At 42.1% G+C, this 232,571-nt stretch overlaps 9 protein-coding genes across 16 annotated transcripts; 8 read left to right on the top strand and 1 right to left on the bottom strand.

The window, feature by feature from the left end:
* The first annotated feature begins 63,190 nt into the window (after positions 1-63,190).
* Positions 63,191-79,258, top strand: rgs18 (regulator of G protein signaling 18). 3 transcript variants are annotated; one of them, XM_058067071.1, is made up of 7 exons: positions 63,191-63,301; positions 71,410-71,531; positions 71,621-71,759; positions 72,160-72,240; positions 72,403-72,464; positions 73,981-74,147; positions 77,732-79,258. In XM_058067071.1, the coding sequence occupies exons 3-7, from the start codon at positions 71,638-71,640 to the stop codon at positions 77,984-77,986; spliced, it is 687 nt and encodes a 228-aa protein (XP_057923054.1). In that variant the 5' UTR covers positions 63,191-63,301; positions 71,410-71,531; positions 71,621-71,637; the 3' UTR covers positions 77,987-79,258. The 3 variants fall into 3 exon arrangements, with proteins under 3 accessions (XP_057923054.1, XP_057923057.1, XP_057923056.1); XM_058067074.1 differs by lacking the exon at positions 72,160-72,240; XM_058067073.1 differs by lacking the exon at positions 63,191-63,301 and having other exon boundaries at positions 71,407-71,531.
* A 13,357-nt stretch (positions 79,259-92,615) lies between these two features.
* LOC131125784 (regulator of G-protein signaling 21-like) lies at positions 92,616-95,213 on the top strand. The gene is made up of 4 exons (XM_058067645.1): positions 92,616-92,792; positions 92,922-93,006; positions 93,077-93,243; positions 94,643-95,213. The coding sequence occupies exons 1-4, from the start codon at positions 92,760-92,762 to the stop codon at positions 94,817-94,819; spliced, it is 462 nt and encodes a 153-aa protein (XP_057923628.1). The 5' UTR covers positions 92,616-92,759; the 3' UTR covers positions 94,820-95,213.
* A 3,925-nt stretch (positions 95,214-99,138) lies between these two features.
* On the top strand, positions 99,139-102,682 carry LOC131125584 (regulator of G-protein signaling 13-like). Its single transcript, XM_058067251.1, has 7 exons — positions 99,139-99,157; positions 99,229-99,289; positions 100,576-100,723; positions 100,809-100,868; positions 100,952-101,013; positions 101,108-101,274; positions 101,369-102,682. The coding sequence occupies exons 3-7, from the start codon at positions 100,629-100,631 to the stop codon at positions 101,552-101,554; spliced, it is 570 nt and encodes a 189-aa protein (XP_057923234.1). The 5' UTR covers positions 99,139-99,157; positions 99,229-99,289; positions 100,576-100,628; the 3' UTR covers positions 101,555-102,682.
* A 5,688-nt stretch (positions 102,683-108,370) lies between these two features.
* On the top strand, positions 108,371-115,429 carry ro60 (Ro60, Y RNA binding protein). Of its 2 annotated transcripts, none has more exons than XM_058069197.1 (9): positions 108,371-108,510; positions 109,093-109,688; positions 109,827-110,047; positions 111,374-111,520; positions 111,602-111,739; positions 111,834-111,950; positions 112,431-112,547; positions 112,684-112,830; positions 113,402-115,428. In XM_058069197.1, exons 1-9 carry the CDS (start codon positions 108,398-108,400, stop codon positions 113,552-113,554), a joined length of 1,749 nt encoding a protein of 582 aa, XP_057925180.1. In that variant the 5' UTR covers positions 108,371-108,397; the 3' UTR covers positions 113,555-115,428. The 2 variants fall into 2 exon arrangements, with proteins under 2 accessions (XP_057925180.1, XP_057925181.1); XM_058069198.1 differs by lacking the exon at positions 108,371-108,510 and adding an exon at positions 108,678-108,851 and having other exon boundaries at positions 113,402-115,429.
* A 148-nt stretch (positions 115,430-115,577) lies between these two features.
* Positions 115,578-130,328, top strand: cdc73 (cell division cycle 73, Paf1/RNA polymerase II complex component, homolog (S. cerevisiae)). Its single transcript, XM_058069202.1, has 17 exons — positions 115,578-115,780; positions 116,176-116,281; positions 116,401-116,470; positions 116,581-116,643; positions 117,057-117,109; positions 118,934-119,022; positions 119,994-120,207; positions 120,588-120,686; positions 122,048-122,126; positions 123,290-123,354; positions 127,835-127,892; positions 128,050-128,085; positions 128,222-128,309; positions 128,373-128,534; positions 128,633-128,733; positions 128,824-128,965; positions 129,608-130,328. Exons 1-17 carry the CDS (start codon positions 115,650-115,652, stop codon positions 129,642-129,644), a joined length of 1,593 nt encoding a protein of 530 aa, XP_057925185.1. The 5' UTR covers positions 115,578-115,649; the 3' UTR covers positions 129,645-130,328.
* Positions 123,416-132,676, bottom strand: LOC131126549 (beta-1,3-galactosyltransferase 2-like). Of its 3 annotated transcripts, none has more exons than XM_058069206.1 (2): positions 132,592-132,676; positions 123,416-124,871 (listed from the first exon to the last, which is right to left on the bottom strand). In XM_058069206.1, exon 2 carries the CDS (start codon positions 124,759-124,761, stop codon positions 123,697-123,699), a length of 1,065 nt encoding a protein of 354 aa, XP_057925189.1. In that variant the 5' UTR covers positions 124,762-124,871; positions 132,592-132,676; the 3' UTR covers positions 123,416-123,696. The 3 variants fall into 3 exon arrangements, with proteins under 3 accessions (XP_057925189.1, XP_057925188.1, XP_057925187.1); XM_058069205.1 differs by lacking the exon at positions 132,592-132,676 and adding an exon at positions 125,503-126,486; XM_058069204.1 differs by lacking the exon at positions 132,592-132,676 and adding an exon at positions 126,219-126,486.
* On the top strand, positions 132,108-138,432 carry LOC131126548 (complement factor H-like). Its single transcript, XM_058069203.1, has 11 exons — positions 132,108-132,254; positions 132,331-132,522; positions 133,977-134,156; positions 134,236-134,427; positions 136,027-136,098; positions 136,176-136,229; positions 136,967-137,023; positions 137,710-137,871; positions 137,950-138,111; positions 138,208-138,233; positions 138,319-138,432. The coding sequence occupies exons 1-11, from the start codon at positions 132,200-132,202 to the stop codon at positions 138,331-138,333; spliced, it is 1,167 nt and encodes a 388-aa protein (XP_057925186.1). The 5' UTR covers positions 132,108-132,199; the 3' UTR covers positions 138,334-138,432.
* Positions 138,433-138,582: 150 nt separating this feature from the next.
* On the top strand, positions 138,583-145,087 carry LOC131126545 (uncharacterized). 3 transcript variants are annotated; one of them, XM_058069201.1, is made up of 11 exons: positions 138,583-139,055; positions 139,615-140,315; positions 140,409-140,468; positions 140,575-140,616; positions 140,726-140,765; positions 141,046-141,087; positions 141,176-141,283; positions 141,372-141,448; positions 141,524-142,629; positions 142,710-143,900; positions 143,998-145,087. In XM_058069201.1, the coding sequence occupies exons 2-9, from the start codon at positions 139,622-139,624 to the stop codon at positions 141,724-141,726; spliced, it is 1,266 nt and encodes a 421-aa protein (XP_057925184.1). In that variant the 5' UTR covers positions 138,583-139,055; positions 139,615-139,621; the 3' UTR covers positions 141,727-142,629; positions 142,710-143,900; positions 143,998-145,087. The 3 variants fall into 3 exon arrangements, with proteins under 3 accessions (XP_057925184.1, XP_057925183.1, XP_057925182.1); XM_058069200.1 differs by having other exon boundaries at positions 138,583-140,315; XM_058069199.1 differs by lacking the exons at positions 138,583-139,055; positions 139,615-140,315; positions 140,409-140,468; ... (3 more) ...; positions 141,176-141,283; positions 141,372-141,448 and having other exon boundaries at positions 141,733-142,629.
* Positions 145,088-145,396: 309 nt separating this feature from the next.
* Positions 145,397-217,218, top strand: LOC131126550 (uncharacterized). Its single transcript, XM_058069208.1, has 2 exons — positions 145,397-145,591; positions 214,570-217,218. The coding sequence occupies exon 2, from the start codon at positions 214,606-214,608 to the stop codon at positions 215,482-215,484; it is 879 nt and encodes a 292-aa protein (XP_057925191.1). The 5' UTR covers positions 145,397-145,591; positions 214,570-214,605; the 3' UTR covers positions 215,485-217,218.
* Positions 217,219-232,571: the final 15,353 nt, after the last annotated feature.

Genomic DNA, 232,571 nt, shown 5'->3' with positions numbered 1-232,571 from the left:
GCTTTTTTTTTTTTTTGCAAAATATACAACTTTGTTTTGTTGTTTGACTTTAAAAAAAAACTGTTTTCTTTTGTACTTCAATTCTATCCTACAAAAAATGTACACTTTTTTATATTATATTACGAGTTTATTCTCAGAAAATTGCACCTTTTTTCTCATTAGAATACTTATTTTTATATTTTAACTTTTATTCTTGTAGAATTCAAGTTTTTCTCTTTCCGCTGTTTTTTTTTTTAATTTTTAACTTTCTTGCACATTTTTCCCTCAGAATTATGACTTCATCTCCATATTTTTGCTTTATTCTCATACCATTATAACTTTTTCAGCAACCTAATTTTTCAGAAATGACAACTTTATTAGTTGTTTAAGTAGTTTCACATATATTATTAGTTATTATTATTATTATTATTATATTTCACAAGCTTGACCCAAAACCCCCCAATTTTTCCTTAATATTTCAAATTTATGCTACTAAATCAATGTCATTTTTCCTCATAATATTATGTTTTTTGTAAAAAGGTAATAATAAGTGGACGTTGTTTTTGTAAAATTGTTGCAGATTCTTCTGTTTTTGCTGTTGGTTTTTATTTTCTTGTTAAATTTATATTTCCAAAATGTGCCGTGGGCCGCAAACGGTTCCTAGGACCCAGTGGGAACACGTTGTTTGTGTGTCTGTAACTTTAATACTAATGAGCTGAGTTTGTCTACACTCTCCAACAGTGTGCATGCCTCCAAAAAGTGCTTTTGTGCATTTTATCTACAGTATATTTTATCTATCTTTTTTATATTCTATATGCTGTAACTCTGCAGTGAGTAGCTCAACAATATACAGACTCAGCCACCTGCAACAAGCGCTTCAAAGCGAGGTAACAACTCAAGTGTTACATCTGACGACTCATGGTATTATTTTTCAAAAGCCGAGATACTCTTCTACTTTGATAGTCGTGAGATCCCATGCCAGGAGAGTCTGCTGTAGCCAGCGGGGGAAGAGAGTCCCAGCCCAGCTAGTGTGCTGTGGACGTCAAAGATGATGAGAGCAGCACATGCAGCAGCCCTTTCTTACTCGGGTTAGTAATTTAATGTTAATGTGAAATCAAATCAACTCAGTAACTTAATTGTGCTCAATTAATACACGGCTCTTGCATACGATTAGCATCAAATTGTATTATATTCAAAATTTGCACTGTTGTGAATCTGACTTTATGTTATTTATTTATTTGAAGCACTTACTATTCTACTCAGCTTGCATGGCAGGCTAGTCCATGTGAATAAAAAGCCTTTTTTTGTGCAAATACAGTATGTTTTCCTTCTAAATTCATTTTTAATGTTATTAGAGACCTCTAGATATGAAATAACACCCCTATAGTCAACTTTACACTCATATTACCCAATATAGAGATTTAAAACATAATAAAGATTGGGACATAATAACATAATAAAGACATAATATAGATTTAGACATGTTAATATTAGGAGACTTCCTTGTGTTTTTTTTTACTTCCTGTTCGGTACAGTACTTCCTGTGGTACCTATTGTGTCATCAATGTAATGTACTGACCCTAAAGAGCATTATTATTGTTAATATTAGGGATGCCTCTTGTGCGATCATTCAAACCTGTTGTTCAAGTCTGGTGCTTGTGTGTCTCACTGAGCACTACAGTAACATTATGAATGCACCTTCTAAGGCATTCAGCCTTATATTTGTATTTTGCTTAGAACATGGCTAATTACGGCATTAAAACTGTTTTGACAAACAGGCAGTACTCAACCACAAAAATATGATTATTTATAAATTAATATAATTTAATAATAATCAGTGATAGCATGAACCCACAAATTTCGACGCGCATAGTGATGAGGAATCACTGCTTATGCATAGTTTGAAAATACCCAAGCTAAGAATTGTGACTATTTATATGTTGTAGGAACACAAAGCATTGTTCCACACGCTAGTGGCTATACTCTGTGTCTACCTTACCTCGAAAACATCATCCTATAAATGCCATTGTACACAAGATTGCAGACTGAAAGCGTCAAATGGGTCTTACTTTTGAGGGGATGCACAATCATTTCCAAGAAATTCGATCCAGTGTAAAAGCCAGACATGCAGAGCTGTAATTTGCATTACCATGAACTAGACTGCTCTGTGAGTGGAAAAAAAACAGGAAAATAACTAATGTCAACAATTCTCAAAAATATACCTGGACTCTAGTGCAGATTTGTCTTTTGCATTGCAAGCGTTATTGTTCGGAAAGGTAGATATCCATTATGTAATGGTAATGGTAATGGTAATGGTAATTTCATTTGAACATGCATCAGATTACAATTGAATGCATCACATAATCAGTTCACAGTTCCACATGTCCAAAAGGAGTAGAAAGAAGCAAAGCTTATTAAATCCTACCCCTCCATCTGGTACTTTTACAATCAGTAAAAAAAAACTGTTACATTTGTTCACTTCCTGCTTTCCTAATATAGTTTAAGTTCTTTTTTTTATTTAAATATTTTTTTGTATATTTGTCACGTACCGAAATACGAGATTTGTTCACTTCCTGCTTTCCTAATATATTTCAAGTATTTTTTTAATTAATGAGTTTTTTTTTTAGTTATTTATTTATTTACTTATTTTTGTCACGTACCAAAGTACGAGGTGATATGACCATACAATGACATAATGGGTACCATAGTAACTGTCAATATAGTGATATATATAGCACATCATGACTGGTTCAAGACTCTTCATCCTTGTATTTATGTAGAAAGATAATAAGATAAATTCCTGTATGTATTTACTCTTTGATTTCACACTTAGTGGTCTTGTCGATCACCGGGAGAATGGAAGTGCATTTTGTCCATTAGTGACAACTTGAATTATAATGAAGTATTCAGCATGCAATTAGGTTTAAACAGTTTCTATTTAAGTACAAGTGTACTACAAAAATCACAGCAGTCCTCTGCTTGTCATATGTGCACACTAGCAATGCTATACCTAATACAGTGATTACTTTTATTATAGGATGAGAGTCCATACTGTATATGTGTGTGTCTGTGATTTAAACCTGGAATGACTACTGAAGAAGTTTTTTTTTTTTTTTCGTTTTGAGTAACTTCACTCTAAACCCATTCACACCACAGATTCATTTGGCTCGTGATAAATGCATAACAGAGCAAAATAACATCATGCATTGCGGGTGGGAGTGAATGGGCCAAACAAGCTTCAATTTGCAGTGGGAGATGCATGTTGGAATCAAATTTGCATGACTAGGAAAGCACCCAGAGCCGGATGAGTCAGAGAGCTGGCAATGACAGGGTTGCAACTGGCAACACTGTCTGTGTGCACCGTGTTCTCACAAGAAGCTGTAAGCAAATTCTAGGACTATATTATGTTGATGGTTAGGCTATTATCCAGCAACCCGACTGTCACTCCACTTGCAGCCGTGCTTTGTACATTTCAACTCAACCCATTAAACGGGACCTATGCTACATTTGCAACTTGTGCCTGTTTAAAATGTTCTACTCTTGTTCTACAGGATGTAAAAGTAGCATATAATGAGTGTTTTAGTTATCCCTAGTTTATTCATTCATTTTCTACTGATTATCCTCACGAGGGTCGCGTGGGGTGCTGGAGCCTATCCCAGATGTCTTCGAGCGAGAGGCGGGGTACACCCCGGACTGGTCGCCAGCCAATCACAGGGCACATATAGACAAACAACCATTCACACTCACATTCATACCTATGGACAATTTGGAGTGGCTAATTAACATGTTAATGTTGCTAATTAGCATGTTTTTGGAATGTGGGCGGAAACCGGAGTACCCGGAGAAAACCCACGCATGCACGGGGAGAACATGCAAACTCCACACAGAGATGGCCGAGGGTGGAATTGAACCCTGGTCTGCACGCTAACCACTCAACCACCGTGCAACCCGTCATACAACTTCATGTCAAAAAATCCAAACTATCCCTTTAACTTGTTCACTACCGAACATGCATTTAGACGTTTTGTTTTGTGCGGTAGTCAAACAGAGGTGATGATGAAACTGCACAATAGAAGAGATCATGTTTAGTATTTGGGGATGTTTTTGTATGTTGTGGCATAATTGTTTTGATATTTTATATATATTTTATATTCGGTTAAACTTGTATCAAAGTTATGCTTGAATTATAGTAGCTTTACCTTTGGCTTTGGCTTTGGCCATTCGCACTCACATTCATACCTATGGACAATTTGGAGTTGCCAATTAACCTAGCATGTTTTTGGAATGTGGGAGGAAACCGGAGTACCCGGAGAAAACCTAAGCATGCACGGGGAGAACATGCAAACGCCACACAGATATGCCCGAGAGTGGAATTGAACCCTGGTCTCTGTGAGGTCTGCGCGCTAACCACTCGACCGCCGTGCCACCATCCCTAGTTTAATTTCTATAATTTCTAAGTCCCATGAATGGTTGGGTACAAGAACGTCACAAGATTGCGACCGCTTTTTCTTGAAAACGGCATTCAGAAAGTGTTTTTGTATGTAAGAGTTGTGTATCTGAAGCGGAGTAAGGCAGCAATAGAAATATTTTGTGTTTTCGAGGGAGCTAAATACCTACCTCACGGTCACTGATCCTTTGTTCTCTGCACTTCACTGAGAGCTGCTTCATGAACAAAGTCCAATTCAACACCAGCGTTTCCAATTATAGTCAATCTTCCTCCTTACTTCTTTCTGATGACCGTGACCAATCACAAAAGAGGATAAAGTGTGGTCTGGGCCGGAGACTACGGAATATGAGAGTTACAGTCAAGAGGAGAAGAATGCAGATTTATCCACTACACAACCTTGTGATGGAATATTGAGTATGGAGTATATAGTCCTCCAATATCATTTTGAAATCCCCTGAAATTACTACTACTTACAAGATGACATGCATATCGCACCACATACTTCAATATCCATTCATCCAATCATTGACTGATCTCACAAATCACAAGTCGTGACTTGACGTAGTACCCGTACTGATCTGTGACATCCAACATGTGTCCGCTGGGGGTGATGACAAAATGAATGACCATCCTGTACAACAATAGGTCGTTCACCTAGCTGGTGGCAAAACAGCTCTTTAGTGGCCACTTGTCCCGTGGAATAAGACAATATTTGGTAATGGTAATGGTTTAATTTCATTTGAACATGCATCAGATTACAATTGAATGCATCACATAATCAGTTCACAGTTTCACATGTCCAAAAGGAGTAGGAAGAAGCAAAGCTTATTAAATCCTACCCCTTCATCTGGTACTTTTACAATCAGTAACTGTTACATTTGTTCATTTCCTGCTTTCCATAATACAGTTTAAGTTTTTTTTTTTTTTTTTTAATAATGTACCTCGTACCGAAGTACGAGGTGATATGACCATCCAATGACATAATGGGTACCATAGTAAGCGTCAATATAGTGATATGTATAGCACATCATGACTGGTTCAAGATTCTTCATCCTTGTATTTAGCAAACATCAACTGCTTGTATTGTTTCTTGAATTGGCTCATTGTGCATTGTTTGAGGGTCTTACTCAATCCATTCCATAGTTTGATTCCACATACTGAAATGAAATATGGCTTATTAATTATTTGGAGGAAAGCTGTGAAGACAAAGTGGTGATGGCACAAACCTCCTCCTCCTCTGTTCTCTAGTTTAATGTTTGCTTGGTCTCTCCAATGTATAAGTCATTGTACTCCTCACTACACTACACTGGATGAGTTTGATTCTCTGGATTTTGTCTATGAGGAGAACCAGCTTTTTGTCTGAAGGTGTTAGAGCTTGGTTCTTCTGAAAATATTGCAGTGTAGACAGGACTGAAATGACCTCTACATTGAAGAGACCAAGCAACCCTTATACAAACACATGGCACAACATAGGAGAGCAGTTTTTATGGCTCAGCAGTAAGAAAAAGGGACATTCCTTTTCGAGGATAATGTGTACGGATAGGGAGAACCATTAGTTTGAAGGAGGAGTGAATGAAGCCATATAGGTCAAGCTAGAAAGAGGAGGTTTGTGCCATCACCTATCATCTCTTGATATCGTATGAACATCTCTTGGACAAAGATTGCCTCGTTCCACGGAAAGGTTGACCACTAATGAGCTGCTTTGCCACTAGGCAGAACGAATGACCTATTGTATTGCAGGATGATTGTTCACCAGCCACGCCCAGCAGCAATTATGACAACAACCCTATTGTGATACCCACCAGAGACATGAATAGGGAAACGCCACACAGAAACTTTTACAGAAGGCTTTTAGCCTTTTTACATCACTGCACTTTCATGTCTCTTCTATGGAAGTATTTTGACTTATGAAAAACACAACTTTGCAGAATTTGTGTTTTCAAAGAATGTTAAACAGTAGGGATGCTCCAATCCACCGTTACAATCAGTAACTGTTACATTTGTTCACTTCCTGCTTTCCTACTATAGTTTCAGTTTTTTATTTTATTTTATTTTACTTTATTTTGTTTTATTTTAGTTTATTTTACTTAATTTTGTTTTATTTTAGTTTATTTTATTTTAGTTTATTTTAGTTTATTTTATTTACATAATCAGTTTACAGTTCCACATGTCCAAAAGGAGTAGGAAGAAGCAAATCTTATTAAATCATACCCCTCCATCTGGTACTTTTACAATCAGTAACTGTTAAACGTGTTCACTTCCTGCTTTCCTACTGTAGTTTCAGTTTTTTATTTTGTTTTACTTTATTTTGTTTTATTTTTGTTTATTTTACTTCATTTTGTTTTATTTTAGTATATTTTACTTCATTTTGTTTTAATTTAGTTTATTTTACTTCATTTTGTTTAATTTTAGTTTATTTTACTTTATTTTATTTTATTTACATAATCAGTTCACAGTTCCACATGTCCAAAAGGAGTAGGAAGAAGCAAAGCTTATTAAATCCTACCCCTCCATCTGGTACTTTTACAATCAGTAACTGTTACATTTGTTCACTTCCTGCTTTCCTACTTCAGTTATTTTATTTTATTTTATTTTATTTTATTTTATTTTATTTTATTTTATTTTATTTTATTTTATTTTATTTTATTTTATTTTATTTTATTTTATTTTATTTTATTTTATTTTATTTTATTTTATTTTATTTTATTTTATTTTATTTTATTTTATTTACATAATCAGTTCACAGTTCCACATGTTCAAAAGGAGTAGGAAGAAGCAAATCTTAATAAATCCTACCCCTCCATCTGGTACTGTTACGTTTGTTCACTTCCTGCTTTCCTAATATAATTTGGGGGGGGGTTTGGGGTTTTTTTTATTTTATTTTTGTCCCGTACCAAAGTACGAGGTGATATGACCATCCAATGACATAATGGGTACCATAGTAAGTGTCAATATAGTGATATGTATAGCACATCATGACTGGTTCAAGACTCTTCATCCAGAACAATCTTTCGGTAAATTATGGGATTATGAGACCACTTAAATTTGAGATGATATATTTCAAGGGGTTTATCCTGATTTTTATTACCAACAAATGGCAACTGAGATTAGTCAATTCTCAGTGTTTGATTTTCTCCATTTAGCGTAAGGATATTTTGTCCCATTAAACTATTATTATGTAGCTCTAGAATTAATTCTGACTGAAAACACATTTTACTACACTAAGCGTATGCAGCTTCACAATAAAAGATAATGTTTACGTGTTTTGTAAATTTTGTTTCCAAGGCTAGCCATCACAATGTGCCAAACAAAAAGCCAGATACAATGGAAGCAAGGACAATAGCAAGCGCTGTGTTCATTTGTGATGATAAAGCACATAATTCAGCAAGAGTATTTTTTTATTTAAGATAAATTTAACAGCAATAAGTGGTATGAAAGTGTTTTCTCACTTCGTTTTTTTTTTTTTCGTCACACAAATCATTTTCAATCAATTTTTATTGCTTTGTTTCTTGTTTTTAATATTTTAAAATATCTATTATACTGTTTTATTTCTTAAATGATCTTTTAGTTTTGGATTATTATTTTAATTTTACTAGTCTGTGCAGCACTTTGGAAACTGTGTTTATAACATGTGCTATATAAATAAAGTGGATTGGAAATCAGACTGCTTTGGAAATCCAAGGAAATACAGCTGGAATAGGTACAGATTCTGGAAGATCTACAAATATTTCTATACTGGTTATCGTGTGTGGCTGCTGTATAGGAGTCCACAACTCAATACAAGGGGTTGAAATTGAGCATAATAGATCCCCTTTAAATGAATTGGCTTTCTTTTAACCTTCCTCTTGTGTTAGGGTCGGCACCGCCCCGTTTTACATTTTAATGCATAAAAAAAATCACATAAAATTTGTTTATTGCATCAAGGCTTTTTGACTTTGTCAGGAAACTCTATTTCAACAAAATAAAACCAAAAAAAAATTTTTTTACTAAATTTTAAAATGGTCTGGATGAAATTATGACCACTGTATTATTAGGGTCGGTTTAGGGTCGGTTATAATAATATGATTATAAAGCAATATTTTGAGCCACAACTGAAATCATAAGTGTACAATTAGCCAACACAATGACAACCAGCTCCTCTTCTCATCATGTAAGCTTCAGGGGATTCTCATTTTGACCGGTTTTCCAGTATACCAGTATATCCAGTATAAAAACGTCCAGACACATGAGGTGAATTCACTCATCTGACTTTTCACATTTACAATTTGGATCATGGAAAGAATGGCCAAGATCTGGACTCATTTTTTAGTGACAATGAGGGAGAAGACAGACCAGCATAGTGGTGAAGCGGTTCTATATCCCTCAGTAATACCCAGGTAACAAAAGAACCTTCAATTTTATTAATATGATTCTTTTGAGGTTCATTTTACCATTTTTGGAAATTGAAATTGAGGGGTATAGTGACAAAAAAAAAGGCCTACATGCCCACAACAAAAGTATTAAAACCAATATTTTCATGGATGAGGAAGCCTAAGAAGGTAACCAAGAGATTCATTCATTTTCTACCGCTTTTCCTCACGAGGGTCGCAGGGGGTGCTGGAGCCTATCCCAGCTGTCTTTGGGCGAGAGACGGGGTACACCCTGGACTGGTCGCCAGCCAATCACAGGGCACATATAGACAAACAACCATTCACACTCACATTCATACCTATGGACAATTTGGAGTCGCCAATTAACCTAGCATGTTTTTGGAATGTGGGAGGAAACCGGAGTACCCGGAGAAAACCCACGCATGCACGGGGAGAACATGCAAACTCCACACAGAGATGGCCGAGGGTGGAATTGAACCCTGGTCTCCTAGCTGTGAGGTCTGCGCGCTAACCACTAGGCCGCCGTGCCGCCCGTAACCAAGAGATGAGAAGCAAATTTGAATGTAACTTATTGTTTTTAATGTATTTTATAGCTGATTTAATACATGGTTCAAAACCGACCCGTTAACATAAGAGATGATACCAGAAATCTAACACAAGTTGAAGGTTAATTGACCAACGTAAGAGACACTAGCTGTTTGTGTCACAGCTGGGTCAGTAACTTGATGCTTCGTGGTTTTATTTTTGTACTTTTAGTGTATGTCTCTGCTCTCTGCCTCGCCGTTCCCTGCGCACGACCAATTCTCCTCCCTGATGAGTCTCACGTGTATCGTATTGCCTTCACACCACCTTTATAACAATGCTGTCTAGTGGTTCAGTTCATACCTTAACAACAGTAAACAATGTTTTTTCTATGAGAGGCTGTAAATCTGATGATGACTCAACATAGAGGTATCCCTCAAGGATCAGTACTTGGACCATAGGTTTTCTCTTGTCACAAAAACGCATTTTCAGCAGCAACACAACCTTTATTTGTCCCTTTTGCCACTACGAAACACATGGAAAAATGAGAAAATGTAAGGATGTAATTGTCCAGCCAGAAATGCGAAAATTACCATTCATCTGAGAATTAAATGTTTTTCGATCTTTCAAATGTTCCATGTTTGGTGCTCTCATGTAAATTCCAAATTCAGGCAATTTTGTGGCATTGAAGGAGACCAGGCTTTTAAAGACCTTTTTTTTTTGTTCTTCAAACCCTTCTCTCATAGATGCAGACTGATGGTTATTGAACCACACTTGGCACCAGTAACAACCTTCATTTGGGCCGAGAATCATCCTGTGTCTTGATGGACAGCCAATCGAATCCTTCGGCTCAAGGCCGGTGAAGTTCTTTTGGGTCTACCACTTGACTTTTTTTTTTTGTTCCATAACTCTCAGGATATTTGAAAATGTTTCAAATGACTTTCTTACTTGAATATAACCTCTACAGACCAAAACATATATTGAAGGAGGAAAGTTGACTGACATGGTTTGGACTGGCGTGGTTCCTCGTGTAGGCTGAATCCTTGGAACAAATTAGTTTTTTTTTTGTGACACTTTATACGGTTCAGGCAAAATGATCTGACACATTTGTAGGTTAAATAAAAGGCAAATAAAGTAAAGAAACAAAAAATTTTATATTTGTTTCATTATGCTTTTAAATTAAATCAGTTCTGGCGGTGCGAGGTCGGCCGGTTGATTTTCGTTTCAATCCAGTAGCTCTGAAGTCGGTAACCCATAACAAGATGGTTTTTCCAGCTGGTACGGGATCATGTCTACCAAGATGTAGACACGTTTGTTTGTTTTGATAAATGTTTCCACAATGAAAGCGCGATGCTCACCAGTCCAATTCATGGCAGCAACTGAAAAAGAAACGTAAAACAATGACATTATATAAAAATAAATGGCATTATCTGTAATTTTCAAAAATAACACTTATGTTTCTTTACTTTATTTGTGTTTTATTTAACCTACAAATGTGTCAGATCATTTTGCCTGACCCTGTATATATACATCTATATACATATATATATCTTGTGACAATTTGTGAAGCCACCTGTCATTTCGACTACTAACTGATTGGACTAGACCATAATGATGTGACAGACAGAAAGTTTTCCAATTACCTTTTCAAGTCACGGTTCTTTCCCAAACAGTTTCTTTCTTCCCCTCCTTTAATGGAGCTGTGAAATCATCGGCAAACGAACAAATAAAACAGTTTTTGTAAGTGATGTGTGAAATCTTTAACGTCTATGCATGATTGTACAAGCACACACAGGCACACTCTTCCTATCTAATTTACTCATCAAATTTACCGTTTTGTTTCAATCTGTGCGTTTCTTTGAAACAGTTGTTTTAAGCAGATACTGATATGGCTTTGACAGCCAATTATCAAATAAATCCTTACATTACTCAGAGGTCAAAGAAGACATTTGGCTGCAAATCCATTGAATATGTTTGTGTGGAGAACAGCGTCTTCGATGTTTTTCTTTAAGACGGGTCAAATGCAGAAGATTAGTTTTCCCCTTGGAGGTTCAGGTGATGCTTTGATTCGGATATTCTAATTATTTTTGCCTTTTGGAGCTCCCTGATTACTTACAAGATAAACCGGTGAAGTCATTCATGAATATCCTGAGCAGTTTGGGAAATGAAATGCATCGCTTTCTCACTAAAAGTCAGATGAGAAAATCAATATCACTCTCATGTATGAGTGAATAGTATTAAATAATCATCACTTTGGATTAAACACCATTATATTATACTGGGAGACAGAGTCCAATTAAAGCTGCAAGTGAAAATTAAATCAATATGTTCCCACACCAAAATAATAATAATAAAATTCAGTCCAAAAATATGTTTGTAGGTTTCAAGCCACAGGGTACCAATACTGGTCACATGAATGTCTTCTATTTATTTATGGTGAGTACCATATGAGACCCTATAAGCACCCTGGAAAAAAATAGGTAATTACTAAAAAATGAAAAAAACATGATTTTTTTATGGGGCCCGGAATTCCTGTCTGTATTACCTGCTATTGACTATATGATATGATAACAATAACTTAATCTTAATTTAGACAAAAAAACATATTTTACGTACATATTTTACATACAGAGGTGTGGAAAAAGTGTCTTGATTTTTTTTGTTTGTCTCACAGCACTTTTTGGGGAATTTTGTCCATCATTCACAACACATTTCTTTCCCTTTTCTGTGCATTATATGAGCTAGCTAACAATGCATGTCATTGGGACGCACCTATTTCGACTAAGAAGCCCTCTGAAAAAAATCTCTTAACAATTTATAGAAGTACATTGATGATAACATGTAATACTTGCTGTATTTTGATCAGTTCAAACATTACCGGAACGTCTTTCTTTGGCGCATTGATTTCACAGAGTCCATTGATCGGAACCAACATGACTTCCATCAACAAGGTAAGATGCTCCGTCTCCCAGGCAGAAAATAATTGTTGCTGAGTGCTAGGCCGATCAGGTTGTAGTGAAAAATACACACACATAAAAAACATTGGGATGCCGACTGATGGAATAGCTGTATCTTCCAGCACAAGTACAAAATAGTTCTCAGGTAAATAAACAAAAATAAAATAAAACAGAACAAACGAGCATCTTGCTTAGTGTTTGCAGTGATTTCATCGAATCTAAGTTGTGAGTGACGTCTCCGCACCACGCACAATACCTCCACCTGAAATATAGTACTTTGTGTTAGCTGCAACTATACCAGTATTGCTGTAGCTGTCATTGGCTGGTGACCAGTCCAGGGTGTACCCCGCCTCTCGCCTGAAGACAGCTGGGATAGGCTCCAGCATCCCTCACAACCCTTGTGAGGATAAGTGGTAGAAAATGAATGAATGTTGGGTGATGGATTTGAGCATCCTATACATAAACATGAAATAAAGTTGCAAGAAGAAGGTGTATAAGAAGTTATATAAAAAAAAACAAGCTGTTTCCTCACCTCTCTAGATACTCAAAAACCCAAATCATGCATAGGTGACAGTGATTTCCATAGTGAGCAACCCAACATAGGATAAAAAGTATAGACGCTTACCGCCTGGATCATCAGTTCATCTTTCCGACACATATGCAAACAGGAAACATTAACATGTAACGTGAATTTTACCACCATCTGCTACTTCATTTCATGGGGGTATTAAGAACGGCAGCAGCCCTCATACATAAAAACATGTCCTCATCAGGTTTGCCGCAATGCTGGATTGTCTGTTAACTTTCTTGACCCTGAGGTGAATTCTACCTTTGCTGTCTCTGGTCATGGGGCCCCATACACTGTATAAAGCTAATTTAGTTACTGCGCCGACTCTACTGTGAATATTAGTTTCAGTGCTGCTGCGATTTGTCATGGGGGGGTAGAGAGCCAAAACATAAGCCCAAAATGCTCTCTTATGTCAAATCGGGTCCAGTGCCACTCAAGTTTTCTTTCTTTGACCCACTTTCTCGAGTAGTTACAGCGTGTCTTTTGAATTATTAGACTGAAGTGTAATGGATGCAGCCATCACTCACACACGCTCACATAAGCCTGCATGTCTTTCATGCGTTGCTGGATGTTGCAGTTTTATTCTCTGATAGCAAACTGAAATATGGTTTGCAAATGGTTAAAAAAAAAAAAGTGAGAACTCTTAAAATTAATTTGACTGGCGTCCAGGTTCAAGTGAGGTGAAGGTTAGCCACTTAATTCACTGTGGAGTGTGTGTGTGTGTGTGTGTGTGGGTAGCGATGCTGAAGGAGCAGTGATGGATGGACGTGGACAAAAAAACAAGGTCCCGTGTTGAGAATCCAACTTAACTGTGACAGCGTTCCGCCATGTTTTTTGATGTGGACGCGGTGACAGGAAAAGACGCCCACAAATGACAGATGACTCTATGAAGTTGAAGGGCAAAACTGCCATTACTCTTTGTGTTAATTTTGCATTCTGACAATGACATTTATCATAGCGGTAGATATCCGTGACATGAGCTCAAAAGTAACATTTTAATCCATTTTTAAGACAGCCAAGAACATTAAACTACACATTTGATCCCTTTGTCACGGTTCTCTTATATCAAGTTATTGGCTGTTTTAGCAATTATTTAAAATTCACAATTTGGCATTCACGCCCCTGCAAGTTTTTGTTAAACAAATGTTCCCTTGAAAATTGACCATTTTTTTATGGACCATGAAAAACTGGATTTTATTTTTATTTGAATGATCTCAGGCGGCACGGCGGTTGAGTGGTTAGCACGCAGACCTCACAGCTAGGAGACCAGGGTTCAATTCCACCCTTGGCCATCTCTGTGTGGAGTTTGCATGTTCTCCCCGTGCATGCGTGGGTTTTCTCTGGATACTCCGGTTTCCTCCCACATTCCAAAAACATGCTAGGTTAATTGGTGACTCCAAATTGTCCATAGGTATGAATGTGAGTGTGAATGGTTGTTTGTCTAGATGTGCCCTGTGATTGGCTGGCGACCAGTCCAGGGTGTACCCCGCCCTCTCCAGCACCCCCCCCCCCGCGACCCTCGTGAGGAAAAGCGGTAGAAAATGAATGAATGAATGTCTTTATGCTTTACTGATATTTTTTTGTCAAGCGTTGAAATTTGCCACATTGTGGGTGGTCTTTGACTTAGACAGACTTTATTGATCCACAAGGGAAATTGCTTGGTTAAAGCAGAAGAAAAAAAAGGCACATACTTAAATAAAATGCAATGCAACGTGAATAAAATATGGTAAAATAATGTGGAATGAATGCAGTTATGAAGTATTTACTGTGTGAACGGAACTGCATGAGTCCGCTGTCCTTCTATTGTCCACTGGAGTAGGTGGGTCGGGTTTTTCATGATCAGGAGCAGTTTGTACAAATGACACAGGACACAGAGTGCCAACAGCTTGTTCGGCGTTTGTCCATCCGATTTATGTCCTTTTTGCTGGTGCTTTTCCAGCAACAGACTGGTAGAAGGTCTCCACACATTGAAGCAACTAAGCTTCCTCAAGTAGAGTCCACTCATGCCATTCTTGTAGACATCATTGACGTTGTCCTTTCAGTCCAGTCTGCAGTTCATGTGGACTCTCAAGTACTTGCATCGGTCCACTACCGCCACCTCCCGGCCATTAATGGTGATGGGCTCCACTTGAGTCGCCTTCTTCCTGAATTGAATCACCAGCTCTTTGGTCTTGTCCATCTCTGATACACCCAACCACTGCAGGGTCATCACAGAACTTCTGTTAGGTGGCAAAACCCAGAGCTGTAGTGGACACAGGACAATCCCCTGGGGTGCCCCTACACTACTGACCTGTCAGACGAGTAATCAGTAATCCAGATGGAGAAACTGACCCCAATCCTGAGCAGCTTATCGCTCATCAGAAAGGGTTGGATGGTGTCAAAGGCACTGGAGAAATCAAAGAACATGATCTTCACAGTGCAGCAGCGAGATGACAGCGAGAGGCCAATGATGGTAAAGCACATAATAGGAGGATTGGCCAGAGTGAGCATCTGCTCACGTGTGTAAACAAAAGGCTAACTGCTCAGCTGAGTGCAGCCAAACACAAAAAAGGACAGAAAAAAACTAAGAAAAGCAATTTGAACACACACAATCGTCCAAAAACCATGATGAGTGTTTTCTTTAGACTGAGTTCAAGAAAATTAAGAAAAGTTTAAAGAACACACCAAGAATACCTTAAAGGGTGGGAATGCCATCCCTGATCCCATATTCCATATTGACTTCCCCATAATAGCTGTGATGCAAAAGTGAAATGTATATAAAACTTCTACACCGTGACGTTGTGATGCCATCTGGTCATCGATCATCTTACATCATCATCCATTATTATAATAGCTCAGTGCATTGTCACTCTAATAACTTCTCATGTTGGGCCTTTAGGACACACACACACACACACACACACAAACAGTACACACACTCACCTAGCACAATCAGACTTTTTCACCACTGAAAAACGTATTTATACATTTTTATGAACTTGAATGCAAGTGCACACTAATATATGTTACTGAACTTACTTTTTAGCAGTTTTAAGCAACAAAAACGACCACAAGGTGGCAGACAGGCATAAATCATCAAAACACACATGACAGCAAGGAGGAAATGGAAGAGCTTGTAGGAGTTTTCACAAAAAATGTTTTTTTTAGGGTGGTTAGCACGGGGGCCTCACAGCTAGGGGACCGGAGTTCAATTCCACCCTCGGACATCTCTGTGTGGAGTTTGCATGTTCTCCCCGTGAGTTTTCTCCGGGTACTCCGGTTTCCTCCCACATTCCAAAAACATGCTAGGTTAATTGGCGACTCCAAATTGTCCATAGGTATGAATGTGAGTGTGAATGGTTGTTTGTCTATATGTGCCCTGTGATTGGCTGGCGACCAGTCCAGGGTGTACCCTGCCTCTCGCCCGAAGACAGCTGGGATAGGCTCCAGCACCCCCACGATCCTCGTGAAGATAAACGGTAGAAAATTAATGAATGTTTTTTTTTAGTTGGGAACTGATATTTTCCTGAAACATGTTCTACTGCTGATTTTTTTCTGATGAAAGACAAGAGTCTTTTGGTAAGTTCACAATATTCTTTGTCCCTTGAAAAATCAGTCAAAATCATCTAAAATAGTTTGTACTGAAAGGTGTGGATTTTGAAAAATGGATGGTATTGAACGAGTTAAGATAGGGCTCATGGAAAATTACTGGCAAACATGCAATACTAGGTGCATTTTTTTTTCATGACTCTCACGTAAAGATAGATTTTTCTCTCCAGGCGCACAGGCTGAGGTTGCACTTTTTTACAAGGGTGTGGCAATTGTTAGATATATACTTCTTATACTCTGTGGACTTTCATACTAGGGTCTTTCCTCATTGGTGCTAAGAGTCATTGACTCGAAAAAGAACTGGCCTTTACCGTACTTACATATTATATACTTTAAAATGCATGTTTAGGAACCTGGATTGTGAATGAAGTTTTAGCTTATTAGCTTCTGTCACTAGTGAACAATGGCAACCGTAGAGAGAAGACAAGGGTTCTGAATTTGAATCAAACCTAATTATAGAAAAGGAGCTCAGTGTCATCCAATGCAATCCAATTTAACTGTTTTTGTAAAGCATGTTAAAGACAACCACACTGGACCAATGTGCTGTACAGAAATAAAATGCAAAAAGACATAAAGATATCTAAAATATGTATAAGAATGTGTATAAGAATAACAGCCAGGATAAAACACAATAGAAGCAAAACATTAGTATGTGCGAGGTTAACACACAAGGATACATCAATTGGTGGCTTTATGCAAGCAATTACGCAAACACTGAATGATGGATTGCAGTTGTATATTTCCCTCCCGTTGCTTAAATGGACAGTTCATCCTGTACACATTCTAATTAAGACCCACGTGTCTTCTTTTAAAGCACGTCACGTGTGTTCTAAACATGTCAGCGGCACACAGAACTTTCTGATTAATGGCGTGCACGGGTGTTGTGCTTGGACTCGGAAGCACCTGTTATGAAGTGTTGTATATCAAAGCAGGGATGAAGGCTGAACCTCAATGCAGTCAACGTGACGGTGATGGTGGGTGTGTGGCACCCTGCGAATCCGCGACCCTGATCGAGCCTGCCAAAAAAAAAAAAAAAAAAAGATGTAGAAATGATAGCTCTTAATGCAATGGATGAAAGTAGATGAAATCATCTTAAAATATTTTTTCTTAAGGTGTTTTGTTTAGTTATAGTTAGCCATAGAGTGAGGATCTCCACTTTTAAAATGGTAAAGGTAATGGTAATGGTTTTATTTCATTTGAACATGCATCAGATTACAATTGAATGCATCACATAATCAGTTCACAGTTCCACATGTCCAAAAGGAGTAGGAAGAAGCAAAGCTTATTAAATCCTACCCCTCAATCTGGTACTTTTACAATCAGTAACTGTTACATTTGTTCACTTCCTGCTTTCCATAATACAGTTTAAGGTTTTTTATTTTGTTCTTTAATAATGCACCTTGTACCGAAGTACGAGGTGATATGACCATACAATTACATATTGGGTACCATAGTAACTGTTAAAAATTGGGACGATATGTTGTGAAAGCATCACTGTGTGAATTAGTAGTGTCCGAAACCTCTGATACTGTTCAGTAAATTGATACATAACTCATTGATTTGCATTGATTAGTTATTTTCCACATGTGTAAATCACCTCATAATAATAACTTCTTAGTCGCTCTGCTATCTGTATTTTGTTTTTTTTGTAGATAACAACTACAGTCTAATGTGTTTTTTATGTCAATCATCACTCCTCCCCCTTTACTTAGTCCCGTTCCGTTTTTCCTGTAAATATTGTAAGCGGAAATATTCAAATTATTTTGATGAAACCAGGTTTCGGCGAAGTATAAGAGTCCAATAATAAATGTTGTTTTTGCTCACTGTTATATTGGTCACCTAATATTTAAATGGCCACCTAAATGGCCCTTTGGTTGTGCCTTCTGATCTCATGCTGTTCATGAATGATTAACAATATTCAAAAAAAAACCCACCCATTTCCTGGTCTTTGCTATCCCTGGGTTCAGTGCCGTTGCTATGGGGATGGTTGCTTGGACTACTCGGGGACTTGGGGGGGGGGGGGGGGGGCTGCTAGCACGTAGCGACCTTGCTTGTTTGGGTGAATGGTTTCTGGTTTGTGTCTAAACTAGAATGGTATGAAATCAGAAGGCCAGTTTGTGGGTAACAAAAACTACTACTACACACAGGAAGGAACATATGTAAGGTCTGCAAGCTTATATAGATCCGGCCTCACATGAAGGAGATTAGAAACCTTGGTGTCTTGGTCACAAGTGTTGCTTGGTCTAGAGACAGTGCCACTGATGAAAACACAGGAAGCGCAGAACTGGAGGTAGCAGAGATGAGGATGCTGAGGTTCTCATTGGGAGTGACCAGGATGGATAGGATCAGGAACGAGTACATCAGAGGGACATTACATGTTAGAGGCCTTGCAGATAAAGTCAAAGACGGCAGGCTGAGATGTTTAGGACATGTCCAGAGGAGAGATAATGAATATATTGGTAGAAGGTATAGAGCTGCCAGGTCGGAGGCGTAGAGGAAGATCAAAGAGGTTTATGGATGTGGTGAAGGAGGACATGAGGGTAGCTGGTGTGAGAGAAACCGATGCAGAAGACAGGGTTGGATGGAGGAGATTGATTTGCCGAAAAGCCGAAAGAGGAAGAAGAAGAAGAGGGGTCTTGTTCACGAGTGACTATGTCCCTCAACTGGCCTGGGACCACTTTGGTATCCTCTGGGAGGAGCTGGATGAAGTGGCCTGGGAGAGGGAAGTCTGTGATGTATCCCAACGTACCTGAGTTCAATCCCACCCTCGGCCTGTGGAGTTTGCATGTTCTCACCGTGCATGCGTGGGTTTTCTCCGGGTACTCCGGTTTTCTCCCACATTCCAAAAACATGCTAGGTTAATTGGCGACTCCAAATTGTCCATAGGTATGAATGTGAGTGTGAATGGTTGTTTGTCTATACGTATATGTGCCTTGTGATTGGCTAGCGAAAAGTCCAGGGTGTACCCGGCCTCTAGCCCGAAGACAGCTGGGATAGGCTCCAGCACCCCTGTGATCCTCGTGAGGATAAATGATAGAAAATGAATGAAATAATTTTTTTTTTAGTTGGGACCTGATATTTACCTGAAAGGTGTTCTACTGCTGATTTTATGTCTATACTATGTGCCCTCGCCTCTGATGAAATGAATGAATGAATGTATTCATACGTAACCTGTATGCATGTTCAAAATAAAATATTACCATTACCAGTTTTCCTTTAACTACTGGTGCAGCATAAAACGAAAATCAAACCTAAGTCAATTACCCAAATAGAAAAGCACATGGAAAAAGTTTGTGAGTTCAGCTCATGAAAAATGTGAGCCAAAATAGTGTTGTGTACTGTCACTATTGTTCTTTAGCGCTAAAACTACTTCTCCACTTGCCAGCTAGTATCCCATTAGTAAAAAGGATGGGATGCAATACTCGCTGAAAGCTTTAGCCTCTTTAACAGAATCCACGATGGACTATATCTCGAGGACATAATCTGCAGCTGTCACAGTGTCATTTGTGATTTGAAGATGAAGACTTTCTGTTGCTCACACTCGGCAAAAGCCTGATTGAAAGAAGACATAAAATGTGTGTGTGTGTGTGTGTGATGTAGATATGTCGTTTTCTCACAGATTTGCGGCACAGCTGACATGGTCACAGTTGGGTAAAGACAGAGCGCTGTCATCCAGGCAAACATTTTTAATGAGACACAAACTAAGACGTGCCAAAGAAGAGGCTGTCTATCCGGCGATGCATATACATATGTTCTTTTAGCATCTGTGTGTAAATGTGAATTTGTCAGAAAGACGACTTGGAGGCTTCTTTAGCCTGAACTTCATGGCTGTAGTCACCTTAAAAATGCAAACACAACACAAATCAGAAGGTAGTTAGAAAATATACATTCAGCCATGTCTGCGTTCCAGGTCACACGAAGCATCCATGGGAGACACCCTAGCTGACAATTTGACAAGTGTGACATTTGCAAATAAATCTCTGAGGGGCTGTGAGAAAACACATTTTCTTTGCTGACAGACACTGATGAAAGCCAAGAGGACACAGTTGATCCTCTCCCACTGTGTGTGTGTGTGTGTGTGTGTGTTGGTGTGTATTTCAGTCACTCTCCGTCTTGTCACTCTAGTCGTGTTTGATGCTCAACTTCCGACTGGTAGACTGATTTGTGTCCACTTTTGTCATCAAGGATGCTCGTGTGTCTGCGACTCTGCCCTGTTTCACCTGATGGCACCTCTCTAGATTACACGACATGTTCCTCCACAACCTATTTGTGTTCCACCATTCTTATCCAGCCAAGATAACACTTTTTGAACATGTTTTGTTGTGCCGTAACTCTGAGATACAATTAGTGGCATTGACAAGAAGTTAATGGCTTTTTTTTTATTTCTTTGCAAGATGGCGATGTAGCTACCCTCAAAGCAATGTGTTGTTTTCAGTACAATTATTCTTTGTCCACACTTTCAAGGTTGTATTTTAACAAAAAACACACATTTGCTTGGAAAATATTTAATAAATAATAATTCATTCATTTTCTACTGCTTATCCCCACGAGGGTCGCGGGGGGTGCTGGAGCCTATCCCAGCTGTCTTCGGGCAAGAGGCGAGGGCACATATAGACATAAAATCAGCAGTAGAACACCTTTCAGGTAAATATCAGGTCCCAACAAAAAAAAAATCATTCATTCATTTTCTACCATTTATCCTCATGAGGATCGCAGGGGTGCTGGAGCCTATCCCAGCTGTCTTCGGGCGAGAGGCGGGGTACACCCTGAACTGGTCGCCAGCCAATTACAGGGCACATATAGACAAACAACCATTCACACTCACATTCATACCTATGGACAATTTGGAGTCGCCAATTAACCTAGCATGTTTTTGGAATGTGGGAGGAAAGCGGAGTACCCGGAGAAAACTGAGGGTGGAATTGAACCCTCGTCTCGTAGCTGCTAACCATTTGACCGCCGTGCAGCCCGTCATACAACCTCATGTCAAAAAATCCAAACTATCCCTTTACCTTGTGGACTACCGAACATGCATTTAGACGTTTTGTTTTGTGCGGTAGTCAAACAGAGATGATGATGCAACTGCACAATAGAAGAGATCATGTTTAGTGTTTGGGGATGTTTTTGTATATTGTGGCATAATTGATTCGATATTTTGGCCAAATATATATGGCTAAACTTGAATAAAATCTGAAGTTTTTTTGCATGTGGAAAACATGCAAACTCCACACAGAAATGGCTGAGAGTGGGATTGAACTGGGATCTCCTAGCTGTGAGGCCTGTGTGAGTGGTTAGACCCCATCTATCCACTTGTTTATGTTGATCTGGGTTCAGGTTATGGAGGCAGCAGTCTCAGTAGAAACCTTTTCCAGTGCCACCGAGACGTTCCCATCCCCACCTTTCTGCTGGGAATGCCCGGAACACCTCACCAGGGAAGTGTCCGGAAGGCATCCAGACTTGATGCCCAAGCCACCTCAAACGACTCCTCTCCTTCACCAAGCTCCCTATCTCTTAGGGTGAGTCCAGCACAACTCATTTTGTTTGCTTGTATCTGCGATCTCGGTCTTTCCGTCACTACCCAAAGCTCACGAGGCTATGAACGTAGATCGATCTGTAAATGGGTAGCTTTGCCTTTGTCATGACGATCCAGTATGGCGACCATATTACTGCAAATGCTATTCACCACTTGATCTCACATTCTGATGTTTCCTCAGTTGTGAACAAGATCCAGACGTACTTGAAGTCCTTCACATGGGGCAAGACCTCACTCCCAACTCAAAGGCTCCCCAGTGTGGACCCCCTCAAGGCCATGGCTGTGCCTGGAAATTCTATCTCCAAATAATGAACAGAATCGTTCACTGTGAACTCAGGCTACCCCCCACAGGACAAAGCAAGGGACACAGTCGAGTGCACAGGCATTTTTTAAAGACTTTTACTGGAAAATACATACATTAGCAAATTGTTTACCCTCCTCTGGAATACATTTTTCAAAAGGTTTGAGACACAGGTTGAAGTAAGATTGAAAACAAAGCTGACAAAAGTAGCCTCTCCTATTCAGATCTTTAGAAGTCTACACTTTCCACAGAAATTAATTAGATTTTTATTTTACAAAATGACTGGTTAATTTGTGGAGGAGAATTTAATTTATGTTCTACCTCTGAACGCTGAACCGAGACAACTATCTCTCTTGTTCAATAAACATCCACCGTTTTTATGTTAGGTCATGGACATTTGAGATTTTCTTTCTAACTAAACTTTTTTCCTCTTAGGGAAATTCAAAACTATTTCCCTAATAGGGCTAAGCTGATACAGAGTAGTTTAAAGTATAAATATTAAGGTGACCATATTTTGATTACCAAAAACCAAGTTTACTCAAAGATGCCTTATAATTTCACTTATAGTAACTCATCGTTTTTGGCAGTTAATTGGCTCCAGATCTGACAGTGATAAGTGAACCTCTGTGAAGTAGGATTCCTTATTTATCAATGGAATATTTTCATCGTTAAGGCACAGAAAACCTGTTTACAACTTTGTAAATACATTTTTTAACAGTATTAGAGGCCTCTAGGCATGAAATAAAACCCCAATAGTCACCTTTACACTTGTAATACTGAATATAGTAGGCAAAAAAAGAGTGCATAAGCCATGTAAGACATAAGACTTATGGTCGTGTGTGTTAGTATAAATGTGTTCCCTAGGGGACCTAAAAGAGAGGTGGATAGGAAGTGACATCAGGGACTCAGAGTTGATTTTGAGCTTTGAGTGGGTAGCAACCCACAAAAGTAGCCCATGTTTTCAAAGATCCAGCACACCTCCACAACCCTAATGAAAATAAGTGAAAATCCCAAAGACTTTTTTTTGCATTTTTTTTGCGTGAGAGTCCAAAAAAGGTGATAATACAACTTTGCACTAATGCTGTAACATTTCAGAGCACATTTAAGCCATAAAGTTGCAGAAGTGCATTTGGTAACAGGGCAAATCGGCAGGGATCGTTTCAATGAAAAATAACACATGACACGAAGGAGGAAGTGGAGGAGTGTAGCATGCAGAAGGTTCCGCATTGCTCTGAAAATTTTATGTGCACACCTATAGTTCGGCGTCAAGGTGAACATTATGCTTGAAATGTCTTTTCAAAAAAAGCTGTTTTCTCCCTTTTTTTAGTTGGCAACTGATATTTTCCTGAAACTTACCTATGTTTTACTGCAGATTACTATAGAACAGAAAAAGGTAGAAACACACTTTATTTTTCTGATGAAAGACAAGAGTCTAAACTTCATACAGCCGTATAACATGATATTCTATGTGCCTTGAAAGATCAGTAAAAATCATTTTAAAATGGCCGGTACTGAAGGGGTTGTCTTTTGAAAACGGGCCGAGATTGAACGAGTTAATGGTCCAGTGGAAAAACTATCATTTTCATAATTTTCTGGCTTGACTAAGATACCTTCTGACCTTGTCTTTGTCTGTCTACAAATGCATTAAAAGGTTCTTAACTTCAACTTTAAAGAACAACTTTGTAATTCTTCTAATAGCTGCTCATATGTGAAGCATTTCAGTACCTGAGTTTAGTGTAATAATGACAGCAGCGGGAAATATTTGAAACGCCTCATCAGCAATGCATTAAATTCATGAGCTGAAAAATGACTGCCGTTATTACGAGCCTTGTGATATTTCATTTTACACGTCCAACTTAAGTAGTCCCCAAACATAAGATTGGGTTCATTGCTTATTTGTTCTCTATTTAGACAAGCTCTGGCAATCTGTCACCGCAGACAGAGAGTGTCCTCTCATCTCCCTCACAGCAGGAACCACGGAGAAAGCAGCGGTCATGTGGCCTTGCCCCCATGTCTGCTGCCATCTGGAGATGCTGTCATACAGAGAGTGATGTCTAGGATTAGAGATAGATCACTGGCCACAAAACCACATTTAGATGTGGGTGGTTTTTTTTTTTTCCCAATGGAGGAAGAAATCTTTTCTTGACCTAGTGTTACAGAAACCCCTTGACGCATGGTCTATTAGTGTGAAATGTCTTAAATATCTTAAATATTTAAGTTTTCTGGAAGGCCATGTTAGGACAAGACACAAAATATATTTTCATGATGGGGGAAACCGCATGGTTTTCATGTTGGCCGCACAGTCAGGAGACTTGGAATCTGGATTTGTATCTGTGTGTCATCATCTTTGTGTGGAGTTTGCATTTCTCCAGGTACTCCAACTTCCTTCCATATTCCAAAAATATACAGTTCAAGTAAAGTGTCCATAGGTATGAATGTGAGTGTGAATGGTTGTTTGTCTATATGTGCCCTGTGATTGGCTGGAAATTGACATAAGAAGATGACTGAGGGTATGAGGAATAGTGAAATCATATTTAATGAATCATATTTTTAGCTGCTTGACAGTCGGTTGATGACTCTGCTTCATTGATCACAATTAGCCCCAAATTAGCATCATAGTGTGCAGTTACTGCGGCGCACACAACGTGCTGATGTGTATCGCAGTAAATGTGTTCCCTTGGGGAGTTTAGGGGCAGGTGGACAGATGTGTGCAGGACAGGAAGTGATGGTGGCGGTTTTTAGTTTGTTGTGGCCACAGCAGTCCATGTTATTATTATTATTATTATGTTTTTATCATTGTGCTTGTTGTGAGATCATTTAAATCCGCAATAAATAGGGTAGGGTTGTGAAGGATGAATCAATGTGGCTGGCTATCCAGTTTGACAAAAGGCTGAATCAGTTGCAGCTTCCTGGATCGATAAAAATCAGACATCACACGCTAGCAAGTCAAAAGATTTTCAACACAAATTACAGGATGTAATTACTCAATCTAACAGTAGAACTCATGGTGTCATTTTAAAAACACTAAATTTATCACACAGCAACTTAACACTCGAAAGGTACTGTATACTTAATACTGTATATGATTTTAAATGAAAAAAATATATATTTTAATGTTTTCCTATCGTGCCTTTTGTTTCAGTGAAGCATTTCAATGGAAGACAAGCAGAATCGAAAATGGATTGCGCTGCAATGCTGCCTCTGTCCACCATAGGGAGGCTGATATCATTGGAGCACCTTAATAAATGTGTTCCTCGAACATAAATGGGAAAACGTTAAAAGACTTGTTTTGTATTGGTGTGTGTTTATATATTTGTCAGGTATATCTTTTGAGTGTTAAGTTGCAGTGTGATGAATTTAGTGTTCGAATCATCTACCACAAAGATTTACACTTTTTATACGTGAGAGCTATGAACACTGGTCATTTTCTTTGGGCCAAACAATGTAATTTGCAGTTTAATTTGTAACTGAACAAATAAAGACAGTTTTGGTTAAAACCATTATTTTATTATTTTAAACCACCATTGCTAGCATATACTGGTCAGTGATGGTTGCATACAGTCCCTTATAACCAAATTATCGGGAAAAAAGTGAGGTCATGGCAAAAGCCAGAAGATCCTAATATAGATTAAGACCTGTATCAAATTTCACTTTATAGTTCTCAAATGTTATATTGTCTGAATTAACATTTTTAGTTTCTGCAGAAAAATAAATATGTTGTATAGATTTTCCCTTCACATTTGCTCTAAGGGGCCTCTAGGAGTACAAAAGTTTAAAACCCACGCTTTACTATTTTTGGGATGTTCTGAAAAAAAAAAGCAAATCAAAAGTACATGCTGGAGGTTTTCTACTAAATATTTGTCACGCACAATTCCAGTCCATTGTTGAACTTACTTGGAACATAAAACTTCTACTTAAAAAGACAAAAACACAATGAAGGCACTTGACATGCTCGCTCTTTAGATTCCAGGAGCCTTAAAGCAGGAATGCTGTTGTATTTGATATGAAAAACTACAAAGTGAATTTGCATTACAGATGGTCTGTGTCTAACACGCGCTTGTTTATTGTAATCCAGGAGTGTCCACAGTGTGGCCCGCAGCTGTTTTTAACTCATTCAATCCCTGCCATTTTTCAAAATCCATCCCTCTCGGTGATTGAGTGTCACTGAGTCAGTTTCATGACTGATTGACTGATGTTTCAAGCCACACAGAATATTGTGTTCTTGGGCTATGTAGACATGGTAAGAAAGGTTAGACATCTTTCATGAGGAAAAAAAGGTTGTTTCTACCTTTTTCTGTTCTTTAGTGATCAGCAGTAGAACATATTAAGTTTCAGCAAAATATCAGTTCTCCACAAAAATGGCTAAGATACATTTCAGGCTCACTTCCAAGTGAGTACAAACCATTTGGAAATGAGCCTTGAAAGAAGTTTGGGACGGCACAACTTTAGCACTTGGGAGTGGGTGTGTCTGGAGGTGGGCCATGTGTGGAATAAATGAAAACAACCCATTTTCAAGGGAAGCATGAAATCCAAAGAAATACAGCTGGAATAGGTGCAGATACTGGAAGGTCTAGAAAGCTATATGAGTCCACAACACAATACAAAGAGCAGAAAAATATGTCCGCTTTAAGAAACAGTCTGTTTTAAGAGAAAAAACTTGGAATTAAGGTTGGGTATCGTTTGAATTTCAGCAATTCCGATTCTTTGTTTTGATCCTGCTTCCTGTTGATTCTCAAGTCCGATGTAATTTTTTATAGATGAGGCATAAAAGTGTGTTTAATTTAAAATTTGAATGAACTCGTTGTTCAACCAAAATTCATTCCAAGATGCAGTATTGGATCGAAATAGGAAATGTATGCAAAATCCAAAAAAAGTACTTTTATTTGCAGAAATTTCTCTTGGAAGTGGACAAAATGTTTGCATGTAGAGAACGTTCATGAACGGTAGCAGAAATTGACTTTGCATCGGTGTTTCTTGGAAACCACAAGGCAGATCATTATAAGCAGCTGGTGGAAAACCTCCCCAAATCCTAAGTCCTTCTTTCTATTGAACTGTGGAGAAGTAAGCGATAAGCACGGTGAAGGCAACTTTGATGTTTGAAGTGATACTTTGATAAGACATTCAATCACCTGATGTCTTAATATATTTCTTGAGAGATAAAGTGTATTGTATAAACCAGGGGTGCTCACACTTTTTCAGCATGCGAGCTACTTTTAAAATGACCGAGTCAAAATGATCTACCCACTACAAAAATGCAAAACATCTATTTATTTTCAAATGTATTGAGGATTATTTGTACGTACAATGTATGTTGATGTACCTTACATAACCAAATGAGCCAATATTGCAAAACACACATAATTAACAGTTAACATTTTTTGTAATTACCTCCACATTACTCCCCATTTCCCTTCTTTGGTACTGCGATGGTAGAATGGCATATGAGGCAAACGCACTTCGAAAAAGACATTGTGAAAAAAAAGTCCACCTCCCATTCCGTATGGAAGTGATATGTTTTTGCCTTTTTACTTGGTCCAGCTCCTTCACTCATTTTAGTGACCATAAACTTTAGCGAGGGCTTAAAATCTAACGCAATTCGCCGACTAGCTTAGCACTTTGCATCGCTGTTTACGCATGAGCGGTGACCTAAAGGTCAAAATTCAGTTGTCATCTGACTGGTTGTCCTGTATGTCAATCAAGTAACGGGGATGGATGATAGGCTGACATCGTAAGTTCTGCTGCACTTAGAGGCGTTGTTTGATTTGATTGGTCGCCCGAAGGGCAACATTCAGTTGTCATCTGAATGGCTGCCCTGTATATCAATCAAGTGACGGCATTGATGCGAGGATGATATTTTTTTAATGTCACGCCGCGATCGACCAGTGATCGACCAGTACCACCTCCGCGATCGACCGGTAGATCGCGATCGACTTAATGAGCACCCCTGGTATAAACAGATGTGATTATGATGTAAAACAATATCATTACATTTTATCATACATGAGCTAACCAACACAGTTATCAATTGATTTTGGTTTAACTTAAGTTAAACTCAAGTTAGCCACTTTTATTTTGGAAGCAGATCGAGTCCAAAAAATTGTTGACAAAACAAAATAAAGGAGTTTTTTGATTACATTAATTAGGTTGGACAACAAAGTCAAAATATCACAGGAATAGAATCATTATTACGAGAAAAAAATTACAAAGATTATTAAAGAAGACAGTTGAAATATAAGGAAAATGAAAAAAAAATGGGGGAAGTTCATTCTTATAATATGGCTTTTCACCTACATATATCACAAGCCTGGGGTTTTTTTCTTGAAATATATATATTGTTTCTTCACACTCGTGTAGGTTATTGTCATATGACATCTTTTGAATATTTTATGGTTTATTTTTATGGATTCAATTCAACCACCTTTCCAACCCTGCTATCAGCTTGAGGGTACAAAATAATTTATATAGCTGTCTTTTGCTTGAAATATTTTTGAGTCTCCCACCTCATGTCCACATGAAACAGAAAATACTGCTATAAAAATGTAGATTTCGTGTAAGTGGTTAAAGTCTCATTTTAATTCATTTGCTATATTGTTCTTTTCCCCGCCATGAAATGCTATTGTTTAACTTCAAGGTAAATTATTTGTGCTATAATTTGCATACAAAGCATTTTCAGGGGGCCGCTTGTGTTTGATGTTCCTTTATTTTTGGTATTGTAGATATTTTTAAACATCTCAAATGGCACTGCCTGGTTGTCAGAATCTCCTGCTGCTACAACACTCCTTTTGCATATACATATTATCTTGCAGTGTGGCAGCAGCAGTAATGGTCATAAAAGGAGAAAAATGTCTCTTCATGGAAAGTAAGCCGCAAATAAAGGCAGATGATTGGCATTATATCATTTCTATTTCCGTCATTTAATAGCGTGCATACCGCTGAAATTGACATGCAAGGAGAATACAATGTCTCATGTTAAGAACGTGTGGGATGACAGTAGAAAATTACAAATTATCGTTTCTGTTTTGCAAAGCTATGGGATACTTCCACTTTAGAATAACAATTTCTAAATCATCTTCATGGCACACCGGCTTGTAATAAGAAAAATGCATCTCTGTTAATACCCTATTTTATTCTCAATGGTAAATTCTTTTGGGGCTACTACTACTAACCATATTAGTGGGGCACATTAGAGGGGTTAGGGTACGGGGGTTAGGGTACATTCCTAACACAGAACACAGAAGAGGAGAGCCAGGGGTGTCAATATTTTTTTTCCACTGAGGGCCACATACGGAAATATTTTGTAAACCAACACATATGTAGATCTGTCAAAAAAAATGCTGCATCTCTTTGTGATATAGATGAAAAATTGTATCATTATTGTTGTTATTAGTATAATTTTTAGTATAACTTCGGGATTTGCTCTATTTTTCAAAATTTTTGCCATTTTCTTTTAAAATATTACAACTTTCTGCTTAAATTTTGTTGGTCATAATATTATATTTAATAATATTCAATCCTATAACATTATAACTTTTTCCCTAATTAAATTTTTAAAAAAATGTTTACTTTTTGTTTGTTTTAAAAACTTAAAAAAAAACGTTTTTCTTTGTTTCAATGTTATTTTATTCCTCATAATACTACCGATCTATTATTATAAAACTGTGACTTTTTCTCATTGTAGTTTGATCTTATACTCGTAAAATTAAAGCTGTCTTTTTTTCAAATTTTCTAACTATTTCAAACTATATAAATTTGAATTCATTCTTGTAACATTACAACTTCATTTTCACGTCTGGTTTTTTTTAATTACATTAATTAATAAAGAATTTATGTCTTGTGTTTGAATATGGCCTATTATTACAAACAAAATGCATGTTTAAGAAACTAACATATTTTTGAGAACATAAATTGACAATTGTCAAGCATAAAAATGTCTAAACGAAATAAAATACAGTATGAATGTGAGTGTGAATGGTTGTTTGTCTATATGTGCCCTGTGATTGGCTGGCGACCAGTCCAGGGTGTACCCTGTCTCTCGACCCAGAAGACAGCTGAGATAGGCTCAGGCTTTTGTGAGGAAAAGTGGCAGAAAATGAATGAATTAATGAAAAAAAATACAAATATTAAGCATTAAAAGACACATTCAAAGACATGATGCTATTTAGTATTCCACACTGGTCACTAATTGTCAGTAATGTTATAGTCATGAACAATAACTACCACAGGAAGTCCATATTATGTCTTCTTTTCTCTAAACGTGTCTGCTATATTGGGTGGTAAGCGTGTAAATGTGATTAAGCTGTGTTATTTCATGTCTAGGGGGCTGAAGTGTCTCTAACAACGCAGAATTACGACATGCGGACAGAGTTGTAAAAATGATTATTGTACAGGTGGTCATCAGGATACGGCTTTCCAAGTTTGTGGTTACATACACACTCCCATAAATGAACTCTAAACTTAATAATGGTCCATTATATTAACAATACACTATGTGCTCAACTATGCACTAAGTATCGTCCGCTCTTGTTTCCGTCGCTTGACTGATCTCTTTATTGCAAAAACAGAACCGGCTACAGTCCACATAGCCGCCCTTCTCCCATCAGCACACACACAGTCAAAGCCTGTCATGAAACGCTTGGAAATAACAAAACTCTTTAACACTTGGCTACACATAACTGCCAGGTCGCAGATCCTCTTAAAGTGACAGTAATAACTGAACATTGTATTGTTCTTATTTTTGACTTAAAAAGGTTGCTAATGCTTTGGCTACTGTGTGAAACTGTACGGGGAAGAAGAACATCGAAGCCAAAACAATACCACTTCCGCACACTATGGATCCATGACTGATTCCATAGTGCGAATTAAGGTACACTATTTTCCGCACAACTTTAGCACTTGGGAGTGGGTGTGTCCGGAGGCGGGCCATGGGTGGAATACGTTAAAACAAACAGTTTTTGCGGGAAGTACAAAATCCAAAGAAATACAGCTGGACTAGGTGCAGATACTGGAAGATCTAGAAAGCTATAGGAGTCCACAACACAATACAAAGAGCTAATGCGAATAGTGCGAATTAAGGTACACTATTTTCCGCACAACTTTAGCACTTGGGAATGGGTGTGTCTGGAGGTGGGCCATGGGTAATGAATTAAAACAAACCGTTTTTGAGGGAAGTACGAAATCCAAAGAAATACAGCTGGACTAGGTGCAGATACTGGAAGATTTAGAAAGCTATAGGAGTCCACAACTACAACAAGCTAATGCGAATAGTGTGAATTAAAGTACTCTATTTTCCGCACTCTAAGACGCTATTAAAAGCCCTTAATTTTTGAAGTTCCAAAATCTGTAAATCTGTTGTCCTACTTAGGTAACTGCTCGTCTTGATTGACTGTCAGACCATTTCCCACTGACACAAGGAACTCCAACCTTATGGATGCTTGGGCTAAGGTATCTGCTTTAGCTGTTGTCCAAGCTTTGGCGAAAGCCAGCATCATTGCTGAACAAGCACATGACAACGAGACTGACTCTGACAATGATGAGAGGGAACCCATGTTAGATGGCCAAATTGCCCAGCTGTTCAATTCATTGATGGATTTGTGGGAGAAGAATTAAAAATCTGGTGAGTGTATTGTGGAATACAAGAATAAAGTTCAACTAAACTCACTGTTTTGCTTCCATAGCGTTTTTTTTTTTTTTTGTTTTTTTGGAGACTGTAAGTTTTAGCATGTACCTTATAAAACGGTGCGCCTTGTGATGCGGAAAATACAGTAATGTAATCTCTAATGAAGGTAACATTACTGACTCCATGTGTACCACTTATCCTCACAAGGGCATGCTGGAGCCTATCCCAGCTGTCTTCGGATGGCGGGGTACACCCTGGACTGGCCGCCAGCCAATCACAGGGCACATATAGACAAACAACCATTCACACTCACATTCATACCTATGGACAATTTGGAGTCGCCAATTAAACTAGCATGTTTTGAGCGGGTGTTAAGGTAATATAATGTAAGATAATGTCTCCATGTTTTGTGTCATTAGCCCCTCCTGATGTTGAGAATACTATGTATCATTTACTACATATGTCTCATTATATATGTACGTATACTTTGAGTGAATGGGAAAGACTGCAGAGGCAGACAGGACTGCTGATAGCCTCTGTTCCACCAAAGACAACCTGAGAAAAATATGCAATAGAAGAAGAGGAAGACTACGCAGAGACTCCAAATCCCAGGTATATTCCAATGTGTTTGGACTAATCATATACAATAATCACAAAACAGCAGTAATTTCTGGAAAAAACATGATATCGCGAGGTACAACGCTACATCGGAAGATGGAGCCTCTGATGTTTGAAACTGGATGAAGGCATATTAGGATAGACACTGGGCATGTATACACAGAATTTTCTCTTCACTGGTTTTATGCTGCGCTTTTTATGTGTTATACGACATATCCTCCTAACAGTTGTTTGTTTTATTAGCCAACAGGACTTCATTTTAGGTGGCCATCTGCACTGTAAAATGAGCCATTTGTTTAAGGAAGACACCAATTAAGTCATAAGGGTAAAAATAAATATTTTAAGCATTGCCTTCTTGTGAATATTCGCTCCTTCATGTCAAAACATCACAAATGTGTTTACCCCGCAGAGGACAACGTGGGGTCTATCAGCAGAAAAGCCTTCTGTTTGCGATTTCCCAAGGCATGATTTCCCTGTCACTATGCCATTTGATTATAGCTTATCTATCCTGCACAACATAGAGCAAATCATATTGGATTGTGGTGGGTTTTATTGTTTGCACAAGTCCACCTGCTACACAAACCAACAAGCGAATGATTTGGCACAAACATATGATCCCTTTGCCAGACGATTGAGGGAACATCTGAGCCCTTGTTTCTCAGCAGCCTTGCAGCAAGAAACATTTGCCATTATTGTTTGTTCTCACTGAAGAATGCAATGCTATCACGTCTTTACTTCTTTGATACCCACATGTTCATTGTATTCTTTTGAAGAAAGTACGTGAAGGCATATTAAATTGGGAAGAATAAGAAAAAGCCTGGATACTGAAAGTGTTCTGTGTAGTAAATTATTATTAAATGCAACACGGGGATCAGATGGCGTCCATTCGACTGGAGGTAGTCAAGGTGGGTGACGTGTGAGGAAAACCATTGAACTTTGTTGCAGAATAATTCAAACACAGTAGCTCTATTATGTGCATTGTGGAGATTTTAGCATCCCTAGTGTTTTACATTGTAACCAAGTCACGTATATATGCACACTGAAATACGGCTTTACAGGGAATCAGCTCAAACACTGCAACTGAACAATTGTTGTTTAAATTATAGCCTATATGCGGTTACAAATTGGTCCCAAATTATGTATTTTTTTAGTCAGGGGTGTCCAAAGTGTGGCCTCGGGGCCATTTTCAGCACACAGTTGATTCTCACATTTTTTTGCAGGACTACCAGTGTTTAAAACCTACTGATTGTTGTGGAAAATGGCTATTAGCAACCCCGCTTCCTGTATGCGCTATAATGCTACACAAATATAATGCTTGCTTTTCTTACTCTTTGATACAACCAAGTAACATTGGAAAGGCGTCAGGCTTCAGCAACAGTTTGTCAGCGAGTCCTGCTGCATACGGTTCCTGCTGCATACGGTTCAAATACGGGAAATGTCGTTGACAAATTAAAATCTGTTTATTTTGCTGGTAGGGAATCAGGAACTCCAACCATTTGTGCCTTATGTTGGTCTCATTAGGAATTTTCAATAAATGTAAGCAGAGCGGCTGCACGGTGGTCGAGTGGTTAGCGTGCAGACCTCACAGCTAGGAGGCCAGGGTTCAATTCCACCCTCGGCCATCTCTGTGTGGAGTTTGCATGTTCTTCCCGTGCATGCGTGGATTTTCTCCGGGTACTCCGGTTTCCTCCCACATTCCAAAAACATGCTATGTTAATTGGCGACTCCAAATTGTCCATAGGTATGAATGTGAGTGTGAATGGTTGTTTGTCTATATGTGCCCTGTGATTGGATGGCGACCAGTCCAAGGTGTACCCCGCCTCTCGCCCAAAGTCAGCTGCGATAGGCTCCAGCACCCCCCTCGACCCTCATTGGGAAAAGCGGTAGAAAATGAATGAATGAATGTAGTGTAGGAAGTGTATCTTGTCTACAGCACATGCCCATATAAGGAAGCCCATCCTTCTGTGACATCACAAACGTACAGTTTTACCACGCCCTCTGAAACAGAGTGTTTTGAGCCATTCTAAACTTCTTTCAGGGCTCACTTCCATATGTGAAAACCTCATTATCTGAAACTTTGGCATCGTTTAACACGAGAATACAACATTCTAACTATGTTTATAGGTCAGAAAAGTGGAAAAGGTTTAACAGGTCCCCTTTAAAAACTGTTTTTTTTCTGAAGTTGTTATCATGGCCTTATCACATCACATTCGGAATTTCACCGCTAAATGTTGGTAAAGCGTACACAGTCATTTGTTGCGCTATAAGTATCCATGCCACATTAGCCCACAGGAAGGCCTCACCCGCTCACCATGTATTATTCGCACACCAGCCAGCCCCTTTAACAGGATGAGAACTTGTACTTTTGAACTCGCCGGGAGCTGCCATCGCTCACTGCTGTAGCGAGCAGAGAAAGCAGTGACACATCATCTGATAATGACTGCAATGCTGAAGTACGAGGATTTTTAATGGATTTATAATTCATGCTTTTGTGTTGGCCCATGCCACCGATGGCCATGAAGTGGCAGGATAATGTTCCGGAACTACAAAGTCATTTTAGATCCGCGTGGATTAAGACGGCTGACATATGAGAGATACGAGGTGCATTTTTATTCCATGAAGAGGTGCTAGTAGATTGGCGGCGGAAAGTTTTTGTACCTCCACTCACAGCTTTCCACCATGTTCCCGTTACCAATTAGGTCATTAGAGGTCACTTTGCTCCTCTCAGGAACAGGGTGACATGTTTTAGTCATTCTCTTGGAAGGACTGGGATTTACATCGGGGCAACATAGTTCCACAATTGTTCCATCTAAAGTATTTGATCCAAACAAAATATACAATACTTTCCCAAGCAGCATTAGATAAGGGAGGTTGTATATTGAGGAATGAGGTTGTCTTTTGGGTTTTCTATTCAAAAGGGTCTTTTTTTTAATGAGCAAAGATAAAAGGCAAAGAAAGAGAGGCTTTTTTTTTAGCTTCCCGGGGTTGCAGCATCGTGTACAGAGATAGTCTTGAGAGACCTGACGACATTTCCCCCAGTAGAGACTTCAGTATTTTAACTGTTGTCTCGCAAATTTAAATCAAGGTTACCAACATTGTTAACATCTTGGCCACTTTTTACTGTTATTTTTTTTTAAATATTTTCTTTATATTTTATTCACAAAGGATAGTAGTACATGAGTTGAACTTGTATGCATGCTTTCAGAATTTCAATGAATAATGAGTGACAATTTAAAATGGTGAAAAAATGTAGACCACCATTGTTATATGGAAATACTTGACCCAGAAATCTTCATTCTTGTCGTTTTTCAGTACTGCTTGAACTCTCTTGTGTAAGTGAAAATGTAAGGCGGTAGAAGCGCCAAACTTTTACGTCTTTGAATGTGAAAAAAGTATTGGCAGATAAGAAAATGAATCAATTCATGAACAGAAGAATAGCTGGGTCTTAGAGTGCGTCCTTGCGTCATAAACTGACACTTTAATGCCCACGGTAATATTTTTCTTAGTGTGTATGCATAGTAGTGTGGAAATGTTTGCCCTCCTTGTCAACATAACCAAATACAAAATGCAGTTTTTAAATGAAACTCTTTATTATTGACATCTAAACCTACAAGGCCACTACCATTATGATAAACATTTCATAATTATCTCAAGATGTGAGGTGTCGCATGGCCTCATAGTGAAACATGCTTTCTAAACACTGACTTAAATTTCCAAATATAGTTTTTTTTGCCAGATAAAAGTCAGATTTCTTTTTGATCCAATTTAATTGGACGATTCTTGAAGCCAGGACTGTCTTTCATGTCCACTACCTGACGTTGATGCTACAGAAGTGCTAATATCATGCCTTTGTTGTTTGCCAGTCATGTTCAAATCCAAACCTACATGACCCTATGTGAAAAAGTGATTTCCCCCAAAGCCTAATAACTGGTTGGGCCATCCTTAGCAGCAACAACTGCAATCAAGTGTTTGTGATAACTTGCAATGAGTCTTGACTCATTTTTGCAGAATTGTTGTCATTCAGCCAAATTGGAGGCTTTTCCAGCACGAAGTACCTTTCAATAGTACTGGACTCTGACTCGGCCAGACCAAAATCTTCTTTTTTTTTTCTTCAGCCATTCAGAGGTGGACTTGTTGATGTGTTTTGGATCATTGTCCTGCTGAAGAACCCCAGTTGGTTTCAGTTTGAGGTCACCAATGTTTTCCTTTACAGCAGAATTCATGGTTCCATTTTTCACAGCAAGACTTCCAGGTCCTGAAACAGCCCAGACCGTCACACTACCACCACCATATTTTACTGTTGGTAATTTGAATTGAATTGCGCTAGGTGTAACTTCCAAAAAGTTCAGTTCAAAAAGATCATCAAAGTTCAAAAGGATCATCAATATGTTCCATGGCAAACTTGAGATGAGCCTTAATGTTATTTTTCTTCAGCAGTGGTTTTGGTCTTGGAACTCTACCATGCAGCCCATTTTTGCTCAGTGTCATTCGTATGGTGGAGTCAAGAACACTTTGGAGGTTGTTGTGGGGTCTTTTGTGACCTCTTGCATGAATCGTCGCTGCACTCCTGGGGTCATTTTGGTTGGCCCACTCCTGGAAAGGTTCACCACCTTTTTTGCCATTTGTGTATAATGGCTCTCGCTGTGGTTGGCTGGAGTCTCAAAACTTGATAACCTTTTCCACACTGATAGATCTGAATTACTTTCTTTCTAGGGTGGGGGCAATCACTTTTTCGCATGGACCATGTAGGTTCTGATTTTTTTTGTCCCTTAATGATAAAACATTTCCTTCAAAAACTACATTTGTGTTCAGTTGTGTTGTCATTGACTAATATTTACATTTGTTTTCTGATCTGAAACATTTAAGTGTGACAAACATGCAAAATATCAGAACGATTATAGGGAGCGATTACTTATATTTTCACCGTGTACGTATATACTGTATGTATATATGAGCTCCAACACCACCCGCTGTTGCATTGTACTTAATATCAAAGCTTTCCTATGCTGCGTCTTTCATACTGAGCAGCAGCTTTTCATATGTTCCCCTTGTCATCTGTCAACAACCCTGAGTGAAGAGATTCAGTGTCGATGCCGGTCAGTGAAACCCAGTGGATATTTATGGCACTTTCATTGATGTGTTGTCGAAACAATAATGTCAGCAGAGATCACTGTCATGCCCTCCCGCCTTAGCATCTGAAAAAAAAATACTGTATGTCTATTTCATTTCTATGACTTGCCACATTTTAGCATAAGCGACAAGCAGTTGCATTATTTAACTTCAGCTCAAAGCATTCATCACATCCCTGCCAAAAAAGATGGCACCACAGAGTACGACACCGACACTAGAGCGTTATAAAATGGAATTGTATTAGCAGATGGGAGGAGGCATCAATGATAGGGATGAGTGGCCAGAGTCTTTATTATTTTCCTTGCCCACATTTTCCCCATCTACTGACAGTTGGAGAAGATATTTGAATCTCGGCAATCTCACCTCTCGGCGCCCGTCAGTCTGCACAATGTTATCTAGTAGTCACGATATTGTGTTCCAGCATGAGGCGTTCACCGTCCTCCCAATGGAAATCCTTTCTAGGACACGCACTCCTTCCAAGAGCAAAAAGACTCCAGAAACCACTTGGCCCTATAGCAAGTACAGGCAAAACTTTTCATTCAACTCTACCCAGAAAAGAACCAAACAACAAAAAACATGCAGTATTGCAGAAATAGTCATCATGATTATTTTGATGTATTTGGTTATTTATGATGAATGGATTTTACTTTGGAGTTTTTACAGTGGAACCACGGTTAGCATACGCCTTGGTTAACGTGTATTTCAATTAGCGTTAAAATGTTTGAATTGGGGTGCGTGCATAACAATATAGCGCGTGTCAAGTCATGTTGTGAATATACTGTGTATGTCCAACTGTTTTATTAATGTATTTTTTAATCACAAAAGTCCTTCCTTGCTAGCATCCTATTGGCTAGCTAAACAAAACAGCAACCAAAGTAGCTACGCTACATCATCTGTCTATGATGTAATTATCTCAAATATGTTCACACAAAACACGTTTTTATAGTTTTCAAATTATAGACATACAATTCTAAATGTGTTATAAACGAGTATCCGTTACGGATAATGCATTTTTGACAGCTATGAGTATGAAACGAGTACCTTTTGTCATTGTCCGTATTCGTGTTTAAAGAAAATGGTCATTATGTATTCCTTCTTCACGCTTTGTGATTGGTCAGTTACACACAGCGACTGCCACTCATGAGACGGATTCTACAGGCGGCAGCCACAGAGGAGCTGAGTGGCACCTCATTCACGTACATGGTGAAACTGGCAAGTTATACTGGCAAGGTTATACTCCTTCCACATTATTAGATTTTCTTCTGCTTGCCTCTATTTCGGTTGGTATCTAAGGTTACTTGGTAAACTTGTCTCTTTTTTTCCTTGAAATTTATTTTTGTCTTGTTCCATGAAGTCATCATACAACAGGCATGCTACTTGCAATATGAGAATATTGTTAATTTTCAGTTGGCAGTACACAAGACGTGATGAATGGTAACAGTAACCGATTGACTGATGCATTGACTGGACACAACAGTAAAAAATAAAAAATTGAAAAATACAGTGAAAAGGCTAGCCGATTATTTCCCTGTTTGCCATTTGCATCGAAAAATAATTAAATACTAAGGTCTTACAGATCACTTACACCCATACACCGTACAAATATGGCGGAATAATAATACATATAGACCATTCTCGTCAATCCATGTCAATTTCAGACCTAAAATAATGTACTGATGTAAGCCCCACCCATTTCCGGTTAAACCACGCCCACGAGATACTACAGATAGGGATGCAGATAATTTAGTTGGGTAAACAGATACAGATACACATAGTGGTGTACTCGCTTGTGTCATAATAATTGTCTTATATCATGTCTTATTCTTTTGGTATGATTTTAGTACACAACTACACTGCATCATCTTGACAGTCTTTCATGTGTGCTATGATTTCTACACCGGTGTATAGAACAAGGTCATTATTTTGCCCTCCTCAGATTTATTTTTCGTGTGTTTGTTGATGCTGCAAAAGAAACAAAATGTCGCATTCGCTAACCCTGACTTGTTTAGTTCAAGTATCTGTATGGCAGAAGATAAAAATGTGTCCAAAAGAGGTTAAATGTTTAAACCTGGGAGTGCTACACTCCTGAAGACCAGGTGAAAATTTACAAAAATTAACATTTTGCACCGTTGGAACTTAATAAGGTTCTCAGTCGCGCTTCAAAATGCAAAAAGAAGAAATGAGAGTGAGATCATTTTCTGTCGGAGTCAGTAATTTATGTGAAATAGGCTGTTCATCAGCTGATCAAAAGTTTAAGCCCACAGCTCTAAAAACTTCAAAAGCCCCCTAAAATAAAAATGAGTAGCTGTGCCATTCTTGTTAATCATTTCAAAAAATTACTTTGGGCATGTTTGACGCTAGTGTTTCCAGTAGTGATGTTACAAGAGGTGCCGGGGGCTTCGAAACGTGTGTCGAGTCATCGAGTGGGCACTTCCGCGAAGCTTGATTCCTTGTACTGAGGCTTGATTCCTTGGGGGGAGGGGCTGGAATTGATGACGTCCGAAGCCTCGCTGCCACGGCTTCGGGAACAGGTTCAGAATTTGCCGCAATGTTTGCCTGTCACTCAGCGATATAAACCCCTCAGGCTTAAACATTAAAATGTGGGGTTTTGTGGTGAGAGTCAGTCTGTTGAGCGTGTGGATAGTATTTGTCGATGGTTTGGTTACTATACGGTTACGTTAGTTTGGAGTTCAGAGAGAGAAGATATGGAGCCAGCTAGAAAGTGGAAATTGTGTGGAAACATTTTGACTTGATCAGAAAGCCAAATCAACACTATTTTCCTATTTTAACAATATTTTACTTTACAGCAGAATTAATGGTTCCATTTTTCACAGCAAGACTTCCAGGTCCTGAAACAGCCCAGACCATCACACTACCACCACCATATTTTACTGTTGGTATGATGTTCTTTTTCTGAATTGCGCCAGATGTAACTTCCAAAAAGTTAAACTTTTGTCTCGCCAGACCAGACCAATGACCCAAAGGTCTTGGGTGTCATCAATATATTTCATGGCAAATTGAGATGAGCTTTAATGTTATTTTTCTTCAGCAGTGGTTTTGGTCTTGGAATTCTACCATGCAGCCCATTTTTGCTCAGTGTCTTTCTTATGGTGGAGACATGAACACAACCTGAGGCAAGTGAGGCCGGTAATTGTTTGGATGTTGTTGTGGGGTCTTTTGTGACCTCTTGCATGAGTCGTCGCTGCACTCCTGGGGTCATTTTGGTTGGCTGGCCCACTCCTGGAAAGGTTCACCGCCGTTTTTGCCATTTGTGTGTAACAGGGTTATAATGTTATTGTAAATATTGGATATATATTTTATATTGTAATTACACAAACTTCTGTTTAATTTAAGTGATACCTGATATGTTTGTGTTGTCATCCAAACAAAAGAGGAAATTGTGTGGAAACATTTTGACTTGATCAGTAAGCCAAATCAACACTATTAAGAGATGGTATGTTTGCATTTCAAAACCTGTATTTTCACTGTTTGTTATTGTTATTGAGAGGTGAAGTGCTTATTGTGTTTCAAGGAGTTGGGGTACAATAATAACACCTAATCCATGTTCAGGCATTAATGTGCTTTTCATGAAACTGGACCTTCACCCGTCCATGGTAAGGTAAATAGTACTACATTATAATATTAATATATTACAGTTTTACCAACACAACAATAATGCATGGCATTTATGGACAAGAAAACATTCAGTATTTTATATATACTGTATATTTTATCTTACACTTTGTAGATTAATCATTTTGGTTATACAATTTTTTTGTAGTACATAATCATTTCCAAGAGCCAAAACATGAAGATACATCCGCCTGTAATTGTATCCAAGGCCAACAGGTGATTTCGTGTGCACATGAAGCTTCAAGAAATTAACCCATTCTCGAACCAGTTGACTGAAATGGTTTGAAGCCTCATGGGGCTTCATCTCGCCATCACTAGTTTCCAGGAGGATAGAGGGAATGTTGTGAAGATGGCGTCACAAAGAGCATCCAATGTCTGGACCACATCTTATTGATTGGATTTAGATCCAGATGGTCCAAAAATTCCTCTGGATGAAGTCCTTTGTGAACTGCAGTGTAGTCCTGTAGTCCTGTCACAATATCTCCACATAGCCGTCCGCTTTTTGACGAGCCTGCACAACCATTGTTCCTCTGAAGGTATCCCAGATCATGATGGCGCCCTTGTTGCCGTATAGAAAACATCTCAGGTTTTCTTCCACCCTTCAATGTCCCATGTTTGTGGCTCTCATATGCAAATGCATCCGGTGGGTATTAGTGCAATTAGAATATTCCTGACATTTTTCTGACATGCTATATTTAACTATTCATGTATGTAACACAAAATGTCAAAGAAACATTGCTTCCAGTGCAGAAAAGACACACCCGTACTGCACTGCATCAAGAGCTGTCTCCCTACACTACGCTGATATAATCAGAAGAACTCGGGATTACTTGAGCAAACCATGTCAACCACTTCTCTGGGCTGAGAACTGTCTCAGATACACCATCGGTGAAAAGATGGTGGCCAGATCAGGTGTATTTTTAAAAAAAAACACGCTGTGTGTGTGTGTGTGTGTGTGCTTTGGGCCAAATATGAAAGGCATGTTTCAAAAAGAAAAACCATTGCTGGACTTGCTTGCCTGCAGCCACAACCTGCCCCCCAATGGAGTACTGTATATGTGGCCCTTTTTTTGATGAAATTCTATAGTGGTGTACACCGGAGGACTTGTTGGCAAGGATATGACCTTAATATTACCGAAACAATTCATCACTTGTGTTTGCTCCCCTACTGTATGTTTATGTATTGACAAAATATATTTAGTGAAGATTTATGTCTTATACAATGACAAGAGTAATATAATTTTTTTTATTTTATTTGGGCAAATATATAAAACATTACAGTGCATTTCTTATATCAATCAAAATATAACTTTCCATTATTTACATTTGTATTCAACTATCTGATCACAAGCCCAAAAGGAGTAGGCTGAAGCAAAAGCTTAAAGCTTAAATGCCTACCCCTTTTTGCAAGATATAATCATGTTCATGCCACTGTCTTGTTTTCCCCTGTTATTATTATCATTGTAATATTATTATTGTTATTATCATTATCATTGTTATCATTATTGTTACAATATTTATCATTATTACCATTATTATTGTTATTATTATCACCATTATTATGATCATCATTAATATCATATATATCATTATAGTTGTAACAATTTTTGGATTTTTTTTTTTAATTACCGCAAATTCCGGACTATAAGCCGCTACTTTTTTCCCAAACTTTCAACCCTGCGGCTTATTCAGAGATGCGGCCAATTTATGTAATTTTTCTCGAGTAGAAAAGGTAAAATTAAGACCGGTGGAATATATGCGCCGAGGAAGACTGCAACTTCTTGTCTTGTGCATAAATTAAATTAGCGTGAACATACCCTCATCATGGAAAATGCAAAAAGAAAGGCATATGACGCAGCTTTCAAGCTAAAAGCAATCGAGCTGTCCGATAAAGAAGGAAACAGAGCTGCTGCACGTAAACTTGGCATAAACAAATCGATGGTGAGACGATGGAAACCATGTTGCTACCGTTTTACTGCCGCGTCAAAGGCACCGTTTGTGAAGAAAGTTATATTATTATTATTGTTAAGTTATATTATTAAAACTTTGAAAACTCTCTCTGTGTACCGTCTTTCTTTGTAAATATGTTTACATGTTTTAATGTGCGGCTTATATACAGGTGCGGCTTGTGTATGTACAAAATCGGTTTTCCTCTAAAAATGTAGTGGGTGAGGCTTATAGTCAGGTGCGCTCTATAGTCCGGAAATTACGGTATTTCATTTTACAGACTTCATTGCTTCTTGTAGAGTGCTGTGTCATTCCATCTGTTGTTTTCTGAAATCCGCAGTATTTGTGCTTTTATTGTCAATTTATTAGCCCACTTTTTCCCCCCTAAGTGTTACATATCATTTTTTGGATTGCATGTGTCTAATCTTGTGCATTAAAAAACAATAATTTTATGATGTGAAACATGCACGTGTTTAAATATGCATTGATCGTTGTTATTCATCTTTTTTTTGGGAGGGAGGGGGTGAAAAACACAAATTATCAAGGTTTATTTACTTTGTAGACAAGCTAGCTCGAGGCTGAAAGTTATATTTTAATCAGCCCGACTGAGCTGAAACAAACTAACTGATTCAGGTTTACAGTTGGTTCTCTGTCGGTTGGTGATAAGAGTGTCGTTTGAAGATCTGCTAAGTATTTTGTAAATCTAAAACACGCGTGGTGCTTGACTGACGAGAGAATTTTGAAATGCTAATTCACTTTGCACTTAATTCTATTGGATGAAGTAGTCTCTGGAAGAATAGAGTGCATATTAGAGGGCTTTCTTTGCCTGTTAATTATAGCAAGAATGTGGGAAAGCAAGTGTGTCCTCTATCATACCAGAGCTAATCCCCTTGAATATTGGAAGGGAGGTACCTCCACAGGTCCCTCGTGGGCTTTCATGAATACAAAATATGGATTTTTTTTTTTTTTAACACGGAGAAAGAATGCATCATCTTTCTAATTTCCTGTTTTTTATGACACTGCTTTTCTCCATTGAAAGCAAATTAGATCCCTCAAGTCCCATCTCTCCAGATACACAAAGGAACAAAAAAAATAAAGAATCTGGCTGGCGATCCTTAAGTCATTAATTCATATAAAAATGTCGATGAGCTTCACTCCTTCTGGATTTGCTAAAAGTAAGTAAACCAATAATAAACTCAATAGGATTCAGGTCAGGACTTTGACTAGGCCACTCCAAAGTCTTCATTTGTTTTGGATCATTGTCCTGCTGAAGAACCTAAGTTGGTTTCATCTTGAGGTCACCAACAGATTGCCGGATATTCTCCTTCAGGATTTTTTTTGGTAGACAGCAGAATTCATGGTTAAATTTATCACAGGAAGTCTTCAGGTCTTGAAGCAGCAGAACAGCCCCAGACCATCACACTACCACCACCGTATTTTACTGTTGGTACGATGTTCTTTACTGAAAGTTCTAAAGTTCTTTTTTTTCCCACCAGGGACACACACATTGCAAAATTGAGTATTTTCCCAAAAGGTTTTTGAGATATTCTTGCAAAACTGTGACAAATCTTAATGTTCTTTTTGTTCAGCAGTGGTTTTTGTCTTGGCCATTTTTGCCCTTTGTCTTTTCTATGGTGGACCTTACTTATGGTGTACTGACCACTGATACCAGTAAGTGAGATGTTATGGGACTGATGACTCACATCAATTTCCAACCACCCCTGGCTCAGAATCCTCACCCACACACTCCTTGGAATAGATGTTGCAGCAGGTTCCCTACAAACCACCATAGCCCAGATTTTGGTGAAGAAAATGTTGACTCTGGTAGTGCAAAATCCATGAAATTACCACAAATGCACCGTGAGGCCGTGAAGTAGTGAGGCTAGGTTGGAACATAAAAGTCAAGAGAACATTCCGACACCCTCCTGCCTTTGCCAAGATGTTCAATACCACAGGTAAATGCCGAGCAGTGCTGCCAGATAGGAAATGACAAACACCAGAATCTTAAAAGTAATGTATATTCAGGAAAATTACTGTACACACATGATCTGACATATCTTAAGGTAATTTGCTACAATAAAACATAACCACAGATAATGTATCGTATATTGTAAAACGGCAAGTCACCAGTTTTTTTAGAAAGTGAAACTTAAGCTCATGTGCTTGGAAAGGAATGATTAAGTTTGTGTGAGAGAGCTCAAACTATGCTGATAACACATCCGTTGACTATGTTCTCCTCCCAGTACTTTTCCATGGGTTAGCTATTAGACTGAAAATGCCCGGACTGTGATAATATAACAATGATATCTAAAAACAGTGTATGTTATAATGTAGAATATCCACAAATATCAGTCACATTTAACCATCTTGTTAATAATCATGTATAAAGGTCTTGTATCGTGAATATTGAGATTACTTAATATGTTAATACACTCCTTTTTGTGCCTCCATTCGGACACCCACATTGTTGTTTACATTTCATGTTTCTATGTCATGCATTCATTGTCTAAAGAACAACATCAAGCACACTGTGTTTATTTCTAGCCATGTATTGAAGAGGTCAAATTATCGTACATTATGGGATGTTTGGAATTACTGCTCGTAAAGAGGGGGAAATTACAGTACAAATATGGTAATTAAAAAAAACCTGTGTGCAATCGAGTGGCTGCAGCTGCTGCTCGTCACTCGCCCACTACTGGAAACCAGGGAGTCTGGTAATACGGAAATAAAAACACAAACACTGCTAAAATAAAAGCAACAAAAGAGTATACCTCCTACAGCTATCGCAGGGGACTGAATCAATAAAAGTTGAGAATTGTTCTTTTAGTAAAATTATAATTTGTAATTTGTAATTTGCACATGGCCAGGGGGATTTGAGATTTATTTATATTGAACATATACAGTATATAAAATATTTTTCTACTTTAAATCCACCGCAAAAGTTTTTAGCTTTACTTTCCTTGAAAAGAGTGTAAGAGAAAAAGTATTACAAGAGTATGGATCAGCACGCTGTATATCTTTAATTGTGTATTCATGTTCAATTGATGTATTCAATGTTTCAATTGAAACATTGCAATGCAACTGATTCTGTGCATATCAATATTTATAGTGGCTGCTGGTCATTACCATTGTACCTTGTGTGCTCATTTTGTGTGCAGGTAGCTGAAAGCAAAGGTCAGCACAACATTACAGCTTCAAAATCATTTTGATCACTACCATTAGAAGGCTGTAAGGGAAACTGGGCTTGGCGTGCCATTTTCATGTAAAAGTACACCTGTACAATCGATCAATCATAATTCATTCTGCCTTTTTTTAATGCATTTTATTGTTTTTCATTGGGCCAAATATTGAATATTTGTGCAATACAACTTTATGGACACATTTAGCAAATATTATACAAAATATACAAAAACGGCAATGAAATGGTAAACATTCAATATTGTACAAAAAAGGCACTATTTACACAATTGTACCTGTTACATGTGTTTGCCTCTTCTCACAGTATTTTTCCATAAGTCTGACTCTGATTGTGCTATGTGAGTGTTTGTCTGATATTTCAAGGTAAACATGGAGCTGCCAAAAGAAAGATTAGACTCCGGTCTTTCATCCAAAAAAAGGTTTGTTTCAACCTGTTTCCACTCTTTAGTCATACTGTAGGTATGTTTCAGGAAAATATCAGTTCCCAACTAAAAAAAAACTGCTTTTTCTGAAAATATAAATTTCGAACTTTCACTTTAAACAGATTTTTTTGCTTTTTTGACAACTGAAACACAACAAGTATACCCACATAAACAACATAAAAAAGGCGCGTGTGTGCATGCGTTAAAATGTCCTTAAATTTCCTCCACACTCTCTCACTTCCTCCTTCCAAACTGCCTCCTTCTTTAAAAAAAACCTTAAACTGCATTATGGAAAGCAGGAAGTGAACAAATGTAACAGCTACTGATTGTAAAAGTACCAGATGGAGGGGTAGGATTTAATAAGCTTTGCTTCTCCCTACTCCTTTCGGACATGTGGAACTGTGAACTGATTATATGATGCATTCAATTGTAATCTGATGCATGTTCAAATGAAATAAAACCATTACCATCCTGTCATGTTTGATTCTTCCATTGGAATGATCCCTACCGAGCTCATAATAAAGTCCGAATAAACAATCAAGAGACAGAAATGCACTTCATTTTGTGCACAAAAATATGTTGTTGGGATCAGGCGTTCTGAATTATAAAAAAAATTATAAAATACGTCTTTGGTATTGAAAGAGTTAACCAATTTTTTGGTAATTTGCTTATGCTGTTGCGGACTGATGCGGACTGCAACATTCTGAGAAATGTAGCTCTGTGAGAGAGGAAAGGTTTGGCAATGGTGGTAGTGTGCAAATGTAATATGTTCCAAACTACTGTTGACCTGAATGCTGTGACAATATTGCTACTATACTCAGCTTTCATTGGATTCCTGTTGTCATGTTTATAATGAAACACACCATCGGAAGATATAGAAGCAACACAAGGGAAAATATAGTTTATTATGTGCAGTATTATGTCAACAGATTTAAAGAACTTTTAACTGTGTTCACTTGTAAGAAATGTATCTTTGACAAGCCTGCTAATATTTAATGAGAATTTAAAAGTTATGAAGACTGATTAGATATTCTCCCCAACACACACATTACAAAGGCCATTACTCATGTGGGCATTGTTTGCACGGAGCAAAAGAAATAACACACATGTATTGTTGAAAGTACTTTACCCACTATGGAATAAAATAAAACTGTAAACAAGTCATGTTTAGTTTGATGTTTCAAAACTGCCTTGTCCACATTTATGGTAATCAACCAAGATCAGCCTACTCTTTGATGGCAGGTTATTCTAACGATGTTCAAAGCCATCACGGGCCACTTCTTCATCTCATTAACATGGTGCTTTGTTCATTAAAAAGCCTATAATGAGACTCCAATGTTAACTAGAGCACACGCTATTAGAGGGAATAGCAGGAACGAGCAGTATTGGACATTATATAAACATTGTGAGACGTTCATTGACTGGTGGAAAGACCAGAATTTCCATTATTTTGCCTCATATTTTCTTATTTTGCCAAAAATAAGAGAATATTGGCATTTGACTAAATTTCCGTAACCAACTGTAGGGAAAGTTATTTTTTGTTTTCTTTTTAAATGAATAATAATGCATATGCATTCAGGAAATAAAGGTGTTTACTTTATTTGACGTCTTGTTAGATATTATTTCATTTCATTTCATTTTCTACCGCTTAACCTCACAAGGGTTGCAGGGTCCCAGTAAACCTTTAAATTCAGTCTTATTAGCTTCCTTTGCGCACACACTCACATAGCACAATCAGAGTTATGCAACGCTTAGATATAACTCATGGAAAAACACTGGGCCAAGAGGCAAAGACACAACAGGTATATTTCTTTCCCTGGGGGGCATGACAGAATATAATTGAGAACCACAAGAACAGTATTCTGTGTGCAAAATCGTCAAAAAATCAAGTTTGGAAAAATGGCTGGGATTGAATGGGTTAACAGATGATTGTGGACAATTGCCAACTGTTAGTCATAATTATTGAAATACAAGTCATATGTAGTATTCTGGTAATGAACCAAACATTAATAAGACATGACGTTACCTGACAAAGTGAAAAATGCTCTCCTCCCATTTCGTGTGGAAGTGGTTGGTTCTAACGCTATCCTTCTTCCATATTCCATTTGAAACCCGTTCTTAACTTTAGAATAATAAATGAGAGTCTAACTAGTTAGCTCGCTAGCATTCTATGCTTAAAGCAATGCTCTCCTCCCATTTTGTGTGGAAGTGGTTGGTTCTAACGCTGTCCTTCTTCCATATTCCATTTGAAACCCGTTCTTAACTTTAGAATAATAAATGAGAGTCTAACTAGTTAGCTCGCTAGCATTCTACACTTAAAGCAGTGCTCTCCTCCCATTTCGTGTGGAAGTGGTTGGTTCTAACGCTGTCCTTCTTCCATATTCCATTTGAAACCCGTTCTTAACTTTAGAATAATAAATGAGAGGCTAACTAGTTAGCTCGCTAGCATTCTATGCTTAAAGCAGTGAACCGTCGCCTGTGCATTACAATGTGACATAAACAAAGAATAATGACAGTTTAAAGGTGACTATATTGGGTGTTATTTCATGTTGACTGGGTTCTAATAATGCTAATATATACATTTTATGAAGACAGTCATAAACAGATTTTCTATGCTCTAACTACTGAATATTTCATTTATGAATATTTAATCCTACTTTGTGGAAATTCACTTATCACGGTGCAACTGCAATTAATGACTTTACATTGGAATTCACGACATTAGCAGTGTAGTAAACTGTTTTTTTTTTCGCTTGTATGTTTGTTCATGATTTTTTTTTCCTTTTATGGATATTTTGTTTTGCAGTGTTTTCCTTCACGCTCGAAGAAAAATGCGAGACATACGCAGCAGCATTGATGCTGCCTTACCAAACACACCGTCGAGTACGGCAGCAGACAGGAAAACAGAAGTTTGATCTGTGTCAAACAATACCACGTTAGACATCCTACAGAGAAAGCATTTTACTTGTTTTTCAACACACTTCTTGCTGAGTAAATGTGTAAAATGAAAGGAGACCATGCTTCCTCATCCCGCTTTCTGTATTTGTACACCAAGAAGAAAAAAAAAATAGGCTATCAATCGCTGCTCCTCCATCCATTATCTGCTCCCAGGCATGGGGATTTGTCAGATAACAGTACACCGATAATTGGAGCAATGTGTCTCTCACGCCATCAGCCAAATAATTCACTCTAATTAGACTCGCCTCATACCAACAGCAAGCAGGAGAACTACACTTTGAGAGACTGCTGGAGATGAACAACAAAGAGCAACGGGAACCTCAGTGATGATTCATGAAAGATTCAGACTCTTTCAGCATTTCAGAGAGAGTGAGAGCGAGAAAGACGAGGCAGCAGCAGGTGGAAACATGATATACCATAAATAGACTTAATGAAAATATGAGCATGTACTCTGTGGAATTAGAGATACTGTACAGTGGCATGCAGTCGGATAATTATGACTCACTTTCTTCAAATGATCTGCAGACACAAGGGAGCTTTCTGCACAGTAATATTCTTCATTGGTTCGTGTATTGATTTACAACTAATGTATTGCAGCTATAGGATAGCAAAGTCCATACATTGCTTCTGTGTACGATTAAAACAATAACTCTGGCTTGGTAGGACGCGTTTATGCATCATAAATTCCCTGAAATATCGCTTCTATTAGAATTATATTCTGTGTCTTTACAAAAAGATTCATATTTGTCAGCAGATGAATATGCAAGTAAAATACTGAAACGTCCTTGAACTCGATGCTGAATCCTGATTCTGCCCCTCAGGTCTTCTGGCCAGTTGCTGACTCCCACTTTTGACCTTTGCGCTGCTGCGGCCAAACAGATTTGGTGAGAAGCAGAAGGATAAGGAAGTAAAGTGGAACTTCCAAAGTCAAACACAGTCCTTCCTTGACACTGGTTGCTCTAGCCAATATTTTCTAATTTTAAAGTAAAATTGCCCATTGAGATGAATTAGAATTGGAATCATTTGTTTTAAGAAAGGCTGAATGGCGGACGAGTGGTTAGCGTGCAGACCTCACAGCTAGGAGACTCGAGTTTAATCCCACCCTTGGCCATCTCTTTGTGGAGTTTGCATGATCTCCCCGTGCATGCGTGGGTCCACATTCCAAAAACATGCTAGGTTAATTGGCGACTCCAAATAGGTATGAATGTGAGTGTGAATGGTTGTTTGTCTATATGTGCCCTGTGATTGGCTGGCGACCAGTCCAGGGTGAATTTATGGTTCAGTTTATCATAGGAAGTCTTCCAGGTCCTGAAGCAGCAAAACAGCCCCAAGACCATCACACTACCACCACCATATTTTACTGTTGGTATGATGTTCTTCCTCACAGCTAGGAGATCCGAGTTTTATCCCAACCTTGGCCATCTCTGTGTGGAGTTTGCATGTTCTCCCCGTGCATGCGTGGGTTTTCTCCGGGTACTCCGGTTTCCTCCCACATTCCAAAAACATGCTAGGTTAATTGGCGACTCCAAATTGTCCATAGGTATGAATGTGAGTGTGAATGGTTGTTTGTCTATATGTGCCCTGTGATTGGCTGGCAACTAGTCCAGGGTGTACCCTGCTTCTCGCTCGAAGACAGTTGGGATAGGCTCCAGCACCCCCCGCGACCCTCATGAGGATAAGCGGTAGAAAATTAATGTTTTAAGAAACGTGTTAATGTTCATAATAAGTAGAAGTTATCCATTTTAATATGATTACATCAATAACAAAACATTCTATTCACTATAATGACAATTGAGGAAAGGTAATACATGGTGTGTCTCTGGTAGGGATGTTCCAGTCAGGATTTTATGCTTCCAATACAGATCCCGATCATCCATGAGTGAAATCAGACGATACCAATAACAATACCGATCACAACTTATTTCTCTTTGGGCTTTTCCCTTCAGGGGTCGCCACAGCAAATCAATCTCCTCCATCCAACCCTGTCATCTGCATCTGTCCCTGTCTTGGTCTTCCTCTACGACTCCTACCTGGCAACTCTAAACAGCATCCTTCTACCAATATATTCACTATCTCTCCTCTGGCATCTCAGTCTGGCCTCTCTGACTTTATCTCCAAGGCCTCTAACATGTAATGGCCTCTGATGTACTTGTTCCTGATCCTATCCATCCTGGTCACTCCCAATGTGAACCTCAGCATCCTCATCTCTGCTACCTCCAGTTCTGCTTCCTGTCTTTTACCTCAGTGGCACTGTCTCTAGACCAAACAACATGGCTGGTCTCACCACAGTTTTGTATACCGATCATATGCATGCAGTATAAATGTTTAAATGTATTTGGGGTCAGCAAGGCTTTTTCTTGCGAGAGCTACTTTTACAAAATGAAAATGGCCAAGAGCTACACATTTTTTAAACATTTATTTTCATAATTTATTTCAGGCGAAACAAAGCCAAGATGCTTGTTTTACCACAACATGAACAAAATGCTGGTATCCCGAACTCACCATTTCTATTTTACAATGCATTTATTTCTGGCCTTCTCACATTATTAACTGAAAACCTGAATGAAAAGCAGGATCATCCACCTCTGCTAGGTCCCTCTGGCCGCATCCGCTGCCTTCTGAAGCACAGATGCGCACTCGTCATGCATCATCTGGAGTCTGACGCAGCCCCGCACACAGTTAAAGTTCCTCCTGCACTAAATCTGCATGCTTCTAAATCCGTACTCAAACTCACCACACCCTGCCAAGTGTTTCATCCCTAAATGCCGCACTAATCTGAAGCTTTCCAAAGCGCCACCCCGGGGAGACATTTTTGAGTCTTGTTTTGCAGGGTGCATTTGAAAGCAAGTATAGGCCAATATCAGTACCGTCCTTTTTCACTGATATTGGCCGATACATCGATACACATACCAAACATAAACCGTCACACAAGTATATCATGAAATCAACCACTAATATAATGTAATATGTTAAAACAACTCATATAAATCAAAAGTGACAAGCATATATGGCAACAAACTGGCACCGCAAGTACAAACAGATGGGACACCACCACATGATTATGAATATGCACAAACTCCAAGCTCCTTTATCCACAAAAAAGCTGCTCAACATTGACTGTGTGTTATATCAAGACAATAAGAACGGGAAGAAAAAAATATTATTAATTTGTTTGAAAAGGTCAGACCATAACCAAAGCTATTTTTTCTGTAGTAAATCCATTCGAGGCACCCAAAAATACTGAAATAAAAATTTCAGCTGTGTTATCTAAATATTTCTATACTTGCCATCTTTTGCATATTTTTTTTTCTTCTTCATCTGTTTGGCATGTTTTTTTTTTACACTTACTTTCATTCATTTTCTACTGCTTATCCTCACAAGGGTCGCGGGTCGAAGCTGTCTTCAGGCGAGAGGCGGGGTACACCCTGGACTGGTGGCCAGCCAATCACAGGGCACATATAGACAAACAACCATTCACACTCACATTCATACCTATGGACAATTTGGAGTCGCCAATTAACCTAGCATGTTTTTGGAATGTGGGAGGAAACCGGAGTACCCGGAGAAAACCCACGCACGCACGGGGAGAATATGCAAACTCCACACAGAGATGGCCGAGGGTGGAATTGAACTCGGATTTCAGGGCTGTGAAGCCTGTGTGCTAACCACTCGGTCACCATGCAGCCCCAAAGTAGGATTCATTATTACTAAAAGCAATATTTTTGTAGTTAGAGCATAGAACACTTTTTTTACCATTATTAGTGCCCTATAGACATTAAATAACACCCCTATAGTCACATTTACACACTTATTCTTTGTTTTGACCACATTGCAACACTGCTGGCTACGGGATCACTGCCACTACACCTACTTGTCATTGTCAATATTGTATGATAACCAAGGCAACATGTTTTGTCGCAAACCGAATCATATGGAATCTGGTGTGTTCTGAGGTTTGACTGCATACAACTGTACAAAAGGTCTTTAGATGAATAATAAACCTCCAGGTGGAGTCGTCCATTGACTAAGGCTATTAAAGCAGTGTATCAGATGGTAAGACAATAAATGAGGCCATTTCTGCCTGTAATCTGTTTGCATCAATTGCTGCTATAGGATGTTTGATAGGGTGAACATATACTATATCTAAATAAGACAACAGAAGAAAGCCTTGCAGACTAATACGCAGTTTCAATTTAAAGTCTTATCAGTGTCACAGCCTGGGTCTTGCGTTCACTCATTGTCCAGCAGTGAAACACATTTTATATTGTATTTCTACCTAAGGCATGTGGTGGTGGTTGAATGTGAAATATCAACATGGTTGTCAAATAGCTCTCCATGAGTGTTCATGTTTGCCTTCATATCTATCACAGGGAAAAGGCTCACCTACTTGGGGGGGCACGGTCTTTTGTTGCTTTCCTAACTCGCTCAGCTCAGTGATTAAAGTGATCTTTATTTTGCATATAGGTCATTAGCGGCCTTATTCTTCATGCATTCGGCTTGTGTTTGATTTTATTACTGGTCGTTCCTGGAAAGGTGTATCCTTTTGTAGTGGAACAAATTAATGGAGTGTGCATTTAATGTGCATATATTTGACTAAGTGTACTAATTAATACAGTATCAGCCCAAAAAAAATAAAATGTAAAAGTATACTTCTAAGAATAAAAGTGGTATAATCCAAAGAGCACGTTTCAGTCACACCCACCTGCATAATAATAATACTACCCAAGTGCCTTCCTGCCTGTTCGCAAAATCCACTTTCATTTACCAAAGGAAATATGACAGACGGGTGCCTTGGAAATATGCTAGGCATCGCAAATTTTATACAGAACACCGCTGTAGGCAAAACAGCGACAACACAAGAAATGTGTTCCAAATCTGAGAATATGCCCTTTGTGTGTCATAGTAATCGTGTGAGGGATGTTCATATTGTTCAGATGAATCACATAAATCAAACACATCAGGGGGTGGTAAAATGTCACATGGCTTTTCCAGAGAAAACACACTCCTGAGTGTAGAGGTTGCATGCATACCCCGGAGCAAGACCTAAAACCCCAACTCGGGTCAAGGGCACAACACATTTGTGCAGTGCATAAGTGATATTTCTCTTTATCTGCTTTCATAATTAGTATTAAATGAGCAGTTTTGAGTAAGTTATGCTAGGCGTCCACTGGGCCGGTGCCAGTTTGCGCCAAAGATTATGTGATTGACACATAGTGGCTCTGAATTAATGTTCTGTGTCGGACATCTTGTTGCTGTTAATTCGGCACCAACTGGCACCGGCCCAGTGGACTCCTAGAATCATTGGCGCAACTTGGCGCGTGCCATTACATTCCAGTTGATTCCAATAGGTGAATTGTTTGTGACATTTGGTTCCACATGGCGCCGATTGTTTGATACAAGTGGCACGACAAAGATTTTAAACATTTTGAAATTTTAAAAAAAAATTTTGCAGCGGTTACGGGCCACCACGAGCCAGTTGGGAGGCAGTTTGAGCCACTGCACACCACTAGGCACCTTATTGGCACCACAGCAAATTGCATTAGCGCAAACTGGCACCAGTGGACTCTTAGCATCACGGTCATCCCTTGCAATATCATCTTTCGATTATCGCTTCCTCGCTATATTCCTCACTATCCCAGCCATTTATCAACAAACAACCATTCAATTTTGACTGGAACACACAATATTCTTTCATTTTCTACCGCTTTTCCTCAAGAAGGCCGCAGGGGTGCTGGAGCCTATCCCAGCTGTCTTCGGGCGAGAGGCGGGGTACACCCTGGACTGGTCGCCAGCCAATCACAGGGCACATATAGATAAACAACCATTCACACTCACATTCATACCTATGGACAATTTGGAGTTGCCAATTAACCTAGCATGTTTTTGGAATGTGGGAGGAAACCGGAGTACCCGGAGAAAACCCACGCATGCACGGGGAGAACATGTAAACTCCACACAGAGATGGCCGAGGGTGGAATTGAACCCTGTGTGCTAACCACTCAACCACCGTGCAGCCTATTGTGTTCTATGGCTATGTAAATATATTATCTTTATTAGCTTAGCTTTCTGATTGAAAACTCACCTTACTTTGTCAGGTTTTTATTCTTCAAATGCCGTATTAAAGCTGTTTTATTTGCTACCCACGCAAAATAGTTTTCATGGAATGTGTTGGCAGTTAATTTCCACACGACAGACATGATTGCTTTTGTTGTGAAGGGGAAAAAAAACGCTGCCCAAGACTTTAGTTTGGGCAAGACACTACACTGCATGAAAGGATTGCTTGCACTGCAATAGTACTAGCCACAGGTGGTCTGTGATTGGCTTTGAAAGGCATTTATATTTATTTATGCCGATTACACAATGCATATTTTAGGGTTTAGGGTTAGAATCGCAACCCCCTTGAATAGTAGGGGGCTATACTAATTAGTTGTATTCCAATCTCACTTTCTAAAAGATATGAGTCTATTTCAAAACAAACTGAAGAAAGCGTCATTTGGCATTCCAATGTAGTTTGCAAAAGCTCATTATACAGTAGAGATGAAATGATACGCATCGATGCATCATCATAATTGTCTGACATGCAATGGCCTGATATGAAACACTGACACGTATATCATTTTAGATAGGATTGTGATACATTGTTTCAAATGTCAGTACAAACCATGTTCTTTGATGTATAATTGATTTAAAGAGGATCTATTATGCTCATTTTTCAACCCTTTTATATAGAGTTATGGACTTCTATAGAGCGGCTACACAGAAAACATCCCGGATCTTCCAGAATCTGTACCTATTCTGCCTATATTTCCTTGGAGTCGTGTTTCTAACCAAAACGGTCTGTTTTAATTTATTCCATCCAGGAAATAAATTGCCATGTGTTCATGCGAGAGTGCACTGCTTCTGGCTTCAGCAAGAGTTGGCATCGTTTAAGACAAGAATAAAAAAATTCTAGCTACATTTATAGGTCAGAAAAGTGGAAAAAGGTTCCCTTTAAGAGTCATGGCTTTCTGATGTGTATTAATTAATAAATGGTCGCTGTATTGTGGTTGACTATGGCCCATGATTAGTCAAAATATTGAATGACAAGTTATATGTAGTATATGTAGTATCCTTCACTAGGCATCAATGTTACATTGATGAGACTTTCCGTGTGGAAGTGGTAAAGTTTAATGCATGGTTTGTCTGTGAAACGTTGCTATAGTTTGCCAATAAATGAAGCTTAAGTTGTGTAATGTGTACACGAGGTGTGTTTCTGCACATGTCATACACAGAGCAGAGCAAACAGGAGTGTAAAGGTGACTGTAGGGGTGTTATTTCATGTCTACAGGGCTCTAATAATAATAATAATAATATATTATAATAATAAAAATCATATGAGGAAAGTTAAACAAGTTTTCTTGGCTCAAACTATGAAAATATTCCACGTAATCATATGGAATCCTACTTTATGGTAATTCACTTATAAACCGTAATAAACAAGGGTGATAAATGACTGTGTTTTCATAGTAAGAAATCTGTAAAAAAAAATACATTACATTTTGAAAAATGATTAGAGCCCTCTAGACACGAAATAACACCCCTACAATCACCTTTATACTTGTATTACCCAATATATTAGACATAATCAAAGTAAATAAGCCATTTAAGACACAAGTGTGTTCCCTCGGGGAGGTGAGTGGTGGGCCGACATCAGCAGTTCGGTTTTATCTTGGCGTGGGTTACTGTAGCAACACTAGCCCGTGTTTAGGGATTAGTATATTTAATTAGGGATTATTGTGCCTGTTGTGAGAAAGCAAGTCTGGCATTCACATTACAGTACCATCACTGACATGTAGTGTGTAATACTACATATTATCCATATTATTAATATAATTAAATATATTTATATATTTAATATAATATATGAATTAATAATTATATTAATGTATTAAATATTAAATACATATTTAATAATATATTAAATATATTATATATTAAAATCATATTAACATTATCCATATTATATATATATATATATATATATATATATATATATATATATATATATATATATATATATATAGTATTCATCAATGCTACATTCATCATTCAATGTGTATTCTGAATTTATTTTAGTTGAAAATGTTTAATTTAAGCAGAAAATATATGTAAAAATTAACTTCAATATGCATGTTTTATTTTGTATTTAATAATAGGTCATATTCAACCACAAAACAGCACGACTGAATAATGAATATATTTTTTTGAAGCATGATAGAGTAAAGCTGTCAAATTCAAACCGAAAAGTTTCAAAGAGGACGCTATATTATTTTTCCATCCGTTAAATTTAGGCATGTGAAAAAATCCTTATGTCCCTGTTTGACTCTATTCATGCGTGCTGGCGGTGGTGCTAATGCACTTCCCACACAAGCTTTTTTTTCCCCTGCAGCTCCATCTGGTGGGTCACTGCCCCCACTTGACCCCATTGCAAGTGGACTGTTGAAAGCGAAAATTGAAAATAAATTCTTCAATCCACATCTAGTTCAGCTTCAAACTGTTCCTCCTTGGCCCGTGCAACGACCACCACCACTTTTATATATTTTAGTGGAATCTAGTTATGTCGTTTGTCGTGTGTAAGCTTTCTAAACCAAGCAACATGGCTGATTTTTTTACACCTGACTGAACTAATATGACGATAACTGAAGTGACTGAGGCATGTGGAGATGCATGAATGCTCCTTTACCGTATGTTTAGTGAAAATATACCAATTATAAGACAAGCAGGAGGCGCACACAGGTGGAAAAAAAACAATATTCTCAGGAGAGGTGAATTTAGTCGTTTGTCATCAAGGAAAGTTTGATTCGAATATAAAAACCAGTTGCAGATGCAATCTCTTCAAGAATAAATGTTTATTGATCAAAAACAACTTGGGCATGTAAATTCTGATTTGTATGTGTATGTGCGTGTGTGTGTGTCGGGGGGGTGAAGGCTCGCCGCAGAATAGAATCCATCACTATTGGCATGTGGACCTGATTACTGGAGGGACTGCGAAAGCCTCATAGAGCCATGATAAAGAACTCTGTCCGGGCCTCTTTACAAGCACATCAGTCAGGGTGTGTGCACCTCTTGACACCCGTTACGTTAACGTGGCTCAATGTGTGCCAGATAAACCACACCGTGACATAAATATCTTCAAATATAGGAACTCAGAAGTTCTCGCATGTAACTTAGATTGAACTCTTGTTCGAAATAAGCTTCAACGGCAACGCTGAATATGATAACAATGGCAACCAGGGCGGTTTGTTTTGATTTGAAATATCATTCTGGCAACAGACACAAATAAAATGTGAAAAATTACCTTTCCTGCAATGGGTATGGTAATCAGGAATCTGTTAGCATTTTGCAGCAGTCGGCAGAAAAGCCTGCTGTGACTAAAACCCCCGACTCGTGGAGCAAGTCGACACAAACAAAGGATCCATCCTATTTACAGTCTTCTCATATAAGTGAGAATAATACAGTGCTGTGAGCCCATTTGAACTCTTCTATTCCTCAGTGGGAGTGAGCATCATGCACTTATCTGGACCAAGTATGTGCGCGCTGTTATGCTGGCTCCATTTAATGAGCCTAAAAACAGATCTCGGGACACGAGAAAAAACTCTTAAGTGATGAAATGTATTTTTTTTTTTTGCCGCTTCTTTTGTCTCGCCGTGTCTGGCATGTGAACACACCAACACGTGCATTTCTTCAGCTTTCCTTTATTATGCGGTAAATCTCTTTCAACGTTCAGTACGATCAATACAGCTGCTTGAGTGTAATCAATCACTAAAAAGTTGCTGAAATTGCATTGTTTCATGAGTGTGCACCGGTAAAAATGGATGACCTTTGAGGAAGGTTTTTATACAAAGAGGCTACAGGTCTCTAAGTGGGGCGGGTTCTTGGTTCCAGACATGCAAGTTGCATTAAGGATGTAGTAGTTCCATTTGTGTGTACTTGTTACACCCGCAAACGTAATAACTGCCCACAAACGTAATAAACCACAAACGTAAAACAAATCTGCAGCTTTGAATGTAATAATCCCGCAAATGTAATACATTTCCCACAAACGTGATAAAATTTGCCTACTGCAAATGTAATACTGAATTTCCTGAAAATGTAATAACTATTACATTTGCCGGAAATTATTACATTTTGTTTGTGGGCGTACATGTGCGTTTTAGTTACAGTATTATTAGTATTATTACAGTATTATTGTATGGGTGATTTTGTGTGTATATGGGGAAGAATAAAATACTTCTATAATAATAATAATAATAATAATAATAATAATAATAATAATAATAATAATAATAATAATAATATAATATTAATAATAGAATAAAATATAATAATAGTAATAATAATTTTATTACAACTATTGAAATACATTTGTATGTATGTATGTTTTAATTTAAAATAAATTATAAGTTTATAATTTTAATTTTATTACAACTATTGTAATACGTTATATGTTTTAATTTAAAATAAATTATAATTTAATAATTAATGAATTTATTATTACATTTTGTTTGTGGGCGTACATGTGTGTTTTAGTTACAGTATATTATTGTATGTGTGATTTTGTCTGTATATGGGGAAGAATAAAATACTTCAATAAGAATAAGAATAATATAATAAAATCTAATAATAATAATAATAGTAATAATAATTTTATTAAAACAATTGTGATTATCACAATTATGTTATATGTTTTAATTTAAAATAAATTGGAATTTAATCATTAATGATTCCTTTAATGTATTCAAATGATACTCTTTGAATAATATTTTCCCCTCCAAAAAAAGAAAAAAAAAGAATTATCTTGTTAAAATCCTCAAAATGACATCTACACCTTCTCCCTCATTAAAAGAAGAAAGAACAAACAACAACAACAACCACAAAGATGATAATTTTGTCTCATATTACATTTACCGATTTTCACTTTCCCACATGTGTAACAATTTCAGAAATTCAGTATTACGTTTGCAGTAGGCAAATTTTATTACGTTTGTGGGAAATTTTGTACATTTGCGGGATTATTACATTCAAAGCTACAGATTTGTATTATGTTTGTGGGTGTAACAGTACTCATACTGGTCTAATCAGACTACTCGGACCTACTTCACCCCTGAAGTCCGGCACATTTAACTTGTGTGAATGCTCAGGTTCAGGGTTGGCACAAATGGAAGCTAATGTTACATGCTGTGGAAGTCTGGACCCTGCAGAGGCGTGAGCCCGAAAAACAGTTTTAGTTTCTTTAATGAGAGTCACACAAAGTACAAGAAAGCCAACAAAGAGGGGAGCGGCGGGCCCCGACTGAGCTTTTGTCTTAGAGTTGGTAAAAGGCACCATGAAAATGTACTGTTAGAAACATAAAAAAAGGCAGAAGGCCAGGCTGGATGTCACGGCAACAACTGGGCATGCTATTAGATTTTCAACCCTGTGGCTTATTAATGGCTGAGTTCTAATAGGAAACAGTAGCTTTCTCTGGTAGGAGCCAATCACAACAAGCTTGGCAACCCATTGGAAATCACAGGAGGTCATTACTCAATACCCACAGTGTCGTCTCACAAAGAATGTGAAATATTTTAACCTTTTCATAAGGGAAAAAATGCTGAATTTGCACATTTCCTGATCAAATACATGACAGAAACCAGAAACGAGGCTGCAGCTCTCTCGAGCCCACTGCTATTTTTTATATTCAGTATAGTTACTCCAGACGCCATTCACTGTGCAATATCTGATCAAGCGCCATGTGCAATATTAAGACTCTAAGTGCAATATATTAAGTTATGAGTGAAGTATTTCTATAATGCCTCATATTAACTCACTTGCAATATCTCATAGTGTATAAACTGGTCATATATTTCATCTCATTTCATATTATCTGCATACTGTATTTGTATATAACTCTGGGTAAAATTGTTTATTTGTTAATAGTTGGGTTGTTTATATTGTTTTTTAATATTATATATATTTTTTATATTTTTATATATTATATATTTTATTTTATATTTTTATATTATATTACATTTTTTACATATTTTTTTATTTGTGTATTTTGTACTGCTTAACTGATTCTGTACTCTTGCTGCTGTGCAATGCAAATTTCCCCACTGAGGGACGAATAAAGGCATATCTTATCTTATCTTACCTTACCTTACCTTACCTTACTTTACCTTACCTTACCTTACCTTATCCCCATTTTTGCTTGTCAGCATGTTCCCAATTATCTACAGACTGTTCAAAGTCTTTCATGTAATTGTGACATCATTTTGTTGCTAATCGGACAACATCGGGATGCGGATTTGGTTGAGCTGGAGGATGCTTGTCACTTTTGTCCATCCATCCATCCATCCATCCATATTCTACCCCTTATCTGAGGTCGGGTTGCGAGCAGCAACAGGCCAAGCAGGGAGGCCCAGACTTCCCTCTCCCCGGCCAATTCGTCCAGCTCCTCCCAACAGATCCCGAGGTGTTCCCAGGCCAGTTGGGAGACATAGTATTCCCCGAGGTCTTCTACCAGTTGGACATGCCCTGAACACCTACCTCCCCAGGGAGGCATCCAAGATGCCCAAGCCACCTCATCTGGCTCCTCGCGGAGGAGTAGCGGTTCTACTTCAAGTCTCTCCCGGATGACAGTGCTTCTTACCATATCTCTAAGTGAGAGCTTCCGTCCTTCCATAGAGAGGAAAAAAGCCAGTGTGTTCGTTTTTTTAGCTAGAGATATTATTATACTCTTCTTATAATAGGTCTGCTTCCATGGATGATCGATTACCAAAATAGTTGATTAATTGGTTTGGATTGCTTGGATGCTTTGGTTAGAGTCTGTTTTGGTTTTAATGATTGATTGATGATGTTAACCAGGGCTGTCGAGTGGTTAGCCCGCAGGCCTCACAGCTAGGAGACCCAATTTCAATCCCATCCTCAGCTATCTCTGTATGGAGTTTGCATGTTCTCCCCATGCATGCGTGTGTTTTCTCCTAGGACTACAGTTTCCTCCCACATTCCAAAAACATGCTAGGTTAATTGGCAACTCCAAATAGGTATGAATGTGAGTGTGAATGGTTGTTTGTCTATATGTGCCCTGTGATTGGCTGGCGACTAGTCCAGGGTGTACCTGAAGACAGCTGGGATAGGCTCCAGCACCCCCTTGTGAGGATAAGCGGTAGAAAATGATAATGTATAATTAAATGTATGTATAATTAAATAAGTAAATGTATAATTGTATAATCGGTAAGTCATTGATTAATCTATTAATCATTCCAGCTGAGCATTGCTATCTCACCGCGGCAACCTTATTGAGTTACATCCTGTGTCAAAGCACATCAGTGTTCTCTGAGGCACTGCTGATTCATCTGAGCATCACTAGTGATGTCACCAGTGTGAAGCCATTCTGCCTCACAGACACGCCAACTGGAAGACATGTTGACTTCCTGGAAGCTCTCGACCTTCTTGTAAGTCACAACAAAGGAGATCCCACAGCTGATTGTAATTACAGTAAGTGAACCAGCAGACACTTACAGGTAAAACTGAGCAAATGACTGGCAAATGCATGTTTGAGGCACGCGGTTTAAAAACCACAGCTTTTTTCAGTTTTAAGCATAACTTCTTGCCGCTTTTACTTCTCATCACATTATTATATAACCATTCACTGCCTAAATGCATTTTTAAAAAATTAAGTGTGTTTTTTCTACCTACAGTTCTATGTGTTAGCTACATGTATGCTAGCTAACTCTTCTCCTCATGAACTGCTGTATACAGAAGGATGAAAATTCAGCAAAATTTCTCCCCACTGGTTTTGTTTTTATTATTCATTCATTTTCTACCGCTTATCCTCACAAGGGTCGCGTAGGTGCTGGAGCCTATCCCAGCTGTCTTCGGGCGAGAGGCGGGGTACACCCTGGACTGGTCGCCAGCCAATCACAGGGCACATATAGACTGTTTTTATTATTTTTATCACAAATGTAGTTGGGTGTTTCAATGTTTTCGTATTGAGTTGTGGTCTCCTATAGAGAAGCTACACACAATAACCAAAAGCTTTTTTAAATCTGTTTTGATTTATTCCCACGCCGCTGTGATTGGTCACATGCCCAAAGTGCTTGCTAACTATGAACCATATAAGGAAGTCCGCCCCTCTGTGACATCACAAAGGGACAGTTTTATCCCACCTTTTGAAACCGAGCGTTTTGAGCTATCCCAAACTTCTTTCAGGGTTCACTTTCAAATGCGTAAACCTCATTATCTGAAACTTTGGCATTGTTTAATACGAGAATACAAGATTCTAACTACTTTTATAGGTCAAAAGAAATTTGGAAAAAGCATAATAGGTCCTCTTTTAAAGCCTCCTGTGTTCACACATACAAACTGTACATTCTGACATTTACTCAACATATCTTGTTCCATAGAATAATATTAATTTAACAAGTGAACAAATTAATTTTGTAGGAAAGATAGCGGCGTTAATCTGTCTTAGGTACAAATGTGTCACACGCCCAAAGTGCTTCCTAACTATGAACCATATAAGGAAGTTCACCGCTCTGTGACATCACAAAGGGCCAGTTTTACCACGCCTTTTGAAACCGAGCGTTTTGAGCCATCTCAAACTTCTTTCAGGGCTCACTTCCAAATGCGTAAACCTCATTATCTGAAACTTTGGCATCGTTTAATACGAGAATACAACATTCAAACTACATTTATAGGTCAGAAAGTTTGAAAAAGCATAATAAGTCCCCTTTTAAAGCGAAACCGGTGCCGTTTTAATATATCTTGTTCCATAGAATAATATTAATTTTACAAGTGAACAAATTAATTTTGTAGGCAAGATAACGGCGTTAATCTGTCTTAGTTACAAATGTGTCACTGCCACTCTCCAGTGACATAATACGCTGATGTTGTTTTTTTTGCACTGCATAGTAAGTATTGCATATCTTAATGTATATTTTACCATACTGTATTAACACATAATAGCATGCTTAAATGCTCACAACAGCTGATGATTAGTAATAGCTATAAACCTTCGGCATAGCTTTCTTTGCATTGTAACAATGTTAAATTGGCTCACCCCAGTCAAATCAAATAACCTAATTTATCACAGCAGTTCACTTCAATTTCAGTCAAAAATCAGAGGCAATTAGTCTTACAAAATTTAGAGATATCGCAGTGCTTTAATTTGCAAATGATACTTCAAAATGTAATGATAGTGATATCACGGAGTGATATCTGCATGAGTTAAACAACATGACTTGTTTCACGCACAGCCATGTTTATCCACAGACTGATGTGTTTTGAAAGATGAAAGATTGTTGTCAATTCTCCACCCTGAGTTCCCCAAAAGCTCATTTTTCAAGGTCTTTGTGCGTGGACAAAGATACCGCCAAAGTCCGTGTGGCATGCGGACACGGTCTGAGAGCTTTCGTGACCACAGTGGAGCAGCCGTTTCGCCACGCTGTGAAGACACACTGCAGATTGATCGGCTCGGTGTGTCGCCTCGAAAAGCGTGTGGAACTGTCACGGTTATAATGAAGCAAATTGTTCACAACCTTAGCCTCAGGTGCGACTGTGCAGCTTTATTCATTGCAGGGTGTTGACACCTTCATTACCCAAGTTGCTAGTTTTTTTATTCCTGTTAATTATCATTTGAATAATTTTTGGATAAACAATCATGACTAGTTTTTCAGGGAAAACACAACTTTATTCTGACCTTAACACATCAACAGCTGTCCCACGCAACACTCGAGGTGCATTCACGGACATCTGAACCCATTCTCTTATATTTAAAGCTTTCTCCACTAATTAATTTCCCAGAAGTATTTCCGTTAAATTCAACTACAGTACTTTTGGAGTAACTAGTAACTACAACTACTGGCCAACAGCGCTTCCAATGGGAGCTTTTGTGTCGGTTTAATTGGGATCATGTTTCAAGACATTTGAAGGTTTTGCGATGTGTTGTTTGTTTTCCTTGCACATGAATTCAGACCGGCCAGTCATCATTAGTGTAGAAGGACTGTCTACACAGCTGAAAAACACCACCTAGTATTGAACCAGGTGTGCTGTGGTAAAGATGAGTTTCTTTCTTATTTTTCTTGGTTAACAATCTACAAACTCCATAACTGTCAAACACACACTTTACAAAGACAGTAAACCAAGTGACTCTCAATTTTCCGTGAGGGCTTTTTTTGCTCTGTCTCATTAGGAGCCTACAAGAGTAAAAAAAAACAAAAAAAAAACATGTTGACTAATACAAAATGTAATACAGGTGGATGACAAAAAAATTGAATAAATGAGCCTTTTCTCAGGAGAACTTGTTAGGATGTCCAATGAAGTTTGCAAACCCACCCATTTCAGGCATCCTTGAAAAACAAATATGAGTTCATTCACAATCAAAATATGGCATTTTTTGCACTGAATGCGTTGTAGTCTTTTTTAAAAAAGGGGGTAGGGGCACTGCCAGGAATTTTGGGCCCCATGAAAAAAAATGGCATTGGGTGCCCTGGGCAGCTGTGGTCACTCCATCATTAACCCTTACAAGCTATTTGTGTGAGATTTAACTAGAACCTGAGTTTAGTCCAAGTAATATGAATACATTGGAAACACATTGTTTATTAATTTATTTTAAGAACAAAATAATAATCGTCGGCTGCACGGCAGTAGAGTGGTTAGCGCGCAGGCCACACAGCTAGGAGACCCAAGTTCGATTCCACCCTGGGCCATCTCTGTGTGGAGTTTGCATGTTCTCCCCATGCATGCGTGGGTTTTCTCCGGGCACTCCGGTTTCCTCCCACATTCCAAAAACATGCTAGGTTAATTGGCGACTCCAAATTGTTCATAGGTATGAATGTGAGTGTGAATGGTTGTTTGTCTATATGAAGAGCTTGCAACCAAAAGGCGCTAAATCCATTTTGACTGATTTCGAGAAAATCAATGATTTTTAATTACACACATATCAATCTATTTGGTCATCAAGTCTATATTGCAAATGAAAGAGCTATCAATATAGGTCATAAAAATGCATGCTATAAAAATCCTGCACACACCATGTATTTTATATATTTTTTTAATTTTTTTTTTTTTTCGGATTTAGCGCCTTTTGGTTGAAATAAATTTGAAGTCAGCTTTAACTTCTTCAATGGCATTGTTGTAAAAGAATGTAATGTGCTTTAATGTGCTATGCTAATAAAGTAATTACAACACAGAAGCCATTCTCAACATACAATACACCCCCCCACCCACACACACGCACTCGTTCACCTTCACACATTACAGAAACAAAATGTTATAACCTACCACTAGTACACTGTTACTGATAAAATTTTAAATTTCAACAATAGAAAATTAAACATCCAAGAATATCTCTTATTTTCATGTTCACATCAACATACAGCCACACGCACATCAATTCCCTAACACCAAATGGCACATATGGGACTGAATCAAACACAAAATTTCAACTCACCTTCACCGCTATTTGATCTCCTTTTAGCCTTGTTTTTCTTCCATTCTTCTTCATTCTTCTGTCTTTTCCTTGGGTTATTTGTTATATCAGCTAGCTCATTCATGGTAAAACTGCACTAGGATTGTATAAATTGCAGTATTTTTGCGACTTCGTATTCGATCAAAATGTACACAAACAAAACGCACTGATACTGACTTTCTGTACGTGCAGTGCCAATTGTATTCTTCTCTCTGATTGGTCGGATTATCAATAGATGGGAAACTTGGGCCAATCAGAATAAAGAATAAAGAAAGGGATTTAGCTCCTTTTGGTTGAAATCTAAAATGGAAATAGCGCCTTTTGGTTGAAAGCATAAATTTCATATTTTTTTCACATTTTTTTCATATTTTTTAAAATGATTTCAAGACCAAAATATGTGATTTGGATACACATGACAGAGGTCTATTAAACTCATGAAAAACATGCAACTTAGTGAAAATTGGATTTAGCGCCTTTTGGTTGCAAGCTCTTTACCTATATGTGCCCTGTGATTGGCTGGCGACCACTCTAGGGTGAATGAATGAATAATAATGATCTTGTCACAGCCTGGGATCAAACATGGATTATTTGCATGGATCAAAACCTTAAAACTAGTTGAAAAATTGAAAGAATTTACATTTAGGACTGTTGGATATTCAAGAGCTACTATGTGAAGCTGCAAAATGAAGAAAATGGAGCAAGAGAGAAAATAAATTATACAAACGAGTGCAAACAAGCATTGTAATGACCACAGCCTTTAAAAGCCAAAATCTCAGCAAAAATGTAATTCAATATCATTTCTTTGTTGGTTTTTCCTTAAATAGAACAATTAATCTTCAGGTTGTGCAGGGGCGTCAAATGGCAGATGGCAATGTGGAGATGTTGCAGGGGGGTTATCCCTCATGACTGAAGACCCTCGTCTGTGGTGTGGGGTAATGATTGGCTTGGGGTGGGGTGGCTTTCGGGGGGGGGCAAAAACCGAAGTTTCACCAAGCTGAGATGCAGTTTTTCCTTCTTACTATATTCCAAAATATCAAAGTGACTCTTTCATTCTTTTATTCTTCCGTCAAAAAAAAAACATTTCCTGTGATTGACTGGTGACCAGTCTTCGACCCCAGTCAGCTGGGATAGGCTCAAGTTCACTCGTGACCCTCAACAGCAGTAGAAAATGAATAAATGAATGCGACCAGTCGAGGGTGTACTACACTGGGATGGGCTCCACCTCACCCGTGACACTGAACAGGATAAGTGGTAGACTATGAATAAATAAAACATGCATGAGAAGGATATTCTGGCTTTATCCAATACTCGGTGAACCTCCAAATATATTCCTACTCATCACATTTGCAGTATCCCTGCTTGAGATGAAAGCGCTATTGTTTACTTGTTGTTTGAATGGAGAACATAAAGTGAATAGAATATACCCCCCCCCCCAAAAAAAAAAATCATACTGTGTCTTCAGTATGTGCATTACTATTGTTTTTGTTGCACCGTCTGCTGTCAGTGACAAAATATGAAGGTCATGAGTCCATATGAGGCAGACAGGACATAAGAGACAGGAAGCAACAGTACCCCCCCACCACCCCCTCCTTCCTCGTTCAGCCTTGTGAGCACAGCAGTTTCACTTGTATCGCTTCTCCTTTCTGCTAAAGCCTCACTCTTTAAGAATCATTTTGCAAACGTTATGATAATCCTTTAGCTGCACAACGCTGCTCGGTGATGTCATTTACATGAACTTGACGTTTGTGTGTTTTGATTATAGTCTTGACATTTGCCGCGTAGCGTGGCGACACTTGAGGAACGCAGGTTTGGATTGGGCTAAATTGGTTTTAGACAAATGTTCCTTTGAAGCAGAAGCACAGACGTGTCTTTGTGTGTCCTTTTGCCCACACTTTCATTTTATGGGTGAAAAAAAAAACAGTTCTGGTGAGTGAAATAGTTACGCAATTAAAAGTGCAAATGGGAATATTATTTCAAAATGATAAAATAAAACAGCCCTAATCTTTTGCGTCCAGCTGGCGGGAGCACCTTCGGGGCAGTGCTGGCGTATTGATTTTGTTGCTTCTCTCATCTGCTATGTTGACAGGAGGCAAATACATACAGCGCAACTAAATGACTGCTATTCAATTTGGTTTTAGTGATTCAGCTGTCCATTGTTTACCTGAAGGGAAAGGATACTGCAGTTTCACTTTACTGGATCATTGGACTGGAGCTGCATACATTTGCAGCACACAGTGTGTCCCTTAGACTCAATGAGTGTGTTTTTTAATGTGACTTTGAGAGTTGCGCAGGTGTCGGACTTTCATTTTGGATTGGCGCGTTTGTGTGTTTTAATATCTAAGAGTACGCTCCTGCAGGGGTGTGAATTTGGTGGACTCTACCCTGCAATTTAGTAAATTTGCAATCAATCTATTGTCAAGCTGACATTCACGACTCATTTCCTGCTGCGTGTACAAAGGCGTGAAAAGAAAGATGTAGTTATGTTAGAAAAAAGTAGAGTTTTCTCTTTTGGAAATTATATTTTTTGTCTAATTTCACCTGATCAAACACATTCTAGCAGCCATTAGACGCATGATGAATGAATGTAACCTCAGTTAACCCCGGTTCTTTGTCATGTCTAACTTCATGATGTGAGACAAACTTTGCACTTTCTACGTCTTCATGCTTCGTCTATTTGTATGCTTTTCTGGTGTCAGGTTTGGGCAAAATGTCAATTTTATTAATGCTAACATCCAGTCTTCACCACAACTAAGTTCTCCACAAGCAACAACAAAAACTGAGGCTTTAGCATGTTTTTTGGTTAACGTCAACAATTTTTTTTCAAAAATTTTGCATACATTTTCCAGTTAGCATCTTATGGGCGCCACAAGCGGGAGTCAACAAACAACAGCGACTGGTGAAACTCATTACCAACGCATAGCAAACAGGAGGTAACAGGCGATTTTGGCCAACTACACCGGTGAGCGACACATTCACATCCAGGGCAAATTGTACGAGTCTCCCACGATTTGATCGGCTGTCAGAAGTGGAGAGAATTTGGGGATATCAAAGTAGTTCAGAGGAGGAAAATTGGCCGGTGTTGATCCACGACTCTTGCTGGCACTGGATCTGAAGACGACATGATCTGTCATGGAGTGTTATTTGGAGCAAGAGGGGATAGAAAAGAAGAAAAAAGAAAACAAAGGGGAGAGTGCAGGGACAACAGGGGAACAAAAATGGACAAAAGCAACAATTGCAATGACAATAACAGCAAATGACAATGTTGACTATTAAAGACCATAAAAGTTGACTATTAAAGAGGACTATTGTATAAGTATTAAACGGCAACAGTAATATTACTGAAATGAAACTGTCAAACATTCATTCATTCATTTTCTACCGCTTATCCTCATGAGAGTCGCGGGGGGTGTTGGAGCCTATCCCAGCTGACTTTGGCCGAGAGGCGGGGTACACCCTGGACTGGTGGCCAGCCAATCACAGGGCACATATAGACAAACAACCATTCACACTCACATTCATACCTATGGACAATTTGGTGTCGCCAATTAACCTAGCATGTTTTTGGAATGTGGGAGGAAACCGGAGTACCCGGAGAAAACCCACGCATGCACGGGGAGAACATGCAAATTCCACACAGAGATGGCCGAGGGTGGAATCGAACTCGGGTCTCCTGTGTGGCCTGCCCGCTAACCACTCCACCATGCAGCCATTATGGTAAACAGAATGACAATAACACACAATTGTAATAACTATAATCTCTTAATATTATAATCTTGCAGCCGTTTTTACAGCTTAAAACTGCACTAAACATGATCTCTTCTATTTTGCGGTTGCATCATCACCTCTATTTGCCTCACACAAAATTAGTGATCAACAAATTAAAGACTAATAAGTATTGGTACTTTGGTACAAGTACACTGCATTTACTTGGCATCGGATCCACACAAAATTTTGCAGTATAACCCAACACTTGCACTTACCGGTTGTTGCATCACTTCTGCCTCAGTGACCACAACATTATGTGCTATTGTGCAGTGGAAAATTGGAAAATGATGCCTTCTCTAAGTTCCATTTCTGGTTGCATGGTGTATGTAGTCTAGAACTGGAGATTCATGAGGCATTTTTTTCATTGCAGCGAGCCGGAAAAAAAAGACTTCAATGTAAACTCTTGACAGGATGTTGAACACAAGAGATGGTAGGGGGGTTTCGACCAGAGCCCTGAAGTTGTGACATCTTTTACAGGAAGTTGCACGAAAGGTATGGGAAATAAAATGCAACATAAAAATGATGATGGGTTAAAAACATTTTACAGAGAGCTATTTGTGGACCGCTGCCTCGCACGTTAGATTCCGACAGACGCAGCATGGAAACGCTTCTTTTTTTATTTCCTCAATTCAACTTCATGGCCCGGAAGGAGGAAGCGTATTTCAAACGGCTAAGGCCAGACGAGACGCGAGCACCAACAATGAAGGCTGATAGCAGCAGGTGGGTGACGAATCTTTTCTCTTTTTTTTTTTAAGCGCCGAATCTATTGTGTCAAATCCTGAATGCTGTCTTATATGGAGACATGTTATTTTTGTGCATATGACAGTAATAACAGACATGTTTACGAGCCCAAGTGTGATTGAAAGTCCTGACAGCTGTCTTATTCATGGTCAGGGGTGCTGCGAGCCTCATCAGCTCATAAAGCTGCAACAGGAGTCCCTTTCTGCAAATTCATACGTGCATATATGACTATGTCCCTGGGCTTTTATTGCCCCACAAAGACATGTAATTTATTGTGCAGTCATGTAAAGGAAGTAGAAATGCGTCAGCGAGGAGTTGTTCAAATTCGGTAAATTGCGACACATCGGTTTATGGACCTTGATGGGTTCTTTGTTTGCAGACAGCAAGTCAAGGAGCGGAGTCTCACCAGGTCTGGCTCTCATGAAAATGTCAGCCACCGTAAAAAGACTACATCCAGCAAGTGAGGCTAATTCCATCGATTTCATGTGCCTGTAACATTTAGACAAGCATTATTCATATTTGACCTCAGCTTTGACCTTCACAAACATTCACAGGAGACACAAATCTAAGACATTCTTGCTGAGTCATTAAACAAGCGCTGACTGCATATTTTCTTTCGCAGCATCTCAGCCGAGGCAGCTTTGCAATGGAGGAGCTCCTTTGAAGAACTGATGAAGAACCCAGGTCAGAGCTGTGCCCTCGATTTATAGTAAGAAATATATAATCCGTAAAAATGCAAGGTTGTTGCTAATGTTTACACACGCCGTGGTGTAGTTATTAAAGAATAATGAGAGCCTTATTAGTTGCTATGCATGTTTTAATGCTTGCAACTTCCTCATTATCACCAAATTGCCCCTTTGTGCATCATTGAAACATTGAAAAAGTACACTCAAGCGAGGGGAGCCACGATACCGAGTGTGATACAATAAAAATAACATTAAAGTTTAACTGCAAGGAAATGTGCAGATATCCCCCGATAATGTATTTGTTTATTTACATCAAGCACATTTTGCTGCCCTTTAAATGAGGAAGTTGTGGTAAGTTTATTCCCCAATTTTCAGGCCGTGCTACACAACCCCCCTGCCCCTCCTTTGTGTTGACAACCCAGTCAGTCACCGTCCCTCGTTTATCATAATGAATTGGTTCCAAAAATAGGATTCAATTATGTTAATAAATTTAATATTTGGTACAACACCTGCTTATAACTTTCTAAATGTTTTTCTTTGTATATTATGAGAATAAAGTCGACACCACACCATGTTGCGCAACACTCTCCAGGGTCCATACGGAAGGGTCACAGCATTAGCATTAGCATGCTACCGAGCTAACTAGTTAGCCTTCAATGTTGTCATTCTGAGCCTCAATTTATCTGTTTGAAACGGAGTGGAGAAGAAGGACAGAGTAAGAAGCCACAAAGTAAGAACACATACCACTTCCACACATAATGGGAGGATCTGTTTTTTTTTCACTCCGCATCTTTGGCTGACTCCATCTAGTGCAAGTTAATATGGCTAATTTTGTGTCAAAGTGAAAGTAATGCCTGATATATATCTTTTCACTCAACCTTTTCTGTTATTCAGAAGGTTTATTTCAAATCTGACAGTAGAACAATGAAACATGAAGTCAAAACAATAAGTTTTTTTGAATAAGAACTGATACTTTCCTGAAACTTACCTTTGTTCTACTGCTGATTACTAAAAAACGGGAAAAGGTAGAATCAAACTTTTTTTTTCTGATGAAAGATGAGAGTCCTCCTTTTGGTATGTTCCAAGTTTATATAAACATAGAACACAATTTTTGATGTTCTAAAGAAAAATGTCTGATAGTGAATGAGTTAAAGGCTTCCCTGGCTGAAATCTGTCTATAGTGTCCCTTCCTTTTGGTATGTTCCAAGTTTATATAGACATAGAACACAATTTTTTACGTTCTAAGGAAAAATGCCTGATAGTGAATGAGTTAAAGGCTTCCCTGGCTGAAATCTGTCTATAGTGTCCCAACTCGACAGAACCACTATCCACTCACATCCTAAGTCAACATGTAAATGCTCTGTTTGGGCATTCATTTTGAGAGGCTAGTTTGTTCGGTGCACTGTTTGCCGTAAGATAACCAAGGCATATTTTTAGCAATATCTGTATATTCTCACTCTTACCATGATTCGCTAGTAACTAGCTGCACATATGTGTTTGTTTCTTCCAATCAGACGGGGTTGAAACTTTCTCTCAGTTCCTACGCACCGAGTTCAGTGAAGAAAACATCGAGTTCTGGTTGGCATGTGAAGAATACAAGACCTATGACTCTGAGAAGAAGATGGTGTCCAAAGCCAAACATATTCATGCTGTTTTTATTGAGTCGGATGCCCCTAAAGAGGTACTGTATGTTAATTTGGTGATGGTAATGAAGATGTTTTACTAGTCACTGAGTGCTGCTGGAGATTTAGAATATTTATGGTATAGCGATAAAAGTATCCATGGATGAATTCTAGCAGGTCAGTACCCTGAAACCGATCGAATTTTATGAACGCTCAGCTGGGAGCAGCAGCACAGTTTGGTCACGCATCTTAAGAAAATACAACCGCAAGGTCGGTGAGAGATAGCGGCGTTTTTCGAAGATTTTCCTTTTTTCGGTGAGAATGATGATTTGACCGCATGTCACCGTTAAGAGCAGGCGTCCGCTTTGAGGTTGTGACTTTTCTGCAGAACTGGAGAGAGCATCACCCACGCACTTTCTGTCTGAGATGATTGGCAGCCAAATATAAAATGTTGCAATGTTCTGCTTGTATCCATTTGAACGCATGCATTACTCACAAATGTTTTTTTTAAAAAGGTGTTTTACCACATACAAAAGTACTTTTTAAATTATTTAATATTTTTACCTTTGCCTGGATTTGAAAGAAAACACTGGTAGCACTCAAGAAAGCCAGGTTAGACTTTGCCAAAAAACATTTTAAAAGCGTCCCAATGGCCTGACAAAGCATGCTTTTCACAGACAGAAAACAAAAGTGATGTTAGCAACGCTCATGAACATGCAATAAGTCAATTTGGCGACTGTGAAAGCCTGGGAAAGAATATTTAGGATATTAAGAAACTCAGAATTTGCAGATGCGGTCATTTACTGCAGTGGGTGTTAAAAATAATGTTTATACAGTAACCCGTTGCTGTTAAATGGTTCCAGACCTGACGAGAATAAGTGAATTCCTGATTTATTACTTATTGATGAATAGATTTGTTCAGTAGAGCATAGAAAAACCTGTTTCCAACCCTCTGAATATGGCTCTTTAACATTATTAGAGCACTCTACGGGGAGCTGAGTCCGGGCGGAACAGGGATTGACATCATTTCAGAGTTTCAGAGTTGAGTTTTGGCATGGATTAGAGTAAACATTACAAGAAAATCATATTTTATTAGAGATTAATTCGAGATTTTTTTTATTACTGATTATTGTGCCTTATTGTGAGATCATTCAAATCTGCAATAAAAGCCTGTTGTTACAGCGATCAAGTCTGGTGCTTGTGTGTCACTAACATTACTGACACATTGTGACCAGAATAGAATACTATATATCGCTCACAACATCTTGGGATGTGTTTTTTAAATGCCTAATACTTATATTTTAGTTCTTTTTCAGGTCAGTTTTATCCTTTATTTAAGGGGAAAACATATGTAAATTTTTCTTCAATTTGCATATTTTTGAATAATAACACTGGTCTCCAAGTTTGTTTTTATCAAATCTGCTTCCGAGATAAAAAGTGGCAAATTTAGTAAGTATGCTAAATATTTAATGTATATTAATTTTAAATTAAATTATTAAATATTTATTTAATTTAGTTTAATTTTCCATCAAAATCACATCTGTTTATATCGTAGATTTTGTCATTTTTGCTTAAACATAACATTTAAAATTGAGCAATTTTGCACTTCTTTATCTGTCGGTGATTGAATATCTTATGAAAAACAAGCTTAAAAACTCACTTAAAACAACAAAGTTCCCTTTATTCAGTATCTGAACAAGGCTTTTTAGCTTACTTTGTCACTTCCTTCTCCACATTTCAGTGGAAAGAAATCTAGATGGCAATGCAAAGGTTAATCAGATCTCCCTCTTCAGGAGATTTGCCACCAGCTACTTATAATGATCTGCCTTATATTTCAAGAAACTCTGATGCAAATGTAAATTTTTGCTACCGTTTTATGAAATTTCGCTACATGCAGACATGTCCAGTTCCAAGAGAGCGATTTCTGTTAATAAAAAAACAAAACATTTTATGTCAAAACTCTAGACATATTCAAATGAATGTATTGGAATATGAGCATTTTACTTGTCAACCATTAAATAATATATTTTTCATGATAGCTGCAAAGTGGCAACTATAGTTCTGAGAATACCAGTCAAACTTTTAGAGTTTACTGTTCCTATTGGTTATGATCTTAATTTTTAAAATTTTGTTTGGAAAAGCATAATCCGGAAAATTAACACTTCTTATCTTTTTTTATGATAAGCATAATAAGGCTAGGAGTGATATGTGACAGTGTTTATTTTAGCTGTAAAGGCAAATTCATTTTAGCTCATGATGTGCCAAGAAAATCAGGCCTACTCACACACTCATGTTTATTTATCAGTTTGAATTGCATAACATTAACTTTCATTGGAACTTTGTTATTTAGAACTTCAGGTACTTTTCATTGACGCTATTTTGCATTTGGAGTCTTCTTAGCAAAGGTTCACTCGAGGCAACTGGACTCTCTTTTATTGAAGATATTTCACTTTTAATCCAAAAAGTGTCTCTTGTGGGTCACAATAGGGTTGTTGTTCTTGTTGAACGACCTTCGTGCATGACAATATGTCAGTTGCCTATCTGGTGGCAAAACCCCCAAGAGGGCTTTTGTAGTTTGACATAAATGGCTTCCTTAACATCTTTTTCAAACTAGTGGTCCTCCCTGTCCAGGATTTGGATGATGTGTATCTGAGTTTTTTCAGGGACATCCAGAAACGTACAAAAGGCGGTTCACGCAAAGGATAAAACCCAGAGGATTTTATAAAAATAAAAAAAAATGCATAAATAAAGGTCATATGTAGTTTTCTGCTCACTAGGCGGCAGTAATGTTACATTGATGAGACATTATTTTAGATTACATCACCTTGTGGTCTAAACAAATAATAAAATGTGACTATAGGGGTGTTATTTAATGTCTATAGAGCTCGAATAATGGTAAAAAAAAAAACATACTTAGAAAAACCTAATCAAGTGTTCCATACTCTAACTACAAACATATTGCTTTTAGTAATGTTGAATCCTACTTTGGACCTGCACGGTGGAAGAGTGGTTAGAACGCAGCTGGGAGATTCAGGTTCAATTCCACCCTCGGCCATCTCTGTGTGGAGTTTCCTTTTTCTCCCTGTGCATGCGTGGGTTTTCTCCAGGGTATTCCGGCTTCCTCCCACATTCCAAAAACATGCTAGGTTAATTGGTGACTTTGTGGGGAAAAAAAAGTAGAAATTCACTTATTGCAGTCCGGTCTGGGACCAATTAACCACAATAAACTATTGATTCTGGTTTGGAGTAGTTTTGAGATAATGTAGTCAAAGATAAAACGTTAACTGGGTTAACTTTAGTAATAATAATATTCATCCCCACACATAGTTCTATTGAATTTCTATATTGTATAATATTGATGGTTTGTATACATGTAATTGGGTCACTTAAATCCCCATGAAAGGCCCAGGTATCAAATGCACCGCTTTCCACCGCTCCACACCAATGTCAATGCTCAACAGTTCAATATCTAGTATAAGCAGTAAATCCAGATAAATGGAGTTTATATAGAATTGTATAATATTTTAGTGCATCACTGTGGACACCTCCGCTGTCAGATTGCCACCTTCAGATTGTCATTCCAGCGTTGAGCTGCACTTCTCTCAATGCAGCCTCAGCTCATGTTTGTTTCTATGTCCCCCAGGTCAACATCGACTACAACACCAAGATGGCCATCCAGAAGACTTTAGCACAGCCCACAAAGAGCTGTTTTGAAGCAGCCCAGATGAAAGTATACAGCCTGATGAAAAAGGACTCTTACCCCAGATTCCTGCACTCTGACCTTTATTTACGCCTCACCAGGACAAAAGGGCCGGGAGTCGGCATGTTTCGCAGAAGGTCACGCTCATGTGTCTTCAACGAGCGAGGCGACGCCACGGCCGAACCCTCACCCTGGTAGCAATAACATTTCAGACATAGCCGCTCACTCATAAAACTGATTATTACATCGGTGATAATCAGCGGCGAGGAGTGGAATTTTAATTGCAAAATTTGTGTTGGAGATGGTAACGTGTCTGCAGAATGAATCATTTTCTTTTACAACCAAAGTAGATTATCCAAACAATATTAGAGGCTGGCAACGGGCCATTGATCCACGCAAATAGTTTGAGGGTATTTGGAGGAATATGCCAGTTTAATTTGCTACTATGCTTATGTCTGCATGTATTAATATGAAGATCCAGACTGCATCTGTTTAGCAAATCATTCATGCATGTAATCCTTGCTAAAAATCATCACTTGCTGGTGTTTCACATCATAAATAATAAGTGTGATGATTTGTGTTATTGCTAATCCGACTGATGTGCAGAATCAAGACATGAACCACCAGTTTTTGGGTTTAAAAAAAAGTGCTTTGGAGGACTAATGATTAGCAAGTCAGTGTAGTTGAGGTGTTAACGTACAAACAGTACCCCCCCTCGTGTTAGATTAAAATGTAGATAGAATGAATATAGCGTTAGTTATCACCCTTATATCCATTTGCTTAGACAATAGAAAGTGTTTGAATGTGCTGAAGAAGAAATGTTCCCGTGACCCTGACCAGAGACCCCCAGCGACCCCCCCCCCAGGTCCTGGAGGTGCCTGGATGCGCCAACAGCAACCCTGCAGATGTTCATGTTAATCCTGCAAGAATGTGTCAAGATAAGAAGTCATAAAACAATAAAAGTAATTACTCTCACATATACACACACACATAGACAAACAAATACAGGAGGCTGCAACTGCCTCCCCCCCTTAGAGTTGCACGACCATGTAGTAGGGACCCCCGAAAAGAGAATAAAAAGAGAGGAGCATGAACTGCATAGTGGAGCGGCATGTCACTGGGTATGTGGTTTCACTCTCCTCGCTGCGAGTAACTTTAAATATTGTTTGTCTCTTCTGTATTTCTGTATTTAAGTGTCACAGGAGTTTGAACCTGACACCCCCCCCCCCCTTAAATATTCAGATGCGCCTATTTGATGTAAAGTCTTCCATTATGTACAAAGATGGGCACTCGGTAGAGCACAGACCTCCACCAAGGGCAAACCGCCATAAACACGTCCGTGCGATTTGCTTGATTGAAAAATGATGATGTGCAAGGCCGTACTGTTGGAATGCAATTCTGCAGGTGCAGCTCCATAGCTGGCTTCGATGTGGGCGGTCTGTAACTGCAAAAAGTACAAATAAATTATTGTATCCGCACTATTCTTCAGATAATTTTATTTGAGTGTGTATTTTTTGCTGTCATATGTTGGTGTGAAAGTACTGTATTTTCTGGACTATAAGTCGCTCGGAGTATAAGTCGCACAAGGCCAAAAATGCATAATTAGGTAGAAAAAAAGTCATATTTTTTGCAGGCAATTTAATTTACAAACTACTTGACCAAATCAGACATCACGTCCTCTTGGAAGGAAAGTTCTAACAATAAAAGAATAGAGAACAGGTTGAATAGGTGTAAGATATGCTAACACAATGGTTATTCAGCTACACAAAAATAAACATAAACAGAAAAGGTGTCCAGTGTTTATGTAAATATACAGTTTTTTTCATTTATAAGTCGCTCTGGAGCATAAGTCACAGGAACAGCCAACCTGTTAAAAAAAGTGCAACTTATAGTCCAGAAAATATGGTAATATGTTATTATTTTGCATTATTTAGCTACAGGTGAAGGACAAAATCCACCTCTGAATATGATGCAGTGCAGTTTTAAGGACTACGAACTACAACCCAGAGTCAACATGCTATTGACAATATTAATAACACGTATGTACACGTATGCTTTATTTTCTTGCACCTTTTTGAAGAATTTAATATAAAGGTGTGCTTTCTCATCTCATTTCGTGCTCCCAAACTTTTCCCAGTCCCGTACTCCTTCCAACACTTGACCTGAAGCCATGGTGGTGGTTAGGGCTGGGTGATATATTTCTATTTTTAAAAATATTGATATTTACTTTCAGCACAATATCAAAATCAAACATATTGATATCCATATAGACTAGATTTGCATTGTATTTCCATCATGCTTGTGTGAAGGAGGGAGGAGGGGCGGGGCAGTTGAAGTTAACAGGCTAGCGTTTCAATGTAACAGTTACTGATTATAAAAGTACCAGATGGAGGGGTATAGAATTTAATAAGTTTTGCTTCTTCCTACTCCTTTTGGACATGTGGAACTGTGAACTGATTACGTGATGCATTCAATTGTAATCTGATGCATGTTCAAATGAAATAAAACCATTACCATTACAAGTGAGGATGGCGTGCGTAATGAATGAAGTCCTGTAGCGTTCACTGTGGGAACGGAACTGGAGGAGTCTGTTGGAAAATGAGCTCCCTTGAGCCTCTGTTGTCTGATGGAGTGGGTAGGTGGGGTTGTCGATGACGTCGCCCAATCAACCTATGCTAAATCAAACTGTTGGCGGTCTCCACAGATCGATACACAATCGCTACATAAGACTTCAAAATGTGATATTAACGTCCACTTTACTGCTTCCTGAAATGTGGTTTTAACCACAAATTAGCCGTATTAACCGCTTTAAAAAGTGTTTTGGGCACCCATCTCTGCACAACAAGGCTGTCTGTTTTGGTCCCCTTTATTTTAAAAAGGCCAGCTGACATTGGCGTCCATGAAGGTACTACATCCCTACTCAAGTGCCTCCTTGTGATGAAATGTGTCCTGCCTGCCTGGCTTCTCCACAGCCGGCTCCTCTGCTGAATACATACATTGCCAGTGATTTGTCTTCCACCTTATGCATCTTTAATACATTTGATATGAGTTACAAGCTAATTTGACCACATTTGAATGAAATTGAATCATTACGTTATCCCTCCAGGTGTCCAACCATCCCCAGACTAACTTGAAGTGAAATATCTGCATCCCATGGTGACAGGAGGGGACTGTAACTTTTTAATGAGGGGTATAGATCTCCTATTTCTGCTATGATGTGTCATATATGCGATCCCATTTTCAGTCACAGGAAATGTACTTTTTTTTTCTAAATACAAATATGATTTGCAATTCATTATAATCCTGATACACAATTACTCATGTTTTGTCTTTCCGTGCGTGTAGCAGACACTCTCAATTAAGCACAGTATAAACGAGGCATTTCTGTAATGTTAACTGTTTGAATGACCACATTTAAATAGGATGCATGGGAATGTTGCAAGTAATGGAGCTCCCTGTTTCGAATCACTAAAAAATTAATAGACTCTATCAACTTGCACCATGAACACGGAATTATTTATGTTACTGTATACGCATGCACACGTTATGCTTCACATGCAGACAAATATGTATTAATTCCAAACTGTCAGTGAGCCAATTGAATTCTACCCTCCAACGCTGTGAATATGCATAGGGAGAATATACTGTATGTTCAATTCCTGTGTGTATGCAGAACACACACACACACAGATGGCGTAGCTCATTAACAGGAGAAGCTGATGTTTCAAGGATCCTAGAGGCTCCCAATCCCGACTTAAGTTACTACCAATTTACAAAGATATGTGTGGAATACATCACAATTCCTATTAATAATGCATATCAGTCATGCCTATACTGCAGTTCGTATGTGTTTTTTTTTTTGTTTTTTCTCAGAAAGTCAGAGAACAAAAGGGGGGGAAAAAATGATGCGATAACAAAGGTGGCAGCTCTGCTGGTGTGCCAAATTCATCACATCTAAAGATTAGTTGCCTGCTGGGAATTTTGCTGGCAAATTTCTCTTTTCCTCCCATGGCTTCTTAGATTGGTGACTCAGTCTGCACTACAACCCGGTGAAATCACCCACGAATTAAAGACTCTCCAAATCCCGCTACTTTGAGGGATAACAACATCACGACGTAACGTTATCACATGGAGAATGTCATAAATGGTGAATATTCACATATGAGGGGAGGAAGACTTTAAATACATGCAATCTCTGCTCCGACACAAGGTCTCTATTAAACATAAACAACATAATCCTTTACTAAAGCTCGGTTTTGATTGGCACTGCTAATAACTTTAAAAGACATTCCGGAAAATTAGAGGCTGTCAAAAAACTCTCTTTCCGAATGGAATCTTTCCGAATGCCCTTTCCGAAAGCAATAGTATACATGGAAAGGAATATTCCAATCGCGTGTCTACATGCGGCGCTATAATCAACCAGAATAGTCAATGGGGCATGCGCAGTAAAGCGTTAACACCAACATCACGTGATACCGACTTCCTCCAGTTTTTCTTTCACTTGTTGGAATAACTCCGTATTGCCAGTTTTTCCTTCGTCCAGTCTTGAAATTTAGTTTAAATCAAAAACAAACTTTCCACAGCAGTCCAGTGCCGATTGCTCGCCTCCATTTTTTTAAATCGAAGAACATCTCAAACTGCGTGTTACGTCATATCTCAGCATTCGCTGAAAGAACGCACCCGGTTTCTGTTCCACAGATGGCGGTAATGCGCACGAAAGCTGCTTGCCAACCGCCAATAAACAACAGAAGAAGAAAAACACCACGAAGAAGAGGAAGATACCTCAATCGGATTGGGGAAAGGAATATTCCACCCCTGTGAATCCGATTATATATTCATTCGGATTGGCACTTTTCTTTCGGAATGAGGTGTAGTCAAAGGTTAGATTCTTTCCATTTGAGCAAATAACCCGAATGGAATTGGAATATTTGGCTCCATGTAAACGTGGCTACTGTTACATCTTGGTAACTAATTTATTTAATCAATTACAAAGGGTGTCATAAGATAGATGTCATCTATCGCATCCAATCAGGCAGAAAGACAGTTCACTCTGTGTAGACGCCGAGACACAAACAACGGCAACGTCTTGTGAGTCATACAGTTGCTTTGTCTGTGCGGAGGGTGAAGAGGGGCTGCTAGCATGCACACAGCAAACCAGTGGGAAAATATGATTGCAAGGCCAAATGCCACAGCAAACCAAGAACAAGCCTGTATGTTTGTTTTGAAAGTGGTGGCAACATAAGTGTAGAGAAATTCATTCATTCATTCATTTTCTACCGCTTATCCTCATGAGGTTCGCGGGGGGTGCTGGGGCCTATCCCAGCTGTTTTCGGGCAAAAGGCGGGGTACACCCTGGACTGGTCGCCAGCCAATCACAGGGCACATATAGACAAACAACCATTCACACTCACATTCATACCTATGGACAATTTGGAGTCACCAATTAACCTAGCATGTTTTTGGAATGTTTATTCTTGATTTGTTCATTTATTTTTTCATCTTATTTTGTGTAAAAAAAAATTAAATTAAGATATCTGAGAATGTGAAATATTTTATCAGAGCTTTTCTTGTGGGAAACCGGACCCAAAGCACTGAAAAAGTGTATAGCAGAAGAACATTGAACATTTTTTTTAGTTTATTTATTTTTTTTGCTGTTTTAATGAATGCATTTTTTTTTAAACCTGATGCGGCCCAGCCTCGCCCAGACCCTAGCTCCAGTGGTCCCCAGGTAGATTGAGTTTGAGACCCCTGCTTTAATGCAACTGAAAAGCCAGCATTTCAAGAAATGCTCCAAATGTTTTATAGACAGGACAAATTGTCTTTGAGAAAATACATGTCACCTATATTAATTTCAGAACTACAGAGTGAAAGATGACATATGAATGGAAATATTGCATTATTACGATACATTATTGTTACCTCTGCCAAGCACAAGCGGCGGTGGTTATGTTTTTGGCGGCGTTTGTTTGTTTGTCTGTTTGTGTTTAAAATTACTTCAAAAGTTTTTAATTGATTTTTTTTATTTTAAGGAATTGTCATAAATGGGATGTGGAAGAACTGATTGAATTCTGGGGGTGATCCGGATCATTGTCTGGATCCAGGAATCTTTTCAAGGATTCTTTAACATTGCAAGATAGGACAATTTTCTGCATTTGTGCATATAAACGCACATTGTTTGCAGCTTGCTAGTCCATCGGAAACGGGAACCAGACGTCAGATCCGTCACCCGTCTATGATGTCATTGGATTACATTTTCAGGAATTGTCAAAAATGGGATATGGAAGAACTGATCAATTTTGGGGGTGATCCAGATCACCATCCTTTTGTAAAGGATTCTTGAACAATGCCAAACAATAACATTTTTGCCATTTGTGTATAGAGTATAACGGCACAAGAACTGAGCAGAACACTTGCAAAAAAAAAAAAAAAAAACTCCCTACATCCCAACATCTGGGCATGCGGCGAATGAGTCCACGGATGGTCTACTGGGGAACATTCTCACAGATCTGGATAAGAGCATCAGTAGGTGATGTATCAGCAGTGGCTGCATCAGAGATGCTCACCCGCTGCTTGATCTTTTTCTCCTTGCACAAAGGAGCAGCTAGTGGTTCTGCTGCTGGGTTCTTGCCCTTGTATGGCCCTTGGTTTTTTTTTTTCAGCCATTCAGAGGTGGACTTGCTGGTGTGTTTTAGATCATTGTCCTGCTGAAGAACCCAAGTTGGTTTCAGCTTGAGGTCACCAAGAGATGGGTGGACATTCTCCTTCAGGATTTTTTTGGTTGACAGCAAAATTCATGGTTCCATTTCCAGGTCCTGAAGCAGCAAAACAGCTCCAGACCATCACACTACCACCACCATATTTTACTGTTGGTATGATGTTCTTTCTCTGAAATGCAGTGTTACTTTTAGACCAGATGTAATGGGACACACACCTTCCCAAAAATCTTGGGGGGGCATCAAGATGTTTTCTGGCAATATCGACAATATCTGGCAATATCTTTTTGTTCAGCAGTGGTTTTGTCTTGGAACTCTGACATGGTATACATGGAAAGGAATATTCCAATCGCGTGTCTACATGCGCCGCTATAATCAACCAGAATAGTCAATGGGGCATGCGCAGTAAAGCGTAAACACCAACATCAAGTGATACCGACTTCCTCCAGTTTTTCTTTCACTTGTTGGAATAACTCCATATTGCCAGTTTTTGGTTCGTTCCAGTCTTGAAAATTAGTTTGGATAAAAAACAAACTTTCCGCAGCAGTCCAGTGCCGATTGCTTGCCTCCATTTTTTTAAATCGAAGAACGTCTCGAGCTGCGTGTTACAGCAAAACAGCCCCAGACCATCACACTACCACCACCATATTTTACTGTTGTATGATGTACTTTCTCTGAAATGCGGTGTTACTTTTACACCAGATGTAATGGGACACACACCTTCCCAAAAATCTTGGGGATCATTAAGATGTTTTCTGGCAATATCGACAAACGTCTTAATGTTCTTTTTGTTTAGCAGTGGTTTTGTCTTGGAACTCTGCCATTGTTTATGTTATCGTTGAGTCATGAACACTGAAGTTATTGTTTGATGATTTGAGGCATTCAGGTGTGACAAACATACAATAAAATTAGAAACCAGGAAGGTGGCAAACACGTTTCCACACCACTGTATATGGTGTAGAGTGGAATTGCATTACTTTAGATGAAGACAGCAAAATGCTCTGTGGCCCCAACCTGCAAACCCATTCTTTAATGCGCATCCTTAATGCTCAAGACCCGGTCAGGCTGGCATCGTGGAAGTGTGATTGACTTGTAGTTACACTGGCATGCCTTTGTTTTGTTTTTCTGTGCACTGTAGTTGACTCTTCTATTTGCGGATCTGATTAGCCCCTTAATGGACACATCAGACAGAAGATTTGTCCACTTATAAGTGGCTCCTTAAAAAAGAACTTATTGTCTTTCCAGTTTACTTTCCATCTTAGGTGAAATATTTCAGTTCAGTCACTTTGGTATTCGAGCCCTTCAGCAAGTTCATATTTAAAAAAAAAAAACACTTGCTCACTATCTCAAAGCTGTCAGCTGCTACGTGATCTAAATGCTGTTGTGCTTTTTGCTGACTCACAGCCTGTGACACTGAAGTGTGAAAATGAAGCCATAGAAATGCATTTGTACTGCCATGTTAGTCACAAACCAACATAGACTTCAACAGGGGTGTCAAAACTTTTTCCACTGTGGGAAAATACGGAATATGGAAAATTCAACCGGGGAAACAGGACTTTGACATTGACCCATCAGGAGCTTTTCTTTTGTTACTTTGGGAAAGGGAGGTTTTTTTTCGTTTCCTTTCTTTTGTTTTATCCATTAACTAATTTAATACCAAAAATGTAGTCATACATTTTTATAAACAAACACCTGATTGCAAGAACATATTTGGACATTTTTCTTTGTTGATGCAACGCCTCACTAATTGGTCAGGGCTTGAGAGCAATTTTACCTCCATAAAAACGGCCACTAGATGGCAGAAGTGCACTTGATAAGAAATAGGCAGGGACCATGAGAGAAAGGACGCACACACACACATGTAAACACATAGTTTGTGGTTTATTTTGATGTAAAAATTTGTTTTATTTTGTGGTATAGATGTTTAGATAGTTATTAAAATTTAAATGTATCTTTTCACAAAAGTTTTTTTTTTCCTTTTTTTAGTCGGTAACTGATATTTTCCTGAAACTTAGCTTTGTTCTACTGCTGATTGCTACAGAACAGAAAAAGGTAGAAACAAAGTTTTTTTTCTGATGAAAGACAGGAGTCTAATCTTTGTTTTGTAGGTTCCATGTTTATATAGGCATAAAAAAACTATTCTGTGCATCTTGAAAGATTAGTCATAAAAATCTAAAAATAATGGTTGTTATTAAACTTTAATAACGATCTACGTTTTGTGGATTTACTATCTTTAATGCAAAAAAAAGTGTATTAAAGTGGCCCCTTCATTTTTCTGTGTGCGTCCCTTGGGTGGAAAAAGTTTGGATACCCCTGGCCCAGGTCAAGTAGGTCAAGATATTCATATCTCAAATTAAGTAAGATGTTGTTATTAGGATATCCAAAAAAAAGTATCACAAGGAATCCAAGGTAACTTTTTGTGTCTTTCCACAGGGCAAAAATCTTTGAAGGTTCTGCCTCTCATTATGCTCCAACTGTCAACTGTTTTCAGTCATATGGGGGGGAATGAAGTGCAGGTCTCAATGTCATGAATGAACATATGCCATGATATTGCAGCAAATGCAAGCTGCAGGCTAAATGACAATTTAATACCGGGAAAAAAAAAACTCTTCACCAAGTATACTCGACTACATGCCACACGCAATCACCTCTACACCTGCTTTGATTTCTAATATGCACATTTTCTTAAATTAGTCTCATTCAATTGTGTTCTTCAAGGCTGAAGTGGCTTTTGTGTGTTTCTGCGGGCACCGGATTCACTCCAGACTTCCTGCTTTCATGAGGAAATAAGTTGAGAGAAAAAGACATCAGAATGAATTTCTGTCAGAGGGATGAAAATCCCACTGGCCCTGCATCAACTCTAACCCGGAATGGAGCATCAGCACAAGGTAGACCTGCCATGAACAGAAACACACAGAAAAACAAAAACAAATGCAGCAAGCAGTGAGAGAGAGAGAGAGAGAGGATGGAGTTAAAAAGGTGAAAGACTGGAGAGAACTACACTGCCACCTTGTGTAATGTTACAAAATTGCAGTTGAAAATGGCTACCATAATGACTACACTGATGATACTCATTCATTCATTCATTTTCTACTGCTTATCCTCACCAGGGCCGCGGGGGGAGATGCTGGAGCCTATCCCAGCTGTCTTCAGGCGAGAGGCGGGGTACACCGTGGACTGGTCGCCAGCCAATCACAGGGCACATATAGACAAACAACCATTCACACTCACATTCATACCTATGGACAATTTGGAGTCACCAATTAACTTAGCATGTTTTTGGAATGTTGGAGAACATGCAAACTCCACACAGAGATGGAATTGAGGGTGGAATTGAACTCGGGTCTAACCACTTGTCCACCGTGCAGCCACTGATGATACTGTATATGAACATGTAAAGCCTTTCTCCATCAGTAAAAAAAAAAAATGATAATAATAATTTCAATGTATTCCCGGGCTACACGGCAGTCGAGTGGTTAGCACGCAGACCTCACAGCTAGCAGACCCGAGTTCAATTCCACTCTCTGCCATCTCTGTGTAGAGTTTGCATGTTCTCCCCGTTCTCTCTGGTTTCCTCCCACATTCCAAAAACATGCTAGGTTAATTGGCGACTCCAGTTGGCCCGGTAGCATGCTATGTTTAAAGTTTAAAAGTCCCTGCAGTTTTTTGCAGTTTTGTGTTGTAATAACAGAATACTAAAACTATAGAGGTTTATTTTTAGTAATGGCATTTCTAAAAAGTCATAGAAAGTAGTTGCTCTAGCTATGAAAATACTAAATTGATTATTATTGAATCATAATGTGCTGGACGAGTGGTTACCACGCAGGCCTCACAGCTAGGAGACCCAAGTTCGATTGCATCCTCGGCCATCTCTGTGTGGAGTTTGCATGTTTTCCCGGTGCATGTGTGGATTTTCTCGGGGTACTCCGGTTTCCTCCCACATTCCAAAAACATGCTAGGTTAATTGGCGACTCCAAATTGTCCATAGGTATGAATGTGAGTGTGAATGGTTGTTTGTCTATATGTGCCCTGTGATTGGCTGGCCACCAGTCCAGGGTGAATGAAGGGTGTACCTCGCCCTTTGCCCGAAGACAGCTGGGATAGGCTCCAGCATGCCTGCGACCCTCGTGAGAATAAGCGGTAGAAAATGAATGAATAAATGAATATATTCCCAAGCAACAATAATGCTGAGCAGTGAACGCACATATTACACATCAGCATGGTCATCATGTTTGCAGGCTGCGCCTTTTTTGTAAAACAAATACCTCAGCCGAGTGCTTGTACACCCATGCAAATGAGGGCAGCCGGGGTATTTTCCATCACCTGTTCGGATTTACATTTTCGGCTTGCGGTCAGGAAGGTCAAAATAGGTGAAAAACGCTCACGTCAAATACATACAATAAACTTAGCATGTGGAGGACGACCTGAACCACAATAGGAACGCAGACTCGGTCACGTCACTGTAAATAAATCCAAACAAGTCACGTGCAGCAGCTGTAAAAAGAAAAAACAAAAAACAACTTGCTTGTTTGATCTGTTCTAAATCAAAAGAATATGTAATCAGTATGTAAATGATCCAGTAAACATGCTGCAAAACTCCCCTGTGTACTCCCAACTATCTATATTATTAGATCGCCCAAACATACAGTAAATATGGAGCAAATTCAGCCCATCTCATTAAAAGTTTGTACAGTATGTATACACGCCACAGACACTGCCATGAAGTCCAATACTGTCATTATTTGCTGATTTCTTTAAAGCTCCGAGCATTTTAATGAGCTCGCTATTGATGTATTGATTGATGTCATAGATTTTTTTTTTCCACAGCCATTCTAATTAGGATGAAATGTACAGACAGTTGATCAGCTCAAGTAAAAGACTGTTATTATTATGGTATTATTATTGTTTATTGCTGTTAACTCATTCAATCCCAGCCATTTTTCAAAAGCTCATTAAAATAAACAGGTCGGCAATTAAGTAACAATTGTTTGTCCCATATAATAGTTAGCATGTAGAAATATGATGGATATGATGAATTTTTATCAAGGATTATTACATGTTAGCATGCAAGAATAGTCCTTTGCTACCTTCATAGGGCCATTTGTATGTTGTGTTGCCATTCTATTAGTGGGTCAGTGTGCCCAACAGTCAACATCCTCATGAGGGTCGCAGAGGGTGCTGGAGCCTATCCCAGGCAGTGTACACCCTGGACTGGTGGCCAGCTAATCACAGGGCACATATAGACAAACAACCATTCACACTCACATTCATACCTATGGACAATTTGGAGTCGCCAATTAACCTAGCATGTTTTTGGAATGTGGGAGGAAACCGGAGTACCCGGAGAAAACTGACGCATGCACGGGGAGAACATGCAAACTCCACACAGAGATGGCAGAGGGTGGAATTGAACCCTGGTCTCCGAGCTGTGAGGTCTACACGCTGGAGGCTGGTGGGAATGTTGCTCAAGTTCCACTGTCTGGAACTGATGTCCATTTTTGTAAACTTCCCTTACCATGTCCCCTGCAACATCTCCACATAGCCAGCTGCCATTTGACACCCCTGCACAACCTGAAGCTCCTTCGTCTCAATATTTGTGGCATTATCACTTTGCAAACACCTTTTTGTTCATGTGTTTGACTTTAAAGAGTAACTTTTGACTATTTGACATATATTCTTAAGCCTTGTTTGACAGCTAATGAGGTTTATGACTTAGAACATTGCTTGTAAGAGTTAATAAAAGTTTTATGAAGGCGATGGAATGAATTATTTCATCATTATGGGATATTGTTTTGAAATTAACTTTGTGTTCTACTTTGTGACCTTGCTCTTACAAGCTGGTGAAAGCATTTATTATTTGATCATGTAAAAAAAAAAATTTAAAAAAAAGAGCAACAGTGCTGAACTGAAGGTTTCTTTTTCCCCAATGCAGGCGACTACAGCAGAGGAATTGAATCAATGTTTCATGAAAAGAGTTCTCGGCAACTATAGTCACTGTCATATAAAGGAAATACGTTGCTGTTAATATTATAGTCACTGCAGGAGGACTCAAAAGATTACAGACAGCTGCCCAAGGCTTGAATTTTTGTCATCCGTGAAATCAATAAGAAAGCGACGACAATACAGCATCTTAATGAAACTAAAAGGAGGTTAAACTACATGCAAAGGAACTCAATGCAATAAAGATCTAACATAAGCAAAGCCATTTACATCCTGATTTACTGAGATTTGTCAGTGATGCACCTTACTGTTGGACGAGTGGTTAGCGCGCAGGCCACACAGCTAAGAGTCCCGGGTTCAATCCCTCGCCTGGGCATCTGTGCATGGATTTTCTCCAGGTACTCCATGCAAGGTTAATTGCTGACTCCATGTTTGTATCTGGGTGGCACAGCGGCCGAGTGGTTAGCGCACAGACCTCACAGCTAGGACACCAGGGTTCAATTCCACCCTCGGTTATCTCTGTGTGGAGTTTGCATGTTCTCCCCGTGCATGCGTGGGTTTTCTCCGGGTACTCCGGTTTCCTCCCACATTCCAAAAACATGCTAGGTTAATTGATGACTCCAAATTGTCCATAGGTATGAATGTGAGTGTGAATGGTTGTTTGTCTATATGTGCCCTGTGATTGGCTGGCGACCAGTCCAGGGTGTACCCCGCCTCTCGCCTGAAGACAGCTGGGATAGGCTCCAGCACCCCCGCGACCCTTGTGAGGAAAAGCGGTAAAAAATGAATGTTTATATCTGTTTATGTTTATCTTACAGAAACTGAAGCAACCTTTACCACACCAATCCAATAATATAATACATTTTCCAGACACTCAAAAGCTACCCTTGGTCACTCTCCGGTGCCCCCAGTGGCCACCTCCATGGCTGGGGGTCAGTTTTGATCAATGCGCCTCTCTGGTGTATAACATTCGTTCAGTTGAACCGCTTTTCCTGCTTGGATGCGTTTCACTGCAGCACACAACTTTACGTGGCAGAGCGGAAGAGAGCTGCCTATTTTGTGGAGGATAAAGCAGCCTCTTGCATGAATGGTTACTTTGGTCGATCAAGTTTTGGGTCAAATTTTTAATCACAACCTGTCGATATTGGAAGCTCTCTCAGCATAAGTTAGCATGTAAACTCAGGAGTGCTGATCGCCATCCACATCTGTATTATTCCGAGTTTGGCTGCCATGATGGTAAGCAGAATCCAGAAACTGTGCATTGAAAACATGTGGTCGGTTATTAATTGCTCTAGTAGACGATCCAAAAGCAGTGGTGAACCTATGGGGTGGCCAATAGTGGTCATGGCCACCACAAAGTCTCCGAACACCACACTGACCATCAAGACAATTCAGTTAACCAACTTATTGCTACCCAATGAAAAATGTCTGGCTACGCCATTGCTCAAAGGTATTAGCAAAAGTTTTTAGAAAAAAAGGTTTATTGCGGGTTTGAATTACCTCACAACAGGCACGCTAATCTCCATACAAAACCATGCAAAGCTGATACTCAACTTCCTGTCTGCCTGTGACACCGCTACCTTGGAGAACACATTAATAGCAACACACATGAGCAGTTTTATTCATTCATTCATTTTCTACCTAGTGCTGGAGCCTATCCCAGCTGTCTTGGGGCGAGAGGCAAGGTACACCCCGGACTGGTCGCCAGACAATCACAGGGCACATATAGAAAAACAACCATTCACACTCACATTCATACCTATGGACAATTTGGAGTCGCCAATTAACCTAGCATGTTTTTGGAATGTGGGAGGAAACCGGAGAAAAACCCATGCATGCACGGGGAGAACATGCAAACTCCACACAGAGATGGCCGAGGGTGGAATTGAACACTGGTCTACAAGCTGTGAGGTCTGCACGCTAACCACTCGACCGGCGTGCCGCCCCTCGAGCAGTTTTATGTATGTCTTAAATGGCTTAAATGGCTTATTTACTCTTATTACGACCTGATCCGATACCGATACCACACAGGACGCAAGGTCAAGACTGAGGTTTCTGAGGTGTGGCAGACAAGGAAGGACGCCCTATTGGTCCCAATAACAACACTTTGCATATGAATTTCCATATCTTCCGTTCATGTTGAGGTGGCTCATTTGGATTTGTTCAATCAATGTCTCCCTCATTTCAAAACAATCACAGTCACATCATCATCCCGCCAGTGTATTGTCTACTGTCTCCCGTTCGTTTTCGGACAAAGAGATGGCAATAAAGTGAGTCATTGCATTTTGATTACCGGGCATTAGGTGTTTACAGCAGCCATGTGGAAAATACCAAGGAGGATTTCACTAACTGTAAGTCTCATTTTACACTGGATGTTTATTTTTACAAGTAGCTGCCTGGTCTATCAAATGGAGTGTTTACCGGCCTACTTGATGATGCCCTCACAGATTTGTGATCAATCTCGATGCTTTTTTTTCAAGGCTAGTTTGTGTTGCTTTCCCAACGCCCCACTGGAGGATGTTGACACCTGGAGTGATTCCATGGACAAACTCCTCACTTGTAAAGGTGATTGGTACTTTATTCTAATCCCCCTGCTCCTCTTGTACAGGTTAATATATTTGTACTTTGTTTTCAGCCGGTCAGTTAGCTTTCCGGGAGTTCCTGCAGTCGGAGCACAGCGAGGAGAATATCCTGTTTTGGCTTGCATGTGAGGAGTATAAAAAGATTAAGACGGTCCCAGAGATGATCTCTTCTGCCAACAGGATCTACTCTGAGTATGTCCAAACAGAAGCGCCCAGACAGGTACCTGCAGCACCAAGAGGTCAGAGACTGATGAGATAGAAATACGACATCAGGGTAACCTAGTGGCTGATGCAAAGCTTTTTGTTTATCATTTTCTTACATGTGGCGGTAGGGAGGATTTTTTTACTGTATTTATTATTATATATAACAGTAGAATCATATGACTCATATGTTTCAATGAACTCACTTCCTGGTTGCTGCGGCACATGTATTTCTATTGGAAAGAAGCATATAAAATGCACTTCTGCCACTTTATGGCATGAATTAGTAAATAAATAATAAATAATAAGGGCGGCACGGTGGTCTAGGGGTTAGCGCGCAGACCTCACAGCTAGGAGACCAGGGTTCAATCCCACCCTCGGGCATCTCTGTGTGGAGTTTGCATGTTCTCCCCGTGCATGCGTGGGTTTTCTCCGGGTACTCCGGTTTCCTCCCACATTCCAAAAACATGCTAGGTTAATTGGCGACTCCAAATTGTCCATAGGTATGAATGTGAGTGTGAATGGTTGTTTGTCTATATGTGCCCTGTGATTGGCTGGCGACCAGTCCAGGGTGTACCCCGCCTTACACCCGAAGACAGCTGGGATAGGCTCCAGCACCCCCCGCGACCCTCGTGAGGAAAAAGCGGTAGAAAATGAATGAATGAATAATAAATAATAAATCTTTATTGTTATTTGGCTGCACGGCATTCGAGTGGTTAGCGCGTTGACCTCACAGCTAGGAGACCAGAGTTCAATCCCACCCTCATCTCTGTGTGGAGTTTGTATGCTCTCCCCAGTTTTCTCCGGGTACTCCGGTTTCCTCCCACATTCTGAAAACATGCTAGGTTAATTAGCGACTCCAAATTGTCCATAGGTATGAATGTGAGTGTGAATGGTTGTTTGTCTATATGTGCCCTGTGATTGGCTGGCGACCAGTCCAGGGTGTACCTCGCCTCTCGCCCGAAGACAGCTGGGATAGGCTCCAGCACCCCCGCGAACCTCGTGAGGATAAGCGGTAGAAAATGAATGAATGAATTTATTGTTATTATTGTACTAGTATTGTACTTTTTCTGATTGTGCATAAATATTACAAGTATTATTGCACAAATGTGTTAAAACAAGTCATTTGTTATGGTTACTAGTTACCTACCCCACAAAATATTTGAATTAGTAATGTAACTACGCTTTTAAAAATGTAATTACTTCCCAGGGAAATAAATTATTGCTCTACATTTTTGAAAAACTGTCAACAAATGGCGACTGAAACAGCATTTAGGTCATTGACGTAAATATCGGTGCATCACATTTGACTGTAACAGTAATGGCGTACTCCCTACACTGGTTAATTCATTCAAGATACCCTCCCCTTCTCCAGAAGATCATAGTGAAAGGTGAAAGAAGAGCTGTTTTGATTCCAGATCAACATAGATTGTGGCACCAGGGAGAACATAACAAAGAACATCTCTCAGCCAACCCTGACATCGTTCGACACGGCACAGAAGCTCATCTACAGCCTGATGGCCAGAGATTGCTACCCACGCTTCCTCAAGTCTGACATCTATCAAGACCTGCTGAGGAGAACTGACTCAAGGTGACTGTTTTTAAACCACAGGCGTGCAAAATCTCTCCAAATCTCTCATCTGCAGTAGTGCTCAGTGGATATCCTGACTATCCGGTCTAAGTGAACAGAATGTAGATTTTCTCAACCTGTGTGGCAGTAGACAGTCCAAAACCATTTGCAACTTGTATTATATTTTTATCTTTTTAATTAAGTGAAGGTAATAAAAGTCTTTAAAGGCAGATTGTGCACTGAGATCTATTTTCTCCGCTTCACCTCACTAAAGAACGAATACCCACATGTTAAGTATTATTATCTAACTGAATAGAAATTTAAATATCCATTTATTTTATTTTGAAAAAAATATGTGACTTTTTAAACTTTGATTTCAGTGTGTCTTATTAAAAAAAATGATTGAAAGTTTTCCTTGGTGTCCCACTTTCACATATTGTTGAATAAAGAAGTGTTTTCCCATGTATTCATTTATTTGTGACGGCCCGCCATGTATGCATTTGGACTGCCACAGATACAGTATATTCGTCACATTTATTTTTAAATAGATTTTGCCTTTGCGCTCGCTCACATTATAGTTTGAATTATCAATCACCGTTTTTCACACGTTTCATGGTTGAATATGACATATTATTCATCATGTATACATATTTAACGCATAACTCAATGTGCTCAATACCTCTCAGTACTGACTATTTTTGGACGAGTTTAACTGATTTTTCAAGGCACATAGAATATTGTGTTCTTGGGCTATTAAACGTGATATATTGCAAATGAAATTATCTTTTGTCTAAATATGAGTTTGTTTCTACCTTTCTCTCTTCTTAAGTAAGTAATCAGCAGTAAAACTGTTCTCAACAAAAAAAGGAAAAAAAACAGCTTTTGTGAAAAGATACGGCTTTTACAACTTAAAACTGCACCAAACATGATCTCTTCTATTGTGCAGTTGCATTATCATCTCTTTTTGTCCACTATATGAGGAGATAATACACATTCAAATACTACATTGGTCACTAGGTGTCAGTAATTGTTCAGTGAGACAAGCGTCAGACTTGATTGCTGGAACATCCACTGGGGTGGTGGGTATGCTGGAGCCTATCCCAGCTGACTTTAGGCAACAGCTGAGGTACACCCTGGACTGGTCACCAGTCAATCACAGTGCACATATAAACAAACAACCATTCATATTCAACATTCATACCTATGGACAATTTGGAGTCACCAATTAAGGACGCGGGGCAGGAGGCGAACTGGCCTCAGCCTGGGGCGTCACATCAGGTGAAGACTTGCCCTCGGCTGAGCGTAGAGCCACCTCTGCCTTGGGTGGAGATGTAGCAGGTGCCAAAGGTGACTTGACTTGTGTAGCTGGGGACGACGCTGGGCTCATGAACCCAACTGATTGTGGTTGGAAACAGCTGCACACAGTTCCACTGGGGTACAGCAGATGCATCTTGGCCAACATGGCCGCACAGTCGGGGGATCACATGTTCTCCGGGTATTCCGGTTTCCTCCCACATTCCAAAAACATGTTAGGTTATAGAGCAGCTATATACAATAACACACACAAAAGCTTTCTAGATCTTCCAGAATCTGCACCTCTTTCAAACGCTCCCAAGGACTTCTGGAACCGTAGGTCCATGTTTACGAAAAAGCATTAATAAAGAAACCTACTTCATATTCAATATTGTTGTACACTTCCATTAGGGTGGTTAGCGTGCAGACCTCACAGCTATGAGACCAGGGTTCAATTCCACCCTTGGCCATCTCTGTGTGGAGTTTGCATGTTCTCCCCGTGCATGCGTGGGTTTTCTCCAGGTACTCCGGTTTCCTCCCACATTCCAAAAACATGCTAGGTTAATTGGCGACTCCAAATTGTCCATAGGTATGAATGTGAGTGTGAATGGCTGTTTGTCTATATGTGCCCTGTGATTGGCTGGCCACCAGTCCAGGGTGTACCCCGCCTCTCTCCCAAAGTCAGCTGGGATAGGCTCCAGCTGGGATACCCCCATGACCCTAATGAGTATAAGCGGCATAGAAAACTATTGTATGAATGGATTTTAACCCCAGCAGGCAGTACAGCGTTCTAAAATAGGAGCGTAGGCCTGTACTGCGGAACTTGAGAGTATCAAAGTCATTATTTAATGTCAGTTTGTAAACAAAGAGGAAAAAGACATGTGACCTTTCTGATAAGATTACACCACATCAGAGTGAACAGTTGGTTTTTGAAGACGTCATTTGAGTTCCTTCATGCAAATCTTAAAGTAGATTATTTTGTTATGTTCCCCGCAGTATACAAAATATATGGAGCATTTTAAAAACAAAGTATAAAACATAAAAGATTATGATGTTCTTTAGTCGTGTGTGTGTGTTGTGACTGGAAAGTGTAAGAATGCACAGCGTGCTTTCTCTGTAGAGTTGCAAAAACATTTTGTTCGACTCATTGAATGATTTGAAATGCGATAGCAGCTCCCCTACACAAGGTGCAGACACCACCACTTACTTCCTCTTAGCATTCAAGGATTCTTTTCAAGATAAAAATGACATTCCACGCTTGATGTGACGTAAAAGTAAAAGTAAAGATTAATGGCAGGAGGAAGTTTAAAAAAAAAACAACAATATATATCTCAGAGTCACAGCAATAGTTTACTAGAGGAAGAGGAACACAGTAGGAGATAAGGTGTGTCACCACAGCAACGGACCAGCATGAATTTGGACCCACACTGACGTCTGTCAAATATAAACACAAACACTGAGACAACAGCATAAACCCTTGAATGCGACACACTAAATAATGATGATTAAGGGGCTATCTTTTGAGCACTGAGGATTTCAGTATGAGAGATTTGTGAAATGTTAGGCTGTTGTGGTGTTTTGCAGCAACCAATCACAATTTTTTTGACAAAATCGATCCAGTAATCCATCATTTATCATGGTTCCAGACCCGACTGTAATAAGTGAATTTCAGGGAAGTAGGATTCCCTGTTTATAAATCAAATATTTTCATAGTTGAAACTTGTTTACAACCTTCTAAATATGTTTTTTAAATATTATGAGAGCCCTCTAATTACATTTACACTCATATTATAAAATTACCATTTCGAACAAATGATTTTATGAATGTGAGTGTGAATGGTTGTTTGTCTATATGTGCCCTGTGATTGGCTGGCGGCCAGTCCAGGGTGTACCCCGCCTCTCGCTCGAAGACAGCTGGGATTTTTCCCAACCAATCAGGTCAGTAAAACAATAAATGATATCGATCAACTTTACTTTTTCGACAGATGGATATATGGCTCCATAGCCGTACCGCTGTTGCTATGTAGTTCCCACTCACATACTCAGGACTGTTTTTTTTTTTTTAAAGCGATATATTCTAAATCAAACTATCAACTTCCTCCTCTCAGGTTAGTAGGAACTCACAAAATGGTTAAGTTAGACTTTGTCTATTCTGGAAATTGATTTTGTGGTTTTTGTAGTCTGCATGGACAAATGAGTAATGTACTCCACTGTGTCACTTGTGTTATGTCTGTGTTGGGCAAGTTCATAGTTCTCATGAACTCCTTCAAAGTTCAGTTCACACTGTATAAATATGAATAGTTCACGTTCGTAGTTCAGTTTATTATTTTTTTTTTTTAGGTGAAAAGTGAGAATGAAAGACTGGCGTTGCTTTGAAAAGAAAACTATGACATCCACCTAAAATTGTTAATTAACTGTTTACAATGATGTATTCCCCTAATGGAAGTGTATAACAATATTAAATATGAAGTAGTTTTCTTTATTAATGCTTTTTTCCTAAACATGGACATACGGTTCTAGAAGTCCTTGGGAGTGTTTGAAAGAGGTGCAGATTCTGGAAGATCTAGAAAGCTTTTGTGTGTGTTATTGTATATAGCTGCTCTATAGGAGTCCACAATTTAATACAAAGCACCAAAAATGAGCGTAATAGTGTCCCCTTTAAGAATTGCTTGTTTGTTACCTAGTGTGTGCAATGCTTTGTGGGTAATGCAGTGTGACGCTGCTGGTAAAATGCTGCTGGTAAAATGAGGGCAGTGACAACAACACTCTATTGCAGCAGGAGTGTAAAAAAGTGTGAGTGTGAGTGTAAATATTTCTCATCAGGACCTAAACAGTGGTTCTGAATCTTACATCATCTGAATGAGTTTACTTTCAAGTTCTATATAAACAAATACTTCAGTTCAATGTTCTTACATGAATGAACGTGATCCTTTGAACTAATTCAAGCACTAGTACTGGTTAAGGTGCACGTTACAGACCGTCCCCTGCCTTTGATAATTTACAGGAAATAAACATGAGGAAAGCTTGATGGGTGTTTCTGGTTGACTCGTCTGAGGTCTGTGCAGGCAATGTGGGTTCACTTCCTCTGTCAGTCTGATTTGAGTGGGTGTCTGTCTCCATTTGCTCATTGTGATTTGATAGACTGACGACCAGTCGAGTCTAAAGTCAGCGGGGGATAAGCTCCAGCTTGTCAGGATACATGGTATGTCTGTGAATCATTTCATTCATCCATGCTATAGTATTCTCAGGGCATTGAATCGATCACAACTGGACTGTTCAGGTCATCTTAGAACAGGGGTCTCAAACTCAATTTACCTGGGGGCCACTGGAGCTAGGGTCTGGGCAAGGCTGGGCTGCATCAGGTTTTCCAAAAAAAAAAAAAAAAACGCATTTATTAAAAACAGAAAAATATACAAACTTTTTCAGTGCTTTGGTTCCGATTTTCTACAATAAAAGCTCTGATAAAACATTCCACTGTTCTCAAATATCTTAATTTGTATTTTTCTTCACAAAATAAGATGAAAAATAAATAAACAAATCAAGAATAAAGAAAATCAATCAATCAGTAATAAATAAATATAATAATAATAATAATGATGATAATAATAATAATAAATAATATTATTATTAAATAATATATAGTATAATAATATAATAATAATAAAATTATAGTAATAATAGTAAAAAAAATAATAGTAATAAATAAATATAATAATAATAATAATAATAATAATAAAACGGCAAATAATAAAAACTTGGGTGGGTAGACAAATTATTTTTTTAGATTAAAATTAACAAAGCATTATTAGAGCCCTGTAGACATGACAAAACACGACTATAGTCACATTTATACTCTTTTTATTTACAACATATTGCACAACTGCAGGGTCTTGAGACACATGCTAACTCGCAAACTAGAGAGCTAGCGACCTAAACGGTAGCCTTCAAGTTATTTCTTTTAAACTTAAATAGCCAAAAACTTACCACTTCCACACGGATAGGGAGGATAACTATTAGCAGTTATTTAACATTTAAAATGAACATTAATCAAACTTAATGCTTTTTTCTGGGTACATGATACCATACAGCATCCATATCAAACTTGCGCGGGCCACATTTGGCCCGCAGGCCGCGTGTTTGAGACCCCTGTCTTAGAAGATGTTTTACCGAGCAGGCTTCATCAGTTCATGCTCACAACTAGATAGGACAGCTCTAGTCTGAGGGGATGGTGCAAGATCTATGGCCCAAAAACATATCTCTTCTTTGTCTTAGCAAAAAATGTGGCAAACATTTGCCTATCTACTTTCCACTGTCGCATTTGCATCTCCAGACGAGACGTCCAACTATGTCAGCAGGTTTCAGTACATCTCGTCGTAGCTGCAGCCAGGCGCAGATTTGCGTCATGCTCAACTTCCTCTTTTATTCTGCGGTTAGCCCAAAATTACACTGTGACGCTTATTCAACACCTCTGCCTCTTATATATATAAGCATCACTTGCTCCACGGAACAACGGAATACCACGTTGCTCTTCTTCTGAATACATGTGCGCAAAAAAAGTTGTGCATGTCAAGTTGAGTACCAACAAAGACACACTCCTTAGTATGGACACTGACAAGAACAAACCAGTAAGAGAAAGGTGAGTACTTTAAAGTGATCTTTTTATTAATATGTAACGTGTTTGCATAAGTAATAAAATAAGGCCTGGTGGTTTGTGTGGACAGAAAAAGACACCTAAAGTTTCGACTGGAATGCAGATCATGTCAAGCATCCAGCACTGAAGGGTAGGTCCATAAAAACAAAGATGGTTAAAAATAAATATCTGTAGTGCCACATTAATGTGTCGTACAATTCCCACCATTTGAAGGCTTTGTTTTGAAGAATTGTCCCAGTGGTCACACTCCCTGGAGAGACTTATATCATCAAAATGTAAGTAAATCCATTAGTTCCAGTTCATCTGCAGACTGTTAAATGTTTTGTTCCCTCTATGCACTTACTAACATGGACCTTTTTATCGGATTAGATGGAATAAAGATATTCCAGGCTTTCCTGAAGTCTGAGTTCAGTGACGAAAACATGGAGTTTTGGCTTGTGTGCGAGGAATACAAGAAAATCCGAACTCACTTCAGGATGACATCCAAAGCAAAGAAAATCTTCAAACATTACATTCAGGCCCAGGCACCAAGAGAGGTGCGCACACATGCAGCACCCAACACGGAATGACAGTTGTTGGACGTGGAAGACAAGAGTACAAGTGGTAAAAACCTGCATGTGTGTCTTCCAGATTAATATTGATCACAAGACCAGGGAGCAGATCAGACACAGCCTTAAGGCAGGTTGCACAGGGTGCTTTGATGAGGCCCAGAGGATCGTCTACGGGCTTATGGAGAGGGATTCTTACCCCCGCTTCCTGAAGTCAGACATATACCGGACTTTTCTGGAATCTGTATCCAAATCCGTGACAATGTAAGGACCTTGTCTTTGGCCGTAGACTTTGAGCCTAAATGCCTGTCTTCCTGATGGAAGCTGAGCGTCGGTACAATGGAGTATGAGGCAAAAACCTGCATACATGGGTCCATGAACTCATCTTTGTAGTTTGGACCGGAACATAAGTATGACTGGTGTGGTAAGGCATATTGAAAGTACTGGTTTGGAACCAGATGGGGTGATATACATAAATGTGTTGTCAGTCAAATCAAAGACTAGAAGATTACACATAAACACACCAGGTACTGCACATTCCCAACACTTTAAACCAAAGATGCAAGTCTATGTTACCGCCTTGATTGTACTTCACTGGTATGTATACTTATCTTTCACCTTCCAACATAAAGAGAAGCATCATGTGAATAATTTAGTGTTTGGAAAGACATCTTTCATTTTTCATTTGCAAGCAATATTGGGAGTAACACCGTTATTGTTACTAATGCTGTTGTTGTTTTCCAGTTGTATGTAATCAAATTAATTACTATTTCAAACGTTGCAACACTGCCAGATGTGGCAACACTGTACAGTGGAACCTTGGTTAGCATCATTAAACTGTTCCATAACCAAAACAAACTGTAACCAAATCCATTTTTTTCCTACAAAAATTCCACGAAGCCAAAACAGTTAGTTTTTGTTTTACAATATTTGTCCAATATTTTTCTTGCAATATTTGATGAGTTGGGACCGGCCATGTTGTTTGGTCTAGAGGCAGTGCCACTGAGGAAAAGACAGGAAACGAAACTGGAGGTAGCAGAGATGAAGATGCTGAGGTTCACATTGGGAGTGACCAGGATGGATAGGATCAGGAACAAGTACATCAGAGGGACATTACATGTTAGAGGCCTTGGAGATAAAGTCAGAGAGGCCAGACTGAGATGGTTGGGACATGTCCAGAGGAGAGATAGTGAATATATTGGTATATTATTGGAGGCGACTGATTTGCTGTGGCGACAGAGAAAGAAGAAAGAAGATTTGATGAGTCGGTCCTAATCACCCACTCAGGGTAGATTCTGTCTTTTATTGAATCCCATCAGCTTGTATAAGCTGTCCTAATTAAAATAAGTCGGTGGCAAATGTGTATTTTTTAAAATGGCAATAAAGCTTTTACTCTTCTGCCTTACCTATGTTTGTGTTCAGTCATTGCTACGACTCCTACAATAAGCTAAATATTTAAGACATATTCTTCATATGCAAAATCCAGTATCCCACAATGAGGACAAACAGGTCTCTTCAGAATCGGAAAATAAATGAGTGTATCAACAGACTGCATGAGAACAATTCCATAAATGTTTGGAATTTGTATGACTCGTTGAGCATTTGTCAAAGTCAGAGTCAAAAATATTTTACCAATCCGGCTGCACAGACATTGGTTTATAAAGATTAGTCCATTTTTGAAAAATGTTCTAAATAATTATGACAGAAAAGGAGCCTATTTGTAGCATTACAAGCATGAAAACAAAAGCTTATCTGTATGTGTGTGTGTTTGTGTGTGACACGGATACGAGGAGGAAGTGTGAAGGCCCACATCCGTGTTTGGTATCACTTCTCATCCTTGTGGCTGCACACAGACTGACAGGCAATTCACAACATCAGTATGCAATGAAGCCCTAACTAAAAACTCCCTAATGTTACTAGTGATAATGAAGTGAGATCTGATATGTCACACCATATAACATTTCTCAACATACTATATAAAACAGCTGGGGATCAAATATTCACTACCCCTATTGTACAGCATACACAGGGCTCTAATTTCGGGGCGCAGCGCACCAGGGGAGGAGTGCACGTTTTCAGCTTGGCACAGTGACAATTTTGTGACATAATAGCCCCGCCAAAGGTGCTGAGAAAGCTTGCCAGCTTCGACCTGGTTTATTCAGGGCGCAGGCGAAGCGCAGTCTGCATAATGGTAAATTGGCTGACAGGCGCACAGTGTACCCACGTCACCAAAACCTCACAGGCATATTTTTGTGTCATTTTGTGTCTTTGCCACTTGCGCCAGTAGGTGGGTTGGAGGCGTGGGTGCGCTGCGCCAGACTTCGCTGCTCAACCCGTTGGCACTGCATAAGCGTGTAGGTTTGGATTTTTTTCTGTACTGCATATACAATACTTTTCTGAGTTGGGCATCAAGCTGAGTTGAATGTAGCATTCATAGAGTGAGCAAAGTTTTCACGTGAAGTGATGGAAATGTTCTGGTTTTCATAGGTTTTTCTATTGGGCCTCGGTATTAGGGCACTCTGCTGCATGTGACGTAATCCCTGAGAGGCTACTGAGCGGGCGGCTTTATGAATTAGTGTTGCCAAAGAAGTAGCGAAAGATATGTACATAGTTAATCCTCTGACGCTTGCTGAGTTGAAGTCTCATAAAATTGGGGACGTCAAATTCCCGAGTTGTTGCAACTTTACACAGCATATTTTTCCCAAACTTAACAAGCATCTGTTCTCAAATTCCTGTGTCATTCTCTTTTTGGAATCATTTTTTTTGTTGGTTTTTTAACCTTCCTTTGGAATTTGTGTCTTTTATTATAGATTATATATGATATACTGTATTATATATTATATAGATTGCATTATTTTGTAATATAACAATTTTCTATCCATACAGAGCAGGTATATTTTAAATGTATTGAAATTATAAGGCATAGTACTGTATCATTTGAGCATCGCAAATGATGTCCTGGTTTTCAATAATGAAAATGTGGTCACCCTCAGCATACACAAAAGACCACAAAAGGTCAATCAATCATTCAGGTGTCTGTATTTGAACCTGCAGTATACTGGAGTTATGTAACATATTCAAAATAGCTAATGCGACAACAGCGGTTACGGTTATGCTGACCAAATAGGTTTTATGCAAAATAAACATTGCTTGATAAACAGCGATGTATACAAAACATTATTCTTTTGTGAATCGTATACATTACCAATACCAACCCATTTTAGCTGAAGTGCAAAGGGGTCGCTAATGTCAAATGCCTCAATGTCAAATTCCTGGTATAATACACGTCAAAAGTCAAACAAATCTTTAAGTCAAACGGAATGTGCAGGACTTTGATAAGACATAAAAATAATCAAGTGAATTATGTAATGTAACACCACAAGAGCACCATAACGGCAGAGGAGAGAAGTGTGATGATTACCAAATACATTTGAGCATCTATTCATCAATTTTCTTCCACTTATCCAGGTTTAGGGGCAAAAGCGTAAGCAGAGAAGCCCAGACTTGCCTCTCCCTGGCTACTTCATCCTGCTCCTGGGATCCTGACGCATTACCAGGCCAGTTGAAGGCTCTAATTTTGAGCTGGCGCAGGGTGACAGAGAGTGGCGCAGCCCACACAGTGATAATTTGGTCCAGCGCACTACTGTGCGCAGCCAATTTGGTCGACTGGACTGCTTCGAGATGGGCGTGGCGGTGCACCAGGGGAGGAGTCCGCATTTTTAGCACCAAAGATGCGCTGAAAGCTTGGCAGCTCCGACCTCGTCTATTCCGGGGCACAGGCGAAGCGCAGGCGAAGCGCAGGCGAAGCGCAGGCGAAGCGCAGGCGAAGCGCAAGCGAAGCGCAAGCGAAGCGCAAGCGAAGCGCAAGCAAAGCGCAAGCAAAGCGCAAGCGAAGCGCAGGCGAAGCGCAGGCGAAGCACAGGCAAAGTGCAGGCAAAGCGCAGGCAAAGCGCAGCCTGCGCAGTGGTAAATACAGGCGAAATCAACATTTTCTAAGTGAAAACTAATAAGCACAATAAAGAAAATCATGACATCGAAACAGGATGACTTTTAGCTTTATTAATGTACATGCAAGGAATGAGATGGCAAGTGGGGGATAATGTTTCTACAGTTCATCAACACAGAAACACAACTACTTTTGACGCACTTGTATGCTAGTGCCTCCTCTAAGGATGCATGTAAACAGAGGTAAAAATAGCATGACACACACAGGGAAAAAGGGCCTGTGGCTCAGAAAGAAGCGTGATGTCTTGACATCACACAGCGATGTTCCACTCTGCCTTCTATCATTTTCAAGAGCCAGACTGGATGAAGTGATGAAGCTGCTGGAATCTGAATTTGACTGGGGGAAAAAAGCCACGTAGTACATTATTTTCTGAATGTATGGCTTTATGCAAACCGTATCAATCTTCCAGTTAGAATAGAGAAGATGAATAGAATTAATATTAAACAATGGACGGGATTTGTAAAGCATCTTTGGACCTACAGACTACAAAGAGAATGTAAGTATTTTTAAGCATAATTTTTAATAACAATTTTCCTATTCATGTTTACATAGTACAGGGTGATTGAAAAGAAACTCCCCATTTTAAAACACTTTAAATACATATGTGTAATATTTTTCTATTTTTTTGTAGGTTCCATGATGTATGGGAATTAAATGTATGTTCTTGTTTTTTTTTACAATTGTCGCATGTTTCCACTTGTAGGCCACCGTAGTTATTACTCATAAAGAACTAATTTATGGGGGTATAGATTGTGACTTGTCTGCTGGGCCCCGTTTCACAAAGCAGGTTTAGTGAAAACTCGGAGTATGTTAACCCTGAAATGAGGGAAACTCTGAGTTTTCCGTTTCAAAAAGGGAGGTAAGTCAAACCAGAGACAGAGGAGTAACTCCAGCCTGTTTCACAGAGAGAGGTAACTTAACCTCGGTGTCAGTTACTATGGCAACAGACTCTGTGAACATAACCTGGTCGGGACCAGGTTTTCTTCAATGAACCTCGAGTTTCTTTCTGTCTCCGCCCTCTTACGCTACACACGGTGTGATTCATTCATTGTCGCGCGTGTTTAAAGCCAGTTTGGTCGTTTTTCATAATCACCATCACCAACAGCAGTAAAATAAACAGAAAGACAAAAAAAAATTATTTGGTCTTCTTTATTTCCTACAAATAAGAAAAGAAAATGGTTTCTTACTTTTTAATTGTTACAATCATCAACACAATTCACCTATGACCATGCACCCACCTCTAACTTGTGTTTTAATAATTCAATTTCCAGATCCGTTTTAGTTATCTGGCGGTCCAGCAGCACCATTTCTTTTTCTGTTTTTTGTACTGTTTTTAATAAATGCACTTTGTAGATTTCTTTTAGTGGTAGCTGGGAACACATAAGGATGACATTATACAGTTGCACATGAATTCCACTGAATTAACCTCTGGAATTTACTGAATACGTATCTCACTGAGTCAATCTGTGCTGTGGAGGTTGAGGGACCCTCTTCCTGCTGCCCAGCCATGCTCTGTTAAAATGGATAAGAATCCGTTAATACTTCAGTGTAGGCTAAAAGTCAATATAATCCACAAAAGCATGTAAACACATGTGAATGGAGAGGAAATCAGTAACATCAAGATTTTACCTCTGTAGGCCTCTCAGGCTCCCTCTCAGACACCACAGAGAAGGCAGCAGACATTGTGGTCCCATCATCTTCATCATCCTGTTTAGAGTGTTGTGTTTCACTATGCTATACTTTAAATATGGCATCATCTCTGGACTATTGGCTACTTACAGTTCAAGTGGCACATGGATCCACTAGACCAAGTACGCCTTCAGAATCTGTTGAGACAAAAGAAAAACACATGAAAGGGAAATTAACATTGAACTATAGGCCCAAAAGAAGTTTGAGGCCTAGGCCTATTACATCTTATCAAGGCTGGTGGCTCCTGTGTAATCATGTCCGAGGATGAGGTTCCTCCAGGGATCCCCTCTGCGACTGGCCTCCCGACAGTCTGACTCATGGCCAGCTCCTCTGCCTCGGTCAGACGTGGTGGGGGTGGTCCTCCGCCAGTTTTGCGGGCAGATGCCCGCTTTGTGTTGGCTGAGTAGAAGTTAGATGTTGCTTTTCATATGTCTGATTTAACTGTATACAGGCGAGGACATTTATGTGTGTGAAAACAATATTATGTTGGAGATAATGCACACTGAAACAGCCGCTGAATGATATTTAGTGGTAAACATGATTAAAAAGAGGCACCCTGACTGTTATGCTGAGGGTTTACCTGTTTGAACAATGTTTTTATATTTCATCTTCAGCTGCTTCCACGTTCTTTTTTCGCCGGTGGGATTACATCTAAGTGACATAAATTGTAGCTGTAACACCATTCTACTTGTTTGCATCTGTAGCCTAATATTATTGTGATTACATAAATGTATATAATAAATTTAAACTTACGCATTGACTCGAGCACTAATCTTCTTCCACGCCGACTCGCGTTCTTTCGCTGCTGCAGCCGTGTTGCTTTTCTTTTTAAAAACGCTTTCAATGTTGCTTTTCTTTTTAAAAACGCTTTCAAATTTGCCGTGTGACCGCATTAATATATCCAGTTCCAGAGGACTGAAATATGACGATCTTTTCTTATCACTCGTTGCCATGGTGAATCGAGGAAACGGGGCTCCATTGATCAGGGCTTTTTAAAGTCGTGGTGCACGCGCTTAACTCAGAGTGAACAAACTCTGTGTTGATTGAACCAATTGAAATCACCTGTTCTGAAACCCGTAACTCAGAGTTTCCTGTCTCAGAGTAGATCAACTCAGAGTTCAGGGTTAGACTCCAGAGTTGGTTGAACCTGCTTCGTGAAACGGGGCCCTGAAGTATTCCAATGTGTACCAAATATGTTGATAATCGTTGTCTGCTGCCATCTAGTGGCCTGTAAGGTGATGTAACTGTTGTTAAAAAAGAATAAACTACAAACCTAGACTATGGTCGAGAATGTAATGGTCCAGAAGCAGGGGAGGGGGCGGTAATACACAACAAAGGATTACAAGAAGAAGAAAAAGACGAAGAAGAAGACAAAAACTACAACAATGGGGTGTGCAGTTTTTCCATCCTATGTAAATGAACTCAGTTTCCCATCATCTATTGCGGTGCAGTCTCCAGTTGTCTCCCCGAATATCCGAGGGAGGCCTTTCAACGGATACATACATTGAACCCAGTGCTCCTAAATTGCAGTAAGTGTATATTATATGATATATATGTGTTTGGTGCTATGTTTTCACTAGCATGAATCACTAGCATGAGTGTTACGTAGCAAAGACAGAACTTAAGTCGCTTTAACTTAGCAAAGTCGCTCGCACCTGGTCCAGACTATATCCATCCAGCCTCCAAAGGACCAGCTGTCCGGTCAACGAAAGCTAGGACGTTGTACTCTTATTTATGCGTACATTGGGGTATTAAATGTTTGAATATATGATTTCACATTAAGTCATTATGTCGCGTTTCTTCGCCAACATTATCTTCACCATACTCGGTTCCTGTCTCAACCATTAGCATAGTTACGATAAACTATCAGGTTTGTTGCGTTTACTTGGTTGCCTGCATCTGTCTTTGTTGTATCATCTTGCCTCTTAATCGGCTTTAATCTATTTTTGTCAATGCACTGAGGCTAACCGTTAATGTTGACAATGTTTATACGGCACTATTTAGTCAGCCAGTGAAGACTAGATCTGTCGATGACATATTGTCCATCCTAGGCTTTAATTTTTTCTGTGATTGATTTGTTTTTATTTAATCTCATTTGCCTCTTTATTCAGGTTGCCCTCCTGCACGACAATGGAGACAGCCGGATGTTCTGTATCAAGCAACCACACTTTAAACTCCTCAGGTAATGGCTGTCAATGGGAGGTCAGTGACAACATCAAACTGTGTCGCTTCCTCTGCTATGGCTCGGAGGGAGACAAATACACTGCAAGAGAGGAGACCCATCCCAGCATGGACAGAGTGGGATCCCTGCTTACCCTGCTTCAGGAAGGCCAAGGTGTTGAAGTCGTGGAAGAAATAAAAAGATTTTCTCAAAATGGGCAAGCAGTGAGACTTGACCCTTGCATTTTTGCCTTGGCTTTGTGTTCGCAACACTCTGAGGTGAAGACCAGACAGGCGGCTTTCAAGGCGCTGAAGGAAGTTTGCCAGGAACCTGCCCATCTTTTTTCTTTTATTCAATATAAGAAACAATTAAAAGAGGACATGAAGTGTGGAATTTGGGGACGTGCCCTAAGGAAAGCTGTGTCTGACTGGTACAACGGGCAGGATGCTATGAGTCTTGCTGCGGGTGTGACCAGATGTAAACAGAGAGAGGGGTGGTCACACCAGGATTTACTCAGGCTCTCTCACACCAAACCAGCACATGAAGGTAAAAACTATGTATGCTACTTTTTCCTCTGTGAATGCTGCGTGGTTAGTTGAAGATTTTCGAATCATGAGAATCTGTAAATTGTTGTCAATTGTTGTAAATTGTTATTTCCCATGACTGCATGTCTGTTTCTTCTAGCTATTGCCTTGATCAGCAAATATGTAACAAAGGGATGGAAAGAGACCCAAGTGGCGTACACTGATACGGACAACTCAGACGAGGTTGTCAAAGTGCTTTCATATCTTGAAGTGGTCGAGAAGGTCAAGCACAGTTGTGACGAAACAGAAGTCATCAATTTGATTGAGGAGCACAAATTGGAGAGGGAGCAGCTTCTTACAGATCACCTGAAGTCCAAATCAGTAAGCATTTGTTTGCATTACTTTTATTGTATTGAGTCGTAGTGAAGCATTGAATTCTTTCCATCAAATCAGTTCATGAAGGTCACAGTCTCAAGGCTCCTTGTGCTCTGCTAATCCATCTAGTGGATAAAAAGAATAAAACAAGGCAAACCCTTAGAATGACATTGTTTCACTATACAGCCGTCCCTTGTTTGTTGCAGTTAATTGGTTCCAGATACGTGCATTTCCATCAAGTAGGATTTAATATTAATAATGCTGTTGTCTCATCAACTCTATTGCAATCTACAGTAGCTAGCTGATGTCACACACGTCACTTCCCAGGCCCCGCCTCTCAATGGCGCACATTTACATTTCATTTCATTTTCTACCGCTTTTCCTCACAAGGGTCACGGGGGTGCTGGAGCTTATCCCAGCTGTCTTCGGGCAAGAGGCAGGGTACACCCTGGACTGGTGGCCAGCCAATCACAGGGCACATATAGACAAACAACCACTCACACTCACATTTGAGACATTCGTGACATATTTTTTATGCCATGACTTACAGTCTGAGGTATACGAGTTGATGAATATAAATTCTAGTGTCGGTGAATATAATTAGGTAGCACACATGCAAAGTATTACTGGGTTTCGCAGTCAAGACATACGTACCTCCTTGTCTTCTTCACTGGCGCCACCATGTTATCCCTTAACATGTCACGACTACTTGTAAATTAGATCAGGACTTCATCAGTGTGAATTTCTGAGTTAAGTAGCACTTCAACAGGCTACCTAATGGAAAGACTTTGAGTCAATGTTGATATTTGTCCAATACCACCAAAAAAAACAAAATAACTATCTGATTATATCGGTTATGCTGTTCTATTCTAACAAAGTAGCAAAGAGTAGGAGTGATGTCCCAATGTTAGCATTTTTATCTTAAACACCAAAAAAACGTGCAAAACTTGTCATGCACAAGTTTCCCGCGGGGGCACAGAACTTTAATAAGTTTAATAATACGCCCAGCCTCATTGAGCATTTGAAGCAGCATCACAAAATACAGCATGAGGATTTTTTCTCTAAGCAGTCAGAATCAGGGAAGTCAAACAATAAGTGACATTTGTGTCATGCCAATGTTACGATACAGAAGGCTGCAATATCGGTATGAAGTAACTTCTAAACGAGAACCCGATACACACTTCACGACATACCTCCTGGATTTCTCGACACACAATCCTAATCCCAATCCACCCATTACTAATGATGCAGATTTGTTTTCCTCTTAAGATCTCATACAGTGTGCATGTTTGTTACATCGTCGACCCTCTTATGAGTGTGCCTTTTTTCAAGGTTTGGCGGGCGTTGTTAAAGGAAATGCCTCTCCAATCTGTACTAAGGATGCTGGGAAAGATGACGGCCAAAAAGGTGCTTCAGCCTGACAGCATGGAAACACGAGCACTGTGTGAGAGAATCCAGAGTGAAGCAGCGCTAAAGAAGGCATGAAGAAAAGTTGTGCTCAATCACTTCTATGCTTGATATGTCTATTTTGTAACCAATGGTAATTGTGTTTTTTTCTAGGCTGTTGTACACCCTTTCAGCATCCAACTGGCTTGTGAAAACTACAAAAGAGGCCAGGGCTATCAGGGTAAAACAAAATGGGCAGCTGATAGCAGTATCCTCAAAGCCCTGGACTCCGCCTTTTATAAGAGTTTTATGGTAAGTTGTTTGCGTAATCAAAACCTGAGCCTCACTCACAAAGAAGACAGCATCCATTTTGACCAGCTAACACAAACAAACTCTTCTTTGCCAGAATGTGGAGCCAGCCGGTAAAAACTTTGTTGTGGCCGTTGATGTGAGCACATCATTGACCAGTGTTGTCCCGGGGACGTCAATCAGCACTGCAGTCGCTGCGGCAGTAATTGCAATGGTGAGACATGTAATTACCACTGGAACAGCTGCTCATTCAATCATGGTTTTTGGACATCCCTTCCAAATTAAGGAGTCTGATGACATACTTTGGATACATCATGGTTATTTTTACTCACTGGCTCATCAGGCATGCCAAACTCTTCCAGAAAGGAATGTTTGTAATGTTACAACAGACAGTATGTCCTGCATCACTTTGATTGGTTTAGTATCTGTGAACTGACCTCCCAATTTGTTGTCATTGTGCTGTTACAATAGATTCAGCTAATGTTAGCAGTTAAACTTTGCCAAATCGCTGTCTTTAGTGATCGTCAAACATAAGTGACGTGTGTGTAAAATGGGGCGTGGCTAATGTGGCCAGAGCACAATGCTTGGACGCACAGTCAGAAGTTACGCCCTACAGTGACAGTTAATTATGAGATGTTTTGATTTCTGTTTTTGTAACACTTTGTTTGAAGACCTTCCCTGTGTGTCCATACAGGTGTTTGTAAGAACAGAGGCTAACACGCATGTGCTGGCCTACTCTGAAGGAGCTTTGAAGCTGTGCTCTGTATCTGCTGACATGACTCTGGCGCAAACTACTGATGAACTAGTAAAGGTACCAAACCTGAAAATTGTTTTCAAAAAGTAACATTGACTGCCAAAGACTACAGATGAAAGTTTTATGCATCTTGTGTAACGGTGTCAGGAGAGCAAGTATCTTGTTGTTGAGCGCTGACCTTTGCATGTTCCAGATTCCTGGAGGGAGCACTGATTGCACTCTTCCCATCACATGGGCCACAAAGAAGGGCAAAGCTGTGGATGTGTTCATCATTCTCACCAACAACCCAGTGTGGACTTTCACTGCCAGCCCAGTGGAGACTCTGAAGAAGCACAGACAAGTACATTTAGTTTGCTCAATAATATCTAAATGAATGATGAGTAAGAGCTGGTATTTCCAAAAGTGACCACAGCAAAGATACTACGTTAAGTCATATTTACTGCATAAGTGTTCGTTCATTTTCTACCGCTTTTCCTCACGAGGGTCGCGGGGGTGCTGGAGCCTATCCCAGCTGTCATTAGGCGAGAGGCGGGGTACACACTGGACTGGTCGCCAGCCAATCACAGGGCACATATAGACAAACAACCATTCACACTCACATTCATACCTATGGACAATTTGGAGTCACCAATTAACCTAGCATGTTTTTGGAATGTGGGAGGAAACCGGAGTACCCGGAGACAAGCCACGCATCCACGTGGAGAACATGCAAACTCCAGACAGAGATGGCCGAGGGTGGAATTGAACCCTGGTCTCCTAGCTGTGAGGTCTGCACGCTAACCACTCGTCTGCCGTGCAGCCTGCATAATTGTTTGTATTGTTAAATCACAGATGCCAAATTAGCTTTTTGGATACTGTAAATCTCAAAACAGTAATGTATGTATATTTTTTTGTGTGCATTATCTTTACAGAAAACGGGATGCCATTCCAAGTTGGTGATGTGTGGGATGACATCAGTCGGACACACCATTGCAGACACAGAGGACCGAGGCCTACTGAGTATTAGCGGCTTTGATCTTGGTGCCTTTAGCGTCATTCGTAACGTAGCACAGGATCTAATGTGAAAAGTGTTTAATGAAGGAACACAGCTGAACGATTCGGCTCAGAATAGAATATAGAGACAAAGTGTCCAAAGTGGACAACACTCTCAAAATATAATATGCATATGTTTTCTTGCTTGGAAAAAGCATATAACATATGATTGCATATAGTGCTGCTAAAACTTGAGCTCAATCAGCAACACTTTTTCATTTGCTGTTGAAATGCTGAGACACTTGAGGACCATCAACATGAAGACAGATGGCGTCATGGTCGTACACTGCTACTGAATGTAGCATCATGTAAAGTTTAGTGGCTTTTGATTGGCTGTAGTGATGTGCTTTATGCAGAGGCTTAACAGCAGATGTAGCCTATTTTTATTGGAAAGGTATTTACAGAGTTAGAGTGATGACTTAGCAAGACGGGTGTGAAGGTATTTTCCAAGGGTATTCCATTTCCAGGAAAAGCAACAATTTTTACATGTTAAATTCTCAGATTTGTGTTCTGAAATGTTTTGAGTACATTGCTGTTTACAGTTACATTTATTCACAGGAGTAGTGTATCAATAGTGGTATATTTTTTCATACCACAATGTCAAATTAATTTTAAGACAAGTTGAAAAAATGCAAGGATTTACATTTTGCACAGTTGAATTTTAGGGAGGTTGTAAGTAGCGCTTCGGAAAAGGAATGGGAGTAAGCAGCTGATGTTCATCAGCTGATTCAAAGTTTAAGACCGCTCAGACTTAAAAGCAAAACATTGTTGCCATGTCCAAATTTGGACATTTTCTGGTAGGTGGTCACACTGTCATGATCTCACGGTGGCAACACACTCTAGCTTTGAGCGTGTAATCCTTGTTGTTACTGGTATGGAGTGCAGTCCTATAACCATCAGAAGGCATCTGCAAGAGAGGTTTTAAGAACAAAAAAACATATTCAAATACCTCGGCTCCTTCAACATTACAAAATTGCCAGTTGTACCAAACATGTGACATTGAAAGGTGGAAGAAAGCTTCATTATCTGATGAGAAAAGTTTTAACCTTGATGGCCCTGATGGTTTCCAGCTTTAATGGCATGACGAGATCTCACATGGGTATAGCGGAGCTTCCAGTTGTTCAGGGGTGTCAAACGGCAGCTGGCTATGTGGAGATGTAGCTGAAGGGGCTTGTCTGTGGGCTAATGACTGGGTTTTTCAACAGGACACTGCATAACCTCATTTTGACAGACATCCTGCACATCCTCTGTAAGATCTAACAGTATAAAATGTAAATTGCACATTTTCAACACTTTTTAAAATTTTGATCAAGTCTACCTGTTCCCTTTATGTTTAGGTATAAATGTTGGTGTCCTTTAATGCAGTAGATGCATTTGGATTTCTTTTTTATTTTAGTAGTTGGAGGAATTGGGTGTTCTCAGTATTATGTGCATCACTTAAAAAAATCCAATATTATATTTTTAACAATGGGAAACCTCATGGAGTGTTTTATAATGTAGCATTTTATGTAAGAAACAAATATTAAAAGATAAAAAAAAAATACTACCCATGGAAATTAAATGAAACTGGATGTATTTGCTAAACTAAAAAAATCACAGCACAATGTTATTGTAGTGCAAAAAATGTTTTGTTCGGTCAGGTAAACATACCAATTGCCACAGTAACAAATGACGTACTGTTGTTTTTCATCTAATACAGGTGCAAATTGACATTGAGTTAAATGATTTCAACATGATCTAGCCAATAAACAAAGTGATGCAAAAGAGAATTGTGGGTTTTGGTTGTAATGCAATCTTTCATGGTGAAGATGTGATACAACTTGTTGCGTGTTTTTTAATACCTTGCAGCACATTTTACTGTTACCATCTGTATGCTGCTAAGTATTTGACTGTAGTGCCTGTAAGTGCTGAAACCCTAATAAACACTAAGATACTCTTCGTGTTGTAATGGTTTGACGTCATGGAAATTATGAATAATATTTGCAGTTACGGTTCCAAATTTGGGCGAAACAGTTTTTTTTTTTTTAAAGACAAGGAAATGGATCATTTTCATTCAGGCAGCCAGCGAGGACGCCATATGTTGATTACTGGGGGCCTTCGCAACACACTTCTACAAGACAAGTGAAGATGGCGGATGTGTTGAGTGTTCTACGGCAGTACAATATCCAGAAAAAAGAGATCGTCGCTAAAGGAGATGAAGTTATATTTGGAGAGTTCTCGTGGCCAAAAAATGTCAAGACCAACTATATAATCTGGGGGTAAGTCAGCTTTTGTTTTATTCACATGTATAGTTTGCAGGCCTGCAGTTGTAGGCCTGCAGCTTATGTATCGGTAATGCTCCAGAGAAAGGTATGGCTAGCTGTTAGAAGCTAACACCAACTCACATAATGTATACACGTTGTTTTAAGTTAACGGATTCCCTTTGCGTATATGTCTACCACCGTAATCCCTCATGTAATAGCCATTACGCATATCTCGGGAGATGTACAGTATAGCATTGTAAACTTGTAGGGTGTACAGTAGCGAACCTAAGTAGAAGTTACTTTCGTCTTTTGGATAGAATTCTGTTTTGAGTAGCAGAATGTTAAACTTTTCTATAATCCGTGTGCAAGTTTTGCAAATGTTTATTTCACATTGTCCTTTATTCCTCCAGAACTGGTAAAGAGGGCCAGCCCAAACAGTACTATACATTGGACTCTATTTTATTCTTGCTCAACAATGTGCATCTTCCACATCCGTCCTACGTGCGAAGAGCAGCAGTAAGTGTTGTGTACGATTATGTCAATGTCAACATGTTTTCAATCTTTGTAGCACATCAGCAATTACTCAGTAGCCACTTTTGATTGTTAAAATTGATTTGTCCATTATATTTTCATAGACAGAGAATATCCCTGTTGTTCGAAGGCCTGATCGAAGGGGCTTGCTGTCTTACCTCAATGGCGAGAGTTGTAAGTAGCATAAGAACAGGGAAACTCATTCACAAGTTATGTCCCTTAATGATAAAATTGCCAAAAGCGTAATCATATGTGTTAGTTTCTCAATTTTTTTCTCTTTACAGCGACATCGACTAGTATTGACAGAAGTGCACCCATAGAGATAGGTCTGCAAAGACCCACACAAGGTATGTTTTTTTTTGTTTATTTCTATCCGCTTGAATGTGTTGTTTCTTGCAGCCCTAGATGTGTCTGTGTTAATTCAAACTTTCAGTAGTGGGTTGTCGGGAGACTTAAGAACAGATGTCTGTGTTGTTAAATTGACTATTTTGACATCACAGTTAGTATTAAACTAAAAGCATGTGGCACTTTTTAGGAATGGAATATTTTGCACTCTGTTTTGAATTAGTCCTTGGGATATAAGGCTCCATTCCGTGTTGAGTTTCAGAGACAGAGGTCAAAAGGGTGGCGTTTCTACAAACTGCGCTCCAACTGTTTTGTGAATACGTTGTTTATGTGTTAATCAAACGTGTTGCAGTACTCATTCAAAACTAAAATATTCCATTACTAACACAATATTTGCATTGCTTTGATCTCTCAGTGAAAAGAGCAGCTGATGAAGTGTCGTCAGAAGCCAAAAAACCCAGGATTGAGGTGAATAGTTTTTCTCTCAACTTAACAAAAATGTTACAATTGTTTGAAACGTAGCAATTTATTGTTGTTAGGGGTGTCACAAGACACTCCGTCCACAAAGCGATACATAAGATTGGGCTTTCAATGATAAGTTTTTAACATTGCTTTTTAAGTACAGTGAAAAACAAATGTTTTTAATGTATCGCTATCTACAAATTTAATGTGTACTACATTGCCTTGCATTGCTCTTCTGCACTCTGGTGTATGCCAGCGGCCCTGCCTCCACCCAAAGAGGGCTCACTCCATTCATGCCGTTTTTCTATGGAACAAACGTGGCATGGTGCTGAAACCAATGCACAATGTGAACCATCCTTCTGTATGTTTGGAGGCAGGAGACAAGGAACACACACAAGCACATAGCAATACATTAAGGCTGACAAAATTATCAGGTTAATTTGTATTTATTGTGTGATTAATTGATTCCTTTATTGTCCCAGGCCAAGTGCCAACAAGACTTTTTTTCTGAACGAGAAATTTTGTCAAGTTTTAATCTTGCGAGATCTTGTGATCCCCCCCTAATTGTTCATCTTTAGTACATAACTAATGTTTTGTGGTATTGATCATAATAAGAGGAGGTGTGCCATAGTAGAGTGTTGCTCAATTTTCCCATCACTGGCGTCATGTTAGTCTATTGGTCACTAACTCGTAAATCAGGGGTGCTCACACTTTTTCAGTATGCGAGCTACTTTTAAAATGACCGAGTCAAAATGATCTATCCACTACAAAATGCAAAACATCCATTTATTTTCAAATGTATTGAGGATTATTTGTACGCACAATGTATGTTGATGTACCTTACATAACCAAATGAGCCAATATTGCAAAACACACATAATTAACTATTAAAATTTTTTGTAATTACCTGAGTTTACTTTGATGACTTGCACTGAATTGAACCAGCCAGGGATGCATAGTCCGGACAGTAGCTGCTGATAGCCAGCCTCAAGCACACTTCCAAATGTTTATCAGTCATGGATAATATCCGTATCATAATATCCGTATAATATTCCATATCCGTATGGAAGTGATATGTTTTTTGCCTTTTTACTTGGTCCAGCTCCTTCACTCATTTTAGTGACCATAAACTTTAGCGAGGGCTTAAAATCTCGCAATTCGCCGACTAGCTTAGCACTTTGCATCGTTGTTTGCGCATGAGCGGTGACCTAAAGGTCAAAATTCAGTTGTCATCTGACTGGTTGTCCTGTATGTCAATCAAGTAACGGGGATGGATGATAGGCTGACTTGGTAAGTTCTGCTGCACTTAGAGACGTTGTTTGATTTGATTGGTCGCCCGAAGGGCAACATTCAGTTGTCATCTGAATGGCTGCGCTGTATATCAATCAAGTGACGGCATTGATGCTGGGATGATATTTTTTTAATGTCACGCCGCGATCGACCAGTACCACCTCCGCGATCGACCGGTAGATCGCGATCGACTTAATGAGCACCCCTGTCGTAAATCAACCGGGATTGTTGCAGTTAAGGAGTCCACCCCATTATGTTCCAATTGCTTCAGAATGCAATGAACTCAAATAAGCTCTTCAGACAATAGTTTTGAAATTTTGTTAGGTAGTGAGATTACCTGTGCATAAAAAGTGACAAACTGCAGAAAAACATGCTAATAGATGATTATTTTTCAAAGTAAAATGTCCTGCAGGTATGCATGAATCAAATAACTAATTTATTGTTGCCCAGAAGCAAATGAGACAAAGCCCGGTACTGGATGTGGTTTCCTGTAAAAGATTTAACAATAACTAATTTTGTGGTCTTTGTATTCACCTTCAGGATGAGGAGCGTGTGCGTCTGGACAAGGAGCGTCTGGCTGCTCGTTTGGAGGGCCACAAAGAGGGCATTGTACAGACCGACCAGATCAGGTATTGTTACCTATTCTCTACAAAGTAAATACATCATCTTAAACAGTTTTCCCACTGGTTTAAAACAATTCCTAGGTTTCTTAATAGCGTGTTGATGACATGCTCCAGTCAAATAGACATTGTAACATACTTGGGCCTTGTCCACACAGAAATGAAACAAAACATTTGTATTTGATACTGAAATGTTACCTGTCAACACAGGATTGTATCAACATTATCCAAAAAGAAATGTTGGATTTGGTTGTGGCTGGGTGTGTCGGGACGCCAGACTTAATAGGTATTTGTATGATGTTGTTCTGTCTAATGCATAACAAGTCACTTCGCATTCCGTCCCCTGTACTGCAGTAGCAGGCAGACATTTGTCAGATGTGTGGGCAGGGAGTGTGAGACGTTTTGGCCGTGTTGAAATGAAAGTGTCACCCACACAATCGCAGTCCTAAACCCACACGGAGAACTGAAGCAGACATGAAGTCAAGAAATTACTGAACCCAACTTTGGGGTAGAAGGAGCTCTTTTCTATGCAGCTTGTCCTCACCAGGGTCAGGGCGGGTATGCTAAAGCCTACCCCAAATGACTTTGGGCGAGAGGCAGAGTGCACCCAATCCATTTTATATAATTGTGTGACAGTTTATGTATCCAACAACACCACAGCCCTGCTAAACATTTGGTTTAGACATGGTAGAGGTTCCGTGTAGGCGCTTGCTAGAGAAGACAATGGAGGATCTTCGCACAGAGAAGTTCAAATTAGACTGTTGCCTCAGTCATAGGACCAAAATCCAAACCTTTCAGGTTGTTTTCCACATTTTTTTGGGAGCAAAAGAGAGCAAACACACAAATTGGTTGCCTAATTTCACACCTGATGGTGGGCAGGCACTCCAGAGACCCACATGTTTAACAGCAGTGTTCCATATATCCCCTTTTTAAACAACTGCATGTTGTCTCAAACTGTCTTCTTCCTCCTCCTCCTGCAGATCTCTGTCTGAGGCCATGTCCGTGGAGAAAATTGCAGCCATCAAAGCCAAGATTATGGCCAAGAAACGGTCCACCATCAAAACGGATTTGGATGATGATATTACTGTCAAACAGAGAAGCTTTGTGGATGCTGAGGTGGATGTGACCAGAGACATTGTCAGCAGAGAAAGGGTGTGGAGGACAAGGACAACTATTCTCCAGAGCACTGGAAAGGTCAGAGTCCACGAGGCATTAATAGCATTCAATCAGTTTGCGCTTTCTTTGCAAATAGATGTTTTCTTCTGTAGAATTGAATACATTGTGTTAGGTTGGATACTTCACTTGTGTGTGGTTGTTTCAAGGCAAAAAACGTGGCACTCACATTAAAAATGTAAGGTAACCTTGAATTTTCAGTAGTTGTACCCTAATATGCCTGTAGGGGGCGTTCTTTCCTACAATATATTGAATGGCAAACGTGAATTACAATTTAGTGTCCATCATATTAATGTTGGTTTCCCTGATGCATATTTTTATTGACCTGCTGACTAAAATAATGAAAAACATTTGCCTTTGTGGAATGAATGAACACAATATTTTTTTCTGAACTTTTGCAGAACTTCTCCAAGAACATTTTTGCCATTCTTCAGTCGGTCAAAGCCAGAGAGGAAGGGCGTGCTCCAGAGCAAAGACCAGCACAGAATGCTACTCAAGTGGTAAGAACATTGTCTAAAGCAGTGGTTCTAAACTTGTAGGTTTGCTTGACCCACCATCACCACTTAAAGACAAGCTGAGGTGCAAATTCAAATTTTCAACTTCAATTTCTCAAATATCTTATGAAAAGACAATACAATTTGAGGCACTGCAAAATGAAGAACAATTAAGTTTTTAACCACAAACTCAAAGGTTATTTAAAAGTATCTGTAAAGATCTTGAGTACATGGTTTATCTGGGGAGTGAAATCACCAAACAAATTAAGCTTTTATTCTAATTAATTCAGCAGTGGGCATGGGCCGGTTACCTATTTCAAGACATTAAAAAAAAAAGTCACGCTTTCAAAACGGCTACAATTGGAGTGGTCTTAACCATTTATTCTCCACTGAACAACAATGTTAACAATGCCTCATTTGCTAACAACAGTCACGTGACCCAGAAACAGAAATTTGTGGAAAATTGTGACCTGCCACTATGAAATAATACAGTAAGTAAACTGTTTTTTTTGCCCAAGATTATAATACCAGAATCTCATAGCGGCCCATGCCTACTCTGTAAGCAAGTTTAATTATTATCGTCCCCTGCCCTGCCTGGGGCAATATTTTTTTTGAATAGGGCGTGAAACACAACCCAGTTCACTTTACCTTACTTATGAGTGGAATTCCCCCACGCAAGACAACTTGAGCTGTAACAGTGAGATGCTGTCACTGTCTTTATATGGTGTAGCCGTATCCCTCACCTGCTCATGGGACCTGAGGCACGAGCAGCACTTAACAATACCCTTCTCAAGCATGCCAAACACCCGGAAACATGGCACACAATGGTGTTTCTGCTGCCTTATCCAGGGAATAGCACGGGCAAGAATGTATGTTGCATTTATGGACATTAGACTATTACTCTATTTTTGTAGATTTTGCCTGACGCATCGACGTCATTTATTATTTTTGTTGTTATAAGATTCAATTGTGAACTTTATTGTTGTATTGTTCAATACAATTCACTTAACTTCAATTCATTAACTTGTTAATAAAATATATTGGAAAGAAATGTGTGTTTTAAGTAGCATGAATTGCTACATAGGTCAAATTATGGGGAGATAATCGAATCAAATCTGATTTTAAAATGAATCGTTAGATTAATCGATGCATCGAAAAACTATTTTGTAGATTAATCAATTGCAAAATTTAATCATTTAACCCAACCCTGTTTTGAATATTTACTCATTATGGATTTCACTGGCTCTGGAAAAATTACTGTTGGTAACAGTCTGGCTTACTGCCAAATACCACGTCTGTCTTTGTGAGCAAGTATTGATTATCTTAATATTATGTTACTATAACCAGCGATCTTCTATATTTTTCAGGACCCATCGCTAAGGAACAAGCAGCCTGTTCCAGCTGCTTACAACAGATACGATCAGGAGAGATTCAAAGGAAAAGAGGGTGAGTTATTATAGCTCCTATTACTGTGGGTGCCAGAACCTGTTTTAATGCGCTGTGCGTGTGTTGAATTTAGAAAAGCCTCAAATTATCCTTGACAGTTTTTCAAATTCGGCCTTTTCACTGTGTTACTTATCTGTTGTTTTTATGCAGACAGTCACACACGTCACCAAAGTTTACTTAAGAGGTCCAAAGTTGCTGTAGGCATTAACTGCTTCTGTGTTTTAAAGAAACACAATGGCATTTGAATCTGTTGTCAGATACACACCTTGCATCGTTACAGGGACAGGCACATACAATGAAGAGTATACTCATTTTTCAGCCCTTTGTATTGAGTTGTGGACTAAGCTTTCTAGCTCTTCCAGAATCTGCACCTATTCAGCTGTATTTCTTTGGATTTTGTGGTTACTGCAAAAACGGTCTGTTTTACCCACGGCCTCCCGGCAGACTTGCCCACTCTGCTGTGGTTGGTAACACTGCAGCATGCATAGAAACACTTCGTGTTTGTGCTGCTAACTTTATCGAAGTTGATAATAAACGGCAATTCATCTTTTTAAAATGTTGGCTTTTAACATACAACCATGTCGGATCCCAAATCCGATCCACAAGTAGAGACTGGACAGTCTGAAGTTTCTCAAGAAAATAGGTTACTTCAAGACATCTCTCAATGGTAAGTAGCTTTAGCATTTTAGCTGGGGTATTTTTTTTTTTAGCATTTTTTCTGTTTAGTTGTGGGAAACGGCTATTAGCAAACCCGCTCCCTGTATGCAAGCGCTTTTGCTCCATGACTTGACTTCCATGATGTGCCTTTGCTAGCAGAGCTTGGGGGAGGACAGAGTGCTTATCCGGCCTAGACATACCCATATAAGGACGTCTGCCCCTCTGTGACATCACAAAGGGACAGTTTTACGATGCCTTTTGAAACCGAGCATTTTGAGGCATCCCGAACTTCTCTCAGGGCTCACTTCCAAATGCACAAACCTTGTTATCTGAAACTTCGGCATAATTTAACACAAGAATACAACATTCTAACTACATTTATTGGTCAGAAAAGTGGAAAAAGGCATAATTGGTCCCCTTTAAGGCCAATGCTGACTGTTATTTTTACACATACTTTCACATTGCTGTGATGATTCAAGATTTTAATTCTCACTTTTCTTTTTTAGAAACGGAGGGTTTCAAGATCGATACCATGGGTACCTACCACGGCATGACTCTAAAATCAGTGACGGTAAGTCCAAAGATCCTCTAATTTAAAGGAAAACTGCGCTTTTCTTTTTAATTGTATCATCATCCACAATCCTTGACATTAAAAGTCGGTCTGAATCTGTCAACAAGTTTTGTTGTCGACTTCCTCATTGCAAAGAAGTGTAAAAATGCCAATACAATCTTGTCCATGTATTGAAGTCATGAAATGTGAGACAGGATTAACTTTTTATTTATTTAACTTTTTTTTTTTAAACTGACATTTGCATTCATTCATTTCAACTCAAATCACAACAGCAGTTATCTCATGACACTGTACAAAACCTATATATATACTATACAAAATCATCAGCATCCTTTTCATTTGTTAGAAAATTTTACATATTTTCTTGTTATTTTGATGGGTCTTCCAGTATTCAAGTATTTTATTGGGTGGAATTTGGTGTGACGTTATCAGATTGGCATACTTGCAGGCTGTGAAAGGCACATACCAGTGGTTGAATAGGGACCCTCTGGGTGGATGGGTGGGTTTCACCCCGAGCTGGTTAAGGCACACTGCCACATGCACGTCCTCCAGGTGTAATTGGGGTATACGCAAAGATAATCTGTAGATTTTATCAGCTAAGTCTGCTGAGAGTACATAACCAGTCCCAGAGCAGAAGGTGGGATATTTAGGGTTTGGATATTCCTCTCGGGACATGTACCACTTGTTGTTTTTATATCGATTCGGTGACGAGTTTTCTATTATTTTGCCTGTATAGTAGTTTGTCCTGGGCTTCAGCTCTGGTCTCAGCAGCTTGTGGATAAGGTAGTCTGTGTTGACGAACATGTCGGTGTCTGTCTTCATGACATACCCAGCATGTGGGCAGTACCGTGCCACCCAGTGCAGACCCATCAAGGTTTTTAGTGTCAGGTTGTTGTATGAATCCAGAAAGTCTTGCTGAATTATATCATGATGCTTGCGACTCTCTTCTTGGAGCTTCCTGTCTTGATGAGTTCCCACGTCCCCCGATCCTTTCCCCAGCAGAAATAGCCGGATGACTCCCACGGCTGGCACCAAACTCTCGTTTGCCCAGGTCTGCCTTATGACACACCTCGCTTCCACGTCCGAGGCCCGTGTAGCTATTATGAACACCAGAAATGGGGCTGCTTGACTCTTTTGACATTTGTCTGGTTCATTGATTATATAAGGGAAAAGACCAGGGACGTTTTCTGTTGGACCTACAGTGGAGATGTTTAGCTTCTCATGTGAGATTGTGTTGTTTTCAACGGCTGAGTTGTTTGCAGTAAGTTCTTCAGCTTTCAGCTGAAACAGTTCAGTGAGACTTGGATGAAAAGTGTGAGGAACAAGAAAGTTCAGCAGAGCCAGCAGGACAAGGAGAAAGGCAAAGTTGGCAATATGCGAACAGCAGTGGCGTCTTTTCCATTGCATGGTTGTAGCAGCACTTAATCAAATTGTTTTGTATCCGGATGGCCGTCTTGTTTTCTTTTGTCATCCGATTCCAGGCGCAAGGTGTATGCTGGCTTTAATGTTGTTGTCACCTAGGTAACAGGGAGAGAATTGGGTATGTTGGAAGTATTTAGCTTACACAGCATGTTAAATTCAACATCACCAGACTTTATTTACAATTGAAATTTTATGATAAAATAAATTCATTCATTTTCTACCACTTATTCTCATGAGGGGGATGCTGGAGCCTATCCCAGCTGTCTTCGGGCAAGAGGCGGGGTACACCCTGGACTGGTCGCCAGCCAATCACAGGGCGCATATAGACAAACAACAAGCCACCGCCATGCAGCCTGGTAAAATAACGTAAACATTTAAATTGCTCAAGGGGTTGACAAATTTTGAAGCGCCACTGTATATGCAGTCGAAACTATTCAAACCTCATTGTACATTCTATTTATTTGCAAAGTTTATAAACATGTAGTTTGCAATACATAACAAACGTTTCTTTACCTTTTCTGAGCATTTTAGCTAGCTAACAATGGACGTATTTTGACGCTAAAGCCCTCACAAAATTGTTCCATTTACATAACGAACTTCTATATTAACCCAAGCTACAGCGATATTATTATTATTATTATTATTGTAGCAGCTAACACGAAAAACTAATTTTATCTGGCGGGCTAACGCGACGCTTTGCTAGCAGTTAGTGTCAGCGTCACTCACAGAGGGAAGAGCGGTTGGCAAGCTCCCAACTTCGCTACGAAGACTCGGCGGGATGCTTGTTTGCTGTCGGCGGTTTTTAATCAGACGACTAAAGTACGCGTCTTGTGCTGGAACACACAGCGATCCTACGGAGAGCGGACATCGTAAGTGTTGTTGATGTATCTATGCCGCTGTTTTATGACGAAAGTAGCATAAGCTAAATGCTCCATGTGAACTCAATACGTCGAGTAAAAGTTTCGGTAATGTTTTAAATCGTCACAATACGGCAGGGGACTGTAAGTATTACATGTTAGCATCAAAGTGCAGTGTTATCGCACGATCACAACATGTATAGCAAACAAAACAATTACTTGGTCGACATAATCGTGTTTCTCTGAATGAACTTCCCAACCGGCAGTTTTTTTAGATTGTTATAATCGTATTAACTCATTTTTTTGGCGTTGTAATGCATATAAACGAGGAGGAAATGTGTGTCCATGTTTCACATACAATTGTGAGATTGTTATAATCGTATTAACTCGCTTTCTGGCGTTGTAATGCATATAAAAGAGGAGGAAATATGTGTCCATGTTTCACATAAAATTGTGACTGACGGACGAAATAAAAAAAAAAAAAGTGCAGTTACACCTCAGATAAAATGGCAAGAATACACATTACATTAACACCATGGTTATTTGTTGACCCCAGACTTTACAAAGAAAAAAAAATAGCATTACCTCATGGCTGAGCCTGCATGTCATGGTTGTGTAGTAGCAAACATAAAAAGCTCCATGATAAACCAGCAATAAACAAGGGTCTACATCCATGTGTGTCTGCTATACAAAACGGGGCATATGTGTCTTGAAGAGGAGTTTGGCCTGTTTTTATAAAGGGCTGAAATGAAAGCCGCAAACACCCCTTAACTGGTTTGACTTGTTGATCTGTTTTGACACCCGCCTGCTTTCTTAAGATACGGTAAGATATTGTAATCCCCATTGTCCATACTTATATTACTGTTGTCGTCCTGTAATATTAGACGTTGAGCATTTATTGCAGGTGGAAAAATTGAGAACATAAGATTTGATATAGCACCGTGTTAATATTATATTATATAATATATACTATAATATATATAATATAATATTGAATGACTTGGAGCTATTTGGAAAATAAGGCAAGACAAATCAGGTTTGTTTGTATAGCACATTTCATGTACAAGATAAATCAAAGTTATTTCCGTAAAATATTAAAACCAAAGGCAGGGAAAAAAATTGTTTAAAGCATCAAAATTGGATCCAACGTCAAACAATTCTGCAGAAATTCCCCCACAGCACTGTAACAGACTCATTGCAAAATGCTTGATTGCAGTTGTTGCTGCTAAGAGTGGCCTAATTTAATAGGTTTAGGGGGCAACCGCTTTTTTGCACTGGCTAATGGGTGGGTGGGTGGGTCTATTTGGAGTTGTTCCATATGCATGTTGTTCTTTTACAGATTGGTGGATGTCCTAGCGCATTGTTTTGAACAGCGCTTGGTCGTGTCATGAGGCGCTGCACTATGGCCGACTATGCCAGAAAATGTGTTATTTGTGCTAGCTGCTACAATAACAGTGTAGCTGTAGCTTGGTTTATTTATATACATGTCAGTTATGTAAGTAAAACATATTTGACATGTTTTAGATGGGTTTGTTTGTTTGTTTTGGGGCTTTATAGTCAAAATAGGTGTCTCATTGCGTGCATTGGTAGCACCCACTTTTTTTTTTTTTTTTTTTTAGCTCTCTTTAGAATGAGCAGGGAAAAAGAGGCATGTGGTCATGTTTCACAAAGGGATTTTCCAAACAAAGTACAGTTTTCTTTTAAATGTCAGGAAGTTGTTTCAGACTTGAAGATTATTATTTTTATAAGATTGGCTTGATTACGGCTGGTTTTTGGAGCAGAGACATATTTTCAACATGTATGAGATCTGAGGCCATGCCATTTGAGACATTCTTGAAACATCTTATTGGCTTCATAAGTGGCATATAATGTCTTCCAGGTTTTTATTATTAATTCTATTATTCATTGGCTAACAGTGTGTCATGCTATTTGCTCTCGGTTGACCCAGTGACTGATAATGAGGCACTGACTCAAATTCTGGTCGTCTGTGAAGAAAGAGTCATTGCAAAGAAACAGTCGAATACAAATTCAGCGCGATTGATGCACGAGGGTTGTTAGCCTGTAACAACCAAACTGGTTGCGTGTTATTGTTAAGACATTCCAGACATAAAATGCACAAACTTGATGCATCTTTCATCAATAGTCTATAACAACATCAGTGCAATAACTACAGAAGATGCAATTGTGTTCTCTCTCTTCAGGAGGGAGCATCTGCAAGGAAGGCCCAGACCCCTGCAATACAGCCTGTGCCTCGCCCAGGTAATATTGTATCATATATATATATTATTGGTCTGATGTACTGAACACGTCAACACAGGTATTGATGCTCCAGTTTGTGTGTTGTTTTCTGTAGATCTTTTAATATAGCATAATGCTTGTTGTAAATACTCATATATGGATCCGTTTTATTTTCTAGTTTCACAAGCCAGACCGCCACCAAATCAGAAAAAAGGTAAATTTGAACAATGATATGATATTGATAACCTTCAATCAATCGTGTGAAATTGTCATATTTGCATTTCCACTTCAGGTTTTTATCTGAGCATGAGTCTCAGTTTCACAGTTTGACCATCTTCTCCTCCCCACAGGCTCTCGCACGCCCATCATCATCATCCCAGCAGCCACCACCTCACTCATCACGATGCTGAATGCTAAGGATCTCCTACAGGACCTCAAGTAAGTCGCCAATCAGGTCGCCACCTCTACAGAAAATTAAGTCGGGGCTTTGTATCCCGCCAGGCTCATCACGTCTGACGAGAAGAAGAAGCAAGGCATCCAGCGTGACAATGAGGTTCTTCTCCAGAGGCGCAAAGACCAGATCCAACCTGGCGGCAACACACTTTCCGTCACTGTCCCATACAGAGTCATCGACCAACCTCTCAAACTAGCGCCACAGGACTGGTAAGATTTGGTCCATGTTTTAGTTTGAAGGGGTTTTTTTGTCACTGAAGTGGATCTTTGTTTGCCAGCTTGGGATAACTCATTTTCCTCCTCTACAGGGACAGAGTGGTGGCTGTGTTTGTGCAAGGTCCTGCATGGCAATTCAAGGGGTGGCCGTGGCTGCTGCCTGATGGCTCTCCTGTCGACATATTTGCCAAAAGTAAGTAAGACTACAGCCGAACAAGAAAACTTAGAAACTGTCCATCCTTGGTCTGTATGTACATGAACGTGTTTTGTGTGATGCTTCCAGTTCGAGCCTTTCATTTGAAGTATGACGAGGCCAAAACCGACCCCAACGTGCAGAAGTGGGATGTGACCGTATTGGAGCTGAGCCGCCACAGGCGCCATCTGGACCGGCCCGTCTTTTTGCGGTTTTGGGAAACCCTCGACAGGTATCAAGTCTTTGCGTCAACTAATCTATTTTTGTTACACACTTTGAACGTTCCATTGCCGTGAATAGGAAGTGATGAGTGGCTATTATTAATTTTGGTGTCTAAGATGCTATCTTTTCTTAAGATGTGAAGCCTGCTTGTAAAGCAATGCAGCTAATTTGTGGCTAAATTCTAATCTAGTGACATCTCCTTTACTTCAGAACTACCACTAATTGTTTAAATACTGGCAGGAGCCAATCATGAGCTTTCAGTGCACTCAAAACGAGCACACAGTAGGTCATTACATTACAAAATTCTTCACCAAGCAACTTAACTCTCAAAAGATGTATATAGAAATATACAAACATATCCCAATATGATTTAGCAACGCATTTCAGCATTGGGGTGCTGCAATGATGTCAGCTTCCCTATGGGCTTTAGTCTCTGGGTCCTTTATGATTGGCTCCTGTCAAGTAAAGAGTGGATTGGTCCTTATGGACTTGTGAGCGCCACATTATGGTATGTTATGACGTGGACACATGCAGGTTATACACCGGAATTTACTGTATTACAGCACATCTATCTATATCATTTATTGGTGTATTGATCTATAAAATTATATTAATATATAGAAACTTTTTTTGTCTTGTCTCTGTCCTCCAGATACATGGTGAAGCACAAATCTCACCTCAGGTTTTAAACTCAGATCACAACGTCCAAAACCCAGAAATCCTCACGAATATACACCCCTCTTCCTCCGCTCGGCCATCTCCATCCGTGGTGAGCCGGCCGTGCATCCCGTCGTCCAACATGACATGCTCCTAGCGAAGAGGAATGATGGAGCACCACCCTAGCGGGTTCCTTCCCTGAGCACTTGTAATGCAAATCTTGTTTTTCCACAGAGAGGGGATTGAAGAGGGTTTTGTTCTGTTGTTCGAATGTAACCATGTAGTCCAAAGTACAAAAAAAAAACTGGGTTTAGATCATGTCAAACAGGTGATATCCTGTTTTAGTGACATCCATTTTAGCACCAACTTGTTGCTTTCAGTGAAGAGGAACAACGTGACTCATTTAACACACTTTCCGCTGAGTTTGAGGTGAGAGACATTTGTGTTGCATATTTTTTAATATCTATTATTTGGGGGTGTTGGCAGCCTGATGTACATAACATGCTTTAAGCAGATGGAGCCGAGACAAAAGCATTCAATACTTCAGAAAGCAGCTTCTGCTTCTTTTGGCACATCCCTTTTGACGCAGTCATACCTAGAGCTGGTTCATTCAAATATTTTGTTTCATTTTGATGTCATCATAGAGCAGAGAGAAATATGGAAGAGATTGCTATAAGGCATTAAACAGATGGACAATAAAGCCTCTTATGAGTGTGTGTTGGCTGCTCTGTTTTTAATTTCTTTTCCAGCTGAGATGCCATTGGCTTTTTGGAATGAACTTGGTGATTTTGGCGCTAAGATGCAGCGACATTCCCTTGACGACAGGTTTTCTCAAAAGCGATTAGCGACAAATGTGACTTTTTAATGTTTTCTTAATGGTTTTTATGTAGTGTCCTTAGGAGGGTTTTTTGGTATTTGGGGACTTAAAAGTGAAAGCATGGTTTCTCCCAGAGCACTCTTAAATAGTGCGCATAAATGGTCTCGTAATATTTTTTTATTAGTATTCCCATAAAATTATGGCTCATTTGTTTTGCAAATTACAACTTTAATTTCGATGTATTTAATATTTCAACTCTGCCACTAAAATGACATTATTCCTCACATTATACCCTTGTACAATTGTCAGATGATTACTTATTTCTCCTAATACAGTGGTGTCACTAAAATGTTTCAGATGATAAATATTTTAACATTGGCCTTTTTGCGGAAAACCGATATGCCGATATTGTCCAACTCTCAATTTCCGATACCAATATTAGCCGATACCGATATATGTGTAGCATGACATATCTCCTGTGGTGGACTGAACACATGTTTTTAAAAATTCCCAAACTACGTGGCCCGCTGTGAAAAAGTGATCCTTATCAGCAACAACTGCAATCAAGCGTTTGTGATAACTTGCAATGAGTCTGGAGCAATTTTGGCCCACTCATCTTTGCAGAATTGTTGTCATTCAGCCACATTGGAGGCTTTTCCAGCATGAAGTACCTTTTTAAGGTCATGCCACAGCATCTCAATAGGATTCAGGTCAGGACTTGGACTAGGCCACTAAGTCTTGCACACGCATACTCCACTCTAGTGATCTCATGTTTCAGTGGACCGTTCCATCTTGACATGTTTTCTAAAAAAACAAAAGTGAACCTTGACTACAAACATTTGTCCACCTGTGCTCGAATGCAACACATTGGAGGCAACATTGTTCATTGAAATGATTAATATGATCATTTTGTTGTTAGCTCTATTGCAACCGTCATCCGGGTTGTGTTTGTTATTTCAACATAAGCAAGCAGACATTGCAAAAGTCCCAAAAATCATTGAGTCATTTATCCTTTTTCTTTCAAGGTCAAAGTTGCAGTGGTTCCAAGCGTGGTCAAAACACCAAAAGTAATTTAACACTAAAGATGCCACATGTACTGTACATTCTACTGTATATTATGATGGAAATGTTACTATTAGGCCAGTTGATTTAAACAGTATTTCTGCTTAGCGGGTACAAAAAGTATTCAATTTTGTTTGAACATTTTTCACTCTTACATTACATCTCGGGTCGCACGGTGGAGGAGTGGTTACAACGTTGGCCCCACAATCAGGAGATTCTAGGAAAATCTAGGTTTAAATCTCTGCTTATACATCTCCGTGTGGAGTTTCCATGTTTTTCGGGTATTTATCCGGGTATTTATCCCACATTCCATAAAAAATGCATGTTAGATTACCATGCCTCTCACCCATAGTCAGGTGGGATAGGCTCCAGCATACCCTTGTGAGAATAAGCAGCATAGAAAATGAATAGGTGGACATTGTACCTCTTTTTTATATTTTATTTAAACTGAAATTTTAATAAAATTAGCATAATAGTTATAGTCTGGCCACAATAAAAGGCCACTACAATGTATGATGAAAATGTCTTTATTTACACCTTGCAACATGGCTCGTCAGTGCAAACAGCGTGCTATCCCGAGCATTGGATGTCCGTGTTTGCTCTTTGAGCTGGCAAGGGGGTGGGGTATTTACTAATTATTAACTCGTCCTGATCTGATTGAGAGGATTTTGTTCAGTTTTGTCAGAGAATATTATAATTCCTGACAAAATGTCTCCCAGGTGTCTTGTATTTATCCTTCTGTGGTATCCCGCGGCTCTTGGTGGTAAGTCAACCCCCATTTTTGATCGTTTGTAAACAATAGAAATGAGTGTCTCTTTTTTTTGTGACATTGTCATCAGCCCAAAGTGTGGGAGAGTCCTGTGGTGCTCCCCAAATGGATGGAGGTTTTTTAGTGCCTGAACAAGAAACCTATTTGCATGAAAGCAGCCTCACATATGCTTGCATGGACGGGTGGAAACCAGCAGTGGACGGTTGGTGGGCCACCAGCGTGTGCCTGAACGCCTCATGGTCTCACAGACCACAATGTATTGGTAAGCAACACTTTGGGGGCAATGTTGGTATTTGAAAGCGCTAGTAATATTTGTATTTTGATGACTTACCAGTTTGTAGCTTCTCCCTCTTCGCAGGCTAGAGAGTAAGGCATCAAACCCGCTTTCGGTGTTTAACTTGTTGTAACTTGATTACATCGTGTTCCCACCGGTAAAGGGCCAGGGTCACCTCAACTGATGTTGGCAGTAACAGTACCTCATTGGACAGAATCTTGATGACCCCAAATTGGACAGATACACATCAAACATATTAATAACCGCATTCTTAGTAAAATAATATTTTTAGTCAGTTTATTTACTCTTTAAGAAAGATCGTAACATGGTTGATTTTTCTTGATTTTTCTAAAACTATAATTTTTTTGGGTGTTAACATTATTGCCTTACTGTAACAGATTCATTGGGTTTCCATTAATTGTTATGGGAATAATTGATTTGGTTAAAGTTCATTTTGGTTAGAGTTTTCTGGAACAGATGAATGATGGTAACCCGAGTTCATTTCCACCCTCGCCATCTCTGTGTGGAGTTTGCATGTTCTCCCCGTGCATGCGTGGGTTTTCTCCGGGTACTCCGGTTTCCTCCCACATTCCAAAAACATGCTAGGTTAATTGGCGACTCCAAATTGTCCATAGGTATGAATGTGAGTGTGAATGGTTGTTTGTATATATGTGATTGGCTGGCCACCAGTCCAGGGTGTACCCTGCCTCTCGCTCCAAGACAGCTGGGATAGGCTCCAGCACCCCCGCGACCCTCGTGAGGATAAACGGTAGAAAATGAATGAATGTTTTTTTTTAGTTGGGACCTGATATTTTCCTGAAACTTGTTCTACTGCTGATTACAAAAGAATGAAAAAAGGTATGAAAGGTAGGAATAAATAAATGAGGCTCACCTATCATCGTCCAACATCGTTCCCCCAAAGATTAATTCATTCCGTGGGAAGAGTGGCCACTCCAAAGTTGTTTTTTTTTGAGCGACCTGGTATTCAGGATAATCATTCATTCATAGACACATCGGGGAACAACAACAACATCTAATAGTTTTTTGTTGGCAATCTCCGAACAAAAAGCTCATTCATTTATTCATTTTCGCGGGGGATGCTGGAGCCTATCCCAGCTGTCTTCAGGCGAGAGGCGGGGTACACCCTGGACTGGTCGCCAGCCAATCACAGGGCACATATAGACAAACAACCATTCACACTCACATTCATACCTATGGACAATTTGGAGTCGCCAATTAACCTAGCATGTTTTTGGAATGTGGGAGGAAACCGGAGCATGCAAACTCCACACAAAAATGGCCGAGGATGGAATTGAACTTGGGTCTCCTAGCTGTGTGGCCTGCGCACTAACCACTTGTCCACCATGGAGCCTCACTGTCATTCATTTCCAATAAATTCGATGCACTTTTTGAAATCGTATCCTATTGTTATACCCCCCCAGATGAAAGCTGCTGCCTTCCTCCAATGATTCCCAATGGAAAATACACAGAGAGTAGTGAAGGCTGGTACAAGGAAGGATGGGTACTTCAGATCAAATGTGATGAAGGATACCAACACACAACCCAGGAAGCAACAACCATGTGTAGAAACGGAGCCTGGTCCTCCTTACCCGTTTGTGAGCGTACGTCCCGTTCCTCCACCGTGTCAAATCGGAGCGCATTCCAACCTTACCTGCTAATGATTCATTTGCTTATTTACAGGAAGTGGAAATTCTTGCACGGTGCCACCTAAAATCCCCCACGCTGTCATCATTCTTCAGAAGTACCAGGAGATATTTGCAGCAGATTCTGAGGTCCAATTTGAATGTGAAGAGGGATACGGTGTCCTGGGACCAGACACCAAGAAGTCCATCTTTTGTTCTGCTGGAGCCTGGAGTGAAGCCCCGAAATGCTGTAAGTCCATTTCATTGGATGGGGGGTAAAATGGCTCTTTTCATAGTAAAGGTTGCCGACCCCTGGGTTAGGGTTAGGGTTAGGGTTCAGGTTAGGGCTAGTTTTAGGATTAAAGGGGAGGGATAAAATGGGTAAAATGGCTCTTTTGATAGTAAAGGTTGCCGACCCCTGGGTTAGGGCTAGGGATGGGGTTAGGGCTAATGCTAGGGCTAGGGTAAGTGTTAGGGATGGGGTTAGTGTTAGGGCTAGGCTCCCTGATGTTTATATAGTATTGGTATGCTATTATTACAGTAATAATGATGTCAAGCAGTGAGATTTTAATTACTGTAACTGTATGGTTGCAATTGTGTTTACTATCATGGGTCATGTCTTCATCGTTACTGGTAAGTTGGACTGTTTCATTTCACTGATATCATCTCCAGTGTGACCCTTAGCCATCATTGACATTTAACTGTACTGTTTGTCACTGTTGTTGTTTTGGGAATTCTTGTTGCTGCTGTTTTTGTCTCTCCCTCTACTGCCCCCCCCCCCCCCCCCCCCTCCGACCCCACCTTTCTCTTCTCTCTTCTTCTTTTCTGTTCTTCTTCTTGCTCCGGTCCAGTCGCCCCAAATGGCATAACAAAAACATCAAATAACGGCAAATAAAATTTCATGGTACAAGGAAGTTGTAGCACAACACCTTTCCTGACACAGAGCAAATCTGTCTAGCATGTAAGGGCATTTAGATCAACAATACTATCTGCCCCAATGGCTGGACGGGACAAAAAAAAAAAAAAAGTGTTAGGGCTAGGCTTAGTTTTAGGGTTATGGTTAGAGTTTGGTTTAGGGCTAGGGTTAAGGTTGGGGATGGAGTTAGCGCGAGGGTTAGGGTTGGGGTTAGGCCTGTGGTTCGTGTTAGGGTTAGGTATGGGGTTAGGGCTAGGATTAGGGGTGGGGTAGTGTTAGGGCTAGGCTTTGTTTTAAGGTTATGGTTAGGGTTAGAGTTCGGGTTAGGGCTAGGGTTAAGGTTGGGGATGGTCTTAGGGCTAGGGTTGGGATGGGGGTAGTGTTAGGGCAAGGCTTAGTTTTAGGGTTATGGATAGGGTTAGAATTTGGGTTACGGCTAGGCTTAAGATTAGGGATGGGGTTAGCGCTAGGGTTAGGGCTGGGGTTAGTGTTTGGGTTAGATATGGGGTTAGGTCTAGGGATGGCTTAGTTTTAGGGTTATGGATAGGGTTAGAGCTCGAGTTCAAGTTTGGGCTAGGGCTAGGGCTCGGGTTAGGGTTAGGGTTGGGGCTCCAAAGCCTCATGTGGCTCTTCAGCCTCTTTGTTGTCCCATCTATTTTCCCTTAGTGAGCGTGAGGGCAAAATGGCTCTTTTGCTATTAAAGGTTGCCGACCCCTAACCTATGCCATTTTTGGAACATCAATAAACATGTCCAACGTCCATTTTAGAGGAATTTATTGATGTGTTATGTCAAGGCAACGAGGAAGACTACATGAAAAATGCACAAAATCAGATATTTCACACTATATTTCACTATATAACAAAATATTTCACTTCAAAGTAATTAAAAAAATACATCTGTAAACAATATGTATATTTGTACTTTTTTTTAAGCAAAATCCCAAGTACAAGACGTTGGGCATGATGAAGACACATCGGGTGGAGTGACAAAACCTGTTGATCCAAGTAGGTTATCAACATGTTATATGTATGTTTATTATCCACACTATTTCATGACTAAGTTGTTCTCTGTTTACTGTCAGACAGAGGACGCGGGCGTGGTACTCACACCGGTGGCTCCACAGTCACTGAAACAGGTGGGAGACATTATTTGCCCGTAAAACTGCTGTTTTTGTGCAATTATATAACCTTCTACTGTAGGTTCTGTTATTATTACTACCTTTATTACTACTTTCTGTTATTATTAAGATATGCCTTTATTCGTCCCTCAGTGGGGAAATTTTTATGACTACTATATTGGGTAATACGAGTGCAATGGTGACTATAGGGGTGTTATTCTATGTCTAGAGGACTCTAATAATGTTTAAAAACCTATTTAGAAGGTCGTAAACAAGTTTTGTTTGCTAGTACTATGAAAATATAAAATTTTTAAATAAGGAATTCTACTTCGTGGAAATCCCCAATGGGGTTTGGAACCAATGATCTACAATAAACAAAGGATTACTGTATTCTTTAGTCACTGAAACAGGTTGGGGGACATTATTTGCCAGTAAAACTGCTGTTGCCGTGCAATTATATAACCTTACTTTCTGTTATTATGAGTACTATATTGCACAATACGAGTGTAGTGTGACTATAGGGGTGTTATTTTAGGTCTAGAGGACTCTAATAATGTGTAAAAACCAATTTAGAAGGTAGTAAACAGTTTTTATTTCTGTGAGTACTATATAAATATTACATTTTTAAATAAGGAATCCTACTTCGAAGAAATTCTGGAAGCAATGAACTGCAAAAAAAAGGAATTACAGTATTCTTAAGTGTATGTAGTGTATGTTGAATTGTAAAACGTGTATCTTCTTTTTGTCTCGTAAAGGATCTGCAACAACTTCCGACAAGACCGACAGCACTAGCACACCTCTGATAGTTACAGGTAACGTTACATGCAACATTTCCAATTTTTTTCAATATCATGACCAACAAAAGTAGAGTGGGACCTTGATCATCAGCATGCTTCTTACCTAACATTGAAAGTGCGTACATTTCCCAACCTTGTGTTACTAATACACTCTGTGAGTACAACTGTGTTCTCCATGTCCAAATGTCCTTGTTAGCAGCCTATTAGCTTGCAACCCCAGTTATGTCGCCCGACTTATGATGTCATCAGTGGTTGACGCTATAGTTTTTTGCTAACACAGTTACCCCACAAATGTTTTGATAGTTTTACAATAGTTTTGCATTCATTAAATCATTCTAGATAAATAATAATGACCAAAAGGTATAAATGAATATTTAACGTCACTTTTGGACCACCTTCTTTGTCAAATGCTGGCATTTGCAACCTTCTTTGGCTATAACTGTATATTATAAAACTATAAAAACGTGTTTTGTGGTAATATTTTTGCATTACTGGAATTTGTATTATTTTTTTACGGAAAAATGATTAAATAAGAGTACATTTCAAGCATAATTTTCACAAATTTAACCAAAATATTTACCCAATGATTCCACATTTACTTGTCACTTCCAGGTTACTGTGGCGCATAGGAAAGACGCAGGCAGAGCTCTTATAAAATGCAATTAAAACGAATAAATGTGTTTTTTTTCCCCATATTTCAGTTGACAACTGCAGAGCGTACCCACGCATGCCAAACGGCGATGTCGTGAGAAAGAGTCCAATGTTTATCAAATACGCTTGCAACGCTTTTTACAAAAGGGTTGGTCCTGATACAGTGGTTTGCTACAACGATGGTACCTGGTCAGAAGTACCAACATGCAAAGGTAAGGCAAGACGAATGTCATTTTCCTTGTAGACCAGTGAGAATAAAAACTTTGGCTACTTACTTTAATTGTACACAGAGGCCTTTTGTGAAGTTGACCTGGATGAGTATGCAAACTACCATATCAAAGAATCTGGAACAATAATCCTAAAAGAAAGAGAGACCAGGGATGTTCCGTGTGTGTGGCGGAACTGGATCAGCCGTATTCGGTGCACAAAGGGGAAAATCAGTGTTAGCAGGTGTAAGTATGCATATACCAAGGTGCTTTTTTTCCGATCATTTTTGTACATTGAACTACCCTTGTTTGCTACTACTGCTAATGTATTGTGTCGTTTAGGTTGTCATTACTTGGACTACTACTCCGTAAGTATTCTTTTCAACATGATCATGTAATAATGTTTCCATCACAATTGTTAACATTGTTTTCTGTCTTCCATGTGGCACCCAGCAACTCTGCCACTAGTCCACGATCCCCAAAAGAAGACAAAAAATCAATAAATACAAAAATGTCTTTATTTTCTGAGATGCGTCAAATGAAAGCAATTGTTTGAGCCATGTAAAATGTATATGGGCTGATTCATTTTCATATGAATGTTACATTTTTTATGAAGGCAAATGTATTTGTATTGCACAATTTATACACTAGGCAATTCAAAGTGCTTTACAAGAAGCATAAAAATACATTAAAATCATACATTTATATCCTGGTGCTTTTATAGAAAAGCAGGCACTAACTTACTACTCACAATAACCCACCTGATGTAATTTTTTATTATTATTAATTTAAATTATTAATTATATAAATAAATATATAATATATCAATAAATCTTATCAAGAGTGACAACAAACCTTATGTACAAAGAAAACAACAAAATATTTTCTCCCCGTCGGGGAATTGAACCCCGGTCTTCCGCGCGGCGCGGCCGGCGGGGATAGTTCAGCTGAAACGAGCTAAACTTTCCCCATTCATTTCCAATGAGAGCGAAAGGCCACTATGAATGTAATATACTTTTGTCCGGGGGTGGCGCTGTGGCGTTCATCCCCACTATGGATGTAATATACATTTGTCCATGAGTGGCGCTGTGGTTGCTTCTGCTCCACCCACCACATCCATCCTGAACTTCAGGTAACACAGCACAATTGCTTTTTCCGAGCGAGCGACGAGACGACGCGACAAAAGCACGGTAAAACTACAGTAAAAAAAATATATTGTCTTTTGCATTTCAGGCTACAGAAAAATATTTTGTCTTTGAACTGTTCTGTTTAGATATTTAGTCTTTGAACTGTTCTGTATAGTGTTTAAATTGCTTTCATGTTTCTCTACGTGGGTTTGTGGCGCTATTGTTCGCTATTTTCCGACCCCGTATACCTATTATATGCATTAGCGACAATTATTTGGACAAATATAACGATAGCTCATAAGACTTGTGTTTTTTTTGTAAGTACAATGTTATAGTTGTTCATGGATAAGTACATATCTGTTAAATTAAACTCTTATGAGCTATTGTAAAGTGAACAAAGAAAGTCAACAAACAAACATGACTGTAGTTGTTGCGATACCATTTAAGTATGGATGATAGTTTATAGACATTGCTTTAGTCTGTAAATGTTCTTGGAAAAGCTCATATATGACAACAATACATATATTTCATACATGTTGCTATCACATACTGTAACCTGTACTTGTATTCATGGTTTTGGATAATAATACATTATATTATTTCATTATTTCTGTCACTGTAGAGAAAAAATGAAGAGATTGTTTTTCCCCGGGCGAATCAGTGTGGTCTTCCGCAAGGGCCCACTGGGATTCCTGCTGCAGGATCCCACCGAGGAGGCCAGGCAAATTAAGGACAACCCGTCAAGGAGGGACAAGTCTCCTGTTGCACAGCAGGAGGTTGTAAGGCAAAACGCCCTTGCAGTGGTCCGTCAGAGAGGGGGAGATGCTTCAGACCAAACTGAAGTACTGGGCGAGTACATCCTGCAGTTTGGGAAGTACAAGGGGATGTCCTTCCGCTGGCTCCTGGAGAATGACATGGGATACACTGTGTATCTCATCCAAAGCCACCAGAGAGAGGAGGCTGCAGGAGTGCTGGTGGTTGACGGGCATAGCAAGGACAGCCTTCTGTCATTCCTTCGATATGCCCTCAGCTTCAAGGAAATTAATACTCTTCTTGAGTATGAGTCCCTAAAAACATCTGTGCCCGCCCCAGCAGCAGAGGATGACCAGCTGGTTGGATTTGGTGCACGCGCCAGTAACACCTGGAGGGAGATTTGGGAGAGCAGGGATGATGGTTATGCAGCCTTCATCTTAAGAAGAAAGTGCGCGACGGGTACAAAAATGCACAAACTGCAACAGTACCTGCAGAAGCAGCAACAGCAGCCCTCCACCTCTTTTACCATCGCCTCCACCTGTTCCACCACAACCTTTGCTGAGAGCACGGGTGAGTGTTTTTAAAGTTATACTGCATTGCATATGTATGCATTGGACCGTTTATTACTGTTGAATAACTATATTACCACTCTTTTCTTTATAGCTAAGGACGAAGACGAAGAGCTGGAGAAAGCCATGCTCAGCATCTCTCCAGCTATACTCAGTATGTGCAGTTTATGGATATGTACATGTTAGGCTCTTTTACTTTCCTAGCCTTGTCTATGTGTTTTGTATAAAGTAAATCACTCAAGTTTCTATGTGTTTTGCAGGTGGATCTGCTCCACCAACATTAGAGCTGCTACGGTTTTCAGGTCCAGGGCGAAGTTCTTAAATAACGACCGACCTCAAAGGGCATTTTGTGATTGCATGTGTTCTCGTCACGTTCTACTTTTGTTCCTTTCATGTGTGTTCTACCTACAGTCCAAGTGACTGAATATGAATTGATACAGCCTACGAGAGGGTAAGTATAATTTGAATACATTCTTTTGAATGGATGAAATGGTGAATGATGTTTGTTCACTAACGCCGGAAGCATGTGTTTGCAGTGAGCCATTCTGCTTCTCCTGCTCTAGTTAAAGTTAGACTAGACCATCACAAAAAAGGTCTATATAATTCTTTAAAAAGCCAAACCAAGTAGTTGAAGTAGCAAATGGCAGTTTGTTGTGAGTGACTCTACTAATACCCCTGAAACGCCAATATTTCAATCAATCAGTCTTTCATCACGTTTTCTCCGGTTTTAGACACAGAACATGCTCCGACTGGCCCAGATGCACCAGACGATGGTAAAGGCTTTAAGTGATGTTTGACCATTTCAATCCAAACTGATTTACACTCACGGTAAAATGCACCACCGCCTCTTTCCTTGTGTAGCACCAGCTGTGCTGCCTCCAAAGATTCCAGTGCCTTTCCCACGGGAGTTGATGTTTCTGCTACCAGAGAAAACAAAGACCAAAGACGAGACCCCACAGCCTGCCCCAGGTGAGTGATTAATCTTTCTATGTGACTGACTGCACCTGATATTAATATAATATTAACACAGTGTACATGTAATTTGGTTTCATTTTAGAAACTGCATGTGCTCCTGGGAGCCCGTAGCCTCCACTCTATCTGCATCAGAGCCACAGTCTGCACAGCGACCCCACAGTAAGTAACACAGCAGTATAGTGTCACATTAAACAGGGTGTCAAAATTGACATGTGCATGTCTGTTTCCAACTAGACCAACCACCAGTCCCACCTACGGCAGTCCCACCTACGCCTCCACCTCAACAATTTCTGTCATTTGACCAGGAGGTCAATAAGTGGAACTGCACACACCAGCAGAAAATATGGATGAAGTTGGAACTGGAGTCCATGGGTCTGTGGCCAGGCTCCCGCCCTGTCAACAACCTTCTCCCTGTGGCGCTTACCTCCCCAGCCTGAGCTGATTGACAGTATTTATGATCTGCCGTCCCCAAAGTATTTTCATCTTCATCCCTTTTTCGTCTGGAAGCCGGAAAATGACTACTTGATGGGGCGGCTAAAAAACAACTACACCCTGCCATGCTCTGGTGACTGTTCTCAGCCACGTGTTGTCTCTGCCGGAGTCGGGAGACCGCGAGTGATTGTGGGCCTCACTGGACAATACTACCTGCTCTCATCCAGGCTGTGCTGTAAGAGCTGCAATAAGAGGTGGTATTCCGACAACCCGCTCTGGCTGGAAAAGCTTCCCAAGAGGTTTACCAATCTGTTGCCAGCGTTACTGACTTACAAGAAGGCCATCTGTAAGTCAGTACTGGATGAGTTGAGACGGACTGGAAAATCACCCACAGACATGGCAAATCAGGTCAACGAGATGTTGCATCTCAAGTATGAGCGTGCCAACATGGCCTATCTCCTGTGCTGCCAGAATGTCATGGATGGAGAGGCAGGAACTTATGGCGGCCAAAAGACCATCACTCAGTTCCTTCGGCAGGAGCGAAAACCGGAGCCTTTTGGGGGCTACAGTGATGCTGATGGCTGGAACGGGGTCTCTGTGTCTGCCCACTACCTCACCGACTGCTTGCTGCATGAGTTCCGGAACCAGAAGGACACCATTCAGCGGATGCTGCAGGGTACCTTTGGACAGGCCCTCCGCTCAGACCACACCCGGAAAGTGGCCAAGAAAGTCACCTTTTCATCTGGTGTCATGTCGTCATACGCTGTGATGAATGAGAACTGGATGATCCTGTCCTGGGTCATGGTGCAGTCTGAGACGGACAAAACCCTGCGGCCGATGTATGAGGGTCTCTCAAACCGCTACAACAGGGCTGGCATTGAGAAAGCCCAGTTTCAGTGGGTTGACAGGTGAGACTTCATCACTTTAACCAGAAATGTTTAATCAGAAATTAACTCTATTAAGTGTCATTATTTCATATGTTTCTCAGAGATTGCTGGCACCGTACAGGGTTGCAGAGTCTTCGGCGGAGGAACACCTCAACTGGGATGCATGGCAAACAACTGACGCAATTGTTACTGAGGCCACATCTGGGAGCCTGTTGAATACATGTGCATCAAGAACCTCTTATAACAACAGTATCGTCATCAAGCTGGACTTGTTCCACTGTATGCGACGGCTTCTTCGTGAGTGTGCCTCAGAACATCACCCGTTATACGGCACCTTCGCACAGTTCCTGTCGGCTGCCTTCTCTGTGGTGGACCAGGAAGACCTGCAGAGGCTCCAGGATGCATACGTCTTCTGTGGCATCCAGCCTGCAAATCCCACCAAGCAGCATATTCGTGAGCACTGCAGGATAAAGATTCCTCCGCCCGGACGCTTATTCAGAGAGTGGAAGGGGTGTTGAAGCACTTTCACCTGACCACAGATCCGAATGGCATCCCTCTTTATAAGCCCTCCATGCTAAAGAGATGGAGGATCCAACGAGTCCACATTCTGCGCGGTTGCCTCAGTGATCCTGAGGTGGAAGGGGGCATACTGTACCGCCGTGGAGGAACGATACAGTTAAACCACGTGCCAGGTGAGCGTGCAGCAGTCCCCGTCTGGATCAGAGGCACGTCGCAGCAGGAGGGCTACCACTTTCACCAGGCCAAATGGGTGACCGGCACGCAGGTCTCCCCAGAGCTGTTCCAGGCCCAGGCCATGACAGGAGTGTGTCGCTGGAACTATCAGCGTCTGCTGGACCTGAAACTGCCAGGCGTTTCTCTCCCGCCTGTTTTCGACCCTGCACTGATATGCTCCCTGAATGCTGTTTCCAGACGGGTCTTTGGCGAAGAAAAGTACCCTGCTCTTCGTCTGGCAGCTGAAGACACCGGGGAGAGGTTTGGCCTGGAGTACAGGGAGCCAGAGTGTTGTCCGGTCCCTTTAGACTGGGACAAACATAAAACCAAGAAGGACCCCGGCCACGCCACAAGTGCTCCTTCTCCAGGCATCCTGTCTGATCAGGGAGCAGACCCAGTGCAGCCTTCCTCCACACCTCCCACCAGGCTTTTCAGCTTTGTTCCCCACTCTGTTCACCCTCTTCAAACTGCTACTGCGACTACGTCTAGTCATGTGGCCCCTATCCCAGCATCTGACTTGGACAATGAAGCTTCTGTTACTGAGCTTCAGCCACAGCCAGGTAAAAATTATCTAATCATGTGCCCCCTTGTTCTAATAGTGTTGCATCTTGTTTGAACCAAATAACAAATGTGTATCTCTTGGTTTTCTTTGCCTAGAGCCCACAAGAAGATTGCCCATCCAATGTTCTCCGACTGCTGCCCGCACTGGACCAGTGAAGACTGGAGGGAGAGTATTTGTGTTGGACCACAAGCGCTGGCCGTCTCCAATGAAGTCGGCAATTGACGAGCTCCTTAATAAACACCGCGGGCATGAGGACATGATCAAGCTTGTGGTTCGGGAGTATGGCACTCTTGTCCACAAGTCCAGCAAAGACCCCAACAGCATGCTGCATCCAACATCAAAATTGCATATTTCCAAATACATAAAACACAACAGTAAATTTCTCAATACATCATCTTCACTAAATACCAGCCCAGAGAAGCTGCAACATACACAGCAGCTTTGTCAGTTGCTCAGCACTACCTCTGCTGTGCCTGTCGTGACACTGCCTGCAGCTATGGTCATTCCACCATCACCACCACCACCACCACCTGCTCATAGCCCATTGAAGCAGGAGCAACCACCTCCCGTGTCAAAAAAAACTCAAACAAAAACATGTCTGTGCTGTGGCCAACCAAAATCAAAATATCAAGGGGATGGGACATCAATACATGACTTTTATCAGCGGGGCCCTGTCAGATACTTTTATTGCTCCACAAAAGTGTTCCAAAAATATAGTGTAGAAGGTCTGACAAACCCCAAAATGCCGTTTCAAGAGTTCAGTCAAACAGATTTCTTCCAGCGAGAGCTCGATGATACAAGAAAGAGGGTGGAGGAAAAACAGCAGAAGAAGAGGAAGAGGGAGGAATCTCCTCCACCCCCTGTCCGAAAGTGCCGGTTCTGCAGGATACAGCTAAAGCAGGGTCCGAACAGCCCCCACATCCACACTGGCTTTCCAGGGCAAGCAGGGAAATACATCTACTGCCCTGCCAAAGTCTTCTCTATCTATAGAGAGCACGGGATGGAAAGAGAGATGAGCTGGAGGGAGTTCCAGGCCTCTCCTTTTTATGAAAAGGAGAAACAACGACACCAAAATAAATGAACATTTTTTTATTATTATTCAGAGCTTGTTATTAGTATTCATTTTTTTTTTATCTCTGAGAGTGTTTTTAAGTGTGGCATGGCAACCTGATAAATAAATATTCTTTGTTACATTTCATTGATTTTGTGTTTTATTTCAAACACTGGTATCAATATAAGCCTGATATGAATAGTTTGTAATCATATAGGGATTAATTGGAAAAAAATGATATTGCGGAGAAGAAAATGGTGACTTGACTGATGCTTAGACGGGATTCGAACCTATGACTTCATTTCTCCGAAGTCTCTCTGCTTGTCTGACGTCTATCTCGCATCCTGATTGGCTGGCAGCAAATGTCAACAACACCCGCGCGCCCTCCGCGCGACAGGCGGAGATACTGTCCACTATACTAACGAGGACTGCTGCTGCGATGATGTGTTGTCGATTGGCCAAAGGGGAATTCAGAACAGGCTCGTGGCCCATGACCGTTTTTATGGTAGCTGGAGACTTTAACCACTGAAATCCATCCCGCTTATCCTCATCAACGGACTGTATTCCCCACCCGTTACCAGCATGGGGACATTCCAACCCAAGATGAGAACACACTGGACCAGGGACACAGCAACATAGTAGGTGGCACAGACACAGCTTCACATCGCCCCCACTTTTAGACACGACTGAAAAAAGACTCTCTTGCTTGGTGCTAACATAATGACCACTAGCATGTTAGCATTTAAGCTAATTTACTCATGTTTAAAGGCAAATACACCCATGGCATGATGTAGGGAGGTTATAGGACAACGTGGCACTTTCTAAACTTGAGGCCCTCTTGCTAGGTGCTAGCATGTAGCTGTTAGCATGTTAGCATTTAAGCTAATTTACTCATGCCTAAAGGCTACTAAGCACATGTCAAGATGTGGGGAAGTTATAGGACAACCTTGGTATTTTCTAAACTTGAGGGCCTCTTGCTAGGTGCTAGCATGATGACTGTTAGCATGTTAGCATTTTACCTAATTTACTCATGTCTAAAGGAAAATACACACATGGCATGATTTGGGGACACTGTAGGACTGCCCCAAACTTTTCAGGACCTGAGGCTGTTTTGCTAGGTGTTAGCATGGTAGCCGTTAGCATGTGAGCATTTTTGCTAATTTTCTAAAGTTTAAAGGCAAATACACACTTGGCATGATGTGGGGACACTGTAGGACTGCCCCAAACTTTTCAGGACCTGAGGCTGTTTTGCGATTGCCCCAAACTTTTCAGGATCTGAGGCTGTTTTGCTACGTGTTAACATGGTAGCCGTTAGCATGTTAGCATTTAAGCTAATTTACTCATGTCTAAAGGATAATACACACATGGCATGATTTAGGGAGGTTACAGGACAACCCAGGCACTTTCTTAACTTGAGGCTCTCTTGCTAGGTGCTAGCATGATGGCTGTTAGCATGTTAGCATTTAAGCTAATTTACTCATGTCTACAGGCAAATAGACACATAGCATGATCTAGGGAGGTTATAGGACAACCTTAGCACTTTCTAAACTTGAGACCCTCTTGCTAGGTGCTAGCATGGTAGCCGTTAGCATGTTAGCATTTAAGCTAATTTACTCTTGTCAAAAGGCAAATACACACATGGCATGATGTAGGGAGGTTATAGGACAACCTTGGCACTTTCTAAACTTGAGGCTCTCTTGCTAGGTGGTAGCCGCTAGCATGTTAGCATTTAAGCTAATTTACTCATGTCTACGGGCAAATAGACACATGGCATGATGTAGGGAGGTTATCGGACAACCTTGGCACTTTCTAAACTTGAGGCCCTCTTGCTAGGTGCTAACATGGTAGCCGTTAGCATGTTAGCATTTAAGCTAATTTACTCATGTCTACAGGCAAATAGACACATGGCATGATGTAGGGAGGTTATAGGACAACCTTGGCACTTTCAAAACTTGAGGCTCTCTTGCTAGGTGTTAGCATGGTAGCCGTTAGCATGTTAGCATTTAAGCTAATTTAGTCATGTCTACAGGCAAATAGACACACATCATGATCTAGGGAGGTTATAGGACAACCTTGGCACTTTCTAAACTTGAGGCCCTCTTGCTAGGTGTTAGCATGGTAGCCGTTAGCATGTTAGCATTTAAGCTAATTTACTCATGTCTAAAGGCAAATACACACATGGTATATTGTGCGGACACTATAAAACTGCCTCAAACTTTTCGGCACCCGAGGCTGTCTTGCTAGGTGCTAGCATGTTAGCTGTTAGCATGTTAGCATTGAAGCTAATTTGCTCACGTCTAAAGGCAACTACACACATGTCATGATGTGGGGACACTGTGGGACTTCATTAAGACTTTTGGGACTTGAAGTTATGATGCTAGGTGCTAGCATGGTAGCCGTTAGCATGTTAGCATTAAAGCTAATTTACTCATGACTAAAGGCAAATACACACATGGCATGATGTAGGGAGGTTATAGGACAACCTTGGCAGTTTCTAAACTTGAGGCCCTCTTGCTAGGTGCTAGCATGATGATTGTTAGCATGTTAGCATTTATGCTAATTTACTCATGTCTAAAGGCAAATACACACGTGGCATGATGTGGGGACACTATGGGACTGCCCCAAACTTTTCGGGACCTGAGGCTGTCTTGCTAGGAGCTAGTATGGTAGCTGTTAGCATATTAGCTAATTTAATCACGTTTAAAGGCAAATACACACTTGGCATGATGTGGGGACACTGTAGGATTGCCCCAAACTTTTCGGGACCTGAGGCTGTTTTGCTAGGTGTTAACATGGTAGCCGTTAGCACGTTAGCATTTAAGGTAATTTACTCATGTCTAAAGGCAAATACACGCATGGCATGATGTAGGGAGGTTATAGGACAACCTTGGCACTTTCTGAACTTGAGGCTCTCTTGCTAGGTGCTAGCCTGGTAGCCGTTAGCATGTTAGCATTTGAGCTAATTTACTCATGTCTAAAGGCAAATACACACATGGCATGATGTAGGGAGGTTATAGGACAACCTTGGCACTTTTTAATCAGAATCAGAATCAGAATCAGAAAAGGTTTATTGCCATGTATGATCAAACACATACTAGGAATTTGTTTTGGTGTAGTAGGTGCATACACATCTATTAAAAAAGAATGAGGATACAAAATATGAAATACAAAATATGAAAATACAAAATATACAGAATAACAGTGTAAATATATGTACACAGTCTGTTTTTGTTTGTTATTCCGGAAGTGCAGTCTGATTGTTTTTCCTAAGAGTCCAAACTGAGCGTTAATGTAACGTATACAATGAAAGTGTCAAAGTGTCAAAGTGGCAGGATGAGGCAGAGGTGGGGTGTGAAGAGTGTCAGGTGGGGTTCCGTGCCTTGTTGATGAGGCTGACAGCAGACGGGAAGAAACTGTTCTTGTGGCGTGAGGTTTTGGTCCTGATGGACCGCAGCCTCCTGCCAGAGGGGAGCGTCTCGAAGAGTCTATGTCCGGGGTGAGAGGGATCGGCCACAATCCTTTCTGCACGCCTCAGGGTCCTGGAGGCGTACAGATCCTGGAGGGATGGGAGATTGCAGCCAATCACCTTCTCTGCAGACCGAATGACACGCTGCAGCCTGCCTTTGTCCTTAGCAGTGGCAGCAGCGTACCAGATGGTGATGGAGGAGGTGAGGATGGACTCAATGATGGAGGTGTAGAAGTGCACCATCATTGTCTTTGGCAGGCTGAATTTCTTCAGCTGCCGTAGGAAGTACATCCTCTGCTGAGCCTTCTTGATGAGGGAGCTGATGTTCGTCTCCCACTTGAGGTCCTGGGAGATGATGGTACCCAGGAAGCGGGAGGACTCCACAATGTCAATTATGGAGTCACAGAGGGTGATGGGGACAGGAGAGGCTGATTTCTTCCTGTTGTCCACAACCATCTCCACTGTTTTTAGGGCGTTGAGCTCCAGGTTGTTCAGGTTGCACCAAGTCGCCAGATGGTCAACCTCCCACCTGTAGGCGGACTCGTCAACTTGAGGCCCTCTTGCTAGGTGCTAGCATGTAGCTGTTAGCATGTTAGCATTTTATCTAATTTACTCATGTCTAAAGGCAAATACACACATGGCATGATGTAGGGAGGTTATAGGACAACCTTGGTACTTTCTAAACTTGAGGGCCTCTTGCTAGGTGCTAGCATGATGACTGTTAGCATGTTAGCATTTTATCTAATTTACTCATGTCAAAAGGCAAATACACACATGGCATGATGTAGGGAGGTTAAAGGACAACCTTGGCACTTTCTGAACTTGGGGCTCTCTTGCTAGGTGCTAGCATGATAACTGTTAGCATGTTAGCATTTAAGCTAATTTACTCATGTTTAAAGGCAAATACACTAATGGCATGATGCAAGGAGGTTATAAGACAACCTTGGCAGTTTGTAAACTTCAGGCCTTCTTGGTAGGTGCTAGCAGGGTAGCCGTTAGCATGTTAGCATTTAAGCTAATCTACTCATGTCTAAAGGATAATACACACATGGCATGATTTCGGGAGGTTACAGGACAACCCAGGCACTTTCTTAACTTGAGGCTCTATTGCTAGGTGCGAGCATGATGACTGTTAGCATGTTAGCATTTAAGCTAATTTACTCATGTCAAAAGGCAAATACACACATGGCATGATGTAGGGAGGTTATAGGACAACCTTAGCACTTTCTAAACTTGAGACCCTCTTGCTAGGTGCTAGCACGGTAGCCGTTAGCATGTTAGCATTTAAGCTAATTTACTCATGTCAAAAGGCAAATACACACATGGCATGATGTAGGGAGGTTATAGGACAACCTTGGCACTTTCTAAACTTGAGGCTCTCTTGCTAGGTGCTAGCATGGTAGCCGTTAGCATGTTAGCATTTAAGCTAATTTACTCATGTCTAAAGGCAAATACACACATGGTATGTTGTGCGGACACTATAAGACAACCTCAAACTTTTCGGCACCCGAGGCTGTCTTGCTAGGTGCTAGCATGTTAGCCGTTAGCATGTTAGCATTTTTGCTAATTTACTAATGTGTAAAGACAACTACATGGCATGATGTGGGGACACTGTGGGACTGCCTTGAGACGTTTGGGACTTGAAGCTGTCCTTTTAGGTGCTAGCATGTTGACAGTTAGCATGTTGGCATTTTAGCTAATTTACTCATGACTAAAGGCCAATGCACACATGGCATGATGTGGGGACACTATGGGACTGCCTCAACCTTTTTGGTACTTGAGGCTGTCTTGCTAGGTGCTAGCATGCCAGTTGCTAGCATGTTAGCATTCACGCTAATTTACTGACGTCTAAAGGCAAATACACACATGGCATGATGCAGGGAGGTTATAGGACAACCTTGGCAGTTTCTAAACTTGAGGCCCTCTTGCTAGGTGCTAGCATTTAAGCTAATTTAATCATGTGTAAAGCTAATTTAATCACGTGTAAAGGCAAATTCACACATGGTATGATGTAGGGAAGTTATAGGACAACCTTGGCACTTTCTAAACCTTAGGCTTTCTTGCTAGGTGATATCATGATGGCTGTTAGCATGTTAGCATTGAAGCTAATTTGCTCATGTCTAAAGGCAACTACACACATGTCATGATGTGGGGACACTGTGGGACTTCATTAAGACTTTTGGGACTTGAAGTTATGATGCTAGGTGCTAGCATGATAACTGTTAGCATGTTAGCATTTAAGCTAATTTACTCATGTTTAAAGGCAAATACACTAATGGCATGATGCAAGGAGTTTATAAGACAACCTTGGCAGTTTGTAAACTTCAGGCCTTCTTGCTAGGTGCTAGCAGGGTAGCCGTTAGCATTTTAGCATTTAAGCTAATTTACTCATGTCTACAAGCAAATCACACATGGCATGATGTAGGGATGTTATAGGACAACCTTGGCACTTTCTAAACTTGAGGCCCTCTTGCTAGGTGCTAGCATGGTAGCATTTAAGCTAATTTACTCATGTCTAAAGGCAAATATACACATGGCATGATGCAGGGAGGTTATAGGACAACCTTGGCAGTTTCTAAACTTGAGGCCCTCTTGCTAGGTGCTAGCATGATGACTGTTAGCATGTTAGCATTTATGCTAATTTACTCATGTCTAAAGGCAAATACACACGTGGCATGATGTGGGGACACTATGGGACTGCCACAAACTTTTCGGGACATGAGGCTGTCTTGCTAGGAGCTAGCATGGTAGCCGTTAGCGCGTTATTATTTAAGCTAATTTACTCATGTCTAAAGGTAAATACACACATGGCATGATGTAGGGAGGTTATAGGACAACCTTGGCACTTTCTAAACTTGAGGCTCTCTTGCTAGGTGCCAGCATGATGACTGAGGCTGTTTTGCTAGGTGTTAGCATGGTAGCCATTAGCATGTTAGCATTTAAGCTAATTTACTCATGTCTAAAGGCAAATACACACATGGCATGATGTAGGGAGGTTATAAGACAACCTTAGCACTATCTAAACTTCAGGCCCTCTTGCTAGGTGCTAGCATGGAAACCGTTAGCATGTTAGCATTTAAGCTAATTTACTCATGTCAAAAGGCAAATAGACACATGGCATGATGTAGGGAGGTTATAGGACAACCTTGGCACTTTCTAAACTTGAGGCTCTCTTGCTAGGTGCTAGCATGGTAGCCGTTAGCATGTTAGCATTTGAGCTAATTTAGTCATGTCTACAGGCAAATAGACACATAGCATGATCTAGGGAGGTTATAGGACAACCTTGGCACTTTCTAACCTTGAGGCCCTCTTGCTAGGTGTTAGCATGGTAGCCGTTAGCATGTTAGCATTTAAGCTAATTTACTCATGTCTAAAGGCAAATACACACGTGGCATGATGTACGGACACTATAAGACTGCCTCAAACTTTTCGGCACCCGAGGCTGTCTTGCTAGGTGCTAGCATGGTAGCCGTTAGCACGTTATTTAAGCTAATTTACTCATGTCTAAAGGCAAATACACACATGGCATGATGTAGGGAGGTTATAGGACAACCTTGGCACTTTCTAAACTTGAGGCTCTCTTGCTAGGTGCCAGCATGATGACTGTTAGCATGTTAGCATTTAAGCTAATTTACTCATGTTTAAGGGCAAATACACCCATGACATGATGCAGGGAGGTTATAGGACAACCTTGGCAGTTTCTAAACTTGAGGCCCTCTTGCTAGGTGCTAGCATGTAGCTGTTAGCATGTTAGCATTTAAGCTAATTTACTCATGCCTAAAGGCTACTAAGCACATGTCAAGATGTGGGGAGGTTATAGGACAACCTTGGTACTTTCTAAACTTGAGGGCCTCTTGCTAGCTGCTAGCATGATGACTGTTAGCATGTTAGCATTTACCTAATTTACTCATGTCTAAAGGAAATAACACACATGGCATGATTTGGGGACACTGTAGGACTGCCCCAAACTTTTCAGGACCTGAGGCTGTTTTGCTAGGTGTTAGCATGGTAGCCGTTAGCATGGTAGCATTTTTGCTAATTTTCTAAAGTTTAAAGGCAAATACACACTTGGCATGATGTGGGGACATTGTAGGACTGCCCCAAACATTTCAGGACATGCGGCTGTTTTGCGACTGCCCCAAACTTTTTAGGACCTGAGGCTGTTTTGCTAGGTGTTAGCATGGTAGCCGTTAGCATGTTAGCATTTAAGCTAATTTACTCATGTCTAAAGGCAAATACACACATGGCATGATGTAGGGAGGTTATAGGACAACCTTGGCACTTTCTGAACTTGAGGCTCTCTTGCTAGGTGTTAGCATGAAAACTGTTAGCATGTTAGCATTTAAGCTAATGTACTCATGTTTAAAGGCAAATACACTAATGGCATGATGCAAGGAGTTTATAAGACAACCTTGGCAGTTTGTAAACTTCAGGCCTTCTTGCTAGGTGCTAGCAGGGTAGCCGTTAGCATGTTAGCATTTAAGCTAATTTACTCATGTCTACAGGCAAATGGACACATAGCATGATCTAGGGAGGTTATAGGACAACCTTAGCACTTTCTAAACTTGAGACCCTCTTGCTAGGTGCTAGCATGGTAGCCGTTAGCATGTTAGCATTTAAGCTAATTTACTCATGTCAAAAGGCAAATACACACATGGCATGATGTAGGGAGGTTATAGGACAACCTTGGCACTTTCTAAACTTGAGGCTCTCTTGCTAGGTGGTAGCCGTTAGCATGTTAGCATTTAAGCTAATTTACTCATGTCTAAAGGCAAATACACAAATGCATGATGTGGGGACACTATGGGACTGCCTCAACCTTTTTGGTACTTGAGGCTGTCTTGCTAGGTGCTAGCATACTAGTTGCTAGCATGTTAGCATTCACGCTAATTTACTGAAGTCTTAAGGCAAATACACACATGGCATAATGCAGGGAGGTTATAGGACAACCTTGGCAGTTTCTAAACTTGAGGCCCTCTTGCTAGGTGCTAGCATTTAAGCTAATTTAATCATGTGTAAAGCTAATTTAATCATGTGTAAAGGCAAATACACACATGGTATGATGTAGGGAAGCTATAGGACAACCTTGGCACTTTCTAAACCTTAGGCTTTCTTGCTAGGTGATATCATGATGGCTGTTAGCATGTTAGCATTGAAGCTAATTTGCTCATGTCTAAAGGCAACTACACACATGTCATGATGTGGGGACACTGTGGGACTTCATTAACACTTTTGGGACTTGAAGTTATGATGCTAGGTGCTAGCATGGTAGCCGTTATCATGTTAGCATTAAAGCTAATTTACTCATGACTAAAGGCAAATACACACATGGCATGATGTAGGGATGTTATAGGACAACCTTGGCACTTTCTAAACTTGAGGCCCTCTTGCTAGGTGCTAGCATGATAGCATTTAAGCTAATTTACTCATGTCTAAAGGCAAATATACACATGGCATGATGCAGGCAGGTTATAGGACAAACTTGGCAGTTTCTAAACTTGAGGCCCTCTTGCTAGGTGCTAGCATGATGACTGTTAGCATGTTAGCATTTATGCTAATTTACTCATGTCTAAAGGCAAATACACACGTGGCATGATGTGGGGAAACTATGGGACTGCCCCAAACTTTTCGGGACCTGAGGCTGTCTTGCTAGGAGCTAGCATGGTAGCCGTTAGAATGTTAGCATTTAAGCTAATTTACTCATGTTTAAAGGCAAATACACCCATGGCATGATGTAGGGAGGTTATAGGACAACCTTGGCACTTTCTAAACTTGAGGCCCTCTTGCTAGGTGCTAGCATGTAGCTGTTAGCATGTTTGCATTTAAGCTAATTTACTCATGCCTAAAGGCTACTAAGCACATGTCATGATGTGGGGAGGTTATAGGACAACCTTGGTAATTTCTAAACTTGAGGGCCTCTTGCTAGGTGCTAGCATGATGACTGTTAGCATGTTAGCATTTTATCTAATTTACTCATGTCTAAAGGAAAATACACACATGGCATGATGTGGGGACACTGTAGGACTGCCCCAAACTTTTCAGGACCTGAGGCTGTTTTGCTAGGTGTTAGCATGGTAGCCGTTAGCATGGTAGCTAATTTAATCACGTTTAAAGGCAAATACACACTTGGCATGATGTGTGTATTTGTGTAGGATTGCCCCAAACTTTTCAGGACCTGAGGCTGTTTTGCTAGGTGTTAGCATGGTAGCCGTTAGCATGTTAGCATTTAAGCTAATTTACTCATGTCTAAAGGCAAATACACACATGGCATGATGTAGGGAGGTTATAGGACAACCTTGGCACTTTCTGAACTTGAGGCTCTCTTGCTAGGTGCGAGCCTGGTAGCCGTTAGCATGTTAGCATTTGAGCTAATTTACTCATGTCTAAAGGCAAATACACACATGGCATGATGTAGGGAGGTTATAGGACAACCTTGGCACTTTCTAAACTTGAGGCTCTCTTGCTAGGTGCTAGCATGATGACTGTTAGCATGTTAGCATTTAAGCTAATTTACTCATGTTTAAAGGCAAATACACCCATGGCATGATGCAGGGAGGTTATAGGACAACCTTGGTACTTTGTAAACTTGAGGCCCTCTTGCTAGGTGCTAGCATGATGACTGTTAGCATGTTAGCATTTATGCTAATTTACTCATGTCTAAAGGCAAATACACACGTGGCATGATGTGGGGACACTATGGGACTGCCACAAACTTTTCGGGACATGAGGCTGTCTTGCTTGGAGCTAGCATGGTAGCCGTTAGCATGTTAGCATTTAAGCTAATTTACCCATGTCTAAAGGCAAATACACACATGGCATTATGTAGGGAGGTTATAGGACAACCTTGGCACTTTCTAAACTTGAGGCTCTCTTGCTAGGTGCTAGCATGGTAGCCGTTAGTATGTTAGCATTTAAGCTAATTTACTCATGTCTAAAGGCAAATACACACATGGCATGATGTAGGGAGGTTATAGGACAACCTTGGCACTTTCTAAACTTGAGGCTCTCTTGCTAGGTGCTAGCATGGTAGCCGTTAGCATGTTAGCATTTGAGCTAATTTAGTCATGTCTACAGGCAAATAGACACATAGCATGATCTAGGGAGGTTATAGGACAACCTTGGCACTTTCTAACCTTGAGGCCCTCTTGCTAGGTGTTAGCATGGTAGCCGTTAGCATGTTAGCATTTAAGCTAATTTACTCATGTCTAATGGCAAATACACACATGGTATATTGTGCGGACACTATAAGACTGCCTCAAACTTTTCGGCACCCGAGGCTGTCTTGCTAGGTGCTAGCATGTTAGCCGTTAGCATGTTAGCATTTATGCTAATTTACTCATGTCTAAAGGCAAATACACACGTGGCATGATGTGGGGAAACTATGGGACTGCCCCAAACTTTTCGGGACCTGAGGCTGTCTTGCTAGGAGCTAGCATGGTAGCCGTTAGAATGTTAGCATTTAAGCTAATTTACTCATGTTTAAAGGCAAATACACCCATGGCATGATGTAGGGAGGTTATAGGACAACCTTGGCACTTTCTAAACTTGAGGCTCTCTTGCTAGGTGCTAGCATGGTAGCCGTTAGCATGTTAGCATTTGAGCTAATTTAGTCATGTCTACAGGCAAATAGACACATAGCATGATCTAGGGAGGTTATAGGACAACCTTGGCACTTTCTAACCTTGAGGCCCTCTTGCTAGGTGTTAGCATGGTAGCCGTTAGCATGTTAGCATTTAAGCTAATTTACTCATGTCTAATGGCAAATACACACATGGTATATTGTGCGGACACTATAAGACTGCCTCAAACTTTTCGGCACCCGAGGCTGTCTTGCTAGGTGCTAGCATGTTAGCCGTTAGCATGTTAGCATTTATGCTAATTTACTCATGTCTAAAGGCAAATACACACGTGGCATGATGTGGGGAAACTATGGGACTGCCCCAAACTTTTCGGGACCTGAGGCTGTCTTGCTAGGAGCTAGCATGGTAGCCGTTAGAATGTTAGCATTTAAGCTAATTTACTCATGTTTAAAGGCAAATACACCCATGGCATGATGTAGGGAGGTTATAGGACAACCTTGGCACTTTCTAAACTTGAGGCCCTCTTGCTAGGTGCTAGCATGTAGCTGTTAGCATGTTTGCATTTAAGCTAATTTACTCATGCCTAAAGGCTACTAAGCACATGTCATGATGTGGGGAGGTTATAGGACAACCTTGGTAGTTTCTAAACTTGAGGGCCTCTTGCTAGGTGCTAGCATGATGACTGTTAGCATGTTAGCATTTTATCTAATTTACTCATGTCTAAAGGAAAATACACACATGGCATGATGTGGGGACACTGTAGGACTGCCCCAAACTTTTCAGGACCTGAGGCTGTTTTGCTAGGTGTTAGCATGGTAGCCGTTAGCATGGTAGCTAATTTAATCACGTTTAAAGGCAAATACACACTTGGCATGATGTGTGTATTTGTGTAGGATTGCCCCAAACTTTTCAGGACCTGAGGCTGTTTTGCTAGGTGTTAGCATGGTAGCCGTTAGCATGTTAGCATTTAAGCTAATTTACTCATGTCTAAAGGCAAATACACACATGGCATGATGTAGGGAGGTTATAGGACAACCTTGGCACTTTCTGAACTTGAGGCTCTCTTGCTAGGTGCGAGCCTGGTAGCCGTTAGCATGTTAGCATTTGAGCTAATTTACTCATGTCTAAAGGCAAATACACACATGGCATGATGTAGGGAGGTTATAGGACAACCTTGGCACTTTCTAAACTTGAGGCTCTCTTGCTAGGTGCTAGCATGATGACTGTTAGCATGTTAGCATTTAAGCTAATTTACTCATGTTTAAAGGCAAATACACCCATGGCATGATGCAGGGAGGTTATAGGACAACCTTGGTACTTTGTAAACTTGAGGCCCTCTTGCTAGGTGCTAGCATGATGACTGTTAGCATGTTAGCATTTATGCTAATTTACTCATGTCTAAAGGCAAATACACACGTGGCATGATGTGGGGACACTATGGGACTGCCACAAACTTTTCAGGACATGAGGCTGTCTTGCTTGGAGCTAGCATGGTAGCCGTTAGCATGTTAGCATTTAAGCTAATTTACCCATGTCTAAAGGCAAATACACACATGGCATGATGTAGGGAGGTTATAGGACAACCTTGGCACTTTCTAAACTTGAGGCTCTCTTGCTAGGTGCTAGCATGGTAGCCGTTAGTATGTTAGCATTTAAGCTAATTTACTCATGTCTAAAGGCAAATACACACATGGCATGATGTAGGGAGGTTATAGGACAACCTTGGCACTTTCTAAACTTGAGGCTCTCTTGCTAGGTGCTAGCATGGTAGCCGTTAGCATGTTAGCATTTGAGCTAATTTAGTCATGTCTACAGGCAAATAGACACATAGCATGATCTAGGGAGGTTATAGGACAACCTTGGCACTTTCTAACCTTGAGGCCCTCTTGCTAGGTGTTAGCATGGTAGCCGTTAGCATGTTAGCATTTAAGCTAATTTACTCATGTCTAATGGCAAATACACACATGGTATATTGTGCGGACACTATAAGACTGCCTCAAACTTTTCGGCACCCGAGGCTGTCTTGCTAGGTGCTAGCATGTTAGCCGTTAGCATGTTAGCATTTATGCTAATTTACTCATGTCTAAAGGCAAATACACACGTGGCATGATGTAGGGAGGTTATAGGACAACCTTGGCACTTTCTAAACTTGAGGCCCTCTTGCTAGGTGCTAGCATGATGACTGTTAGCATGTTAGCATTTATGCTAATGTACTCATGTCTAAAGGCAAATACACACGTGGCATGATGTGGGGAAACTATGGGACTGCCCCAAACTTTTCGGGACCTGAGGCTGTCTTGCTAGGAGCTAGCATGGTAGCCGTTAGCATGTTAGCATTTAAGCTAATTTACTCATGTTTAAAGGCAAATACACCCATGGCATGATGTAGGGAGGTTATAGGACAACCTTGGCACTTTCTAAACTTGAGGCCCTCTTGCTAGGTGCTAGCATGTAGCTGTTAGCATGTTAGCATTTAAGCTAATTTACTCATGCCTAAAGGCTACTAAGCACATGTCATGATGTGGGGAGGTTATAGGACAACCTTGGTACTTTCTAAACTTGAGGGCCTCTTGCTAGGTGCTAGCATGATGACTGTTAGCATGTTAGCATTTTATCTAATTTACTCATGTCTAAAGGAAAATACACACATGGCATGATGTGGGGACACTGTAGGACTACCCCAAACTTTTCAGGACCTGAGGCTGTTTTGCTAGGTGTTAGCATGGTAGCCGTTAGCATGGTAGCATTTTTGCTAATTTTCTAAAGTTTAAAGGCAAATACACACTTGGCATGATGTGCGGACACTGTAGGACTGCCCCAAACTTTTCAGGACCTGAGGCTGTTTTAATAGGTGTTAGCATGGTAGCCGTTAGCATGTTAGCTAATTTAATCACGTTTAAAGGCAAATACACACTTGGCATGATGTGTGTATTTGTGTAGGATTGCCCCAAACTTTTCAGGACCTGAGGCTGTTTTGCTAGGTGTTTGCATGGTAGCCGTTAGCATGTTAGCATTTAAGCTAATTTACTCATGTCTAAAGGCAAATACACACATGGCATGATGTAGGGAGGTTATAGGACAACCTTGGCACTTTCTGAACTTGAGGCTCTCTTGCTAGGTGCTAGCCTGGTAGACGTTAGCATGTTAGCATTTGATCTAATTTACTCATGTCTAAAGGCAAATACACACATGGCATGATGTAGGGAGGTTATAGGACAACCTTGGCACTTTCTAAACTTGAGGCTCTCTTGCTAGGTGCTAGCATGATGACTGTTAGCATGTTAGCATTTAAGCTAATTTACTCATGTTTAAAGGCAAATACACCCATTTCATGATGCAGGGAGGTTATAGGACAACCTTGGTACTTTGTAAACTTGAGGCCCTCTTGCTAGGTGCTAGCATGATGACTGTTAGCATGTTAGCATTTATGCTAATTTACTCATGTCTTAAGGCAAATACACATGTGGCATGATGTGGGGACACTATGGGACTGCCCCAAACTTTTCGGGACCTGAGGCTGTCTTGCTTGGAGCTAGCATGGTAGCCGTTAGCATGTTAGCATTTAAGCTAATTTACCCATGTCTAAAGGCAAATACACACATGGCATGATGTAGGGAGGTTATAGGACAACCTTGGCACTTTCTAAGTTTGAGGCTCTCTTGCTAGGTGCTAGCATGGTAGCCGTTAGTATGTTAGCATTTAAGCTAATTTACTCATGTCTAAAGGCAAATACACACATGGCATGATGTAGGGAGGTTATAGGACAACCTTGGCACTTTCTAAACTTGAGGCTCTCTTGCTAGGTGCTAGCATGGTAGCCGTTAGCATGTTAGCATTTGAGCTAAATTAGTCATGTCTACAGGCAAATAGACACATAGCATGATCTAGGGAGGTTATAGGACAACCTTGGCACTTTCTAACCTTGAGGCCCTCTTGCTAGGTGTTAGCATGGTAGCCGTTAGCATGTTAGCATTTAAGCTAATTTACTCATGTCTAATTGCAAATACACACATGGCATGATTTGGGGACACTGTAGGACTGCCCCAAACTTTTCAGGACCTGAGGCTGTTTTGCTAGGTGTTAGCATGGTAGCGGTTAGCATGTTAGCATTTTTGCTAATTTTCTAAAGTTTAAAGGCAAATACACACTTGGCATGATGTGGGGACACTGTAGGACTGCCCCAAACTTTTCAGGACCTGAGGCTGTTTTGCTACGTGTTAGCACGGTAGCCGTTATCATGTTAGCATTTTAGCTAATTTACTCAAGTTTAAAGGCAAATACACACTTGGCATGATGTGTGGACACTATGGGACTGCATCAACCTTTTCCGTACATGAGGCTTTCTTGCTAGGTGCTACCGCGGTAGCCGTTGGCACACCGGGCCCGAGGTTCACAGCACAGTTGGCCAGTCCATCAAAATTTCCACGGGAATTTTCTAGTTTTAGCTTTAACTCCACAGCAGTGCTTCTCAGCCACCTGAAACTGTTGCAGATAGAACGGGATGCGAAGCTGCGTCAGGCACACTTGGAATGAGCCTCCGCTGGCTCACAATGACATGACGTATCATGCTTTGCTCACAATGCGTTTGAGAGCGAATAAAGTGCCTTTTCGAACAATGGTTGTGTGTGCCAAGCAATAAAGCACATCACACTAAATGTGTTCCATAAGTGCCAACACGCGCTTCGGAGGCCTTCTCTGAGCGAGTGGAGTGCTTTTTTGGACGTGGCACACATGTGCCATATATGGAGATATTTTTTACCACAAAGCCTAATAGGGTGCTTGAAATACATTATCACAGCGAGAGAAACACATTTTCTCATTTTAGCTGTAACTCCACGGCAGTGCTTCTCAGCCACCTGAAACTGTTGCAGATAGAACGGGATGCGAAGCTGCGTCAGGCACACTTGGAATGAGCCTCCTGGCACCTTCCGCTGGTTCACAATGACGCGCCGTATCATCCTTTGCTCACAATGTATTTGAGAGCGAATAAAGTGCTTTTTTGAACAATGGTTGGGTGAGCCAAAAAATAAAGAACATCACACTAAATGTGTTCCATAAGTGCCAAAACGCTCTTCGGAGGCCTTTTTTGAGCGAGTGGAGTGCTTTTTTGGACGTGGCACACATGTGCCATATATGGAGAAAATTTTTACCACAAAGCCTATAGGTTGCTTGAAATACATTATCACAGCGAGAGAAACACATTTTCTCATTTTAGCTGTAACTCCACAGCAGTGCTTCTCAGCCACCTGAAACTGTTGCAGATAGAACGGGATGCGAAGCTGCGTCAGGCACACTTGGTTGAGCCTCCACTGGCTCACAATGACGTGACGTATCATGCTTTGCTCACAACGCGTTTGAGAGCGAATAAAGTGCATTTTCGAACAATGGTTGTGTGTGCCAAGCAATAAAGCACATCACACTAAATGTGTTCCATAAGTGCCAAAACGCACTTCGGAGGCCTTCTCTAAGCGAGTGGAGTGCTTTTTTGGACGTGGCACACATGTGCCATATATGGAGAATTTTTTTTACAACAAAGCCTATAGGGTGCTTGAAATACATTATGACAGCGAGAGAAACACATTTTCTCATTTTAGCTGTAACTCCACAGCAGTGCTTCTGAGCCACCTGAAACTGTTAGTCAGATAGAACGGGATGCGAAGCTGCGTCAGGCACACTGGGCTTGGCTACTGAGCCAGCCCATATTGTAATTGCTGTTTAGTTATTATTCCGTATATCTTAATCTTCCCATTTTTGCGCGCGTAATGCGGCCAAAACCACAAGAAGGACCCCCACACATGTTACACCGCCGGAAACGTGACGCTAGGGACTACAGCGGTATTTAGTTATTGGAACGTTTTGTCTAACCATGGCGACGCTATTAACCAAATGGGCCACTAGATTTGTCCTATAACCTCCCCACATCTTGACATGTGCTTAGTAGCCTTTAGGCATGAGTAAATTAGCCTAAATGCTAACGTGCTAACGGCTACCAGGCTAGCACCTAGCAAGAGAGCCTAAAGTTCAGAAAGTACCAAGGTTGTCCTATAACCTCCCCACATCATGACATGTGCTTAGTAGCCTTTATACATGAGTAAATTAGCTTAAATGCTAACATGCTAACAACTACATGCTAGCACCTAGCAAGAGGGCCTCAAGTTTAGAAACTGCCAAGGTTGTCCTATAACCTCCCTGCATCATGCCATGGGTGTATTTGCCTTTAAACATGAGTAAATTAGCTTAAATGCTAACATGCTAACAGTCATCATGCTAGCACCTAGCAAGAGAGCCTCAAGTTTAGAAAGTTTCAAGGTTGTCCTATAACCTCCCTACATCATGCCATGTGTCTATTTGCCTGTAGACATGAGTAAATTAGCTTAAATGCTAACATGCTAACGCCTACCATATTAACACCTAGCAAGAGGGCCTCAAGTTTAGAAAGTGCCAAGGTTGTCCGATAACCTCCCTACATCATGCCATGTGTCTATTTGCCTGTAGACATGAGTAAATTAGCTTAAATGCTAACATGCTACCGGCTACCACCTAGCAAGAGAGCCTCAAGTTTAGAAAGTGCCAAGGTTGTCCTATAACCTCCCTACATCATGCCATGTGTGTATTTGCCTTTAGACATGAGTAAATTAGCTCAAATGCTAACATGCTAACCGCTACCAGGCTAGCACCTAGCAAGAGAGCCTCAGGTTCAGAAAGTGCCAAGGTTGTCCTATAACCTCCCTACATCATGCCATGTGTGTATTTGCCTTTAGACATGAGTAAATTAGCTTAAATGCTAACATGCTAACGGCTACCATGCTAACACCTAGCAAAACAGCCTCAGGTCCTGAAATTTTTGGGGCAATCCTACAGTGTCCCCACATCATGCCAAGTGTGTATTTGCCTTTAAACGTGATTAAATTAGCTAACATGCTAACGGCATAAATGCTAACACCTATTAAAACAGCCTCAGGTCCTGAACAATTTGGGGCAGTCCTACAGTGTCCCCACATCATGTCAAGTGTGTATTTGCCTTTAAACTTTAGAAAATTAGCAAAAATGCTAACATGCTAACGGCTACCATGCTAACACCTAGCAAAACAGCCTCAGGTCCTGAAAAGTTTGGGGCAGTCCTACACTGTCCCCACGTCATGCCAGGTGTGTATTTGCCTTTAAACATGAGTAAATTAGCTTAAATGCTAACATGCTAACAGTCATCATGCTAGCACCTAGCAAGAGAGCCTCAAGTTTAGAAAGTGCCAAGGTTGTCCTGTAACCTCCCTACATCATGCCATGTGTGTATTTGCCTTTAGACATGAGTAAACTAGCTTAAATGCTAACATGCTAACGGCTACCATGCTAGCTCCTAGCAAGACAGCCTCAGGTCCCGAAAAGTTTGGGGCAGCCCCATAGTGTCCCCACATCATGCCACGTGTGTATTTGCCTTTAGACATGAGTAATTTAGCATAAATGCTAACATGCTGACAGTCATCATGCTAGCACCTAACAAGAGGGCCTCGAGTTTAGAAACTGCCAAGGTTGTCCTATAATCTCCCTGCATCATGCCATGTGTATATTTGCCTTTAGACATGAGTAAATTAGCTTAAATGCTACCATGCTAACAGTCATCATGCTAGCACCTAGCAAGAGGCCCTCAAGTTTAGAAAGTACCAAGGTTGTCCTATAACTTCCCCACATCATGACATGTGCTTAGTAGCCTTTAGGCATGAGTAAATTAGCTTAAATGCTCACATGCTAACAGCTACATGCTAGCACCTAGCAAGAGGGCCTCAAGTTTAGAAACTGCCAATGTTGTCCTATAACCTCCCTGCATCATGCCATGGGTGTGTTTGCCTTTAAACATGAGTAAATTAGCTTAAATGCTAACATGCTAGCAGTCATCATGCTAGCACCTAGCAAGAGAGCCTCAAGTTTAGAAAGTGCCAAGGTTGTCCTATAACCTCCCTACATCATGCCATGTGTCTATTTGCCTGTAGACATGAGTAAATGAGCTTAAATGCTAACATGCTAACGCCTACCATGTTAGCACCTAGCAAGAGGGCCTCAAGATTAGAAAGTGCCAAGGTTGTCCGATAACCTCCCTACATCATGCCATGTGTCTATTTGCCTGTAGACATGAGTAAATTAGCTTAAATGCTAACATGCTAGCGGCTATCACCTAGCAAGAGAGCCTCAAGTTTAGAAAGTGCCAAGGTTGTCCTATAACCTCCCTACATCATGCCATGTCTGTATTTGCCTTTTGACATGAGTAAATTAGCTTAAATGCTAACATGCTAACGGCTACCATGCTAGCACCTAGCAAGAAGGCCTGAAGTTTAGAAACTGACAAGGTTGTCTTATAACCTCCTTGCCATTATTGTATTTGCCTTTAAACATGAGTAAATTAGCTTAAATGCTAACATGCTAACAGTTATCATGCTAGCACCTAGCAAGAGAGCCTCAAGTTCAGAAAGTGCCAAGGTTGTCCTATAACCTCCTTACATCATGCCATGTGTGTATTTGCCTTTAGACATGAGTAAATTAGCTTAAATGCTAACATGCTAACGGCTACCATGCTAAAGCCTAGCAAAACAGCCTCAGGTCCTGAAAAGTTTGGGGCAATCGCAAAACAGCCTCAGGTCCTGAAAAGTTTGGGGCAGTGCTACAGTGTCCCCACATCATGCCAAGTGTGTATTTGCCTTTAAACTTTAGAAAATTAGCAAAAATGCTAATATGCTAACGGCTACCATGCTAACACCTAGCAAAACAGCCTCAGGTCCTGAAAAGTTTGGGGCAGTCCTACAGTGTCCCCAAATCATGCCATGTGTGTATTTTCCTTTAGACATGAGTAAATTAGGTAAAATGCTAACATGCTAACAGTCATCATGCTAGCACCTACCAAGAGGCCCTCAAGTTTAGAAAGTACCAAGGTTGTCCTATAACCTCCCCATATCTTGACATGTGCTTAGTAGCCTTTAGGCATGAGTAAATTAGCTTAAATGCTAACATTTTAACAGTTACATGCTAGCACCTAGCAAGAGAGCCTCAAGTTTAGAAAGTGCCAAGGTTGTCCTATAACCTCCCTACATCATGCCACGTGTGTATCTGCCTTTAGACATGAGTAAATTAGCATAAATGCTAACATGCTAACAGTCATCATGATAGCACCTAGCAAGAGGGCCTCAAGTTTAGAAACTGCCAAGGTTGTCCTATAACCTCCCTACATCATGCCATGTGTGTATTTGCCTTTAGACATGAGTAAATTAGCTTAAATGCTAACATGCTAATGGCTACCATGCTAACACCTAGCAAAACAGCCTCAGGTCCTGAAATTTTTGGGGCAATCCTACAGTGTCCCCACATCATGCCAAGTGTGTATTTGCCTTTACACGTGATTAAATTAGCTAACATGCTAACGGCTACCATGCTAACACCTATTAAAACAGTCTCAGGTCCTGAACAGTTTGGGGCAGTCCTACAGTGTCCCCACATCATGCCAAGTGTGTATTTGCCTTTAAACTTTAAAAAATTAGCAAAAATGCTAATATGCTAACGGCTACCATGCTAACACCTAGCAAAACAGCCTCAGGTCCTGAAAAGTTTGGGGCAGTCCTACAGTGTCCCCAAATCATGCCATGTGTGTATTTTCCTTTAGACATGAGTAAATTAGGTAAAATGCTAACATGCTAACAGTCATCATGCTAGCACTTAGCAAGAGGCCCTCAAGTTTAGAAAGTACCAAGGTTGTCCTATAACCTCCCCATATCTTGACATGTGCTTAGTAGCCTTTAGGCATGAGTAAATTAGCTTAAATGCTAACATGCTAACAGTTACATGCTAGCACCTAGCAAGAGAGCCTCAAGTTTAGAAAGTGCCAAGGTTGTCCTATAACCTCCCTACATCATGCCATGTGTGTATTTGCCTTTAGACATGAGTAAATTAGCTCAAATGCTAACATGCTAACGGCTACCAGGCTAGCACCTAGCAAGAGAGCCTCAAGTTCAGAAAGTGCCAAGGTTGTCCTATAACCTCCCTACATCATGCCATGTGTGTATTTGCCTTTAGACACGAGTAAATTAGCTGTAGCGTAGGTTTTTACCAAAGGTATCAAAACGATTCCAAATAGGAACAATGGTTGGGCGCCAGACAGGGAAAAGATAAACTGACCTGTCAATTAACAAGATAACCTTTGGATTTATTCATCCGGCTAGCTTAACCTGTGCTACAGAAGTGAATAAAAAAAATACATAAGATACTCAAAGTCAATATAACTTATATATTCAAATCCAGAAAAAGAACATTCAAATTATTCAAATCATCATTTGCATTTCATGTAATCACAAAAAAATCCTTCAAATTCTCATAATGAAAAAATTCATATTCACAAAATAATCTACTGCAAAGTCAAAAGCGGATTCACACAAAATAAATTAAAAGTCCAGCAATTAAATTCGATAAATTAGGAACCCAGATAGTCTGTTCTCTCCGTGAGGCGTGGGAGTGTGTATGTAGTGTTTGCAGGGGGTTAAATAGTTCACAAGTCCTTTCACAATCAGTTCAGTCCAGTTCGATATGAAAGAAGGGGCAATGATTAGTGTAGGTGTATGGGTTGGGAGCTGTAATGTTCCAGGAGCTGAGGAAACCAGAAGGTAAGGGGAATGTGAGGAGAAAGGAAAATGGAGGAAGCCAGGAGAGTCGAAGGAAGGAGACCAGACTTAGCTTTTGCCGACAAACGAGGAGGGACAAAACAGTCACGGACAGCAGGTCCAACAGAGCCTCAGATCCAACCTGCTTCAAGAAACTTTCTTCTTTACCGCTGATAATTTGTCTTGTCTCAGTTTCTCCTTCAGTTTCCACATTTACTTGAGTTCATTCCTTTTCCGATTAGGGTCTTGAATGACTTAAAAATAATCTGCTGTTAGTTCTGATCGTCTCCTTTCTTTTCCACTCTCACTTCACACGCTGAATCTCCTTTTACTCTGCCCTTTGTTCTCTTCATGCTCACAGGTGTTCCCTAATTAAATCACTTCCCCCTCCTTCTCCTGCTCAGGTGGCCAGAATTATTTGAGGTTTCCTCTCTTCTCTGCCACATCTCCCCCCCCCCCCTTGACAAGACCACGCATAGTGGTAATGCCGAGATTGGTGGATCAGTCCAATTCTAGTCCGAGAACCCTGGGAAATCCTCCTCTTCCGAGCTTTCCTGCAGGATATCGAGTACTTTTTGTCTTTCCATATGTTCCAGGTCCTCCGCAGTAGGGTAGAAAGGTTTAAGATTACAAACATGTACAGTTCTTACATCCTGACCTGTATCCTCTAAAACCACTCTGTAGTTCAGGGGTCCAAGTTGTGTAACTACACGGTAGGGTCCTTTCCACTTTTTTCCTAGTTTGGAGGTGAACTTATCCTTTGCCTGTGACTGAGGAAAATTTCTTACCCACACTCTCTGTCGAGGTCTGAAACTAACAGTTCTGCGGTTTTTGTTGTAATTTCTCAGTTGCCTAAGTTTTGATTTTCTTATGTTTTCCTCAACAGCGGTTTTGAGTTGTTTCATGCGGTGGACCACATCATAGGCTGGTTTATCAGGGGGATAAATCTGTCCGTTGAGAACTTTGTCTATTGGGCTAATGAGCTTTCTACCAATTTGCAACTCTGCAGGGGTTACACCAGTAGTTTCTTGAACAGCAGAATTTATTGCAAATCTAAACTCAGGAAGGTATTGATCCCACCTGGCATGATTATTATCCAGATAAGAGGCTATCATACATTTCAAATTACGATTCACTCTTTCAGTCATATTAGTTTGTGGATGATAGGCAGTGGTTAGTTTGGGAGTCACAGTCCATTGTTCACAGAGTTCACGGAAAACTGCTGACACAAACTGTGATCCTCGATCAGACAAGATGTAATCAGGTACACCCCATCTTGTGAAGATTTCTTTTCTCAGGAATCGGGCTACTGTTTGGGCTGTAGCAGTTCGTAATGGACTCAATTCAACCCAACGTGTAAAGTAATCCACCACAACCAACAGATACTCATTTCTATCAGGACTTTTTGGAAAAGGACCCATAAGATCAATACCTAACATTTCATTAGGGCTTTTGACAGTGGTTTGTTGGATTTTTCCAGCAGGTTTTTGGTTATCTGCTTTCAGACTTTGACAAACATGACATGTCTTAATGAAGTTTTTTACATCAGTCCACATTCCAGGCCAATATGCCACTTCATAAAGTCGTTTATAGGTTTTGAAAATACCAGCATGTCCACTTAAAGGGTTCTCATGATAGTTCTGAAGAATCTCCTGAACCAGACTGCGAGTGTCATGATCGGGCTTCACCCCCTCATGACAGCTTCCTTAGTTTTTCTCTTTCCTCTCTGTTCCTCGTTCGTGCCCTTATTTTGTATTCACTTCCTCTGTTGCTCTGTCCTGCTTTCCGTTTCTTTCCATTTTCTCCTGCACCTGTTTCCAATCGGTGATTGCTATTTAGTTCAGGTGCACGCTCCCTTCGTTGTCGGTTCATTGTCTTATGTCGAGTTTTGCCATGCTTGTACGCAATCCTGCTACATAGCACAAATAAATATATCTTTACCTGCATTTGGGTCCTAATCTCTGCATCCTGGGGTCGAACCACAAAGCTCACAAGCCGGACCGTGACAGAATGAACCGACCAGACGACGACCTCGCAGAGATGGATTTCTGGACACTGCAGATTTTTAAGGCGATGGAGGAGGAGTGCGCAAGGTTCACTCCGGAGGAGCTGGAAGACATGGTGTGGGGGCCGGATGGCACGCTTATCCCCATGGCGTGGGTGTACCCCGGACACGGCATTGACACACCAGCCCGCCGACGACGACGCCGACGCACGTCTCGGCCAGCTCCAGCAAGGCTTCAGCGGACGAAGCCGTCTCCTCCCTCACCTCCGCGCCAAGCCGGGGTGCACCCCCCCACTCACGCTGCTTCACAGTGCCGGCCTACGCTCAAGCGCAAGAAGGCTCCCACTCCGTGTAAGCCCGCCAATCTCACGCCGCCCTCTTCCGGATTCCCGTTGCCGCCCGCGCAACACGAAGAGGAGCGCGGCACATGTTCCCCTCCTGTGCCCAAGCCGCGCAGCCTCAAGGGTTCCCAAACCCCGGCTCCCGTGCCAAGCTGCGTGATGGCCCAGATCCCTCCTGTCCCAAAGCCACGCAGCTTCAAGGGTTCCCAAACCCCGGCTCCCATGCCAAGCTGCGTGACGGCCCAGATCCCTCCTGTCCCAAGGCCACGCAGCTTCAAGGGTTCCCAAACCCCGGCTCCCGTGCCAAGCTGCGTGACGGCCCAGATCCCTCCTGTCCCAAAGCCACGCAGCTTCAAGGGTTCCCAAACCCCGGCTCCCGTGCCCAGCTGCGTGACTCCCCAGATTCCTCCAGTCCCCAAGTCACGCGGCTTCAAGGTTTCACAAACCCCAGCTCCCGTGCCAAGCTGCGTGACTCCCCGGATTCCTCCCGTGCCCAAGCCACGCAGCTTCAAGCCCCAGCAACCCCTGGCGCTCAAACCCAGCGGCTTGATACACCAGACCCCTCCAGAGCCCAAACCCCGCCTGAGGTCCCTTGTAGACCTGGTCCAGGCAGCTGAGCTGGCGGAACTAAAGACCCTCCTCCAGGTCCCCCTCCTCCCGTCCCTGGTTCTACATCCAGCGGCATACGGCGTCTGGAATCCGCCTTTGGAAGGGGGGGCTACTACGACCAGCTGTGCGTCGGAGGACGCACATAACACCCCATCCGTCCAGTGTGGTGCCCTCTCCTGGTCGCCCGAAGAGGAACAGCCTGCCGGACCTCCAGCACAACCGTCCAGCCAAGATCCAGGACTCGTTCCTCCTCCTCCGGCGTCCACTCTTCCGCGGCGGAATGCCGCTCCTCCTCTCCAGCGGCGGGATGCCGCTCCTCCTCTCCAGCGGCGGGATGCCGCTCCTCCTCTCCAGCGGCGGGATGCCGCTCCTCCTCTCCAGCGGCGGGATGCCGCTCCTCCTCTCCAGCGGCGGGATGCCGCGCCTCCTCTCCAGCGGCGGGATGCCGCGCCTCCTCCCCAGCGGGCCTCTCACCCTTCAGGCCGTCCTCCTGCGTGGCCCTGCCATCCCGGCCGACCTCCGGAGAGGTCTGGCCAGCAACCCACCTCCGGTCCCCCTGCCTCCCGTCCCTCTTTGTCTTTGGACTTTTGGATGTCTGGAATCCGTCCTTGAGGGGGGGCTACTGTCATGATCGGGCTTCACCCCCTCATGACAGCTTCCTTAGTTTTTCTCTTTCCTCTCTGTTCCTCGTTTGTGCCCTTATTTTGTATTCACTTCCTCTGTTGCTCTGTCCTGCTTTCCGTTTCTTTCCATTTTCTCCTGCACCTGTTTCCAATCGGTGATTGCTATTTAGTTCAGGTGCACGCTCCCTTCGTTGTCGGTTCATTGTCTTATGTCGAGTTTTGCCATGCTTGTACGCAATCCTGCTACATAGCACAAATAAATATATCTTTACCTGCATTTGGGTCCTAATCTCTGCATCCTGGGGTCGAACCACAAAGCTCACAAGCCGGACCGTGACAGCGAGGAATGTAAAGCCTATAGTGGATTTCATTTTCAGACATTTGCTTTTTGTGATACAATTTGTCTTCTAGAATGACAAACTCCTGTTTTACTTTTTTATTTCCTTCAGCTAGCTGCTTCATGATTTGTTCTACATTTATGTCCTTCTTTTGTTCTTCCCAAACCCGGTCAAGGGATATTTGAAGGTTCTCCTCTTTTTTATTAGAGTACAGAAAACATCTGCTGTGGCAAGGAATCCTGGAAAGAGCATCTGGAGCACCATTAAGTTTCCCTTTGCGGTATTCTACGATAAAGTCAAATCTCTGTAATCTCAGAGCCCATCTGATCAACCGACTAGTAGTTTTTGTGGATGAGAGGACCCATTTCAAGGCAGAATGGTCTGTGATTACAGTAAAGAGCGTTGGTTCAAGATAGTGTTGCCATCTTTCTAGAGCCCAAATGATTGCAAGACATTCTTTTTCTGTTACAGAGTAATTCATTTCAGCTCTGTTTAAGGTCCTGCTGGCATATGCCAGAACCACTTCAGTTCCACTGTTCTCTTTCTGTGTTAACACTGCTCCTAGCCCAGTATTGCTTGCGTCAGTGTAGACGAAGAAAGGCAAGTCTGGATTTGGGTGACCTAAGATAGGTGGAGAGGTCAAACTGGACTTAAGCTGGTCAAAGGCCTCCTGGCAAGCTTGACTCCAGATGAAAGGGTTTCCCTTTTTCTTAAGGTCATTCAAGGGTTGAGCAGTTTTTGAGAAGTCTGGTACAAACTTGTGATACCATCCGGCAAGTCCTAAGAATCTCTGAACTTCTTTGAGATTTGTTGGCACTGGATAGGCCTGAATGGCCTCCACTTTGTCAGGATCAGCTCTGACTCCTTTACCAGAAACAATGTGACCAAGAAATCGGATTTCTCTGAGACAGAATTTGGACTTCTTCAGATTGATGGTCAGATTGGCCTTCTGGAGTCGATCTATTACCATCTGCAGACGCTCAAAATGTTGAGTGACAGATGAAGAATAAACAATTATGTCATTAGACAAATCTCTCCTCGCAGACCCTCCAAGACTCTTTCCATGAGTCTTTGGAAAGTGGCTGGTGCATTCTTTAGACCAAAAGGCATGACATTGAAGTGGTACAGTCCAGAGTGGGTGACAAAAGCAGTTTTCGCTTTGCTGACAGGATCCATGGGCACCTGCCAGTATCCGCTGTTCAAGTCAATAGTGGAAAAGAGAGAGGCTCCAGACAGTGACTCCAGAATTTCATTGATGTTAGGCAGAGGATATGCATCTGTTTCAGTTGCAGCATTCACTTTTCTAAAATCCACGCAAAATCTGTGGCCACCATCTTTTTTTGGTGGGAGGACTACAGGAGAGGCCCATCCAGAATGAGAGGGTTCCACAATTCCAGTGGAAATCATCTCCCTTAACTGTTCCTCAACGATTGCTTGTTTAGCAGGTGACAACCTGTATGGTCTTTGTTTGATTGGGATGACATTAGTGGTATATATGGTGTGCTGTAAAACATCAGTCTTTCCTGGTTTATTTGTACAGACTTGTGGGTGAGACTCAAGAATCTGTTTTAAGTGTTTCTTTTCTCCATCTTGCAAATGAGCCTCAGATACAGCAATGTTAATGTAATCTTTGACTTCCATTCGCACTGGCTCGAGGGAGAGATTGGGAGGTGGTACTGAACTTATAAGCGAAAGTTTCTGACCCTGATGGCTTTGGAGAGGTGATGACCCTGCCTTATCACTCTTCTGGGGGAGGTATGCATTACCTGGTTGAAAGGGATAAGTAAGAGAGGGGTCTGACTTAAAGCTATAAACTCTATCAGCCACACTGATTATCATTCCACCACTAGAAATATAATCAAGGCCAAGAACTATACCATAAGCCAGGGCTTCTGGCCCAAGTACAGCTACTGGTAAACTGGTCATGTGCCCTTGAAGATCGATAGAAAGGTTTTCCCACCCAATTGGAGTGGCTGCTTCCCCATTAGCTAAATACAAGGAGCCTTCTACCCATGGTTGAAGATTAGCTGTTGAGCCCTTTAATTCTACCCACAGATACTCATGAATGAGGGTGTAACTAGCTCCTGTGTCAACTATGGCTTTTCCACGCCATGTACCGATTGAAACTGGCACTAGGAGTTGTTGGGGACTAGACAAAGCACCAAGGGGCTCACCTTTAACCTCTGACCTTGCCTCATTTGAGGCTTTCCGGACTCGTGAAGATGTTGGTCGGAAGAATTTTTTGGATTTTATCAGTGATACAGAACCATTCCCAGGCATTCCCTTTGGTTTTAAAGCTCGTGGAGGATGTTTGGACACCTGCTGGGGATTAATGGAACGGCCAGGTGTACTGTAATGTGGGCAAGAACCAGGAGGATGATTACCATTACATCTCCAACATAAAACAGGGGGTCTGGTTTTGTCAACAGGCTGACCTGAGTTTGTATTTTTTGGAAAGGGGTTGACATGTTTAACATTCACTCTCTGATTGTATTCCAACTGCTGTTCCTGGTCTTTTTCTATTTGGTGACCCAGGCGGACTAAATCTTCAACAGTGTCAACTCTGCCTCTGAGCTGACTGGCAAGAAGAGGGTTAATATTTCTCAGAATCATTTTCACTATGCTAGCTTCGGTTAGAGTAGGCTTCCATCTTTTGCAGAGGGCTCTGTAAGAAAAAGCGAAGTCTCTGATAGTTTCATTCTCTTGTTGTTTTCTTGTCCTGACCCGTTCAGCCAGCTCGTCTTCATAATCTTCCGATAAGAAAGCAGAAAGGAAAACAGTTTCAAACTGACTCCAAGTAGTCACTTTAGATCTTGCGATTTCCCACCAGTCACGAGCAGTCCCCTGGAGTACAGTTCTGAAAGTTGCTAAAATCTCAGTGTCGGATAAGGGATGTAGGGCAAGAAAATCATGACACTTGGAAAGATAATTGAGAGGATCAGGATCATCATCAGTTGAACCATAGGTTGGAAAGGTCAACCTGATATGATCACTTTTCACAGCTGATGTGGTGTGAATAGGTATCGAAGGTTTTTCTATTGAACAAGAAGGAGAGCTTTCTTGAGAGGGACTAAGAGTGGCTTTGGTCATGATAGCTTCAAGTTTTCTCTCCAAAGAAGAGGTTTTTTGTTCCAGTCTTTGTAATGGTTCTTTACTCTCAGCTTCTACTTTCTCCAGCTCATTAGTCAGCTTTGTTAGCTCCACATTACCTGCCTGTATCATTTTTGACAACTCATCGATGCTTTTTTGAGTATCGGTATGAAAACACTTGAGCTCTCCTTGAACTTCAGCTTGAAGTTGCTCTACCATAAAGCGAATCTCTGACAGAAGAGAGATTTCAGAATTTTTCAATTCCTCTTCCAGGATCAGTTTGGTTCCTTTCACAATATTATCAATTTCTCTTTCCATTCCTTCTTTGTAAGATACAATATTTGTAATGAGTTGGCGATGATTTGTGCTAATAAGATCTTTAAGTTCGTTAAGGTGGTCCTTTGATGTGTGTTGATTTTCTTTCAAACATGTTGTTAAGTCTTTAAGGGCTAAACTTTGATCTTCTATTCCTTTATTAACTCGGTCCCAACCCTCCTGGGTTTTTGCTACCAGTTGATTCAAGTTCCGAGCAGGAGTAGGGATGGCTTGTGGAAGATCACATTGTACTGGAGATACGGAATAAGAAGGAGAAGCATTGAGATTCAGATGTCTGCTTTCTGGATCAGGTGAAGAGGACACTGCTTCAGATTCCCAAGCAAGAGATTGATGGACAAAAGACATATTTCCATGTGGGGGAACAGACGTATAATGGCCAGAGGCGTCAGTTATTCCACTTTGTGGCTGATGGGGAGTTGTGAAGTAAGTCTGTAAGTGTGCACTATTTACACCATAGTTAGGGACAGGGGTATGAACATCAGGAGCTTCTATATCCAGAGAAACTGATGGTGACACTGAAGAAGTTTGCTGATTATCCATAATGTAAGTTGTGTGATATATCCAAATAAATTAGGTGAGATGTGCCTTTTTCATTAACTGCAGCATTACAGAGTCAATCACAGCAATCAAAGCAGTATACCCACAGCAGCAATCCAAAGTAGCTTGCGAAAACCCTTAATGCATGCAGGATAGCATCAAAGAACAGTTAACATGCATAACATTGACAAAAACATTCAAACATGCAAGAGTATTAGCAAAAACATATAAGCATTGCATAGTATAGCACATCAAAACAACAATTGCAGCTTTAACTCATGGCCTCGGGCCCCACATTGGGCGCCATTTCTGTAGCGTAGGTTTTTACCAAAGGTATCAAAACGATTCCAAATAGGAACAATGGTTGGGCGCCAGACAGGGAAAAGATAAACTGACCTGTCAATTAGATAAGATAACCTTTGGATTTATTCATCCGGCTAGCTTAACCTGTGCTACAGAAGTGAATAAAAAAAATACATAAGATACTCAAAGTCAATATAACTTATATATTCAAATCCAGAAAAAGAACATTCAAATTATTCAAATCATCATTTGCATTTCATGTAATCACAAAAAAATCCTTCAAATTCTCATAATGAAAAAATTCATATTCACAAAATAATCTACTGCAAAGTCAAAAGCGGATTCACACAAAATAAATTAAAAGTCCAGCAATTAAATTCGATAAATTAGGAACCCAGATAGTCTGTTCTCTCCGTGAGGCGTGGGAGTGTGTATGTAGTGTTTGCAGGGGGTTAAATAGTTCACAAGTCCTTTCACAATCAGTTCAGTCCAGTTCGATATGAAAGAAGGGGCAATGATTAGTGTAGGTGTATGGGTTGGGAGCTGTAATGTTCCAGGAGCTGAGGAAACCAGAAGGTAAGGGGAATGTGAGGAGAAAGGAAAATGGAGGAAGCCAGGAGAGTCGAAGGAAGGAGACCAGACTTAGCTTTTGCCGACAAACGAGGAGGGACAAAACAGTCACGGACAGCAGGTCCAACAGAGCCTCAGATCCAACCTGCTTCAAGAAACTTTCTTCTTTACCGCTGATAATTTGTCTTGTCTCAGTTTCTCCTTCAGTTTCCACATTTACTTGAGTTCATTCCTTTTCCGATTAGGGTCTTGAATGACTTAAAAATAATCTGCTCTTAGTTCTGATCGTCTCCTTTCTTTTCCACTCTCACTTCACACGCTGAATCTCCTTTTACTCTGCCCTTTGTTCTCTTCATGCTCACAGGTGTTCCCTAATTAAATCACTTCCCCCTCCTTCTCCTGCTCAGGTGGCCAGAATTATTTGAGGTTTCCTCTCTTCTCTGCCACATCTCCCCCCCCCCCTTGACAAGACCACGCATAGTGGTAATGCCGAGATTGGTGGATCAGTCCAATTCTAGTCCGAGAACCCTGGGAAATCCTCCTCTTCCGAGCTTTCCTGCAGGATATCGAGTACTTTTTGTCTTTCCATATGTTCCAGGTCCTCCGCAGTAGGGTAGAAAGGTTTAAGATTACAAACATGTACAGTTCTTACATCCTGACCTGTATCCTCTAAAACCACTCTGTAGTTCAGGGGTCCAAGTTGTGTAACTACACGGTAGGGTCCTTTCCACTTTTTTCCTAGTTTGGAGGTGAACTTATCCTTTGCCTGTGACTGAGGAAAATTTCTTACCCACACTCTCTGTCGAGGTCTGAAACTAACAGTTCTGCGGTTTTTGTTGTAATTTCTCAGTTGCCTAAGTTTTGATTTTCTTATGTTTTCCTCAACAGCGGTTTTGAGTTGTTTCATGCGGTGGACCACATCATAGGCTGGTTTATCAGGGGGATAAATCTGTCCGTTGAGAACTTTGTCTATTGGGCTAATGAGCTTTCTACCAATTTGCAACTCTGCAGGGGTTACACCAGTAGTTTCTTGAACAGCAGAATTTATTGCAAATCTAAACTCAGGAAGGTATTGATCCCACCTGGCATGATTATTATCCAGATAAGAGGCTATCATACATTTCAAATTACGATTCACTCTTTCAGTCATATTAGTTTGTGGATGATAGGCAGTGGTTAGTTTGGGAGTCACAGTCCATTGTTCACAGAGTTCACGGAAAACTGCTGACACAAACTGTGATCCTCGATCAGACAAGATGTAATCAGGTACACCCCATCTTGTGAAGATTTCTTTTCTCAGGAATCGGGCTACTGTTTGGGCTGTAGCAGTTCGTAATGGACTCAATTCAACCCAACGTGTAAAGTAATCCACCACAACCAACAGATACTCATTTCTATCAGGACTTTTTGGAAAAGGACCCATAAGATCAATACCTAACATTTCATTAGGGCTTTTGACAGTGGTTTGTTGGATTTTTCCAGCAGGTTTTTGGTTATCTGCTTTCAGACTTTGACAAACATGACATGTCTTAATGAAGTTTTTTACATCAGTCCACATTCCAGGCCAATATGCCACTTCATAAAGTCGTTTATAGGTTTTGAAAATACCAGCATGTCCACTTAAAGGGTTCTCATGATAGTTCTGAAGAATCTCCTGAACCAGACTGCGAGTGTCATGATCGGGCTTCACCCCCTCATGACAGCTTCCTTAGTTTTTCTCTTTCCTCTCTGTTCCTCGTTCGTGCCCTTATTTTGTATTCACTTCCTCTGTTGCTCTGTCCTGCTTTCCGTTTCTTTCCATTTTCTCCTGCACCTGTTTCCAATCGGTGATTGCTATTTAGTTCAGGTGCACGCTCCCTTCGTTGTCGGTTCATTGTCTTATGTCGAGTTTTGCCATGCTTGTACGCAATCCTGCTACATAGCACAAATAAATATATCTTTACCTGCATTTGGGTCCTAATCTCTGCATCCTGGGGTCGAACCACAAAGCTCACAAGCCGGACCGTGACAGAATGAACCGACCAGACGACGACCTCGCAGAGATGGATTTCTGGACACTGCAGATTTTTAAGGCGATGGAGGAGGAGTGCGCAAGGTTCACTCCGGAGGAGCTGGAAGACATGGTGTGGGGGCCGGATGGCACGCTTATCCCCATGGCGTGGGTGTACCCCGGACACGGCATTGACACACCAGCCCGCCGACGACGACGCCGACGCACGTCTCGGCCAGCTCCAGCAAGGCTTCAGCGGACGAAGCCGTCTCCTCCCTCACCTCCGCGCCAAGCCGGGGTGCACCCCCCCACTCACGCTGCTTCACAGTGCCGGCCTACGCTCAAGCGCAAGAAGGCTCCCACTCCGTGTAAGCCCGCCAATCTCACGCCGCCCTCTTCCGGATTCCCGTTGCCGCCCGCGCAACACGAAGAGGAGCGCGGCACATGTTCCCCTCCTGTGCCCAAGCCGCGCAGCCTCAAGGGTTCCCAAACCCCGGCTCCCGTGCCAAGCTGCGTGATGGCCCAGATCCCTCCTGTCCCAAAGCCACGCAGCTTCAAGGGTTCCCAAACCCCGGCTCCCATGCCAAGCTGCGTGACGGCCCAGATCCCTCCTGTCCCAAGGCCACGCAGCTTCTAGGGTTCCCAAACCCCGGCTCCCGTGCCAAGCTGCGTGACGGCCCAGATCCCTCCTGTCCCAAAGCCACGCAGCTTCAAGGGTTCCCAAACCCCGGCTCCCGTGCCCAGCTGCGTGACTCCCCAGATTCCTCCAGTCCCCAAGTCACGCGGCTTCAAGGTTTCACAAACCCCAGCTCCCGTGCCAAGCTGCGTGACTCCCCGGATTCCTCCCGTGCCCAAGCCACGCAGCTTCAAGCCCCAGCAACCCCTGGCGCTCAAACCCAGCGGCTTGATACACCAGACCCCTCCAGAGCCCAAACCCCGCCTGAGGTCCCTTGTAGACCTGGTCCAGGCAGCTGAGCTGGCGGAACTAAAGACCCTCCTCCAGGTCCCCCTCCTCCCGTCCCTGGTTCTACATCCAGCGGCATACGGCGTCTGGAATCCGCCTTTGGAAGGGGGGGCTACTACGACCAGCTGTGCGTCGGAGGACGCACATAACACCCCATCCGTCCAGTGTGGTGCCCTCTCCTGGTCGCCCGAAGAGGAACAGCCTGCCGGACCTCCAGCACAACCGTCCAGCCAAGATCCAGGACTCGTTCCTCCTCCTCCGGCGTCCACTCTTCCGCGGCGGAATGCCGCTCCTCCTCTCCAGCGGCGGGATGCCGCTCCTCCTCTCCAGCGGCGGGATGCCGCTCCTCCTCTCCAGCGGCGGGATGCCGCTCCTCCTCTCCAGCGGCGGGATGCCGCTCCTCCTCTCCAGCGGCGGGATGCCGCTCCTCCTCTCCAGCGGCGGGATGCCGCGCCTCCTCTCCAGCGGCGGGATGCCGCGCCTCCTCCCCAGCGGGCCTCTCACCCTTCAGGCCGTCCTCCTGCGTGGCCCTGCCATCCCGGCCGACCTCCGGAGAGGTCTGGCCAGCAACCCACCTCCGGTCCCCCTGCCTCCCGTCCCTCTTTGTCTTTGGACTTTTGGACGTCTGGAATCCGTCCTTGAGGGGGGGCTACTGTCATGATCGGGCTTCACCCCCTCATGACAGCTTCCTTAGTTTTTCTCTTTCCTCTCTGTTCCTCGTTTGTGCCCTTATTTTGTATTCACTTCCTCTGTTGCTCTGTCCTGCTTTCCGTTTCTTTCCATTTTCTCCTGCACCTGTTACCAATCGGTGATTGCTATTTAGTTCAGGTGCACGCTCCCTTCGTTGTCGGTTCATTGTCTTATGTCGAGTTTTGCCATGCTTGTACGCAATCCTGCTACATAGCACAAATAAATATATCTTTACCTGCATTTGGGTCCTAATCTCTGCATCCTGGGGTCGAACCACAAAGCTCACAAGCCGGACCGTGACAGCGAGGAATGTAAAGCCTATAGTGGATTTCATTTTCAGACATTTGCTTTTTGTGATACAATTTGTCTTCTAGAATGACAAACTCCTGTTTTACTTTTTTATTTCCTTCAGCTAGCTGCTTCATGATTTGTTCTACATTTATGTCCTTCTTTTGTTCTTCCCAAACCCGGTCAAGGGATATTTGAAGGTTCTCCTCTTTTTTATTAGAGTACAGAAAACATCTGCTGTGGCAAGGAATCCTGGAAAGAGCATCTGGAGCACCATTAAGTTTCCCTTTGCGGTATTCTACGATAAAGTCAAATCTCTGTAATCTCAGAGCCCATCTGATCAACCGACTAGTAGTTTTTGTGGATGAGAGGACCCATTTCAAGGCAGAATGGTCTGTGATTACAGTAAAGAGCGTTGGTTCAAGATAGTGTTGCCATCTTTCTAGAGCCCAAATGATTGCAAGACATTCTTTTTCTGTTACAGAGTAATTCATTTCAGCTCTGTTTAAGGTCCTGCTGGCATATGCCAGAACCACTTCAGTTCCACTGTTCTCTTTCTGTGTTAACACTGCTCCTAGCCCAGTATTGCTTGCGTCAGTGTAGACGAAGAAAGGCAAGTCTGGATTTGGGTGACCTAAGATAGGTGGAGAGGTCAAACTGGACTTAAGCTGGTCAAAGGCCTCCTGGCAAGCTTGACTCCAGATGAAAGGGTTTCCCTTTTTCTTAAGGTCATTCAAGGGTTGAGCAGTTTTTGAGAAGTCTGGTACAAACTTGTGATACCATCCGGCAAGTCCTAAGAATCTCTGAACTTCTTTGAGATTTGTTGGCACTGGATAGGCCTGAATGGCCTCCACTTTGTCAGGATCAGCTCTGACTCCTTTACCAGAAACAATGTGACCAAGAAATCGGATTTCTCTGAGACAGAATTTGGACTTCTTCAGATTGATGGTCAGATTGGCCTTCTGGAGTCGATCTATTACCATCTGCAGACGCTCAAAATGTTGAGTGACAGATGAAGAATAAACAATTATGTCATTAGACAAATCTCTCCTCGCAGACCCTCCAAGACTCTTTCCATGAGTCTTTGGAAAGTGGCTGGTGCATTCTTTAGACCAAAAGGCATGACATTGAAGTGGTACAGTCCAGAGTGGGTGACAAAAGCAGTTTTCGCTTTGCTGACAGGATCCATGGGCACCTGCCAGTATCCGCTGTTCAAGTCAATAGTGGAAAAGAGAGAGGCTCCAGACAGTGACTCCAGAATTTCATTGATGTTAGGCAGAGGATATGCATCTGTTTCAGTTGCAGCATTCACTTTTCTAAAATCCACGCAAAATCTGTGGCCACCATCTTTTTTTGGTGGGAGGACTACAGGAGAGGCCCATCCAGAATGAGAGGGTTCCACAATTCCAGTGGAAATCATCTCCCTTAACTGTTCCTCAACGATTGCTTGTTTAGCAGGTGACAACCTGTATGGTCTTTGTTTGATTGGGATGACATTAGTGGTATATATGGTGTGCTGTAAAACATCAGTCTTTCCTGGTTTATTTGTACAGACTTGTGGGTGAGACTCAAGAATCTGTTTTAAGTGTTTCTTTTCTCCATCTTGCAAATGAGCCTCAGATACAGCAATGTTAATGTAATCTTTGACTTCCATTCGCACTGGCTCGAGGGAGAGATTGGGAGGTGGTACTGAACTTATAAGCGAAAGTTTCTGACCCTGATGGCTTTGGAGAGGTGATGACCCTGCCTTATCACTCTTCTGGGGGAGGTATGCATTACCTGGTTGAAAGGGATAAGTAAGAGAGGGGTCTGACTTAAAGCTATAAACTCTATCAGCCACACTGATTATCATTCCACCACTAGAAATATAATCAAGGCCAAGAACTATACCATAAGCCAGGGCTTCTGGCCCAAGTACAGCTACTGGTAAACTGGTCATGTGCCCTTGAAGATCGATAGAAAGGTTTTCCCACCCAATTGGAGTGGCTGCTTCCCCATTAGCTAAATACAAGGAGCCTTCTACCCATGGTTGAAGATTAGCTGTTGAGCCCTTTAATTCTACCCACAGATACTCATGAATGAGGGTGTAACTAGCTCCTGTGTCAACTATGGCTTTTCCACGCCATGTACCGATTGAAACTGGCACTAGGAGTTGTTGGGGACTAGACAAAGCACCAAGGGGCTCACCTTTAACCTCTGACCTTGCCTCATTTGAGGCTTTCCGGACTCGTGAAGATGTTGGTCGGAAGAATTTTTTGGATTTTATCAGTGATACAGAACCATTCCCAGGCATTCCCTTTGGTTTTAAAGCTCGTGGAGGATGTTTGGACACCTGCTGGGGATTAATGGAACGGCCAGGTGTACTGTAATGTGGGCAAGAACCAGGAGGATGATTACCATTACATCTCCAACATAAAACAGGGGGTCTGGTTTTGTCAACAGGCTGACCTGAGTTTGTATTTTTTGGAAAGGGGTTGACATGTTTAACATTCACTCTCTGATTGTATTCCAACTGCTGTTCCTGGTCTTTTTCTATTTGGTGACCCAGGCGGACTAAATCTTCAACAGTGTCAACTCTGCCTCTGAGCTGACTGGCAAGAAGAGGGTTAATATTTCTCAGAATCATTTTCACTATGCTAGCTTCGGTTAGAGTAGGCTTCCATCTTTTGCAGAGGGCTCTGTAAGAAAAAGCGAAGTCTCTGATAGTTTCATTCTCTTGTTGTTTTCTTGTCCTGACCCGTTCAGCCAGCTCGTCTTCATAATCTTCCGATAAGAAAGCAGAAAGGAAAACAGTTTCAAACTGACTCCAAGTAGTCACTTTAGATCTTGCGATTTCCCACCAGTCACGAGCAGTCCCCTGGAGTACAGTTCTGAAAGTTGCTAAAATCTCAGTGTCGGATAAGGGATGTAGGGCAAGAAAATCATGACACTTGGAAAGATAATTGAGAGGATCAGGATCATCATCAGTTGAACCATAGGTTGGAAAGGTCAACCTGATATGATCACTTTTCACAGCTGATGTGGTGTGAATAGGTATCGAAGGTTTTTCTATTGAACAAGAAGGAGAGCTTTCTTGAGAGGGACTAAGAGTGGCTTTGGTCATGATAGCTTCAAGTTTTCTCTCCAAAGAAGAGGTTTTTTGTTCCAGTCTTTGTAATGGTTCTTTACTCTCAGCTTCTACTTTCTCCAGCTCATTAGTCAGCTTTGTTAGCTCCACATTACCTGCCTGTATCATTTTTGACAACTCATCGATGCTTTTTTGAGTATCGGTATGAAAACACTTGAGCTCTCCTTGAACTTCAGCTTGAAGTTGCTCTACCATAAAGCGAATCTCTGACAGAAGAGAGATTTCAGAATTTTTCAATTCCTCTTCCAGGATCAGTTTGGTTCCTTTCACAATATTATCAATTTCTCTTTCCATTCCTTCTTTGTAAGATACAATATTTGTAATGAGTTGGCGATGATTTGTGCTAATAAGATCTTTAAGTTCGTTAAGGTGGTCCTTTGATGTGTGTTGATTTTCTTTCAAACATGTTGTTAAGTCTTTAAGGGCTAAACTTTGATCTTCTATTCCTTTATTAACTCGGTCCCAACCCTCCTGGGTTTTTGCTACCAGTTGATTCAAGTTCCGAGCAGGAGTAGGGATGGCTTGTGGAAGATCACATTGTACTGGAGATACGGAATAAGAAGGAGAAGCATTGAGATTCAGATGTCTGCTTTCTGGATCAGGTGAAGAGGACACTGCTTCAGATTCCCAAGCAAGAGATTGATGGACAAAAGACATATTTCCATGTGGGGGAACAGACGTATAATGGCCAGAGGCGTCAGTTATTCCACTTTGTGGCTGATGGGGAGTTGTGAAGTAAGTCTGTAAGTGTGCACTATTTACACCATAGTTAGGGACAGGGGTATGAACATCAGGAGCTTCTATATCCAGAGAAACTGATGGTGACACTGAAGAAGTTTGCTGATTATCCATAATGTAAGTTGTGTGATATATCCAAATAAATTAGGTGAGATGTGCCTTTTTCATTAACTGCAGCATTACAGAGTCAATCACAGCAATCAAAGCAGTATACCCACAGCAGCAATCCAAAGTAGCTTGCGAAAACCCTTAATGCATGCAGGATAGCATCAAAGAACAGTTAACATGCATAACATTGACAAAAACATTCAAACATGCAAGAGTATTAGCAAAAACATATAAGCATTGCATAGTATAGCACATCAAAACAACAATTGCAGCTTTAACTCATGGCCTCGGGCCCCACATTGGGCGCCATTTCTGTAGCGTAGGTTTTTACCAAAGGTATCAAAACGATTCCAAATAGGAACAATGGTTGGGCGCCAGACAGGGAAAAGATAAACTGACCTGTCAATTAGATAAGATAACCTTTGGATTTATTCATCCGGCTAGCTTAACCTGTGCTACAGAAGTGAATAAAAAAAATACATAAGATACTCAAAGTCAATATAACTTATATATTCAAATCCAGAAAAAGAACATTCAAATTATTCAAATCATCATTTGCATTTCATGTAATCACAAAAAAATCCTTCAAATTCTCATAATGAAAAAATTCATATTCACAAAATAATCTACTGCAAAGTCAAAAGCGGATTCACACAAAATAAATTAAAAGTCCAGCAATTAAATTCGATAAATTAGGAACCCAGATAGTCTGTTCTCTCCGTGAGGCGTGGGAGTGTGTATGTAGTGTTTGCAGGGGGTTAAATAGTTCACAAGTCCTTTCACAATCAGTTCAGTCCAGTTCGATATGAAAGAAGGGGCAATGATTAGTGTAGGTGTATGGGTTGGGAGCTGTAATGTTCCAGGAGCTGAGGAAACCAGAAGGTAAGGGGAATGTGAGGAGAAAGGAAAATGGAGGAAGCCAGGAGAGTCGAAGGAAGGAGACCAGACTTAGCTTTTGCCGACAAACGAGGAGGGACAAAACAGTCACGGACAGCAGGTCCAACAGAGCCTCAGATCCAACCTGCTTCAAGAAACTTTCTTCTTTACCGCTGATAATTTGTCTTGTCTCAGTTTCTCCTTCAGTTTCCACATTTACTTGAGTTCATTCCTTTTCCGATTAGGGTCTTGAATGACTTAAAAATAATCTGCTCTTAGTTCTGATCGTCTCCTTTCTTTTCCACTCTCACTTCACACGCTGAATCTCCTTTTACTCTGCCCTTTGTTCTCTTCATGCTCACAGGTGTTCCCTAATTAAATCACTTCCCCCTCCTTCTCCTGCTCAGGTGGCCAGAATTATTTGAGGTTTCCTCTCTTCTCTGCCACATCTCCCCCCCCCCCTTGACAAGACCACGCATAGTGGTAATGCCGAGATTGGTGGATCAGTCCAATTCTAGTCCGAGAACCCTGGGAAATCCTCCTCTTCCGAGCTTTCCTGCAGGATATCGAGTACTTTTTGTCTTTCCATATGTTCCAGGTCCTCCGCAGTAGGGTAGAAAGGTTTAAGATTACAAACATGTACAGTTCTTACATCCTGACCTGTATCCTCTAAAACCACTCTGTAGTTCAGGGGTCCAAGTTGTGTAACTACACGGTAGGGTCCTTTCCACTTTTTTCCTAGTTTGGAGGTGAACTTATCCTTTGCCTGTGACTGAGGAAAATTTCTTACCCACACTCTCTGTCGAGGTCTGAAACTAACAGTTCTGCGGTTTTTGTTGTAATTTCTCAGTTGCCTAAGTTTTGATTTTCTTATGTTTTCCTCAACAGCGGTTTTGAGTTGTTTCATGCGGTGGACCACATCATAGGCTGGTTTATCAGGGGGATAAATCTGTCCGTTGAGAACTTTGTCTATTGGGCTAATGAGCTTTCTACCAATTTGCAACTCTGCAGGGGTTACACCAGTAGTTTCTTGAACAGCAGAATTTATTGCAAATCTAAACTCAGGAAGGTATTGATCCCACCTGGCATGATTATTATCCAGATAAGAGGCTATCATACATTTCAAATTACGATTCACTCTTTCAGTCATATTAGTTTGTGGATGATAGGCAGTGGTTAGTTTGGGAGTCACAGTCCATTGTTCACAGAGTTCACGGAAAACTGCTGACACAAACTGTGATCCTCGATCAGACAAGATGTAATCAGGTACACCCCATCTTGTGAAGATTTCTTTTCTCAGGAATCGGGCTACTGTTTGGGCTGTAGCAGTTCGTAATGGACTCAATTCAACCCAACGTGTAAAGTAATCCACCACAACCAACAGATACTCATTTCTATCAGGACTTTTTGGAAAAGGACCCATAAGATCAATACCTAACATTTCATTAGGGCTTTTGACAGTGGTTTGTTGGATTTTTCCAGCAGGTTTTTGGTTATCTGCTTTCAGACTTTGACAAACATGACATGTCTTAATGAAGTTTTTTACATCAGTCCACATTCCAGGCCAATATGCCACTTCATAAAGTCGTTTATAGGTTTTGAAAATACCAGCATGTCCACTTAAAGGGTTCTCATGATAGTTCTGAAGAATCTCCTGAACCAGACTGCGAGTGTCATGATCGGGCTTCACCCCCTCATGACAGCTTCCTTAGTTTTTCTCTTTCCTCTCTGTTCCTCGTTCGTGCCCTTATTTTGTATTCACTTCCTCTGTTGCTCTGTCCTGCTTTCCGTTTCTTTCCATTTTCTCCTGCACCTGTTTCCAATCGGTGATTGCTATTTAGTTCAGGTGCACGCTCCCTTCGTTGTCGGTTCATTGTCTTATGTCGAGTTTTGCCATGCTTGTACGCAATCCTGCTACATAGCACAAATAAATATATCTTTACCTGCATTTGGGTCCTAATCTCTGCATCCTGGGGTCGAACCACAAAGCTCACAAGCCGGACCGTGACAGAATGAACCGACCAGACGACGACCTCGCAGAGATGGATTTCTGGACACTGCAGATTTTTAAGGCGATGGAGGAGGAGTGCGCAAGGTTCACTCCGGAGGAGCTGGAAGACATGGTGTGGGGGCCGGATGGCACGCTTATCCCCATGGCGTGGGTGTACCCCGGACACGGCATTGACACACCAGCCCGCCGACGACGACGCCGACGCACGTCTCGGCCAGCTCCAGCAAGGCTTCAGCGGACGAAGCCGTCTCCTCCCTCACCTCCGCGCCAAGCCGGGGTGCACCCCCCCACTCACGCTGCTTCACAGTGCCGGCCTACGCTCAAGCGCAAGAAGGCTCCCACTCCGTGTAAGCCCGCCAATCTCACGCCGCCCTCTTCCGGATTCCCGTTGCCGCCCGCGCAACACGAAGAGGAGCGCGGCACATGTTCCCCTCCTGTGCCCAAGCCGCGCAGCCTCAAGGGTTCCCAAACCCCGGCTCCCGTGCCAAGCTGCGTGATGGCCCAGATCCCTCCTGTCCCAAAGCCACGCAGCTTCAAGGGTTCCCAAACCCCGGCTCCCATGCCAAGCTGCGTGACGGCCCAGATCCCTCCTGTCCCAAGGCCACGCAGCTTCAAGGGTTCCCAAACCCCGGCTCCCGTGCCAAGCTGCGTGACGGCCCAGATCCCTCCTGTCCCAAAGCCACGCAGCTTCAAGGGTTCCCAAACCCCGGCTCCCGTGCCCAGCTGCGTGACTCCCCAGATTCCTCCAGTCCCCAAGTCACGCGGCTTCAAGGTTTCACAAACCCCAGCTCCCGTGCCAAGCTGCGTGACTCCCCGGATTCCTCCCGTGCCCAAGCCACGCAGCTTCAAGCCCCAGCAACCCCTGGCGCTCAAACCCAGCGGCTTGATACACCAGACCCCTCCAGAGCCCAAACCCCGCCTGAGGTCCCTTGTAGACCTGGTCCAGGCAGCTGAGCTGGCGGAACTAAAGACCCTCCTCCAGGTCCCCCTCCTCCCGTCCCTGGTTCTACATCCAGCGGCATACGGCGTCTGGAATCCGCCTTTGGAAGGGGGGGCTACTACGACCAGCTGTGCGTCGGAGGACGCACATAACACCCCATCCGTCCAGTGTGGTGCCCTCTCCTGGTCGCCCGAAGAGGAACAGCCTGCCGGACCTCCAGCACAACCGTCCAGCCAAGATCCAGGACTCGTTCCTCCTCCTCCGGCGTCCACTCTTCCGCGGCGGAATGCCGCTCCTCCTCTCCAGCGGCGGGATGCCGCTCCTCCTCTCCAGCGGCGGGATGCCGCTCCTCCTCTCCAGCGGCGGGATGCCGCTCCTCCTCTCCAGCGGCGGGATGCCGCTCCTCCTCTCCAGCGGCGGGATGCCGCGCCTCCTCTCCAGCGGCGGGATGCCGCGCCTCCTCCCCAGCGGGCCTCTCACCCTTCAGGCCGTCCTCCTGCGTGGCCCTGCCATCCCGGCCGACCTCCGGAGAGGTCTGGCCAGCAACCCACCTCCGGTCCCCCTGCCTCCCGTCCCTCTTTGTCTTTGGACTTTTGGACGTCTGGAATCCGTCCTTGAGGGGGGGCTACTGTCATGATCGGGCTTCACCCCCTCATGACAGCTTCCTTAGTTTTTCTCTTTCCTCTCTGTTCCTCGTTTGTGCCCTTATTTTGTATTCACTTCCTCTGTTGCTCTGTCCTGCTTTCCGTTTCTTTCCATTTTCTCCTGCACCTGTTTCCAATCGGTGATTGCTATTTAGTTCAGGTGCACGCTCCCTTCGTTGTCGGTTCATTGTCTTATGTCGAGTTTTGCCATGCTTGTACGCAATCCTGCTACATAGCACAAATAAATATATCTTTACCTGCATTTGGGTCCTAATCTCTGCATCCTGGGGTCGAACCACAAAGCCGGACCGTGACAGCGAGGAATGTAAAGCCTATAGTGGATTTCATTTTCAGACATTTGCTTTTTGTGATACAATTTGTCTTCTAGAATGACAAACTCCTGTTTTACTTTTTTATTTCCTTCAGCTAGCTGCTTCATGATTTGTTCTACATTTATGTCCTTCTTTTGTTCTTCCCAAACCCGGTCAAGGGATATTTGAAGGTTCTCCTCTTTTTTATTAGAGTACAGAAAACATCTGCTGTGGCAAGGAATCCTGGAAAGAGCATCTGGAGCACCATTAAGTTTCCCTTTGCGGTATTCTACGATAAAGTCAAATCTCTGTAATCTCAGAGCCCATCTGATCAACCGACTAGTAGTTTTTGTGGATGAGAGGACCCATTTCAAGGCAGAATGGTCTGTGATTACAGTAAAGAGCGTTGGTTCAAGATAGTGTTGCCATCTTTCTAGAGCCCAAATGATTGCAAGACATTCTTTTTCTGTTACAGAGTAATTCATTTCAGCTCTGTTTAAGGTCCTGCTGGCATATGCCAGAACCACTTCAGTTCCACTGTTCTCTTTCTGTGTTAACACTGCTCCTAGCCCAGTATTGCTTGCGTCAGTGTAGACGAAGAAAGGCAAGTCTGGATTTGGGTGACCTAAGATAGGTGGAGAGGTCAAACTGGACTTAAGCTGGTCAAAGGCCTCCTGGCAAGCTTGACTCCAGATGAAAGGGTTTCCCTTTTTCTTAAGGTCATTCAAGGGTTGAGCAGTTTTTGAGAAGTCTGGTACAAACTTGTGATACCATCCGGCAAGTCCTAAGAATCTCTGAACTTCTTTGAGATTTGTTGGCACTGGATAGGCCTGAATGGCCTCCACTTTGTCAGGATCAGCTCTGACTCCTTTACCAGAAACAATGTGACCAAGAAATCGGATTTCTCTGAGACAGAATTTGGACTTCTTCAGATTGATGGTCAGATTGGCCTTCTGGAGTCGATCTATTACCATCTGCAGACGCTCAAAATGTTGAGTGACAGATGAAGAATAAACAATTATGTCATTAGACAAATCTCTCCTCGCAGACCCTCCAAGACTCTTTCCATGAGTCTTTGGAAAGTGGCTGGTGCATTCTTTAGACCAAAAGGCATGACATTGAAGTGGTACAGTCCAGAGTGGGTGACAAAAGCAGTTTTCGCTTTGCTGACAGGATCCATGGGCACCTGCCAGTATCCGCTGTTCAAGTCAATAGTGGAAAAGAGAGAGGCTCCAGACAGTGACTCCAGAATTTCATTGATGTTAGGCAGAGGATATGCATCTGTTTCAGTTGCAGCATTCACTTTTCTAAAATCCACGCAAAATCTGTGGCCACCATCTTTTTTTGGTGGGAGGACTACAGGAGAGGCCCATCCAGAATGAGAGGGTTCCACAATTCCAGTGGAAATCATCTCCCTTAACTGTTCCTCAACGATTGCTTGTTTAGCAGGTGACAACCTGTATGGTCTTTGTTTGATTGGGATGACATTAGTGGTATATATGGTGTGCTGTAAAACATCAGTCTTTCCTGGTTTATTTGTACAGACTTGTGGGTGAGACTCAAGAATCTGTTTTAAGTGTTTCTTTTCTCCATCTTGCAAATGAGCCTCAGATACAGCAATGTTAATGTAATCTTTGACTTCCATTCGCACTGGCTCGAGGGAGAGATTGGGAGGTGGTACTGAACTTATAAGCGAAAGTTTCTGACCCTGATGGCTTTGGAGAGGTGATGACCCTGCCTTATCACTCTTCTGGGGGAGGTATGCATTACCTGGTTGAAAGGGATAAGTAAGAGAGGGGTCTGACTTAAAGCTATAAACTCTATCAGCCACACTGATTATCATTCCACCACTAGAAATATAATCAAGGCCAAGAACTATACCATAAGCCAGGGCTTCTGGCCCAAGTACAGCTACTGGTAAACTGGTCATGTGCCCTTGAAGATCGATAGAAAGGTTTTCCCACCCAATTGGAGTGGCTGCTTCCCCATTAGCTAAATACAAGGAGCCTTCTACCCATGGTTGAAGATTAGCTGTTGAGCCCTTTAATTCTACCCACAGATACTCATGAATGAGGGTGTAACTAGCTCCTGTGTCAACTATGGCTTTTCCACGCCATGTACCGATTGAAACTGGCACTAGGAGTTGTTGGGGACTAGACAAAGCACCAAGGGGCTCACCTTTAACCTCTGACCTTGCCTCATTTGAGGCTTTCCGGACTCGTGAAGATGTTGGTCGGAAGAATTTTTTGGATTTTATCAGTGATACAGAACCATTCCCAGGCATTCCCTTTGGTTTTAAAGCTCGTGGAGGATGTTTGGACACCTGCTGGGGATTAATGGAACGGCCAGGTGTACTGTAATGTGGGCAAGAACCAGGAGGATGATTACCATTACATCTCCAACATAAAACAGGGGGTCTGGTTTTGTCAACAGGCTGACCTGAGTTTGTATTTTTTGGAAAGGGGTTGACATGTTTAACATTCACTCTCTGATTGTATTCCAACTGCTGTTCCTGGTCTTTTTCTATTTGGTGACCCAGGCGGACTAAATCTTCAACAGTGTCAACTCTGCCTCTGAGCTGACTGGCAAGAAGAGGGTTAATATTTCTCAGAATCATTTTCACTATGCTAGCTTCGGTTAGAGTAGGCTTCCATCTTTTGCAGAGGGCTCTGTAAGAAAAAGCGAAGTCTCTGATAGTTTCATTCTCTTGTTGTTTTCTTGTCCTGACCCGTTCAGCCAGCTCGTCTTCATAATCTTCCGATAAGAAAGCAGAAAGGAAAACAGTTTCAAACTGACTCCAAGTAGTCACTTTAGATCTTGCGATTTCCCACCAGTCACGAGCAGTCCCCTGGAGTACAGTTCTGAAAGTTGCTAAAATCTCAGTGTCGGATAAGGGATGTAGGGCAAGAAAATCATGACACTTGGAAAGATAATTGAGAGGATCAGGATCATCATCAGTTGAACCATAGGTTGGAAAGGTCAACCTGATATGATCACTTTTCACAGCTGATGTGGTGTGAATAGGTATCGAAGGTTTTTCTATTGAACAAGAAGGAGAGCTTTCTTGAGAGGGACTAAGAGTGGCTTTGGTCATGATAGCTTCAAGTTTTCTCTCCAAAGAAGAGGTTTTTTGTTCCAGTCTTTGTAATGGTTCTTTACTCTCAGCTTCTACTTTCTCCAGCTCATTAGTCAGCTTTGTTAGCTCCACATTACCTGCCTGTATCATTTTTGACAACTCATCGATGCTTTTTTGAGTATCGGTATGAAAACACTTGAGCTCTCCTTGAACTTCAGCTTGAAGTTGCTCTACCATAAAGCGAATCTCTGACAGAAGAGAGATTTCAGAATTTTTCAATTCCTCTTCCAGGATCAGTTTGGTTCCTTTCACAATATTATCAATTTCTCTTTCCATTCCTTCTTTGTAAGATACAATATTTGTAATGAGTTGGCGATGATATGTGCTAATAAGATCTTTAAGTTCGTTAAGGTGGTCCTTTGATGTGTGTTGATTTTCTTTCAAACATGTTGTTAAGTCTTTAAGGGCTAAACTTTGATCTTCTATTCCTTTATTAACTCGGTCCCAACCCTCCTGGGTTTTTGCTACCAGTTGATTCAAGTTCCGAGCAGGAGTAGGGATGGCTTGTGGAAGATCACATTGTACTGGAGATACGGAATAAGAAGGAGAAGCATTGAGATTCAGATGTCTGCTTTCTGGATCAGGTGAAGAGGACACTGCTTCAGATTCCCAAGCAAGAGATTGATGGACAAAAGACATATTTCCATGTGGGGGAACAGACGTATAATGGCCAGAGGCGTCAGTTATTCCACTTTGTGGCTGATGGGGAGTTGTGAAGTAAGTCTGTAAGTGTGCACTATTTACACCATAGTTAGGGACAGGGGTATGAACATCAGGAGCTTCTATATCCAGAGAAACTGATGGTGACACTGAAGAAGTTTGCTGATTATCCATAATGTAAGTTGTGTGATATATCCAAATAAATTAGGTGAGATGTGCCTTTTTCATTAACTGCAGCATTACAGAGTCAATCACAGCAATCAAAGCAGTATACCCACAGCAGCAATCCAAAGTAGCTTGCGAAAACCCTTAATGCATGCAGGATAGCATCAAAGAACAGTTAACATGCATAACATTGACAAAAACATTCAAACATGCAAGAGTATTAGCAAAAACATATAAGCATTGCATAGTATAGCACATCAAAACAACAATTGCAGCTTTAACTCATGGCCTCGGGCCCCACATTGGGCGCCATTTCTGTAGCGTAGGTTTTTACCAAAGGTATCAAAACGATTCCAAATAGGAACAATGGTTGGGCGCCAGACAGGGAAAAGATAAACTGACCTGTCAATTAGATAAGATAACCTTTGGATTTATTCATCCGGCTAGCTTAACCTGTGCTACAGAAGTGAATAAAAAAAATACATAAGATACTCAAAGTCAATATAACTTATATATTCAAATCCAGAAAAAGAACATTCAAATTATTCAAATCATCATTTGCATTTCATGTAATCACAAAAAAATCCTTCAAATTCTCATAATGAAAAAATTCATATTCACAAAATAATCTACTGCAAAGTCAAAAGCGGATTCACACAAAATAAATTAAAAGTCCAGCAATTAAATTCGATAAATTAGGAACCCAGATAGTCTGTTCTCTCCGTGAGGCGTGGGAGTGTGTATGTAGTGTTTGCAGGGGGTTAAATAGTTCACAAGTCCTTTCACAATCAGTTCAGTCCAGTTCGATATGAAAGAAGGGGCAATGATTAGTGTAGGTGTATGGGTTGGGAGCTGTAATGTTCCAGGAGCTGAGGAAACCAGAAGGTAAGGGGAATGTGAGGAGAAAGGAAAATGGAGGAAGCCAGGAGAGTCGAAGGAAGGAGACCAGACTTAGCTTTTGCCGACAAACGAGGAGGGACAAAACAGTCACGGACAGCAGGTCCAACAGAGCCTCAGATCCAACCTGCTTCAAGAAACTTTCTTCTTTACCGCTGATAATTTGTCTTGTCTCAGTTTCTCCTTCAGTTTCCAGATTTACTTGAGTTCATTCCTTTTCCGATTAGGGTCTTGAATGACTTAAAAATAATCTGCTCTTAGTTCTTCCCCCTCCTTCTCCTGCTCAGGTGGCCAGAATTATTTGAGGTTTCCTCTCTTCTCTGCCACATAGCTTAAATGCTAACATGCTAACGGCTACCATGCTAGCTCCTAGCAAGACAGCCTCAGGTCCTGAAATTTTTGGGGCAATCCTACAGTGTCCCCACATCATGCCAAGTGTGTATTTGCCTTTACACGTGATTAAATTAGCTAACATGCTAACGGCTACCATGCTAACACCTATTAAAACAGCCTCAGGTCCTGAACAGTTTGGGGCAGTCCTACAGTGTCCCCACATCATGCCAAGTGTGTATTTGCCTTTAAACTTTAGAAAATTAGCATAAATGCTAACATGCTGACAGTCATCATGCTAGCACCTAGCAAGAGGGCCTCAAGTTTAGAAAGTGCCAAGGTTGTCCTATAACATCCCTACATCATGCCATGTGTGTATTTGCCTTTAGTCATGAGTAAATTAGCTTTAATGCTAACATGCTAACGGCTACCATATTAGCACCTAGCATCATAACCTCAAGTCCCAAAAGTCTTAATGAAGTCCCACAGTGTCTCCACATCATGGCATGTGTGTAGTTGCCTTTAGACATGAGCAAATTAGCTTCAATGCTAACATGCTAACAGCCATCATGATATCACCTAGCAAGAAAGCCTAGGGTTTAGAAAGTGCCAAGGTTGTCCTACAACTTCCCTACATCATACCATGTGTGTATTTGGCTTTACACATGATTAAATTAGCTTCACACATGATTAAATTAGCTTAAATGCTAGCACCTAGCAAGAGGGCCTCAAGTTTAGAAACTGCCAAGGTTGTCCTATAACCTCCTTGCATCATGTCATGTGTGTATTTGCCTTTAGACATGAGTGAATTAGATAAAATGCGAACATGCTAACAGTCATCATGCTAGCACCTAGCAAGAGGCCCTCAAGTTTAGAAAGTACCAAGGTTGTCCTATAACCTCCCCACATCATGACATGTGCTTAGTAGCCTTTAGGCATGAGTAAATTAGCTTAAATGCTAACATGCTAACAGCTACATGCTAGCACCTAGCAAGAGGGCCTCGAGTTTAGAAACTGCCAAGGTTGTCCTATAACCTCCCTGCATCATGCCATGGGTGTATTTTCCTTTAAACATGAGCAAATTAGCTTAAATGCTAACATGCTAACAGTCATCATGCTAGCACCTAGCAAGAGAGCCTCAAGTTTAGAAAGTGCCAAGGTTGTCCTATAACCTCCCTACATCATGCCATGTGTGTATTTGCCTTCAGACATGAGTAAATTAGCTTAAATGCTAACATGCTAACGGCTACCATGCTAGCTCCTAGCAAGACAGCCTCAGGTCCTGAAATTTTTGGGGCAATCCTACAGTGTCCCCACATCATGCCAAGTGTGTATTTGCCTTTACACGTGATTAAATTAGCTAACATGCTAACTGCTACCATGCTAACACCTATTAAAACAGCCTCAGGTCCTGAACAGTTTGGGGCAGTCCTACAGTGTCCCCACATCATGCCAAGTGTGTATTTGCCTTTAAACTTTAGAAAATTAGCAAAAATGCTAACATGCTAACGGCTACCATGCTAACACCTAGCAAAACAGCCTCAGGTCCTGAAAAGTTTGGGGCAGTCCTACAGTGTCCCCACACCATGCCATGTGTGTATTTTCCTTTAGACATGAGTAAATTAGGTAACATGCTAACAGTCATCATGCTAGCACCTAGCAAGAGGCCCTCAAGTTTAGAAAGTACCAAGGTTTTCCTATAACCTCCCCACATCATGACATGTGCTTAGTAGCCTTTATGCATGACAAAATTAGCTTAAATGCTAACATGCTAACAGCTACATGCTAGCACCTAGCAAGAAGGCCTCAAGTTTAGAAACTGCCAAGGTTGTCCTATAACCTCCCTGCATCATGCCATGGGTGTATTTGCCTGTAGACATGAGTAAATTAGCTTAAATGCTACCATGCTAATGGCTACCATGTTAACACCTAGCAAGAGGGCCTCAAGTTTAGAAAATGCCAAGGTTGTCCGATAACCTCCCTACATCATGCCATGTGTCTATTTGCCTGTAGACATGAGTAAATTAGCTTAAATGCTAACATGCTTGCGGCTACCACCTAGCAAGAGAGCCTCAAGTTTAGAAAGTGCCAAGGTTGTCCTATAACCTCCCTACATCATGCCATGTGTGTATTTGCCTTTAGACATGAGTAAATTAGCTTAAATGCTAACATGCTAACGGCTACCATGCTAGCACCTAGCAAGAAGGCCTGAAGTTTAGAAACTGACAAGGTTGTCTTATAACCTCCTTGCCATTAGTATATTTGCCTTTAAACATGAGTAAATTAGCTTGAATGCTAACATGCTAACAGTTATCATGCTAGCACCTAGCAAGAGAGCCTCAAGTTCAGAAAGTGCCAAGGTTGTCCTATAACCTCCCTACATCATGCCATGTGTGTATTTGCCTTTAGACATGAGTAAATTAGCTTAAATGCTACCATGCTAACGGCTACCATGCTAACGCCTAGCAAAACAGCCTCAGGTCCTGAAAAGTTTGGGGCAATCGCAAAACAGCCTCAGGTCCTGAAAAGTTTGGGGCAGTCCTACAATGTCCCCACATCATGCCAAGTGTGTATTTGCCTTTAAATTTTAGAAAATTAGCAAAAATGCTAATATCCTAACGGCTACCATGCTAACACCTAGCAAAATAGCCTCAGGTCCTGAAAAGTTTGGGGCAGTCCTACAGTGTCCCCAAATCATGCCATGTGTGTATTTTCCTTTAGACATGAGTAAATTAGGTAAAATGCTAACATGCTAACAGTCATCATGCTAGCACCTAGCAAGAGGCCCTCAAGTTTAGAAAGTACCAAGGTTGTCCTATAACCTCCCCATATCTTGACATGTGCTTAGTAGCCTTTAGGCATGAGTAAATTAGCTTAAATGCTAACATGCAAACAGTTAAATGCTAGCACCTAGCAAGAGAGCCTCAAGTTTAGAAAGTGCCAAGGTTGTCCTATAACCTCCCTACATCATGCCATGTGTGTATTTGCCTTTAGACATGAGTAAATTAGCTCAAATGCTAACATGCTAACGGCTACCAGGCTAGCACCTAGCAAGAGAGCCTCAACTTCAGAAAGTGCCAAGGTTGTCCTATAACCTCCCTACATCATGCCATGTGTGTATTTGCCTTTAGACATGAGTAAATTAGCTTAAATGCTAACATGCTAACGGCTACCATGCTAACACCTAGCAAAACAGCCTCAGGTCCTGAAATTTTTGGGGCAATCCTACAGTGTGCCCACATCATGCCAAGTGTGTATTTGCCTTTAAATGTGATTAAATTAGCTAACATGCTAACGGCTACAATGCTAACACCTATTAAAACAGCCTCAGGTCCTGAACAATTTGGGGCAGTCCTACAGTGTCCCCACATCATGTCAAGTGTGTATTTGCCTTTAAAATTTAGAAAATTAGCAAAAATGCTAACATGCTAACGGCTACCATGCTAACACCTAGCAAAACAGCCTCAGGTCCCGAAAAGTTTGGGGCAGTCCTACAGTGTCCCCACGTCATGCCATGTGTGTATTTTCCTTTAGACATGAGTAATTAGATAAAATGCTAACATGCTAACAGTCATCATGCTAGCACCTAGCAAGAGGCCCTCAAGTTTAGAAAGTACCAAGGTTGTCCTATAACTTCCCCACATCATGACATGTGCTTAGTAGCCTTTAGGCATGAGTAAATTAGCTTAAATGCTAACATGCTAACAGCTACATGCTATCACCTAGCAAGAGGGCCTCAAGTTTAGAAACTGCCAAGGTTGTCCTATAACCTCCCTGCATCATGCCATGGGTGTATTTTCCTTTAAACATGAGCAAATTAGCTTAAATGCTAACATGCTAACAGTCATCATGCTAGCACCTAGCAAGAGAGCCTCAAGTTTAGAAAGTGCCAAGGTTGTCCTATAACCTCCCTACATCATGCCATGTGTGTATTTGCCTTTAGACATGAGTAAACTAGCTTAAATGCTAACATGCTAACAGCCACCATGCTAGCTCCTAGCAAGACAGCCTCAGGTCCCGAAAAGTTTGGGGCAGTCCCATAGTGTCCCCACATCATGCCACGTGTGTATTTGCCTTTAGACATGAGTAAATTAGCATAAATGCTAACATGCTGACAGTCATCATGCTAGCACCTAGCAAGAGGGCCTCAAGTTTAGAAACTGCCAAGGTTGTCCTATAATCTCCCTGCATCATGCCATGTGTATATATGCTTTTAGACATGAGTAAATTAGCCTAAATGCTACCATGCTAGCACCTAGCAAGAGGGCCTCAAGTTTAGAAAGTGCCAAGGTTGTCCTATAACATCCCTACATCATGCCATGTGTGTTTTTGCCTTTAGTCATGAGTAAATTAGCTTTAATGCTAACATGCTAACGGCTACCATAGTAGCACCTAGCATCATAACTTCAAGTCCCAAAAGTCTTAATGAAGTCCCACAGTGTCTCCACATCATGGCATGTGTGTAGTTGCCTTTAGACATGAGCATATTAGCTTCAATGCTAACATGCTAACAGCCATCATGATATCACCTAGCAAGAAAGCCTAGGGTTTAGAAAGTGCCAAGGTTGTCCTACAACTTCCCTACATCATACCATGTGTGTATTTGGCTTTACACATGATTAAATTAGCTTTACACATGATTAAATTAGCTTAAATGCGAGCACCTAGCAAGAGGGCCTCAAGTTTAGAAACTGCCAAGGTTGTCCTATAACCTCCCTGCATCATGCCATGTGTGTATTTGCCTTTAGACATGAGTAAATTAGATAAAATGCCAACATGCTAACAGTCATCATGCTAGCACCTAGCAAGAGGCCCTCACGTTTAGAAAGTACCAAGGTTGTCCTATAACCTCCCCACATCATGACATGTGCTTAGTAGCCTTTAGGCATGAGTAAATTAGCTCATATGCTAACATGCTAACAGCTACATGCTAGCACCTAGCAAGAGGGCCTCAAGTTTAGAAACTGCCAAGGTTGTCCTATAACCTCCCTGCATCATGCCATGGGTGTATTTGCCTTTAAACATGAGTAAATTAGCTTAAATGCTAACATGCTAACAGTCATCATGCTAGCACCTAGCAAGAGAGCCTCAAGTTTAGAAAGTGCCAAGGTTGTCCTATAACCTCCCTACATCATGCCATGTGTTTATTTGCCTTTAGACATGAGTAAATTAGCTTAAATGCTAACATGCTAACGGCTACCATGCTAGCTCCTAGCAAGACAGCCTAAGGTCCCGAAAAGTTTGGGGCAGTCCCATAGTGTCCCCACATCATGCCACGTGTGTATCTGCCTTTAGACATGAGTAAATTAGCATAAATGCTAACATGCTAACAGTCATCATGATCGCACCTAGCAAGAGGGCCTCAAGTTTAGAAACTGCCAAGGTTGTCCTATAACCTCCCTACATCATGCCATGTGTGTATTTGCCTTTAGACATGAGTAAATTAGCTTAAATGCTAACATGCTAACGGCTACTATGCTAACACCTAGCAAAACAGCCTCAGGTCCTGAAATTTTGGGGGCAATCCTACAGTGTCCCCACATCATGCCAAGTGTGTATTTGCCTCTACACGTGATTAAATTAGCTAACATGCTAACGGCTACCATGCTAACACCTATTAAAACAGTCTCAGTTCCTGAACAGTTTGGGGCAGTCCTACAGTGTCCCCACATCATGCCAAGTGTGTATTTGCCTTTAAACTTTAGAAAATTAGCAAAAATGCTAACATGCTAACGGCTACCATGCTAACACCTAGCAAAACAGCCTCAGGTCCTGAAAAGTTTGGGGCAGTCCTACAGTGTCCCCACATCATGCCATGTGTGTATTTTCCTTTAGACATGAGTAAATTAGATAAAATGCTAACATGCTAACAGTCATCATGCTAGCACCTAGCAAGAGGCCCTCAAGTTTAGAAAGTACCAAGGTTGTCCTATAACCTCCCCATATCTTGACATGTGCTTAGTAGCCTTTAGGCATGAGTAAATTAGCTTAAATGCTAACATGCTAACAGCTACATGCTAGCACCTAGCAAGAGGGCATCAAGTTTAGAAACTGCCAAGGTTGTCCTATAACCTCCCTGCATCATGCCATGGGTGTATTTGCCTTTAAACATGAGTACATTAGCTTAAATGCTAACATGCTAACAGTCATCATGCTAGCACCTAGCAAGAGAGCCTCAAGTTTAGAAAGTGCCAAGGTTGTCCTATAACCTCCCTACATCATGCCATGTGTGTATTTGCCTTGTCAAGTGACCTGGAAAGACACCTCCGTCCAAGGGCCGGTAGGAGGAGGTGTAATCTACAAATTGCACACCAGAGGTAGACAAAGTGTGATTTAAGTCGATTCAAGTTGTAACGATCAGGAAACAGAAACAGTCCAACATGCTCATCTATCGCTTTTAGACAAGTAACTACATAAAACACAAGTTAATCGATACCTCATGTCAGACATGTGCATTTATAGGGAACAACACACACATACTTGCTTTACACCACCACAGGAACCCTTGCAACTATCGCTTCGCTAGGCACTTATTAATTTGTTGATCAAATACATGTGATGATTTATGAACAAATGTCCTATGATCAAAGTTGTAACAACATGATTGCATGACTGTATGAAAGAATAAGTAGGAATGTTATGAAAAGATGTCATTAAACTGCCGTTATGAGCTCCAATATCACAAAACCATCTAACTAGGCCAAAGGTCACAAGGGAAAGTCCCTTCCAGAGAAAAGGACCACCTTTTGGGCGGAGAAAGGCGGGAACTGGGAAAGTACCGGACTGAAAGTCACCTCCCTCTGGGAGGACCCATGAAGAAAGGGTGGAACAAGGGCAGGGCCTAATTGAGCATAAAGAGAGTGAATTGTCAGTGCTCTTGGCTGGTTCCAAGCTGCCTAGCAAGAGGCAGCACTACAAGAAGCTTCCAGGCTCACCAAGAAGACTCAGGGGACAGCTATAATTGACCACCCGCACGATCTCACTGCAAGAAGCCGAGGAAGAGAAGCCTCCTCGGGCCAGATGAACGCTGCACTCCACATAAGAAGAAAGTTCGCTGGAACGCTCCCGGGATACGAGTCGAGCCAACGGGGAACCGGAGCCAGCCACAGCTGCCCCCAAACCCGCCTTGCCCAAGTGATACTCCGGAACACCAGTGAACCAAAGGAAGGACGTCGGACTGATCACCCGGTTTCCCGCCTGCTCCGATCATCCCCCAGCAGCCCTTTTTACCTTATGGGACTTTTTATCATCTCCTGCGGCTTACTACTCCTAGGAGCGAGGCGTTAGCTTACGGCATACGCCTCCGCAGCCAGGTATGTGAGTGGAGCTCATGCGGCTAGTCCTGTCTGATTTACCTTATAGTCTATTAGAACCTGCTGAAATGCCCTTGCCAACTTTAATAAACCTTTTCGCTCTTTTACCGAGAGTTGTCTCCCATTACCTGCTTCTGTGACATAAAAGAGTAAAGTGTGTGTTGTAATAAATTCCTTTTAGGTTGTTCCGGTAACCGATAACCAACAGGTCCCTCTGATCGCTAACAGATGAGTAAATAACCCCAGCAACAATTCGTATCAGAGAGAGAGCAGCCTTAAAAGCAGAGGGTCCGGTGTCGCGCACAACCAACCCGTGGTTACTCCGGTCGTGCGTAGGCTCGGATGCAACGGGGCCGCCTCTGCCAAGCCGCGGCTGTTAATACCTGGGTGAGTCTCTCTCGCCCCTGACTTCGAGGCCTCTCCTTCACGCGAGCGGTCGTAACCCTTTAAACGGAGTAGTCAGGCAGGGAGGTGCGCCTGTTCCCCCATAACACGAGGGGGAAGTAAGGGTCTTGCATCCCCTGGGTAACTAGGGATTTAAACACGTGGCGCCCAACGTGGGGCTCGGTTTGGCTGTTTAGTACAGAGGCCGAGCGCCAGAAGAACCCGAGTGTGAGTTTATAGGCGTTTTTCTTCCCAAAACGGTTGTGAGCTCCACTTACATATTCGTGTTTATATAACCCTGAGAACGGTGTGAAGCAGTTGCTCTTTGAGGGAACGAGTCCCTGGAAAAGAACAATCCTGCCGGTGTGGCCAAGAAGGCAACGGCAGGAGGACAAAGACTGTTTCTCGCTAAGAGCTGGTGGACGCCAAGAGGTCTGACCACCCTCGCCCGAGCGTCCAAGGAGACGTGCAGTCAGGGTGGTACAGAAGGACCGAAGAGGAGTGCGCTCGAGGACGGCAGGAGGAACAAAGTGACCCGATGGTTTTCCTGGGGCTCATCGTGTGCATCTATTGCCTGATCCAAGGACGCTTCCCGTGATTCTTGTGTGAACACAGTTGAAGACGTTGGACGGAGCAAGAAGCGACGTCGACGCGACCGTGTGAGCCACGGCTCATACGGAAGAAAGGGAAAGCCAAGGCAAAGTGGCCGACCCTGAGTATCACGCTGTCGCTGAACCCGAAGGCCCACAGCTGATACGAGACCTCTGTCGTCTCTGGTTGTGTACGAGCGATAGGTCCAGAAGAAAAGAGGCGCGGAGGAGGACTCAGCGTCGAGTAACCAGTAAGCTGCGCTCCCTCCCAGACTCGAACCGGAACGAGAGGCTTGGGAGAGCAGCAACTCACCCCTACTACAATAAAGGAGCAACTCCGGAAGAAAAGATGACAGAAGGAGGCACGAGGCCCAAAGTACGGGTTTCGTCTCCTCATCTGGTGGGACAACACAATACCCCAACACAGATCCTCCTTTGGGGTGGAGGACTGCACAGATGGGCGGATCAGGCACGACAGGAATACGAGAGCCTGAACCCGTCGACCGATCCGTGTATGCTCCCAGCAGTGCTGGAGCACCAAATATTAACGGATGGAAGAGCGTTTGCACAGTCCTTACGACCAAGCCCGGAAGGGGACCAGATGGTTATGGTGGTCAGTCACCCCTCCAAGACACCAAGCAACGACAACGAGACCCAACAGTGGCTGACTTGGTGGAACGAGTTGCTGACAACCTGGACGGGGGGACCCATCACCCATCTGGTGAGCACCTCCGAGGGCTACGACAGCGTGGTAAAAATGTTGGCAAAGGAGGTGAAGATTCAGCCGGACCTGGTCAACGTCAACACCAAAGCCATATCCAGACGCAAAGACCATCAGGAGATACTACGGAAGTTGCATCGTTACATCCCGGGCTCGAGCTACAAACCACCGAGGAAGCCGGACCATCCTTGGGGAAACCGCAAACACCGGTCCCAGGACCGGATGAGGGACCCCGACCCATTTCGCTCAGCAGCACCGAGGACCAGGGAACCGACCCAGCCGGATCCTGGTCTCCTCTCCCCAGACCTCATACTCCTGATCCGAGTCCAAAAGAAGAGACAGAGCAAAGAAAACAGCCCGAGCCATCTCAACACGAGCAGAGAGGCAGAGAACCGGCGAGGCCGGTCCAAGCAGCGAGGGTGATAGACGCAGCCAGACCGACAGGGAGAGCACCACAGGGCCAACCGGCCAGGGTAGCGAAACCAGTCCCGCCGATGGAGCAACCTCACAGACACGTTTACCAGCCCGAGCTGGGACAACACACCGAGCCTGCACAACCTACAAGACCGAGTCTGATAGGCTCGGTGCAGGTGGATGTGCCCCACCGCACATGGGACCACACCCCTAAGAGGATGGATAAGACATCCAGGGGAAAGGAATCACACATACCAGACCTGAGCCCTCTACCCACGGGGGTCTGGCCCTTGCTGCGGTACGGGGATAAAGCCTTGTACCAATACGTGGGGGACCTGAGGGACTTGACGGCGGATGCCTTGCTGGTCTTCACCGATGACCGTTACAAGCCCAGAAACAAGAAGTTCAAGTCCAACCTGAGAGACCTGATGGGAAGCGACTATCGAGACGAACTGAAACAAGAGCTACAGAAGCGGATAAGTCAAGGAACAAAGATAAACCTGATGGCAACCAGTGGAGGCATAAGCCGCTACTGGCTAACCCTGCACATCCCTATCAGGGAGTACGGAGGGAAGCATGACCTAGAAGGATACCAGAAAGAGATGGCAAGACGACTGGAAGAGGGGATCCGAGGAGCCATTAACCGAGGTGCTCGGCGGCTAGTCATGTACATGGACGGCTTGCGTTCTCACACCCTCACATGGCTGGAAGCTCGTCTGGCTGCTGAAGTGGCAAGCCAGGTATGCCTCGAACGGAGCCATCTGTTACCAGCAGGGACAGAGATCATCGTAGCGTCCTCCCCAAAGCAAAACAAGGAGAGGCTGGCTGCAGCTCTGGCTGGTTCGACCCAGACGACCCCTCAGAAGCAGTGGCCATCCGAAGCAGTGTCAACCCCGAAGCCTTGGCCAGGGAGAACCCCGGAGGGAGTCCCTGTGTGCAACACTGGCCCACAGGGCTCACAAAGGGGGACCAGGGGAGGCCCAGGGAGTGACATCAGCAGGAGTCCATCGCCCCCTCGCCCTCGATCCAGTTTGGTCAGAAGGGACCCGTTAGCCTCCCGCCCGGGGAGCATAGCAGCACATAGTCTCATTTCGTTGGAAGAGGAGCGGGATCCAGTTGTTGAACCCGCACCCGCTGAACCCGAACGAGCAAGAGGAGCAGAAAGACCGGCTCCCGCTACGCTTCCTCAGGCTGAAGAAGAGGCAAGGGTAGATCCCACTTACCCAGCAGAGAACGACGAAGACCTGAGGAACCACAGCCTACGGTCTGAAGCCGAACCCAACGAACCCCCTCAGCAAGCGTTGAAGTCCGGGTTATACAAGGGACGGAAAGGCGCAGTGCAGATCCTTGATATCTACCGTGCATCAGAACGACTAGCCCGAGACGTGCAATGGGGGTACGTGGAGACAAGAGATGGAAGAAAAGCGTACGTGCTGGAAGCAGGACAAACGAACTACACCATCCCGCCGGTGTGGCAACACAGGCTGGATCAGGAAACGGTGGTAGAGGTACGCATGATTTGGGGTGAGATGGCCAACTTCCTTATGACACCGTCGTACCATACCCTCATGAGCTACCGAGACCTGACCAAGAACTTCCGTGAAGGCTTTGTGGCTGTGCTATACGACACAATGCTGCGACGGCTGAAGCAGACAGCCTACAACCAATCCAAAAGAGATCTAACCATCTGCGATGTTGTAGACGATCAGGACGACAGGGCAACGGTTATGACTATGCCTCGTCATGTGCCGGTTCCTCCTGTGTCCGAAGCCGCCGTCCCCCAACGACGTGACGATGGGTTAGCGGGGGGATACGAAGGCCTGATAACCCTGAAGAACCTCATAAGGCCCATAAAACAAGGGGAATCGGTCGAAGCGTACCTACGGGACACATGGAAGGTCGTCAAGTGCTGTGGTGTCAGCGAAGAAGCCAAAAAGACCTGGCTACAGTTTGTCACAACGGAAGAAGTAGGACGAGAGGAGACGGCTCAGGAGGTCTATGAACGATGGAAGACGAAGAAGACGATGAAGATACCTTTATCGAAGCGGCCCGAGAGAAGCTGAGGCAAGGTCAGGCCTTGGCGCCTATCTGGCATCGTATGAAGTCGGTGGTGGGCCCTTCCAGATACGTAGGATCCCTACGAAAGGTGGTGAAAGGAGCGGAAAGTGAGCAGCTGTTTGTAACCCTGGAGTCCGATGCAAAGTTGGACCTCATAGATGCTACAGTAAGAAAGTGGGACCTGCTCAGGAAGCACTATGCTGAAAAGCGCAAAGCAAAGCAAGGGCCTAACGAACGCCGCTCAGACCCAAGGGTGAATCAACCACAGAAGCCTTATGAGCCTAGCCAGCAAAGGCCGAGTAGCGGTCCTACGCTGATGCCAAGGCAACAAAGACCTCCTCTGAAAAAGAACCCTGTAGGTTTCATACCAGCTGAAGAGTATAACAAGATGACACCAGAAGAAAGGGCAGCCCTCCGTGAGTCCCCTAAGGCAGCGGGAGCCGGAGGGCCAAGCCAATGATGACCGACGAGGTGCGGGTCATAAAGGCCGGTGTCTACCGTAGCGGGGACATGCTCTATACTGACATAGAGGGCATACCCTACTTAGTGGACACAGGGGCTGAGGTGTCGATGATCCGCAGACGCCTCAAACCAAAAGGACACTTGGATGTCGTGTTGGCAGACGGAACCGCTAAGCAGATCCCGTTTGGGATATGGAAAGGACTGATATGGCTTATAGGCCCTAACAACTTAATAACCCTGAGGGATGTGGAAGACCTACACACGAAGGGAACGAAGACCCGATCCCTCAAAGAACGCTTGGGGAAACTACAAGCAAGAACCGTCAAGCTCGGCTCCACTCAGGGGGAATGGTACAAGCCCGTTGACGTGCCTGCGGTGAAGGCGCAGCAGGTCCAGGACAGCGACCTCTCCCCCGCAGGAAAGCAGCGACTGGCCCAGATCTTAGAGGGGGCCGCGGTGGCCCATTTCAAGAATGATTGCGGGGATCTGGGACCCAAATACGTACATACCATCGAAGGAGGAGTACATCCCCCGGTAAGACAATACCCGCTGAACCCAGGGGCGGTGGCCGAGATGGATGTGATCGTCAACGAACTACTAACGCTGGGCATACTTCGGGAAGAACCATACCCGATCACGAACAGCCCGATCCAGGCTGTAAAGAAGCCTGAGTCGGTAGGAGGCGGTTGGCGACCAGTCATCAACTTCAAGGCACTGAACCGGAGAACGGTGGCTAATCGAGCCAGCTTAATCAATCCCCAAGCATCCATAAAAACATTGAGAGTAAAGAAATACAAGTCATGCATAGACTTGGCGAATGGCTTCTTCTCACTGCGAATAGCCAAGACATCGCAAGGAAAGACGGCATTCACTCATAGAGGGAAGGCATACGTGTGGCAACGGTTCCGCAAGGGTACAAGAACTCGCCTAATGTGTTCCAGTCAGCAGTACTACAGGTGTTGGAGGAACTACCTGTCGCTGTGTACATCGACGATGTGTTCTTGGCAAGCGACACCGAGGAAGAACACCTGGACTTGTTGCAAGCAGTCATCAACAGGACCACGACGGCGGGTCTCAACATCAAGAAGTGTCAGCTCGCCAAATATCAAGTCGACTATCTGGGCTTCCAGGTAGCCGCTGATTTGGGACTCTCCGACGGGTATAGGCAGAAGATCGAAAACATCATGCCTCCCACCACGGAGAACGAGCTGCAAAAGATCTTGGGGCTGTGTAATTACGTCCGAGATCACGTGCCACACTACCAGAAGCATGCCCGACCATTGTATGCCCGACTCAAGAAACCGAGCGAAGAGCAGGTAACCAAAGCATGGCCGTGGTCAGCAGAGGACCAGGATCACCTGGAGACTCTGAAACAGGCCATCAAGGACGCAGTAAGGCTGGAGCCCAGAAGCCTAACCGCCCGCCTGGTTGCAGACGTAACCTGCGAAGAAGACGACGCAGTGGTGGCAGTCAAGAACGAAGGCGGAGGCCTAGTAACATTATGGAGCTACACCTTATCGTCAGTAGAAAAGAAGTACCCACAAGAAGAAAAAGAGCTAGCAGTATTGGCCAAATACTGGGGTGCGTTGAAGGACCTGGCCCAAGGACAAGGAATCAAAGTAACAACACAGAGTAACGTGCACCGGTTCCTGAGGAAAAACACCCTTGAAAGCACCAAAGCTACCAACGTGAGATGGGGAAGGTGGGAAGACATCCTACTGGATCCAGACCTCGAGCTAGGGCCAGCAACACCCTCCAAGAAACCCAAAGAATCCAGTCAGGAAAAAGAGCATACGTTCGCCTGGCTCCTCTACACAGATGGGTCCAAGAAAGGGGACGACCGACACGCCTACTGGGGTTTTATCCTTCACCAAGATGGTGAAGAACGAGTACGCCGACGAGGGAAGACCGTTGGCAGTGCTCAAGCTGGAGAAGTCACAGCGGTCCTAGAAGGACTACTGGAGGCAACCGAACGACACGTGAAACAGATACGGATAGTAACCGACAGTTACTACTGTGCTCAAGCTCTCAAGGAAGATCTGGCCATATGGGAAGAGAATGGCTACGAGGGAGCAAAAGGAAAGCCGGTAGCACACAGCGAGCTATGGAAAAAGATAGCCGAGCTACGGCTGAACATGGAAGTAGACGTTGTCCACCAGAGAGCCCATACGAAAGAAGGGGCTCATTGGCAAGGGAACGATCAAGTGGATCGTTTCGTGCAAGAAAGACGGATCATAGTAGTAGGGTGTGAGAAGTGGGATGCGACGCCTAAGGGAAGGCTAGTCCCGCAGGAGTCCGTAGGGAAGGTGGTGCAGGCCGTACACGAAGCGCTTGGCCATGTTGGCCCACTACCCACACGGAAGGAGTTGGTGAAACTGGACCTTTGGATCACCGATAGAGCCGTACGTGCTGCCCTGAGAAACTGTGAGGCCTGTGGCCGATACAAAGCAGGCCGCAGAGGGCAACGAGCGGAAGGCTTAACCATCAAGAGCACAATCCCATGGGGTTCGGTGTGTATGGACATAGCCGGGCCTATGGGAGTGAAAGGTATGAAAGGAGAAAAGTATCTTATCGTGCTTGTGGACACTATGTCGGGACACGTTGGGTTGAAGGCGGTGAGAAGCGCCAACGCCAACAGCGTGTTACGTACTCTGGAAGAAGGCTGTTTGTGGTTAGGCATACCGAAGGAGTTGAGGACAGACAACGGAACACCCTTCAAAAATGCTGTAATGGACAAATGGTGCCAGAAGTGGGGAGTGGAACGAGTGTACTCGCCCCCGTATACACCCCAAGCAAACGGAGTTGCTGAGAGAACCATCGGCCTGATCAAGAATTAGGTTAGGTTAGGAAAGAATGCCAACGGAAAAGAATGGAGCACTAAGGCCCTGGAGATAGCGGTGCAACTCAATGGGAAGTGGAGACAAGACAGACCCTCCCCCTCAGAAGAGTTAAACCAACGCCCCTTCGTGATGTCAGACACAGGGCGAAGTCAGATAAAAAAGGAAGAACAGAAGACCATAGGCACATTCTGCGTTGGACAGCGAGTGTGGATCAAGGCAAGAGATGCACCTAGCAATACAGCCGTAAAAGCCAAGTACGAGCAGACCGACACGGTGGAAGAAATCTTGGACCGCAACACAGTGCGGTTGAAGAAGAAAGGGATCCAAGGGGTGGAGCAGTTGAAGCCCATACCCGGGACTCCAACTCAGACCAAGGAATAACTAGAGGAAGAATGGCCAGACAACACACAGCCGAACCACCCTTCATTGGACTGGCCACCATCAAAGGGTTGGTTGTCACAAGAAGAACACTGACCGGCATCTGGGCCGGCAGAGTGTTGTCCTTGCTGGAGAACGCCAGAAGAGGTTGCCTAACGGAACAGGCAGAGAAAGTGAGATGGTACAAAGCCGATTTCGACTGTGCCGTCTGTGGAGTGGAAAAAGAGTTGCCAACCGTATGGAGCGGACCTAGCTTCATGCGACCACCTGGCCATCCGGACCAGGATATAGGGAGGATGAGAAACCTGGTAAGACATCACCCGGCCAAGGTGATGGACACCTACATCTGCTCCTGCTGCAGAGGAACACAGCTCCTGCGGCTGCAGTTCCAGGAGCAGTGGGATGTAGGGTTCCCTGGCACTGACACCATCGAGCAGGACTGTGCGTGTACCTGGAACGGAAGAACCCTATGGTACTGCCCGTCATGCCTCACGGGGCTAGGGAATGGACAGTTGATCGATGCTGGGAGTTCTGGTGGATGGAGAGTGACACCAGCTGTGAGCCCGTTGGCTCCCTTGCTACCCTTCCGAGGCGGAGGGGAGGTGGAAGCCGCCATGACGCCGGAGGGACAAGACAAGACGATCCAACAGTGGAAAGCCTTTGGAGGTATGCTACAGGCCATGTGGCCACTCCACGTATGGCCAGTTGTCATGCAACCTGTGGTTGAGGGTCCATCTAAAGGCCAAAAACATGCAGAACTGTAACCTGTTCGGATACACCACAGCGCTGGACGGGTGGAGAAGGACAATGTTGTATCTATACAAGGAAGGGTTGTACCTGATAACACCTGAAGACCCTGAGGTGAACGGACTGTTACAGGTCCCTGGGTCCAGGGCTACATGGAGCTTGGCACCAAGCCACCGAGAGCACATCACCGGAGTCACAGTACGAGTGAACATGGCCATAGAGCCATACAAGGGACTCTTTGGGGTGGGGCTTGAAGTGGAGGTGAGAACCACGTTAGACAGTCTACGTATGAAATCACCGCAAGACCAATCCGGCTCAGAGGAGGAGTTAATGATCGACGAATCAGAAGAAGCTCATGAAGGGAACAACCCCCAGGGGGAGGGACACGCCCCCATGGAGGAAGGAGGTCCTTCAGTGGCAGACAAAAGTGCGCAGACAGTGAGGTTTGCAATCAAAGACGAGGAGGTCGTGGAGGAAGAAGAAGCAGAAGCTGCAGTAAAACCAGAGTATCGAAGAGTTGCCAGGAAGCAACCGAAGCCCAAGAAGTTAGGAGCAGATAAGTGTTGGCCGTGGGGCAGGAGGCCATCGACCGGTAAACAACAATGATGCTCATGTACCACATCGCGTGGCTGTCCCAAAAGAACAAGACAAAGGACAACCCTATCGAACCAGGACCTACCACGAACACTCCCAAGAAAGACTACCACATTAACTGCATGACCCGTACATCCGACAACTATTGGACCAAATACCGCATGTGGAGGAGGAAAGGTGCCTTGGAAGATCCAGACAGAGTGAAGGAAATCGAAATCCATACGTGGAATTGGCTACCAAGACCCACCCATGGGGAAGGACGGTTGGAGTGCCGCTTTCAACCATGGCCTCCACAATACTACCGTCAGAGAAACGATCGCGATTTCCCAGCCAGGGCTCCATGGATCCTCAACGCCAGCCAGATCACCTTTAACGGGACACACATAGACCTAAGATGGGGACCCAATTACTCCGACCCCCTACAAGATGAATACGTAGAAATCAGTTTGGCGGGGATGCTACTGTGGACAACGAATTAGGACCTATTAGGACCTATTTATGAAGAACCAACCCCCGAAGTCATCTATGAAAACCTCCGCAGCAGCAACATTCCTCCCGAAACCATATATGAGCTCCCTCGTCCAAGACGAAGATTCTCGCCATGTAACCTCCTGATACTCGTCTGGATCATAGCCTTAGTTGTGTTGGGCATAGTGGTAGCTACACTCTCAAGAGGTAGTGTAGGAACCACCATCCTACAACCAACACCGCCCCCGTCTGAAGAGATGCTTGGACGTTGGACCTGATTAGGGTCCGTCACAGAACCACCAAACGGTTCACCCAGAAGTGCTGGGACACTCAAGAATACCACTTCAACATCAAGTGGAACCCCGAGACAACCGACGGCGTTCGGTATGGTATCGGAGCTTTACTGAAAGACGAACAGACAGCTGTAGCAGAGGATGGAGAAACACAGCTCCTGACCAACACTGACCTTCAGGACCACATCACCCAAGAAGGCCTTAGCGGCAAGGACTGGACAGTAACCCCCGCATGTGAACAACCCTCGAAAGACCACCTACAAGTGGAGGTGCACGTATGGCTAAACAAAACCACCAAGACCGTTTCCTGTAATTGGCTAGAGAAAGAAGGAGAAAGCCCTACCTGGCATTGCACATACGTCTGTGTGCCCGTGCCAGGACAGAATAACCAGGGCAGGTGGAAGAAGGGAGTAATCCTCGATGCACCGTACCAGGACGATGGGATCGTCTGCGAGAGCCTGAGACCCTGCTGCAGCTGTTTGAATCTGACGTGCAACAACGGCACGGGGAATAACACAGACACCCCAGCTCAACCGCAGCTAAAGGTCCCTAAAGAGGGGTCCTGCCCAAAAGCCAAGGCAACCACCACCCCTAGTCCGGAGCTGATATGGACACCGGCAAGGTACGTGACGCACCCGGGGAAAAGAACCAAAAGATACATCAAGGTGGCCCCTTCCGACTGGCCCGTACCCGAACGCCAAGCCAGGAGAGACGTGAACACCCCGACAGGATCAACCATGGGCTGGCCTAAAACAGTGGATGTCACCAAGTTGGCCAAATGGGAACCCAAGATCGAAGGGATGCTCAAACAACTGCAAAGGAACATGCTACCCAGTTCAGACGCGTACCAGCATTTGCAGAAGCTGAAGCTCAGACACCCATTAGTGATAGCCTGCCTGGCGTCTATGCTTCATCTTGACAGATGTTACTGGACGATGGGTAAGGTTTGTGCTGAGAACTTCCTAGTGCTCACCCAGGAAGCAGTCACCTCTCAGCCGCGAGGAGTGCAAATCGACGCCTGGCTGAACGACTCGCTCCCTTGGGTATGGCGGAAGAATCTGAAGCACTACGTGGGAGCCTGGAACGGTCAGAACTTCGACATGACAGGGGTATATGGCCCGATCAACAGTAACTTCCTGGTGCAACGCCTACCTACTCCTGACGACCTGAAAGGGGTGGGTAAGGACGACTTCAACAAGATCGACCGCTGTGTGGTCAAGAAAGCCTATGAAAGCCTGAACGGGACTGTATGGTGGAAAAACGGCGCATCACCTCGTTGCACACTGAATGAAGTCCAAGAAGGGATAATCCCCCAGTGGCTCTATGACTGTGGGGACTTAGTGAAGAACGGGACTATGAAAGGTATCCTACAAGCATGTGTCTCATTCCACCGGGATGAGACACATACTTGGTGGGGATTAAATCCTAAGGAGGTCCAGATGTGCGTTCTACCATGCCTCACAGCTTCTGACTACCAGTACATAGACACTGTTTACTCTAGGGAGCGCACGCTCTATCAGGGACAGAACCCTCCGATAGCAGTACAGCCTCAACCCTGGAAGATGCAGTGCAACACGGATGAGACCATCTGTGAAGTAACCTTAGCCCGAGGCGATTGCAGGGCAATCCCGGCCTGGAAATGGTATGGTGGCATACACTACCGCAATGATTCGACACCAAGTCGACACCTACCAGCTAGAGCAGGGGTCGGCAACCTTTACAATCAAAAGAGCCATTTTACCCCCTGGCTCACTAAAGAAAAATAGACTGGAGCCGCAAAACATCATTTAAAAACAGCAGAGACGTGCTCAAGTGGCTAGCGCGCAGACCTCACAGCTAGGAGACCAGGGTTCAATTCCACCCTCGGCCATCTCTGTGTGGAGTTTGCATGTTCTCCCCGTGCATGCGTGGATTTTCTCCGGGTACTCCGGTTTCCTCCCACATTCCAAAAACATGCTAGGTTAATTGGCCACTCCAAATTGTCCATAGGTATGAATGTGAGTGTGAATGGTTGTTTGTCTATATGTGCCCTGTGATTGGCTGGCCACCAGTCCAGGGTGTACGCCGCCTCTCGCCCGAAGACAGCTGGGATAGGCTCCAGCACCCCCGTGACCCTCGTCAATATAAGCGGTAGAAAATGAATGAATGAATGAATGAGAGACGTGCTCACATTCAGAGCGAATTGCGAGTCTCCCAAGATTTTGATTGACTGCCAGATTTGGAGGGAATTTTGGGGTATCAAAGTAGTTCAGAGTTGATCAAGTAGTCTTGGTCTGGAAAGTCGGATTTTTTTCAAAGATGCGTATTTTCCCCATTCGGGTGTTAAAAAAAAATACTTGAGCAATGTGACGGGAGCCACAACAAAGAGGCTGAAGAGCCACATGCGGCTCTGGAGCCGTGGGTTGCTGACCCCTGAGCTAGGGGCTAGATGGGAGAAACATCATGAAGGATGGAAACGAGCCTTTCAACCACAGGCACAGGCACACTGCCTGGCTAAGATGACAGGGCCAGGGATTGCAAACAGATCAAGAGGATGGCTGGAGGTGTTGCCTGAAGTGGGCAACGCAGCTTTCCTCCTAGCCGAAGGACATGCTTTCCGACAGAACCTCTGCAAAGGCCAAGAGATCTCCGGCTTCGAGTGGTTAGGACCCAATCATCTGTACAACGAAGGGACTTGCTACTCCCCCAGCGAGCACTGGCTACACTGCGGCAGCCGTGCTCTGGAGCACGAGTGCACTCTGATCGAAGTGACGGGGAAAGTATTCGCCAAGGCAGCAGGGGCAGTGGTCGAAAGAGTAGTCGGACTGGCAGATGGCGTGGCCTCCACAGTGGGGGGATGGATCGGCGGCCTGCTGGCCAAGTTGTGGCCATGGCTGCTGCTGGCAGCAGGGATCATCTTTGCCGCTGTCATGCTACCACTACTGATCAGAGGAGGAATCAGAGTCCTGAGGGAGAAGGAGAGAACAGGCTGGGACACCCTTCACGCCCGCAGCCAACACAAGACTGCGCCACCAAAAGAGGATGTGACCCATAGCCCCGCCCTCAGTTGGAAGGCGGTGCTGCCAGTAACCAATCAGCAGCTGGCTGAGCAAAAGAGGAAGCTGACTCACCGGACATCCGAGGGAGGAGTCGAGGGAGGAGCCAAGCTGTCCATAAAAGAAGCAGCTGGGAGCACCCCAGCACAGTCTGATCCTCGAGATCACTAGAGCAAGTACCGGGTAAGAGAAGGTAAGCAAGCTTAACCATGGACTCTGGCAACAGCAGCAGCAGCAGCATTAGACCCCAAAACGAAACAACCCTCCCAGGACCTGCGGTACTTGGGGCCATACCAAATGTAAGTGAGACAGAATTTTGGATCCTATTTTCATGTTGGGCTATGTACGGATGTATGGGGATATGGAATGGGTTTCAACCCCTTAGAATTGTAGTTGCTATCCTGATGATAGGCAAGGTAGTGGCTCTACGGCTTTTGTACAGAATACGATGCCTAGGGTTAGGCCTCTTTGTGGTGTACCTGATGAGCCGCATCCCCATTGATGTTACCACCTGGATGGGGAAAGGAAAAGTAGCCCTACTCCTAATCTGGGTTGGAATGGACATAGCCTCCGCATTCATAGTCCCTATACTCTACGCTACGTTAGCGCTGGAAGGCCTGATAATAACCCTTCTCCTAGTCCGCATAACAAGCCTCGTAGCTGGCCTTACCCTAGGGAAGCGAGAATGGTGGCTAAGAACAGGAGCCCTGGTGGGCTGGGGGATAGGATGGGGCATATTGGCCGCTCTAAATTTGGGTAGACCTAGTCAGTCAGCTCTGTTTGGTTGCCTGGTTCATGACTTATGCTGCCTTCTTCCCGGTTACTGCTCAACGAGTGGCAGGGCACCCTAGACCCCTTTCACCCAGGGTGTCGACGGCGACCTGGCATGTTACCCTTTCGCCACGAGCAACACGCTAAAACAACATCAAGCGTGTCTCTTTTTCCTTTTTCCTTTTTCTTCTTTCCTGAGCGTGCTGAACGACTGTTAAAGATCCTTTTCTACAACCCATAGACTGAACCCAGATGCCTGTCCTGTGGGGACAACGACATGGACTTCGCCTGGGTGAAGGACAACACCTTCTGGGGATTTTGCTGTTTCCCCTACCAGAGGTGTTATTACAACTGGTCTGTCGCTAATGACCAAACCCCTAATGGGGTATATCGCAAAGCAACCCTAGAGCTACCCCTGGAGGAGATGAGATGCACCCCGTTCTGTATGGTGCAATCCAGAGCCGCAGAAATCCAACGAGTGTATGGAGGCGTCCTCCAGCGGAGGAGGGTGTGGAGAACCCAGAACAACCACGTGCTTGGCCAATTCGAGGGGGTCTACCATTCCACCTGGCGGTACCCCGATGGCAGGCTCACCACATCAACACATCTGGAGTGCGGGATGTGCATCGGCCTGGGCCCCTACGATCAGCCGCTGCCGGCCAAGTCCCTTCTCAGTCGCCCAGTCGAGGCTAGGGCGGTGGAGGAGGACCGGCCAAGCGTGGGATCTCCTGCCAAGGCAGTACGGCGCCAAAACGGTACCATCGTGGCCAAAGAGGACGCTGAGGGCAAGGTGACCATCGTGCACGACGGCGACCCTCGCCATACAACCAGCGCACCCGAGAACGTCTCTACCAGAAGGGGGCCTTGCACTCCGGAGCCTGAGCCAGAGGACGACGACAGGGGACCCTCCGCCGAGGAACCTGAGTCCCCTCCGCTTTCACCGATCCCTTCTCCATTGCATCCTGCTGTGGAGCAGGTGGTGGATGATGTCCTCCGTTCCATGTCCGTGGCCAGGGCCCTACTCGAGGCCCTCGACAAGGCGGCAGCACGAAAGCGTGAGGAAGGTCCCCTACCAGCGGGTCAAGATGAGGAGCCACGTCCGGTCCAGGTCGTCAATCCCCTCCGCCCTGGGGGTCTCGGGGACCAGGGCCTCTGAGGATCAACTTCATGCATCCGCTGGACTGTTCTATGTGGACTTTCATACAACTTCCCGGTCACACTGTAATAATCCGACATAGTTAAGGGTAACAAAGCGGATTCCTGGAGGGGGTGTCAAGTGACCTGGAAAGACACCTCAGTCCAAGGGCCGGTAGGAGGAGGTGTAATCTACAAACTGTACACCAGAGGTAGACAAAGTGTGATTTAAGTCGATTCAAGTTGTAACGATCAGGAAACAGAAACAGTCCAACATGCTCATCTATCGCTTTTAGACAGGTAACTACATAAAACACAAGTTAATCGATACCATGTCAGACATGTGCATTTATAGGGAACAACACACACATACTTGCTTTACACCACCACAGGAACCCTTGCAACTATCGCTTCGCTAGGCACTTATTAATGTGTTGATCAAATACATGTGATGATTCATGAACAAATGTCCTATGATCAAAGTTGTAACAACATGATTGCATGACTGTATGAAAGAATAAGTAGGAATGTTATGAACAGATGTCATTAAACTGCCGTTATGAGCTCCAATATCACAAAACCATCTAACTAGGCCAAAGGTCACAAGGGAAAGTCCCTTCCAGAGAAAAGGACCACCTTTTGGGCGGAGAAAGGCGGGAACTGGGAAAGTACCGGACTGAAAGTCACCTCCCTCTGGGAGGACCCATGAAGAAAGGGTGGAACAAGGGCAGGGCCTAATTGAACATAAAGAGAGTGAATTCTCAGTGCTCTTGGCTGGTTCCAAGCTGCCTAGCAAGAGGCAGCACTACAAGAAGCTCCCAGGCTCACCAAGAAGACTCAGGGGACAGCTATAATTGACCACCCGCACGATCTCACTGCAAGAAGCCGAGGAAGAGAAGCCTCCTCGGGCCAGATGAACGCTGCACTCCACATAAGAAGAAAGTTCGCTGGAACGCTCCCGGGATACGAGTCGAGCCAACGGGGAACCGGAGCCAGCCACAGCTGCCCCCAAACCCGCCTTGCCCAAGTGATACTCCGGAACACCAGTGAACCAAAGGAAGGACGTCGGACTGATCACCCGGTTTCCCGCCTGCTCCGATCATCCCCCAGCAGCCCTTTTTACCTTATGGGACTTTTTATCATCTCCTGCGGCTCACTACTCCTAGGAGCGAGGCGTTACGTAGGCTTACGGCATACGCCTCCGCAGCCAGGTATGTGAGTGGAGCTCATGCGGCTAGTCCTGTCTGATTTACCTTACAGTCTATTAGAACCTGCTGAAATGCCCTTGCCAACTTTAATAAACCTTTTCGCTCTTTTACCGAGAGTTGTCTCCCATTACCTGCTTCTGTGACATAAAAGAGTAAAGCATGTGTTGTAAATAAATTCCTTTTAGGTTGTTCCGGTAACCGATAACCAACAGGTCCCTCTGATCGCTAACAGATGAGTAAATAACCCCAGGTCCTTACCAAGAGCAACAATTCGTATCAGAGAGAGAGCAGCCTTTAAAGCAGAGGGTCCGGTGTCGCGCACAACCAACCCGTGGTTACTCTGGTCGTGCGTAGGCTCGGATGCAACGGGGCCGCCTCTGCTGTTAATACCTGGGTGAGTCTCTCTCGCCCCTGACTTCGAGGCCTCTCCTTCACGCGAGCGGTCGTAACCCTTTAAACGGAGTAGTCAGGCAGGGAGGTGCGCCTGTTCCCCCATAACACGAGGGGGAAGTAAGGGTCTTGCATCCCCTGGGTAACTAGGGATTTAAACAGCCATTAGACATGAGTAAATTAGCTTAAATGCTAACATGCTAACGGCTACCATGCTAGGTCCAAGCAAGACAGCCTCAGGTCCCGAAAAGTTTGGGGCAGTCCCATGGTGTCCCCACATCATGCCACGTGTGTATTTGCCTTTAGACATGAGTAAATAAGCATAAATGCTAACATGCTAACAGTCATCATGATAGCACCTAGTAAGAGGGCCTCAAGTTTAGAAACTGCCAAGGTTGTCCTATAACCTCCCTACATCATGCCATGTGTATATTTGCCTTTAGACATGAGTAAATTAGCTTAAATGCTACCATGCTAGCACCTAGCAAGAGGGCCTCAAGTTTAGAAAGTGCCAAGGTTGTCCTATAACCTCCCTACATCATGCCATGTGTGTATTTGCCTTTAGACATGAGTAAATTAGCTTAAATGCTAACATGCTAACGGCTACCATGGTAGCTCCTAGCAAGACAGCCTCAGGTCCCGAAAAGTTTGGGGCAGTCCCATAGTGTCCCCACATCATGCCACATGTGTATTTGCCTTTAGACATGAGTAAATTAGCATAAATGCTAACATGCTAACAGTCATCATGATAGCACCTAGCAAGAGGGCCTCAAGTTTAGAAACTGCCAAGGTTGTCCTATAACCTCCCTGCATCATGCCATGTGTATATTTGCCTTTAGACATGAGTAAATTAGCTTAAATGCTACCATGCTAGCACCTAGCAAGAGGGCCTCAAGTTTAGAAAGAGCCAAGGTTGTCCTATAACATCCCTACATCATGCCATGTGTGTATTTGCCTTTAGTCATGAGTAAATTAGCTTTATTGATAACATGCTAACGGCTACCATGATATCACCTAGCAAGACAGCCTCGGGTGCCGAAAAGTTTGAGGCAGTCTTATAGTGTCCGCACAATATACCATGTGTGTATTATCCTTTAGACATGAGTAAATTAGCTTAAATGCTAACATGCTAACAGGCATGCTAGCCACTAGCAAGAGAGCCTCAAGGTTGGAAAGTGCCAAGGTTGTCCTATAACCTCCCTATATCATGCCATGTGTGTATTTGCCTTTAGACATGAGTAAATTAGCTTAAATGCTAACATGCTAGCAATTAGCATTTAGCCACAGAGAGAGTTCAGAAGTTTATCAAAAAAACGAGCCGTCAATCATGTTTCTACGTGGCCGTATGGCTGAGCTACAAGGCTGTGAAAAGTCTGTAAATTCTCATTCTTTTCTCTGGCATGAGCTGTTCTAAAAATAGCACAAAGTGCAACCTTGGTACTTTGTAAACTTGAGGACCTCTTGCTAGGTGCTAGCATGATGAATGTTAGCATGTTAGCATTTTACCTAATTTACTCATGTCTAAAGGAAAATACACACATGGCATGATGTGGGGACACTGTAGGACTGCCCCAAACTTTTCAGGACCTGAGGCTGTTTTGCTACGTGTTAGCACGGTAGCCGTTATCATGTTAGCATTTTAGCTAATTTACTCAAGTTTAAAGGCAAATACACACTTGGCATGATGTGTGGACACTATGGGACTGCATCAACCTTTTCCGTACATGAGGCTTTCTTGCTAGGTGCTACCGCGGTAGCCGTTGGCACACCGGGCCCGAGGTTCACAGCAGAGGTGGCCAGTCCATCAAAATTTCTGCGGGAATTTTCTAGTTTTAGCTTTAACTCCACAGCAGTGCTTCTCAGCCACCTGAAACTGTTGCAGATAGAACGGGATGCGAAGCTGCGTCAGGCACACTTGGAATGAGCCTCCGCTGGCTCACAATGACATGACGTATCATGCTTTGCTCACAATGCGTTTGAGAGCGAATAAAGTGCCTTTTCGAACAATGGTTGTGTGTGCCAAGCAATAAAGCACATCACACTAAATGTGTTCCATAAGTGCCAAAACGCGCTTCGGAGGCCTTCTCTGAGCGAGTGGAGTGCTTTTTTGGACGTGGCACACATGTGCCATATATGGAGAAATTTTTTACCACAAAGCCTATGGGGTGCTTGAAATACATTATCACAGCGAGAGAAACACATTTTCTCATTTTAGCTGTAACTCCACAGCAGTGCTTCTCAGCCACCTGAAACTGTTGCAGATAGAACGGGATGCGAAGCTGCGTCAGGCACACTTGGAATGAGCCTCCGCTGGCTCACAATGACATGACGTATCATGCTTTGCTCACAATGCGTTTGAGAGCGAATAAAGTGCATTTTCTAACAATGGTTTTGTGTGCCAAGCAATAAAGCACATCACACTAAATGTGTTCCATAAGTGCCAACACGCGCTTCGGAGGCCTTCTCTGAGCGAGTGGAGTGCTTTTTTGGACGTGGCACACATGTGCCATATATGGAGAATTTTTTTACCACAAAGCCTAGAGGGTGCTTGAAATACATTATCACAGCGAGAGAAACACATTTTCTCATTTTAGCTGTAACTCCACAGCAGTGCTTCTCAGCCACCTGAAACTGTTGCAGATAGAACGGGATGCAAAGCTGCGTCAGGCACACTTGGAATGAGCCTCCTGGCACCTTCCGCTGGTTCACAATGACGCGCCATATCATCCTTTGCTCACAATGTATTTGAGAGCGAATAAAGTGCTTTTTGAACAATGGTTGTGTGAGCCAAGCAATAAAGCACATCACACTAAATGTGTTCCATAAGTGCCAAAACGCTCTTCGGAGGCCTTCTTTGAGCGAGTGGAGTGTTTTTTTTGACGTGGCACAATGTGCCATATATGGAGAAATTTTTTTACCACAGAGCCTATAGGTTGCTTGAAATACATTATTACAGCGAGAGAAACACATTTTCTCATTTTAGCTGTAACTCCACAGCAGTGCTTCTCAGCCACCTGAAACTGTTGCAGATAGAACGGGATGCGAAGCTGCGTCAGGCACACTTGGAATGAGCCTCCTGGCACCTTCCGCTGGTTCACAATGCCTATAGGGTGCTTGAAATACATTATGACAGCGAGAGAAACACATTTTCTCATTTTAGCTGTAACTCCACAGCAGTGCTTCTCAGCCACCTGAAACTGTTAGTCAGATAGAACGGGATGCGAAGCTGCGTCAGGCACACTGGGCTTGGCTACTGAGCCAGCCCATATTGTTATTGCTGTTTAGTTATTATTCCGTATATCTTTATCTTCCCATTTTTGCGCGCGTAATGTGGCCAAAACCGCAAGAAGGACCCCCACACATTTTACACCGCCGGAAACGTGACGCTCGGGACTACAGCGGTATTTAGTAATTGGAACGTTTTGTCTAACCATGGCGACGCTATTAACCAAATGGGCCACTAGATTTGTCCTATAACCTCCCCACATCATGACATGTGCTTAGTAGCCTTTATGCATGAGTAAATTAGCTTAAATGCTAACATGCTAACAGCTACATGCTAGCACCTAGCAAGAGGGCCTCAAGTTTAGAAACTGCCAAGGTTGTCCTATAACCTCCCTGCATCATGCCATGGGTGTATTTGCCTTTAAACATGAGTAAATTAGCTTAAATGCTAACATGCTAACAGTCATCATGCTAGCACCTAGCAAGAGAGCCTCAAGTTTAGAAAGTGCCAAGGTTGTCCTATAACCTCCCTACATCATGCCATGTGTCTATTTGCCTGTCGACATGAGTAAATTAGCTTAAATGCTAACATGCTAACGCCTACCATGTTAGCACCTAGCAAGGGGGCCTCAAGTTTAGAAAGTGCCAAGGTTGTCCGATAACCTCCCTACATCATGCCATGTGTCTATTTGCCTGTAGACATGAGTAAATTAGCTTAAATGCTAAAATGCTAGCAGCTACCACCTAGCAAGAGAGCCTCAAGTTTAGAAAGTGCCAAGGTTGTCCTATAACCTCCCTACATCATGCCATGTGTGTATTTGCCTTTTGACATGAGTAAATTAGCTTAAATGCTAACATGCTAACGGCTACCATGCTAGCACCTAGCAAGAAGGCCTGAAGTTTAGAAACTGACAAGGTTGTCTTATAACCTCCTTGCCATTAGTGTATTTGCCTTTAAACATGAGTAAATTAGCTTAAATGCTAACATGCTAACAGTTATCATGATAGCACCTAGCAAGAGAGCCTCAAGTTCAGAAAGTGCCAAGGTTGTCCTATAACCTCCCTACATCATACCATGTGTGTATTTGCCTTTAGACATGAGTAAATTAGCTTAAATGCTAACATGCTAACGGCTACCATGCTAACGCCTAGCAAAACAGCCTCAGGTCCTGAAAAGTTTGGGGCAATCGCTAAACAGCCTCAGGTCCTGAAAAGTTTGGGGCAGTCCTACAGTGTCCCCACATCATGCCAAGTGTGTATTTGCCTTTAAACTTTAGAAAATTAGCAAAAATGCTAATATGCTAACGGCTACCATGCTAACACCTAGCAAAACAGCCTCAGGTCCTGAAAAGTTTGGGGCAGTCCTACAGTGTCCCCAAATCATGCCATGTGTGTATTTTCCTTTAGACATGAGTAAATTAGATAAAATGCTAACATGCTAACTGTCATCATGCTAGCACCTAGCAAGAGGCCCTCAAGTTTAGAAAGTACCAAAGTTGTCCTATAACCTCCCCATATCTTGACATGTGCTTAGTAGCCTTTAGCTATGAGTAAATTAGCTTAAATGCTAACATGCTAACAGCTACATGCTAGCACCTAGCAAGAGACCCTCAAGTTTAGAAAGTGCCAAGGTTGTCCTATAACCTCCCTACATCATGCCATGTGTGTATTTGCCTTTAGACATGAGTAAATTAGCTTAAATGCTAACATGCTAACGGCTACCATGCTAGCTCCTAGCAAGACAGCCTCAGGTCCCGAAAAGTTTGGGGCAGTCCCATAGTGTCCCCACATCATGCCACGTGTGTATCTGCCTTTAGACATGAGTAAATTAGCATTCATGCTAACATGCTAACAGTCATCATGATAGCACCTAGCAAGAGGGCCTCAAGTTTAGAAACTGCCAAGGTTGTCCTATAACCTCCCTACATCATGCCATGTGTGTATTTGCCTTTAGACATGAGTAAATTTGCTTAAATGCTAACATGCTAATGGCTACCATGCTAACACCTAGCAAAACAGCCTCAGGTCCTGAAATTTTTGGGGCAATCCTACAGTGTCCCCACATCATGCCAAGTGTGTATTTGCCTTTACACGTGATTAAATTAGCTAACATGCTAACGGCTACCATGCTAACACCTATTAAAACAGCCTCAGGTCCTGAACAGTTTGGGGCAGTCCTACAGTGTCCCCACATCATGCCAAGTGTGTATTTGCCTTTAAACTTTAGAAAATTAGCAAAAATGCTAACATGCTAACGGCTACCATGCTAGCTCCTAGCAAGACAGCCTCAGGTCCCAAAAAGTTTGGGGCAGTCCCATAGTGTCCCCACATCATGCCACGTGTGTATCTGCCTTTAGACATGAGTAAATTAGCATAAATGCTAACATAATAATCATGATAGCACCTAGCAAGAGGGCCTCAAGTTTAGAAACTGCCAAGGTTGTCCTATAACCTCCCTGCATCATGCCATTTGTATATTTGCCTTTAGACATGAGTAAATTAGCTTAAATGCTAACATGCTAACGGTTACCATGGTAGCTCCTAGCAAGACAGCCTCAGGTCCCGAAAAGTTTGGGGCAGTCCCATAGTGTCCCCACATCATGCCACGTGTGTATTTGCCTTTAGAAATGAGTAAATTAGCATAAATGCTAACATGCTAACAGTCATCATGATAGCACCTAGCAAGAGGGCCTCAAGTTTAGAAACTGCCAAGGTTGTCCTATAACCTCCCTGCATCATGCCATGGGTGTATTTGCCTTTAAACATGAGTAAATTAGCTTAAATGCTAACATGCTAACAGTCATCATGCTAGCACCTAGCAAGAGAGCCTCAAGTTTAGAAAGTGCCAAGGTTGTCCTATAACCTCCCTACATCATGCCATGTTTGTATTTGCCTTTAGACATGAGTAAATTAGCTTAAATGCTAACATGCTAACGGCTACCATGCTAGCTCCTAGCAAGACAACCTCAGGTCCCGAAAAGTTTGGGGCAGTCCCATAGTGTCCCCACATCATGCCACGTGTGTATCTGCCTGTAGACATGAGTAAATTAGCATGAATGCTAACATGCTAACAGTCATCATGCTAGCACCTAGCAAGAGGGCCTCAAGTTTAGAAACTGCCAAGGTTGTCCTATAACCTCCCTACATCATGTTATGTGTGTATTTGCCTTTAGACATGAGTAAATTAGCTTAAATGCTAACATGCTAATGGCTACCATGCTAACACCTAGCAAAACAGCCTCAGGTCCTGAACAATTTGGGGCAGTCCTACAGTGTCCCCACATCATGTCAAGTGTGTATTTGCCTTTAAACTATAGAAAATTAGCAAAAATGCTAACATGTTAACGGCTACCATGCTAACACCTAGCAAAACAGCCTCAGGTCCTGAAAAGTTTTGGGCAGTCCTACAGTGTCCCCACGTCATGCCATGTGTGTATTTTCCTTTAGACATTAGTAAATTAGATAAAATGCTAACATGTTAACAGTCATCATGCTAGCACCTAGCAAGAGGCCCTCAAGCTTAGAAAGTACCAAGGTTGTCCTATAACTTCCCCACATCATGACATGTGCTTAGTAGCCTTTAGGCATGAGTAAATTAGCTTAAATGCTAACATGCTAACAGCTACATGCTAGCACCTAGCAAGAGGGCCTCAAGTTTAGAAACTGCTAAGGTTGTCCTATAACCTCCCTGCATCATGCCATGGGTGTATTTGCCTTTAAACATGAGTAAATTAGCTTAAATGCTAGCATGCTAACAGTCATCATGCTAGCACCTAGCAAGAGAGCCTCAAGTTTAGAAAGTGCCAAGGTTGTCCTATAACCTCCCTACATCATGCCATGTGTGTATTTGCCTTTAGACATGAGTAAACTAGCTTAAATGCTAATATGCTAACGGCTACCATGCTAGCTCCTAGCAAGACAGCGTCAGGTCCCGAAAAGTTTGGGGCAGTCCCATAGTGTCCCCACATCATGCCACGTGTGTATTTGCCTTTAGACAAGCGTAAATTAGCATAAATGCTAACATGCTGACAGTCATCATGCTAGCATCTAGCAAGAGGGCCTCAAGTTTAGAAAGTGCCAAGGTTGTCCTATAATCTCCCTGCATCATGCCATGTGTATATTTGCCTTTAGACATGAGTAAATTAACTTAAATGCTACCATGCTAGCACCTAGCAAGAGGGCCTCAAGTTTAGAAAGTGCCAAGGTTGTCCTATAACCTCCCTACATCATGCCATGTGTGTATTTGCCTTTAGACATGAGTAAATTAGCTTAAATGCTAACATGCTAACGGCTACCATGCTAACACCTAGCAAAACAGCCTCAGGTCCTGAAATTTTTGGGGCAATCCTACAGTGTCCCCACATCATGCCAAGTGTGTATTTGCCTTTACACGTGATTAAAATAGCTAACATGCTAACGGCTACCATGCTAACACCTATTAAAACAGCCTCAGGTCCTGAACAGTTTGGGGCAGTCCTACAGTGTCCCCACATCATGCCAAGTGTGTATTTGCCTTTAAACTTTAGAAAATTAGCAAAAATGCTAACATGCTAACAGCTACCATGCTAACACCTAGCAAAACAGCCTCAGGTCCTGAAAAGTTTGGGGCAGTCCTACAGTGTCCCCACATCATGCCATGTGTGTATTTTCCTTTAGACATGAGTAAATTAGATAAAATGCTAACATGCTAACAGTCATCATGCTAGCACCTAGCAAGAGGCCCTCAAGTTTAGAAAGTACCAAGGTTGTCCTATAACCTCCCCACATCATGACATGTGCTTAGTAGCCTTTAGGCATGAGTAAATTAGCTTAAATGCTAACATGCTAACAGCTACATGCTAGCACCTAGCAAGAGGGCCTCAAGTTTAGAAACTGCCAAGGTTGTCCTCTAACCTCCCTGCATCATGCCATGGGTGTATTTGCCTTTAAACATGAGTAAATTAGCTTAAATGCTAACATGCTAACAGTCATCATGCTAGCACCTAGCAAGAGAGCCTCAAGTTTAGAAAGTGCCAAGGTTGTCCTATAACCTCCCTACATCATGCCATGTGTGTATTTGCCTTTAGACATGAGTAAATTAGCTTAAATGCTAACATGCTAACATGCTAACGGCTACCATGCTAACACCTATTAAAACAGCCTCAGGTCCTGAACAGTTTGGGGCAGTCCTACAGTGTCCCCACATCATGCCAAGTGTGTATTTGCCTTTAAAATTTAGAAAATTAGCAAAAATGCTAACATGCTAACGGCTACCATGCTAGCTCCTAGCAAGACAGCCTCAGGTCCCAAAAAGTTTGGGGCAGTCCCATAGTGTCCCCACATCATGCCACGTGTGTATTTGCCTTTAGACATGAGTAAATTAGCATAAATGCTAACATGCTAACAGTCATCATGATAGCACCTAGCAAGAGGGCCTCAAGTTTAGAAACTGCCAAGGTTGTCCTATAACCTCCCTGCATCATGCCATGTGTATATTTGCCTTTAGACATGAGTAAATTAGCTTAAATGCTACCATGCTAGCACCTAGCAAGAGGGCCTGAAGTTTAGAAACTGCCAATGTTGTCCTATAACATCCCTACATCATGCCATGTGTGTATTTGCCTTTAGTCATGAGTAAATTAGCTTTAATGCTAACATGCTAACGGCTACCATGCTAGCACCTAGCATCATAACTTCAAGTCCCAAAAGTCTTAATGAAGTCCCACAGTGTCCCCACATCATGACATGTGTGTAGTTGCCTTTAGACATGAGCAAATTAGCTTCAATGCTAACATGCTAACAGCCATCATGATATCACCTAGCAAGACAGCCTCGGGTGCCGAAAAGTTTAAGGCAGTCTTATAGTGTCCGCTCAATATACCATGTGTGTATTATCCTTTAGACATGAGTAAATTAGCTTAAATGCTAACATGCTAACAGTCATGCTAGCCCCTAGCAAGAGAGCCTCGAGGTTAAAAAGTGCCAAGGTTGTCCTATAACCTCCCTACATCATGCCATGTGTGTATTTGCCTTTAGACATGAGTAAATTAGCTTAAATGCTAACATGCTAGCAATTAGCATTTAGCCACAGAGAGAGTTCAGAAGTTTATCAAAAAAACGAGGCGTCAATCATGTTTCTACGTGGCCGTATGGCTGAGCTACAAGGCTGTGAAAAGTCTGTAAATTCTCATTCTTTTCTCTGGCATGAGCTGTTCTAAAAATAGCACAAAGTGCAACCTTGGTACTTTCTAAACTTGAGGGCCTCTTGCTAGGTGCTAGCATGATGACTGTTAGCATGTTAGCATTTTACCTAATTTACTCATGTCTAAAGGAAAATACACACATGGCATGATTTGGGGACACTGTAGGACTGCCCCAAACTTTTCAGGACCTGCGACTGTTTTGTGACTGCCCCAAACTTTTCAGGACCTGAGGCTGTTTTGCTAGGTGTCAGCATGGTAGCTGTTAGCATGTTAGCATTTAAGCTAATTTACTTATGTCTAAAGGCAAATATACACATGGCATGATACAGGGAGGTTATAGGACAACCTTAGCACTTTCTAAACTTGAGACTCTCTTGCTAGGTGCTAGCATGGTAGCCGTTAGCATGTTAGCATTTAAGCTAATTTACTTACCATCTCTAAAGGCAAATATACACATGGCATGATACAGGGAGGTTATAGGACAACATTGGCAGTTTCTAAACTTGAAGCCCTAATTTACTTATGTTTAAAGGCAAATACACTAATGGCATGATGCAAGGAGGTTATAAGACAACCTTGGCAGTTTGTAAACTTCAGGCCTTCTTGCTAGGTGCTAGCAGGGTAGCCGTTAGCATGTTAGCATTTAAGCTAATTTACTCATGTCTACAGGCAAATAGACACATAGCATGATACAGGGAGGTTATAGGACAACATTGGCAGTTTCTAAACTTGAGGCCCTCTTGCTAGGTGCTAGCATGATGACTGTTAGCATGTTAGCATTTATGCTAATTTACTCATGTCTAAAGGCAAATACACACATGGCATGATGTGGGGACACTATGGGACTGCCCCAAACTCTTCGGGACCTGAGGCTGTCTTGCTAGGAGCTAGCATGGTAGCCGTTAGCATGTTAGCATTTAAGCTAATTTACCCATTGTCTAAAGGCAAATACACACATGGCATGATGTAGGGAGGTTATAGGACAACATTGGCACTTTCTAAACTTGAGGCTCTCTTGGTAGGTGCTAGCATGGTAGCCGTTAGCATGTTAGCATTTAAGCTAATTTACTCATGTCTAAAGGCAAATACACACATGGCATGATATAGGGACAACCTTTGTAGTTTCTAAACTTGAGGCCATCTTGCTAGGTGCTCGCAGGGTAGCCGTTAGCATGTTAGCATTTAAGCTAATTTACTCATGTCCAAAGGATAATACACACATGGCATGATTTAGGAACAGGACAACCCAGGCACTTTTTTAACGTAAGGCTCAGTGCTAAGTGCTAGCATGATGACTGTTAGCATGTTAGCATTTAAGCTCATTTACTCATGCCTAAAGGCTACTAAGCACATGCCATGATGTGGGGAGGTTATAGGACAACCTTGGTACTTTGTAAACTTGAGGCCCTCTTGCTAGGTGATAGCATGATGACTGTTAGCATGTTGGAATTTTACCTAATTTACTCATGTTTAAAGGAAAATACACACATGGCATTATGTGGGGACACTGTAGGACTGCCCCAAACTTTTCAAGACCTGAGGCTGTTTTGCTACGTGTTAGCACGGTAGCCGTTATCATTTTAGCATTTTAGCTAATTTACTCAAGGTTAAAGGAAAATACACACTTGGCATGATGTGTGGACATCAACCTTTTCCGTACATGAGGCTTTCTTGCTAGGTGCTACCGCGGTAGCCGTTGGCACACCGGGCCCGAGGTTCACAGCACAGGTGGCCAGTCCATCAAAATTTCCGCGGGAATTATCTAGTTTTAGCTTTAACTCCACAGCAGTGCTTCTCAGCCACCTGAAACTGTTGCAGATAGAACGGGATGCGAAGCTGCGTCAGGCACACTTGGAATGAGCCTCCGCTGGCTCACAATGACATGACGTATCATGCTTTGCTCACAATGCGTTTGAGAGCGAATAAAGATCCTTTTCGAACAATGGTTGTGTGTGCCAAGCAATAAAGCACATCACACTAAATGTGTTCCATAAGTGCCAAAACGCGCTTCGGAGGCCTTCTCTGAGCGAGTGGAGTGCTTCTTTGGACGTGGCACACATGTGCCATATATGGAGAAATTTTTTACCACAAAGTCTAAAAGGGTGCTTGAAATACATTATCACAGCGAGAGAAACACATTTTCTCATTTTAGCTGTAACTCCACAGCAGTGCTTCTCAGCCACCTGAAACTGTTGCAGATAGAACGGGATGCAAAGCTGCGTCAGGCACACTGGGAATGAGCCACCTGGCACCTTCCGCTAGTTCACAATGACGCGCCGTATCATCCTTTGCTCAGAATGTGTTTGAGAGCGAATAAAGTGCATTTTCGAACAATGGTTGTGTGAGCCAAGCAATAAAGCACATCACACTAAATGTGTTCCATAAGTGCCAAAACGCTCTTCTCTGAGCGAGTGGAGTGCTTTTTTGGACGTGGCATATATGGATAAAAATTTTACCACAAAGCCTATAGGTTGCTTGAAATACATTATCACAGCGAGAGAATCACATTTACTTATTTTAGCTGTAACTCCACAGCAGTGCTTCTCAGCCACCTGTAACTGTTGCAGATAGAACGGGATGCGAAGCTGCGTCAGGCACACTTGGAATGAGCCTCCTGGCACCTTCCGCTGGTTCACAATGACGCGCCGTATCATCCTTTGCTCACAATGTATTTGAGAGCGAATAAAGTGCTTTTTTTTAACAATGGTTGTGTGAGCCAAACAATAAAGAACATCACACTAAATGTGTTCCATAAGTGCCAAAACGCTCTTCGGAGGCCTTCTCTGAGCGAGTGGAGTGCTTTTTTGGACGTGGCACACATGTGCCATACAAGGAGAAAATTTTTATCACAAAGCCTATAGGTTGCTTGAAATACATTATCACAGCGAGAGAAACACATTTTCTCATTTTAGCTGTAACTCCACAGCAGTGCTTCTCAGCCACACGAAACTTTTGCAGCTAGAACGGGATGCGAAGTTGCGTCAGGCACACTTGGAATGAGCCTCCGCTGGCTCACAATGACATGACGTGTCATGCTTTGCTCAGAATGTGTTTGAGAGCGAATAAAGTGCATTTTCGAACAATGGTTGTGTGAGCCAAGCAATAAAGCACATCACACTAAATGTGTTCCATAAGTGCCAAAACGCTCTTGTCTGAGCGAGTGGAGTGCTTTTTTGGACGTGGCACACATGTGCCATGTATGGAGAAAACTTTTACCACAAAGCCTATAGGTTGCTTGAAATACATTATCACAGCGAGAGAAACACATTTTCTCATTTTAGCTGTAACTCCACAGCAGTGCTTCTCAGCCACCTGAAACTGTTGCAGATAGAACGGGATGCAAAGCTGCGTCAGGCACACTGGGAATGAGCCACCTGGCACCTTCCGCTAGTTCACAATGACGCGCCGTATCATCCTTTGCTCAGAATGTGTTTGAGAGCGAATAAAGTGCATTTTCGAACAATGGTTGTGTGAGCCAAGCAATAAAGCACATCACACTAAATGTGTTCCATAAGTGCCAAAACGCTCTTCGGAGGCCTTCTTTGAGTGAGTGGAGTGCTTTTTTGGACGTGGCACACATGTGCCATACATGGAGAAAACTTTTACCACAAAGCCTATAGGTTGCTTGAAATACATTATCACAGCGAGAGAAACACATTTTCTCATTTTAGCTGTAACTCCACAGCAGTGCTTCTCAGCCACCTGAAACTGTTGCAGATAGAACGGGATGTGAAGCTGCGTCAGGAACACTTGGAATGAGCCTCCGCTGGCTCACAATGACATGACGTATCATGCTTTGCTCAGAATGTGTTTAAGAGCGAATAAAGTGCATTTTCGAACAATGGTTGTGTGTGCCAAGCAATAAGGCACATCACACTAAATGTGTTCCATTAGTGCCAAAACGCTCTTCGGAGGCCTTCTTTGAGTGAGTGGAGTGCTTTTTTGGACGTGGCACACATGTGCCATATATGGAGAAAAATTTTACCACAAAGCCTATAGGTTGCTTGAAATACATTATCACAGCGAGAGGAACACATTTTCTCATTTTAGCTGTAACTCCACAGCAGTGCTTCTCAGCCACGTGAAACTGTTGCAGATAGAACGGGATGCGACGATGCGTCAGGCACACTTGGAATGAGCCTCCTGGCACCTTCCGCTGGTTCACAATGACGCGCCGTATCATCCTTTGCTCACAATGTATTTGAGAGCGAATAAAGTGCTTTTTTTTAACAATGGTTGTGTGAGCCAAACAATAAAGAACATCACACTAAATGTGTTCCATAAGTGCCAAAACGCTCTTCTCTGAGCGAGTGGAGTGCTTTTTTGGACGTGGCATATATGGATAAAAATTTTACCACAAAGCCTATAGGTTGCTTGAAATACATTATCACAGCGAGAGAATCACATTTACTCATTTTAGCTGTAACTCCACAGCAGTGCTTCTCAGCCACCTGTAACTGTTGCAGATAGAACGGGATGCGAAGCTGCATCAGGCACACTTGGAATGAGCCTCCTGGCACCTTCCGCTGGTTCACAATGACGCGCCGTATCATCCTTTGCTCACAATGTATTTGAGAGCGAATAAAGTGCTTTTTTTTAACAATGGTTGTGTGAGCCAAACAATAAAGAACATCACACTAAATGTGTTCCATAAGTGCCAAAACGCTCTTCGGAGGCCTTCTCTGAGCGAGTGGAGTGCTTCTTTGGACGTGGCACACATGTGCCATACAAGGAGAAAATTTTTATCACAAAACCTATAGGTTGCTTGAAATACATTATCACAGCGAGAGAAACACATTTTCTCATTTTAGCTGTAACTCCACAGCAGTGCTTCTCAGCCACACGAAACTGTTGCAGCTAGAACGGGATGCGAAGCTGCGTCAGGCACACTTGGAATGAGCCTCCGCTGGCTCACAATGACATGACGTGTCATGCTTTGCTCAGAATGTGTTTGAGAGCGAATAAAGTGCATTTTCGAACAATGGTTGTGTGAGCCAAGCAATAAAGCACATCACACTAAATGTGTTCCATAAGTGCCAAAACGCTCTTCGGAGGCCTTCTCTGAGCGAGTGGAGTGCTTTTTTGGACGTGGCACACATGTGCCATACAAGGAGAAAATTTTTATCACAAAGCCTATAGGTTGCTTGAAATACATTATCACAGCGAGAGAAACACATTTTCTCATTTTAGCTGTAACTCCACAGCAGTGCTTCTCAGCCACACGAAACTGTTGCAGCTAGAACGGGATGCGAAGCTGCGTCAGGCACACTTGGAATGAGCCTCCGCTGGCTCACAATGACATGACGTGTCATGCTTTGCTCAGAATGTGTTTGAGAGCGAATAAAGTGCATTTTCGAACAATGGTTGTGTGAGCCAAGCAATAAAGCACATCACACTAAATGTGTTCCATAAGTGCCAAAACGCTCTTGTCTGAGCGAGTGGAGTGCTTTTTTGGACGTGGCACACATGTGCCATATATGGAGAAAACTTTTACCACAAAGCCTATAGGTTGCTTGAAATACATTATCACAGCGAGAGAAACACATTTTCTCATTTTAGCTGTAACTCCACAGCAGTGCTTCTCAGCCACCTGAAACTGTTGCAGATAGAACGGGATGCAAAGCTGCGTCAGGCACACTGGGAATGAGCCACCTGGCACCTTCCGCTAGTTCACAATGACGCGCCGTATCATCCTTTGCTCAGAATGTGTTTGAGAGCGAATAAAGTGCATTTTCGAACAATGGTTGTGTGAGCCAAGCAATAAAGCACATCACACTAAATGTGTTCCATAAGTGCCAAAACGCTCTTCGGAGGCCTTCTTTGAGTGAGTGGAGTGCTTTTTTGGACGTGGCACACATGTGCCATACATGGAGAAAACTTTTACCACAAAGCCTATAGGTTGCTTGAAATACATTATCACAGCGAGAGAAACACATTTTCTCATTTTAGCTGTAACTCCACAGCAGTGCTTCTCAGCCACCTGAAACTGTTGCAGATAGAACGGGATGTGAAGCTGCGTCAGGAACACTTGGAATGAGCCTCCGCTGGCTCACAATGACATGACGTATCATGCTTTGCTCAGAATGTGTTTGAGAGCGAATAAA

The sequence above is a fragment of the Doryrhamphus excisus genome, chromosome 3 (assembly GCF_030265055.1).
Source record: "Doryrhamphus excisus isolate RoL2022-K1 chromosome 3, RoL_Dexc_1.0, whole genome shotgun sequence".
Classification (NCBI taxonomy): domain Eukaryota; kingdom Metazoa; phylum Chordata; class Actinopteri; order Syngnathiformes; family Syngnathidae; genus Doryrhamphus; species Doryrhamphus excisus.
Note: the sequence above shows the minus strand (reverse complement) of the source record. Positions and strands in the feature narration are given on the sequence as shown.

What these genes read in the sequence shown, in the direction of transcription:
- LOC131126550 (XM_058069208.1), top strand. Translation starts at nt 214,606, where the DNA reads ATGGACTTCGCCTGGGTGAAGGACAACACCTTCTGGGGATTTTGCTGT.
- LOC131126549 (XM_058069206.1), bottom strand. Translation starts at nt 124,761, where the DNA reads ATGCAATGGAAAAGACGCCACTGCTGTTCGCATATTGCCAACTTTGCC.
- rgs18 (XM_058067071.1), top strand. Translation starts at nt 71,638, where the DNA reads ATGGAAACGCTTCTTTTTTTATTTCCTCAATTCAACTTCATGGCCCGG. An exon ending in AGAACTGATGAAGAACCCAG is followed by an intron (nt 72,465 to 73,980) that starts GTCAGAGCTGTG and finishes TCTTCCAATCAG; the next exon opens with ACGGGGTTGAAACTTTCTCT. An exon ending in AGTCGGATGCCCCTAAAGAG is followed by an intron (nt 74,148 to 77,731) that starts GTACTGTATGTT and finishes TATGTCCCCCAG; the next exon opens with GTCAACATCGACTACAACAC.
- cdc73 (XM_058069202.1), top strand. Translation starts at nt 115,650, where the DNA reads ATGGCGGATGTGTTGAGTGTTCTACGGCAGTACAATATCCAGAAAAAA. An exon ending in TTACCTCAATGGCGAGAGTT is followed by an intron (nt 116,471 to 116,580) that starts GTAAGTAGCATA and finishes TTCTCTTTACAG; the next exon opens with CGACATCGACTAGTATTGAC. An exon ending in GAGATTCAAAGGAAAAGAGG is followed by an intron (nt 122,127 to 123,289) that starts GTGAGTTATTAT and finishes TTTCTTTTTTAG; the next exon opens with AAACGGAGGGTTTCAAGATC.
- ro60 (XM_058069197.1), top strand. Translation starts at nt 108,398, where the DNA reads ATGAACTCAGTTTCCCATCATCTATTGCGGTGCAGTCTCCAGTTGTCT. An exon ending in CTACTGATGAACTAGTAAAG is followed by an intron (nt 112,548 to 112,683) that starts GTACCAAACCTG and finishes TGCATGTTCCAG; the next exon opens with ATTCCTGGAGGGAGCACTGA. An exon ending in CTCTGAAGAAGCACAGACAA is followed by an intron (nt 112,831 to 113,401) that starts GTACATTTAGTT and finishes TTATCTTTACAG; the next exon opens with AAAACGGGATGCCATTCCAA.
- LOC131125784 (XM_058067645.1), top strand. Translation starts at nt 92,760, where the DNA reads ATGTGGAAAATACCAAGGAGGATTTCACTAACT. An exon ending in CAAGGAGGATTTCACTAACT is followed by an intron (nt 92,793 to 92,921) that starts GTAAGTCTCATT and finishes TTTTTTTTCAAG; the next exon opens with GCTAGTTTGTGTTGCTTTCC. An exon ending in CAAACTCCTCACTTGTAAAG is followed by an intron (nt 93,007 to 93,076) that starts GTGATTGGTACT and finishes CTTTGTTTTCAG; the next exon opens with CCGGTCAGTTAGCTTTCCGG.
- LOC131126548 (XM_058069203.1), top strand. Translation starts at nt 132,200, where the DNA reads ATGTCTCCCAGGTGTCTTGTATTTATCCTTCTGTGGTATCCCGCGGCT. An exon ending in GAGTGAAGCCCCGAAATGCT is followed by an intron (nt 134,428 to 136,026) that starts GTAAGTCCATTT and finishes CTTTTTTTTAAG; the next exon opens with CAAAATCCCAAGTACAAGAC. An exon ending in GACAAAACCTGTTGATCCAA is followed by an intron (nt 136,099 to 136,175) that starts GTAGGTTATCAA and finishes GTTTACTGTCAG; the next exon opens with ACAGAGGACGCGGGCGTGGT.
- LOC131125584 (XM_058067251.1), top strand. Translation starts at nt 100,629, where the DNA reads ATGTGCGCAAAAAAAGTTGTGCATGTCAAGTTGAGTACCAACAAAGAC. An exon ending in AACAAACCAGTAAGAGAAAG is followed by an intron (nt 100,724 to 100,808) that starts GTGAGTACTTTA and finishes TTGTGTGGACAG; the next exon opens with AAAAAGACACCTAAAGTTTC. An exon ending in AGGCCCAGGCACCAAGAGAG is followed by an intron (nt 101,275 to 101,368) that starts GTGCGCACACAT and finishes TGTGTCTTCCAG; the next exon opens with ATTAATATTGATCACAAGAC.
- LOC131126545 (XM_058069199.1), top strand. Translation starts at nt 143,180, where the DNA reads ATGCTAAAGAGATGGAGGATCCAACGAGTCCACATTCTGCGCGGTTGC. An exon ending in TGAGCTTCAGCCACAGCCAG is followed by an intron (nt 143,901 to 143,997) that starts GTAAAAATTATC and finishes TTCTTTGCCTAG; the next exon opens with AGCCCACAAGAAGATTGCCC.